Source organism: Dermacentor albipictus, unplaced genomic scaffold (genome assembly GCF_038994185.2).
Source record: "Dermacentor albipictus isolate Rhodes 1998 colony unplaced genomic scaffold, USDA_Dalb.pri_finalv2 scaffold_107, whole genome shotgun sequence".
In the NCBI taxonomy this organism is placed as follows: Eukaryota; Metazoa; Arthropoda; class Arachnida; order Ixodida; family Ixodidae; genus Dermacentor; species Dermacentor albipictus.
In genome coordinates this window covers 1-228926 of record NW_027225661.1, presented here as the reverse complement: position 1 = coordinate 228926, position 228926 = coordinate 1, and the positions used below count along the sequence as shown (strand labels likewise).

General features: G+C 44.7%; 6 protein-coding genes, 1 long non-coding RNA gene and 1 pseudogene across 13 annotated transcripts; 5 read left to right on the top strand and 3 right to left on the bottom strand.

The window, feature by feature from the left end:
* The first annotated feature begins 6867 nt into the window (after positions 1 to 6867).
* On the top strand, positions 6868 to 63174 carry LOC139053387 (splicing factor 3B subunit 2-like). 3 transcript variants are annotated; one of them, XM_070530401.1, is made up of 23 exons: positions 6868 to 7043; positions 8560 to 8612; positions 8782 to 8832; positions 8972 to 9034; positions 11741 to 11866; positions 14391 to 14447; positions 17434 to 17643; positions 19671 to 20165; positions 24761 to 24938; positions 26323 to 26426; positions 31239 to 31384; positions 33614 to 33806; positions 34882 to 34962; positions 42150 to 42224; positions 43221 to 43373; positions 46652 to 46801; positions 48601 to 48690; positions 50510 to 50617; positions 53379 to 53486; positions 54090 to 54328; positions 56338 to 56437; positions 58486 to 58695; positions 62983 to 63174. In XM_070530401.1, exons 3-23 carry the CDS (start codon positions 8809 to 8811, stop codon positions 63049 to 63051), a joined length of 2979 nt encoding a protein of 992 aa, XP_070386502.1. In that variant the 5' UTR covers positions 6868 to 7043; positions 8560 to 8612; positions 8782 to 8808; the 3' UTR covers positions 63052 to 63174. The 3 variants fall into 3 exon arrangements, with proteins under 3 accessions (XP_070386502.1, XP_070386501.1, XP_070386503.1); XM_070530400.1 differs by lacking the exon at positions 6868 to 7043 and adding an exon at positions 8125 to 8234; XM_070530402.1 differs by lacking the exons at positions 6868 to 7043; positions 17434 to 17643 and adding an exon at positions 8125 to 8234.
* A 5090-nt stretch (positions 63175 to 68264) lies between these two features.
* Positions 68265 to 92344, bottom strand: LOC139053383 (sorting and assembly machinery component 50 homolog). 2 transcript variants are annotated; one of them, XM_070530397.1, is made up of 15 exons: positions 92111 to 92344; positions 91859 to 91912; positions 91692 to 91793; positions 91512 to 91599; positions 90236 to 90342; positions 89160 to 89293; positions 89014 to 89101; positions 88178 to 88309; positions 88038 to 88109; positions 86266 to 86349; positions 83042 to 83183; positions 81811 to 81957; positions 78475 to 78616; positions 76623 to 76700; positions 68265 to 68283 (listed from the first exon to the last, which is right to left on the bottom strand). In XM_070530397.1, the coding sequence occupies exons 1-14, from the start codon at positions 92129 to 92131 to the stop codon at positions 76655 to 76657; spliced, it is 1359 nt and encodes a 452-aa protein (XP_070386498.1). In that variant the 5' UTR covers positions 92132 to 92344; the 3' UTR covers positions 68265 to 68283; positions 76623 to 76654. The 2 variants fall into 2 exon arrangements, with proteins under 2 accessions (XP_070386498.1, XP_070386497.1); XM_070530396.1 differs by lacking the exon at positions 68265 to 68283 and adding an exon at positions 74183 to 74387.
* Positions 92345 to 92541: 197 nt separating this feature from the next.
* LOC139053384 (hsp70-binding protein 1-like) lies at positions 92542 to 103249 on the top strand. Of its 2 annotated transcripts, none has more exons than XM_070530398.1 (6): positions 92542 to 92895; positions 96682 to 96886; positions 97927 to 98139; positions 99699 to 99854; positions 100966 to 101257; positions 103060 to 103249. In XM_070530398.1, exons 1-6 carry the CDS (start codon positions 92776 to 92778, stop codon positions 103232 to 103234), a joined length of 1161 nt encoding a protein of 386 aa, XP_070386499.1. In that variant the 5' UTR covers positions 92542 to 92775; the 3' UTR covers positions 103235 to 103249. The 2 variants fall into 2 exon arrangements, with proteins under 2 accessions (XP_070386499.1, XP_070386500.1); XM_070530399.1 differs by having other exon boundaries at positions 92543 to 92895; positions 103065 to 103197.
* A 6302-nt stretch (positions 103250 to 109551) lies between these two features.
* Positions 109552 to 152608, bottom strand: LOC139053381 (glycogen [starch] synthase-like). Of its 2 annotated transcripts, none has more exons than XM_070530393.1 (14): positions 152302 to 152608; positions 145726 to 145907; positions 140179 to 140370; positions 132800 to 132994; positions 130524 to 130668; positions 130293 to 130410; positions 130107 to 130227; positions 129700 to 129866; positions 129222 to 129414; positions 127245 to 127371; positions 124406 to 124563; positions 121246 to 121347; positions 117555 to 117623; positions 109552 to 109669 (listed from the first exon to the last, which is right to left on the bottom strand). In XM_070530393.1, exons 1-14 carry the CDS (start codon positions 152429 to 152431, stop codon positions 109622 to 109624), a joined length of 1947 nt encoding a protein of 648 aa, XP_070386494.1. In that variant the 5' UTR covers positions 152432 to 152608; the 3' UTR covers positions 109552 to 109621. The 2 variants fall into 2 exon arrangements, with proteins under 2 accessions (XP_070386494.1, XP_070386493.1); XM_070530392.1 differs by lacking the exon at positions 109552 to 109669 and adding an exon at positions 113566 to 116186 and having other exon boundaries at positions 152302 to 152606.
* A 213-nt stretch (positions 152609 to 152821) lies between these two features.
* On the top strand, positions 152822 to 185562 carry LOC139053382 (twinkle mtDNA helicase-like). Its single transcript, XM_070530395.1, has 15 exons — positions 152822 to 153271; positions 154001 to 154179; positions 155016 to 155267; positions 155979 to 156066; positions 160209 to 160350; positions 161156 to 161310; positions 161691 to 161847; positions 165346 to 165467; positions 168432 to 168611; positions 172907 to 173033; positions 173454 to 173527; positions 174035 to 174149; positions 175108 to 175299; positions 183282 to 183410; positions 185145 to 185562. The coding sequence occupies exons 2-15, from the start codon at positions 154041 to 154043 to the stop codon at positions 185301 to 185303; spliced, it is 2031 nt and encodes a 676-aa protein (XP_070386496.1). The 5' UTR covers positions 152822 to 153271; positions 154001 to 154040; the 3' UTR covers positions 185304 to 185562.
* Positions 185563 to 185642: 80 nt separating this feature from the next.
* Positions 185643 to 212564, bottom strand: LOC139053380 (SCY1-like protein 2). Of its 2 annotated transcripts, none has more exons than XM_070530391.1 (16): positions 212177 to 212564; positions 211609 to 211776; positions 211185 to 211342; positions 208081 to 208225; positions 207627 to 207776; positions 206754 to 206969; positions 206566 to 206685; positions 204664 to 204789; positions 202366 to 202542; positions 195284 to 195406; positions 194459 to 194572; positions 191110 to 191242; positions 189119 to 189338; positions 188133 to 188205; positions 187941 to 188033; positions 185643 to 186814 (listed from the first exon to the last, which is right to left on the bottom strand). In XM_070530391.1, exons 2-16 carry the CDS (start codon positions 211768 to 211770, stop codon positions 186203 to 186205), a joined length of 2622 nt encoding a protein of 873 aa, XP_070386492.1. In that variant the 5' UTR covers positions 211771 to 211776; positions 212177 to 212564; the 3' UTR covers positions 185643 to 186202. The 2 variants fall into 2 exon arrangements, with proteins under 2 accessions (XP_070386492.1, XP_070386491.1); XM_070530390.1 differs by having other exon boundaries at positions 185643 to 186817; positions 212177 to 212563.
* On the top strand, positions 195417 to 199331 carry LOC139053385 (uncharacterized; annotated as a pseudogene).
* A 227-nt stretch (positions 212565 to 212791) lies between the features above and the next one.
* Positions 212792 to 228879, top strand: LOC139053386 (uncharacterized). Its single transcript, XR_011510449.1, has 3 exons — positions 212792 to 212937; positions 213159 to 213279; positions 218620 to 228879. It is a non-coding gene; the product is annotated as an uncharacterized lncRNA (long non-coding RNA).
* Positions 228880 to 228926: the final 47 nt, after the last annotated feature.

Genomic DNA, 228926 nt, shown 5'->3' with positions numbered 1-228926 from the left:
GGTTGATTTTGCGGCGGCAGAGGATGCCGTCGTGCAGCACAAACATGCCGTGGGCCCGGGTGCCAGGTGCCAGTAGGAGGTGAGGTGGGGGCGGGGCGGGTGTCATATATATCTGAAGACTCCCCTCTTTCCGCCGGCTTGAGTGGGCGTAAATTGTTAATGCTCCGGTAACCAGCAGCCCGAGCTAATGTACCCGATGTACCAGAAGTGCAGTGCCGCAGAATTGTCGGCTGCAGCTTTATCAATATCCTACGTAATAAGTGCACGGATGTGTGGGATAAAAAATTTAATTTGCTAAGTGGTCGCTAAACCACTCGCCGTGCGCTCATGATCGGAGCTGGCGTCGCTAAACATACATTCTTGCGATGTGGCTCATCGGTCCCTCTTCCGTTTAGTCCGCGCTATCTTAAAATATGATATCTTAAATAACTGCTTAAATGGCAATCATAGAAGAGACATTGCAATTCTGGAATTGAGGACCCTAAGTCATATTAGTAACTCAAAAAAAATTTTTTTCGCTAAACAAAATCGTTTTGGGTGCTTGAGCCTGCAGTACTTTGGCACTGTGGGTGGCCAAGCATATGGCAGTACTGAAATAAATATGAAATACTGCACCAGTGACGTCGATATTTCTATCCTCTCCATTGCAAGTGCAGACCAACAGTAGCGTAAGCTTTCGCTGGCACGGGCTTCATCGCGGCCTTCTCTCTCTCTCTCTTCTATTTTTTTTTTTTGCATGGTAACGCCAGGAATCGATGCCAAGCGTGCTCTATTGTGCTCCCAGCCTTGTGGCGGTACCGCAGCTCAGATAATGACGTTTGCCAATAGCAGCAAATAAAGAAAGGCTTTATGATCAGAATGAAGAGAACTCGTAATTGTCAATTAATAAAGGGTAAATCAGACATCCACCCGTTCGTAGCAATTGCTACAAAGGAAACCCATACGGGTTCCTCGAAAGAAAAGCCTCACAGTTGAAGAACTATTACGTCAAACTATTACGTCAACCTATCACGCAGAACTATTACGTCAAACCTTTGCTTCGTGTTGTCGACAAATTCGACTTCGCCCTGCAGCTCTGCTAGCCGCCTGGTTAACTCAGATGGCGGAGCGGCTGCCCTGGAGAGGCGGTGATCCGGGTTCGAGCCCCGGACCAGGACGAATTTTTCTTCCACTGTGAGGCTTTTCTTTCGAAGAACCCGTATGCGTTGCGCTGGTAGCAATTGCTACGAACGGGTGGACGTCTTATTTTCGCTTTATTAATTACTTCTCTCCACCTTGCTGGTTTCCGCAGAACTTAACTATACGTCAAATTCGTAATTGTCATAGCGTTGTCACCCACGCAGCAGGAAAGCAGATGGAGTTTGCTAATAGGTTGAGGAAATCATCGTTACTGACGCGCTATTTAATTTTCGCTTGGGCTAAGGGCTGCCCAGCCAAAATACTGCACGCCGTAGTACCTACGACGAAATCTGTGAAGTTGCATTTGGGCAACATATGACTGTCGGGCTTCAATTTTGAACATGCATTGTCGTTTCAAAAATCGCTGATTAAAACTTCATTAGAATATTTTTTGTTATTTGTGAGCCATATTTTCCAAATTGCCACATCTGTATTGGATGCCAAGCGCTACAGTCTGACAGCAGATGTGCAAATGCGCTTATCACAAGTTATCAGTACGGCACCCTGTGGTATTTAGTGCAGAAAATAAAACAGCGTGTATACCTGCTACATTCGCGATCTCTGGGAACGAAAGCGAAGGGAGGGAGGGGGCGGGGACATGTGCGGTAGCCAAAGCGGCTGTGCTGGTGACGAAACAATGCTCGAGGGGGGGGGGGAGGGGGGGGAGGGGGGGCGTGACAGAAGACCTATAGGCCCCGGGTGCCAAACGACCTAGCTACGCCACTGCGTAAGCTATCACGCACTCGGTTCCATTCTGCTGTTGGGCGAGAAGAGCACCGATGCCGTGGCCGCTTGCGTCAGTGTGAACTTACTTCGGTCGATTCATAGGGCAAAAGTTCTTTCTTTGCACGTGGGAAATACCCCCAACAGGTGTGTCCCTTAGTTATCCTCAGCCTGAGGTCTAAAAAACGTATCTCGCTATTTTGCGGAATTATTTTGTGTGAACTTACTTCGGTCGGTGCAGATGGATCAAAGTGGGCAAGTATGGGAGGGGTGATCAGAAACCCGATGACAGCGGCGAACGCGTGAGCTTGTTTGGGGCCCCATAAGAACGGCGTGTTCTTCTTTAGATCTGTCAAAGGCCGAGCTACGTTGGCGAAGCTTTTGACGAAACGGCGAAAGTAAGAACACAGGCGGACGAAGCAGCGCACGTCAGAAGCAGAACGTGGCACAAGGAAACTGTGTACGGCGCGAACTTTTTCTGGATCTGGTTGGACACCGGATGCGTCAACGAGGTGTCCCAACACGGTAATCTGACGGCGCCCGAATTGACACTTCGTGGAGTTCAGCTGGAGGCGGGCTTTTCGGAAGACCGCAAGAATGGTAAGGTGGCTGCCGAATGTGGGAAAAAAAACGATAACGTCGTCAAGGTAACAGAGACAGGTAGTCAATTTGTAGCCTCGCAGAAGGGAGTCCATCAAACATTCAAATGTCGCAGGAGCATTGCATAGGCCAAATGGCATGACTTTGAACTGATATAAGCCATACGGCGTGATGAAGGCCGTCTTCTCGCGGTCCATTTCATCAACTGAAATCTGCCAGTAACCGGATCGAAGATCAATGGACGAGGAGTATTTAGCTCCGTGCAAGCAGTCCAAGGCGTCATCGATGCGTGGTAGTGGGTAGACGTCTTTTCGGGTGATCTTGCTTAATTTATGGCGATAATCGACGCAAGAACGCCAGGTACCATATTTCTTTTTACTTTTTTGACATGGACGACAGGCGAAGCCCAAGGGGCTGGCTGATGGTTCGATGACTCCTTTGCGGAGCATTTTGTCCACTTCTGATTGGATGACTCGAAGTTCAGCATGCGATACACGATAGAAACGCCGACGAATAGGATTCGTGTCTCCAGTGTTGATACGGTGGTGAACAACAGATGTTTGTCCTAAAGGCTTGTCGCCGAAATCAAAGATGTCAAGGTACGATTCGAGGAGACGACGTATGTCCGTGACCTGTGCAGAGGTGAGGTCAGGGGCAATCATCTTCGCCAAGTCATCCATTAGGGAACCAGAGCTGTGAGCTGCAATTGGTGCTAAGAAACCGATCTCGGCATTCAGACTTTCAATGTCAAATTCGGAAGTATTAGAAACGCTGGCCAAGAACATGCCGGCTGGAAGCACTTGAGGGCACAGGCTGAAATTCAGAAGCGGAAGAACGACGTTGTTATTAGTAATATTCATCAGCATATGCAGAAGAGCAACGTTCCGGTTCAAAAGCACGTCGATGTTGGGGCGAAGGACATATTCACCGTCGGGAATCTGTGGCTGTGCAGTCAAAGCGACGTAAGTGACTGCCTCAGGTGACAGATGCACATCTTGAAGCGAACACAAGTGCGGTGGAGCGGTGCTCGGAGCATCGGCGACTTGAGGTAGTTCCAACTGAAGAACGCCGGTTGCGCAGTCGATGAGAGCGGAATCATGGGATAAAAAGTCCAATACAAGGCTAATGTCGTGAGGGCAGTTGTCGATCTCAGCAAAGAGAAGAGAAGTAGGGCGGCCGGCTATACTTCAAGGCGGCGTGCCTCATAATCAGAAAGTGGTTTTGGCACGTTAAACCCCATAATTATTATTATACTTCAAGGCGCAGTACACATTCCAAGAACAACCAGCACGCAGCCGTCGGCCACACGAAGCACTCGGGCAGCTGCTGGGGTGAACACCTTCTTTAAACGTCTACGTGCGCTAGCACTCATCACAGATAAGTGGGCTCCAGTGTCGACGAGCGCTTGGACAGGTAAGCCGTCTATTTTAACGTCAATTACACTTCTCTTTATGGGCACAGACAGGATTTGCTGCAGTAGTGGGCAATGCAGCACCACCTCCGAGGGCTGCATTTCTTAGTTTTCCGAAAGGGTGCGGCCAAAAGCCACAGGGGACGAAAGGCGACGTGGCTGCGGTGGATGGGAAGATGGGCGACGTGTTTGCGGTGAGCGAGACTGGTGTCCGCGCGGCGATGGTGAGCGACTGCACAACGTGTTCCTAACAGAGTTATCGGCGCTGTTGGACTCGGCGGTGGGCGAAACATTGCGGGCATTTCCATTAAAACGGCTCAGGTTGGTTGGTCGGCGTGCGAGGTGTTGAGGGCCACGAGTTGCGACAGTATCTGGCGACATGACCATTGCGGCGACAGGTGAAACATAGCGGCTGGTCGTCCGCGGTTCTCCACTCAGTTGGGGTATACGATAACGCGGAGAGAAGCGTCGGGTTGTAGCGAAAATAGTAGAAGGGCGTTCGTTGGCTCTGGTATTGGTGACAGCACAGACAGAATGTAGGCCAAAGTTTTCAAGTTCCTGTCGAACGATGGCTTGCACGAGGGTAACTGAAATAGGGGTAGCATCAGGGCTACGCGAACAGAAAGCTGCGGGCGCCATCGCATCCACTTCACGGCGAACGATTCGCACCACGTCCTCTGATGGTGACGCATGCTGCTGTGCGGGCTGATCTTCACACGTCGACGTTGCGGCAGTATTGGGAAGTCTGGTGAATGGGTGCAGGACGCGTCGGCTTTTGGCCTGCTCGAATTGTCGGCACTCTTTGATGATAGCATCAACTGTAGAGCAGCTTTTGCACATGAGCAGATTAAAGGCGTTGTCAGAAATTCCCTTGAGCACATGCCTATACCTTCTCAGCTTCGGTCATGTCGTGATCGGCTTTACGACAAAGCGACAGCACATCCTCGATATACGAAACATAGGACTCTGTGGGGGATTGGGCACGAAAGGCTAGTTCCTGCTTTGCGGCAATTTTACGGCCGGCTGGTTTGCCAAACAACTCTGTTAACTTCTCTTTGCATTCGTCCCAGCTGGTCAGCTCCTCTTCATGGTTTTCGAACCGCACCTTTGCCGTGCCTCTTAGGCAGAACAACAGGTTAGCTAGCATGAGCGTATAGGGTCCCATCTGTTGATTCCACTCACACGTTCGTACATAGCCACCCACTCTTCAACGTCGGCGCCATCAGACCCGCAGAAAGTTCCGGGATCCTTGGGTTGCACAACCACAACCGAAGGGGACAGCGTCGTAGCGGGTGATGGTGACGTTGGAGGCGGCAACGACGTTGATTCCAAGTGCGTACCGTCATTCATGGCGAGGACGGTGATGCGACGTCCACTGCGGAGCTCCGTTTCCAGCCGTGGTACCCCGGCACCTCCACCAATATGTTACGGGGAAGTTGGGAGTATAGACTGAATATATTTACAGTATATATACAAGCAATGTCAATGGGGTCAAGATGGATGACCAGCCAACACGCAGCACCCAGCGTCTCGCGATCTTCTTCCTTTCTTCCGTAACAATATAATAAAGATCTTCCTGCGCATATTTAAATATATTGTGTCTGTGAAAAGTGGAAATTTAAAAAAAAAACATGTTGAAGTGAAAAAATACTGATGAGATATATCCGCCGCTGGTGCTTCTAACGCGCATGTCCTCATATCGTCAAAATTTATATTAATAAAGCGAAAGTATAAATTAAAAGCAGTGCATGTCGGCGACAATGATCCAGTAAGCTTTCAGCAGCAATAAAATTTTAACTGTAAAGGTAGAGGCAGCTTAAAAGAACCCTCAAACGATAAAGGATGTGGGATCGTTCTCCACCTGCGGCAAGTTACATTTTCATACACTTTCAATTCCATTAATATATAATTTCTCTAATTTCACTTAGTAAGTACAAGTAATGTCCCCTGTGTTGTCCTTGGTGCCTGTTTGTTGGCTTCTTATAACTCCGATGATGTGGGTAATTTACAGAAACCTGGTAATGGCATTTAGCGGGATAGAGGCTTTGCTCCCCCCCCCCCCCCCGCCCGCCTAGTAGTCGGTGCCTATGGGAGGGTGTCCAAACATATAAAGGGGGGGGGGGGGGGGGGGTACAGGACACGCGGAATTATTTGTTTTATTTTATTTTGTGTCGTCGATGCGTCCCGTAGGTGGGGCTAGCAATGTTCACGACTCCCATACTCATGACAAAGATTGCGAACAATTACTTCACCTTACACAAGGAGTTAAGTCGTATATATGAACAGGCAAAGCTAAAGAAAAGGGACTACATTAAATGTGTCCTTTACACAAACACCATTAAGTCTTTCACCACAAGCTAACAATGGACGATGTGTCCCTTCGCGTGAATGTCCTTATTCCTGCGCTAATAAATAAAATTCGCCATCATGTGTAAAAAAAAAAAATCCTTACGAATTAAGAGGTTGTGTTCAGAAGAATAAAGGAATGTGTATAGTCTCCCGTTAGGGTGTGTAGGGAAATGAAGGCTCCACATCTATCTTCCCCGCATCTATGCTTTTGCGCGTCCCTGCCTTCTCCCTTGTAAACGCATCGAAAAAGATTTGTCCAAAAATTGTACGTAATTCGGGTCCTCCATACGAAAGAGCGTCATACGAAGCTCGACTGTGCTAAAATGCGAAAAAAAAAAAACCTGCTTTCCCGCTGAGGAAAGCAGGCGATCTAGGCCATCTCCGAGAGGAAATGCTATAGAGTGCGCGCTGGCGTGCCTTTTATTCAATCAAAATGACATGCGACGTGTAGGTCGTCTAAATGTGTTCGCAACGCATCCTAAAACATTCGAGCGCCCGAACTGCTGCAGCTGCTGTTACCGCGTTGTTGTTTTGTTTTTTTCGCGGCTCGGTTCCGCGTGTGCACGTGACACGTGGATCATGCAGCTGCGCAAAGCTGACCGTCCACCGACGAAACGCGGGCAAACGCACATGAAAGATCACACAAGTGCTCTCAACGCCTGCGCAGCTTCGAGGAGCGAGCTATAGAGGAGCGTAAGTGAAACGGTTCCCAGCAGTTCGAAGTTTCTTGACGGTCGTCGACCGTTGGTTCTACGTCGCGGACCTATAACCCCTGTGACGCGTAAGTACTGTTACTTCTCTCCCTTGATCTGTGCCAATAAGGTAAAGAGTACTCAGAGTCTTGGCAGTAGCGGCCCTTCGGATGTGGTGTCTGCCTGCTTCATGGTAGTTAAAGGACGCGTGGCTTATATATGCGCCCGTTCTCAAACTTCATTTTGCTCAGGTTGTCAGCGTCTGTGTCTTTCAACGCGCAAAATTTGCTTATGCATGGGCGTCTTACTTGTTATAACTTCAATTGGCCTTTAGCTTGATGTTCCGCTAAGTGAGTCGTCGGTATGTAAATTTTGCGTGTATGTGGCTGTCTTCCTCACGATGTACATAGCACCGATGAGTGCCTAGCTCCTATCCTAGCACCAGGAATTGATGGAGGTGAAATCCAAAATACGCTCGTATACTTATATAGGTGCATGTTGAAGAATTCCAGGCGGTCAAAATTAAGTTCATGACAATGGCTTGTTGGGTTATACTAGGAGAGTGCCAGCAAACTTGAAAGTAGAAAAACATCGAGAAGGTGACAGACAAAGCTCTCCACAACGGCACCCCTCGCTAGTCATAAGCAGCTTTCGCGACAGTAAAACCCACTGAAAGGGTGCAATTTTCTGGTTTACTGCGTTCATCGCCTTTAATTACAACGCAAACACTTGCAAATGTGACAGTGAATACCCGCCTTGGTTGCTTAGTGGCTACGGTGTTGGGCTGCTAAGCACGAGGTCGTGGGATCGAATCCCGGCCACGGCGGCGCATTTAGGTGGGAGCGAAATGCGAAAACACCCGCGTATTTAGGTGCACGTTAAAAGAACCCCAGGTGGTCTAAATTTCCAGAGTACCCCACTACAGCGTTGCCTCATAATCAGAAAGTGGTTTTGGCACGTAAAACGCTATAATTTAATTTTAACGTATACCCGCGTAACTTTCAGTGAAGCAAGCGATTATAACGTTGCTTGTTTCAATGAAATCTCTTTGCGTGTATTTGTGTGCAATGCTTCCGCAACTTTACCAACCTTAGCATCTTTGGCAGCATCATAATTTTACACAACTTACAGCGCCACCAACCTTATATATTTCTTTGTTTGCGAAGTTGAGTCGAATCAGTTGTTTGCCAAAATGGCGTCCCGCAGTGGTGGCGATCTCTCGAAGTTGCGCGTTGTTGATTTAAAGGAGAAACTATCAGAGCGCGGATTATCAACATCAGGTAACAATACAGATAACACAATACAGCTATCCTCGATTTGGGATCCAGATATGTTAAATCGCGCGCGTTTAGAGACTGTGTTACACGAGCGGTGTTGTGACGCACACGCCGGCCGGTTGTACTCTTTGGAGTCCGTAGCATTTGTGATCAGCAATTTTAGCCTCCGTGACTTCACAAATTGTCGAAAAGACATAGTCCTTAGAGTGATTAAGACTTTGTGCATTTCCTAATTATTTTTCCGTTCCCGGGTTATGTGTCAGTGCGTGCAACTTTGCTTTCAAGGTTCGTTTCGGTGCTGACTCGCCGTCTTTCGCATTGATCGCAGGACTGAAGGCCGACCTTGTGAAAAGGCTCCAGGCCGCGATAGACGAAGAAAATGTAAGTGCAAACCATTGATGATGTGCAATTGCAATTGGAGTGTTTGCGTGTTTTGGCGATCGACAGCTGGTTTAACGAAACCACGAGCGGCAGCTTTTTCGCTTTACCAGTTGCGATTAGCCGGGCGCTTGTCAGTTTTGTGTGCTCACGTTCGTATTTTTGCTGCTAGGAGGTGACTCCAGCGCAGGAAGAAAGCATGGACACTGAAGAAGACTCGCAGGTGGGTGTCGATTCTGCAGACACCCTGTTGTCGCTCTCGATATTCTTTTGGTCTGCGTCTACTCGGACCCAAAATAGTGCCGTCGCAGAAACGCTCTCTCGTTTGAGACATTACTTGATACCGTACTTCTTCTTGTCAGGGTGCCCAGGAAGCCCCTGCTCTTGAGCAAGAAGATGCGTCGATTGAAAAGCCCGAAGACAAGGTATGTTTTGACCTTTGCCGTCCTTTTGAACATATTAGCAGGTTCCCCACTTTGATAAGCCTTGATATTCGTGCATACTCCTTCGTCAGGGCCAGCATTGGCACACACCAAAAATGTTGCTGCGCTAGAACTCCTCTTAAGAACAGCTGTCTACCAGTCATCATGTTGGACACATTAGCGAAAGCGGTCGGCCAGTGGCAAAGAGTTTTTGTGAATTTGGCCCCAGTTCCCTAGCCTAAAGCTTTTACAATGTAGAATACATTATAACCTGTGCAATCATTTAAAGAGAAGACGTACACGGCAATACAGGCTTGTATTCTTTTTTCCAGCAATTGCATTTCCTCATCCATATGTCATTAAGAGTTTGGTGCTTCAAGACGTAAGTAGGTGGTTTTAATGTAGAGTGACTAGCTTACTTCTCTATTGTACTGGTTTGTAAACCTGGGCTATACGGAACTGAATTATGGCTTGGAAATGTGAAATGACAAAGTAATGTGTATAAAAGTCTTTCACAGCTAGACAGCACTTGTTCTGTGTTGCCCATAACTCTCATCTGTAATGTTACTTTTTCCTGTAATATTGCGCTATTATTCTACTGCATTACAGGGTACAAAATCTATAAAGCAAACAAGCACACAGACAGACCGAATAGCTTTGTAATGTAACCTGGAAGGCCAGCACTCGCCTGTCAAGACTGCCCCTGTCACGTTTTGTAGACTGTCACAACCCTGTAATCTATAATCATCTGTGCCATTAATCGAATAAGGCTTCCTGCCTGCCTGAGCATTGACTCAAACAAAGCGTTTAGTTTTGAGGTGTCGTGAATTTTTGAAAAGTAATGACATGGACAGTATCGGATTACTCCTGCTAGCCCGAAATGAAGGCACCCAGTGTGGCTGGGATGGCGAAATTGCACCATGCTGCCAGGTTATGTGGTGCTGCTATATGGTCTGCACTAGCATGGTTCACTAGCATTTGTCTCTAATAATACTTGTTGCATGCTCATGGGATGCAGCTGAAGCGTGGTGGCTTCTGGAGCTAAATGCACCTCATCTTTGCAGCTACATGTAATTTTTCTACCAACTTCATTTTGGCATCGCGAAGTTGTGCAACAGTTTTATTTTGTGAGAGCACTTGTGCTAACTTTTGGAAGCTGTGTTTGGTGAGCTTTAAAAAAAGAAAATCCGCCTCCGTTCTACCATGTGAAGGTAAATGTACAGCGAAGCTGTTGCTGGCGTTCATTAAGCAACACCAACATTAAACGACGTGACACAAGCGCCACCATCACGATCAACATACATCACGCATGCGTGCACGTTTGCAGGAGTGCTGCATACATTCTTATTCTTCTGGGCTCTTCGTCAAGCGCAAGGGCCTTATTGAATTGAATGAATGTTTAAAAGTAAATTGTCAGAAAGTGCATAAGGTATAACTTTCACACAAGCCACAGGCATGACAACTTCGGATTGTAATTTGAATACACAAGAAAACATAAATTCTGTTATGCGGAAAGTGAAAGACAAAGCCCTTTTCCAGCTGCCGTTTGAGGTCTGTTTGAGTGATTGCGGCTGTTTTTGGGTGGTACTGTTTTTCGACAGTGTTTGCCACAATGTCGATTACTACCGCAGATACATTGTGTGCACACGTGCGTCGCACGCACACGCATGTGTGCAAAAGTGCAGCATACGTCCTCATTCTCCACCTAGCACAACTGCGATATTGAACTAATTGAATCTCTCAAAGTAAAATGTGTGATAAAGCTTGTACAGTGCGACTTACACACAACCTGCAGACATGACAGCATAGGATTATAATTTGAATATACGAGAAAACTTGTAGGAAAATGTAGGAGAGGTGCTGTTTCTTGGGTCACAGACCAAGAAATCCTGTCCAACTAAAGGCTTACAGCTTTTGTTGAGAAGCACTTTTGTTGAAAGTGTGATGCACTGGCATCGGCAGCTAGTACAAGATATTACGTGCATAAAAACTTTCTGTGTTTCGTTTTGTGCCAGTTGCAGAAAACATTTGTTTGAAGTCGGACACTGCACATATCTCTGGAGAAATGGTTGCGTGTAGACTTGTTGGTTTTCAAGTCGCGCACGTGTTTGTTTGTGTGTGTGTGTGTGTGTGTGTGTGTGTGTGTGTGTGTGTGTGTGTGTGTGTGTGTGTGTGTGTGTGTGTGTGTGTGTGTGTGTGTGCGCGTGTGTGTGTGTGTGGTTTTCTCCTTGTGTGTCCTGTCAGAACTATGCAGTGCAACATTGAATCCACAGACTTTTTAAACACTAGCTTTTACCTCCTAATGTTATTTACTCCAATTCTTTAGTTTATTTGGCACCTGCGCTGTGCCGTCATTGCTTAACTTCTTTTACCTTAGTGTGGGTGTATGACTGCTTCATGAGCCTTGGTGCACACCAGAATTGGTACCTCACGAGCTACTAGTTCTCTTAGCTCTTGCATCTCATTGATGTCATGGTAGTGGGATCAGCTGGAGCGTAAACTCCCAGACAGAAAGTCCCAAGTTTGGCACTGGTTGAGATATTCTGTTCTTGGAACTTAACCAATTTATGTCATTTTATCATCATCATGACAACATGATGACAGTAATTAGAATTGCATTATCGGGAGCGTACTACTCTCGCTTCATTTTGCATATTTGTTGTCCCTTCTGCACTGATGGGCTTTCTCCTGTTGTGTGCCCATCCTCAGGAGCTCTTGGAGCACCAGAAGGAGGTATTGGGCAAGGAACAGGTGCGACTGCTCGAGGAAGAGAAGGAGCTCCTCGGAAAAGCACAACAGCAGCAGATCATGCTCGAAGCTGAGAAGCAGCAAAAGGTGAGCGGGTAGTTCGCCATTCCTTGCCAACAACCTGGTGCGCACATAGCCTATTTACCTATTGCATCTCACAGGCATTATGCAATGGTGTTACGTCACTAGGGTTACAGAGGACGTACTATCGCGGACAATTAAAACACAGGCAAGCTAGGGTTAACTGGAAGGCATTCTTTCATTTCCACTTTTGCTAATTCGTGGGTGGTCAGTGCAATTTTGGCTTGCACAGTTAGTGCAAAACCTACACCAATCAAGGCCTTATATCCTAGCTATGCAACAAGACACTGTTCAGAATTTGTGCTTGCAACGCATGCTAAAACATTAGAGTAGATCAAGATCGTACCTTTGAGTAGTTACTTGCAGAAGTGGTGTACTATGTAATCTCTTGTTTGTGTCATTTGTCTGCGATTGTAATGTACCAATCTGATGTGAGTGCAGTTTCAATATTCTGTACAGCGGAAGGCTACATTCCAATGAAAGTAAAATCCCAGCCTGATCATGTACTGAGATTTCGGTGCTCTTTCAACCTGTAGCCATTCACTACTGTGCCTCTCATAGTACCTGCTGTAGCTCTGGGACCTGGAGGAGTCGTATAAATGAAACCACAACAAATTAGGATGAAAGCACCTGCAATGGCTCTCTCTGTGTCTTTCATCGTGGTGGTCTCATTGATCTGCATTATGTCTTTAGGCCACAGATGCGTGTTCACTTCTTTTGTGTCAATCAGGTTGCTTGTAAAAGCAGCAGCAGATTAGTTCCCTCCATTCTTTTGTGGCAGTTAGCGCGTTCAGATGCTATGTGACACCAATCATAGTTGCCATTGGGATTTGCCCACTCTTTTCAGTCTTTTTTCTTGTGGTAGGTAGTGCTTTGAGACCTTTTGCAACTTTGTACCGCCTTTGGGATCTGCTCAGGTCATAATGAACCAGATTGTAACATTTTCTCGCTGGGGTACAGTACGAAATGTGTTGTCATGCTGTCGCCATCATACTACCGTCGTCCCCTTTCTACTGCCGTCGCAAGCATTCTCACATTGCACACTCTCACTTTGCACAAACATGCCCATCCGTCTAGTAACACTGCATAGGAACCTAAACAGTGGATAGCCAACTACCTGCAGAATACTTCGTATAACACTATGCCCACAATATGTTGCATCGGGATAGTTTTTTGTATTTCACTTGCACTGCGTAGTCATATTAAACTTCAAACAAGCACACACGGGAGAGCAAGGTGAGCTCGGGCTCCCCGTGGTAAGGCAAAGCGGTGCTAAAATACAACCATCGGTTGTATTTTAGCAGTGCTCAATAAAAGAATGAAAATCACTTTGTCATAAGTCTTCAGAAGAAACTGTACCATGTGAACTCTTGCCACGTACATGGAAGGAAACAATAGAGAGCGCAGAAGGGAGCAAACTTGGTTATTCCATGCGCCGGGATGTAGAGGCACTATGCATAAAAATTCAGGGATGCTTGTACAACTTTCAGCAGCCACTTATCACAGACGAATAACAGCTTTCAGTATTGTTTTACTAATCAAATTAGGCTACATGTGGCACTGCACGACAAGGAGGGAAGGTGTCTAATACATTTTTAGTAAAGAAGACAACTATTGGCGTGGTAATTAAATAGTGACAGAATCGAATTGAATACTTTTAAAAAAGTATTCGAATAAGAAAAAGCCATTTTCACTTATCAATACAAAATTATGTTCATATCGTTCAATGTTAACAAGTTTCTGTCATGACATTGCACATTATGAGGAAGCATTGTTTAATAAATGTCCAAATGGAGTGTCCTGAACAAATAAGCAATCGTATTTTAATAAGGAGTGCTTGAAATGAGGCAATGATGTGGTTTAGAAGGAAATGTCTTAACTTTCTGAGCAATGAGTATGGCGCTCTACCACATAGCTCCTTGTCCACTACAGTTGTCAGGATTAAATTTATTGCTCTTTTGCTCCTATTCACATTTTCCGCAACTTGATGATTTACACTCTTCGAAAGCTGTTAGAAACGTATTCGTTTTAAAATACTGATTTCTTATTTTTTTATTCTAACAGTTAATTCGAAGACGGAATAAAATAGTCTATTATTCGAATTGTTATTTGTAATTTGTTAACATTCGACCCTCAAAGGCAACTGATAGGGCTGTTACTGGTCATGAGGCACCGAATGCCTACAGGATTGGTGCCAAGTGCCAGAAAGGCAACTGCTACACTGTGCAGAAGTCTTGGCAGCTTGACAGAGATCGCAGCAACCTCTCGAGTATCAGTTTTCATCATTGTAGCGTGACATTGCAAAATGCATTGCTGGTGCCATAATTGTATGCAGCGATTGACCAATTCAGATGAATTTACTCCTGGATGGTTTAGGAACAGCAGCAAAAGGCAATTAGGCTGACTCTACACTTTTTGTAGCACTGCACTTCGTTCGTCTCGCTTAACTTCTGCCATGTGAATCTGCTATGCTTCGTGACGGTTTCCATCGGGAGCAAAATGTGGTACAAGTGTGTCCTTCCTTTTGCAGATCCTGGAGCAGACTCGCATACTTGAGGAGGAGAGGCAGCACAGGCTTCAGCAGCAGGTGAGGCAGCTGCTCTCCACTAAAATTCACAAGTGAAAAAGTGTTAGGGACTTGGCTGTAAACAAGCATACTGTTCTTTCCAGTAGTTGCTCCGAGCAAAGGTTAAACTTCACTTGCATTTGCTAGAATGTTCTTAGAAAGCCTCATTGCTAAGGAGGACACCTCAGTTTCTCATCACTGCTGCTTGGGGTTCCGATTCATCGACTATATACTTTGCGTCACTAATTTTAAGCAGTGCAGTGAAAGCTGTGGGTCGCATCAGCAAACCAGAATAGAGAAACTGAAGGACTCCTCCATTGTCCACCTCTGTGTTACACCAACTTAATGGAAGCTTCTTAGTAGGAACAGCAGCACACAACGGCCATGCCCTTCTCAGAAAGCGCAACTGGCTCTAGTTGACACATGTCCCATCCTTAACTGCGCTGCACAGAGATGTTGAGCCGAAGTATAGCTTGCATAGTACCCTGACACGTACTTTGCAATTGTCTTGAGCTATAGCATTACTCGTGTTATAATTCAAACTCCTAGGGATGACAGATATTTTTTAGTTTTCTGAAGTCGATTAAAATGGATTGAAGACGGAAATTACGATTTGTGTGGGAGCAGATTCATGCGCAGAGTAATTTTATACTGTAAAAGCACTGTACAACTAATAACTGCAAGTTCTACGTTGGAGTTGTCCTATGAATGCACATCCTGAATACCGGAGCCACAAACGTGCAGCGTAGTCATTGTAATCTTCTTATGATGCATTGATATTCGGTGCGATCTTGTTTCATTGGATTTTTGGAGGAACCGTTCTCATTCTGTATTTCTGTACATGGTTGCTTCAAGAAACGCTGAAATAAGTTGCTGCAGCACTTCTGTTAAATTGGCATGCAGATTAAGAGCTTTATGCAGACCTTGGCCAGGGCTTGTGTATTATACTACTGTCTTCCTTGTGGGGCGCAATCTGCAACCTGGATGGCGCCACAAACCGGCCATCTGGGAGGCAAATTCAAAACCACATAACGAGCGGGGGTGTGCCTGCATTCATGTGCATTCATAGCAGCCTGCATTCATCTACGTCATGGTGGAATAGTTGTGTGTCAGCTGGCAGTTTACTTAACGACAAGAAATGACCCTGTTTCTTCATCGTCAGCCTGTTAAATACACTGAGGAGAGACATTGTAAAAAGATAAATAAATAAAAACGGCCATGTGCTGTTTCTTGAAGCATTGCAGGCTTGGCTGAGTTATTTCTCCAGCCAGCTGTATAGTGTAACGCACTGGATGAGTAGCATGTATACCAGGTGAAATAGTTGCAGCTGATTGGCACAGGGCATCTGAAGAAGCTGTGTGCTGTGGCTTGCGGCAGGGAACGTAGTTACAGCAAACCAGCACACATTCAAAAAGGACAAAGATGGGAGAACAGATGGGCATGAAGCATCGGCTTCCAATGAAGATTTTGTTCCAATGCAACACACAAATTGGAACACCTTCCGCACACCAAATTGGATGCCTACATTTAATAAACCATCAGTTAATGCAAAATCAAACTGGTTTTTCACTGGGCTGGCCAATAGCCAATGTATGCTAGTGAAGTAACTGAGCTCCTCCTGTGACAGTGGGGATGGCAAACTGGGTTCGTTCATTCTGGTCATTATGCATTGTTCTGTCAAAATGAGAATGAACTGACAGAGAAAGCATGCAAACACAAGTGGTAGCTCTGTTGATGGTGCGTCAACAAATGTGCAAAGTGTGCCTGTTTGCATGTACTTGTGTTGCATTGAAATAAAACCTTTGTTAGGAGTCAGTTCTGCTCACTCTGTTCCGTGTTGTCCATTCTGCCTTTGTCCTAAGGCTGAAATGGGTTTAGACTGAGGCTGAACTGACGACATGGGACAATAGGGAAATGAGGTAAGGACGTCGCTGAGCTAACAACGGGGTGTGCACGTGTCAGCACTGCTTCTGTACCTCTGACAACCAGTGAAAAAGCATATCTTCCTGGCAGGTGACTTTCGATGGCGTATCGGCCTCCCTGCGTGGTCAATATGAAATGCAGATGCTGTGTATTGGCATTGTATTTTTATTGTGATGGCAATCATATGGACACTCCACGGGCATTTCCACCATCACCATGATGTTCCGGATAAAGTCGAAGTGCAGTAACATTGTGGCAGTGTGCTCTATGCTGTGTGTGAAAGTGAGCCAAGGATGGTGGCTCCATCTTGAATGCACAAGTGAGGAAGAGTGGTGTCTTCAATATAGCGTGTAAGGCACTGGGGGAGGGGTTCTACTCCACGTGCCCTATCTTGAAAGCGATCTGCGTTGGGGACAGAGTTTAGGTGCACCGATGGCTGACAGCTTCATGTGCACTGTGTTCTTGCCGCTTAGTTCACGTTGAAGCAAGAGGCAGCATGAAGGTCAGTTCGCTTGCTGCTGCTGCTGCCGCGCTTCCTCACGCCGGCATTCCGACAGCGAGTGTCCGCGGTCATCAAGTGAGACGTGTTCATGTTTGCCTGTTGCGAGGCGCCACGCTTGTTAATTTAGTTAGGTTAGTAAGGGAATGTTCTGAAGTTTATACGGCCGATAAAACTATTATCCTTACTTCATATAGCTGTCTAATAATTTGCTGTTGTGATCGATGCTTCGCCTTTCGGGTGAAACTGCAACTTTATTTGCATATGCGCAGCTGTATGGGATAGAGCATGCAAAAAAAAAAAGAAAACTAGGTTGATAATTCAACTACGTCCCTGTCTTGTTTTCCTCTTGTCCCATGTCTTCAGTTCAACTGTTAGTTCAGCTGCCTTAGCGAAGAACCAACTAGCTCAGTTGAATACCATTCTGACATGCCTTTGTTCATCTTGAATTGTGTACGTGTCTGCTGAAAGTAACAGATAATATGAAGCCGTCCAGTCCTGTATGTGAGTCCAGTCCTGCACACGTACGTTTCTGAAGGAGCCTAGCTTGCATTGTTGAGGGCGCCGCACTTACGCTTCGTGCAGCTGTTCCCCGTGACCGAGCAGGTTGTGGCCCACCAAGTGGTGACCACACCAGCAGTGTTGGTGACTCCGGCTGGTAGCCCGCTTGCTGTGGCCACAGCCAAGGCTGCGGCGGCCGCTGCGCCCGCTGCTCCCATGGTGCTGGCGACAGCCGCCACGGCCATGTCCCCCATGTCAGCAGCCATTCCCCAGCAGGCCACGGTGCTGGCACCGGTCAGTCCCCCCCCCCCTCCCCCTCCACTTCATATCTGCTCACATTGGAGGGACAGTAAAAAAAAAAAATAGGTGGATTCATGCAACAATGCTAAAGGAACACCACTCTACCAATAAGAGGAAGGCCTGATAAACCAGAAAACAAAATACTGGTGGCAGCAGCAACGTCCAAGTTCCTGCACAAATTTGCCAAGAGGTTACGGATGTTGATGCTGTCTACTCAGTGCATTTAATTTTTATCGGTACAGACGGACTATATTGTCTATTTGGATAGCCAGAAATTCAACTTGGGAAGTTTAGGGAATGTTTACTGTACCGTAATGACCTTAAAAAAAAAACAAAAAAAAAGTAAGCTTTAACAACAGTGATCTCGGACTGAATAATGGCACTGGGTTTTCAGCACGAAATTTGTAAAGGGGTAGTTTAGCCTTCAGTTTCCTTTCTGGTAATCGCCCTCTTACTTATAAATTAACGAAAATAGTTTTTAAAGAATACTTTTTTAGTCTAAACTCACTGAACGTTTCCCTTCAGAGTTCGTTTAACTGGTAGCAAGCTACTGTCAGAAAGTGGTGAGCAAACCGGGCTTGTAACAAGTCGGCAGAAGAGCCTGCTGATAAGAAAAAAGAAATATGTTTTAGTCTTGGAGCAAGTTATATTTCGTTTCTTTTTCCTTGCCCCTTATCACTTGAGCAGGAATTCTTGTTCATGTAAAGTAGGACCTTGTGAATGCATACCTGCAGGAAATGTGGGCAAGATTCACAAGTGGTAGCACGAATTAATCAAGCTTTATGCCTCCCTGTCATTTCCGGCAGTAGCAAGGATTTGATGTGACTGCCGCCAATTTCCGAGCAGGCCCTTTCTTTCCCTCTGGCTTCTTCTTACAATTATTTTCTGTCTACTTATGTTGGCAAGAGCTTGGCAATGGCTCCTTGAAACTTCCATGTAAAGCAGAGGTCTCAGACTTGCTACAAGCTTCAGGCCACACAAGAGTATGTGGGCCATCATTCACTGCACAGTTGCGTGTTCAGATTACGAAGCTGCCTGTGGTTTTTTAACTGGAGGTGGGGGACACTGACTACTCGAGAGGGCTGGCCAAGTGGTATAGCCTCGAAGGCTGCATTTAATACCCGTGATCTAGAGGTTGTTAGGGTGGCTGCTGCTAGCGGAGGGACAACAATGCTTGCTTGCAATTTCGCTGTTGAAGTTATCTAGAACTGCACTTGAAGCTCTGTATATTAACAAGGTTTTACTGTAGCCTGCATGCTGCATCTGTGTTCAACACATGCTAAGTCATTCAGTGTGATTTTGAAGCAACTGGTTTGAAATGGCAAATGTTACATGTGTGGTTGATCACTCCGGTTTCACATATGCAAGCAGTTTGCATGGCTAATTAGGGCTTTGTTAGTACATATGATTGGCAGTTGCAAGTATATAAATTCAACTTGTTGCTAAGGTCAGCAGAAGTTTTGTGCCACTACTAGAATTCAGGAAAAAGTGTGTGAGGCAAAGTATGACTTATGTGACTGTGGCATTGTTTGTGCTGGCTGGTAGAGAGAAGCTGGTTTTGATTGCCAAGCTGGTGTTTCTGTAGCTTTCCACATTGTGCAAGACTGGTGTGATGAGTCGCCTGTACACTTGACACTCAGGCATCCTGTATGCTGTTCAGTTCAACGATAACAAATGCCCGTGCGCTGGCGCTTATGCTGACATTGCTACATTAGCGTTACTCATTGCTGCCATTTCACACCGGTAATCTTTTTTTTTTTTTTGAGCACATGCTTGGACGTTTGTTTGGAAGTGCTATTATTTGGTCAGGATGGTAGCTGCTGGTGTCATGTAGTGCAGAAAATTTCTAGAGCAAATGTTGCTCCTGTTTTTGACATCAGTTTTCTTGATTTCAAGTCAAGTGCATTGCAGTGACGGCTTTCTAGGAATTGCCTGCGTGCATGTCTTGTATGCTGTGCCACGTTTTACTGAAAAGTTGCGACGCATCGTCATTCCCCATGTCGTGCCCCTTTTTGGCACAGGTGAGTCTGGTGGGAACAGCACCTGTTGCAGCAGGTCAGGGCACTACCATCCTGACACCTGTTATGGTGACCCCCGTTTCCACCGTGGTGCCCCCGCCACCACCGCCACCACCGCCGCCGCCACCGCCACCACTTCCCCCGCCCCCTGCCTCATCCCCAGCTGGTGTGACCCCCATGGGAGTCATGCCACAACCTCCACAAGCACCAGCTGGTCTGCCGGGTTCTGTGCCACCACCACCACCACCACCACACCTCCCACCACAAGGAGTACCCCCTCCAGGGTTGCCCCCACCCGGCATACCGCCTCCTCCAAGAGGTGCCCCTCCCAGGGGTCCACCACCAGGAGTACCTCCGCCAGGAGTACCTCCGCCAGGATTACCACCGCCAGGACTGCCCCCACCAGGAGTACCGCCACCGGGGGTACCGCCACCTGGAGTACTGCCACCAGCTCGTCCTCCAACTGGCACTGTAGGACAGAGAACTGGTCCTGCACTGGTGAGTGTTTTGAAGTTGCCTCTGTGCCCAGTGGTGGGCTTGGTATAAGACAGGCTCTGGAACTCTGGGAGGGGGAGCACGGCGAGTGCATACGTTTCCTGCACTTCAGGACCCCTTCTTTCATTTCTTTTAAGCCTTTCGTAAGGCTTAAAGGGGCCCTCGAACACTTTTCAATCCACCTTTATTCAGTCGCGGATTGGATAGATTGATGGTTGGAGAGATAAATGCAGCAAGAATGCAGCAATGGGGTACAACACAGTCCGAACTTATTCAGCTGAGAAATTTCAAAATGCAAAAAAAAATATGCATGTCCTCCGCTCAAATTTTGCACTGTCTTCTGTCCCCATTTCTCTCACCCACTGACGTAACCCCTCGCAGCCAATGGTAAGATCCCGATTCGCCTATGTAGCGGAAGGTTGCACTCCATGTTTGCCTACACATTTATTGTTCACGGATTCCGGTTACTCCGATGTGCTGATGACGCTGATCGACCAACCTGGGACTGCGCAACATCTCTTTCCTACAATTCAGCTTTAGTTCAGCGCAGCACCACGAACAAGAAAAAGCATGCAGCAACAACGATGCAACAAGGTGAGAAGCCTGCACCACGAGGACAACGTGCAAAACGAGGCGATGAGGCTATCAATGCTGCTCACTAGCGTACAAAAGCAAGCAGAAGTTTGTGCTCAGAGCCCAGAGTTATGTCACCATACCAGAGGTAAAAGAACAGCCAGCACACCTACCTAGTTTTGTGGTTCTAAGGGTTTTATTTACGGCCGTATCTGTTTGCATCAATATAAATATTACAGCAAACAAAAGTGAACTCAATTCCTAAATTATTATGTTTTTGCTTCAATGCAGTGGTTATCTGCAACTCACTTTTTAACCAATCGCAGAGCACCGAGTTGCAACGTCGATGATGGCTCTTGCGGGCGCCACTGGGCGATGATGTGGTCGGCAGCGATGTAGTAGTTTGCTTGCCTGAATAAAATATTAAATATTGCTATATAACTGCTTTGACCAATGCTTGAAGCACCTCCAACTGTTAGTCTACACAACCTACAACAGAAATATGGTGGCTTGAAAAGTGTTTGAGGGCGCCTTTAATGTGAGGACAGGCTGCAACAAACAGTGTTTTGGCTCTTGCTCCTTTTTTCACTTCAATCCTATATTATTTCTGATTATTTTCTGAGAGGGGGTCAAGGTGGAGCTCCTGCACTCTTTCCTACGCAAACTCAAAAAATTCCTGGAGCCATTGGAGACAAAATGTTCTTGGGGAGGAGGGGGAAGTGTGTGTGTGTAGGGGGGCGGGGGCGATGTGGTGTCAACACAGCTAAAACAAAAGGCTCTTGAAGCACAACCTTGGTAACCCCAGCAACAGCGATAGGCTTCCACGTGGATTACAAATGCTTTGTTGGCTGTGTTGGTAGTGCACAGGGACATATGAGAGTTAGGGTGGTGAGGATGAATAGCAGTAAGTGGTCTGCTATTCTGGCTGAGTTGACTGGCTGGCTAGACCACATGGCGAAAGCATCAATTAGTAGGGCCACAGTCAAGTGACGTGAAGCACTTCGGCAACAGCAAAGCAAAGTGTTACTGATGGTGGTCCATAGCAGACTGAAGCGATGACGCTTCATCACCACCGCCCTGTCCCTCTCTTGAGCGCCCATAGAAGACCGTCCACGCTCTCCTAAGCTCTCCCATCTGCTCTCCACACATGTGACCGGCTTCACACACCTCTTACCAGCTTCACACACTTCACGCACATACTTTTTCCACTTTGACACTTCGAATGCTAATGCATTAAAAAAAGCTGGTTGGCTAAAGGTTGAAGCTTGACACTGGGACTTTCCAGTGTATGGCACTTTCTAGTTTACTTGAATATCTGCAGTGCTAATATCGTAATATGGGATCGGACACATACCGTATGTTGTATATGTGAACATGGCATTCTGAAACATGATTTACCGATGCCACGTTTAGACAGTACAAAGCCCATACATTCAGGACAAGCATCAAAGTTTGACTATACTCACTATGCAATTGCACAACTGTTCAACAAATCCTTACAATAGTCCTAACATTCATTATTGCTGCACGATGAAGATGGTTCAAGTTCAGTGTTTTGTGCTGTGTTTATATTGTTCTGTCCGGACTCATAGCTGATAAACCATATTTCACAATATATACGCTTAACCAATAGGGCTACCTTTATTGTTTGATTGCCTTTGTCCAGAAAACAGGTTACACTGAAAGCACAGCGGTATCAGCGAGCACAGTTGGCGATGGTTGAAAATCAGATCTTTGAGTCAAGCGCATCAGCTTTTATGCATGGCTCATCGAAGGTTCCAGCATAATCGCTGGTGCCCGCATTCCTTCCAGAAAGCACTACACAATTTGTGTTGTGCATACAATCTGATTACACAAGGTTCAGCAAGAATATACACAACAGATAGAATCAACGATAACATCCGAGTAAGTTCCAATCGTGAAGGTGCATCTTACACTGAGGGATAACTTTAAGTTGTTAGCGGGTGAAATGCAGTCCTCGAAGAAAAGATAAATAGGTACATGTGTCAGTATGTATGAACGGATGTGACTTCTGTGCCATTGTATGTCTGTTTTATTTCTTACTTGGAGCAAGAATGATGATTCCCTGCATGTCATTTTTGTTAGTGTAGTGTAGTGTAGTTAGTGTAGTGTAGTGTTAGTGTAGATGCCCTTGCTATGCCATTTTCAGTTACCTATGAGTGGCGGCTCGAATAGCACTGCCTGTAGCAAGAATCTGGCATGCAGATAAAATAGTTTGCGTCCAGCTGCTTATGCAACAAAGTGACCTTTTAGGGGCACGAAGGAGTCTCTTATTTACGATCCCATTCTCACTTTGCTGAACCTCGTGCGAAGGCTCAATTTATGAAGAAGTCTGAAGACTTGCGTTTAGAGCATACCAGAGAACAAAATGAACAGGATGTGGTTGAGCGAAGTGTATCCAAGTTACTGAAAGGAGCACATGGACTTTTTTTCTCTGTCTGGCATTATAAACTCAACATCAAAATGAATTCTTCCGCTCTGTCACGTATGTATAAAAAAGCAAGGGCTCTCTGGCGGCCCTCACTCAACATTCAGGTATGGAAGATTTTGTTAAAATTCTCAGCATTATCATTTCAACTTTTCTTTTTCTTCTCCTTTGCATTTTAGCTGAATGTTTTATCCTGGGGAGCAGTTAGTGCAGCCACTATAAATTCGCATCTACTACTTTCTTATACTGTTTTCTTAACTTTACTTTTTACTTCTTAAGACAAAGGTTTACTTGGGAGCTCCGATCTAAATAGATACATTGAAATGGAGAGATCATTTTGTTTGTCATCCGCTACACCTAATTTGATGAGGTTTGCTGCATTAAAAAAAAATAAGAAAGTAAAATAAAATAAAATATAACTACCTATTATAGAGAGCAGGCGTTCTTTTTAAACCTTATTTTCGTATTATTATTATTATTATTATTATTATTATTATTATTATTATTATTATTGTTGTTGTTATTATTATTATTATTATTATTATTATTATTATTATTATTATTATTATTATTATTATTATTATTATTATTTCTGTTTTCTTGTGCACTGCGTATAACTCTGCCATGCTGCCTTTGACATCCTCAGGGCATTATTGAGAGTCTAGTCAGTCTTTCCATTGTGCGAGAGTTATAAACAGTGGCTTGTTAAATATCCTTCCAACACAATGCTATCCTCAACAATGCTATCTTCAACATTATCTTTCTTGTATTTCTTCTATGCTTTCTGCAATGACTAAACTTTGTTAGTTGGGCCTTATGTCTGCATTTGTGTCTGTCTTTATGTGCATTCTAAAGAGGCGAGGGGACAGTGATACCACTGTGCTAAGGTTTCGGCAAGCAGTGATGGTAGTAGGCCTGAGTGCATAACGCAAGTGGTCTCAGGTCGTGAATGGCAGCTTGCCAGTGTCCTCCTTGAAAACAAAAGTGTGTTATTAATGTATTTTTCAAAGTGCTAACATATGGGTCTGACACTCAGGATAACGACGACAAATAGGTAACAAAAAATTTTAACGAAAAAGTGGATGATTATGCAGCAGGTGATGCAACAAAAAATGATAGGTGTAACGTTGAGGAATGGGAAGATGGTTGTATAGATTTGAGCGCATATACATGTAGATCACGCAATGCATAAAGTAGGTCACGCAATGCATAAAGCAGATAACCGGTGGACTCTTAGTGACAGAATGGGCACCAAGAGAATCTAGGGTTAGTTATTATGTGGTGTGAGGTGATTAGAAAGTTTTCAGGCATAGGACAGTGTTGGATAATGCAGGACAGAGGTAACTGATAATCTCTGGGAGAGGCCTTCGTCCCCCAGTGTACATAGATTAGGCCGATGAATGATGGTTGTAGAAAGTTATTTAAAGTGCTCTGCTACAGTGTGATTCACTGACGAAGTGTAGCCTTGAAATGGTAAGGGTCAGTCATTCAGCTCTTTGCATTCTGCCCACGACCTGGAAAAAGAAACCTATGCAGACATTTTCATTTGTGACACCTCGGCACTTTCGTTGCACAGCCGCCGCCACCTCCACCACCTGGCATGCTGTCGGGGGACAAGATGGACACAACAGCACCTGGCACAGATGTGGCCAGTGTGGAAATCCCTCAAGTCATCGAGGAGATCTTTGCCAACACATCTGAACGAGCTCAGGAGCTGGCCTTGGCACCGCCAGAGCCTCCCGCTGAGAAACCAGGTACCTGCTCTGGCTGATTGCCTCGTGAAAAGGCTCGTTGACCTAGTTGGTGAAGTACCATTACTCATTGAATTTAAATTGCCGTAAAAAATTATTGTTTGCAGTTGAGGGACGAGCATGTAACCATCTGTGGAATTGAAGTATGGTAGAACCTCGTTCATACGTTTTGGAAAGAAATGTGAGAAAATTCGTACTAATCGAAAATACATATGACCCAAAGTGACTGAAAAATTTGAGAGACCCCGCTGTAGCTAATATCTTTGTAATGCGAAGTGTTGCATGAATCGTTGTGCAAGAGATATGAGACGCCGATGCTTGTCGAGCTGGTGGGCGTTCAGCCAGACCGAGATACATTCTGTTGTTTTCCTATGGCATAGTGTTTAAGGACAGCCACAGAAAACCGAAACGAAATCGGAGCTGCTGGGTGATGCCGGATGCCACCGAAGCGAAATGGACGCTCACATTGCGCCGCCTGCAGCAAGGAACGGCAGCACATGTGGATTATCGCCTACTAAATGCGTGCACTGTGCTACCAAAGGCACTATGCCCCGCACACTGTAAAACAGATAGTTGAAGATGCTTATTGCAAGAGGGTTGGTGGTGATAATTGTGCATGCCGCATGCAACGACCTGGGAGTTGATTTGCTTGTACCGGAATACGAAACTGAGTGTGCGGTGGCATTTTTACACGAGATGGGTAGGCGAGTATTACAGGGAAGCTGATGAAGTGGGTGCTGTTCGCTATTGCGTGCACCTGGAGTTTTTCTTGTTTACGTGACATCTAGCAGCCAAAAAACATATCTTACCATTGCAGTTTGGTGATGTACTGAGTGTTGAGGCCAAAAAAATCATGTTTTCCCGGAACGTATGAACCGGTAAAAAATAAGCGTAACTTTATTGGGCAATGTTTTTGTGTTTTCAATTGCGAATGTTGGCTCTGGGAAATAGTATGTAACGCGATCATGTTGACTGTACTAGCTAGGTGAGTCTGTTTTGTGCCGACCATTAAAAAAAGAAAACTGAATTTCTATACTATGTGGGCTTGCTCATATTGGTGCTGATCACTGGTACAGAACTTCTTAGGTGTCTCGTGCAGTCATTATGTATTCCGGTCAATGACGTACGGTCATTATGAAACAGAACTATGAGTTTGTGTTTAAAGCCATTAATTTTTCTTGCATGTGCTTGTAATGAGGGAAAGTTCCATGAGCAGGATTCTTAAACAGGAGGGCAACATAACAAATAGCAGTGACAGAGGTTCTGACTTGCGCATTTGCAGTAATTGTAACTTTAGCACGGCTGAAGTGTCTCCTTTCATGTTGGCGGAGTGTGTACTTGAGCATTTGCACATAGATGGCTCAGAAAGAGCGATTGCTTCTTTCAGCACCCAAGAAACCACATCCACCCAGCAAGCCTAGACTTGTGGCTATGGACGAAGGGGATGATGAAGATGACGAAGAACAAGAAGGAACCAAGGTGCCTTCGGAGGTTGGTTGCTTGTACACTCTCGCAGCCGGGCATTTCTCTCACTGTCTGGGTAAGGGTTGCAGACATAAGGTTTCAAACAGCTTCAGATAGGTGTTATCAATGTGCAGCATGGTGCTGAAACTCTTGAATAGCAATGTGCATGATGAAATTATGTTCAGTTCAACTCTGAGCATAACAATGCACAATACAGCTGTGTTGTGGGACAGGACCTGTAGAAGCTCTGTTGCTTGGCTACCTATTGGCTGGTTTTGAAATCTAGTATCACAGTAATACAGTCGATTTCCATTCATTCGACCCTAGTGGGCGTGACTAATGTGATCTAATAATCCGGCAAGTCGAATTAAACAGGATGAAGAAAAAAATGGCTGTGGCTTAGGTAAGGTTAAGCCCAGGATGCGAAGCATACTAGCCTTTATTTTAGTTGTTGAACCACTGTTTAGCCTGGTGAACTGCTGTTGCTTGGCTATATTTGGTTCGGCTAGACGAAGAAACAACTCATGCATTACTTCTTCGCCTTCAAGAGTGGAACGCGACAGCGTTCCCGTCGACCCGCCAAGGGGTGTAAGACAATGGGCTACAGGGCAGCGACTACGCGCCCCGCATTGGACGCGGTGAGCGTCGAGCAAAGCAGCGTTCGGCGCGGCAACGAAATGTGCGCCTGAGCAAGAGACGCACGCCTTAGAAACAGCGCGTTTCTAAGGCAACACCGCATTCACTAGAGGCGCTTTTGTACCGCTTTGAAGCGTTGTACTCGTGGCTCAGTGGTAGCGTCTCCGTCCCACACTCCGGAGACCCTGGTTCGATTCCCACCCAGCCCGTCTTGCAAGAGTTGAGCCAAAGCCACTTCTCCTCTGTCGTGACGTCACGGTGTCACGTGATTTCATGGTCACCGCCGCGCCTGAGGAGCTGGGTTGAGCCCTCGTAATATGCTTCGCATAAAACATCAGAAACACAGCTGATTGGTTTGGCAGTATTTGACCGATTCTAACACACGCCTGCTTTTGTCTCCAAGAAAACTAACGTAGAGATAACATTAAAGCTCCTAAGCAAAGTAGACATCTTGTCTTTTAGCAAGAAAAATCGGCTAGGGTCTAGTATGTGTTGCGCAGTGGTGGTCTGTTTTCTAAAGTCAGCTTCGCTGCACGATTTTAAAGTTAGCGTCGCCGTAATACAGCCGAGTAATGCGGCAAAGCATATGAACATTGAAAGGTGTTTTTTGCCCAATTTTATTGAGGGGTTGGGGGAGGTACGCATTAGAATCTGGTAAATACTGTGATCAGACATTGTGAGCTACCATCATTGCTGGAAAATCTGCCTCAGTCAGGCGAAAAATATGAGTTTTCGACGGTAGATGACGTGTTTTCAATGCATTCATTGTTCCCCAAAGCTGTGCCAAGACACGCAGTGCCAGTCGGAGTTGCTATAGAGGTCAGGTGCATGCATGCCGGCTTGTCAAGTCATGTTCTAATTATCCGGTGAAGGCCAATTTTAGGATCAACATAATGAAAGTTTGGACCCATAGAAATGCATGGGTGCTGGCCGGGACCTAATGAAAGTTTGGACCCATAGAAATGCATAGGCGCTGGCCGGGGCCTTCAGTTGGCATCGAAGTAAAAAAAACAAAAACAAATTAATCATAGTTGAATTAACCAATGTCTACTCTACTGCCATAAAATTCTGATAATGATTGTACTACTATATATGAATTGGCGTGTTTTGCGATATACACAGTAATGCCATGTTTTAATTGCGTGCAGTAATGCGATACACAATTTGCACGTTTTACACAGTAATGTGCACTCTGCTGGCTTCACTATTCTGCTTTCTACAAAATGCAAAATATAATACAGCTGCTATGGTGGCTTTGCAGAACACAAGGTTACGTGTTTTATTCCTAGTGACGACAGGTACATTCCGTTGTGTGTGAATTGCAAAAATGGTCGTGCAAGGGGCTTTGAGTGTACCCCAAAGGAACCCAGGTGGTCAGAATTAACCTAGAACCTTCCATTACGGCATCTCACGTAGCGTTGTATGCTGCTTTGGAATGTTAAGCCCCAACAATAAATTAAAATGTAATACCAAGTTATCATTCGGACATGTCTTGCATATCTGCATTGAGTAGCATAGAGCGGGGTAAAGAAATTGAACATCAAATTCATGAATCAATGAGTCAGATCCAAAGAAGCGCTCTATTCGAAAATCAGGACATTTGCAGACTCCGAGCTTGCTGCTCTGGAATATGGCACATTATAGTACATTAAAGAATACTGTTTATAGAACTGGAACAGAGGAATGTGTGCGGGCCTGTTTCGCTCACTCAAATTTGAAATTGTGGGGCTGTTTGTTCCACGTGGAATGATGTGGCATTCCTCCTCGAGTTCTTGTGGCTGCAACCGGGGTCTGTAGTAAAAATGAAAAGTTGCAAGCGCATCTCCAGAGGCATCGTGGCTGAAGAGATCATGTGGTGACATTCAAGCCACTGTCATGCGTGCACAGGGGAAGTGGGAATATTGCCGAGAAATCTCGGCCGTACCTTGTTGCTGGGCTCATAGTGTTTTGCTCATCTGCTGACCCTTGTTGTTTCATGCTTAGCAGGTGAAGCTTGGTGAGCTACACAAGTAGTACTTTCATAGAAGTGTCACTCCGCACATTTCGCAGTGCGGTTGTTTTTGATCTGCAGCGTTTTCTAAGGAATACAGTGAAATCTCTACGTAACGAACTTCAGGGGACCGCAGTAAATTGGACCGCGGTTATTCCGAAATATCGTTATAGTGAAAGCCCCAAAATTAGCTATTCCACTCATCAATTCATCAGTTGATAAGTTGTCACCATATGGGCTATCCAAGGAAACGTTGCTGCTGGCCCTTGGCATACGCTGTTGCTATTTTCCATGGATTCTGCCGCCACGCACCACCAAAGCACTGTATAATAAGAGTGACGCGTGCAAAACAGACACCGACGCCGAGAAAATTACCGAAAAAAGGTAGCTTTATCTTGCCTCCAAGGCACGATGTTTCTTGCTTTTTTATTTTTCACATTTGTTGCCGCGGGCAACGCAACTGTCTCGCTCGAGGTGGACACTTGAACTTTTCAAAAGCACAAACGCGTGTAAACGACTGTCCGTAATGTGCGAAGTCCGATGGTGTGGCATATCCGCGAGTACGGAGGTTACATTTCACCATGCGCATAGCTAGTATGGCCACAGAAAGAAGTGCGAAAGAAAGAGACATGCACAGAAAGAAGGGTGAAACAAGGAAGAGACGCGCCTCAGGTGACACTTTTCTGGGCAGAGCATGCGCTCGCAAAACTTGATGCGTGGTCGCCTCCACTCGCCCGCATTCTTTTTTTTCTCTGGTGCCATCTCGGGTTTTCTTAACCATGCGCCGGGACGTCTGCTCTCTGCGCCTTGTTGTTTGGTAGCCTACTGTTTCGGCTGCCATGAAGGATACACTAAGAATCCCCAGATTTCGGAATATTAGTTCATAGTACTGACACGTTGTTAACGTCACGGGGAAACTTAATAACAATCGTTATTCTGAAAAGTTTGGTATTCTGAAGTTTGCAGTACTGAAATATTTTTACATTGAAACTATAAGGAGTCAGCAGGGGATTTCTGAAAAGTTCGTTAGTCTGAAAAGTTTTTTAATGTGGCGTTCATAGTAACGAGGTTTCATTGTAGCTACTCCATGTATTGCAACTACAAGTTATGGACATCAATTGAAGTAGTAAAAGCAAGGCGCAGAAGACCAGGACTCAAGAAGAAGAACACAAATGACAGGAGGCGCCAGTCCTGTCGTTTGTCTTCTTCTTCTTGAGTCCTGGTCTTCTGCACCTTGCCTTTACTACTTCAAGCATGAACCAACTAGCCCAAGCAAGAGTTCTATATGGACGTGAAGTTACGTCAAGTTACGTATTTGTGCACGTATGTGCACTACAGGCGCATTCAATTTTTGCTGCACCATCGTGAACCAGTTCACGACACTGCACGAGAAGCTCAGGAATTGTGCTGCTTGATTACAGTGGTGCAGGCACAACGCAACACTTGAAGACGAATGCCAAAGTGCAGACGTGGTACAGACATTATGTGTTGTCCAACTGGCATGCGCCGACTGTGCAAGTTTGGGATGTCCCAAACCGCAGATATGATTTGCTTCTGAGGTGTAAATATACTTCACTTTTGTGTAGACGCAGCAGACACTTAAGTAGAGTTTCAGAGGCACTTGTGGGCGCGTGCAGCGTCGTCTGTTGCACTGCCACTTCGCATCTGTAAGTCTGCACCAGGCCGGCACCAACAATACGGAGGGCGCAGAAAAATTGTGAACCAGCCCTGCACCTTCTCTGCATCTCTAGAAGCAAATGGAATGGTTCAGAGGGCACCATTGCTGCACCGCTGAAATGAATGGCAGGCTGTAGCACCTCGTGAACGGGTTCAAGTAGTGCAGGCGAATTGAACAGACCTTATATTTTGATTGCAAACGAAAGTCGTGCGCTTGGGCTGCTGGGTGAAAAAATTTGTTACTCTGGTAATTTGATAGTAACACCTGTGACAGTTTCCATGTAATAAACACGCCATCTTTTGCAGCATAAAAGTGTAAGGCTTGACATTACATGTTTTCGTCTTTTTCACTCATATATGAATCAGTATATTTTGGGTCGCAAATGCAAGGAGTGAGGGAGATCTCTCTAGCCTGTGTAGTGTGTGCTGCTATGCGTGAAATGGCGTGTATAGCTCTGTTGCCAAGGGCCGTTGACTGTGCGGTGGTATTGTCACATAAAGTACCCACCTTGCTGGGATTGATCCTGTTTGCCCAGTCCAAGAACAAGAAGAAGAAGAAAAAGAAGAAGAAGCGCGCTCAGCGAAAGCAGCAGCAGCAACAGCAACAAAAGCAGGATGATGCTGCCAAGAAAGCGGGTGGGAAGGAAGGCGACAAGACAGACAAAGAGGATGTGGATGTGGAGTGAGTCTGGTGTTTTCTGCATCTTCTGATTGCTTGTTTGACAGCTTTTTGTGAGCTCAGCATATAACATTTCACCCCAGTGACAAGTATTGCAGTTAATCTGTGGCCACTATCCTCATAAAACACAGTGGCCAGCTTCGTGGGCGTTGGCTCTGATCCCTTTCAAAATTAAACCAGAAAAGATAAGCAATAAGTGCCATATTTCCTTGTGTAAAGCCTGTCCTTGGTTAAGGCCTGCGCCCCCATTTTGGAGTGCTGTTTAATTTTTGAGGGCCGTTGCTAGATGACCCTATTGCACCCTGCCAACAATGGCATAGTACCATCACCTCCGTATGCCGCAATTGGCACCAAACCGCAATGTTCATCACCATCTCTGTTGAAGCGGCATTGGTTAGGCCTCACCGGTAGGTATGGCGGGCGGCAAGCCAAAAGCAAGAAGTTTGCCCTGTTCTTCCTTAAAATGCCTGTACCAGTAGACCGCGTAGGTGGTCAGGCGTAAGATCACGTGCACTGGCTGGACTGACAGCCACATGTGCGAAGCAGAGTTTAGATCCGAGAGCGATCAGTCGTCAAGTACCATGAATGCCTACCAGTTTATGTGTGCACTTACTCACTGAGCAAAACAGCCTAAGTTCACCTGTGGGCATAACGTCATTAAAGGTCCAAACTAATTTTGTGCAGCACAACCTAAACTGACAGTGTCACGAAGTGAAGGCTGTGTGCGTGGTATCTGCATCCTCATGACGACCCGTGATGCATGTCGTGCTGGGTGATGGGTTAACGAGAAACGCACCCGCAGCCTCTGCCATCACGAAATATCAAGTAAAGCTTATTTTAAGGCAGCACAACACTGAGGAAAAGTCTGTGAAATAATCTTTAGCTGAGCTGTTGCACTAGTCCATAACACCAGTTTTACCTTTGCAATTTATTGTTTTCAGACTGTGCGATATTCGGACGTTTTCATACGATTGTCTGTGTTCAAATAATTTGGTCGGCAACTGTAAATGTGTTTATAGTCGGTCACCAGTGGTTGTGTTCGTTTACATGGTATGCAGTCTGAGCACAGTTCGAGGCTTCAGTGCCTAGCCGTAAGCCTACCTTATGAAAGAAGGCCTGCACCCAAAGCATACTGATAAGCTGCTCCGCTTAAAGCGAACTGCCATGATGTGTGTTCACACTTACAGCGGCACTCGGTGCCTTTCGTGCTGAATGAAGCATTCCATGCTGGGCGAGCAAGCAACCCTCTCCACATGCCAGCTGCACCAACGACCTGCGCACCCCTTTTTTTCCTCCATGCTGCGCCCACATGTTATCACTGGCTAGCGAGGGCTCACTCACGGCGGCGCTCAGCGCCTTTAGCGCCTAAGCCCTTTGACTAAACTAAAGGTTGTGACAGTCCTCCTCTCCTGGCCTTTCCTTCTCGCCACATGCACCTTCCCTCAGCGCTCGCCCTCCAGTTTGTTCTTTTTGATCGTGGCGATCGTGTTGCACAGCATACCGATCATCGCGATCGCCAAATCCACAATCACCGCAGTCATGGGGCTGCGCACTGCAGTCAGGAGCAACCGTCATGGCATAGGCACAAGTCATAAACAAGGGCGCAACCAACAGCATACCGATGCTTGTGACCAGAAACGCTCAATTCTGCTCCACCTGTAGGTGGACACGGATAAGCCCTGGACATCCTCACCTGCCCTCACTCGCTGGCATGGGCAGCAAAATAAAATAATGTTGCTATCTTTGGTTTTAATCGGGGGACTTATTTGTGCCAAGCAAGCAGGCGACCTCCTTTATTGACGCACCCTTTTCCTCCAAGCTGTACCCTCGCATTATTGGACAGCACCGCCGTGAAAGTAGTGCACAACAGAACAGACAAATGTTACTCTGTGCCATGTTTTGCATACCTGGTGAAACCAGTCACCTCAACCAAGACCCATTGGCTCCACCTCGCAGCTTGGACAAAGGAGGCAATCGCAACCGAGAAATTCAATCCCGATCTGGCTTGATTGTGATTAAAAATGCACCATGTGACGCCCATATTAGACTTCCACAGGGTTGTGCTGTTTCAGCTCTACTTTTCTGGCTTTTATGAAGAAGTCACTTAAACGAATTGTTTTTGCTGTCTCGTTCATGTCGTCGTAATGAGGATTTACTGTAAAGGGTGCTTGTTAAGTGTAGCATGTGTGATGTCGCTGTTTATCTTAACCTGCCTCGGCTTCCCTTCTTCAGGTATGTTCAGGAGACAATAGATACTAAGGACCCATACTACTACCAGTTTCTGCTCATCTTTGAGAAGTTCAAGCTTCAAGAGCCGGAGAAGCCCAAGACTGAAACTGGGCCTGTGACTGATCCAGCAGCCATTGCACAGAGGCTTTTGGAGCGCAAAAAGCCAGCTGACTTGGATGAGAAGGATGACGATGACGTAAGTGGCTGACTTGTCTGTTACCCTGGACGTTGTTAGTGGCCTTTTTAGCACCTCTTGGTGCAGTCTGGCACTGGTCATTTGTCATCTTTTTCTCAGCTTATATGTTCCTGCTTCATTTGAGCTGCAAGCTCCTTGCCTTGGAGGGCTCCACTGCACACCAACCATGCGTTATTTTCTTTGCATTCCAATAGCTTAGTTGGTGTAACCTGTTCAGTATAACTGGACACGGTTGTATTTTTTGCTGCACTATGTTTGTGAGAGCTCACACACAAAAAAAAGCCAAATAAAGTTTGCAGGTGGTAAGCCGCAAGTAATCCTAAATTAAACCTCAAAGCTCTGAGTGCATTCATCACATCCTTTAAGCCGCTTTCAATATTGTTACCAAGAACAAACATTACACAGCATGCTAGCTGGATGTACAAGGCTCACAGTAGTGAAGGGCCACCTAAGCTAACTAAAAATGATTATAGCTTGGTTTTGTATGATGAATAGTGTCATCGAATCTTCCCATAACGAGGGAATGATACTTCACCATTGATGTTTGAATGCTTCGAATGCAGTGTATGCCCCAGGTAGGTTGTGATTTCGCTAGCTGAAAAGTGAAACAGAAAAGCTAGCAGGGGAGGGCAAATATGAAAGAAATGACTGACAAATTTGTGGTCATCCTTCCTTGTGTGCTTATAGTTTATCACTTGGGTTAAAGAATGTAGCAATCCAGACACAAAATTGAAGTGTTTGCAGCCCCTACAATGTGTTATCGTTATGCAAGAGGCATAAGCTCCTTTAGCCATAAGCAAGACATTAAAGTGGAAAACACTAACATGGTGTGAGTCACATTTGCAGATTTGTTGACTGTCGGGCACAGAATTGTGGAATTATTTTTCCTATAAGCAAAATGGTTGTTGGTTTATGTGCATCAGTGGATGGTCTATTTAGTGGGAGGGAGGGAATGCAGGGAAGAATGGCATGTTTCTCTACAACTCTTGAAAGCCATGCAGTGCAACTTTGCTTCTCTGATCACCATTGATGTCTTGCCACATGCTGTAACAAAGCTTTTCTCTCTTTGAGACAGTTGAAAATAGAAGACAAGCCAAAGCTGTCAAAGCGTAAGCTGAAGAAGCTGAGCAGGATGACCATCGCCGAGCTGAAACAGGTCAGTGTACAGTGCCCAAGAGGCTACATTTGTCAGCTCATAAAAAGTACATCGTCACAGTTCAATAGACCTCAGTGCATTTTATTTCAAGAGCTATCAACGGACATTCAGCCTTGTTAGTTTAGAATGTAGACCTGTTCAAACAACCCGTCTTAAAGCTAGAAGACTAAGTGGAGGATTACTGACGTGGCATGTTTGACTTTTCATTTTTTTCCCCGCAAAATCATCAGTTCTCGCTAACCACTTCTTCGTGGCTTCTTTGTGCCTTACTGCAGTTCTCTTTTCCTGTCCGTAGTCTCTCAATTCCGGAAAGCAGCAGTTCTGTAGCTCTGCCTTGACACACGTCTTTTCGCCAGCTTGACACGGTGTCTGTTGCGCACGCGAATGTAAAAAAATGGTGTGGTAAATGTTGAAAAACAAAGAAAAAACAAGATATTGAGCAAGTCTTATTGTGCGCAAATTGTAATTTGTGTATTTGTTTGTTTATTTATTTTCTCAAAGGTCTCTTGAGACATTACATGAGAGAGTGAGTGGTTAATTGCAGACAAAAATAATACTAGTCACAATGGGATGTTTCCGATGAGCCACTTGAATGCTAATGGGTCGATGATAGTGGCAACTTCGGTTAGTGCCGTGCGCAGGAAAATTTGGGCTTTTAATGCTGAGTTGCTTGAATTGTATGAACAATTAGACAGAATAAATTGTTTCGTGCAGTTCTGAACCTACTCATGGATGTTAGCAAGGTTATTTGGGTGGGGTCAAAAATATTGTTGGCATACACCAGCTTGGGCCACACGAAAGTTTAGACATGTCACGCTCTGAGCTAGAAAACAAAACTTTCTTGCCAAGTTTTGTAGAGATTAAGGAAACCACTCTGGCATGGTGATGTTATTTGTTTGTTTGTTTGTTTGTTTGTTTGTTCGTTCGTTCGTTTATTTATTTGTTTATTTATTTATTTGTTTATTTATTTGAAATAGTTTCAGGGCCCTGCGAGTATTGTAGAAAGAAGTGGTTAGATGCAACAGTGTGCAGAAAATAGATAATTATCAAAACATCTTGTATGAAAGTTTTGACGATGGTAGTGTTGGTAATGGCAATGACAGAGGTGGGAAGGTGGTTCCATTCACTGCTGGTTTTGGGGACCAGAGTGTCGTCGTACAGGTTAACTTGGCAAGATGGTACCCCAACTTTAAATCTGTGATCTGCATGGGATAAAGTGCATGGTGATTGAGAAAAAAAAAATTACCGACGATTACGTTACTTCCTAATGTGAAATTTGAGCGCAGCAAATAAGCTGTTTCACCTTTTCGATAGATTGAGGCAAAGAAATCGAGCAACACATGTATGCGCTATCACAGAATTTTTTTTTTTTATTTTTCACACGTATTCCTTTAACAAAGACTCCACTAACAGTTCTTGACAGTCATGAAGGAAGCTTTGAGAAATAGACTGATATATGTTCGACTTGGTACACCAATGCTTGATTCTCAAAGACATTCTCGGTGGCGGCGATGAGCTTCTGCTTCAGCCTCGCTTACTGCTGGTTGCTCTCGACGGCGGCGATGAGCCTCCGCTTCGGCGGCGCGAACGGCAGGGTCTTCTCGGCGGCGGCGCTTAGCCTCTGCTTCGGCGACGCGTACTCCTGGATCATCTCGACGGCGGCGACGGTAAGCTTCTGCTTCGGCGGCACGCACCTCTGGATTCTGACGCCGACGGCGCTGGGCCTCTGCTCTGGCAGCTCGTTTAGCAGCAGCAGCAGCAGCAGCAGACGGAGGACTTCCATCGGTCGTCTCGCTCATGGCTCAGAAAGAACTGGCAGATAATTTCGCAGTGGCGAACGGCAGCGGCAATTTCAGCTCGGGCGGTGCACATATACAGATCCGCCGCCACCGATCTGGCTCTCTGATTGCCACCGCACAGGGCGAACGGTAGCGGCAATTTCGGCTCGGGCGGTGCACATATACAGATCCGCCGCCACCGATCTGGCTCTCTGATTGCCACCGCACAGGGGTTGCATTGGAGGAGGAGCGAAGAAAGGAATTAAGTTCGAGCCGGCGCTTTGACAACCGGAGACTCGCAGGAAGACGGGGGAGGGGGGCGGCGTGTACACCCAGCGGCAAACGATGGGGGCAGAAGCGCGCGCAGCAAGCGGACAACACGATAAAGGGAGGAGGGAAGAGATAGCAGCGACTGACTGATGCTGCTGACGCCGATAGTGAGTCAACCCCAGCTGCGGAGTTGGTTTCAAGGACAACGCCGCCGATGCCGACACAAACAATATGATACCCTCGCTTCCGCAGCGCTAAGAACCAGGTCTAGCCGTGGGAAGGTGGTCACGTATTCGTCGACGTGCCGGGGCCTACGTGAAATAACCGGCGCGTCGGCAACTGAAGAGCACGCTATCCGCCACACAAGAACGGGGGGGGGGGGGGACCCTTTCCTCCTCTTTCTGCATGGCGGCGACGGTGTTCTATGCAGTCACGTTATCTTGACTCTCTAGCGGCGTCAGCGGCAAGCGGTATCAGTCGGTCGCTGCTAGCGCTGGGGGGGATGAAAGGGGGGCGGAGCTGGTTACGAGGCCGACGACAACACCGACGACGACGCGAAACCCAGGAACGGACGCCAAAGAGCTGCGCTGTAATATAGCTCTTTAACTTGAGTGTAATGATCATGTAATGAACATTAACAGCGAGACGATCGGGCAGGGTTAGTATGTTCATCATTGATGAAACATTGGTGTAGCGGGAGTAATTTGATAGTATGAACTGGGTGATGTGATTCTGGACAGACTCGAAGGCTGTGATGAGTGTAAATTGATGGTGCTCACAGCGCACACATACTAAAGAAAAATAAGGGACAGACAGACTGAAAGAGCACTGTCTGCGAACACCATTGAAATGAATCACTGCCGACTTGCTCAAGCTTCATAATGTGAGTGCAGATTGGTTGCGTGTGTTAACAACTTAACCTCACATCTTCTTGGTCCCTGCTATATAATGTTCCTCGTTTTATGGGACGCTGTTTTCTCAGTCCCCCAACATTTTTTTTTATTTAGTTTTCTTCAAGCAATAGACTTGCATGCATGAAAAAGGCTGAAGAATTTGATCCTCATTCTCCATGATGATGCCACTCATAGGCGCCGACTACGGGGGAGCTCCGGGGTACGAGCCCCCCCCCCCCACCTAAAGTGGCATTGCCAGAATTTTGTTACCCACATCATCTGAGGTTTCTTTTGAGTGTCCTTGACCTTCTCGCTTATAATTTTATTGTGGCTAATAGCTTACTGCTTCATTGTTCATGCGGACATGCGCAGCTTTTAGTTCATGCTTTCGCATTATTTCTGCAAATCCTGACAATAGGAGGACAAACGCATTAGAAGCACCAGCGGTGGCTGCCTCATCTGTATTTTGTCACTTCAACAGTGTTTTAAATTTCCTCTGTAATCACCATGCACATACACAATATATTTAATTATATGTACAGGATAAAGTTTATTATATTTTTGAAAGAGAAGGAGGTAGCCAATTAACAATGATATCTAAAGATGTGGATAGCCTATGCCTAGAGAATGCATATGTTGCTGTATGTTCAACTCGCTTCAAATTGCTTTGCATGCTTTTTTGACCATGAAAAAAATCAGTAGACTTCATTGACTCCTTTGGCAGCTGAGTCTTTTATCAATGGCATGTGAAATACACGTGAATTATACGTGTCTCAGTATTGCTTCTCTTTCCAGTAAGCAATGCTAACGACTCATGAAAAGAAAAAGACATTTCTAATAATTTATAACATTTATTAGGGATGGAAACATCGTCACTTACACGTAAAAGACATAAATATATACAGGATTTCCCAATTAACTATCATGAAACAAGATTTAAAAAAAAGAACAATGCGTTACTCAGAGAAAACCTAGTGCATATTGTTTCCAGTACAGTGGAGAAGCTGCCTGTAATTTTTTCATTACTGAGATTTTATTAGTTAACTGCAAATAATTATCTAACTCGATACCTACTATCGTAATTATCAAAGTGTCAATGAGGTATTTGTAGGCACAGCAAAGAGACATATTACTGTGGTGTTTCCAGTGACATACAAATTGCGTACTAATTTTCCCGACTGATAAATAAACCCAGCGAAATATGGAAAATACCATGTGACTGCACTCCCAGCCACATCATAAAGCAGCACCCTCGAACAAGCTCCCTCTGAGTTAGCTAGGACAAAATAAAAGAAATAAAGAAAAGCATCGTGATCGAGCTAGTTCATTATCTGCCGCGCCCCGGCTGAAGTAACACGTCGCATTTGGTGTTAGTTGGAAACAAGGTTTGATAGCTGTTGTCTTGGCGTAGATAAAGTGCACGAATAGTTCTCTTTTTTTTTTACCACAAACCCTATCATCACAAAACCGAATTGACAGCATCAGTGCAAATGTTTAAAGGTGCGTTTTGTTTCATCTCAGTCGTCATGTATTTCTCTAATGCATAAAAAATTATCCCTGCTTTGGGAGCTGCAAATGACAAGAGGAAGGCCGCAAATATATATCAGTCATGGAAGTGTGGCGGTAGACCAAATGCGTTGACTATCATCAGAAATGATGAAAACCTGGGGCAAACCGGGAGCTTCAAGAGACAGCGGCGTAGGATTCCATCTTTCAGTCCTAGTCTATGCACGGATGTTCTAGCATAACTCTCATGCTAGCATACAGGACGCGGCCGCCCAGGTATCGATTTTCAAGTCATCAATTTGGAGGATTGTAAATGACTCGGCCTTTCACTCGTACCACCTTAACCAGCACCAATGATTGGAAGACAGAGACCTGTAGAATCATCTAGATTTCTTGAATTGAGTTCTCACAAAATTTAATGAGTCACCGGACTTTTTGAGCAACATCATATGCGCAGATGAAGCAAATTTTCACAGAAACGCCTAGATAAATTTGCATAATGCACACTATTAGAGTGGCTACAATGCACACTGGGTAAAGCGCAATCAGCATGAGTACCATCGGTGGAGGAGTTTCTCGGCGAAGTCTCGCTGTCACGTCTTGCACTTGTGTGGTGTCAGCAAGATGGGGCATCAGCACACAGCAGCAGCTGGGCACGAAACTGGCTGAATGCGACTTTTCATGCGCAATACGTTGGAAGGCCGGGCTTGTAAATTAGCCGGCTACGTCAGCCGACCTCTCTCCACTCGATTTCTTTCTTTGGAGTTATGTGAGAGATTGTGCTTACATGACCGAGACGGACATCAGATTAGCTCAAGGCAAGGATAACGGATGTCTGCTGTAGAATTCCAGTGTCGGTCATCAAGAAAGCCACTGAAGATGTGATAAAGCGAACTCAGTACTCCGTAGCTGGAGAAGGAGACCTATTCGAACATGTCCTCTAAGCAGCAATTGGTGTTTGACGGCGCTTTCGAATTCACAGATAATAAGGACACTCTGAAATATGATGTTCTTTTCATTTTGTTTTGTTTTTCTTGCAGACGTCCCGACTGCTATTGTGCTCATTTAGCAGTGGTATATATTTACTTCTTTGAACGCATAAGTTTTGCCTTTTCTCTACATGTGGGTCGCTTCCCGGTCTGTTTATTTTGCTTTTATTTTTTGCCATGGACCTGTTTTTTCAGCATGTATACACTCTCATGAAAAATAAAATGGTCACTTTAATTTGGCTTTGGTCTTAAGCAAGTTTCTGGCGCGAAATGTAGCTGTGCACCCACTCTTTCGATGCAATGCGAGCAAAGCCGGAATTTTGAAACATTTTGTGCCTATTACATTGCTTTTCGCGTTTTGTGTGTGCTCAGAGTGGCGCTTCGGCCGCGTTATCAAGGGGGTTTTGTTATCAATATGATCAGTCTGCCTTGAGAGACTAATAGTGTGACGTAGAAATGAGAGCAAGGAATAGCTGCGAAGCTGCGAAACCTGCTGTTGGTGCTCCTTCCGTACCATTATCAAGGTGATGCGCTGTCTCTTTGGGTTTGTGACAGGCAATGCTGCTGCTTTCAGTCAGCTTATTTGAGGGTGCTGCTTTATCATACGGGTGGGAGTGCACTCACATGGTATTTTTCATATTTCGTCAAGTCTCCTTGTCAGTCGGGAAAAAAATGTACTCGCTTAGTACGTCGCTGAAAACACTGTAGTTAGACGTCATTTGGGGGTGCCTACAAATGCCTCATTGACACTTTCATAATCGGAACAGTACTTCTAGAGTTAAATAATTAATTGCAATTAACAAATTAAATATCAGAAGCAAAAGAATTACTGGCAGCAACTCCACTGTACTGGAAACAATGTGCACTAGGTTTTCTTCGAGTAACGCAACCGCTATTTTTTAAAGTCTTGGTGCATGATGGTTGGGACACCCTGTAGGATTCACTCAGTAACCGAAATGAGGCCAAGCCGGATTCACTCGAGATCAGAATCAACAGCAGTCATGCGCAAGCGCACTCATACTCAGACTCACAGCAAAAGAAAAAAAGAAAGGAGAGAGACAGAGAGGCTGTAGTTTGCAGAAAAGGTGAAGCAGTATTAGTGATCACAAAGTATACAGCAATGATACAAAGGAAGATTACACCACCAAGAGATGCCAGATTCTTGGTGGTGTGAGAGGACTGGCTGTGAAATTGAACTGCTTCCTACTATGAGGTCTAGTAAAATCTCATGTATGACTGTCACCTCAGTGAACAATTCTTCTATGTCAAACGAAGTTTCTTCAAGTGCAAGAAATATATATATATATATATAAATGGGACTTGGAAAGCTGGTTGCCCCCTCTTCCCCCCTGGAAAAATGGACTTTTTGCCTATGATGCCACTTGAGTGAAATTGGTATGCAGATGAGCTATAGGAAGTGATAAGATTAAGGTTACCCATTGAGCGCCAAGAGAGTGGAAGCAGTCAAGGACGTCGGAGAACTAGATGATGGGACGAAAATAGGAAATTTGTAGGCATAACATGGGCTCAACTAGCACAAGACAGGGGTAATTTAAGATCACTGGGAGAGGCCTTTGTCCTGCAGTGGACATAATATAGGCTGACGACGACTGTGATGATGATGACGAGTGAGAGCATTTGCCAAGCACCTCTTGTATGAAGGGAAACGTCCAGCCCTTTTACTTAGCTTGTTACTAAAAAAGCAAGAGCAGTGCAGGTTTCTTTTCTGAACATTTTAATTTGCGTTGCAGAAGGTCATCCGGCCCGAATTGGTGGAGATGCATGACGTGACTGCCAAGGACCCAGTACTTCTCCTCCACCTAAAGGTGCGTGCACAACTGTACTGTACTGCAATTTATGACCAGCTTGGGCTTTGGCTGTGGCGATAGAAAATCTCATGCTAGTGTGGGCTTAGGCTACCTGCCAGAAAGAGATGTCCTTCTGTACATTATGTGGCAGCGAGTGTTCCAGCAGGACATAGGGATGTGGAGTGTGTTGTTTTTCTTAGTGGGTCAAGATTCTTGGGACTTGATAGCATAATGTGGTACGATGTGATAGAATGTGGATGTGAAGATTTATGGGACTCTAAAGATGTGTCAGAGCGTCTCCTGAAGTTAATAGATAATGTTGGCTGGGCATGATCAGGATATCCTTGCTCTAACATTTGTCAACATTATGAAGTGCTAGGTCTCATTCATGCAGATGCTACATGTCCAATCCCATCAATGTCATGGGAGATAAACATGTTGGCAGCACAAGGAAGCAGCGTCCCAACAGACGACAACAATGTCAGCGTCTGCGGCCGTACATGTTTTTACAGTGGCTGTGGCCGCTGTAGAAACACACAACTACTGGTTACCACAATGATACTGGTTAAATTACTGCCGTAGGCACTGTCTGTAGAGATCAGGAAGGGCATGTCCTGATGTTGCAATGCACGTCAAGAAGCCCAGTTGTCTAAGTTTACTATGGTATGCCTCGTAGCTCAGATGCAGGTCCAGGACATACTAAAACCTATATAATTATCACACCATTAAACACACCAAACACTGTCATACAAGTGCAAGGGACCTATGTCATTGGTAGCCCATTCATATGGAGAAACTAGACCGAAAACCTTTTCCCCTGACGGAAGCAGACACCATGTGACAGTGATAGGACAGAGCAAAAAATGCGATTGTGTGAGCTCAGCCCTTCAAGCATACAGGCAGAGCAGTGCCAGTGCATCCTGCAAGATAACACACCTCACACATTCAGTGTGCAGCAGCAGTGAATTTCAGTATGCAACAAAAGTTCATCTGCATTTCTTTTGTGCATTGCAGTCCTCACGAAACACGGTGCCAGTGCCCCGCCACTGGTGCTTCAAGCGCAAGTACCTGCAGGGCAAGAGAGGCATTGAGAAGCCACCCTTCGACCTGCCTGGCTTCATCAAGAAGACAGGTATCATGGAGATGCGGCAGGCCCTCCAGGAAAAGGTGCGAGGCACTTCCCAAGGATGTGTTGTAACAAAATAGTTGTAGCGGCAAAGTGATAGAAAGTTGGGCAAGTTGGTACGGTAACATGATCTTGAATTGTAGCGCGAAGTGACACAGACAGAGACTAGAAGCAGGCAGGACAAGCGTTCATCCTGTCTGCTTCTAGTCTCTGTCTGTGTCACTTTGCGCTACAACTCAAGATCATGTTGTAGTTGGTTTGAGCATTATTGTACTAATTACTACGTAGGCTGTAAGCAACAGCACTGGTGGAAGCATATTACCATGCTGTGCTTAGCCAACTTGTGTGGGCCTCGAATTGTATTTTGTCACTGTGTGCCATTATTTTCTAGTATAGTAGACTTCCGTTAATTTGACCTTGACGGAACCAACAAAGTTGATCTTATTTTCCGGCGGGTCAAATTAAATGAGATGAAGAAGATGTACTGCTGATTCATTTAGCAGTATTTGCCCAATTCTACACACCCCTGAACCAAATATGTGCCCACTTGCTATGTTTCTAAAGTAGAAGACTAGCGTAGAAATGGCATTAATGCTCCTAAACAAAAACAAAGTACTATGAGTCTAATGTGCACCCAATTTTTTAGCAAGAAAAATAAATCTTGCACAATGGCAGCCAGTTTTCTAAAGTCAGCTTTGCCGCACGGTTATTTAAAAGCCAGTTTTGTCACAATATAGCTGGGTTATACGGTAAATCAAATTAATGCCGCAAACTTCGCATTGGTTTTGTATCTGATTGCACCATGCAGGCAATTTTTAGCCCAATTTGCTTCCAGGAAAAAGAAAGGCTGGTGAGGGAAGGGGTGTCATTAGAATCAGTTAATACCGTAATTGGTCACTGTGATCTACCGTTAATAGTCGAAAATATTCCTAGGGCAGGCCAAAAATAGGTGTTTTCGATTGAAGAATAATGTGTGTTCACTGTCCCCTAAGCTCCGCCAAGATGTATTGCCATAAAGGTGTCACTATTAGAGCCGTCATAGGGATCGTGCATGTGCGTGCTGGCTCATTAGGTTCAGTCATCCTGTGAATGCCGATTTTGGGATCGAAATAAGGAATGTTTGGGTCCATAGAAATGTGTGGGCGCAGGCAGGTACCTTGGGTCAGGATCAGATTAATTGAAAAATCGAATTAACCAGAGTCGAGTTATTGGAAGTCTATTGTACTAGCATAAAGGATTTTGCAAGCAATATAAATTTCATATACACTCAATGTCCAATTTTTGGACACCTTAAGGGCTGCACAAACATTTTTTTTAAATATCGGGCATTAAAAGAAGAAAAGAATGAATGCATGCCTTTTGCTGCTCCCAAGAGCTCAAATCACCACAGGCATGTCCAGAATAGCTGTGAAGGCTCGCGAGAACACTTATTGGGTATATCGGCGCCCGTAATGTGGCAGGAGACGACGGGAGCACGCATGCGTAATTATATATAAGGACATACCGTGTCCCATGACAATGGCTCCTTTCCACTCTTTGTATGCTTCCCCGGTTGACATCGCTGTAATGCGGAGAAGCTGACTTATGGGAACGGGCATTATTTAACGTTCGACCTTTGCCGCGCTTTCTGCGCTTCCAAGCCAGCGAGGATGACTAAGGCAGAGTCGACACCATTGGTGACAGCGGTGAAGTCTTTCAATGAAAAGCACAGCAACAAACAGCAGAAACCTTGGCATAGCGAACATTGAAGCAGCTAGACCTAACATTGTAGCATTGGTTGCTATGACTGACATTGGATCAGCTTGGGGAAGCGGTGGTTCAAGGCTGCAAGATATTAAAAATGGTTGTGCTGGTGGCTTTGATTAAGGCCACTTAGGACCTGTGGTCATGGCAAAAAGTAAGAATAATTGGACAGTGAAGGGTTTCAGCGTTCCAAATTTTAGATATCCTTATGCATTGGCACTATTGGGTACGTGGTGTTGCCGCAAAGGCGTCCGAATTAGTGGGCATGTCCAAAGAAAGGCCATACGAAAAATCAGCTGTTGACTGTACTTATTTTTTTTTTTTCCTGCCAAGAAGCGTTGCACAACAGATCAATATTGACACGTGTATTTATATTTATCGGGCGACCAGGTTTCACCGCCCAACAAATCTTATCGCACAGCGCGGGACGCGCTTGCATGTATCCGAAGTTTCTGGAAAGTTATCGATGCTTCTATCCGCAGTCTGTTGTTGCCGAACCTTGTGTTATCGATTTATTCGCCTGAAGCGAATGATGTAGAACTTTATGGAAGGCACGCGGGTCCCAACGATTAGTCTGGAACATTCGACGATTGTGTATAAAAGCCGACGCGCTTGAACCGCTGATCAGATTTTCGACGATCGCCGACCGTGTTCGCCGCTATCGTTGTGCTATAAGTGTAGCCTGTTTTGTGGGCACAGGTTCGCCCAATAAAAGTTAGTTTTGTCTATCACAGTATTGCTACTGTGTTCTTAACGTCACCACCACGTGACAATATTCCAGCACATCCTGCTTTGAATGTAGCATCACTAGATGTTACCGCTAACAGTGTTGTTCATATTTCCGTCGCAGTATTTCACAGAAATGGCAGTGGCGTAAACATAATATTAACTGGTTGAAACTTTCTGTGTTCTTTTTTATTTTTCTTCATGCTTACCGTGATATTGGGAGTTAGCTTTTTTGGTATTGCTAAGTATGAACAGGTGATAGGCATCTCACTTGCCTTGTGTAAGGTGCTACAGTCTACTGCTAGCTGGTTGTAGAAACATTTCTGCATGCCAGAAGCAGAATCTACAGTACCTACTTATCGTGACCAGTTTACGAAAATAAATGCACTTGTGGTTGTATCACAACAGTGAGAGTTCACATCCACATTCCATTGCACACACAAAAGTTCTTGTGCTGGCATGGAAAGCTCTCTTGCCAGGGAACATGAGTTGCATTGATTTTAGCATTGTTTCTTGCTGTTTCTGGCTCATGAGGTGACACTCATTGCACTTATATCACACACACATATGTAGCTGCATGGTCCTAATGACTTTACTATCCTGAGTAATGACTTTACTACCCTGAGTGTTGGTGCAGTATCTAAAGCATAATTAATATTGTATTTGGTGTGTCTTTCTGATGACTTTTAACAACATTTGGCCTTTGAAAGGGTCCAGACCATGAGCTGCTTGTCATGTAAAGTTACCTGTGCTTATGTTGAGGTCCATTTGATCAGGTGCTGGAATTTTTCTTGTGCGTTGTCTCCACATTGGCGGCCAGACTTGAAAGCCATTTCTTCTGCCTTTGCAGGAAGACCAAAAGACAATGAAGGCCAAGATGCGCGAGAAAGTGCGTCCCAAGCTGGGCAAGATCGACATTGACTACCAGAAGCTACACGATGCATTCTTCAAGTGGCAGACCAAGCCTCGCATGACCATGCATGGGGATCTCTACTATGAGGTGAGCTCTCTTCTGGAGCGCTGGCTTTTTGAGGTATTTGTGCGTGAGCCACAGATGTTTTCAGCAATCCATGCTGTTCAAGTGAAACAAACCTATCATTAGATTTTCCTTGTGTTTTATTTCACTAACAGATTGAAGAAGTGCTTTGTTGTGCCTAGTTGTAACAGTTTGTGTTTTGAATCAACAAAACCCACCGTAGAAATTTTTTTCCTCTCAGAGTGGCCATAAAACAATAACTTCATCAAGAGAGCCAATTCCTTTGTAAAGACTGGTATGCATTAGTTTATGACCGAAATTGACGTTGACCCTGTACTTGGAGGGAAGGAAAAGGAGGTTAAGGTAAAGAGCCTCACAATTTGTTTTTTCTAACGTCCTAACAAATTTGGCTCTTAAATTGGGGGCACTTTTTCATGCTATGCAGCTGCAATCTTGCATTTCTGTGTTCAGTCATAGAGGCATTACGTAATCAAGGAGTACAGAACGCTTTTGTAAATACCTTGGAAGATATCTACAGAGGTTCTACAGCTACCTTAATTCTACACAAGAAAAGCAGGAAGATACCTATAAAGAAAGAGGTCAGGCAGGGAGACACAATCTTTCCGATGCTATTCACCGTGTGCTTGGAAGAAGTATTCAATCTATTAAACTTGGAGGGCTTAGGAGTGAGGATCGACGGCGACTATCTCGGCAACCTTCGGTTTGCCGATGACATTTTTCTATTCAGCAACAATGCAGATGAGTTACAACAAATGATTGAGGACCTAAACAGAGAGAGGGGTTGAAGATTAATATGCAGAAGACAAAGATAATGATGAATAGCTGGGCAAGGGAGCAAGATTTCAGGATAGCCAGTCAGCCCCTAGACTCTGTGAACGAGTACTCTTACCTAGACCCTATAATCACAGGGAATCCTGATCATGAGAAGTAAATTCATAGAAGAATAAAAATGGGTTGGATCGCATATGGCAGACATTGTCAGCGCCTGACTGGAAGCTTACCATTAGCATTGAAGAGGAAGGTGTAAAATCGGTGCATTTTACCAGTGCTGACATATGGGGCAGAGACTTGGAGATTCCCCAGCCTTCAATACCAAAAGTATGGGAAGACGCTTACGCCGCCTCGGCACGGCCACTCTTTGCACATGCGGCAGATTACCTCTAAAGCAGGATGTGCAGCTGCGTATGGGTTCAGCCGCACTTGCAGCCATGTGCAATCACTGCTGAAACATGCGCCAACTTAACCCCCCCCCCCCAGCTCGCCCCTCATGCACGCTTGATCGCATTACCGCGAGTTCACTCCACATCCTCTCTTTTCCATTGCTCGCATGGGAAGGTGGCACTCATGTGTGAAGCCACCATCTTTCTTTCTCACCCTCGAACACTTTCACTTGCACCTAAAGCACAAAGTGTGTGGGGCATCATAGGATCTTATCGCACTTGGACTTTATAAGAAACGTGATGCGGCTTCGCTTCCGCGGTCGCTCTTGTAGCGCAGCATGCGATTTGTTAGGTGCATTTGCAAGCAGCCACTTGTAATTCAATCATTTGACTGCGTCTGCTGAAGTTTCCATCTATTGTCTCGGCATTCCTTTTCTGCGAAAGCAAAATTGCATTATATTGAAATCATGTACAAACACACTTCGTTGTATTGAGGTTCTAATTGCATGGTGTTCCATGGAGAAGAGGTTATGAAAAGTTAAACAATTTGTTATATTGAGAATTTTGTTATACTGAAGTTCGTTATATTGAGGTTCAACTGTGTTATAGGGACTGAAAATTCTTTCTTAATTTTCTTTTCAGGGCAAGGAGTTTGAGACGCGCCTCAAGGAAAAGAAGCCTGGTGACCTCACTGATGACTTGCGGATTGCTCTAGGAATGCCCACTGGTCCAGTAAGTTGTTTCGTAGTGGTGGGAAAGGCTTTTTGGCACACTGGGAGGAACGGGTTTGTGTTGTGTGTTGCAGGGAGGAGGATCTGCAGGGTGGAAGAAAATGGGAGGTGAGGATGGGCAGGAAAAGTGTTCAGCAGTACAGTCGAACCCACTTATAACAATACCAGTTCTAACAGTGTATCAGTTATAACAATGGGAAGCTGCTGCACCATCAACTTTTGGATGTTTTCCATGGTGAAATAACCCGTTTACTACATTGCCCCAATGCCGCATTATTGGTTACAACAATGAGGTCTGTCTGCTGGGTGTGCAAGCCGAAAGGTAGTGAAATGCGAAATCCTTGAAAAGAACAAATGAAAACGAGAAATTCTAGCCGCTGCACAATGGCCTGCTGCTCCAACAGCTGCTGCATGCTCATTTTTCAGCCTTCTCCACACACCTCTCTTCCGTCGCCCTTCCACCCTCCGAACACGAATGGGCTGCCCCCATAGCTCTTGCTGTGCCACCTTCCGAAACACGAATGAACCACACCAACTGTGCTGCTTGCATGTTGCTCGCTGGCTCCTCATTCAGCGTAGTTCTGCAAACAGCTTAATCGCTCGTATTCTTCTTTGTTGGTTGCGTTGAAATCGTTCCTGGCCATGTGGTTTCTCAGCTTCGTTTGACTCGCCGCCGAAACGGATGATGGCTGATCCGCCCGCTGATCATCGGCAATGCACGACGTTGCCGGTGAAAAGAAAGCGCACGGCTATAGATTTGGAAACTATGTGCTTCTAACCGATGAGGCGATCGTCTTGAATGTGCTTGCATCGGATAGTGACGGTGACGACGGCAGCGATGACTTGATAGGGCAGGCTGCCTCAACGTTGTCCTCACAGGAGGCACGGCAGATGATTAAGTCCCATCGGGCTTTGTTTTTGCGAGGAACCATGCACTGTGCTATGTGGAGCACCTGGATGCCTTGGAAAAGAATGTCGCCAAGCTTCGCGTAAAGCATGCAAGGCTGACAAACTTAGGGTTTTCTTGCGCAAGCCAGTGAGTAGTACGTGGCGAGGTGCTTGTGGCGATGTCGCCTCAGTGTTTCTTTTGGGTTTCTCAAGCTGACAGGCTGCCGCGGCAACCTTCTCACATTTCACTAAAGTGATGCCTCAGTGGGTCTCGCATATCACTTGCCACCCGTGACCCCTCTGCAGTTGTTATAGCAGTGCCATTCTTTAATGCCAAAAGCCGTGGCTTGTTACACACAATCGGAGCACCCAGGAAGCAGTTAAAATGAAGGAACACAATCAGCAGCTGGATGGAAGAAGATGGTGGGGAGGGGCACTGGCCTCCCTACCATTATAGTTTCCTCACATCAGCTCTGCCATTCCCTATTTTGATTTTTTTCATGCAACCCGATTATAACAATTATCAGTTATAACAATGGAACTTTCATGGCACTTGAATATTGTTATAAGTCTGTTCGACTGTATATTGTTTCTCTCATGTTGGCATGGGGACAAGAGTACGTTCTTGGGAGGCTAAAAGGGGCTAGCTGCTTTGCAGCTTCTCCACTGCTTATTCTTCACGACATTCACTGCATTTGGATGTCACAAGCAACACATCATAGGCATGGATACAAAGTCTGTGCCGCTAAAGCATCTCATTATTTTGCTTCTCTTGGTGGCTGACCGGTACGGCCGCTGTTTGAGATGGCTGTTGTTCTAATGCGGATGGCAAACCTCAAATGTCTTTTGTGGCTAGTTGAGTTCTCAGTACATGTGTTAAGACTGTTTTCTTTTTCTTATTCCACCTTTCTTTTTCTTCCGTGTTCTTTTAGAACTCCCACCGGTGCCCTCCACCATGGCTTATTGCCATGCAGCGGTATGGGCCACCGCCTTCGTATCCGAACCTGAAGATACCAGGCCTCAACGCTCCAATTCCAGATGTGAGTGTACACACCAAGCGAACATATTTTTCATCATGTCAGTGTAAATTTAAACGCGCACAGGAAAAACAAACTCATTGGAATGCTCATCATGCATAGTTACACGTGGGAGTGTGACATGCAGTTGCTTTGTAGCTGGTTTCTAAGCATGGCGTAGTCCCAGATGTAGATTTTGGAAGCAGAATCAAGCCACTGTAATTAATACAGTGCAATTAGCATGAACTTGCAAGCATAGCAACGCATTCTAATTGTTTTTTACTGGCTTGTGTCTGAATAATATGGTGAAAATACATTTCTCCAAAGGTAGCCTCTCATGGTGGCTAAACAGCAAAAGCGGCTTTTCTACTGTATTTACTCGTGCAAAACCTGCACTCTTCAAAATCTTGTCAAGGTACAGCTCCTGCACGAGTTGGGCATATGGCTACCTGCTAAAACTACGGTTCACATTGTGAATAATGTACAGAAGAATGCGAACACTGGCTACACACTAAACAAGCATTTATCCTAGATTCAGCACTGCTGATCAAATTCTGCTTCATTCTTCAATGCTTCTGCTCTCTTATGTTCCCGTTGTCACCAGGGCTTACTACTTTGCCAGCACGCTCCAAAAGATGGTCATGCTTAAAGGGTCCCTGAAACAATTTGGACAAATTCTGTTGACGCATAAGGTACAGCTGCAGCAAAACATTTACACCGCAATTTAAAGAAAGTGTCTCATATTAAGAGAGCTACGGACGATTAAAGTTACTTTCCTTCCTAGCCATGCTTTTTCTCCTCAACTCATTTGCCGAGTGGTTGGGACTACGCTCTGCCTTCACTGGCTCTGCGTCATGATGTGTGATGTTAGGGTGTCTACTTCCGGTTGTCTTGGAGCCAGTTCGCAAAGCCTCTCCAACCTCTCTGCTAGCTGCCTGGTCGTCGATCCCCGCGAGAGCTATCTAAGCAGCGTGCATTGCGAGCGCTCTGTCACAGTACCAAGCGTGTCTGGTATTCCGGTAACCACAGGCAAGCCGAGCATTTTTACGGATGGGCGGAGCCATAAACTAACACCCCTCCATACTACTACCACCGTGATGAAGGGGCTTTAGCATAATCGTGAGCCGTCTGCATACCCGCCGTGGTTGCTCAGTGGCTATGGTGTTGGGCTGCTGAGCACGAGGGCGCGGGATCGAATCCCGGCCACGGCGGCCGCATTTCGATTGGGGCGAAATGCGAAAACACCCGTGTACTTAGATGTAGGTGCACGTTAAAGAACCCCAGGTGGTCGAAATTTCCGGAGTCCTCCACTACGGCGTGCCTCATAATCAGAAAGTGGTTTTGGCACGTAAAACCCCATAATTATTTAGCCGTCTGCATGGTGCAGCCACCTGGTGGCACAAAGCTTAACTAGCCAAACACGAGCAAATATTGCTGTAACCAAGTGAAACATTTTATACGATTAAAGGGACGTGTTCACAATCATGCTTCTGCCGAAAATTGACACTAGCAGCATGGTAGAAGCCACTTGGTTACTGCTATATTATCTCTATGTTTGCCTGGTTGAGCTCTGTGCCACCAGGTGGTTGCAACATGCAGGCCTTATCTGATCAAATACCCAGTGCACTTGTGCTTTTGTTTACCTGAATACCGGACACACTAAAGCTGTCTATTGTGGCAGTAATCCCTCAGTGTGAAGTGACAGCCGCAAGCGTGTAGATGCTGGCACCGATTGGAGACCGACAGCCTGGTGCGCTTCAGCCACTCCGCTCGCATGTTGCCTTGCAGAGAGACATGATGTCACAGCTTGGCATGTCGCCAATCACTAGATTTGCAGCCCACAATGTAATAAGGGCGATCCATGGGGCTCGCGAAAAAAAAACTTACGGCCAACACTGATTGCACAGCTCGCCTCAACACAGAGAATGTTGTAACACAAGCAGACATTTTCTATGTGCCAGAAGTGCTTGAGCATAGTGATAAAGTGTCATTGTGTATTCTCTTTCTGTTACCTTTCTTATAGAAACAAATTAACCAACATTCTGACTATTACAAACAACATTTGTTCACCATAAAGTTGGAAAATTATTGACGGCGCTACTTGAGCAGCCAGTTGAATAGCTCACCCAACTGACGTCAATTGGGCTAACTATGTCAATTGTGAGAGGGCGGCTGAAAACTCAGGGAAGCAGCACCGCTGCAATCTGTAGTGGTGCACATTTTTAAAACCCTATAATAGATTACATGCTTTATGTGCAGCACTTAAATGTGTCACTTAATGATCAGAAGGACCTACTGTAATGACTCAGTATGTTTTGCAAAATCGTCAAAATCATTTCAGGGTCGCTTTAATGCCGTCCATGCTGTTATATAATCAGTAATTTAAAAACTTTTAGCGATGGTGTCAACTGATACTGACACCATTCATTCAAAATCCATTATTTGGTGAAACTTAACACTTTCAACCTTGGAAAGGGGTGGTTGCAGATTTTACACAAGGGCATGTCTTAAATACAGCATCTAACAGTGTGATGATGATATGTGAGGTTTGTGCCACAAGGGCCAAGTATGGCCAAAGAGCATACCAGGCCAGTAACTAACGGTATCTAACATTAGAAGCCATCATCTTAGGTTCCGTATAACCAGTTACACTTATGAATGACCAGACAGAATAAGGATAAGTTAGATACATTAATTGAAAATGTTTTATTCCCCATTGCAGGCACATTGAACTGTGCACCTGTGTTGATGCATGGATGCAACATGTTGCATTTTTCCTTTCCAGGGTTGCTCCTTTGGGTACCATGCTGGTGGCTGGGGCAAACCACCTGTGGACGAGATGGGCAGACCACTGTATGGTGATGTGTTCGGCACGCAGTCATCTGACTCCACGGTGAGTGTTAACCAAGGGGCTTATCAGTTACACCAGATGTGCTGTAAGCTTGCGTTCCGTAGAGGTGTCCATTAGGTTCATCACGAAGAGTTGCAGTCTATTGTACCAATGCTGGCCTTGATTCCCGAAGTGAGCTACAGTAGAATGCCATAAAATAGAATCTGGCTGAGGACCTATTCAAGTTGGCTATCCCAGCTGCTGCAGCCACATTTTGTTGGGGGCGAAATGCAAAACCACTCATGTATTTAGATTTAGATGCACAGAACCCCAGGTAGACGCCTGGGGTTCCCACTACGGCTCACCTCATAATCAGATCGTGGTATTGGTTAGTAAAATCCAAGATTTGAATTAAGTGTTTAACGAATCAAGAGATTGACTTTAAGCATAGTCGCGGTAAACTTTATCTTGAACGAAAGATATAGGCAATGAACAAACAATGGCGGTACAAAAACAATAATTTGTTAATTATCGAAGTGTATTTAACAGATGCGCAACAATTAGCTTGTTACTTATTCATCAATAATTATGCACCCGCCAAAAAAGTTAGCAGAGTTTTACAAAATAGAACTGCCCATTCTAAACTGATGCCGACCTGTTTTTCAGAGCAACATGGTTGATGAAGAGGTGGATCGCACGCTGTGGGGTGAGCTCGAGAGCGAGTCTTCGGAGGAGGAAGAAGATGAGGATGAAGACGAGGACGAGGGTGTGGAAGATGAAACTGGCCTGGTGACTCCCGCAGAGGGCCTGGTGACACCGAGCGGCTTCAGCTCAATACCGGCGGGAGTCGAAACACCCGACATGATTGAGCTGCGAAAGCGCAAGATTGAGTCGGAGATGGAGGGGTGAGGGTGGCTTGCTGGTCTGTGTGGCATGTGGGACTGGACTTGGATAAGCCAGTTTAAGAAAGTCCAGCCATCCATTGTTGCAGAATTCATAATTTGCAATTTATTTGATATGTCTGAACAGCTGTATTTCGTTGTTTAATGAATGAAATACGCTAGCAATGTGGGGTGATGGTATTCTTGGACAATCACTGTCAGGGATACTTTTACTTTTGCAAGATTTCAGCCAATTTGCACTGGTCGTTTTGGTGACGACGGGTGATAGCGTCTATGACAGTGATAAACCAGCATCCTTTGTGCGAAGAACGCTGTCGCTTGTAGACGTGTGTTTACATGAGTATCTAAGCATGTTCACAACAATGAAAAGAACTGTGCTCTAAATGACGTGCATTTGTTGCGATGAGGATATTTAGATATCATTTGTTTTAGCACTGAGTAATTTTGTAGAAAACAAGGTTAGCAGCTTGGACGCTCATAAGAGTAGTGAAGAAGGTACTAGTGCTGTCCTGCTTGAAAGCTAGTCGGCAAGAAAGCACCAGCACCCAACCAGCAACCATGGTCAGAAAAGTCCAGAAGGGTTTACAAAGAAAACTTGGCTTTAAATAATGATTTCAATCAAATGACTTAAGTTAGCCAAGACAGAGGCTACATTACGATGTTTGAGTAGAATCTCAGTGATACTGTTACTCCTGATACCAATTTTGTGACGATACAAATCTTTCAAAAGTCCCTGTACAAGTCTATTAGCTTACAGTGCACTAAATTTTTATGTTGCAAACCGCCTTTTGCGCCAGGGCGGATGATACAAACAGTCAAGCCAGCATAAGCTGGTGCCAGGGTGTCCTATATAACTCTGCCTTGACTCCATGCCTGGGTGCTCCCCCCCCCCCTAAAAAAAAAAAAAAGGAAGAAAATTGAAGAAAAAGAAATCACTTTGTGCAGTATCATGGCAACTTGTTGACCATTTTCGAACATCTTGCAACTTCATTAGAGCTGGCAATCACACATGAGCCAGTCTTACCACGCCAGCAAGGTCAGTGGCACTCGCTGCATGGGTAGCCTTATCTCTGTTTTCCACGCTTTCCTACCTTTCCAGCACTCGATGACATTTCAAAACTTTCCATCCTTTGCACCCGTCAGATCACACAATATGACGCAGCTTCACTACAGCAAAGAAAAGTAAACAGATTCCCTTAGTTTGTGTATATCATGTTTCTGTCACCATCAGGCAGCAGCTAGGATGGAGCAATGAAAGAAACTCGATTACCAGGCAGAAATGTAGGCCTTGGAACATGGAAATTGTGCAGCTCACTGCTGCCAAAACTTGCGCAAAACAAAAACAAGCGTGCCAGTCATTCAAATTTGCGTTAGCCAATAAGAGCACTTCTTGCGCACCATGCAGTAATGAATCGCGGCACTAGTTTTCCCTTTTCTTGCTCGTTTTTGTTGCTTTTATTTCTGCATGGATAAATGAAGCGCTGCAGCTAACTAAATCTCCGATATCTTGTGTTTACGGCGATACCAAGATGGCAGTGCTGCGTCAACGGAAAGTGGCGCTCACATGATCAGTGGTGCATAGCACCTCCTGTTGCTCGATTTTCTTCCCAATTTCAAAGATAACACTAAAGATAGGGCAGCTTGTTCAAATTCTGCTACATATTGCGAATGTTTCGTCATGAGATGATGAAGGTCCTAGGATTGTGAAAAAAAAAAAATTTAATTTTGAGCAAGTTTTACTGCACCCCCCCCCCTTTAGTTTCTCAATTTGCTTTACGTTTTTTGGGGGCACAAATTTCAAGTGATACGAATTTTCGTGCCATCCCGAGAGATTAGTATAATCGAGATTCAACTGTATTCATGGAATGCTGAAAGATGAGTCTGAAAAAGTAGCGTTTTCTTGTGAAGGGTCAATAGGCAAGCGCTGCTGTAGTACTTTTTGAGCCTGTGCTGGCTCTTTGACGACTGGGCTCAGGCTGTGTTCTGACACGTCATTCTTTTTCTGTCTACAGTGGGGACACCCCAGCTCTCTATACCATCCTGCCCGAGAAGAAGTCTGAGAGGGTGGGTGCTGCCATGATGGGATCGACGCACGTCTACGACATGAGCGCAGTAAGTTTGTTAAACTTTATGTTGATTTCGTATTGCATGAGTCAGCCAGATAGTCCCTTTCCTGTTTCCATGTGGCCGAATGTTCTGGCTTAGCACTGGTTTCATTCAAAGGGCCTTCACCGGGACCCACAGCAAATTTTGGTTATACACTGGAAGTTGTTACATGCCCTCTGAGGAGCGTTCAGCCGCAAGAATTTTTCAAATTGGTGCATTAATAGCTGTTATAAAAATATTTCAGTGCCGCGAACCCATGATTTCAGGGCACGAACACCACTGCCAAGAGAGACACTCTCCATGTGCCTCTTGCAGCATTCCGTAAGCCAAATTTCTTCCCTGTGTTCTCCCATACTGGACGTCAAGGATCACTTGACGCATACATCACGAGCCCCGCCTTCATTTTCTTTCCCCTCGCGATTTTTCTGTGTGGTGCACTTCCGCTGACGGTGTCGCGTGCAAGCTGTTGTGTTTGTCTCGTTTCATGCAACGTGCGATTATGCACGCCGTGCACTAGAACACCTGACAAGCAGTATAAGTCAGTGCTACACGAACACTGGGGCAGACACAAGCGGATCAGAGAGCATGATCGCACGCTGGAACACGGTAAAAAATAGAATAGTTTCGGTGACAGCACACGCGACTGCACGACTTGGGAACGAGCAGACGGAACGGAAGTACATCTCTCTTGCTGCGTGCGAAGTAAAACAAATACGTGCGGACATTCGGTTTGCATGTTTTAATATTTCTCTAAACCTTAATTCGTCTATCGATGCAACAGATTACAGAAAGAACGTATGTTGCATTGAATAATACTTGAAGTCACGAGTCACTAAGAGCGACGGCACAGCAAAGACACATGTATGTAGGCGCACTAGCACGTATACATCATCCCTCCGGCTTGGAGCACGGCGCCTGTGAGGAGAAGGGCAAACAGCTGTCGGTTTGAAATTTCAGCTCCTTCTGTGGTGTGTAGCAATGTAATAGTTAGCAGGCACGATCGTTAGTGCGCATTGTATGTATGGCGCTTATTAACTCAGAAATGACCAGACCTGGTGAGGGCCCCTTTAAAGTGAAGCTAGCTGCCTCTGCTTATTATGAATACCTGCTCATATACGAGGGGGTACCCAAAAGTAATCGGAATTCTTTTTTAAAAGCTACGTATTTATTTCTTTTTTACACTGCATTCTTGTCACCTTGAAAGTACTCTCCATTACACTTAACGCATTTGTCCAATCTGCGATTCCATTCTTCGAAAGATTTCTTAAACACATCTGTTTTGATGGCCTGATAGCTCCTCTCTTATTTTTTCCCTCACCTCTTCTGCTTTGTGAAATTGCAGTCCTTTCATGTCATTCTTCATCCGAGGAAACAAAAAAAAATTGCACGTAGCAAGGTCAGGAGAGTAAGGGGTGCGGGCACCTGACCTCACTCCGTGCGACTTTCTTTTTGTTTTCTCGGATGAAGTATGACTTTAAAGGACTGCTATTTCACAAAGCAGAAGAGGTGGTGGAAAAAAACGAGAGAGGAGCCATCAGGCCATCAAAACAGACGAGTTTAAGAAAACTTTCGAAGAATGGAATCGCAGATTGGACAAATGCGTTAAGTGTGATGGAGAGTACCTTCAAGGTGATAAGGTTGTTTTGTAAAAAATAAATAAATACATACACTGAAACCGCGTTAAACCATAGTTGGCTGGAGCTCGGAAAAAGTATGTGCTAAACAGTAGTACTGCTTAACCGAAATAGCCTGAGGTTGCCCACTTACCTGTCAGAAACGAAACTCAGAGAGAGTGTGATGAAAGGGCAAAAAACATGCAGTATTTATTCATTTTGCATGACAAAAGTATTATTTTCGTTTGATGCTGCGGCAGCCTTGCAGCGACGACATTGGCCTCAAACTCCCTTAAGCTGCAAGACAGCTCCTTCATTGGTGTTGTTTAGGCATCATTAGACTGAAACGGCAAGACATCCTTGCTACCAGTCTTATCGCCAGTGTTAAGTGAAGCTTTCTTTGCTGTGTGTCATGTGGCATTGTTGGTGGGTTCTGTGCAGGCAATGGTGAAGGGCCCCAAGATGCCGACTGCAGTGGCGGGGACAGCCAAGCAGTCTGGAGGTGTGGAGATCGCGCTGGACCCGAGTGAGCTGGAGATGGACTCGGCCGCCATGGCGGCTCGTTACGAACAGACGTTACGTGAGCAGCAGTCTCACCTTGCCAAGGAGGACCTCAGTGACATGGTGGCCGAACATGCAGCACGGCAGAAGGTGAGCTTGCAGCAAACATCTCGGACCGCCTGTAATTTGCTCGGACTGGCTAATTGTACTATGCAGTAGAACCTTGTCCATACGTTCTCGGAAAATAATGCAAGAAAAAACGCAGTAACTGAGGAAACGTACTATACAAGGTCACTAAAATATTTAACAGATTCAACTTAGTTGACATTGACATAATGTTAAGCATTGCACAAATTGTTGCGTCATGAGACGCCGATGTGCACCGAGCTGGGGTGGCTTGAGTAGTCCGATATGCTCGTTGTCGTTTTCCTATTGTGTAGTGCTTTAAGACGGCGACAAGAAACCGAAACGAAATCAAGCTGGTGGGCAATGCCAGAATATGATGCCACCAGAGCAAAGCAGGACCTTTACTTCACGCCACCTGCAGCAGGGAGCGGCATGTTTGGATTATTGCCCATTAAAAGCTTGCAGTATGTTCCAACGGCACTACACCACACTCACGTGTGCTGGAAACGTACCTTGAAGATGCTTCCCGTATTAGGGGTTGGTAGCGATAGCTGTGAACGCTATGTGTGAAGACCCGGCAGGAGATTTGGTACTGCTTCATTAGGAAACTTGTTGCACGCTGATGTTCTCACGTGAGACAGGCGGGCGAGTATAAAGGGGAAGCTGCTGTGGGGGAAGCTGCTGCTGTTCTCGATCATGTGTGTCTCGCATCTTTTCTTATTTACGTGGGATCTGACGGCCGGAAAATGTGCCATGTAATCGCAGTTAGGGGATGTACAGAATGTTGTTGCTGAAGGATAGTGTTTTCCGGGAACTTGAGAACTGGTAAAAAAAAAGAAGCATAACTGCATTGGGTAATTTTTGGTTCTCGATAATGAGCGTTGGCACTGAGAAATCGTTTAAGATGGGAAGTTATGTGCGACCCCAAAACTCGACTACAGGACGCATGGAGTTGCACATTTTGATTACTCAAATTCTTGTGCAGCTTCCATAGCATTACACCATACGTATCAGTTGGAGTATAGGCAAGCTCCTCAATAAACGAAAACAATACCAACGCTTCAGTATGGAGCAAGTTTTCAAGCTTTAGGCTAAGGCGGCTCATTGTTTCAAATGTTGTCTCTGCTATAAAAGGACAATGAAGAGAAACACTTTAGAGTCCTTTTGCAAGACAATGTGCATTTAATTCATTGGTAGAATACAGTCAAACCTCCATATAGTGAACACAGATATAACATATCATTAGATAAAATAATCTAAACTGTGTTGTGGCAATATTGGCATGTAATGAATATATATGGTTATGGGGGCTATTGGACCTACAAAGGTGTCTTTGTGTTGGATGTGGCTTTGTTGTAACGAGGTTTGATTGTATTACCGTATTTACTCGCATAATGATCGCACTTTTTTTGTCAGAAAAATTGACGCAAATTCAGGGGTGCGATCATTACGCGGGTTAAATTTCCCGCGGAAAAAAAAAAATTTTTTTTCGCCCCGCGTTTGCTGCGGGATGCGAGATTGCGGGTGTGGGACACCAAAACAAAAATGGCGGCCGGCGGAGCAAGCCGAGCGCGCCAAAGCCGAGCGCGCCGAACGCGATTTTTTTTCTTCTTGTGAGTACATTACGTGCATTGAAACAGTTTCCTCCGTATCAGTGATGAATAATATCGTTAATATCGGCAAGTTTGCGGCAGTAACGTAGCCATGTCCACTTTGAGGGGACAGAAACAGGTGGGCGCGCTTAGCTGCCAGTGACATAGAAATGCATGGGCGACGTGCTGCGGAAACTGCGACATCTGTCTTCACTACTATCCTAATACGGCACGTTTCCGCTAAGGGTGGGCGAATATCTTAGCTGTGTTACAAGCGTCGGCGTATGAATAGGGTACACTTTTAACGTATCAGAGTAAACGTGGCTACTATTATTGCCACGCACGATTTGTTGCGTGCTCACGAGTGCAAAATCAGATGAAAAGAATCGAAATGCGCCTTTATTGTTTTTGTTGACATCATTCATTATAAAGCCAACCCATAATAAAGGCAAGTTTGGTTGTACCTCATTTTGTCATAGATGTGCGGAAAGTGATGAAAGTAATGAAATGAGGCATCTACTTAAGAATGTTTGGTGCGTGCAGGCCGCTTGGCTTGTCTTGAAGAGTCGTTCGCGTAGCATTCGACAGATGGTAAGCGCGATCATTATTAGCTAGACTTAGCACACGACATATCGCTACAGCAAGTTCGGGATGCGATCATTACGTGGGAAATTTAAAAAATCTAATTTTGACGACAAAATTTAGGGGTGCGATCATTATGCGAGTAAATACGGTAGTTATTAGCAGAGAAAAGGAACTACCATGCACCATCCGGCAGTGTCAAGGATGTCAACTTAATGTTACAGATTTTCCTGTATTTTTGCTCCTACAGCCACATTCCTTTCAGGAAAATTTCCCGAAGCTGGTCAACTCCTCGCTAACTTTCAAATGCAGTGCAACGCTCCTTTACCAATGAAACTGTAGCTCGAAGTCTCCTATGTAAAGACATAGGGAGAAATCGTTTTTCATGGCAACCACTGTACCAAATTTGACACAATTTGTTACATTAAAAAGAAAAAGTTAGAATCTAGTGACTGTAGGAAGCAGGCTGTCAATATTTTAATGAAGTTGTTCAAAATTGCAAAATTCAGAATGACGAGACTATCAAGTTTACTGCTCCATAACTCAACAATGGAAAGTTATATCACAGTTCTGTAAATTGCATGCAATAGTGCATCCAAAGCAGACAAAGTTGATGTATTATACATGGCTCTGAAATACATCACATCTAAAGCCCTACTGCATTGAGTAGGGCTTTTGCAAAACTGTTATGAACATTGTAATGAATCCATGTAAAATATAAATTGATACTTATATCAAACGTGTCCGCTTTTAAATGTTCTAACGGATGCAGTTTACAGAACTGCGTTATCTGTTTTTGCTGCAGAGTTACATATTTGTAAACAGCATTTTTTTTTCTCTCTAAGGCTTACCAATCTAGTCCAAGCCATAAATCAAAATTTCACTTCCAGCAGTCACTAGAATTAAAGGGGCCCTGAACAACCCCTCGGGCTTGCTGAAATAACACAGTCCGCGGGTAGCATGCGCTGCTGTGAACATCCTCAGCCAAGTTTTGCTGTCGTACGCAGTGCATGGAGCTCGCAAGCGCATCGCGAAGTCGCCTTTCTCTCAAATGCTCTTTTCAACAGAAGGCCCTGTCTTCACTTTCTTCTAGACTCACTATTTCGTCATTGCCTTAGACGGCTGCTATAGACCGATAGCCGACATAAAGCTGCGCTCGGCTACATGGCGGGGATACTGCAGCCGCTGCGGGGTGCCCCCTTGAGTCCTAGTGGCTAAGCACATTGCAGCTCACTGAGGACAACCGCATTTGGCTAATGTTTAGCATGCTGTAAGCACTGAAGGTGGAAATCGTAGTGTCTACGTTAACATCCAAAATGAAATTTGAACTGTGCTCCATGGTGACATTTAGAAGGTGGAGCACCGTGGGCATGCCCCACTGCGCTGTAGCCTCCGCAGTGCAAGTCATTGAAAAAGGAACGGGAGCACAGTGCAGGTCATGCTTGATTGCCAATAACTCCACTTCTGCTTAACGCATTGAAGTACTTTTTGTGGCAAAGTATTTCTGAAATAGCCTATTTTCACTTCAAATACCTCTCTACACTTCAATAAAGAGTGGTTCAGGGCCCCTTTAACTTTTTCTCTCCATTGCAGTGACTTTCGTCGTTAAAATCTGTCCAGGGGTTTCTTAAGAAAGCATTTTGAATTGTACAAATATTTGAATATAGGTGGCATCGTAGTTGGACCCAAGTTTTGTGATGGCAGGAGGAGCTTGTATGGGAATTTCAAGATTGCATTGCCCCCTGTGTTTTGTTCTGTTTGGGTTAACTTAATAGACTAGCCTACTTCCAGGAGCATAATACACAAATTTACCTCAGCCTAACAGTTCTCTTTAACCTTCTTTTTATTGTGACCCCTTGAGTAATGGAATTCATGGTGTAATCAGTTCTGCATCACAAGAACAAAGAGCAAAGATGCGCACTACATTATAGTAAGTTTTTTTTTTTTGTCACTGTCTGGTCAGTTAACACTGCAGAAGATTACGTTCTGTTGAAAACACAACACCTAGTCTCTTCATTGTTATAAGTGAGGCACTCTATGTTGCATTGATGAAATGGGCATCAGAAGAAGTGACAGCTGTCAAAATTGCATTCTTTTGCCTGGATGTTGACCAAATATTGCCCTCTTGTCTTTTCAGAACAAACGGAAAAAGCAGCAGCAGGACACCACCAAAGCAGCAAAGAAGTACAAGGAGTTCAAGTTTTAAAAGTGTCCCATTACAATTTCCCAGTGCACCCTCATCTGTTAAAAATAAAGCTATCATTTCCCACTGTATGAACTGCTATTTGGAGGAGCAGTCACTTTTCAGATTAAAGGACATTGCACTGACTGTTGGGCTCTGTCGAGAGTTACAACACATGCTTTTGTGTTCAGGTGCACCAAATTATGCACCAAATAGACCATGGTTGTAAAGGTGAAGCCGCACTTTGTGATTGAAATTTTAAGTTTACTGACATTCTTATAAAACTTGCATAGAAACTTCCCCTCGTGATTGAACCGACAGCTGTAGGGGCTAATGTGTTCAAGGACATAAATGAAACATGTTGGTATCGCAACAGAAAAAGAAAAGTGTGTGAATTTGCAACACTAATTAATGCAGATTCACAATATAGTAGTTTCCTAACTCAACGTTACTTGATCATTTAAAACGTCATAAGACATCTAAATTGCAACTTTGCTTTAGATTAGCAAATGCCGAATTCCAGGGAAGAGTGCTAGTAAATTATAAGTTTCCTGCTGTATAGTGTATTTCTAAGACAAGGCAAATTGAAATGTATATATGTATTGCAAGCAGATCGTGTGGTACTTGCTGACAGTGTAAATATACTGATCTGCAAGATATCATTGCACATTATTATCAGACTTATCACTTAAGCTGTTTTAACATACGAGTCAAATCCAACGGAAGCACACAAATACAGTATAATCTCGTTGATTCGAACTCCAAGGGGGACCAGAAATTGGTTATAATAAAACGGAGCTCGTACTGAGGAGAGCTCCTTTAAATGTAGCACCCAACCAATTGTGTGGTGCAGCATGCAAAACCAAAACTGTCGCTGGGCTTGCGCTGGAAAAAACTGCTTTTTATTCCATCGGCGCACAGCATGTGCCAGAAGAAGCCTAAGTTTCGTATAAAGTCCCAATGTAGAAAGACCGCGCCTCGCATGCCATTCGCTGTGGGTGCAAGGGAAAGCATGCAAGGGTGAGCCGAGAAGGACTGGCTTAATACGCACCATACTGCATGCCCAATGTCGGAGATTACATGATTGAGGGCAGCCTAGGAAGGGGGCGAAGGTGAGCATATGGTAATTTTTAGCATTGTGGGGGTCTCACACTTGCTCTTGGGACAGAGGAATGACAACACAGTAGTGCAAACAATCAAAAGGGCATTTATTGCACCTTTCATACACTGATGCCTGCTAGTTGAATCACTGCCCATAGAACATGCCAATGAGCGACCGACAAATCGAGGAAGTCTGACTCGCTGCGACCAAACAGCGAGCGAATATGTTTGCTTCCATGCTGGACACCAACGCCTAATCGTTCACGTGAACAGCCGCGCTAACGGTGTCATGTTTTAACGGTCGTGTTCGTCCATTCCGGTGTCCTGCAACTAAGCCTTTCGCAGGACGGTCCCACGAATGGCGGGCGAGCGCACGAAGCGTCTACGTGGCTCCCGAGTCGGCTAAAGAGGTAGAGCCTGCTTGCTTCCTTGGCCCAGTAACCCCTCCTATTCGCGAGCATTGGCTTTAACAAGCACAATACTCGCGCCAACTCTCATAATACGCTGAAACCACACTGACAAATATGTCCTGGCCTGCATGGTGTGGATATGGCTTGCATGATGCAGCCCGCGCTTATCTACGCAAGAGGCATGCAGGGAAAACATCAGGGCAGGGGATGTGCGAGTCGAGCGTCCCCGCAGCGTGCCTGCTATTACAGTAAATGCAAGCAGATGGTGCGTTTTACTGAATAAGCAGAAGCACAAACATGGACGGCCTGCATGGTGCAGCCACCTAGTGATGCACAGTTCAACTACACAAATGCAGAGCTAATAATGCATTAACCCAGTGTATTCTACTTGGCTGGTAGTGTAAATTTTCAGCAGCGGCGTAATCTTGTTGCTGCCAAAAACGTACACAGGCAGCAAAGTAAAATACACTTGGTTATACAATAATGGGCCTCTTCGATTTTCGCAGTTCTGGCAGCCCGCTGGTAGCCAGACGGCAGCCAGCTAGTTCCGGTTCTGACAGGAAGTCACGTGGGCTGGGATCCCAAGACAACCCAAACCTGCCCGAAATTTGCAAAATCGAACGCCGGTACAGCTGGCCAAATGTAAACATGCTACCAGCATGGCAGCGCCCGTCGAGGCCGACGCGCGCTCGGCCTAGTCGGCCCATTTATGCGTTGCCACCTTGAAAATGTATAGTTGCATTCAGGAATACGATCGCTTTCGCGCGATTTCGCGCGACTCGTCGCAGGACGCGTACTGGGCCAACCTCGCCTTGCGCAGCGCAACAGATGGCCTCCGACGCGGCAGATGACAAGACGCGAAATCGTGATTGTATACTCGAAAGCGATAGCTGGAAGATCCCTGTTCGCAGCGATCACGTCGCCCACCGGCGACATTGATGAGTTGGCGCTGTATCATCACAAGACATAAGAAAGCAGGTTATCGGGTACGTCTCATACGCATAAAATTTCGCGCCGACCTGCTTGGGCTTCGATTTCAGAAAGTTTGTTGTGGCTGATGGTGCTTCTCATTTAAGGAGCTGGACGCGGCTGGCGCGTGAAAATGTACGTCGCCTGCGACCAGCGAAACGTTTCACACGAAAAACAACATTGGTCGCAATCATGAGAGCAATAAGCCAATGTACGTGTGTCTAAATGTACCGAGTGCAATCAGTGTATTCTTAGATCAACGGCCTGCAGTTCGAACACATATCGGTTTCGAGCTGCCACCTAAGCATACGACGGAGAGACGGAGCGAACACGGGCTAACTGCAAAGCCTTCGCTAACTGCAGAGAAAGGAGAGATATACATACGCGAAATATGTGAAAAGGAACGCCAACAGAGAAAGACGAAACCAAGATGTACCGCAATGTGTGAATGAGCGTCTACAACTTGCGTGGAACACGATGCTGATAACATGCACGCATGAGAGCGCGGCGCGAAGAAGCAATCTAGGGGACACACACACGAAAGCTTCAAACGGTTCACCACGGCTCGTATCACACCGCTTCGCGATGCGGAACGGAGCGTTAGCACCTAAAAAGATAACGCTAGAAGTAAGGAAATCCGGAGATGACCGTATACAGTTGGCTGAGCGAGATAAATTTAAGTCCTCAAACGCCCGCGTTGAAATCCGTGAAGTCCCCGTAAAGATGGCGGCGAGCGCCCATCGCCTCTTTTAGTCGTCTGCTAGCCAGTGAACTCCCAGAGAGCAGCCAGACCAAAATCGTCCTGGCAGGTTCTGGCAGCCCGCGGGTAGCCAGAACCGTCCAGCGCGAGCAAAACGAACGCCCGGCGGAAGTGCGTAGCGCGGTGGGCGGAGCAACCCGAGAAAAACGAAGACGCTCTGGCTGGCTCTGGCAGCCCGCGGGTAGCCAGAAGTGGAAAATCGAAGAAGCCCAATATTAGCTTTACTTTTCTGGTCGAGCTCTGCACCACCAGTTGGCTGCACCGTGCAGGGCGTTCACGTTTGCACCTCACTAGTAAAACCATTAAAATGACCAGTACACTTGCATTTACCGTAATACTGGACACACTAAAACACCAATGTTATCAAGTGTGCACCAGGAGATGGGGGAGGGGGCAGGCATAGGTTAGTGCATGCTAGGGCCCTCCTTTCTGCTCCTCATGAGCAGGATGAGAAAGAACAGCGCACGCCACTCTGCTTGCTCCGTTTTGGTCTCGGCTTCCTGCACCTCTTTCCTTGTCATTTTTACAGGATGTGCCATTACAGTAGGTAGCGGCGTATTGAATCTTTGCCTTTGGATTAGGTTCGTCTGAAAAGCACTCCATAAGAGTTATATATTTTGTTCGAAATAACCGTTGCATAGTTTTTACAGTTCGATTTTGCGGACGTTTTTCTCCATCCAAATACATAAGACTTTGCCGGGACCAATGTGGCAGTTCGAATTGTCTGTAACTTCAACGTAGGTGGTTTTGAATTATCAGGATTTCATTGTATACTGAAATAGAGGTTGCAAAAGTCGGGATCGACACATTGGGGAGTAAGTGTGTGCAACTCTACAAAGAATAAAAGAAATAAGCGAGTTTCAGAAAGAATTATTTAGTTAACAAGCATGATGTTGCAGTGTGGTGAGGTGATGGTGTTGACCAATGGTCATGACCAATTTTTACGTGTGCCATAGCAGTGGTTTCTCTATAGTAAGCTGCCAAGAGGCAGGAAAATGGGCTGAACGCATGTTTGTTTAGCTGTGCATACAAGTGGTACCTGTGCTGCCATGCCAAGGTTTTAGGCACACTTGGCTTCAATGTGCTTTTTTTTTTTCTTTTTTTAATGGGAGCCTTGAAAAGATAATCATGGCCACCTAGTGCTAAAGTTCAATTGTTATTTTCACTTTGTTTTGAGGAATGAAGTCTTGGTAGATTAGGAAAATATGATAGTTATTAGCTGGAGTTCGCAGGTTCGATCCCATCTGCAGCAGCTGCATTTCAATGGGGGCGAAATGCGAAATCGCTCACGTATTGAATTTAGGTGCATATTAAGGAAACCTTGGTAGTCAAAATTGATTCAATCTTCCAATCTCTCCCTATATTGCACGCATCATAATCATTTTGTTGTTTTGGCATGAAAAACATCAGAATTTAATTAGTTTCAGATACTTGGCTCACATAATTTTAAACTATTGAAAGAGGTCTTTGAAGGAATAATGTTTTATACCAGCTGTTGTGCACATCATTCTTTCTGCTGTGGGAAACCATATATATGGGACAAAAGAAGGGGGTGCATTAACTTGTAGCTTTATGCCACCATTCCCCACTGAAAGTTTCTTCTCGCCTGGTGTTGAACTGCAGCTCTAGCTTTTTCTAATGGAAAGCATACAATGAAATAAGCAGGTTATGAACAGGTTGGAAACTCCCTGAAACAATGTCGTGGTTGTAACACACTAAACAGCTTTTGCCACTGTTGTGCTGCATTCCTTAACACACAAGAATTTTTTGAAATGTTTATTTTCATACTCTTGGTTGACTGAAGACGTTGCACAGAGGAGGAGGGACAAGTATAAATATGAGCATTGGTGGATGTGTTATAGTTAAGCGACGGCAGTGATGGAAGCAGGAGGCAGGGAAGTACATCAGTTCCAGTCTTCTGAGAAAGGGGTACACCAACCCTTCAGGAGGTGGCAGTGATTGAGGCAGGAAGGTACCTTGGTTCCAGTCTTTTGAGAAATGGGCACACCAGCCCTTCTGGAATGATCAGTACTATATACGACATGCGCGACATTGGATGGAGCAACATTTTTAAGGGTCTCATTGGAATAAAATATTCTGTGGAAGAAGCTTAGCGGAAAATATTTGCGGCACAAAGTGAAATTGTGACATTAAAAATTGGGGGCAATTTAGCTGTAAATACAACGGAAATGTGTTTACATTACCTCACACCTCTTTGAGGTCCCGTATCAATGATTTAAACCATGTTCACCATATCGTAAAGTTTTGTTCACAAACTCATTCAACACCCGCCCTGCCTTTTCCAGGAGTGAACTGAAACTGGCAGTGGTTCAATAAGACTTAAACTGGGGAGAGTTGGTATGACATAGCCCTGTTTACTGCGCTATACTATTATATAAGGGAAAAGAAAAGAAGGCAGGCACACATGTGTCAGCCTCCTTTTTTAGTCCTTTGTATAACAGTATAGTGCAGTAAAAAAAATGCTGGCAGTAGTCCAGAGCAGGCCACTGTCAGTTGCACTATAGTATACACATTGTCCCACATAACTTGAGCCAATGTTTTAAAAATTGAAGGCACTTTGGATGCGGGTTGAACCGAATGCATAATGTTGGCACTGGCCTAGAGTTACTCAGGCTATTTTTTTTATTTTCCCCTTAACTAACGCATTAGTTAGGTTTAGTTAAGCAACTCTTTAAGTATTGGCTGCAGACTCCAACTGAGACACGCAAAGTTGTAGAGCACCTTGAGAAACCTCAATAAATTGTTTCCAACATGATGTATCTCACGTGGTCCTTTCTTCTGCGTTACAAAGAAAGCCAGCGAAATGTGAAAAAAATACCACGTGACGGGGCGATTGCACACTGTTATTGTGCTGCTCTCAAGCATGCAATGGATGAACAAGGTCAGCTGCAGCGAGACTGGCCCGCGACAGAGCATTACGTTTGGTGTAGGTATCTGGACATGCAGCTTTTATCGCATGATGGCGCGAATGCGTACTGCTGGCCAAAGTGGCGCCGAAGTGATAAAGCTTCTAAAGAGACGAAAGAGATCAAGAACATGGATTTATTTTTTTAATGCTTGATATGGGCAAGAGCTGGCAGCCTGCCGATGGAGTGTAATGGGGTTGGGTGGGGAGGCGGCATTACGGGCTGGAATTATTTTCCAGTTACCTTCAATCCACAAAGCACCCTTTGATTATAATGCATGTTTGAAGAGGTCGCCACCTGCTGCAATGCACATTTGGTATCTCATAGGCCCATTTTCCGAGGTGTTCTTGATCATGGTATCAGGGATGGAGTTGCTAACTTGTCTTTTCTCTTTTAGGTTCTCCAATGTTGTGGTTGGCGTCCAGTATACTTGATCCTTGACGTTGCCCCAGAGAAAGAAACCGAGGGGAGTAGAATCTCGCGACTGTGCCGCCCAAGCAATGGGCCCATGCCATCCAATCCACTACTGCGGGAATACTTCATGCAGCCATTTGTAAGCTTTGCTGCTGCTGTGCGTGGGAGCACCATCATGCTGATACAAGATATCCTTGATCCTAGCCAATGGAGCTTTGCAAAGAAAATCCTCAAGCGCCCCATCAAGGATGCCATTGACATATCTTTTGCCTCTAAGCCTGTTATCAAAAAACACGGGGCCAGTAATAGTGCCACTGTAAATTCCACACCACACATTAACCGACCACTGATACTGGTGATGTGTCTTCAAAACCCAGTGAGGGTTTTCGTTGCTCTAATAGAGAGCATTGTGGATGTTTACTTGGGCACTATGCAAGAAGGTAGCTTCATTGGACCACAGTATTTTGTTGACAAAGCCTGGGTCCTCTTGTGTCATGACTATTAACCAGTTTGCCAAGTCCTTTCGATTTCGGAAATCACAGGGCTACAACATCTGGTGCAGCTGCACGTGGTACTGATGAAGTTGCCTCCTCTTTAAGTACTCTCCACACTGAAGACTTTGACGCTGCAGCTTCAGCACCCACACTACGAACAGTTGCATGTGGGTCTGAAGAAAACTTTGAGGGAATATCTGTCTGCACGTCCTCGCCCAGGATTGAAGATTTAGGTTGTTTCTTCATAGAAGTCCCAGTCTGTCTCAGTGTGTCGCATGCACGCACAATCGTCATTGAGCTCAGACGCGTACCTGGATGCCAGCGTTGATATAGCTCAACTTCCCACCTTCCATGTCCACTTGATGCACCTAGAGCCCAAACCACATCTACTCCTTCCTCAATGGAGTAAGCCATATCTGCTGCTCAATGGCGGTCACAGCCAAATAGCATTGCTGTGGAGAACACACGGGGATATGGGCGCCTGAGGAGCACAGGATATATTGCAGTTCGTTGGGATTGGTTCAAACGAGATACATAAGGTGTGATCTACATCCGGTACACTGGAACAGCCTGCGGGCGCACTCTCTCAGGGACTGATGCACCGGTCACGGTGCACAAGTGTGAAGCCAGACGCGGCCACCTGATACTCCGACCAGGCAGCGGCGTCGGTGTCACGTGGCGGTGTCTGGTAGACAGTAAGAGTGAGAAGGAGAGCAGACGGGGCCAGTGCGAAAAGAGTCATTGTCTGAAGAAGAAATGCGTAGTCTTCCTTGAATATAGCCAAGGTTTTTTTTACCATTAGTTAATTTTGTCCCTGTGTGACTCATCCGCTGTTATTCGAGCCCTAAGGTTTCAAGTTGTAGCATCATCGTCCAATTTGAAAGCTACTACAAGGTCACTTGTGTACAAAGGCAAAATTGTAGCAGCCATCATCACCTTCCATCGTTCCCACGTGCTTCGCCCTTTCCTTCTTTCAAGCAGAATCAAAATGCAGCTTTCGTCTTTTTTTTTTTCGTGGCCTTAGACGCTTTATCGCTTCGACAATGCTCGGCCAGCAGCATGCGTTTGCACCGTCATGCGATAAGAGCCACATGCACAGATACCTACACCAGGCATGACGCCTGTCACGGAGCCAGTCTCACTGCGGCCGACCTTGTTCATCCATCGCACGCTCGAAAGCAGCACAATAACAGTGCACAAGTGCCCCGTCACGTGGTATATTTTCATATTTTGCGGACTTGCTTTGGAACGCAGAAAAAAGGACCACATGAGATATATCGTGTTGGAAACAATTTATTGAGAGGTTTCCCAAGGTGCTCTGCAACATTGTGCATCACACTTGGGGTCTGCAGCCAATACTTAAAATGTTGATTAATTAAACTAAGTAATCCATTATTTAAGGTGAAAATTAAGGCAAAGTTAAGGCAAAGCATCGATTGCGATAGTAAATTAAGATAAGCATGGCAGCAGCAGCCAGCGAATTGACATTTGTGCCGTCTCTCGCTTCAATGCAAACTAAACGTCGAAAACACAGCACATATGAAGCTACCGGCACTGGGCGCACTTTGTCTGCATCGCAGATCACTTTCAAGATACGGTGCCCGCGCGGCCACACCGTTAACAGCAGCCACCAGAGTAAAATCCCTCCCTTGCGCTTAAGATATTGCGCCGCAATTGTCGGCTGACCCTCACAAGTCAGTTGCCAGCCCAAGTCGACATGGCAAAAGTCCGTTTTATATGCCTGATTTTGAAGAAAATTGCCGCCGCCAATTTCGTCCACTGTAGTCGATAGTCTGTTGCGGTGTAGTTCCTTAAAAGCAAACTTCGTTGCATTAAAGTATAAACCCATGCAAGCGATCTTGTGCACGACAGCGGCAAGCGAAGCGATGGAGATGGCTGTCGCGTTTGCTCAACGCCTACAAGTCCTAACCTATGCGAGCGACGATTTTGAGCGACGTCTCCTCGGTGTTGCCGGTATGAGGGTAGCAATACACGTGCCGAAGCTAGCGTGATGCATGCTTTAATAAATTAAGTTGATGTATCTTACTGCAAAAAGCACCATAAAATATTTCTGGGGGTCTTGCAGTAGGTTCTTATCCTTGCACATATAAAAATTTAACCATTTGCTCCTTCCGTGAGACAATCAGTAGTATTTGAGTGATGTACGTCCAGTTCTGGCTTCGCGCTATTGGCTAGTCGCTCACAGTACTTTTGGGTGACGAGCGACAAATTCTAGATTTCTAGAACCGAGCGATTGAGCGACAAGACCAAGCAATCTGTTCAAGCGATGGCCTGTTTTGTTGCTCGAAACCATCGCTCGCCGCTGTCACACATAAAATCGCTCTCATGGGGCTTTAGCCTTAATAGGTAGAACTGAGGTTGATATATGGTCCGTTATATTCGAAAGTCTGTTGTATGTGGGCATGTTGTAACGAGCGTAGACTGTGCGTGCGTGCGTGTGTGCATTCACACACACTCTCCCATCCCCTCTCTACCTCTACCATGTTGCCAGCTTCCCACGCACATACTTTTTTTCCACGTTGACACTCCTAATGGTAATGCATCAAAATTAACACAACAGACTGCCGCACTCAAGTGTTTACAGGGCACCTAAGATGATGCACAAGTCGGTTATTCTACAAGAAAATCAAATAACATGTCATGTGCATTTTATTCTACATTCAAATGCAATGTAGTCAGCTTTCTCTAAAGTAACTTATTTTGCAGCTTAATTGAATGTGTGCATTGGAATATATTTTTGCTCTCGCATTATTGCCATATTTCCTTTTGTACGTTTTCTGTACATGTTTGCCCAACTCCCTTCTGCTATGCCCTATGGACCTTGAAGTTATGTCAATAAATAAATAAATTATCGGTCAGAGGCTAGACAGATCATGAAGATTTATGCCAACAGGAGGCTAGCTGCTTCTGCATTTTCAAAGTGGTGCCCCCATCCATCTTTCATGTGCACATCATTGTCTTACTCTGCACTCGACAACAGTAGCATATATATACAGCATTTCAAAACACCAATATATTAGTAGTAGTGCTTGCTGAAAACCTGTATTCATAGTCCAAGAAGCAAACAGAGCTGTGCTCTCACTACAGACAAGCACCTCTGCAACGAGATGACTTATAAACAAACAAATGATTCTGTCCCAGTTCTATTGTGAGCTGCGTGACCTGTATAACGAAGTGACCTGTACAACATAATTTCGGAGGCCCCAAGCACTTTCTTATAAAGCCATTCAACTGTGCTATAACCACAAGTATTGCATCACAATTTACCATGGAGCTTTACTAGTACGGTAGTGAAGAGATGGCCTAAGTTACAACATGGGAGATGTGAAAGGGGGAGATTGTCATGCACCCGACTGCAGCACGAAGCTACAGTTGGGCGGATGACAATTTTTCCCTTTCATGAACCTTCCTCCACCCTGAAGGCTTTCACAAAGCTCATTTGCCAACATTGGATATAGTGCGTGGTGAACTCAGTTGTGCTTGGGACACTAACACTTGCTTCCCCTTGCACAGTTAGCAAGTATGATCTTAACTGATATGAAAGCAAAAGTTTGATTCAACTGATATCACTTGGGATTTGCATGCTTGGTTTCGTTTTACAAAAGCAAAGCTAACTGAACTTTAAAGTTACTTGTTTCCAATAATTCACTCGCCAGTGTACATTGCATTAATTTCCAACTGTATTCATTTCTACACACATTGCAGCACACACAACTACAATCCTCCGGGAAAAGTGCTAAGCCCGTCTTAAAATGTTTAATTTTGTATAAAAACTATGCTGTGGCCAGGTTATGTACTATTTCTTTACAATATGTTGCCAGCCTTGTGACCTTGTGACCTTGGAAAAGTTGTACTTCTGCTGGTTCTTGTGATTTGTTGGTTCTGTGCCATTTCTTGAGTATCAAGATTTCTTTTTTTTTTTTCAATACCCATCATGCAAGACACTAGTGCATCTTCATTCTCTAAAGCTGAAATTGAAGATGTGAAGTTTGAACCAGATGTCGGGCACTGTGCGGCAAATTTTCCTACTTTCCAAACGCAGAAGGAAGAGTAGGCTGGTGCTTTCGACATAGTGATTTTTTTAATTGAAACTCAACATTCTTAAGTGCGAGCATGAAAACAGAAACAAAAGAACTATAAACATATTGTGCACTATGGTCCTAAAAAAGCATGTGGAGAGATTTCCAGTGTGTGCAGTTTCCAGCGGCCATTTGAGCAGCTTTGGAAGAAACTGCATAAGCTCACCGTCCTCGAAGGCTCGAATCTGCAAGAATCGTTAACGAAATAAGGAATGAAAAGGCCACATGAAAAGAAAGTCGACAGATCTCACACAATGTGGGAGTCTATGTTAATTTGAAGCATTTGCTCACACAACACGTGTGAATTAACGTTTACTGAATGATTATTACGTAAATACCAAGTAATGTGGGATCTGCATAATATATAGGAGGATAGCAAGGGTTGATGTTTTAGTCGACAGCACTTGAAGTACTACACGGCTGCTGTATTGAAACGTCATTCCTAAACGTGTTGACGTGTTTATACTACGCATCTAGCATATGTCGAGATATGCTGGTTGATCGTGTCATGCTGGGTGGTGCACTGAGAAGTGTGACAAGCAGCCTATAAAGACTGAAGCAGATGTAGCCATGGACGTTCAAATTGTGAAGTCCCCCAGCGATCATATGACCAATGACACCTTCTGTATCTGCTGTTAGTGTTACACTTAAAGCTCAACAAAATGAAGTATTTAACTTTGTATAACTTCTTGTCTAAGAATGCCATGTATCTTCAACTTTACTATTATGAAATATAAAGAAATTTCGCTGCTGTTGTGACGAAATGCAGCGGTTAATACATGAAAACTGCGGTGGACGCAGATGGTCAAATGGTTGAATTACATGTGGCTGCTTATGAACACACCTCTGAAATCATACGCCACACTATAGAGAGTGGCCGCCAAAGTGGAGCAGCGCAGTAGCAAGACTCTCTCACTGTCGTGTTCTATGTAAAATCCACGTACGATAAGATCCTATCGTGCCCCCCCGCACTGTGTGCTGTGGATGCGATGGAAAAGCGTGTGAAGGTGCTCGAGGGTCAATATTAGGACGCTTAATATTAAAGTCACCGGTAACGAACATTGGGGTGTCCTTATATCTGGTATTGTCATAGTATGACAGCACTGCAAACCTCTGATATCAGCACAACAATCTTTGTGCAATTTAATTCGTTCAGCGGTCCAAGCTCGCTTAGGTGCCATTTAGAAGACCAATTTAACATAGGTACCATAATTTCGTTGTCTGCAGTAGGATAGCTGTCTACAGAAAGGAAAATGAAGTGCTGCACGTGAGAGTGCATGGCACGTGTTGCCTTTGTCTTAGCTGTGGAATAAACTCCAAATAAAGACTCAACGCTCTGAGCTCCATTCCTGCGTATCGTCCTTCACTTTTCATTCTGTACCATTCACCCATTCCATTAAGAGGGCTGTGTGCTTCGGAGATAGCTAAAAGACAAAATTATACATAGAGTTTTTAGGCCTTATTGCTTTATTAGGAAGAACAAAGGTGCACTGTCTGGCACTACATTGTAGTTTAGTTAACACATACTACCCGGCTCACTGTACAAAGACAGCTGCATATCAATCCCAATAACGCTTCACAGTAAAACTTCCTCATGCTACATAGCCATGCAGCAGCACTTTCAGGTTTGACCACCCATGCCTTGGGTAACACTGCTCCTAGTCTATGCACAAGAAGTTCAGCAGGAACCACTGGAGGATGAGTGTCAAAGTCAAGCAGTGGCTTCTCGATAGAAATGCTAAGGTATGCTGCAGGGGACCCTTATTAATCAGCTGTATTGGCTGATGCCACGAAGTGTGTGGGCGCTGTGACATATGGAGATGCCAGCTTGTACTTGGCAGATTGTTTTCAGTACCACCGTGCAACAAGATGACAGGCTCTAAAAGGTTAACTAAATTCTGGGCTTTTGCGTGCCAGAACCGCAATGTAATTATAAGGCACACTGTAGTGGGGCACTTCGAGGATGAACTTTGACTACCTGGGGTTCTTCTACATGCACCTAAATCTAAGTAAACAAGCTTTTGCATTTGGCTCCCACTGATATGTGGCCACCGTGACCAGGATCGAACCTGCAACCTAGAGTTCATCAGCACAACACCATGACCATAGCCGCTGGGCTACCACTGCGGGTAGACGAGAGACATGCTGATGTATTATATGTTTTCCTCGCCCTCATGGTTGCACCATATCAAATACGCTAAGGCCAGGATCTTGTGAAGGGTTGTCTGTGTTGCAAAGTGCCTTTATTGACCCTGCGTTCATATGCCAGTGCTCCAGCAGAGAGCATCATGTTCTAAGGAGAAACTCTGCATGCAATGCACGCAGAATGCCAGTTCTGGTTGCAACCGCTTTTGGCCTCCTGAAGGCGGCTCGTGCATTCACATAATTGCTGTCACAAAGTAGATCACTACAGTACTCACCATCAAAAAGAAGTATGCGCAGGCTGGCAGTGCTACAAGAAGGAAACCCCGATGCCAAATTGGAGGCCGTGGTTCAACCTGCAATATGGCCATGCTCTGTGTTGGGACAATTTCTTACAATCGGAGCCCCTTTTTCTGATGAAGCTTCTATAAGCTTGTTGTGCCAACCAGTGTCGTTTGGGGGGCTATAGCTGGCAATTGAACAAGGCTTATTGACATGCATATTCACACAAACTGTGTGCGTGTTTTTTTTTTTTTTCTAACTGAAGCATTTTAGAAGACAGTACAAGAAGCAATGCATTCAAGCAATGACCACAAGTGGCACAGTTCCTCTTAAACCTAACACTACGGTGCGTGCAATAAATGTCGAAATTTGAATTCAAGATTTATTAACAATGACCACTACATCGATGTTGCATTGTGATAATTTTTCACTGCCCTAGGTAATTACATTTGTTCAAGAATAAGCCAAAATATGCATGTGTTTGGTCATTACTTAATAGTAATTGGACTGAAGCTTCTGCCTTCGCCATGTTTCTACCAGTTTTGTATTCAAAGAATCGTGTCCTTAGTAGTCTGTGCTTTAATTCACCATTTCTTGTGCAGTCATCAATAATACCACAGCCTAAATGTTTATGTAGATGGCTTAAATATACCGTATGTAAAAGTTAGCCACCTGTGGCTGAGAGCTACTGCCTTCAAAATTACGCTGGGTGGCATAGTGAGCTATCCCATAGAAGTTTCATGACAAAATAAAAAATGTTTATCAAGGAAAGCTCATCTCATTCAGAGCTTATACTATAAGTAGCAGCAAAAGTACTGATAAAGCTTTCTGCATAACAACTTCGATCAAGCCATCACTATTTCAAAAAAATCCCAGAAGCTGCACAGAATTATTCATTTACTCCTACACTTGCGGAACGTCTCAATTCCAGCCATTCCAATAACTTGTGAGTGCCTCTACATTATACTTCCTTCATCACTTTCATAGCCATTTCAACCAATTCTATGCACATGTTGCCTTGAGCATGAAGAGTTGCGCTAGAAAGTGTTGCTACAATAATGCTATTCGCATATACAGGGTGTTTCACGTAACTTGTGCCAAGGACTTTAAAAAAGGCGGTTAGCCGCAGCTGAATGAAACCAACGACATATGGTTTGCCATCATGTGGCGCTCCTTAGTGTATTTTTTATATTTCACTTAATTAGTTAATTAAGTAAGATTAATTATGCAAACTTTTAATATTCACTGTAGGGCCAAGTGCGTTTTGTTTAGTTGTAAAGAGGGCTCAGAAACGACCGATCCAATATTTTTGTGGAAACGTACATGCTGCTTGGCGATCTTTTTTGGCGTTTAAAGAAAGCTTGTGAAATACGAAACAAAACCATGCGACTGCGCTTATGCGCTATCGTATTTATATCGTATTTCATATTTTGCTGGCTTTCTTTAAATGCTGAAAAATATCGCCACGCAGCATTTACGTTGCCACAAGAAATTGGATCGGTCGTTTCTGAGCCCCCTATACAACACAACGAAACAAACTTGGCCCTAAAGTGAATATTGAAAATTTTGCACAATTCATCTTAGTTAATTAACTAATTAAGCAGAATGTAAGAAATACTCTAAGGAGTGCCACATGACGGCACACCATATACCATTTGTTTCATTCAGCTGTGGCTTACCCCTTTTTAAAAATCCTTGACACAATTTACATGAAACACGCTGCATGTGAAGGTATCGTATAAGGTGATCTTTTACAGAGCACAGGCCCTGAGCTCCGTTCGGCGTGCAATTCCAGCTTTGCGCAATACCACTGCCCATAGTCCATGGCAAGACACCTGAAAGACTTGCCTGTCACCGGTCTTTGCCTTCATGGGCAGGCAGTAGTTCAACTCAAAACGAGCAATGTGTCCGATGGAGAGCACGATGCCGGCACCAACTGACCACCGCAGATTTCGTGTGACCATCTCGAGGTTCTGCTGCATATCATTGGCTGTAACAAGCATGAAATTAATGAGTAAACTGAGCTCTTCACTACTCACTAGTTAACTCTGCCTAATTCTTTGTTTCTATGATTTCTTTTTGAGTCGAATGAATCTAGTTGGTGAGGACACAAAGAAATCTACTTCAGGTGAATATCCCACAGCTCCAGTAGTGTATTATGTAAAGATGAATGTTGATATAATTGACACAGATATAGCAAATTATGGGATATAACGGAATACAGTCGACTTCCGTGAATTCAACCGCAACGGAACCAAGGAAATCGATCTAATTATCCAGCGGGTCAAATTAAACAAGATGCAGAATTAACTTCAAAACAAACCACTGATGCATTTGGCAGTATTTGCACAATTCTAGCACATCCCCAATCAAATGTGCGCCCGCTTTCTATGTGGCCTAGAGAAAAGTAACCCAGAGATAACAGTAAAGTTCCTAAAGAGAGTAGAAATCTGACGTGCACTTGAATGTTTAGCAAGAAAAATGGGCAAGGGTCTAATATGTGTTGCACAGTGGCGGCTCTTTTTTTAAAGTCAGCTTTGCCACGCAATTTTTGAAGTCAGCTTCGCCGCATACAGCGGTGTTATGCGGCAAAGCATACAGATGCGGTTTCCGGCCCAATTTTATTGAAAACATTAAAAATAAAAGGCGCGCGCTAGATTCGCGTAAATACCGTAATCTGACATTGTGAGCTACCGCTATTGCTTGAAATTTTCCTAGGGCAGGCCGAAAATAGGCGTTTTCGACGAGAGGCAACGTGTTCACTTACCACATTCACTGTCCCCTAAGCTCTGCCGAGACGCGATGCTGCCAGTAAAGGGCATTAAAGGGCAGCCAGTAAAGTCACTACTGGGGTCACCACAGGGGTCAAGCACGTGCATGCTGACTGGTCAAGTTCGAATTATTCGGCGGAGACTAATTTCAGGGACTGAAATAGCGAAAGTTTGGTCCCATAGATATGCATGGGCACCAGCTGGGACCGTCCTTCGGCCGGGATTGAATTTACCAAAAAATCAAATTAACCGGTTTAGAATAAGCGGAAGCCTACTGTATAGACATAAAATTTGGTTCACCATGCTTTGTTCTATTGAGTATTCTACTGGTTAAAGTGAAGCAAATATTTGCTTGCACACAGCTCAAGGTATGTATCCTGGTAGTAAAAATGTCAAATATGCTTAGCAAAAGCAACCTTAAATAGCTCATGCTGGATGTGTGTGCGCATTCTGGCCAATTCCTTTGCTTGGCTGGCCTGCAGCCACCAAGCCAATGCACTTACTCATGTGATAACACCAACAGCACGATTGAATACTGACGATGGTGTCAATGCGCTGGTAAACTAAAGTTGTTCATGTGCTGTATCAACATCACAAGCAGCCCACAGGCTATCAAGATCAACAGGAGACCCTTTGTTGTCCATCAGAGGTATCATGCATGTGTTTATTTTGCATAGACTCAATCACGGTGATCATTTTAAATTTTTTGCCGATATCAATGTGTACACTCATAGGGAATATTGAATATAATGAGGATAATTTCACGTTAGATGTGACTGTTATAGAGTAAAATCTCACTATAATGAAGTTGCAGTTGACACAAAAATACCTTTGCTACATCTGATATTTGTTATAAACATATACAGTAGAAACTCATTGATATGATCCTGTATTGTATGACTTTCTGACGGCAATGTTCGCGATCAAGAACAGAAAAATATTTCTCAATACTGTCACACTTTTTTTATTGGTTAATACATTCCTGGAAACACAATCCTTCGGCACCAACCTTCAGCACATCACCAAACTGCAGTTGTGCGATACATTTTCCAGCCATGAAAATGTGCTAGGCATACATGATCGCGATCGAGAGAAGTAGGTGCCCGCCACGACAGCCTTTCTGAGCACTCGCCCAACCATCTGATGTGTACATGTCAGCATGCATTCAGTTTTCTCCTCCTCCTCTCTTCCAGTACAAGAAAATCTCCTCATGGGTCGTCTTGCATTGCATTCACAGCTGTCACTGCCAACCCTACTGCAATAAGCATCTTCATCTATCAGTTCGGTTCGACAGCATGTGCGGCATAGTGCCCTTGGAAGCATACTAGACACTAGTAATAGAAGATAACCCAAACGTGCAGCTATTCCTTGCTGCAGGCAGCACAAAGCAAGCGTCATGTTTCGCTCTGGTGCCATTGTATTCCGCTGTAGCTCACCAACTCGAGTTTGTTTCAGTTTCCCTTCGCTGTCTTAAAACACTACGCAATAGGAAAACAACAAGCATGTCTTGTGTTGCACAGGCCCAATAGCCCGAAGCATCGGCGTCTCATGCCGCAATAATTCTTGCCAAGTGGGCACGTCAGAATTTCCCGCCAAAATGTCCCAGCCCAAAAAAGTTGCTGAGAGAGGCCAAATTCAAGGAGTGTGAATGTATGCCAAAGCCGCAATAAAAAAAAAATTCGCGACTTGGGCGGCACAGGCCCCGTCAGCGCAAGTCGGCATCTCGAGCAGCAACAATGGGATGACGTTATCATGAAGAGCGCCGGCAGCGAATGCCTAGCCTGCCTCTTACTTCAACGAGTCTCCAAAACTCAACATTACGCAACCTCCAGCACCAAATGAGCGGAAGCCAGCAGGCAATGTCACGTTTTCTCAGCTCGCCTAACCTCTGCACACGTGGCAGACCAGCTCTAAAATGGGGTGCACTGGCTGCGTATACACTTAGCCATACTGACAGCTATGCACAACCATGGCCACACTAGAAAAGGAGACGTGTACCAACCTGCCCCCCCCCCCCCTCATGCCTCACTGCCTTCCCCCAGCCTTGCGCACGTTTGATCGCATTACCATGAGCTCACTCCCCTCTCCCCCATTCTCTTTGCTCGTGCTGGAATACGGTGCTAATCAAGCTGCCATCCTTCTTGGCTCACTATCGCGGGCTTTCACTTGCCTGTAAATCATACAGCATGCGGGGTGCAATAGGACCCTTCAACTCAATAAGGTTCAACTCTATGTTGATTGTCATTGCAAACACACAAAAAAAAATCTGACAGCATGACACAATTCAGTGACATTAAACGACTACAGTGCCCCAATGAAACCAAGCACTTTACGCTACGTTTCCCACAGCTGAGTTGCTTTACACTTGACGCCATTAAACACTTTTGCAGCTTCACAGAGCCATTGTACTTACTGAGCTTGAAGTCATCCACATTTCCAGCCGTTGCAAAGGCATGGGTCCGGAAGTAGTCTCCCAGTCCACCTTCGCCCGGCCGGAAAGGCAGTGGTGTGTATAGATGAAGGCCAGCGGCCCAATAGGTCTCACCTCCTAGTGAATGGCCTGAGGCACAAAAAAGAAGAGAAAACAGCCAGTGGCTGTCAACATTATGAAATGCAGAAGAAAGACCTTTCATCGAAACTTAAGGAAGCATCACCAACCCCCTCGGCTGCAAAAACAGGCCATTTCTCAATAGCAAGATGGACCTACACCAAGAAGAATAGTTCATGCAGGCACAATGGCCTATACGGCTAACTAGAGCTTACTTGGCTAGATTTCTAATTAGATTACTTGCCATTCCCTTTGCATACACACACAAACTATATGGATAGTCCATATATGCATTGGAGGCCCCCTCAAGAACAGGGAGACATTGGGCACTGTCCCTCAAGGTCCCCTTTGCACAACATGGCATATCACCCACATCCTTCAAGCTCTAACTGAAGTTTCCTGAGCAGTAAAAGTACCAAAAGACTCTCTACACCCGGTCTCACCAACTCCGTGCAGTGTTGCAGAAAATATGCGCAGCATCAGCCAACCAGAAAAGGGAACCAGAAGAAAGGTGCTTTCATTGTCTACCTTTGAACACCCTTTGTGCCGCAAATCACCCCTCACCATTCACTATCAACACCCATGTGCACCTCTCATCCAAAAAAGGAGCCCTCCTTCATTTTCTGGAACATCTTCATCTTTTGTGCCATGCTTCCTGCATCAAGTCACATCATGTGACAACATAAACTTGCCTTGCTCTCGATTCTTCACTGAAATAAGCCTATCTTCAGCACAGTCGTTATCACAGATTCCAATAGAGTTTATTCCAACGCATTTCAATGTGTATAGCTCTCGCGATGCGCAGTGATGTTTAAAGCCTAGAACTATGCACAGATGCTGTTGTGTACTGAACTTAGCCGCTGAGTTCAGCGGATAAACTGAGCGTGGTCGGCGCACCCTGATTATGGGGAGCGCCATCTCCTCGGTACAGAAGCATATATGTACTTGTGTTAGCCGGTTTCCCTCATTCCGTGTTTAATTGTTGTGATGGCAATAAATTCATATTGCCGATACTGCCATGTGCTGATGCCGCCTTGTGATACAACTCACGCAACATAACAGACAGAGCAGCGAGTCGAAAGGAAGGTGCACCTACCTTCCGTGTGCGGCCCGATGCCCCTCTGCTGGAAACCCCGCAGGCCGAGTGGACCACCAAGGAAGAACCGGTCACAGATGCTGAACGTCTTGTTGTGCCCAAAGCCCACCATATGGCCAGCCATGCAACAACCCTGCAGCACCTGCACACCATTGCAATAAGCAAAACAAATCTCATTATAATGTCATCAGAGGCAGTTTGCATGGCACTGGCTTACACTCATGAAGCTAAGTTATAAATGCCTGCACACAAATGCGAGAGAAAATAAATGAGGGGCACCTGTCTCAGCACATAATTTGGTACAGAACCATAGTTTTGCAGAGTACTGTGTTGAGTAAGTTGGTGTGCAGTGATCTAATGTACTGTGGCACAAAGTAAGAAAACCCAAGGAAAAAGACAGAAAGAGCGCTCTTTCTGTCTACTTTTCTTGTAGTGCTTTTATTTTTGTTTACTTTATACCACAGTAGGTGGATTGCTAAAGAATCGCATGCGCTGCATGGAAGTCATGAGTCCGGCAAGTGCTGGCAAGTTGTCTTTGCTTCACCTTTCATTTAATAGGAAGTTGATTGCAAATTTAAATGTCATAGAAAATTAAATGTGCACCTCAACAAAAGATAATAAGAAACATTTCATAGGGAATATGCAAAAATTCCATAGGCAGGTTTCCTCACATACCTAGTTTGGTCTAACCTTGATGGCAAACATCGTCACAATCTTAATTAAGGTATTAACATGCGGGCTGCTGACACCATTCTCGTTGCCTTCCCTCCCTCGCATCATCCAAGATTTCAAAATGCATGTCTCAGGTTTAGCAGTGCTACTAGCTTGAACACGGCCGTCCTGGTTGTGGCAAGTTGGCTGTGTTAAAAAGCCCGCTTACGAAATTTCACCCCCTATTCCTCTAGGTTTCCCTTGGCTTCATTTTTCTATCTGGCTGGGGTGCACATTACAGAGTGATTGCGTAATGATTACAGAGCCCTAAGGGCTCATTCACACTAGCGACTCACAGAGCTTGCATGACGAAGTTGGTTGCAATTGGTCGCAAATGGTCACTTTGATCAAAAAGCAACTGTTATGGGTCAGTCACTTGCTGCTAAATTTTTCAGTCGCGCAACTGTAGTCGTAAAGCTGATGAACCAATCAGCAACACAGGATCAGCATGTCTGTTAGGCCACTGCCTCCTTTACTAGATGCCTGCCGCTGACACCATGCTTGTTGATTCACTTAGTAAGCGAATGCTTCCAGGTTTATCCTGCCGATAAAACTACTAGTATCCTTACTTCATATAGCTGTCTACTAATTTGCTATAGCACTCTATGCTTTGCCTTTCGGGCAAAACTGCGACATTTTTGTCCCAGATTCCCATTGTACAAGGAAAATCTGTCGCCCATCAACAGTAGAATGAAATTACAAAAGAAGCCCTTACAGGTATCTTCGAGAGAAAGCTTTGCAATTCAACTAAAATTTGTACTGGTACAGGGATTAAGTCTGGGAACCAAGGCCTTACTGGGATGGTTCCTCTACCATGTTAGCTAACCGGGAAGAAGGCATTCTTCTTAAAATCTTCTTCATCCTTGCAATTTCTGCAGAACTGGTTTGCCATATTCGATTCCCACTGTGTGCATGTTCTAAGCAGAACTTTCACTGCACGGAGTGTGGATATACTGTATTTGCATGATTCTACCATGCCTCTGTTTGTAACGCGCAGTTATATTACCGCCAACATATCCACAAAAATAACTTGGTGGTGATTCTACCGCACACATCAAATAACGAAACCCGAGTTGACGCGTATTGTGTTGCGACAACTTTATGGAACATGCAAAGGCACACAGACATGCACACAGCTGAATTTTAGCGGCTAGTTGCTTTCAGAGTCCGACAACACATCCTTTTCACTGTCTACCGACCACAGAAGTCATCTTCAGTTCCATCAAACGCATTAGAAATGCCCCACAGACAGCAAACTGGAAAAATGGTGAGTGCAAATTAAGGCAGAAAAAAAAATGTCCATTCAGTGTGGCTAGTTACCTTGCATTCAGCTTTTTTGGGGGTAAGAATCGGTTTCATTTTTGATATTGAGTGGAATTAGTTACGATTGTAATGCGCATGTAAATTTGAACTGACTTTTTGTCCAAGAAAGGTGCGCGTTAGAATCGTGCAAATATAGTAATTCATTATATGGCTAAGTTCAAGTGTGTTACACAATAAGTGTGAAAGCTTCATTCAATACGTTTTTATGTGGTAAGCAATTTTCATGCTGCTTGATTCAAGTTATGCAGCATCTGAAATATTGTGCAAATCTGAAATTATGGGGACAAGGTGTGGTGAGAGTGCATCATCTTACAGTTATCACTTCGCTTGCTTAGAATGTTATAAAATGCTTCACGCTATCTGTTTGAACCGATGAACAGCTAAATATTTTAAATATCTGTGGCGAATAAAGCATACGATGATAACGCAAGGCGCATTTGTCAAAGGTGATCACTGGTCTCATTAATTTGATTGGCATTCTTTGGGAGCTTCAGCCAGTTTGGGATGTTTGTCTGTTTGTATCTAACCTTGTGCACGCCAACTTGGGTCACTGGGTAGTCCTCGGTCTAATGGGTAGAGCATTGAACTGCTGCACTGAGGGAACCTTGTTCAGAGTGAACTGTTGGACAAACTTGGGTCGTCATTGGGTATGTGACATTAAATATGTGCCGCTCTTTCACGCCAACTTGTATCACTGGGTACGTGCAGTTCTTCAATGACAAAGAAAGATCCTTTAAATTTTATCCAATGCTGTGTGGAATTGAACCCGCATCATAATATATATGTATTCACACAATCTTGTCCGAATATAAATTCTGACACATGCAGACTCCACAGCAGCGCAATCACTCTATGGCACAGCAAGTCCCAAGGGAAGCACAAGAGAGGAACTCGGCTGCATAAACGCCTCATACATGATGTCTTATGGCAATGGCAATACGGTATGTCGCTTCAATGCTTCAATGTTAAGTCCATTAACCCCGACAGTCATATTAAGACAGTTTCTGCAGCAACATTTTTTTTTTAAGTGCCAGGTGAAACGCTCCTGCTCATTGTCAAAAAAGGCAGACAGGCTATCACGAGTGCGCTAAAAGCACAGAACAAAGAATCTTTACAAGATATGCATGCTGTAAATGTCTGTCTGTATATATATAGGTGTTACGAACTCCTAGTCAGAAGCAAGCACTCACAATGTCCCTCGCTATTGGCACATTAAGCTGATATTCCGCTTCATGCTTGACAAAGCCAACGTCGCCGCCCAGACCAGCAAATTCCTGAAAAACAAAGAAAACCGCATAAATGTAAACTTATACACGGTACAGCGTCGCCATCTCTACGTGAGAACATGGACTGCACGGACAGTGGTCACTGCGGTGCCTGCCAGAGGGCACGCCACGACTACTGCATTCCCCCCCTGGACACCTCTGGCAATGACACAAGGGTGCCAGCCCTTGCTGTGCAGCTTACGTTTTCATCATGTAACCAGAGCAGAGGCGGCACACCTGAGTATTCGTGAGGTGAGGGCGTCAGAGTCAACGAGCAATGCGACACAGAACACAAAAGACATCAATGCCATTCGTTGGAGCCATGAGGAGCAGGAAACAAAGAAGACCTAAACACCAGAATGAAAAATGAACTCATGCTACGGGTGCAGGGGTTCACACAATTGAGAGGACTGTCATTTCGAGACGCACAATGTCGTTTTTGCAAACAGGTTGGCCACATGAAGCAGTGGTGTGATGCAGGTGCAGCTTCGACGCCTACTACGAATGCTGTGAGTACGAGCACATCACATGGAGAGTATTACACAAACCACCTGTCACCTCTGCACACTTTGGCAACATAGATGAGGTGCACGACCATGTTGATCAAAAGTAAACCATGCATAATGGAAGTCGACTCCGGGACAGAGTTTTCAATAATTGCGGAGCATACTTATAACCAATTTCTTGAACGGAACTCTGAGCCTTTGGTTTCATTTCGTTCGAGACTCACTGACACATGAGGCAATGCCGTGAAGATACGAGGTGTATGCCATGTTCATGTCGAATATGGCGACATTAGGGGATTCCTCAATTGAGCTCCTGGTGCCGCAAGGTCACCAAACAAGCCTGCTGGGAATGGACTGATCCAAGCCCTTAGGAACTAAACTTTAGGCGTGCACAGTATGGATGGGTTGACAGTGGAATGCATTCAGAAGTTTCATTGTGTATTCAGTTCGAGATTGCAAAATTTAAATGGTCCACTTGTCACACTTCACTTGGACACTGCTGTCACACCAATATGGATGAGACCTTGACAAGTCCCCTTTGCACTCAAGCCAAAGATCAATGCAGAGCTTGACCGCCTCACTGAGCAAGGGATCTTGGAGTCAGCAACTGAACCAAAGTGGGAAACACCTATAGCGACACCCATTAAGCAAATGGAGACATACTAATATGTGGTCTGAAGAAAAAAAAAAAAGGCAATGTGCATCTCAGGCTGCTTAGGCCCCACAAGCTCGGTGCCTATCAGCACTTCGTGTAGCAAAGTCTTACAGATGTGAACTACAGTTGAGCTGGCCAAATTTTTTAGTGTCTTTGGGTCGTACGTTTTCTTAGTTAGCATGTTTTTCCTCGCATTTCTTTTTTTTCAATTTTCAAATGTATGAACAAGGATCTGCTGTGAATAAACAATGCAGCCAACTGCTAAGCTTGCTCAAATTTATTCATGCATAAAAAACAGCGCAAAAATAAACACGGCCAAGGGAGGAATACAGTCCCATGTTTCCCCCATGTCCATGTTTATTTTTGTGCTGTTCACCCATGAATTTGTACCAACTAGCTCGCATTCATACTCTTTTAAGTCAAATTTATTAATTATATGCTTTTGGTATGGTTATGCTAGGAATTCTCACATAGAGTGCACAGGTACTGACGTGTTGTGGAGAATGACATGAGCAAATGCGATCACTTAGGCTCACCTGGTGCAACCTGAAGTAACCTCCTTCTGTTGGCAGAATAGAATTGTCTCTTCTGTCCACAGTAACTATGTGCTGAGAGACAAGGAAAAGAACAAAGGTTACCCATCGGGTGAGTTGACACTGAAAAATTTGCCACATACCTTTAGTGAAGACTTTAACGAGTGTCCCATCTCTTCTCGAACTACAAAGGGAACTGTCGGCCCTAGGCAAGATAGCTCACGCCACAGAGCCTCCCATCGTAGGCTATGGTGTACTCCAGGTGTTGACTCAAACTGAAAGGGTTAAGGATGAATGACTCATTGGGGTAGTTAGTAGAGTGTAGGCACATACAGAATGAAGCAGTCACGCATCAGTCCACCCACATAACTTCTTTTGACCCATTGGCAGTGTTGTCCTAACTAAAGTTGATTGAATGTCTTGAGGTAACCAAAGTATCAAATGTAAACTTAGAAGAACTGAAGTCAAGCATGTTTGACTTCATTGCTTGATGTGAATCGACTCAAGACAGCTCAAAAATGCCTAGGTGACCGTGGTAATAGCAAGAAACACATTGAAAAATGGCAGCAGAGCTTTGAGCCAGCACCAAACAGCTGCCATCGAGGCAGGTACTTCTCGAGCACTATTTGCATACATTCAGATGATGGTGATTTCCTACAAGCCTGATACGTCTTGACTGCTTTGCCTGACTTTTATTGTAGATTCTGTTTCCTACATTTAAAAGAAGTGGATATACTAGATCTTAAAAATAAAAGTAAAAATAAATTATTTCAGATCACTAGCAGGGTAATGATAAAGTGTTAACCATAGCAACGACTGTGGTCATCATAAAGAACAGCCTCAACTTTCTGCCATACATGCATAGATTGAAATTAATAAACATCACTACACTTGTGGGAAAGGCAGCAGAGGCAAGGTGCAGCTACAAGGAGGCTAAAGTAGCACATGCGAACATGAATGAACAGCAAACAGTGCATACCAAGAGCTCTGTTAATAGGCCACGGTCAAGTTGCCTGAAGCCACTCCACGTGAAATCTGCCGCTTGCTGGAACACTGCTCCTGTAATCCTGTTAAAAGAATAACAAGGCATAAAAATCTGAATATGAGCGTGTCCCAAGGCCTTACCGAGGGTTGAGCCAACCGAGGAAGGGCTTACTGACTGTAATGTTAAATCCACTGGAGTGCTTTGTGCCGTAGTGGTACTCTGATTGCACAAACTCTCCTCGGCCCCAGGTGTTTGGAAATTTTAGACCTATGACCTAGAAGGGAATCCTAAATATGAGCTTCATGACTAAAGAAAGCAAGCACCCTATCAAAGGCTAAGAGAAAATGTTTGTCTCATTCCTTTGCTTTGTTAGATAGCTGCCGACTGACTGCATACGAGTGGTACGAGGCCTCAAACGCACAACAAACCATGTATTACATCATCTTTTGATGTGACAAATAAAAAATATGCACCACATGTAGAGCAGCTGTGTGATGTTGACCAAAGGTCCTCAACATGTCACAAAGATCGGGGGTTGTGGTCACGTGGTACCACTGACATGTGGGTTGGTGCACTGGTCACAACTAGACCATGACAGTCTTGTCGAAAAATGGGATAATGTGGGAAGAGGAGGTGATGAGGACATGGTACTTTCCGAGGGAAGCAACAGCAGAGAACCCAGCTTACAAATGTCAAATGCACAGAAGTGCTGGGTGAGAGAAGAAAGAATGGCTGACGTGACGCATGTCCGGGTTTCGGTAACACTGTCATTGTGTGGCACAGTCATTGTGAGTGCACAAGACGGGGACAAAGAAAGACACATGCAGCACCGTGTGTGTCTTTCTATCTTTGCTCCCGTCTTTTGTGTGATGCTTGTTTTACGATAAAATACCAACACACCAGGCCTCTACCCCTGACTTGTGTCAGGCTGACTGATGCATGCTGCGGTGGTGTGTGTGACACCAAGAGACCATTACCTCCGATTTTCGTGATGTAATGAGAGGTCCTTGTCAGCACAGCCTATACAGCGAAGCTTTGCTGGTTTTGGTGTGCATTCTGAGCTGGTCACATTAACATGATATTATTATTATTTGAGCAATTCTGGCACCACAGCATTGCTACACAGCAGCTATATAGAAAAACATAAAAAGCGAGGTACAAAATTTTTGTGTCAGTACTCTTCTAACACAAAAACTGCCCATGGGGGTATGCCTACCATACTTCCTTCATTGTTGCCAACAAGAGTGTTGATGCCTCCTACAAGACGTCTAACTTCCTGAACCTTGAATGTCACTTCTAGACCGCTGGGACTTGCATCTGGACCTAGAAGGCACAAGGCATAGAAATAGGCTAGCAAAAAGCACTAGCAGTATCTTCACGTTTCTGTAAATTCGCATGCCTATGACCATGTCTACTTTTACAGAGTGACATGTACCAAATACTCCTACATTCATTGCATGACCTGCATACGCGTGTCACATTCCTTTTTCTTTCTGTAGTATTAGGCATTCTACTTTTTGCAAATAAAAGACAAGGGGGAGCTCAATTTTGCAACAATGCAGTCCGTATAATGCATATGTCTACTTGAATGTTTTTCTGTTGCTTTCTTCTTTTCTGCAGCACCTTGTGAAAATTTATTAACTGTACACTGAAATATGCATATGCAGAGATAACAGTCTTTTCTATAGGCTAAGGCTGGCAGTGGCATTTACAGGTCAGTAATAAGAACTTAACGCTGCGTACCGAGTCAATAGACTTTGAGTGGTGGCTTGCCCCTGAAACTATGGACTATAGAGCTTGTGTGTGTGCCCCGATTATTTATGACACATGCTGGGTGGTGCTCTTGCCCATATCAACAGCCAGTCTCTGTCAGAGCATGTTATTATGGGTCCCTTGGTGAGATTGCAAATCTAGTTTCTGGACTATCCAGGCTTCAATTGGTATGATACAGTATGTTTCAATAACAGGCTCACTCATCATGTAGGCCTACTTGTCCCGTGCTTTGCCTCTTCTATTTGTTGTAATTGTCACTTGTCATTCATTTCTTTCTTTCCCTTTTCCCCTGTGCAGAGAAGCTCGATGAGGGATTGTACCTAAGGCTGACCTCTGTGCCCTTCCACACGAATAAACTTTATCTCGTTCTTGTACCACTGTTTGCTTTCTTGAATGAATAATTGCCAAATAAAGTTACATGAATCGATTTCACATTGGTGAACTGCACCACATAGAAACGAATCACCATGTGGAAGGGATAAAAAATGCAACAAGCACAAAAACGAGTGTCAACAAGGTGACGAAAGGTGGTAGCTCGTGACCTTTAATTTTGGCGAGCTGCTGCATTAACTGGCCACAAAATGACACACAAAAGGAACACACAATACGATTGGCACAGCATCTTAAGAATTTGCCCCTAAAATATATTCAATCCTTTCGTAGTTGCTATTTGGTGTTTACTATTGAGTATAGCTTAGCAGTAAACCAACAAATCCTACCTGAACTGGTATCGATGGTCACGGAGATCTGTTTAAATGCTCCCAACGTTTCCAGTTGCTTTCTTACATAGCGTGTTTTTAATATTACCTGAAGAGGAAAGGAAAAAATTGAACACAATAGTGCGCTATGACACTTAGGAACGTGTTAAAGACAGTCACTGGATGGGGTTCTATGCTCACCTCTTGGAAATCTCTGGCGTTGAAAAGGTCATTGACAGCTTTTTTGAGGATATCATCCTTAGTCCGGATAACACCGTCAATAAATACCGTGTCGACACGAGCCTGTAACAGCAATCCCGTTTAAGGAATGAGGCACACACGCACATAGAAGACAACCTCGCACTGACCTCTATTTGATCCAAAGGAACTTGCATATCCTTCGCCTCTTGTCTCTCGAGTGACTGCAACGCGCACGGACGAGAATCCCAAATCATTTCACATGGGATCGTACTAAGCTTTAGAAGTACAAGATGTCTATTAAAGGTTGTCGAGTTCGTGAAACATAAAACGGAAATTATGTGTGCGCTCGGATGAAATTTGCAATAGCTGTAAAATTGATTACAGGATAAATAAAAGCGGCACTGCATGTGTAACATTACCTTTGCTTGGACGGTGCCCATTTCTTTTGTTGAAGTTCAACGCGCACTACACAAACTTCACCCCACCAGAAATCCTCAGCAGCTCTGCTCCCGGGAGTTCTCGCATAAACATAACCGAAACGACGTAAAGCGCGCACTTGGGCAAAGTTTTGCGAAGTTTTGTGCGCCGATCGTCACCTTTTCAACAGCCGGCCACAGTACCGGCATGTTTTGTGACCTTCCCCTAGCGGAGCGGCATGTTTTCGATGCTGATATTTTGAAGCTCAAAGCTTTCTTATTTCGGCTCATTTATAAAGCGTTTATTAAATAAAAGCATAAAATACGCTCAATTTATACGGTAATAGTTAAGATAACAAGCGCTGGATAGCGTTCACTCTTCATTTTTTCGGCAACGCGATCATTTCTGACCGTTTTTAGCGCAAGAAACTAGCTAGATAGCCAACTATGGAATGAGCAGCTCACGAATCCCGAAGCGCCCGAAGCTGCCGAAACTTCAAGAAGCACCCAGAAAATCGGAGTGAGCGACGAGGAATGCCTGTTCTTCGATCTATGAGTTCAGTTTGAGAGCTGATCCCGTTGGCAAAGTCACGACCGTGAGTTATCCTGATTCCTAACGTTTAGTATCCGTTTGGAACCAGCACAGCTGCTAAATTTTCACCACAATCATGAGTGGAGACGACAACCCGCGAAACCCCAACAACCTCCCGGCTCTGCTGAACTTCTGTGTCCGGAACACGGCCACGGAAGGCGCACCGAGTTCATCCACGGCGTCGATGGATCCTGAGGTTAGCTCTGGTTCACGCCGGCACCTCTAAATGTAATGGCACGGAAACATCGAGCGATATAAGCAGCCGGCCGGTGTTTGCGTTTCCCTTAGCATCACAGACGCTTCGAACAAATCGAGCAAAGAAGCTCGATTTGTTTGGGAGTTAACGATAAGGTGTTTGGTAATGGTAACGCTGAGATGTCGCAAGTTGGCGGCGGCGCACGTCGCATGTCTCCTGCACCGCTGGTGCCTGCGTCGCGCTGCACATAAAGCATAGGGACGCACGGACCAATAGTGGAGAAAAAAAAAAAAATTAACTTACGCAGGCGTGCGATCTGCGACCTGCTGCATTCGCTGCGAATTGCGTGGTTCAAGTTTCGTCTTAAATTTCTTTGGGCACGTATGTGACTGTCTCGATCCCGTTACATATGTCACGTAAACACAAGATTTTTCGTGAGAATTGAGTAGTTTTTTTTTTTTAGCACAGAAAGTGTCAGAAACGATTGACGTACCCAGATTAAGCTTCGGAGTACGTTTAGTTTGCCCATTATTTCGTTAAGTTACGAGTTTTTTTTTTTAATATTCGTTTTAGGGCGTACGTTGTATGGTGTGTTCAGAAACATGCAATGCATTAGTTTTAATAAAGCTAGAAAAACAACAGACTGCAAGGGCCATGCGTTTATGCGCCTTATAACCGCACCCGCAATTGTCTTCGACGAGCAGCAACCGCACGTCCGCCGCGAAACAAGCGGTAACTAGAATTTATCTCAGTGATGGTCTACCGCTTTTCACCTTTTAACTGCGGAAATCTCCCCTCGGAAACTGCAATAACATTTCCCAATGTTCCTCACATCCCCAAGAGTCTGCAAGTAACGTGCGCTTTAAAAAAAAAATGTTAGATATATGCTCTATTCCTTGCAGTCACTGAAAAAAGTTGTTTAGCAACCATGTTTTGATCGAAAGAGACAGTTTTTCTCGCAATACAGAAAAGTCTTCAATAATGTTTGCTCAACGCATGACAGCAAGACAAGTGTAAACTACAATGTAATATGCACGAGTGCCTTGCAAACTCAGCAGTAGGTGTTGGGATGAACACTTGTTCAATAAAGCAATGGAAACTGTGGCAGGGCTTGTCCTTGACAATATTAGCACTGTAACGAAGAAGTACTGTACAAATTGATACGACAAGCACAGCTCGAGTTTGGGGGTTAGTTATGTTTCCATTTATCAGTGGTTTTAGTTGGAAATTCTGTATTTGGTCCAGCGAATCTTAGGCTTACAGTAAGCATCAACATGTGCCATTCTCACAGAATGAAACACAGCAGGAAAATTTCAAAATAGAACACCTGTTGCACATAATTCCTCAAGACTACAATGGCATGCAGCTACACATCTGGTCACTAAAGGTGGCATGGATTTTGGTCATTGTGTAAACTAAAAATCCAACTGATCTTGCACTAACTAGAAATGGTGGAAGTGAAGGTGCATGTATTAGTTGGCCCTAAATGACATGCTGGTCAGGTGGTCAGTGCAGATGCAAACTGCCGATTTTGTTTTCTCTAAATAAGCTTGATCAGTTGATATTATATCATTGAGGAGCCACAATTATGCACTGCTATAATGGTCATGCTTTGCGACAGTTTCTTGCAGGTTGATTTCAGGTGGCGATAGCTGCACCTCCTAGCTGAAGTGCCAAGGTGGTCTAATCACAACCATGATTTCTCATGCAGGGCCACATATTTGTTACGGCAGTGTTTTCTATTCATTATATTTCACTGAAATTCCCAATGCAGCAGAACTGAGACTAACATATATGCTGAATCTCCACATATTTAATATCAAGGGCCTGGTTTTTGTACTACCTGAAACTGATAAATGCAATGCAGGGGGGGGGGGGGCACTTTTGTGTTGCTAAGGTCCCCAGGTTAAATGGTTTTCTAGGGACCTTATGTGTGGATACTTCGCAGCACCCCCTTAGTTAATTTAATAGACCTATATATGCGGCTGTACCAAAGCCAGTTGCTTCTTTGTGCTGTGCAAAAACTGGCATTGCATTCCATATACTACGCTGATAGGAATAATTTTTTTTATTTTCCGTATTTTGTGGGTTTTCTCAGAGTGCAAAAAACAACTAAAAAATAGCCTTATGGAAACAATTCCACTAGGTGTTTCTGAGCATGCTCTGAAACTATATGAAATACAATTTAGGCCTCGGAATGAATATTTAGAAGTTACCAGAATTCATCTTAATATAGTTAGCTAAGCACACTACAAATATATCCTATGTAGCACGAGACAACTACAGACGTAGCAGTGTCAGCCGCGTCCATTTACAATGTAGCACTTTAGAAAGTGGTACGATTTACGATGTACCACTTTTTAGAAATTTGAAGGAAAGTTAATCGTTTGGCTTTTCTTCACAAATGCCTGACAGGAAAATTTAAATTTCAATCTACCAAGTTGCGCTCATCCTCTCGGCATATGAAGAACACGTCACAACCGGAAACATTCACTTGATCCTATATTTGCAAAGACAAAAAAACTTTTAAGTTTAGTTTTTCTTCCAAGAACTATTGAGGACTGGAACTTGCTTCCCACCACTACTGTTGCATCAAGTGATATCGTTGCTGCAGTTGAGCAATTTCTTTCATTCTAAACACAAATGTATATATTTATACATATAATAAATATATACGTATACATATATGTATATATATGTATTGTATTGTATTCATATTATATGTATATACATATAATACATATATATAATGATGGCTTGCAGTATTTTCAAATAAATAAATAAAATAAAAAGGGTGTTCCAGTTGCATGAAACCCTCTCTTTAGTAACATGCATATTGCAAACAAAAGTGATGCTAATAGAAACCGGTTTGTAAGCCGACCGTCAAAGAGATTATTCATCCAAAACTTCATTTGCATTTTTAGCGAAAAAGGTTTGTTTATTAGTGGAGAAAATGAATGCCAAGCTTTAGATTTTTGAATTTCTTGTCCAAACTGTGAAAAAGATGGACATATTTCACAGTATTTGAAATTTTGGGCCGTCTTGCACAAAATATTCTTAGAAGCTGTTAGTAGGTTAAATCTTTGTTTACTTCTGCACCCAGTATAAGCATCTTCTATTGACAAAATAATGAACTATCACCTACTGAAGGTTGCCAAAACTGAAATACATTATGAGTACATGGCACAGGAATTTCAGCATTGTTGCTTATTTTTCATTTTTGCATTGTTTCTGCAAGCCTCTTCTCAAAGTAGGGCCAGCACATTAGCAATTCCTGACGTCCACTCTGTCAATCTCAACTAGCTTGTAATTTCCCTTTGCTGTCTCTTTAGGAACATAGCTATATTAGTAAATTACGCTTCTTGAATATCAAAGCAGCCACTTTTGCCTTGACGTTGGTAATCCATAAATGATGCAGACAACAGATGATGCAACAAGAAAATAACTGGCAATGCAGCCCTGAAGTTCTTGTACCAGCTAATCATGGCGTCATGGATTTTGTCAGCATCTGCTCCTCTCTAGTTTGGTTATTGGTTGAGAAGGGCTTCACTGCATTCTAAAGGAACCAATGAATCAACCTAGCAAGTGTTGATGACTTTTTCAGCGGCAAGGAAATTTTTTCGTCAGATGAATGCAGATATAGCTTTGAGAGAATACTTTATTAGACTAAATCGATTTAATAGCGTTCTATAGCTCTTCAACAGGCTGCAGTGACCATTTCGTTTTTCGGCCAACCATGCGAAATTGGTATGTTCTAATTATTCTTTGGAATCTTATTTGTCTCAGAGGCGGAAATGGCTGGAAGAGGCAATGTCCGAGATGACCGTCTCCCCCGTCGAGGAGATGCAGAAGAACCTGAATGTGATCAAGGAAACACTGAGTCACCATCGAGAGAGTGCTGAACAGGCACCGACTGAGGAGGCCTGCTGCACCCTTGAGTCCGCCCTTGAGACCATCACCGAATACGTTGGTTCCATAGACTATGCCAAGGGTGACTATACTGCAATACTCCAAGCCTTGAATCTTCACTAGTAACGTCTGCATCTTAGAAACAGAAAAATCTTGCCCTTTAGATAAGATGCACTGTAAAACTGCTCACACCACTCCAAAGTAGAAAAACTTGTACACACTGGTGCACAGGTTGTGAGAATCAGTGTTTGGCTGTTTGAGCTAATGTGTTGTAAGGATTCATTTTGCCCAGTTCTATTCCGCTGATCCACTGCTATAGAGCTAAGATAACCGCTTTTGTATACATAAAAAATAAATAAGAAAATAAACATGGATCAACAATAAATGGGGGTTACATGGTGTTGCTAGATTTGTTGCCAAAATGTTTCATGTACTGCACAAAAAAAAAAAACAGTCATGATACATATTAAACTAACATCACTCTATGAAGGCTTATGCAACAAGCTTTCACCTTCACCAACATTGCTGCTTGAAAGTTCGAAGGTTTAGTTAGCTAGAAGTTACTTAGAAGGTTTAGTTAGAAAAAGTAAACTACTTCCGTTTCGTACTATCTCTCTCTCGCACACGCACACACACACACATGTCGTAAGTGGTTTACTTACCTGACATTATATAATTGAAATTATATCTCCTGACACAAAACAATGTGTAGTGCCTGAATTTCGCATTCCTTTGTTCAAGTATAACACGTGACCTCTTCAACTACGGTTTAACATCAGTGATGTTCCCAACTTGTACAATTTCCCAGTTTACGCTGTCACTGTGGAGGGCATTGAAAGTACTACACTTTGTCAGTATGGTCAGTCTATATTGTTCATAATCAAATAAGCTCAAAATACTATGTTTTATTATGGGCAACATGTCTCTGTTTACCATGCACACATACATTTGTGTTCATAGTAAATTAGCTAAGTTATACTACATGTGTCAATACCAGATATGCTTGTGCATGTGCCAGTTAACACATGGCTCTTGTTGTGCGAACAGCACTAGTGTTTGTCTATGTGGTGGCTACCTTGTTTAGATTTCTCTGAGCAGCCTATTTTTCTTTTTCTCATACAGATTTCCATAAGATTGGCGGCTTTGACGTGCTCGAGGACCTACTTTGCTTTCCAAACAGTGGAGTCCAGTCGAAGGCCTGTGAGCTTGTTGCCGAGCTGGTACAAAACAGCCCTTACTGCCAGAAACAGGCTGCGTATAGTCTCAAGTTTCTGTTGCAGCTTGTGGACGCCACTCAAGAAGCTGTCCGGCTGAAAGCTCTCTACGCTGTGTCGTGTGAGTGATAGGACAAGTCGCAGACTACAAGTTGTAGATTAGAGAGATCTCTGTAGTCATGGTAGTAGTACCAGTAAAGTTGTAGCCATTAGGGCTGGTCTTACACGGCGGTCGTCAAATTGAAGTGGAATCTTCCCAGTAGATCTGCTGAAATGTGCTGCTGGGAAACACTTATTGGTTAGCTATCTTAGTTAATGCTGAGGCGTGTAGTTGCTGTGATGGATGGACATGTTGAAATGCACTTGGCAGGTAGCCAAGTGCAATCCAACATGTTGCATTCCCAGCCATGCAACAAAACAAGAGACATGCTGATGTATCCATTTTTGCTGTGCCTCTAGTTATGCTATCTAATATGGTTTAGCCAGCATCTCTTGAAGCATTGCTCAAGCTCCAAAGTGCCTTTTTTTTTTTTTTCAAAAGGGGTGAAGAGCACGTGCCAGTGTTCCAGCATAGCCTGTCATATTCGACAACGGGCGGCTGGTGTACGTAGAGTGCGACACTCTTTAAAAAATTTACGCCCTTTGGGGGCTTATCTTGTCCCACATCAATAATCGTCATCTGCCTTGCTCGCATTTCCTTTCTTTGGTGGTGCGAGCCCGGCACTTCCATGTCACAAATGATTTGCGCGTCATCAGTGTGACACAGCACTCTCGACAAGGAAGTAGTGAGCGCCGAGTTTTCAAGAAAGGGAAACGCAAGCAATGCAGATGACGATTATTGTTGGGGGACAAATATACACCATAAAGGGTGCAACCATTTTAAGAATAGTTATGTGTTCTCTTTCGCTGCCTGGAGAGGGCTGCAGGTGACCAGGACAGCATACAGTTACCCCTCGTTTATAACAGAATAGCTTAACTGAAATATTGCTTCACTCAAAGTATTTCCTGGTACTCATTGCAGTGCATGCACTTTATTTTAGACCGCAGTAATCGAAGCACAGTGGCACCGGATCCCATTTACTATGAAATTGGAAGCGTGAAGTTTACATGGGCCTGCGAATGTCCACGTGACGAAGCGTGGACACCACTCCACCACATGGCAGCAACTGGTTGTGCCTAACTGTATAACATGCCTATGACCAACAGAAGAGCCAACTGCTCACTGTTGTCAGCAAAATTCTTCCACTGTCATGTACCCACTATTGAGTGGGTGCAGTGTACCCACTCAATAGTACTGTACCATAGAGTGTAGTACCGTGTACATTTTACTAGCTCCCGTGCTGTTGGCATCCTCATCCTGCCCTACTATGGCTTCCTGCCCACGCTTCTGTGGAGACCCTGCACTTGTAATGAAATACCATTTAAAACAGTTAAAACAAATTACACTTCTCGTTGTTCCAATGGCTTCATTAAAATGAGGATTTACTGCACACACGTGCACCTGTGATGATGCCAATGTTGTGAATGTTGTAGGAATATTTGTATAATTGCCAACAAACAACAAAATGAAAACAGTCCAAAGACGGGACACAGAAGAATAAAAAGGACAATTGCACCATGCGCTGAGTAAGAAAGATTCATTTCATTGCTTGTATTACAATTTGCACATTTCCTTTTCAGGTCTTGTGCGCCACAATATTTTAGTGTACCTGGAGTTTGAGAAATTGGACGGCTTCTCAGTGTTGCTGAGGGCGCTGCAGTCAGAGTCGCCGAGACTGAAAACCAAAGCAGGTTTTCTGCTTTCATCATTGTGTTCCCAGCAGGGGAAAAGCAGAGGTGGGTGTTATTTTATGGTGCTTTCTCTTGAAATGTATGTTCACACAAATAACAGAGCAGATCTCAGTTTTGAAGTACAGCGTGCAGTACTTGCAGGTTTGGAGCACACATGTTAATTGTTAAGTTTTTAGATGGGGCCTCGTGTTAGCATATCTGTATGAATATAATATTTTTTCTTTCTTTCTTTCCTTCTTTTTTTCTCAATAAAAGATTACTAAACAGATCTTACTTTCATCTGCCATCACTGTTGTATTTCTCACAGGCTCAGACTAGGGTTTTGTGTTTAATAAGGTTGTTTTCTTTCTCTCTCTTATTCACATGGCACGTCGGGTGGTTGTTTTTTTATAACTAGGCTTATTAAAAATGTGCCATGGCATAAAGGGAAATTCTGTCTCATCCACTGGATTAGTTTTACAGGCAGGCATAACATGCATGACAAACTGCATTGTCGTGATAGCTAATTAACAAAGTTTCACTAATTTAAGATTTTCACTTTGGGGCGCACGTTCCTGTTTTGGAAATGAAACCGAGCTGTAATGAAGTCTTCTGCCGTAGTCACACACTCGCTTTCAGTAACCTTGAAATCGGAGATCATTGAAATCGGCAAGCACCATTTTCTCCCTTCCCCGAGCTTGCGTAAAGGAACCAGTTAGGCACGCCCACATCAATGGCTTTAGTTTCAGTGGTTATTGAAAGCGAAAGTGTGACTGCGGTATTATCTGTTTAGCAGAAATCCTGTGTTTAGCACCGTCTTCATAAGTATGTTCTGTAAATCAGTTGTAAAATGCATCCATGTTTTCATTAACACTTCTCAGCACTTAATTCTTCCACAGTGCCAGCACGTGTGACATTAATGGAATTTGTTCGTGCTTTTTGTTGCTGATCACGGGTCCCTTGGATTTTTTACTGTTGTGTGTTTTTTGCATGGGCTTTGCGTAACACATGTTCTTCTGTAATAAAATTCTCAGTTGCGAGCTGGTGCACGTCTTCTGTGTCTGTTCTATGTCACTGCCTTTTCGAGCTAGAACAGTGAATGAAATTTGACTTCGATTTTATTAAATCGGTCAATCAGTCTGACAGTGCATGTGATGTCATATGCTCTCTATTGTAGACACGCTCATCCGAATGGGCTTTGTGGAGCAGCTGGCTGCAATGCTCCGGCACGAGCCAGGCCCCCACCGCGAACACCTGCTATCCACTCTGGACACACTCGTGAGTGTGTGCCCTAGTGCACGCGAGGAGTGCCGTCGCCCCGAGCTTCAGCTGGAGGACACACTCCGCACCGGCCTGGCTTCAAGCCATGGCCGCGAGGAACAGCGCGAAGAATACGATCACAGTGCCCACATTCTGGCAACGTGCTTTGCAGACAGTGGAACCGCCGGCGAGCATGCTGAGATGGACAGGTAAAAAGCAGGTCAGCTGGTCGACCGAGCATGTGAACTAATGGGGGGGGGGGCATTCATGGTTGGGAACTGCGATGTGAGGGACACAACATCATCATGTCTTATGGTGTTTTTGTTCCGAGATAAAGGAATGCATCACTCATATAACGTCTATCTTATTCATCTGTTGCAGTGAAAGTCATCCCTGGTGCATCCAGGGACATACACAAAGTGAAGTTCTCTGCACAATTTAGTTAAACCCTTTTGTTTTCTTGTACTGCCTTTTGAAGTTTTAACAGTGGTTCAGTAGCATTAGCGTCATTCTGCCAAGCGCAATGTCGTGGGTTTGATTTCCAGCTGCTACGTCCACATTACATGTACAGTCGAACCCACTTATAACAATGTGCAAGTGCCACGAAAATTCTATTGTTATAACCGATAATTGTTATAACCGGGTTGCATGAAAAAAAAATCAAAATAGGGGGATGGCAGAGCTGTTGTGAGAAAACTATAAAGGCGGGTAGGCCAGTGCCCCTCCCCACCACCTTCCTCCATGCAGCTGCTGATTGTGTTCACTCCTTTAACTGCTTCCTGGCCACTCCAATTGTGTGTAACAAGCCGCGGCTGTTGGCATTAAAGAATGGCACTGCCATAACAACTTCAAAAGTGGTCACGGGTGGCAAGTGATATGTGAGCACTGCCAAGGCATCGCTGTGGTGGCCCCAAAAGAGGCCTTAAAAAATTGCAATTTGTAAAAGGAGGCTGCTGCAGTAGCCTGTCAGCTTGAGAAATCCAGAAAAAAACGCTGAGGCGAGATTGCCACAAGCATCTCGCCACCTACTTCTCACTGGCTTGCATGAGAAAACCCTATTTCCGCCAGCCTTGCATGCTTTATGCAAAACTTGCCGACATCCTTCTCCAAGGCATCCAGGTGCTCCATGTAGTGCAGTGGAAGGTTCCTCGTGAAAACGAAGCCCTAGAGTGTATAACTCATCTGCCGGCCCTCCTGTGAGGACAACGTTGAGACAGCCTGCCGTACCGCGTCATCGTTGCCATCATCGCCATCGCTATCTGGCGCAAGCATGTTCACGATGATCGCCTTATCGGTCAGAAGCACTTATAAAATATATAGTTTCCAAATCTTTCTTTCCAGCGCTTTCCTTTCACTGGCAACGTCGGGCATTGCTGATGCTCAGGGGGTGGATCAGCCATCTTCCATTTCGGCGGAAAGTCAAACGAGGCTGAAAAACCATGTGGCCAGGAACGATTTTGACGCAACCAACAAAGACGAACGTGAATGATTAAGCTGTTTGCAGAACTACGCTAAATGAGGAGCCAGCGAGCAACATGTGAGCAATCTGGGAGCAGCGCAGTTGGTGCGGTCCATCCGTGTTTCAGAGGTTGGGGCGGTGCAGAGGTATGGGGCACAGCCCATTCGTGTTCGAAGAGATAGAAGGGTTACAGGAAAGAGGTGCCCAGATATGGCTGGAAAATGAGCGTGCGGCGGCTGTCGGAGCAGCGACCCATCACGCAGCAGCTCGAATTTCTCATTTTCTTTTTTTCTTTTCAAGGATTTCGCATTTCACTACCTTTTGGCTCAAACATCCAGCAGCCAGACTTCATCGTTATAAACAATAATGCGGCATTGGGGCATTGTAGTAAGCGGGTTATTTCACCATAGAAAGCATACAAGTTGACGATGCAGAGGCTTCTCATTGTTATTACCGATATTATGCTAAAACCGGTGTCTTTATAAGTTATGTAAATACCATGCAATAGAGCGTTGCGCATTCATTGCAGTGTAGGCATTTATAATAATACAGCGCAGGGTGTATGGCGTGGCACAGACTCAAGTGTGGCACACATGGTACCACATGGCTCGTACTCCCCACCGGAATGGCCACTTTTCACCTCGAGAAAACAGATATGTACACCAAGGTACGTGAAATCAGAGAAGCCCATCTCGTAGGCCAGCAGGGAAGCACTAAAAAAGCATGATAGCGGGATGCTTCGTTTTAAAACATATCAGATATTACGTACGGAAGAGCAGCACGCCGACAAAATCCCCACACATTGATGAAAGCGCTACACCAATTGCGCCAAACTGCGCCGTGACAGAAATGCTGCTACATGCTGTACCAAATTGTCGTTTATTGCAGATATTGTGTCACTCCTCCACCAACACACACCTGCTCCAAATTAACCAAGTAGAGAAAAACAAAAGGCTTTTGTGGTGACATTAAATTTTGTTGCTTTTTAGAACGCTAGCTGTACTACGAGAGCACCTAATTTTGGTGTGTGTGGTGCTATAGTCTCTACGATGGTCGTGGCAGCAGGGGCACTTCACGTTCACCTGTCCCCGGCCCGTTCTGCATCCTGGTGCGTGTTGTCGCAAAGTGCATGATGCGCACAATTTTCATAGTTTGCAGCTTTGTGTCTACACCCTTCCATTAAGTAAGCACACGAGCATACATTGGGTGAGTTTGCCAATAGTTCCCGGCAGATTGACCGTGTACCATACGCTATGACTAGCATGCGCTTCAAGCGCATGAGCTTATGCAGGCACATTATTATTAATGTGCAAGGATACAGTATTTGCGCCATATTATTAATGCGACAAACTGTAAAAGAATGGGGCGGCTATACATATTCCACTTGTGGACATGAGTTTAGCAGATGAAACGGACCACGAAGCCAATGACAGCATGCCAAAATTTGAAGAGCCACACATCGTATTCTGAGTGGAGCACACCAGCGCCCCCCATATGTACACATTTTGTGGACTCTGGGGCATGAGTATTTTGCTCGAGCATATGCACACCGGGAGCCACGCGAGAGGCGCCAAGCTGTTACGCTCCGAACCAATACCATCATCCTACATGCGCATCCTATAACACTACTGCCTGCAATGAAGAACACTACCACTGCCACATAACACTGTCACGCAAGAGGAAGCTATAGTATGGCAGAAACTCCAAACATACACATATCTATGCTTGTGTCTGCACCATGCTATACATTCTGTGCTGTATTCTTATAAATGCCGACACTGCGATGAATGCGCTATGCTCCACCATATGGTAAGGGCATGCGCAAGGACACCAGAGGTCACACCCATAATGCACGCCACCACATGGCTATGTGATGCAGCACTGTCCAGCTCAGACCTGACGGACCAGCTTGAACTAGTCAACCAAGCGAGAAGGGCAGCTAAGGTCGCTGTGTTTCTAAACTGAAGCGACCACTCACTGCAGAGTGGAGGAGCAACCTCTGCTCGCTTTGCTTGCATGCTGTTCTGCATAAAGTTTCTTTTCTCTCTCTCCACATTACAATTTGGCGTGATACAGAAACACTTTTTGCTGAATCTTGTGCGCGCATTAAAAGAACAGATGGTCCTCCACCATGACTCCTTTTACAGACCTGTGTTGCATTAGGATGTTGAACCCAGTCAGTAAGATGATCAGTTCATCAGTCGGTCACTCAGTGATTACATTATATGTGCAATTCCATCTGGCCTTACTCTGCAGCCATAGAACTCGAGGCATGCCAGCGAAGCAGGACATTGAGATGCTCATAAATACCATAAAACCTGTAGGCATGTTTCTGAACCATTGGGTATGAGCCAATGGGTGTGCCACATTTGGTTGGCATATAGTGTTGATTCAACCATGTTTTGTACTGCTCTTCTGATCACTTTGTACACTGGTACAGCTGGTTTGGATGCAACTCTCTACAGTTTACATATGTACAGCCACTTTGCAGTGGCATATTAAGAATGCTTTAAGCATTTTTCTTTATCTTCATGCATGCACCAATAAACAGTTAATTGTAATTATTACCAGTGCTCTTTTCTGAATGGGTGTGTGAATGAGAAATATAAATCAATTAAAGGAATACTAAAGCTATTATCGCATTTTAATTAAAAAAGCTATTAATATTCCTTTACCATTCTGCCTACCCCCCTTCCCCCTTAGTGCAAAGTAGCAGGCCAAAAGGCAGGTGATTTGTCTGGCTGGGCTTACTGCCTTCCCTCTCGTTAAACTTCTCATGATAGCCATTGTTACTATGGCTAGTTTGTAAATTATTGGAGCTGAAGTGGGAATGCTGAGCATTCAACTGCATATCAGCTCCGTATAATTTGCTACCAAAAGCTGCAGCTGCACAAGTCCTACAACATAAATCTGAAAATGCAAAAGTAAGCGCAGGGGCTAGGTTGGGCGAGACCAATGGGTAACTGCTCTGGAGTCCTTACAGCCACTTTTCATCAGCCTACTTATGAGGCTTAGTAGCATTCCCTTCCATCTTGGTTCGTGTGATAGCAAACAGTAAATTTTGTTTTCGTGCAAAACAGCCAGCAGTTCAATCTTGTGGCTGTTAAAAAAATTAGTCAGAACCCATCTCACGATGACATTTTATGGTAATACATTTAGCATTGAATTAATATACTGGGTGTTTCTGCAAAGGCTTTGAGCAATTTTTAAAGATTGCCTGTGGCAGACAGCACAATTATAGTTCACGAGCTGGTCTACTCGAAGAGCTGGACATTACTTGCACAAAACAGTTGAAATGCATAATTGATTAATTAAGACAATATGAAATAAACTAATTACCTCACAGCGCATATTGCAATTTAGAAATTCTAGCCGGGGAGTTCACAAGGTGGATCCGCTCGGAAATAATTGTGTGGATGACACGATTTACAAGATATGCGCCATCAAACTTTCGGTAAAAATGCACTGTCGTTCCACTTCTTTAAAGGGGCCCTGAACTACTTTTTATCAGAGTGGAGAAAGGCATTTGAAGTAAAAATAGGGTATTTCAGAAATACTTTGCCACAAAAAATACTTCAATGTGTTCAGCAGAAGCGGAGTTATCAAACATGGCCTCTGCTGTGCTCCCGTTCCTTCTTCAATGCCTTGCACTTTGAAGGCTACGGTGCAGTGGGGCGTGCCCACAACACGCCACCTTGCACCGTTGCGCACAGTACTAATTTAATTTTGGGGGTGCTACGACTTCCGCCTTTGGTACCTACAATGCACTAAACATAAGCCAAACGCAGTTGTCCTCAGCGAGCCGCAGTACGCTTAGCCATTGGATTCGTGGCGGCACTCCACGGCGGTACCCCATGGTGGCTGCGATATCTATGCCATGTAGCTGATAGCAGCTGATGTCAGCTATCGCCCAATAGCAGCCGTTTAAGAGAATGACGAAATAGCGCGTCCGATGACGAAATAGTACGTCTAGAGGAGAGATTAAGAGAAAGGTGACTTCGCAATCCACTTGCGAGCTCCACGCACTGTGTACGACAGCAAAACTTGGCTGAGATGTTCACAGCAGCGTATGCTACCCAAGGACTATGTTATTTCACCAAGCCCGAGAGGTGGTTCAGGGCTCCTTTATAAAAACGGCTTTTTGTGCATTGAAGCACAAGAGTAACTGGACCACCAATGTACTTTTTCACGAAGTTCAGAAATTAATATCTTGAAACTGGTGTCATCCTGAGAATTTGTTCCAAGTGGATCCGCCTTGAGAACTTCCCGGCTATAATTTCTCACTTGCAATATGTGCCATAGGTAACTAGTGACCTTTTGTTAATTAGTCAATTATGCATTTCAACTGCTTGTGCAAGCAATGCCCACTTCTTCGAGTAGACCAGCTCATGGACTAGAATTATTCTATCTGCCACAGGAAATTTTTAAAAATTGCAGGAAGTCTTCGCCGAAGCACCCGGTAGTGGCACAATGTATTGCCACCGTCAAAATAAGTTGTTTATGAAGCATGTACTGCAGCGGGACTCCTGTTTCGTGCTTCCATCTGGACACACTGTGCCATCTATACTCCTTTTCAGTAGTTCCTCGCAGCACAGCCAACGTTACAAGACCTGCGAGCGCAGATTCTTGTGCAGCAAAATGTAGTGCCATAGTTCGGAACCCGTTGGTTGACTAAATGGCCTTGACAAGTGGTCTGGTCAGCAGGTGCTTACATTGAAGCTTCTCTGCAAGTAGTAGAGAGACTTATTGCACGATTTCGCCTCGTTTCTTTAATAAAATGTCTATTGAGGCTCCACAATACTGAAAGTAGGGTTCTCCATTTGCTCGAATGAAAACGTGCAAAGAATGAAATATTAATGTGACTCTGTCATATAGACGTTAATCTGCGTTTAAAAAGTACAAACAAAAAATTGCTTTGACAGTGGCTAGATTCATAGGTGTTGGCACAGTCATAACACCGTGCAGGACGACTCCTTAGGTAGTGCTTCGTCGTTCCCAAAAATGGCATCTGGTGACTTGCTTGTGGTACCTTACCGGGCTGCTCGATTATATGAAAGGAAAGAGTAAGATAGCATTGAACATGGTTGTAATGGTGCGTAAGGAGTGTGGTAAACGTGCATGAATTCTAATTAAAAAAACTGCTGTGCTTACATATGTCAGCAAGCACACTGTGTTCAAGTGGACATTAAAAGAGGGATCAAGAGGTGGCGCCACCATCCTGTGCGACATGCTGGACAACTGTTCTTTGTAAATTCTCCGCTTCCTCCTGTTCTGTATCTTGAAATGTCTTGAAGACTCGCACCTCTTTGGAGTCAGAGTGAATATGGAATGAATTTTCTACTGCTGTTATCACAACTGCTGATCTCGCTGCATAGTTGCAGTCTTCGTAGATGCTGCTGCTGCCTGCGCTGCATCACTCGCTGCTAGCAAACGACAGGGCGCGGAAGGGGACCTTTAAGATGTGTTCGCCCACCCGATTGGTCGAAGAAGCTTGTAACTTCCAAGTGCTGCAAGAACCTACTGAAACAGAATATAGTGATACTTCCAATAAGTTGGTGCGTGACCTCCAAGACTAAAAGCATGGTGCGTTGGTGCCTGTGAATGCTGAGAAGTTCATTGAAGAGCGGCACATAACCAGTGAATTTGTGGTGCAGCCTGCTAAAGCACCGGGTTTCTGTCCTTGAGGAACACACCGATGCTGGTTCGATTCTGCTCAGCTTCGGATAAATTTAAGGAACGTTTTTGTCCTTGTAGAGCGGCGCATTGCCGGTGTCACATGCCTAGTTACCCAAGTTGGCGTCAAAGATGTTCATTGGAAAGCGACACACACCTACGGCTACCTACGGGCACATACCCAGTGACCGAAGTTGGCATCAAAGGGTTTCATTGAATAGTGGTACCTACCCAGTCCTGCATCTACAGTGACCCATGTTGGCGTGAAAGAGCTTCATTTAGGAGCAGCAGATATGTACACGTTGCCACATACTCAGTGACCCAAGTTGGTTCAATGGCTGGTGTCAAGCCCTGTTCCCACAGCATAGGAGCCCGATGTGCTACTCATTCAACCATGGACTACCCAGTTACCCAAGTAGGTGGGAAAATGGTCAGATGCAGTTCCATACAAACATAACTAGCTAGCCCACAGAAAGTGTGTGAAGTACCTTAAAAATGCAAATGCATTAAAATGCATTTGCATTTAATAACGCATTTTAATAAATAGAATTGTAATTTTTGCCACAAACTTCTGATCACGTTTACAACAGTCTCCTCAGAGCAGGTAACGAGGGAATCATCTGTGGCCTCTTATTCCTGGCAGTGCGAGTGAAGCAGCAGTGGCAGCCCAACTGCAAGATCCTTTACCTACTACTCTCTTCCTCCTCTGGAGTCATAGCTTGCCTTCTTCATAACTCGAACGCTGTGGCAACTCCATTTGCATGAACTTTTTAGCAACTGTGTGATCGAATGAACTTTCTTTACTATCTATAGCACCACAATTTACTATGTCTGTCAGGCTTCCTGTTCCACAAGTTGATGAGGTAGTGGTAGTTTCAGATAAATTTCCCTTTAACCCAAGTTTGTAGACATTGTGCCTATGGATGGCCAACCAAAGTTGACATCATTGTTGCCACACATTTTCATTTAAGCAAGTTTCATTTATCCAGCGACCACTGTACACCACCGAGTGTTACTCGTTTCTCTCTTCCACATTTGGAAAATGTGAAGCCATTGCAGATGGAAGCTTTGCTCATTTAGTTTCTGCTCTAAGAAACCAAAATGCTGTCACACTCTGCCAGACTACTTGGCACAGTAGCATGTTCGCAAAAGCTCAACCCTGTAGTTTTTTTTTTTTTTTTTTGTCATTGCCACAGGAAGTTGTCTGCAAGTACATCCCAGCCTGCCTACTCTAACCTTATTGAAGAAACCCATCCTAAGCTATCTTATTCTAATCTTTATGTAAAATTTGTATAATTTGTGCAAAGTCCTGCTGCCGATGGATGCAGAATGGACATTTTTATGAAGTCGCTACGAAGCAGCGCATGAATATGTGCTGTACAACTGCAAAACAGATGTGTTTTATTGCTTCGGAGTAGAAGTGAAGATGGGTGCTCCAGCGTCAGTTGAGAAGAGAACCTGCACTGGGTAACAATACCGGTGACCTTGTCTGGAAGAGAGACATTTTATAGGTTTAATTAAACATAACGAGATGAACTGTAAACACTGCACTATTTCTTGCACGAGTGTGGAAGGGGTTGGAAGTAGTGCTTGGCTGTGAAAGGTTTGAATGAATGTGCTCATGCATGCAGAGACGAGGGGTGTGAGACATCGTCTTACAGAGGCTTTCGTTAGTGTGACTATGGTGCGACATTAGCCCTACAAAGCCCAAAAACCATTCCATCTTCCATTTCGTGTTCAAGTTCATGGCCATGGAGAGCACATTGGTGCGAAAAAATCAATGCAATGTTATTTCAGTTGAATATCAATACAGAAATTTATGTAGTTGGTTTGCCGAGTTATCCAAGACAGAAACTCGGCTTCAGTGTACCAAGAGTGCCACTATGGGTTTTGTGTCAAGTTTCCCAAATTTAAATTAGCATTTTGTGGTATCAAATTCAGTGCATCCAAAATGATAAGTTGGAAGTTGTGGGGTTTGATAAGTTGGAAGTTGCGGGGCTAAGGATTAGGTTTGACGAGTTTGTGGATTCATGCACCAAGCATTAGCGCCGGCTTATTTCCTGAAGGTGCAGGGGGTTCCTGTAAGGTACAGTTAGACACACAGCACAGGTACACAACACAGATGCAGGAGCCGACACGCACAGCACCAACCTTACACCCAATCATACATCAAGAACAAGCTTTCTTGGTGTCAGAGGTGTTTACAGAAGTTTGTTAATGTGTAAACGGTGCAAGGCTGTCATTTTATGAAGTACATGACAGCACGACAAGACAGTCACACAGAGCCGCTGAAACACTTTTCCCATCAACCTGTCTGAGAAATTGGGAAGAGGCCTACAGGTTCCAGGTTTTTAACAGGCAGAGCACAGGCAAGGAAGGAATGAAGATGAACAAGCACTGCGATGATTTATCCATCATACTCACCTTGTACTGAACAGCTCTGATGCAGCCATTTGTCTGCTTTGTGTGCTTGCGCTTATACTGTTTACTTTAGCTTCTGCTTGTGGGTCACTAAATGCAAATATTGAAATTGAGCCGATGCGGTGGAATTTAAGTGTTCTAGAGAGTCCAAAGTGTTACTTTACCGATGACAGAGCTTTTGTAAGCAAGATAATGGTGTAAACATAGGATGAAATCAGCACAACTGTGGAAGTGCGGTATGAGCTCTTATGATATCATAATGTACCCCATTTACAATTGATAAATTGTACTCAACAAAATTTATTTAGATGCAATCTAGCATTACAGGTTGATGACCCATTTGCCTTTAACAGGGCTAATCTCCTTGTAGTACTGTCTACCAATTTGTGAACAAGTCCCTCGGCTCCACCCAAAGGAAATTTATGTCACCTTGCATGTTGCTCGACTTGATCCTGTACAGCAGAACCTCATTCATGTGTTGTGAAGAAAAAAAAAAAAGAAAAATCGTACTAACCAAGATAATGTACGATCCGAAGTATCTACAGAATTTGAAAAACTCAACTGTTGCTGACATTTACGTAATGTGAAGCGTTTCTCGAATAGTTGTGGCACGATATGTGCGTCGAGCTGGTGAAGCTATTCCTATTGCATAGTGTTTCATGACCGGAATAGGAAACCAAAACGAAATCATACTGGTGGGCGATGCCGGATGCCACCGGAGCAAAACTTAATGCTCGCATCGCGCCAGCTGTAGCAAGGAATGGTGGCGCGTTTGGGTTGTTGCCTACTAAAAGCGTGCAGTAAGCTGCCAACGGCACTACGCCCCATGCACTGTAAATCAGATATGCTGCTCATCACAATAGGGTTGGCGACGTGCAACAACCCTAGAGGTGACCAGGATAAGAAACTGGGTGCGCGCCGGTATTTTCAAGCGATGGGCAGCGAGTATTGCGGTGAAGCTGTTGCAGCAGGCGGCTACTGTTCTCAATCGCACACACCTCACGCATTTTCTGGTTTACATGAGTACAAGTGGCCGGAAAACGTATCATAACATCACAGTTGGGCAATGTACTGAATGATTGGTAGTGCTGAAAGATTGTGTTTTCCAGGAACGTATGGACCGGCGATATAAGAATCGTAACTCTGATGGGTCATTTTTCGTGTTCTCGATCGTGAATATTGGTGCCAGGAAATTGTACGTAACAGGATCATATCAATTACTTTCTACTGTATTTGACTGTGTGCCAAATTTATGTCCACAATCATGACTACAGTGATTGCTGTGGTGCACAATATTAAAATTAAGGCACATAATAGAGATGTAGGTTGCAGAAATCCTCTTAGAGCACAGAAACAAAACATGCAGCTTCCCCAAGAGGAGGGCACTTTTTTTTCTGTCTGCAAGGTATGCACAAGGCATACAAGGCAACATGGAATTTTTTCAAATTCCAATCCCTAACCATCAGGTTAGCCTCTGAGCAATATCTCAATGATTCGTCAACTGTGGTTGAAAGAAACACTAAAGCGAAAAGTAAGTCCTATGAGTAAACTACTCTTCTGCAGTACTTACTAGTGTGCTCATGGCAGCCTTCTATAGATTTAAGTAGCTTTTTTCTTCTCTGATCAATCAGGCATGGTCCATTTGTTGACTGTTCAGCCTAGTCTCTTTACAATAGCCCATTTTTCAGCATATCACTTGCTAATCTGCCTAGACATCTCGGATACTATGTAATGTTGAATAGCCTGTCATTGGCCTATCTGCATATCATGCTGACACATCAGCTTGCCTTCAACTAATAGTGGAATACTGTCATACAACCACACATTGGTTGCATTGGAGCAGAAAGCATGAAATTACCTGTGCAGCTTTTGGGCACTCGGCCAATGCTTTGGTACCAGTCCAAGGGCTTTGGTACTGGACTGGTACTTTGCTTTTTGTAGCGATGTGAAAATGGTGGAAGTGCGACACCGACACCAAGTTTTAGCATAACATGTCGCTTTACTTCCTGCTCTCGCATGTGGAAAACCGTGTTGCGATGGACAATTTAAGTTAGTGGGCTTCATGCAGTTTACGCGCTTGTTTGCAGGTGAGTCACTCATCTGTGAGCAGATGAGTAAGATCACAAATAAAAATAATTTGAAGGTGATACCAAATCTATCGCACATGCTTGCTGTAAAACATGCCCTTCATTAAAGAAAGGCAACACAAATGGGAGAAAGTGCACTATTTCCATGGAGATGCGGCCACGACACTGCTGGTGTTTATGGCGACACGTGCCTAGAATCATTCACTAACCAGTGTTCGAACAGGCACCGATACATATATGACTAATGAGCACCGGACTTGCTCTGGGATTGCAGTTGCTATGAACATTCCCTTGGAGAACTTCAGGTTCTGTGGTCTACTGCATCCTAACAGCTGTAGCAGTCTGAGAGGTGCTTGCTGCCTGCGCAGCTGCTCAGGACTCGCCTCAGAAGTGCGCAATAAAGAGTGTTGAAAGTGTTTGAAATGCTAGTTGGCATCCCCCATGCCTGGAGTCCCCTTATGCTCAGCCAAACACAACAGAACTAAATACACCACATACACGCATTGTTTAAAGCAGTCTTAAAAAAAAAAAATCTAGAAATACACCTGGCTTTGGTCCATACACAAGGCAATCACAGCAACAACCTGTATAAAGAAGTCATTGTTGCAAAAGCCAAGCAGGGAAACAAATACTTATGCTAATGCTGGTATTGAAGTCCCATCATTTTTCTATCACATGGATTGTATCTGTAAAAGGGGCTCCCAAGTCTCTGTTACAACACAAAGTAGCTTTTAGCTGCAGTAACAAGTAAAAAAAAAAATACTCCACTAGGTGCAGTGCCCTGAAAAATTTATTTTGCAGTCCTAAACCACAATGGGTTGGGAGGGTTGGGGGTAGGTGAAGGATAGAATGAAATAGACTTTGTAAAACACAGACCTACACAAGACTCAACGCCTTTCTTTATCCATTTGTAAATACATTTGGCTGCAAAGCACCACTTAACTCATTTGTGTGTTGAAGAGTAGCACACAACAATTCAATATAACTTTTAGAAAAATTAGAGGGGGCAAGATTTTCCTTTTTTTTGCTTCCATTTTGACTCCATTTCCTGCAGAAATATACAACATATGGCACAATTTTTAGAGACACACACAGTGAAATTTTGAAGTGTACAAGATTGCCCAACAGGTTCATCAACGAGGCTTGAGTATTGGTGTGCAATGTTAAAGGGGCCCTGAACCACCCCTCGGGCTTGGTGAAATAGCATAGTCCGCAGGTAGCATATGCTGCTGTGAACATCTCTGCCAAGTTTAACTGTCGTATGCGGTGGGTGCTCGCAAGGATAGTGCAAAGTCACGTTTCTCTCAAACACTCTCTTTTCAAACAGAAGCCTGCACCTCACTCTCTTCTGGACGCTTTATTTCATAATAAAGCAGATTCCCATATGTTGCTGCGGCCGGCTGCGTAACATAGTTACCACAGCCACCGCAGGGTACCACTACGAGTCCACTGGCTAAATGCACTGCAGCTTGCTGAGGACAACTGCATTTGGCTTACATTTAGTGTGCCGTAGGCACCAAAATCGAAAGTCGTGGTGTCTACGTTAACATTTAAAATGAAATTTGAACTGTGCACCACGGTGACATTTAGAAGGCGGAGTGTTGTGGGCACGCCCAATTTCGCCATAGCCTTCACAGTGCAAGGCATTGAAGCACTTTTTGTGGCTAAGTATTTCTGAAATGGCCTATTTTCACTTCAAATGCCTTTCTCTTCTTTGATAAGAAATGGTTCAAGGCCACTTTAAAAAGAAAAAGAACCTAGAGGAACACTTGGATGACATTCAAGTTGTGTTATCAGTTACGCCCCAAAAACTTTTTTGTTTACAGAGGCGGACAACTTCAAAGTAAAAGGCCACCAGCACAACATAAAAAAGGGGCATTTTGTTAACTAATACTGGCAAATAACTCCCGTAACTATCAGCCCACATTTTGTACTAGATGCTATTCACGCGCACCTTTTAAAAATTCACAGATGCGCACAAAAAAAAAAACGATGCTGACCAGCAAGAAAAATTAGCTCAAACTGCAGCAATGGAGACGCAGCATGCCTAAGACAACACGACAGGTAAACTGTTCTTGCAATAAAGAAAAAAGAAAAAGCAGTGACAGTCCACACACACGGGTACATTTCTGGAACATCGCTAGATTCAAACTGTCTACTTCGAGGCTCAGTTACCCATTCACACCCGCCAAAACAATGCACCCAATGGCACTAGTACAGAGAAGTTTAAAATTGTAGCAATTTAACACACAAATTGCTTTGGGTTGTAGAAGGGGCAAGGACATGTTGTGAGATACATTGGCATCTTTCTTGGATCCCTCTGATCAGAAGGAACAAGTCAAGAATGTGAGACTTGGGGGGCATCGAGTCTCCACGAGCTCAATGTGAAGAAAGGAAGATGGGAGAGGGACAGGAAAGGGACTAGCGCAACACTCGGTGACAAGTGCCGACGACAGGAAGCAACAGTGGCTTAGACATCAATGAAAAGAAAAAGTAATAAAAACTGCTGCCCAGGAACAGCAGCTGAAAAGTAGCAACGCCACGACAAGCATTATAGCAGATGACTACTGTTGATGCCTGGCTTCTCACAACAATGAACCGAAACTGCACATTTGATATTTCTTGTAGTGAGCATGGTTCACCACTTCAGAGTTATTGAGGACCACAGTTGTAATGACTGCAGAGCTTGGTTTTACCAGACAAAAATACTACCAAATATTGCATGCGAGATATACAGCCATGGCAAAGAGTAAAGAGACTAATAGTGAACCTTCAACCCCGTAAAGAAATAGCCATCACCGTTTTTTTTTTTTTCCTTTACCGATGCTACTATGAGGGAATGACTATAGGGGTGGGATGTGTAGCAATCTGAATACGCTACCACTGACAGGGTTTTGCATTAGCCTCAAGAACAGCCACCGTTGGAACAGCTGTGCAAGAGAACTTTGCGCTGTTCACCTCGCTTGTGCAGCAGTAAGCCGGTCGTTCCTCCATGCACTATCCACATGTTGGTTAAAAGCAGCAAAAATAATCAGCTCGTAAGCATAACATGACAGAGTCTGGCTTGAAGGCAACCCCTGCGGAACACAGGCAATTCAGAATGAAGTCATGGGATGTGATTCACAAGGGGAAGTGCCAATCAGCACAACAAAAACTTGTTTTGAAATGGCTACCTAAACAAAGTATGACAAACCGACAGAGCTTCTTCACCGGGGGGGCCTTTCGCTTCCCGCTTGCTTACTCGTACCACATGGAGCATTTCAGATCACATCGCTACAACACAGAGGGTGGAGGAGGGGATAGGAAAGTGTCAACGGCCTATTTGCTGCTGAGTGCCTCTCGCTCCACAGCGTCGGCGTATTCCTCGTCATCCTCATTTTCTTCTTCCTCCTCCTCATCTTCGCTACCATGCTCCGAGGGTGCTGGCGTGGAAGTACGAGATGCCGACGGTGATGGCGGTTCTGACATGGGCCGGGGATACCGCATTTGCAGCTTGGGCTGGAAATATTTGCAAGTAGGAGGCAGGGAAATGGGGCAGCAGAAGTCTCCTGTTAAAGACTGCTCGACAGGTGCATTGAGAACGGAAAGTTTTCAGGAGAGGAGGGAAATGGCAGTGCAGTCAAACATGCTGCCCTGTGTAAAGGGCTTGGCCATACCATTTGTTACAATACTGGAGTGTTCAGCACAGTAACCTGTTAGCCTTGCCTGTCATTTAACTTTGCTAAGTGATGTGTCGTCTTGGAAGACAACAGTGAAGTGCATGCACAGGCACTTGGGCATGAGCACGCCTCACACAGCAAATGCTAGCCTGTGCTTTTACAATGCCTGAGCTACTGTCTGCTGATACGTTCCTTATTTCTTGTGTTTAATTATCGGCAGCCACCAGTGGTTGTGCAGATGTAACACGAAGAAAACTATTACAGCTCTGCCAAACACTGCAGGGTGATTCAGCATTTGTTCTGTCAAGCAATTCACACTACTGTAATTGCTATTTTTACCCATACTAACCAATAAGCTCATGTAAAGGGTGCTATTATCTGTGTCATTATGAAGGTCAATCCACGCAGGACAAAGGTGTGTAATGTCTGTCATACACAAGTTGCTCCATTAAAAATGGGAATCATGTTGCTACTGCTCGGTGGTTATTCTGCATATGAAAAATTGCTTAGCCTGTTTGTGTACCGCTGGGCCAAATCAAGGTGCAAATTGCAACACACAAAATGCATTTCCATTTTATTCAAGTCAAACTTTCATAGATCACATACTCTAACTAATACGAGCACTCACCAACTTGCTTTTCTTTACATGTGTTTATTTTGGCAATTGCTCAGTTATATCTTTAACCACTAAGCCTGAGCTACGTTTGTTGACAGTTGGTATCAATATTTCTAAGGTTGAACTGTGGTCATTCACAGTGCACTTTGACTTTCTCTGTGGTAATGAGTTACATCAGCTCATTCCACTGATAACTGCAGACTTTACACACTCATGCATGTCATATTCTAGTCTAACTTTGCTGTCGTGAGTGCACAGAATATCATTGCAGACTTTGCGAAAAACTTCTTGCTGCCACCATATGCAATGTTTTCATTGAATACGTAGAATAAACCTTACAGCCAATTGTTTTTTTTTTTGAAGCATTACTTGCAAAATATTGGCTATGTAAGAGAAAGGATTTGGAAATTTCATACACTTTTGAGGAAAGAACTTCGAAATTAAACAGTTAGGTCACTTTCAACTGCACTCACTGAGTGCACAGGCTTCCATCAAACTCGTGCCCACGCAAGTGTTATACCAATAACTAAAAGTTTTGATGCAGCCCAAGTTATCCTTGGACACAAGTACTACTGCTGAATATCAACTTACCCCAACGTCGCCTTCTAAGAGCTCGGGATGCGTCTTGTGCAGGGCCATTTGTCGCGCCTTCCTGTAGTACTGCACGAAAATAAAGAAGGCATGACATGTTATGTGCTCAGATGCTGAGCTCAAATTTCAGTGTGTGTGTGCTTGGGCTGCACAGCGGTTTGTCATGGCACTTCACACTAATGGCAGTAATAGCCGGTACAGTGAAAGTCACAGGGCATCTTTTGTACATTGTCCTTTGTCTTATCTTTGTCATTATCCTTTGTACATTATCATTGCCCATGAGATACTCGTCCAACTATTCTCAGTTTATCTATGTGACTGAATGTAGAGGGACCAATACAATATATATATATATATATATGAACTCATCACATATTTTGAAACCAAAATTTGAATGTGAAATCACTGTTTCTAAGTCTCTCTCATAGACAGTGACCATTTGGCATGTCTCGTGTGACATCAATAAGTACAAGGCCACTGTTGCTTGCTCTGGAAAATTCCAAAACTTTATCAGCGGTGTGCCAGACCCTCCTTCCTCCACACCCAATGGTGCAGCAAGAGCATCGGCATTTCATTATGCCTACAATTATTTTTCTAGTATCTCCAGCTGATTACTGAGACGCACACAAGAAAACAAAACTGCGTGTCAATGCTCAGGTATATATCATGCACACTGACCACATACAATGCAGCTCATTTCATCTACAGAGTTAATATAAACAACTCTAGAGGAAAATCTCCCTATAGCAGCCAAGCATTAAAATTGGCAACCACAAGGGCGCCGCCTTTGCTACCCCATGCAGGCACACAGGTGCAGAAGACGAGATACAACTCGGATGAGTCGCGCAATCAAAGCGATCCTGAGCCACCTTTAGTATGGTGGCTCCATCTGGTTCAGGTGCCTGCAAATACATCCTTTCAGGCACCGTAAATTTTACATCATATTTTATAAATAGCCATCTAGTCTTTCTGAGAAACATTGGCCAGACGTACATGCTATGTGTAAATGCTTGTTTTTGCTTAATATTTTAAATATTTTAATAGTGCTGCAACAAGGAGTTATAGAAAACATGACAGCACCTTTGCAGTTGCCATGTTTAGAGCACAGCTCTTAAGCACCCGTTCCTGCATTTAGTGTTGGCATCCCTTGGCATCGTCCCTTGGCGTAACCAAGCACGCGAGCACAGCGAAGGATGAAAGAGCGAACGTCGAGCGCAGCAGGAGATGAAAAATGGTGATAGTGGAGAGAGCATGAGGAGGAGGGTGCAGTGGAACCATAAGGTGAAAAACAGAGGAGGAGGAGGTTATGGTGAAAGTGTGAGAAGAAAAGCGTAGTGCTGCATCTTGTAGTGGCGTAGCGCTGTGACGGCTGCTACGAGATGGCACCAGAGTAGTGCGCCCTTGTCTCTTCACTGATGGCATGCAGCAAGCGTGTTCACCAATACCATATATGGAGACAAAGTGCTGCATGAGCAGAGGTCTCTCTGTGGCGGCTGTTGTGAATCGCGCCCATGCGTCACCCACGCGCTGCCTCGCATTATCTCCCGATTAGCAAGGCAGTTGTGCCACACTTTGCTCAGTTTGCAATATGCAGCACCACAGAGATTGTCCATGCCAGCCAATATATATCACAAAATGAAAACATGTACGGAGCTCCACTAATATTTCACATTAGGGAGTATCATAATCGTCAGAGAATTTTTTTTACCCAGCTTTTGCTCAAGGTTGGTATATGAACTCTATAAATGTCACTCGTCAGTGTTGCCAGACTACAGTACATTTCAACTATAATTGTACCTGATGCACTAAAGCTTTGCCAGCTTGCCGTGGGACGTGTACAGTTTAACATGCAATGTAGGATTCAAGCCTGAAAATTTGATGCATTAGCCCCTTAGAAAGGCCAATTGCAGCAAAATCTCACCTTTGCTAAACTGGTTATAAATTGGCAGTATAACATACCACTGAAACAATATTAGCAAAGCCACAGCACTGGTAATAGCATAATTTTGTTATTAGCAGCCTCTAAACAGCATCTCAGAAGATGACATGTGCAGCTGGTGGTTAGCAGCTTTGACACAAGTCCCAGGTCGTTGCTTCTGGGATATTTCATTGTGGCGCGGGCACCACCTAATCTCGACGGTCATGCTGAGAACACATTCTAGGTCATGCGTTTTTTCTAGTGAGCGATAATGGTGACGTTTGTCTTCAGTTTCAGTATCAAAAATAGCTATTTTTTGCCAGCTTTTTTGAGACGTTTCCACTCATATTCAAAATGTAAAATTTTGCACGGATGCTTCTTGGAATTACATTATCTTAAGCTAGACCTTTTATACAGTCTAAAATTTTGTTGCAGTTATACAGTTCCTTGAAAACCAGGTGAACTAAGTTCAGTTGAGGCCTGGCTGTAAATAACCCAACACCTGTTTAGAGGAAACAATTGTTTTTAGAGTTGTTAATTGCTATTTTTTATTCTTCAATTCATTCAGTTATTTTTTTCTAACTGAATCCTGCTCTGAACGGCAGTATAAAGTAAACAAGATAGGTTTTCTGAACAGGATCTAGGGGCTCTTAGCCTGTTACATTGACCTCATGATGTTCACAGCTTAGACATTCAGTTGTGCAGTGATGTAGACATACACAACACAGACACAGGAAGAGGATTGTCCACTTTTATGCAAAACACTTCATTACTGTTCATTCTGACGTAACTTCTACGTTGTGGGGGGAAAAAAACATGGCTTTAGATTACATTTTGGGGTTGGTCTCAAATAGCACACATTTTTTTTAAATGGTTTCCTTGACCACACACCTTTCCAAAGATACACCTGCCTTTTCTTAAAGATTATTTAACTTTAGATGTAGCATACAAGCTGCAAGAAACCTGGCGCAGTATGACAAGCAACTCATTAGATCACAGCAACTTATTCAGTGACCTTAGTGTTGCCGTTTTCACCTGCTTCAGGAACTTCTCTGTATAAACTTGCTTGAAGAAATGTATCCCTCTTGCACCCTTTTACTATCAAAAGATTTCCAACTGAAAGTTTAGGGACTAAGGATCGAAACTCTTTCGTGAACACAACTTCGTTTTAGTCAAACTTGACGCAACATTCATAAACATTACAAAAAATTTAGGTGAGCTGGCAGGTGCCAGTGTACCGTGCGACATCATCAAGCTGCCTCTGTACTCTCCTGCTGCTGAGAAAGTGATTGCATCATGCCTTGCACTTTCACAAATCGTATACTCTGCAGCTGCATTAACTAAAACGAGCACTCACCAATGTGCTCATTTGTATGTGTGTATATATTTTAGAGAGTTCTCATTTAGCCCTTAACTCTGAAGCCTGAGCTCTATTCGTGCCAGTTTGTATTGATATTGCCAAGGACAAATGATACACATTTACAGCACGTGCTCCTGTTCTTTCATAGACACACACAAAAAAAAAGGATGCTGCGCAAAAAATATAGTCAGCACGAAGCACCACATTGTCACACTTAGGAGGCAGCTGCATCTTGAACTTCAGCTGTTACAGAAAAGCACAGTCATAATGGCATTTAAGCTTCGTTAATTTGGTGAAGAAATAAATTTTTATCTTTTCTCGAGTGTGCGTAACTTGCTTTCAATCTTTTTTTTTTTTCTATAATAACGTACACAGTCTGCTACATTCGTAGAAGTCAAGCTGTGCAAGCTTACCACTCCTAGGTTTTTCCAGTCTAACAGGTCGCTCAGGCGTTCCGTGCGGTTTCGCTGTATTATTCGTTGCCGCCGGGACAGGCAGGAGAAATCAAACATATACTGCAAGAAGAAACAGCGACAGGGTCACTAAGTGCGAAGCCGCAACCACGGCTTAAATGTTTGTGATAGTCTCTTGTTCTGGTCTTATTATTTTCCTTATTCACACCGTTGCCAGAGCTGTAATGAGTATTAGCATTCAACACTGGTGCATGGAGAATGTCTGCTAGTAAATGCCTACCCATACCCCCAATAGGAAAAACATGTAAGATACCTCAAAAATCAAATCACGGTGATTGACTTTTTTTAAAGCAGACACATGCGCTACGAGAGGCGGCATGTAGTGGGGAGGGAGCTCTAGATTAAATCTGATGCCCGAGATTAATGTGCACCTAAATCCAGGAGCACGGATGTTTGTGTTCCGTGCCCATCGAAATGCAGTCAAGAAATTAAGCTGAACTCATGCTCAACAGAACACCTTAGTTGCTGTGGCAAACACATAGATATCTCAGTTTCCATGAAGAGAATTAAAGAGACCGTGAATTTTGAATGTAGATAATTCTGTTTCAACAGATTTTTTGTACAATCCTGAGTTCAATAAAAAAAAAAGGAGAGAGAAAATATTCAAAATTTGCCATGTGCAAATGAACATTGCTTAGCATTGAAACACAAAAGAGAATTGGAGGAAAAATAAAAACTGCTTATTTCGCTTGCCCATTCATGCCATAAGCTGCTAGCAATTGGAGAAGCACTTTCATGAATGTGTACTGGAAGCGTACATATCAATGTGGCCTTATCGTCGCATGTCGTGCCTGGATTTTTGGCAGTGTTGTTTTCGAGACACCACAGGCAGCTCAGGCAAGAGCTGAACAGGAGGACCTGATCTCGTTTCGGTGGAGAACAGGGAGGTCTACTTTAAGAAAACCAGGATGAGTTATGTCCCTTACAGTTCTCAGACATATCAAAAAAGAAAGAAAGATGATAATAGTAATGAAAGAATAGGGTTATGGGGTAGTGGGGAAGAGAAATCTTCAAGCCCATGTGGTTAGCAGTGCCCCTGTTGCTGTCCCTGTGTCGCATTTTGGATATTTTAACGAGCATTTCTGTGCTCGCTTTCTAGATGAAAAGGCTGTAAAGCTTCAGTGCACTGGTTTTCAGCATGTGTTTGTCGAGTATGAGAAAATGGTGTGCAACTTGCAAGCCCAGCCAATCACAAGGAACAGCCTAGCTCATCACATCTGTTGCCAAAAAAATTTCCACCTCTAGCTGCAACTGAAGTTGGCAAGGAATACCACATTATAGAGCAGATTAAAATACCAAATACTACTCTAATATTGGAAGCACTGTGGCACTTGAGGCATTGCCAAGACCTACAATGTGCCAGCAGCAAGTTAAAACTGGATCCTCAACTTGTGCTGCAGGGTCCCTTTAACCCCTTTAAGGCACCAATTAATTCTGCCCATTGAAAATTTAGTTTCACCACATTTATTGCATCATCAGAATCCTGAAAAGCATATAGCTGTAGAAAGGATGAGGAATTTTCAATTCATCAATGAGTTCTGTCAAGTTTACAGAATGTGGACTCTGTGAGAACTCTCTACAGGAGCCTCAGATATGAAAACATCAATGATTTCTCGTCTAGCATATCTGCAAAGCACCTGTCTAGCCACTTGAATAATATGCATGATGCAAGATGTAAAACATTGTGAAAAACAATTAAAAAGGGAACCCACTACAAACACCAAGAGCACACAGTCAACCATCTGCCTTCCCACTCGTTTTACTAAAACGCTTCACATGTGTTAATCACACTTACAGCACAGGTAAAATAGTAAGTGTTTCAAGATATAGGCAATATGTTTTAAATACAGTTATTTTTATTGGTGATTTTGAATTTTTTGTGTTATCTTGCTGTGCACAATTGCATGCACAGTGCCTAGAGGGGTTAATATATATGCAAGTGGCAACTGCAAGGAAAGTGTTTTCCAACATTCCTGGTATGGCATTGTCCATCATTGCAACATCCCACTTAATGCCGCTTAATGATATAGTGCACATCTCTCAAGTGCCCTTGCATTCTGCCGCTTCCAGAATGCTGTTGTCACCGGGATTTGATCCCATGACCTTGTGCTCAGCAGCGGAGCATTACCACTGCTGAGTCACCATGTCGGTGGCAGTATTAAGGGTAGACCTGGTGTAAGTAAGGGTAGACCTGGTGTTGCAGTAAGTGCAGTGACTGCACTGGTTGTCCGGTCACACCATGCCCTAATCATCATTTATACTATATTCAGTGCAAACCCCTGCCATTGCAGTGAGTCTGGAACAACAACAACGAAAGAAAGAAAGAAGAAGAAAGAAAGGAAAAACTTCTGCACTACCTGCTCACACCCCACGCCATGTCGTGCAGCAAGGAGGAAAATGGTGCCGATGTGCCACTGGCACACTCTAAAGCCCCTCTCATCCACGTGCCGCCGTTTCCTCATGTCATTGCTCACACCAAAATTGCTTCCACACCTTCCGCTTCTGACATTCCTGCTTCCATAGCTGTTTGCTGTTGCATGTTCACATCTCTATGCAGCAGTAGCAGAGGGTGAAACAGCCCACAAAGTGTCATCCACGAGCACCTGCATGTTTGTTGCCTGTGCGCTGAAACTGCATACTTTGCCTGTCGTTTTTATCATAGCTGGTGCACAAAGCACCACCGCTGCTGCTGCATTAGGAAACATGACGTCGCTTTTGCTCCCAACCAAAAGCTGACAATGAAAGTTCCACTCAACAGTGGAAGCTGAAATAAACAAGAGAGCAGCACGGAGGAGGAACATACATTGGCAGTACTTAAACTAGTCTGTGAAGGTGTGTATGAAGCGACTTTAGCTCTCTGTCCACTTCCAGTTTCATGTGTCATTGCTTCAGCTTTGGCACAACAGGTGCCCATTGTCTATGATGTCTAGGTACTTAAAGTTATACAAGCTTCCCCAACTTCTTTACTGCTGTCCTTGTGAACTCACTGTTTTAATTTGAGAAAATGGCATGTGCAAAGGTGGTGAGGGGTTGAGCCAAGGAAAAAGACAGTGCTGTTTTGGGGGTTCCTTGACCGCTCAGGGAGGGTCGCAGTACACACCTGAGCGAGCTGCTGGACTGACTCCTCGGCATTCTTGAATCTCCTGTCCACAATGTAGATGCCATAGGACATGGGGTCAGCAACATGCTCGGCTATGAAGCACCCAAAGCCAGACAGGTTGGTGGTGACGCTGGGAATGCCCATGACTGTGCACTCCGCTGAAAGCCACCAGCATTGGTAAAATGAGACGCTGCACCGATGAGCGTTCAGACAAAGATTCACTGGTGCTCTGTTTGCCAGTCTTGCTATTGCTAATAAGAATTCTACTAAAGGATTTAAAGCTGCTGCCTGCATGGTAGACTAATTATGGTCAGCCCCACATGCTGCTTCATTGCATGCATATCTTAAGTAGTATGTATGTAGTAGCAATTTTGTGCTACTACATACTTCTCTTTCAAGGCACAGAAGCAAAAACAAAACTAAATGCAAACTGAATTTTAGTTCTTGCAGACGCAAATGTGCAGAATGTGCAGATTAACTGCCAGGTAAATTGCGGCAGGACTATTTTCTAATATGTATGCTACAGGGGGAAAAAAAGTAAAAAAACAAGGAAACAAAGAGGGAAATAAAAAGCTGTTTGCCATTATATGTATATGGTGTGTTCCGACTTGATGCATATGTATGCTGCAGGTGTTGCACCATGTGGATGATTGGAATCACCTCTCAATTCTTGGAGTTACACCTTTTCTGTACAGCCTTTGACATTCTTAACCCAAACATGCCTCAAGTGCTTTTTTGTTTTCTCCTGCAGAGAGTGCTGGAGATTTCTGGTTTGGGTGATTTGAATGTGCTAGCTTAATGCATTTTTCTTCCAAGGCAGCAAGATGTTTGCTCCTTATAGCTCACATTTGTTAAAGATAAGCTGCTAGACATGTGTCTTGAATGTTTGGGTTAAGTGTGACTGCGACTGCGCAGCAGCGATGCATTGCAATTGTGCCTGTCTTCAACTACCAGTGCCACCAGCAGCGAGAGCAGTTGGGTCATGTGGGAAACCATGTTCCTCCTCATTTGCTTTAGAAGACAATGGCACAGACCCTGCCTGCCTGTCTATTCCTTGCCAATGACTCATAGCTTTGCTGGTTCGTATCCTGTGATGTGTACCTCAGGTGGCCTCAGTTGCAGGTACTATCATGAACTTTTGAAAAAGAACACGGAAGTGTGCAGCAGGTAGCCATACATTCCACGCCAATGTGAAGTGGCTAGAAATGAAAGCAAGAGACCGTTGCTGTTCTGTGAGGCAGTGGCGCCCACCATAAGCAATGAGATGTTTCCAAGTTGGTCCTCAAGAATGAAACACACTATGTTGTTGTTGTTATGCACTGTTATCGGTTCACCTTTTGGGTTTCATTCCAGAACTACAACCAATCGTCACCTCAGTATCTTGCAACCAGACATTACAAACATGACAGGAGCAAACAGCAGCGTCAACTGCTATTTAAAAGGCACACACATGGCATATTTCTGTGATACCAACATTAGCATGCCAACTACGTTCTAAGGAAATTTTTGCAAAGGAAAGTTTGATCTATAGAAAAGTTTATGTGAAGGTACTGCCAGTGGTGGAGAGAACTGCTACACTTTGCTTTCAATTTTTGCCACAGACTCATTTCTGGCACTCTCTCAGGCTCACAACACAAGCATAAGCAGGCACTCATGTGTACTTATGAGTGAAAAGTCAAATACCTTCGATTCTTTGGCATAGTCTCACTTGATAAAGTAAAAGATTGTATCACACATCTCAATCACATGTCAGATAGCCACTGCGAGTCTCTATACTGCGAATACTGAGCATTATATACATAGGAGCGCAAGGTATACACGAGATTTCCTGCTGAACTGCTGGCTGATCTTTGCTCAAATTTTGTGTAGAGCTGCCATTTTACATGAAGCTTAGCTTAATCCTACGTTTTTGGGCATTACTTGCTTGCTACATCTTCAGTAAATCCAAAGTGACACCATTCAAACATTTTTCTCTGTAACACAATGATGCCATGATCTGTCATGGCTACGATGAATACTGCGTTTTCGCTGTAGCCATGACAGATGGTGCCACCATTTCGTTGCAATGGAATCAGCATGTTTTGATTGGCGTTGCTGCAGGTGACATCCACTCTAAGTTTATTCTGGGCGAAAGTAATGCCCGCAAATGTGGCATTGAACTAAACTTATTGCGAAATGGCACTTGAGTGCAAAGTCTGACTGAATATAAGGCAGCGGTATAGCCGGAACACTCACGTGCACCTGGTGCTCCTGTTTATGCACCACTTAGTATATGTCTCAAACAATACCAGGTACATAGAGAGATCCAATCAGTGGCCTTAGTGCAGGTGAAGAATGCACGCAATATGTCCATCAAGAGTGAATATTCTGTTAACTTTCTGAAGTTAGCCAGTAAAGGCGACCTGCGATTTAGCTCTTGCATTGCTTTTTCTGAGCAAACAAACACTTCTCATTTTCTGGGCAAAGCGAGACTAGAATGAAGCACTGTGTTAATGAATGCAATTAGTACATGAACTTCAACAGCGCAGCCAAAGGTCACAGTGCCACATAATTCTGTTCTGTTGGTAGCTTGTCAGAAAGCCGATTATTGAGATAATACACTTGCATACTGCCACAAGCAACTAGCAAAAAAAAAAAAAAAGTACACACGTACACTTAACCATTTAGCCCCTGCTATCACAATATGTGCCAAAAAGAGTTGCTGGGTAACTTGCCAAAAGATGGCAGCAAGCTACAGTACGTATACACTGTGTTACACTGTTTTGGTATTATGTTCCACATGGAATTTTGCAGTGCTGTGCTGTGTTACAAATCATATGTACAGCAAACATGCACTTACCAGGCGTGTAGCCCCAAGGTTCATAGTATGAAGGAAAGACACCCAAGTGGCAACCCCTAACAAACTCTTCATAATCCATGCTGAACAATGGGTTTGTAGATGACAAGAATTCTGGATGAAAAATGACCTGTAGGAAATGAAGCAATGTTGTAAGGCAGCCCAGTTTCTTAATACGCACACACATTTAAAATTTTTGTTTTCTCCAAGCATCAGTGTAGTCAAAAGCTACAGCTAGTAACTTACTTCAAATTAAAGTATCTTCTTGCTGAACAATGCTCTAAATCGACTGCGCTGTTCCAAGAATGGGCTTTGTCTACCATACATCACATGAAGAACAGGTTGTTTTAAAATGACGGGACCAGAATTTAAAATTTAGTCAATGGCACAACTGGACTGGAATGTATTGCATACATGCAGACTAATTCTTATACAGTCAAACCTCGATATATCGAACACGGATATATAGAATTATTGCCTATAGTGAACACTTTCTATATCACCTGGAAAATCACATGCATTTTTTATTTTTATTTTGAATGAGTTCGGACATGAAACGGGTTTATCTAACTCTGCTACCCCAGATCACGTGCGCTCCTTTGACAGGCGGTGATCTTTCCCGCAACACCATCGAAGATAGTGGTGGCGCGATGGGCGTTCCTGACTGCTGCAATCGCGCTGAGGGTGCCATTTGAACGTAGCGGCATACGCACGCGGTGGCTTGGCTAGGCCTCATGAGGGCTGGCGGTTTTCACGTGCATCCACAAAGGCGCACAACAGCGCACACTCACTGGCCTCACTCATTGACGCCACTCAATACTGTGTTATTGACAGTGTTTCAAAATGCATTGAATGACGGACTTGGAAATCACAGCAGAAGTAGCGGCCAAACGAAGACGCTGCCGAGGTTGATCCCACAAGCGCTGATGTTGCCCTGCTCCCCACTTCAACTGGTGCTGTAGCTGCTTTGGCCCTTCTATGCTGCTATTGTGGTACTATAGAGGGTAGCAGCCTATCGCTCGTAGATCGTTTAATAATAATATTTGGGGTTTTACGTGCCAAAACCACTTTCTGATTATGAGGCACGCCGTAGTGGAGGACTCCGGAAATTTTGACCACCTGGGGTTCTTTAACATGCACCTAAATCTAAGCACACGGGTGTTTTCGCATTTCGCCCCCATCGAAATGCGGGCGCCGTGGCCGGTGTAGATCGTTTAGCCTATGCTGAGGACTCCGTGTTTAAGCATGCGGCTGCCAATAAGCAGGCTACGCTGCTGCAGTACTTTAAGCCAAATAAATAAATACTTTGTGTGAAGCTTCAAGTGCGTATTACCTGCGCCACTTGTTCATTTCTTATTTTGTTATAGCGCAAGCTTGACAAGGACAAAAGGTACATCTGACACACAAAGAAGGTACATCTGTGTGTCAGATGTACCTTCTTTTGTCCTTGTCAAGCTTGCGCTATAACAAAATAAGATATGCCGTACCAACAAGCCCCTATTGCTATCCTCATCGACTTGTTCATTGATTTGCAGAAGTTTTTTAACACATTATTTACATGATTTTATATATCGAATTCTATCTATATAGAATGATTTCATGATCACCGCGCTGTCCTATATATTGAGGTTCTACTGTATAAGACAGACTAATATAATACGCACAGATTTCGATTCACGAGAGTGAATACCCTCATTATAGGTGACAGCTAGCTGTTCATGTTCACTTCAGGGACCAACTAAGACAAATTGGTGGGCGAGTTGTGCATAATGTGCAGACAGCACCAAAATTGGAAAATTAAGGAGAGAAGACAATCAAACTACCTGTTGCTTTTTCCTTTTAGCACTTCTCCATTTAACAGAGTTTGGACATTACGGTTCCAGGAATGGCAGCCACCTTTCAGTAGTGTGGCTGCATGTGTGCCAACCACTTTACTCCTATGTGCATGCATGTACGTACTGAGCTCAAATAGATAGTTACCTTAACACGATCCTCCCTACGATTGAAGAGCTGACACCGTCGAATGTGGCACAGAACAGGGTCAGAGGAATCATCCAACATGTTGTGAGTGCAGATCGGAGGTAGCGTTGTGCGCTGTGTTGAATAGATACAGCGTTTCAATCGCACCAAGTCTTCTGGGTAGATAAGTTCTTCACCTTTGGGAATCTTGCCCCTGCAAGTTTCACCTGCTCATCCACAACGAAAGCCTGTACCTTCTCTTGTTGACCAATTATCAGCAGAAGCAAGGCCCATTTGTTCCCGATCACTTCTATAGTACTTCTCTGCATTTATTGCAACCAACAATATGTGCAAGTGACTAGCTTTTAGATAAACACTTTGGTGTGCACACTTCAGCTGCCAAAGATCACGACACTTTCACGAAGGATTGTAAAAGGCTCAAGCAGAGCCCTACCCACAATGTGCAGATGAAAACGAAACAAACAGAATATTAACTTACGAAAGGCAGACCTCGAACATGCGCTTCCCAATTGTAGACTGTATTTGTTGCACTGTGTCACGGAGTTGCTTGGAGATTGCTTGGCCTCGTAATGACTCAACATTAAAATTGTTCGTTTTGGCGGGGAAGATTAGAAAAGCAACGACGGTAACCTCGCTTCCTGAAGCCTGTTTTGGAGAGAGCAAGCAGGAAGCACAATGAAACAAAGATTATGCACCCTCAAAGAGTTTTTGACATGCTATTACCTAATACTATGAATCAGTGTTAGTGCTCTAAAAGGGATTTCTTGAGTCTTCTCAAATTTTGGATAAGATGTCATAAGTGGCTACATACAAGCAAGATCATCTTGGAGGACAAAGACTTAACATGTTATTACATGCAAGAAGTGCACTAGAAGTGCCACAAACCTTTAAGTAATGATTGAGACGTGCCAAGGATTCTATGAACATGTCTGCTCCCTTGTTGGAGAACTCGTACCTTCCCGCAATGAAGCAGTACAAAGTTTTGTCCAGGTCGAAGTCGTAGTGCCTAAAAGGTTCAGACACGTTCACCGCTGTCTCAAAAGACAGAGCAGCTCTGGCAAAAGTGCTCACCCATAAAAGTGTCCTCTGACAAAGTCATGGATCTTCTCCTTGGCTATGGCGTGCATGTTTTGAAACTCGTGCAGGGCACTGAACTTCTTGACGTTGAGCCCATTTGGCGTGATGGCGTCTGTGAACGGGACATATCGTGGAAGTGAGCGTCGGAATTAGCTTTAGTTGAATAACCTAGGCAGCAAAGCATGTTCTTGTGAACTCGGCAGTAATAAACAAGCCATCACTTGCCTGGCTTTCTCTTCAGCAAGTGCTCCGCCTCCATGCCTGTCACATCGGAGACTGTAGCAAACACGTGAGCGCTGTGGCAGGCAGCCCGTTCCATGCAGTAGCGGTGGTAGATCCCCCTGTCTCCGGCCTCTTTGTCTAAACTGAACTGCGATCATGCAGAAACACTTGTCTGAAAAAAATCTGCATGGCTGTCTAAACAGTAAATAAAACTGCTGAGTCGAACAATAGAAAGCAGCTGACTGAGGGCACTGCTGAATGTTTGAATGCTTAAACTAACCCAAAGAGCAATACAGTCAGAAGAATAAAGGGAATAAACCAACAGACAGTGAAGCCAAGAAAAGTATAGAGGAAATTAACTGCTTAATTAAGTTAACTCACTCCATACTCAATACTGTCAGCCAACATGTTCTAGGAGGGATGGGAGGGGGTGCCTCTGTATCTATCAGTGAACACTGGGCTGTCTTTGTCCACTTGAACGCTCAACCAGTTAGCACATGGTTTAGTACAAAGTGTATTCAGAATTTTCATAGCATTTAAAGGCCAACTACAACGAAATTTAACTTTGGCTAAATTCGTTATAAATTAGTACGTACTACTGAAGCAGGGCTAGTATAGTGTATATAGTATGTATACTACGATCTTATATATACAATCTTAGTATATAGTATAGTATAGTACTTCGGTTAATTTGATCTAAGCCAAAGGGCCAGGCCGGCATCCATGCATTTATACGGGCCTGAACTTTCGTTATGTGGATCCTAAAATTGACCTTTGCCGGATAATTCGAAATTGACCAGTCAGCACACACACGCCTGACCCCTATGGTGACGCCAATAGCGACCCCTTTAATGGCAGCGTCTGTCTCGACGGAGCTTATGGGGCAGAATGTGTTGAACACACCTCATCTCCCGCCGAAAAGGCCTATTTTCGGCCTGCCCCGAGAAGATTTTAAAACAATAACCATAGCTCACAATGTCTGATTACGGTATTTACTTCGATTCTAACACGCGCATTTTTTTTTTCAGGACAATTGGGCCGGAAATTGCCTGCGCGAAGCAATCGAATACAATACCAAAACCGCCTTCGAGCGTTTGTTTGCTTTACCGCATAACAAGAGTGTATTGAGGTGAAGCTGACTAAACACCGTGTGGCGGAGCTGACTTTAGGAAACAGGCCACGGTTATGCAAACGAACACAGCGAAGGATGAAAGCGAACGCGGAGCGCAGCGGAAAACGAAAGACGGCGATAGCGAAGGAAGCGCGAGGAGGAGGGTATGGTGAAACCGTGAGAAGCGTAGTGTCGCGCTTTGCGGCGACGATGGCTACGAGATGGCGCCAGAGTAGCGCGCATCGTCTGTATCGAAAGAAAGCGCCGCAGGCGCGGAGAATCTGCGGCGGCTGTTGTGAATCGTGCCTATACGTGTCACCCACGCGCTGCTTCTTGCGATTTCCTGATTACCGAGGCAGTCGCGTCACATTTCGTTCCATTTTCAATGTGTCGCACGGGACAGGTCATCCGCGCCAGCCACTATATCGCGAAATGAAAACACATACAGCTGCGCTCAATTAGTGAGTATCGCATTAGTGAGTATCGTAATCAGTGAATTATTTTATTGTTAAGAATCGGGTGCCCATTAGATTTCTTTGTCTATGAGCTTTAATGCCATTTGTGCGTTAGTTTTCTGCTTTGGAGACATAGAAAGTGCGTGCATGTTTGATTCGGGGGCATTTTATAACCTGGCTCATACTGCCAAATGAATCGGTAGTGTGCTTTCGTGTTTTTTCTGCATCTAGTTTGATTCGACTAGCCGGGTAATTAGATCAGTTCTATCGGTAACGTTGGATTTGAATTAACGGAAGCCGACTGTAGTTGTCTAATTTTATTACTAACGGCCTTCAAATGCACCTGGTGGTCAGCAGATATAAAGCTAATACTAGCATTTCACATCTGATATTTTCAGCGTGCCACAGGTGCTGTTTAATCTCGAAGACAAGGCCATGGAGCCACACTGGTTTTCAACATTCTAGATGCTACGTCACTTCCAGCAGGCACTAACAACAATGTTTCTATTTCTGTGAGCTTTATGCAACACATCCACTCATACATCAAAAATAAGTTTTGCACAGAACCTGCTCTGTATGTGTGCTATGTGAAATTACACATCTTTACACATTCCGAAATACCACTGCAGTTGGCCTTTAGGCAAAGCAAGGTTGCTTGCAGTATACGCCTCTGCTTAAAGCAGCAGCAGAATGCACGGGGCACTATAGCTGACCTTGTCGAGGTTGTTGTAGAAGTCCACGTTCCCTGCACACAAGTACCGGCCCAGTAGGGTTGCGTGTGTGATGAATATGGTGGCCACATCGAGGTGCCTGGTGCGACACAGAATCAGCCCGATGCCAGCGAGCCACTCATGGAACTGAGCCGTGACCAGTGGGGGGCCCTTTTCGGCATTCACTGCCTTCAGGAACTGCAAGCATGATAATTAAAGCTAAGGTTTGCAACTTATTAGCATGCAATTCCTTTTTTTGTCTTTACCATATCTGCACAGGCAAGTGTCATGTGAAAAGAGGAGGGACGTTGAAGGGATACTAAAAAGAAATATTATTTGAGCTATAGTATTAGTAAATTACCCTTGTAAAATACCAGAAAGTGCCGATGTTATTGGCAAGCCAGAAAAGACAACAATGAAAGAAAGGCGGCGTTGCTGCCTTGCACCAGCTCACTCTGATGTCAGTCTAGCGAAAGGCCGAACTTGGCAAGTTTCAAGAACATTGACTGAAACACAACAGCCAAAATGCGAAAAGATGCTTTTAAATTTAAGATCAGAAACTGATAATGTACCAGCACTGAGATTTCACCACGAAATTGAAGAAATGAAATTTTCAGCTTCATTTTCTCATCTAATAATTATCCCTGCAAAGTTAACAAAAACAGCTTTGAAAGGCTGCTTTATCAGTCTAAATGGATTTACTGTTTATCTGTAGGGTCACTTAAATGGGCGCTTCAGTGCTTTTGTGAACATCGTAAACAAACATTCTCAGGTGCTAGACAACACTGTCAGAAACACATAGGGATATTGTCACGTGGTAGTGACGGTGAAGAAAGAAGCAATACAGTGGAATACAAAACTAGCTTTTATTGGGCGAACCTGTGCCCACAAAAACAGGCTACACTTATAGCACAACGATAGCGGCGAACACGGTCGGCGATCGTCGGAAAAACTGATCAGCGGGTCAAGCGCGTCGGCTTTTATAGATCAGTCGTCGAATGTTCCAGATTAACTGATAGGACCCGCGTGTCTTCCACAAAGTTCTACACCATTCGTGTCACACGATGAAATCTGATAACACCAGGTTCGGCGACACCAGACACGTGGATAGAAGCGTCGATAACTTTCCAGAACGTCAGATACATGCAGGCGCGTACCTCGCTCTGCGATTACAGTTGTTAAGCGGCGAAACGTGGTTGCCCGATAAAGATAAGTACACGTGTCATTACCCCCCTCTTAAAAAGCATCGACCTGATGCTGCAAACAAACGAAAGTAACAAAGAAAAGCACTCGTAGCAAAGAAAACAACAAACTAAGGAAGTTCATCAGCGTCCGTAAAATGGTTTAAGGCGCACCACGTGGACCACTTCAGATCGTGCGCGGCGCCGCTGTGAGTGCGAAATGCCGTCTGGCACGACCTCATAGTCTAGTGCGCCAATACGTCGGATGACCTTGTAGGGTCCGAAATAGCGTCGCAGCAGCTTCTCACTGAGTCCTCGCCGGCGTATCGGGGTCCATACCCAAACACGGTCGCCGGGGTGGTACTCGACGAAGCGTCGTCGGAGGTTGTAGTGTCGGCTGTCGGTACGCTGCTGGGTCTTGATCCGTAGGCGGGCGAGCTGTCGGGCTTCTTCGGCGCGCTGGAGATATGAAGCGACGTCAAGATTCTCCTCGTCAGTGACGTGCGGCAGCATGGCGTCGAGCGTCGTCGTCGGGTTCCTGCCGTAAACCAACTTGAATGGCGTGATCTGTGTTGTTTCTTGCACCGCCGTGTTGTAGGCGAAGGTGACATACGGCAGGACCGCGTCCCACGTCTTGTGCTTGACGTCGACGTACATTGCTAGCATGTTGGCGAGGGTCTTGTTCAGGCGCTCCGTGAGACCATTCGTCAGCGGATGGTAGGCAGTTGTCCTCCTGTGGCTCGTCTGGCTGTACTGCAGAATGGCTTGGGTGAGCTCTGCTGTAAAAGCCGTTCCTCTGTCGGCGATGAGGACTTCTGGGGCACCATGTCGCAGCAGGATGTTCTCAACGAAAAATTTCGCCACTTCGGCTGCACTGCCTTTCGGTAGAGCTTTGGTTTCAGCAAAGCGGGTGAGATAGTCCGTCGCCACGATGATCCACTTATTCCTGGATGTTGACATCGGAAACGGCCCCAACAAATCCATCCCAATCTGCTGGAATGGTCGACGAGGAGGTTCGATCGGCTGTAGTAATCCTGCTGGCCTTGTCGGTGGTGTCTTGCGTCGTTGACAGTCTCTGCATGTCTTGACGTAACGGGCGACGTCGGCGGTCAGACGCGGCCAGTAATACTTTTCCTGTATCCTCGACAGCGTCCGGGAGAATCCGAGGTGCCCAGCGGTTGGATCGTCGTGTAGGGCGTGCAGTATTTCTGGACGGAGCGCTGACGGCACCACAAGAAGATAGCTGGCGTGGACAGGTGAGAAGTTCTTCTTCACGAGCAGGTTGTTTCGTAGCGTGAACGAAGACAACACGCGCTTAAATGCCCTAGGGACAACGTCGGTGTTCCCTTTCAAATACTCGACGAGGCCTTTTAGTTCCGGGTCTGCTCGTTGCTGTTTAGTGAAGTCTTCCGCGCTTATTATCCCAAGGAAGGCGTCGTCGTCCATGTCGTCTTGCGGCGGGGGATCGATTGGGGCGCGTGATAAGCAGTCGGCGTCGGAGTGTTTTCTTCCGGACTTGTATATTACCGTTACGTCATATTCTTATAGTCTGAGGCTCCATCGCGCCAGCCGTCCTGAAGGGTCCTTAAGGTTAGCTAGCCAACACAACGCGTGGTGGTCGCTGACGACTTTGAATGGCCTGCCATAGAGGTAAGGGCGGAATTTAGCTGTAGCCCAAATGATGGCGAGGCATTCCTTTTCAGTCGTAGAATAATTGCTTTCCGCTTTTGACAGCGACCGGCTAGCATACGATATCACCCGTTCAAGTCCTTCTTTCCTCTGGACTAGGACGGCACCGAGGCCTAGGCTACTGGCGTCAGTGTGGATTTCAGTATCGGCGTCCTCGTCGAAGTGTGCAAGTACCGGCGGCGACTGCATGCGTCGTTTGAGTTCTTTAAATGCGTCGGCCTGCGGCGTTTCCCACTTGAACTCAACATCACATTTAGTTAGACGTGTCAACGGCTCGGCGATGCGTGAAAAGTCCTTGACAAAGCGCCTATAGTAGGCACACATGCCAAGGAATCTGCGCACTGCCTTCTTGTCGATTGGCTGCGGGAACTTTGCGATGGCAGCTGTCTTCTGCGGGTCGGGGTGTACTCCAGATTTGCTGATGACATAGCCTAGGAATAGAAGCTCATCGTAAGCGAAGCGACACTTTTCCGGCTTCAGGGTGAGCCCTGATGACTTGATGGCCTCTAATACTGTCGCAAGCCGCTTAAGGTGATCGTCGAAATTTCCGGCGAAGACGACGACGTCATCCAAGTAAACAAGGCAGGTCTGCCACTTCAATCCTGCTAAAACCGTGTCCATCACGCGCTGGAACGTTGCAGGCGCCGAGCACAGTCCAAATGGCATAACCTTGAATTCATAGAGGCCGTCTGGCGTGATGAAGGCGGTCTTTTCGTGATCCCTTTCGTCGACTTCTATTTGCCAGTAGCCAGACTTGAGGTCCATCGATGAGAAGTATTTAGCATTGCAGAGCCGATTTAATGCGTCGTCTATCCGTGGGAGGGGGTATACGTCTTTCTTCGTGATTTTGTTCAGTCGACGATAATCGACACAGAAACGTAGGGTTCCGTCCTTTTTCTTCACTAAAACAACTGGAGACGCCCACGGGCTTTTTGACGGCTGGATGATGTCGTCGCGCAGCATTTCGTCGACTTGTTGTCTTATAGCTTCGCGTTCTCGCGTCGAAACTCGGTAAGGGCTCTGGCGTAGTGGTCGAGCGCTCTCTTCGGTGATTATGCGATGCTTTGCGACTGGTGTTTGTCGAATCCTTGATGACGTCGAAAAGCAGTCTTTGTATCGTCGAAGCAGACTTCTGAGCTGTTGCTGCTTAATCACGGGGAGACTTGGATTTATGTTGAAGTCTGGCTCGGGAACTACGGTCGTCGGGGTAGATGCAACAGAATCCGAGAGGACAAAGGCATCGCTGGTTTCCTGTATTTCCTCGATGAATGCGATCGTCGTGCCCTTGTTGATGTGCTTGACCTCCTGGCTGAAGTTTGTCAGCAACACTCTCGTGTTTCCTCCGTGCAGTCGAGCGATCCCTCTTGCTACGCAAATTTCACGGTCGAGTAGTAGACGTTGGTCGCCTTCGATGACGCCTTCTACGTCAGCGGGTGTTTCGGTGCCAACCGAAATAACGATGCTGGAGCGAGGCGGGATGCTCACTTGATCTTCTAGCACACTCAAGGCGTGGTGGCTACAAGGGCGCTCCGATGGTATCGCTTGATCTTCCGACAGCGTTATTGACTGCGACTTCAGGTCGATGATGGCGCCGTGTTGGTTCAGGAAGTCCATGCCGAGAATGACGTCTCGTGAACACTGTTGCAGGATAACGAAGGTGGCAGGGTAAGTCCGGTCATGAATGGTAATTCTCGCCGTGCAGATTCCAGTCGGCGTAATGAGGTGCCCTCCAGCGGTCCGAATTTGGGGGCCCTCCCATGCAGTCTTAACCTTCTTCAACTGGGCGGCGATGTGTCCACTCATTACGGAGTAATCGGCCCCTGTGTCGACTAAGGCAGTGACTGCGTGGCCGTCGAGAAGCACGTCAAGGTCGGTGGTTCTTTGTCTGGCGTTGCAGTTAGGTCGTGGCGTCGGATCACGGCTGCGTCGTGTTGAACTGAAGCTGGAACGTCGCTTCGTCAAGTCGTCTTTCGTCGGTGTAGTCTTGGCTTCCTGACTTCATCGGGATGGCGGCGTGTCGTCATTAGGTCGTCGAGATGGTTTCTTCGTCGTCTATGCGGCGGCGGAGGATCTTCGTCAGTTCGACGAACAGCAACCGCACCTCCATCGGTTGCTGCTTTTAGTTTTCCGGATATGGGCTCGCAGAGCGGCCCCGGGCTGGGCCGATGTATGGTCGGTGCTGCGGCGACAGGTAGCGGCCTGGTGACGGCGAACGGGACGGTCGTCGAGGGCTCCACTGAGTAGCGGCGAGGTAATCGGCGATGTCACGAGGGCGTTCACCTTCCCTCGGGCGCTGTGCGTTCACGGCAAAGCCTCGCAATCCCAGGTCGCGGCATGGGCATCGGCGGTACACGTGCCCGGCTTCGCCGCAGTGGTAGCAGAGCGGGCGGTGGTCAGGAGCGCGCCAAATGTCGGTCTTCCTCAAGTAGCTCCGCTGGGCGACGGGTGGGCGCGCTGTCGGCGGCGGCGGTGGACGACAGAATTGCGTCGTTGCAGGGCCCTGGCGTGGTCGCGGAGGGGGACCTTGACGGCGTGCGACGGCGGCGTATGTCATCGCTTCTGGCTGGGGCTGCGGTAATTGTGGTTGCAGCTCGGGAACTCCAAGTGATCGGTGCACCTCTTCTTTCACGATCTCGGCGATCGAAGCCACTTGGGGCTGCGACGAAGGCAGGACCTTGCGCAGTTCTTCGCGCACAATGGCCCTGATGGTCTCCTGAAGGTTGTCGGAATCGAGTCCTTGGATGGCGTACTGCGGCGTGAGCCCCTGGCGGTTATATTGCCGGGTGCGCATCTCCAGAGTTTTCTCGATCGTCGATGCCTCTGCAGAAAACTCAGCTACGGTCTTCGGTGGGTTACGGATAAGTCCTGCAAAAAGTTCTTGCTTGACACCCCGCATCAGGAAGCGGACTTTTTTCTGCTCTGGCATTTCTGGGTCGGCATGCCGGAAAAGACGGGCCATCTTCTCTGTGAAAATCGCGATCGTCTCGTTTGGCAGCTGCACTCTGGTTTCTAGTAGTGCTTGGGCTCGCTCTTTTCGTACGACGCTTGTAAACGTTTGCAAGAAGCCGCTTCGGAACAGGTCCCACGTCGTTAAGGTGGCTTCCCGATTCTCGAACCAGGTCCTGGCGGCGTCTTCCAGTGCGAAATAGACATGCCGCAGCTTGTCGTCGCTTGCCCAGTTGTTAAACGTAGCGACCCTCTCATACGTTTCCAGCCAGGTTTCAGGGTCCTCAAATATGGAACCGCGGAACGTCGGTGGTTCCCTGGGCTGCTGCAGGACGATGGGGGACGCTGGGGCTGCCATTGTGGTTGCCTTGGCCACAATCTTGGTCTTCTCAGGTAGAAGTCCGTGCTCCAGGGGCAGCTGTTGAAGACGGCGGCTTGCTCGGTGGTCCGGGACTACGTTGGTGTTCTGTTTGCAGTCTGGGCTGGGATCACGGCTTGTCGGGGGCGTCCTGTACATGGACGAAAAGCACCTCCACCAGATGTCACGTGGTAGTGACGGTGAAGAAAGAAGCAATACGGTGGAATACAAAACTAGCTTTTATTGGGCGAACCTGTGCCCACAAAAACAGGCTACACTTATAGCACAACGATAGCGGCGAACACGGTCGGCGATCGTCGGAAAAACTGATCAGCGGGTCAAGCGCGTCGGCTTTTATAGATCAGTCGTCGAATGTTCCAGATTAACTGATGGGACCCGCGTGTCTTCCACAAAGTTCTACACCATTCGTGTCACGCGATGAAATCTGATAACACAAGGTTCGGCGACACCAGAAACGCGAATAGAAGCGTCGATAACTTTCCAGAAACGTCGGATACATGCAGGCGCGTACCTCGCTCTGCGATTACATTTGTTAAGCGGCGAAACGTGGTTGCCCGATAAAGATAAGTACACGTGTCAATATTATTTTACTAGTCTTGTGCTCGCACCAGGGAGCCTACAGCTTTATTCAAAACCCATTTGTTTCTTCCTTAAGCTTTCTGGAATCCTTGCCACTTTTTGTGTTTATTTCTACACACTTTGAAGATGATGGAGATTACCATATGTCTTTGGTGTCAACTTGCGACTAAAAATGTCGACACAGCTTCGGACAGTTAAAAGGACGAAAAGGAGGGGAAAGTTGTGAGGGCATGGTAAAATTTGTTCGCCAGTTAACTCCTTTCATACAAGGTGCATTCAAAAACATTTTGTTGGCAAAGGTCTGCAAGGAGATGCTGTTTAATACCAGACACATTCCATACCTTTCATAGCAGGTGCTTCAGTAAGCTTATAGCTAGAAGAATACTAAAAAAACAAAGCCCATGAAGATTTGATCTGCAAAACCAGCACTGCCATATCTTTACTACGGCCACCATGTTGAACAATGGATGGTATAACTTAACTATTTTTCCAAGGTGAAAAAACAGCAAGTGTGCGCATAAACAGAGAAAGACCTGTTGCATTAAGAAGTTGATGCATGAGTGTTTAAGAATGCAAACAGAACTTATAAAAAAGGGGCACCCACTCACATCTTGTAAAAACCAAGCGACAAGGTAGCCAAAGATGATCGCATCATTGGACTCCCGGTCATGCCATGGGACACCGATGCTGCACGTATTCCACAGGTCGCGCTTCCACTCGTCGAGTTTCCAGGCGGCTGAACCAATGTCGAAAAGAATGACTTGAGGGTAGCCATCGATGAGCCACCTTCCATAGACAACCTATGTGCAGAGAAAAATGAAAAGACTCAAGTCACGAATGCATACAGGTGATTAAGTAATAACCATGTGTGTGTTTGATCGTCCACTCGTTAAAATTCTTGCACAATGCTTCAACTGTAAATGGAAACAATTATTTGATTTCTCTAAGCAAAACAGCATTAAACCTGCCGGATTCACTGCTATTATTCACTCTGAGGCCAGTACTTTAAAGCTGGCTTCATAGCAGTGATCATGTGCATGCAGTGAAGCTGCCTTTAATTTGTCCAGTATTTGTACAAGCAGCTGCTAATGCAAGAATGTTTTTGCTAAAAAAATTAAGTTTGCTGGGTGTGCTGTCCTGCATCATAAGTGACCTTTTGAATGGGTCCCTGAAACAGTTCGGACAAATTTTGTAGACGCATAGGGTACAGCTTCAGTAAAACATTCACACCACAATTTGTGTGAAGTGTCTCATATTGAGAGAGCTATGGCTGATTACAAGTTATCCTCCCCCTCGGCCATGAGCCATGCTTTTTCTGCTCGACTCGTTTGACAAAGGATCGGGGTTTAAGTTCTGCCTTCACTGGCCCTACATCATGATGGGACGTGTCGTCGACTTCCGGTTGTCTTGGAGCCAGCACACGAAGCCTCTCCAACCTCTCCGCCAGCCAGCTGGCAGTCGATCCCAAGCAAGGGCTACCGAAACAGCTCGCATTGCCAGCATTGTGTCGCAGTGCCGAACGTGTCCAGTATTCCGGTAACCACAGGCAAACTGGGCGTTTCAACGGATAGGTAGAGGCGTAAACTAAAGCCCCTTCATACTACTACTGCTGTAATGAAGGAGCTTTAGCATGGACATACGTGAACAACCTGATAGGTCTAAAGCCTCTCAATGTTCAAAAGCCAGCATCATCCTTCGAACTTTTCTGCCACTGCATGGGTTATCCTTTATTTCTAGTGCGTTAGCAGCACTCTCAGCCTACTTTTCTTTGCGCTTTAGCTAGGGCAGACCGCGCTGCTCGACCTGCTCAGGCATGTTCTAATACACTCCAACTACTGCCGCTCTGGCCGTTCCGACAGCAGCGACGACAGCAGGGAGTAGAAGCACTGGAAAATCCAGTGTTATATGCGCAAAAATTACGAGAATGTGCATGGGAGGCGCTGTTGCAAGGCGTGCGGAATGTGAATGATTGCACTATTTTTTGGTGAATGGATCCACTTGCTGCTCACAGCCACTGCCGATGCACACATGCCAAAGCCATTCTGGTGCAGCGAGACATAGCTTCGGTCAATTTTCCATGTTTGGCGCAACTGACGCAGGAGTCCCACCCCTGCATCTAGTGCAATTTTGCATGCTAGCTTTCCTCTGCACATAGCTGGCTGTAATAGCTGTAGTGCATTAAAATCAACCAGTGATACGGCTACCATTATTTCTAACTTAAACGAAAGGGCTCCTCACCATGCCCCACCAAAAATTAGGCTGTTCTTGTACGACCACTGTACATAATGTGTCATTACGTTTTGATGGAAATGAAAAGACAGTGATTTATAGTGATAGAATGGAGCATGCTGTTTGCAGTTCCAAGTCAGAATTATAATTTAAATGTTGCACAGAAAGTAGTGAAAAATGGTATATTGTGACACTTTGTAGTGAAACCTCCGTACTAAAGCAGGATACTGACCATGTTACCAAAAATGACTGTACGCAAGTTGGCTGTTAGTAAGTGCACCATGTATGTATTGTTTGAAATTGCAGCCTTTACATTATATAGATGGTTGTACTTTATTCTATGCATATTACAATCTAAAATAAATTTAACGCTAGCAAGCAGCACTGCCTATGCAGCAACAAGTGAAGCTGCAGACTGCAGAAGCATGGTGAGCTGTGGTGTTCCTCATAGCATGGCGGTGGCTCATGAGTGCTTTCGTACATGTGCGAGTTTGCGAGGGAGTACCTTAAGTTCACTGGCCCCCTCGTGCAATACAAAGTGCCATCACATGAAGATTACCATACAAAACAACAAATTTTTTCACAGCCAGGGATGCAGTTGTCTGCTTCCCTAATTCCAGTGTAGAATTGTTATCTCAATCACCTATCACAATTTCCAGCATGTTTTTAGGGAACGACTTCATAAATGCGATTGCGACTGCAGATAGAAAAATTTTGATAAGAAATGTTCCACAACATTTTCTGCGTTACCACTGCAGGATTGGACACCGACTAATAAGCTTCTCGTTGCACACAAGAAAAGAATGGGTATTATGAAAAGTGATAGTTGGTCCCTTCAAGAAAGAAAGCTTGGCTAGTTGGAACTAGATATCAGAGACATTTGTAGTGTTTGCTAGTGGAAATATTTTGTGCACTAGAAGTTGTAAAGTGCCGCCCAGGAAGCATTCTATCACAACAACTAAAATGAAAGTTATAGCAGAGATAAAGAAGGAAATAAAATGCTGCAAGGTGATGGTGTGAGGAGGCATGCTACTCATTCAATGCCAGATGCTCTCTCCCATGCTGCAACCACTTGCAAGTGACATTCCCCTGCTGCCTCCTTCCACAGCATGAATGTACAAGGGCCTACGTAACCTTTGCGCTTTACCTGTTTTCTCCTTTTCTTTTTGCACAGTGAATTTTCAGTGGCAATTTTGTGCACCTTGCATTCATAGGGAATCCCCGAGCTGTTTCACATTGTTGCGGGTGGTACGTGTGATGCAGACATGGGAGCTCTGATGCAGTCTCTGCAGGCGGGAATAAGGGCTTCCTTGAAAAGAGCTGTGTGCGTGCTTTCGTTTGAATTTTCAGCTGTTCGGTGCACATTGGTGTGATGCTCTGCAGAAACAATTGTCGCGTGAACTATGCGGCGACAATGCCTGCTCCCAGTGCCCTAACCTGAGGAGGGGCCTTTAAGCTGAAAGAACGGAGTGTCTCAGGCAAAGCTGAAAGTAATACAACTGCGCAAACGTAATGCAACTATGTAACAGAAGATGGGACTTGTGCGTACTCTGGAAAAAAAGAAAGTAAAAAATACAGCAACATTACAAGAATAACTAATGAGCACCATCACTACTGCAATGCATGCTGTCTAATGAGACATGTTGAATTCCAATGGCGGAGTCGGAGCAGCCAACGGACTCTGGGAGCGAGCACTCGACTCTGGCGCAGAGCAACGCCTCCAGATCCGTGAGTGGAACAGAACCTGCGCCGCCGGAGCAAGGCGGAAGCGGAAGTTCTATCACCGAGTTACCCAGGATACCTTGAGTGTTGTCATTTCCTTCCGCTGTTTGCTCCCAGCACCGCCGCACCGGTCACTTGTCTCTTCAGCGCCGTTCACCTGTTGTTTTTTTTAAAGTGCGGAATGGATATCTTGCCAAGCGTGCAGCAGCTTTTGCTTCCTCGCGAGTCATGACCGGTGGCGCCTCCCAGCAGACAAACATGGTAAAGGAAATACGTCACGCAGAGTTCCGGTCCACCCCGCCGATTTTGGCGGAGCATCTTTTTCTGCTCCACGGAGTGACTCCCGCTCTGTATCCACTCCGACTCTCTCATTGGAACACCTTACTCCCGCCCTCACTCTGCCATTGGAACAAATTTGCTCCGAAAAGAGCAGAAAAACTTGCTCCGACTCCGCCATTGGAATTCAACAACAGCAAAGTGTTGCTTCTGGGAGAGGTGCATATGCAGAAGCAGCTGGCTGTGCTTGCACAGGTGAGGCCAAGCAGGTATGCACCATGGTAGCAAATTGGGCTGCCGTATGACTGTACTCTAAACCATACTGTGTAGCATAAGGCCCTGTAACGTAAAACTATTCCAATATGTTTTTATTCCAATCTCCTGACGTCAAATTTACGTAACCGCCGACACAAGCATCGGGTGGTGACCCACAGAGTTGCCTGAACAGTCCAATCAAACGATCTCTTTTATAGGACGCCTCTTTTGTTTCCTTTGAAAATGAATAACATGGCTTACATTGAGCAGTTTTATCTAACTGGCTGACAAGAGGCAAGGAGCACGCTCAAGTGGAGAGGGTTTGACGGGGCCAAGCCTGCGCACTGAAAAAAAGATTACCAGATGGAGAGGGAAGTGCCGGCGTCTGTGATTGGTCCGCTTTCCCTTACTTAGCTTGCAGTGGTTTGTCTAAAATCGCGGCGACATGCAACGGATAGATAAAAATGCCGCAAAAACGGATCCTAGCAAAAAAAAGTTGGCGGAGCTATGTCATATACGTGCCAAAAGGGCTCAATGCCGTTATGCAGCCACGCAAAAAGTTTTGTTATGCACAAATAAACCCACGCTCTCCGGTAGGTGCGAGTAGCCAGTGCCTGAGGTGGCAGCCATCTCCTATTCCTTTTGGAACGTAGCAGCTTCCGGCTATTCAGAAAAAAATCTAGTTTTGTTCGGCATATCAATGCATCTTTAACACGTATACATCACTTTGATGCAATGAGTTTTTGCAGTTTTGTGACTTCGAGTGACAAACAGGTGAAGTGGGTGCAGCCTGAAACCTTCTGACCAATATCAGAGGGTTAATGACAAAAAGGCGTTGACTCAGAAATAATTTTTTTGTTTGTTCGGTCGAATATGCATAATCATTGTGTACATGTAATATCAGATTGGGAGCTATTGCAGTTTTTGTGGTGTCGCATGACAGACAGGTGAACTGGGGGTGGTCCAAAAAAAGCTTTTGATCAATCGCCAATTGTGGAGGGTAATTGCAGAATTGGAATGGAAAAGTTTGGAAATGCTTCATGTTATAGCACCTATGGAGTTGCTATGCAATACCTATAAATGTGTAGGTGCAGTTGAATAGTACCGCCAACTTTCTCTTTATTATGCTTGGGATTCATTGCAGAGCTGTGTATCCTCCTGCACGTGAGCGTTGTGTTGCCTTCGCAATACTTCTCAAATGCATTGTGAAGCTCACAATGCATTTCTTTGCAAAGTTTGGGAATTAATATCTCAAAACTTGTGCCATCCTCAGAAGTCGTTGCAAGTGGATCCACCTTGGAAACTCCACTGCTAGAATTTGTAAATTGCAATATGGTCCACAATGTAATTAGTTAATAAGTTCATTATTGACCTTTTGTTAATTAGACAATTATTTATTTAAATTCTTTGTGCAAGTAGTGCCTGCCGCTTCTAGTAGCCCACTTCATGAACTAGAATTGTGCTAACTGCCACAGGTAACCTTTAAGAATTTTTGGAAGTGTTCGCTGAAGCACCCTGTATATTGTGAGGCGCTTTCTCGCACATGTGATCACTAACAGAAACACACAAAAACTAACATCCGTTCCAATGCCACATTTGTGTTGTGACCAGTTCTATGCTGGACACAAGTGTCCTATTTATTTGTCCCATGCTAATTTCAGAAAGTGACTCACCTTGATGCCTTGTTCTCTTAGGGCCTTGATGCTGTTCCAAAAGACATTGTAAGGAGGTTCCAGGACCTCGACCTCAGTGCGAACCAGGCTCTCATTCAAGGGGCCCAAGAGACAGAACTGGTCTCCCAGTTCTTCCACGCTCACCTCAGCCTTGGAACGGATCACTGTGTAAATGCCTCCAACTGCACAGAGATGAAAGTCACTTTGCGATCATTCTACCTACTTAGCCTGTGCAATTACTTTGAAAGGACTGTTATAGCTAACATGGCTGAGTGCATACAGTGTGGTTCACATTATAAGTCAAAGGGCAGATATAAGCACCACATCCTCCAGGAAAATTTTTCCGTGTAGGTACAACTGGCACACATTAGTTTGCTTCTTGGCTCAGTAAAACTGATACCTAATGTCCCATTGGCTGTCTTCAAACATGATGTCACGTAAATTTGTGGAATCACAGGCTGATATTTTGTTTTGCTGACCCTTCAGCTTTTATGTGCGTTTGCAAGGAAAAAACAAGTGCAGCTGCTGTGTAGGCACTTCAGGTAAGTGCATATACTTCAAAGATGCACTTGATGTCCAGGGAACAAGAAGCCGTTACCATGAAACTACAACAGAAAAAAAAAAAACATTGCTGAAGCCAAAGCAGATGCTTCACGCAGATAATGCATGAATACTACTAACCGTAGAGGACTAGCCTTAACTACATATTAAAACAAGTAAGAATGCTGTCAAAGCAGTTACTTAAGGCAGGATGGTTTAAGGAAACAAAGTTTAGCTCTGTTTACTTTTGAGATGGAAAGCTGTGCCCACACTCTTTCTAGATGAATGTAACAGATGCAATAAACATGTCAAAAAGATGCACTTTACACAGATTGAAAGTGGAGCTCTTGTGAAACAATTGTTTATTTATGCTACAGTAATAATCAAATCAAATTGCAAATTTACAGTATTTGAATAGCATTATGGAAACTGTGCTTCTTACACCACTGCAAAGAGAGATATCAGTGTCAGACAGGAAAAAAAAAAGAAAAAAAAGGACATATTGTGCCCCGCAAGGAGGTAACTCAATATCAAGAAAAAGTCTGGAGAGTTATTTTGAAGCCCCTAGGAGAAAAGCTGAAAATTAATTATGATAAAAGAGAAGAATGGGCAGTTTGCTCTCTTATTTTTAAATATGACAAATATGATGCTCTACTAATAGTATGAAATTTCTTGCAACAATTTAATCACAATATTGGAATGCTCTAATAAACAAACAAATCTTTTTAGTGCACCAATGTTATTAAACATTCTCGCATGGATGCCCAGGAAACTGGCAAATGCATGGTGATCTGGAGGTTGGATGAGCAAACAGTAATGTGCAAAGTCTGAGAAGCTATTGACCTTACAAACACTGGTGCAAGTTGCCTTGAATTTATTTCTGCGAATCCAAGCATGGCAGCAAAGCCATGTGCCAGGCAATGTACTTGAATACATAATGACCATCTTAGGAATAGCATCAATATTTCAGACAAGGTTTGGTATACTCATTCAAAATATTTTGCAGTTCTTCTGTTGCTGCTTTTTTTTTTATAAGACAGTGAAATAAAACCATCTTCAGCATCACTTGATGACTGAATTCGGCTTCGATAATGTCTGTACAGTTGGATCGGATAGTGCGTATTGATGCTGGGCAGTGTTTCCACAATAGCAGGCTTTATCAGGTTTTTGTCATTGTGTGGATGTTTGTTAGCCTTTCTGTCAGTGATGCCCGCCATACATACCGCTGTGCGGGTTTAGATATTTGGAACTGAAATGCCACATTGAGGATGACTTGGTTGCTAAAGTTCGCAACCAAACATTCTTGGGTGATGTAAGCATCGTAGGCAAGAGCAAATCCATAACTTAGGAGTAGCACCTAACAAAATCATGCACAGGCAGCTTGATTCTGCCACCTGAAGCTGATTGTCAGTGGCCATGGACAGCTTTTCAGGGTTCTCACTCATCATGACCTCCACCTGCTGGAGAAATTCAACTGTCTGAATGACGTCTGACCACCGGCAGCACTTAATTGTCTTTGTCAGAGATGACAATTGGCCACAAACTCTTTTCTCAGCCAGAAAACAAACCATTTTGCAAAATTCAAGAAGGTGGTGATCTCAAAGTCGGTGTGGCCAGCATGCGAGGTGACTAGGTGAATGTACTGCTTCATCTCCAGCGTCAGAGTGAAAACTGATATCCTGGAATAAATGTGCTAGATAGGTGACAGAGGGGTTGGTGTGGACAATGTTAAGCGAGAATGTTATGTCTATGGCGAGTTGAATGCATGTCCTTAAATGCCTCACACATCCAGTAAGTTGCCCAATGTGGTGGACAGCAGCAAAATTATAACTATCTAGCAATTCTGGAAACTTGGTCACCAGCTGTATTAGCCTGCTCCTTTAGAACTTCACTGTGCAACACAGTGTCCTCAAATACCTTGCGATCCTGGTTAGTACCTTTGGAGCTGTTAAGTGCATTCTATGATGAACCATCCTTTAAATCTTTAAAGATAGTGCCAACTGATTAAAGAATCTGGCAAAACTCATTCCACAATGAATGCCGATGTTAATGCAATTAGCATTGCATCAATCTAGTGACACACTGTATTGCCACCATTCAAACGTGTCATGAAGCGCATTTGTGAGCTGGGCTCCTCTCTCGTGCTTCCCTCTGGACACACTGTGCCATCTAGCTGTGCTGCCATGAGGTATTTAATCAGTTGTCTGAGCATATATGATGCGGATGCGATTCCACCCAGCAATGGAGAAATTAGAAAGGATTTTTGTTTCGTCATTTAAGAGCGGCTTGCGCCCAGCAACCCAAGTCGCAGTAAATGAGGTTCGTTGACGAGCGGCATATACCCGATGGCACGTACCCAGTGACCCATGTGGGTACAATGGTTGATTTGGAACCTGGTTCCCTCAGTACAGCAACTTGATGCTCTGCCTATTGGACCATGAACTAACAAGCAAGCCAAGTTGGTGGGAAAATGGTTAGAGGTGTGGATAGCTAGGTAGATATCAAAAAGCGCGCAGCAAATCTGAAGAGTTCTAGTCACATTTATAGACACCACCACAGCAGAAATGCACAGTGTTCAGAACACCATAGGACATTGTCCTGGCATTATGGTTTAATTGCCATGCTGCTGATAAACATACACAGCTAATCTACAAGTGTCTAGTTGCATGTGCAGAGAGGATAAGTTGCCTTGCGCAGCAACATTGCTCACAAAAAAACCTTGCCTATTACCTTAAGGCAAGGAAGAACAGTGGCACACTTTGTGAGCGCCTACTGAAATATAAGTAGTATCTCCAATTGCATCACTGCTGATAAGAAATCTTGCCTATTACATTAAGGCAAGGAAGAACAGTGGCACACTTTGTGAGCACCTAGTGAAATATAGGTAGTATCTCCCGTTGCATCACTGCTGATCTGAAATTGTAGATAATGAACTGTGTGTGTGTATGCAGGGTGTTTCAGCTAACTTGGGCCAAGTATTAAAAAATTAAACATAGGTACTATGCCTGTCAAATTGCCACATCATTCTTCTGGGCCATAAGGAGCACATCATTTTTTTTTTCAATCTGCCAAGCTGGGTAATTAACAAAGTTTGCTTAATTAACTCTAGCAAGATATCTTCGGTACAAGAGTTGTAGTGTTTGTTCTGAAATATCACATTATTTCATCTATGATAAGATAACAGCCCTGTTTAATTTTTTTCCGGCCTTTCCTTAAAATGCACAAGCTTTAAAGAATACCATGTGAATGCCGGCTAATGTGCCACGCTTTTAGTGCCATCAAACATAAGTTGAACGAATTAGCAAAGGCTGCTTTGTGCACAGAGATAGATTGAACAGGTTGTTGGTGACTGCGATAGACTGAAGGCAGCATGGTTTTTATCTCAGTCTTTCATCGCACTGTCAGCCTTGCCCCCTCCATTGCGTTTCTGCCTCTGGGTCCCATATAGCATTCACATGTGGCAGCCACTTTTTCACTGAAGAATTTCTTTCTTTAAACAGTACACCCCTTTTTATGACTTAATGTCTATTGCAGTCACCGACAGCCTGTTTAATCCATCTCTGTGCGCACAGCAGCCTTTGCTAATTCGTTCAACTTATTTTTGAGGGCACTAAAAGCGCAACGCATTAGCCGGCAGTCATGTGGTATTTTTATAATTTCGCGCACTTTAAAGAAATGCTGGAAAAAAATTAAACAGGGCAGTAATCTTAGCATAGATGAATTAATCCGATGTTTCAGAACAAGCGCTACAACTTTTGTATTGAAGATCTTTCACTGGAGTTAATATTTAAATAGGTAATTAAGCAAACTTTGTTAATTATTCACCTTGGCAGATTGTAAAAGACATCATGACACGCCCCATATGACTCATAACAATACTGCAGCAATGCAAATCGACATGCACAGCACCTATGTTTCCTTTTTAATACTTGACCCAAATTAGCGAAAGCACCCTGTGTGTGGACACACACACACACACACACATGCACTCACACACACACTCACTCACTCACTCACTCACTCTGGGAGTCGCTTTAAGGTTTCTTGCATGCACAAGAGAACGCTAGCGTAGTGGCCCGGTCAGTTCGCGAGTAGGACCTGCTGCCAACAGCTACAAAGAGCATTATATCTGTCACAAGTGTGTCATCCGCACCACTCAATCTATGCGGCACGTCCCGTTACCTGTATACACGCATATAAGAGTTTATGTGCTCATTTCGAGATGTCGCAATCGTGGAGGATGACCCAGCTTCACGCATGCTGTCACAGTACGCATATTGCAATGCGTTTTTCACAGCTGCGATTTCTGCAATTGTGAATTTCACATTGCCATTTCACATGCAATGAGCACAGCAGCTGCGATTTTTGCACTTGCAAGCATTTAGCGGAGGACTGAATTATTCTGATGGTCACTTTGCTTCAATGAAAACAAAGTAAAACAACTTAGAAACTCTTTTCGTGAGATGTTTGTGTTTAAGTGCATTATTTTATCAAAACAAAAAATTGAGGAACCATTCCACTCTGTGAAGGTGGATGACTAGCAAAGCTGTAGCACATCACACTGGGTTAGACAAGGGTACATGTATTTGTTTTCATCATTTGGTAATGAAAGTGATGATAGCTTTGCAATTATAAATATATATATATACTGCGATATACATTGACTGGTTCGGTTACAACCTTAGACACAATCTTGGCTAAGGTAAAGCTATACACAACCGTTGAGTGACTTGGATTGGTGTGGCACTTCAAACCAAACTCTTCTAGCACAAACTGAGGGAACCATTTCTTGTCTGGTTTTGAATTGTCCACATTGAAGTCTCCAGTGATGATCACAGGGTAGTGTCATCATGTCTAACCCATGCAAAGTGCGTGGTCATGAACTTCTCGATATGACACTTGCACGAGTGTGACTGGAGTTGCAATTCAGTCTCATTTGTACCGCACGGACACCCCCACAGCCGGCAGCATTGTCCTCTTGTGAGTCAAGGGTATATGTACGTTGTACACATATTTTGTACTTTGCATATATGGCAATGCCTCCTGCTCTTGAGTCTATGCGTGCTGTTCACAAACGATTCCAGTATACCCATTGACTTGAAACAATGCACCTTTATTTATTTATTTCTTGTTAGGGGCGGGGTGCTTGAAGCCTGCTTCACATTTCGAGGATCGTCCCACATTGCATGCAAATGCATTGGGTGCGTTAGATGTACTACACAGCTTCGCCGTAAAATTAAATAGGTTGGCCACGATGACATGTCCGTAATCGACGCTGTGATTGGTTCTCCGTCCTTGCCGCATGTGCGTTTTCGCAGATAAGTTCAGCAGTACTCCGAACATAGAAAACATCGCACGCGCGTGAAGAGTCTGACGGCCCATTTGCCGCAACTGCGAATTCGCAAGTGCGAAAACGCAGTCAAATTCGCGCCATGTGAAACGGGCCCCGAGCCACATAACGTAATCGACGACCTTTGGAGCGATCGGACGACCTTCAAGACAGTTTTTGGCAGCAGTGACAGCTAGGGAGTGGGCGTGCCCATTGCATCAAGTGCCTGTATTGTCCGGCGTTTCTCCAAAACAAATACAAGCCGCCAGTGCATTGCCCTGCGGACCCCATCGGTACGCAGTCGCTTGAAGCGCGGCACACGCAAATGATCGGACCACGCGAGTACGCATGGCCTGAAAGTGTATGTTTGCCGCGCGCTTATCATTCGAGATCGCGGGGATTACCCTTCGTTGCTGCCGCCGAGACACCGACCTTGGGGTTGACAACCGCGTGAGCCCGACACCTGACGCAATGGCGAAGATTTTCGCAGAAGCTTGCGTATAATTAGTTGGCGCAGTTAACCTCAGTACAGTTGACAGGTAAAAGAAACGGGCTATTACGTAAACCCGCTGCATTACGGCGCGCCTCGCGCTACGTACGCCGCGCTAAACCACAGCCTTTGCTTTGTGTACGTGCAATTAATAACAAGCCGGCCGTGCCCCTTGCGCCCCAAAAAATGTGGACTGGCCAGCCGGCGGTGGGCTCACCTTTATTGACGACTTCCCACGCTACTTCGAATACCCATCGGTTCTCGGCCTCGGCACTGGCGCCTCGGTCGAGCACGAGGTCTTCGGTGCCTTCTAGCCGGTAGAATCGGCGAGAGATGCGGGAAGCCATCGCGAAGATGCTTTTTGAAGGCTCCCCCGGCTCCCCGCTGTGACCTTCCCACTTGCGAGTGACCGGCGCGGCGGCTCCCGCTGCTGCTGATGCTGCTGAACGCACGAAGAAAAGAGGAAAGGATGGCCGGCCCGCCCACTCGTCCCATCGCACCGGTGGTGCGGTGGGCTCGTTTCAGTTTTGTTTTCAACGGGGCGCGCTTTCCGCACCCGTAAACTCTCTGGAAAAGAAACCTTGAAATACACCGTACAACCTAGTGTAAGGGGTTTAGTTCTGCTATTTTTAATAAAATAAGGCGAGCATACTGATAAAAAAGTACGAACATTCGCGCGGGCTTGCGCGTGTAGGTGAGTGCCCTCTGTTTCTTTGATCGTAAACTTTGTGACTCCGCGCGTTTTTGACTACTTGTATGTAGTACAATGGCAAATTCATGGTCAGATTTACTTTACATTTTAGGTTAGATGCGGGCGACGTACCAGTCGTATATAGGAGCTGAGAAATGTGCGCGATGAACTTGGCTTGATCAGCGTCGGCATGCTAGCAACTGTTGTGAGCACATGGCGAGCGTTGGGCGCATTTGAGCGTGTTTCTGCACGTCGGAAACTGTCCCGATTGCACGAAGTCGGCGCGCGTGCATCGGCGCGCGCTTTTTTCGCACCGCGGAATAATTGAACCAGGCGAAGCGAGTCTGCGGTTGACTTACGCGGATTTCTTTGTAATTGTTACACTTTTGGCTACCTAATGCTTTGAAAAGCGACGAGTCAAGCGAGAACCGACCTTCTCCACTGCTTTGTTTACACTTGGAGTACCGTGACTTGGAGTTTGCCTCCCTTCGTCAAGGTGTGTAAAAGCGGCAAGGACGTGCTTGCCACTAATTAGTTGCTTTAATTAAAGCCTCAGTCGCACAATTCTCCACATATGCGCGTATAGTTAAGTGTAATGTCGTAAGCGTCAAAAATGTTGATTTCTTAGAGATCCTCGCAACCTACCTATTCCGCCGCCTTCCTTGAAATATGTAGTTGAACAGCTGATGGGGTTTCTAGTAAGTAATGTAGCTAACGGTACTTTGCATTCGGCGCCTACGCCAGGATATGCGCCTCTCTTTTTTTCTTCCTTGTCGCATTATGTGAGAACTACATGCTGGCAACGGTATCTGCAATGTAGTTCAACAATTAAAATAATCTACCTGTTGTAAAAGTAGCCCTATGGTAAATGCATACATTTCATTGCGTTGACCGCACGCACGAAATTTTGGAGGGTAACTTATAGCAAGATTTGTTTTGTCGACACGCTATATTTAGCAAAGTATGTAGTATATATTTGGTTTCAGTTTGATCTCCTTCGTCAGACTCCACCAATAAGAGAAAAAAAAGCTACTTTGTCCTCTCTCAAGTACGTGCTGGCCAGGACGTACAAAAAAAAAAGCATTAATTTCATTTGCTTCGTGTCTGCATGCAGTCTACATGCGGAGAATCCACTGCAGTGATGTCTAGTGGCTCAGAGCTGTCATTCTGCATCTCCTTTATTATTACGAATCCTCACTGCGCCTTTTTTGTTTGTCTAATAAAGGGCTGAATAGCGGAAGAAAACCTGGCAGGCATGCTGAGACATGGCCGGCAAGTTAATGCGGTATTCCTATCTTTTGACGAAGTGTCCTGATAGCAGCGCTGCCGACATGGCAGGCTTGACTTCTGGCATCTGTGGAGTGTCCTATGGGCGCTACAACTACATCATGAAACAACTGCATGGTAAGGCAGCCTTCATAGGCAGGTTCAATATGCACAGATTTTCTGTATCATTTTTTTTTTTCAACGCTTGAATGTGGTGATGCTGCATCATAAACATCTGGAGCGTTTTGTATTAGTGGATATGGTGTTGTGCTGCATGACATGGGTTCAATTCCACTCGCGGTAGCCACATTCTGATGGGGCCAGAATGCAATGACATTTTTGTACCGTAGGGGCTGGTTACAAGAACCTCAGGTGGTAAAAATTAATCCGGAGCCCTCCTCTACAGCATCCCTCATAACCCATTATGCAGTTTTGGGACGTTACGTTTTGCAGTTTGATATAATTTAAAAAAATTTCCCACAGAACCCTCTCTCGATGAATGTTGACAATAATGCAATTAGCATTGAAGCAATGTAGTCACACACCCCTATACGTGGTGCCCAAAACCTGATGTGTATGACATATTTCTGGCTCCCACAATTGCACCTGGCACATTTAACCTGGAAGGAGCTGCTGCCGGCAGGCAGTGACACAAGTCTGTGCCAGGGCTGGCTTTCCAGATGCCATTTTTCCCATAGGCGAAAACAGTTTCTCATTTTTGTCTTAAAAAACAGGCGACTAATCGTGCGAAGTGTTACCCTAAACGAAGTTGACGGCAAATTCCGATTGTTCTGCAAAATTTGAGCAAGTACAGTGCAGTGGTGAGTGCAAAATCTTTTTTTGAACACGCGCAGCCAAATATTCAGGACCGTGTATACCAAGCAACACTAAAGTTTGGTTTCTGAATAAAGGTAACCATCGTATGCCTTTATTTTTATTACACTGCTACTAGTGAAGCTTGTTTTTGATTTCAGGTATGCAAAGGTACTCTCTGGCACTCCCAAAAAGCTTCATGCAAAGGCGGGCCATGGCAACAATGCTTAGCACTAGTGACGTTGCTCCTGTGACTGTGTCAAAGATCAAGAAGGTCCTCAAGGACAATTCGGTTGGATTTGAAGAGGGATACATCTGCCTAAAGATTACATGCCCCATCTGTCGGCATGATCCTTCTTGCACTGAGGTTCAGAAGAGCTTGCCTCCAACAGCTTTTATAAATATCAGAACAGGTATAGTATGGCCCACATGTACAGGCAACCTGCTGATGCGTTGCTTGCAGTAATACTTGCACCACATTGTATTTACTGCATGCCTAAAGTTTGTCTTTCGCATTTTACATTGTTAGGTGTTTTGGGCTCTTGCGGTAGTTGGTTTGTTTGGTGTCCATCCATAGAAATGCAAGAGCAGACCAACAGAAAACATTCCTAACTAGTGGCAGTGGGTATCAGACCCACGCCGCACAGACCAGGTGTAACTGAGTGTCCAATATGCTAACCACTATGCCATTCTGACATCTTGCTAAAGAGTCAGCTGGAAAAGCAGAATGCTTAATATGGCCTGCGTTTGTAGACAGCCTGCAATAATTTTGGTCACAAACTTTTTATTCTAAGTGTACTCAAGGCAAGGAAAATGCCCAACCACTGAGAGTACCGCAAAGCTGCAAAGGAACACTTATGCAAAGATATATGCTGTGCAAACTAATGCAGCATACAGACACATACACAGGACAAGCTTTTAGCTTGTGTACATGCCCGTGTGACATGTTTATTTGCACAATGAATTTATTTTCTGTAGATGCACCGATTAGCCAAACAAAATACTAATAAATGAACCGTTTCCATTGGGTGTCAATTTTCGTGTTCATGCATATTTTTATTTGTTAATATATTCACTGGGTACCTGAATTAAATATTGCTTTATTTCTACATTGTTCCACTTAGGCCTCTTCACATGCTATAACTGCCACGTAGTGACCAGCTGGCGGAACCTTCAAGACTGCTTTGCAATTGAGAAAACCGCAGAGCTCAGGTTAGTAGCTGTAGCAAACAACTTTGTTGCTTTTGCTTAAAGGCCCTCTTACCAGGTCCGGGCTTTGCAAACAGACAAAACATTATGTGTAGATGGCATAGTGTTGATTGTGTGCGCAAAATATTATACCAGTGTATGCTGGTAAAGAAAACCAAAAATTCAGTCCCGCTCACCCTTTTTGGAGTAGCCGCTCTCCCTGCCGGCAGAGATGATGTTGAAAGCAGATGGCGTCTTTGTCGAACGCTTAGTGCTTGCAGTGCACAAATATAGTCAGCAGCAGCATAAACAATGCGCAGATTCCCGTAAAGCTTGGCGCGCTAAATACTGCCTATGGATATGTGCCAAACAGGAGAAGGAAGCCAAAAAAGAAAAGAAACAGTTGAGAGATGGAAGTGGGAATTGTTGCATCAGTCTCATGTGGGCTCTCAGCTCCGATGTGGGAGGAGGCAGGAGAGCAATGTCGCCCACGAGCTTTTGCTGTGGGGAAGAGTGGTCACCTCCTAACACCGTGATGTCATAACATTCCATTTGCTTCAGTCTCAACTACTACCAAACCATTTCCGAAAATTCTTGCAGTAGAATGGCCCTTGGATGGTGCTTTATAACTTCTGTAATGTAACCGAAATTTCCAGTACGACCTTCAAGTTCATTTGTAGCACAACTGAAACCTTGGTGAACATGACTAAACTGCAGCACGTATAATAGCTACAGGCACAGGCAGTAGTAGCATATGCAGTGTTGGGCTACTTGGTGCATGGCTGACGAGGCTAGTGGCGAAAAAGGTACGAAAGGAAAAAAGAAATGGACAGAAAGAGCATTGTGCAGGTAGCAGCATTTACTTATTTCTCTTTGCTCATGTATGTAGTCGTGCGTGCACTGCAGTTTAATGATAAGTTATGTTGTACTTCACAGAAAGGTCCACAAATAAAAAGACCCTAATGGCAGTTTAGCTGTGCAGCTCAGCAGTGCTGCTCTAAAACAAGCTGTGCATTAAATCTAAACTAGGTCCATGCATGGTTATATGATTGAAAAGATATGACAGGGTGTCTGTTTTAGTGTGTCCATTGTGTGCAAAGATGTTCGCCTTCAACATTGTAAGCAGTTTTGAGACAAGCGACGATGTCTAACACGCTCAGGGGTTCCAGTGCCCCGATGCTATTATTAGAGGACACACAGCATTCATAATTGATGATGTCATGGGATCCCATTCGTGCCATTGTATGCTCAATGTAGACACCACCAATGGATGACGCCATGTCAGTGGTGCATCTCTAATTTTTGGACACAGAAACCAGAAAGAGAAACCGGACCAACTGCTAGCAATGCAGTTGAACACACTTATATTGATATTGGTTTTAACAATATGTATTGTATGTAACAATGAGCTGCTGATGCATCATCAACTTTTGTATGTATTGTATGGTAAAATAAACCACTTACTGCAATGCTCCCATGCTGTGTTATTGGTTATAACAATTAAATCTGGCTACTGGGCTTGTGTACTGCGACCCATGACGCCACATCTGCCTTTCTGCTGCACACACCGCACGCCTCTCTCTCGTCTTCATTCCACCCTCTTGCTGAGGTCGGAGGGGTGGAAGGAAAAAGTGGCACGAAGGCGGGTGTGGCAAAGCTGCTTGAGATTTTTTTATAAATTTTTTCCTGGATTTCATTGTGGAGGTGCCCAGTAACCAGATCTAATAGTTATAGTAGCTAATAATGTGATGTGGGAACATTATAGTAAGTGGATTATGTTACCATAGATTGTACACAGAAGTTCACACTGCAGCAGCTGCTCATTTTTGCATACGAGTATTAAAACCAGTAATGCTAAAAGTGGATTTGACTGTACTTTTTTGTCTAGTTAAGATGTCTGAATGTTTCTCCCCTCTGCTTTTTTTTTTTGTGCAGCCAAGTTATAACAATTATTGTAACAGTGGGACTTTTTTTTGCACTTGAATATTGTTATTAGCGGGTTAAACTGCACACATTGCTCTATGGGAATTTAATGGAACCAGCATTTCGGAACGCAAGAGTCTATAAAATGTAACAAACCGAAATGTATAAATGAGGTAACACAATCATAAAGTTTATCACAGGAGAAAATTAAATAGCTGGCAGAGTTGGCACTGTTTCATTTTTTTTTTCAGTGTGAGTGGCCAGCGAAAGATGCACGCAAAACTAGTGTTTTGTTTTTCTGTCTTTGTTGATCTTTTCCACATCACAGAGTGACGCCACATAAGGACAACTGAGCAAACATTTCTGTTACAACATGATAATAATGAGCTGTAGCATAATACACACAAGACAAGGACAGAAGATGATCAAAGACACATTTGCTAGTCTTTTTGACATGAAAGTAAATTCTGCTTTAGGGTGTTACGAATGTATGGCAGTGTCACAGCCAGCCATAAATTGAGCCCAATTAGCATACTGCTACAGCATAGCTGTTTGTGGCTAGGGTTGCACGCATTTTTCATGTCCGTCAACAAATTTGTGTGAGCAAAAACTATCATAATCAGCAATGGCTTGTTGACGCCCCTCAGTATAACCACGTGAACGCGCTCGTACCACTGCTTGTGCATTCGTCGTAGTTGTCTTCTTCCACGGCTGTTTCCGATACCGTTCATCATGCTAGCGTTCCCCTACTGTCCCTCCCTCTGCGAAGGCACTGACGGCACTAGCCCACTGCCAGTTGGTGTGGTGATTTTGGTCTCAAATTCTTTGCCTCAATATATTGCAAAATGAAAACACGAATGTATATAATGAATGTATAACATGAATGAATGTGCATGTATAAAAATAAATCTGTGTGCATACCTTTCATCACAATGACCATCGATCAAGACAATCATTGTGTTCGTGCCTTTGTTCAAAATTCTCTCTCACCTCTTTGTCGTGTGCTACACAGCTTCACTGGTCATCCACCTTTACAGAGTGAAATGTCTGGTGATTTTTTGTTTCAAGGCTAGCGCAGGAACTGTAATACAGTCGAACCCACTTATAACATTCCCGGGTATCCCGGGTATAACAATTTATCGGTTATAATGAACACATTTCACAGCACTTACGATTTCCCGACTCGACTAATGAAACTGCGCCCAGGTGCAACGAATGTTTTCAACAGCGCCGTACTGTTACAAAGAACATTTCAAGCCCGATTGCGGTAAAAAGAGGGAGCATGCGAAGTTCCAAAGCATGGAATTGCGACCAAACTGGGCGCACAGCAGCATGCTCCCTGCTCCAGTCCAACAGTGATGAACATACAATCGCCAAGAAGAGTGAGCACCGTGTGTAGACTTCAGAAGCCGTGAGAAAAGTTACTCACTTTCAACAATGCTAGGGTAACCATGCTTTCAAGGCATGTCTACAGCATGCTTCAGGGCCAGGAAGGACGGTGGCTGTGGCCTCCACAATAGCATGTGCCGATGCTATCATCGTGATGGCGTTTTGCCTTTCGACCTTCATACTTTTTCAAGTGGCATGGAAAGCGCGTAAGTTCGCACTTCTTGGCGCATGTGTGGTTGATGCTGCAGCCATAACAGCAAGGCCTTTGCAAAATGCCGGCATGCTGTAGCAGTTTCCGCATCCAGCCAACTAAAACACTTCGCTATCATATTCAAAATCCACTTTTGTTCTCCTGATAGCAAAATATATAACATAAGACAAGGACAAGCTCTGAAAGCAAAAATGGCAGCTGTGCTCATAGTTTCGAAATAACAGGTAATTGGAACTGTCCGGGCACCATTTTGAAAGAGCTATAATACCGCATTTTGTTCTTTAGATCACATTTTTAAGAGAAATGTTTAGGTAGATGTGGTAAAGGGCCAGGAACAAGAAGTAAAATACAAAAATACAATTTTCGAGCATAAGTGGTGTAACTGCCACTGCTAGCTTCAGTATTGTTATTTTTTGCTTGTTTTGAAGGGCAAGTCCACATATAACAAACTGATATAACAACCACTTTTTCACAAAACTATCAAGTTCATTATGAATGGGTTTGATTGTATGCCAAAGAAAATTCAAACAGAAATAGCATGACGAGCTCTAACTGGGGGAGGAGATGGGGAGAACTAGTGTTTGTAAAGTCAAGCTTGCATTCTGTGCTCAAAATTGCTGTCTCCTCATTGTGCTCTGCCCAGGGAACAGCTAGCAGCTGACTGTCACGCCTTTCCTAATAAGCAGGAAGTGATGGAGGTGCAATCCCTCTACGAGTCCTCCACACGGCTAGCGGACGCTGAATCCTCGTTGCTAAAGCAGATAATAAGCAGGTTTGGTTTGCAGGTACGTTCTCTCAAGTATTGTTCGCTGGCACCATACCTACTCAGCTGTGTCTACTTGCTTAGACCTGCTTAAGCTGCAGTTATGGGATAAAGCGTACTTGCCAACTTACCGAATTAGTGATGTCGGCTATGGGGCCTTGCTTTTATGGCAATAGCTGTTATGGGATCTTGGCTCACTTGCGTCTATGCAACATTGTCAGTGTCTGCTGAAATACACACGTGGATCTGCAGTGGTGACGTAGTGCGTACTGGAGAACTGTTGGGGAACAGTCGGAGCACATCATTTATGACAGATAGGAAAAAGTTACTGCCCAGCATAAGAGGAAGGTAGCAGGAGGCCTGTCTGCATTGATGTGCCTTCAAATACCTGGGATTGCAAGGAAGTTGCATGTTCCTTGTGCTGGCCTCAGGCAGCTGACATTGACCCATCTGGCTGCCTTATACAGTGGCTCTCTGCATGCATATACAGAGACAGATCCATCACTTTATGCGCCTCGATGGTGGCCTTGATGATACTAGAACTATAGGCACCTTTTGTCAATTCAAATTGGACTACAGGTCATCTTCAACAGCTGCTAAACTTGCAGCTGTTGCTTGCACAAAACCCAGAATTACGATTCAACAAACACACGACAAACAGAAAAAAAAAAAGGCTCATGGCCAGCTATCTGTCCTATGCGTACTGTCTGTCCTACACATAACGGACCCTAGTCAACTCCACTTTTTCCTACTTACTACTACTACTACTACTACTACTACTAGAATATCAGTCTAATAAACAGCTGCATTTTCATTGTTTATTGTAGAGGATACACCCGGTGACCATGAGAGCAATGGATGTTCGGCTGTCTGAAGACAAGTCCAGTATTCTGTTCCCCATTTATGGACCAGCAAAAAGACTGGTAGCACTGAAGTCTGTTGAGCTGGCAGACGGCCATGAAGCTTCAAGTGTTTTTCCAAGGTAATGACCTGGTAGCTTCGTACATTCAGTGTTGGAAAAAAGTGTCTGGCTTTTGTTGCTACCATCATTTGAGAGAAGACTTATTCATTATTGTGACTTAATCATTATTACTAAATATTTCCTTGCACTAGTGTGCAGTTATTGACTTCACTTCTAGCACTTACATTGCTGTGAGCCTTCTCCAAATTAATTGCTGCTGTCACAGTAAGAGCTGGAGACTTAGTTTCTGTGAAATGCTAGAAGGTTGTGTGGTACAAGCCATATCAAGCGTGACGTGCATGTCATGCATTCTACCAGTTTCGTTTAGTTGCATGAGACTGTTTTTCTCTCTGAACTCTCTTGGGTGCCATGTGTGCCCCCTTTCCCGCTTTCCCCATCAGGCCGTCGGTCGTGGGCCTGTTTGGCTGGCACAGGATTAAGAGGGGCCACCAGGAGCTGATCCTGACCGCATCTGAGAAAGACGCCTTGGCTGTTGTGCAGGAGACCAACCTGCCAGTGGCATCTCTGCTATCAGGAACTTCAAACCTGCCTTTAGAGGTTTGTTATGAGCCTGCACTGCTGTTTTGTTTTGTATCATTGTAGTGACCACCATGTTGATGGCACCTGAGGCCCTGTTTTTGACCAGTAATTTTTAGTTAGTTGCACTGGAACTAATAGTCAGTTACAGCCACACCAGAGGAATAGACACAAGAAAAGTATCATGTGGATGGGTGCACTTTTTGTGTGTTAAATTATAAAAATGATAAAAATAATTGCACAATGGTAAACTTGTCTAAACTCAGCTTCACCACAGGTTTTTAAAAGTTATCTTCGCCGCAATACAAGCGTGTTATGCGGCAAAGCATACATATGTTACGAAGGTGGTTTTGGTTTCATGTCCGCCTGCTCCATGCAGGCAATTTTTGGCCCAATTTTCGTTTAATGTCTAGCATTATTTGGGGCAGTAGATCCAAGAAATGTGGGCCAACCCCGGAGATAGTGCAGTACCGGGCTGACTGTGAGCTTGTATTGAACTCTTTCTTAATACAGGGGAAGAATACGCAGTTAAAGCCCATTGCATGTGTGCTTCGCAGCGACTGGCAGGTGTATAATGCCTCATTGTCCATGCAAACACAATGCATGTTGGTGCAAAACAGTCTGCGCATCAGTCCAACACCCTTTATGGACGACTATGTGACTACCACAAGACAAGGAGTCGTTGATCACGTATGCGTATGTGGCATCCACAACATGAAAACACTAAAGTATGTGTCATATGTCAGCACCTATAGACCCATACTCAGTATACTGGGACCGAACACATACAACAAGAAATACGAGGAAAAAGCACATGACGCACACAAGAGGGAAAGAGAAGATTACATGTATGGAATGTTAAATACAAGAGTGCATGAGTGTATATTATATAAATTGTCTTTAATTCCAAAAACATAAGCAATTATTACTCTTCCCGCAACACATGTACAAAATAGCCACAACAGCAGCAGAAGCGAGTCAAAGCTGCATATAATGCTACACATATCTTAGATAAGGGTGGTATTTAAAAACAGGCATGCGTTAGAATCTGGTGAATACCGTAATTGAACATTGTGAGCTACGGTTATTGCTTGAAAATCTTCCTAGGACCAAAAGTAGGCGTTTTCGATGAGAGATGATGTGTGCTCAATGCATACACTGTCCCCTAAGCTCTGCCGAGACAGGCACTGCCACTAAAGGCGTTGCTATCAGGTTCACCATAACGGTCACGTCACTTTAACAGCCGTCAATCAGTGATGAGCCACCTTTACGAACATATTAGCGGCAAGCATCCTACAACGGCTTGTGGCCCCCGTTACTACATCAGCCAGTGGTGGATTTTCGTCACAGCCACACTGCCTCAGCCATTAGGCCTAGGGGGGGGGGGGGGGGGGTAGTTAGTGAGCGATGCGCATAATTGTCGTGACCCTCCCCATTTAAAATGCTTTGACAGGTGGCAAATCACGCTGAACCTGACAATGAAACCGTGCGGATGGTGCCTGCTTTTTATCGTCGGCATCGGCTACACATGGAGCGGTGATTGTGTCACGTGATACACGATCCTTTCGTCTGTCGCACACATTGGCCTTATGATAACCTAACTGCCATAAAAGTAGTTTAGCCCTTCGGTATTTTAAAAACTAGAAGGAAAAGCTTTGTGTGCAATAAATAAAAGATTGCCACGAAGCACAGGTCCACTATTAAACTGAGAACCTCGTTGCTATTCAGTACAACAGAATGTCATTAATACCCCTGTCACAGGACAAATCTGATGTCATTTCCAACAAATGACGTTTGTTGAAGTTAATGTCATTGTTGCCATGCGCTGTCACACAGCAAAAACTAATGTCATTTGAAAATTATGACAATGACTACAGTACAAAAAAAAGAGGCAAGAATAGCGTCAAACCCACTTTTGTCCAATAATCATTTTCCAATAAGCTGAATTCCATTGGAATATGTGATCCTCCATTTCACACTGTGCTTTCGGATCACTAACTTGACGACACTGCCAACCAAGTTGAGTCAAGCCAAGTAGATCAGGCAAACAACATGGCGGAAAGCACGACAAGCGTGTCCGTTACCTCTGCTGAAGAGGAATGAGAACGGCAGTTGTATGGCATCGCGGCTCTGATGTGCATGCAGGCGCCTAATATCCACATCGTCGGTACGTGCCATAGCAAAACATGTACATACATTCACGTCAAGTCAGTTGAAGTCGCCGCAGCCGATGCTCCAGTGTGAACAAACATGACTGCCACAGCCAAAGCCAGATATGTCTGTCTAATCACAGGATAGAGAGTAGCTTTCTGTAATTAAGCACTGTGATGCACTTAAGCATCATTAAAGTAATAATTAGGTAATAAAATCGACTGAACAAGTGTTATTTTTTTTGTTAAACAACAAAAAAAGCATGTACTTGCAAGGCTTACCGGTAGGCTCCTGGTGTCGAGCATACACATTCGGTTCCAAAACGAACGCCTATGAGTTTGGCAAACTAATTCATTTAGAAATGTCATTTTCAACTAATGTCATTACATATTACCATGTGATAGCAAACAAATTGCATTATGAGCGAATGTCATTCCTTGTAAATAACATTAGATTTGCTGTGTGACAGGGGTGTGATTCATTAGTTTCAGAGGTAGAAAAACAACACTTGATTCTATTCAACAGAAATTCTATTGATGAAGCAAAAATATTTTCTAGACCTTCGTATACTGAAAAGAGAGTAATACTGAGACACACATCGTTCACCTGCATTTCACATGCTGTTGATAAATGACTGCCGAAGGGCCACTGAAGTCTGCAGTTTTTTGTTTTGTTTTTCCAGGGTCATAAAAGCATGCAAAGCAATTTGAAGCGACGTGAACATACAACATACTGTTCATTCTCTAGGCATAGACTATCCATACCATTAGAAATAATCATTAGGTAGCTACCACCTTTTCTTTAAAAAATATAATGTACTTTGTCCTGTGTACATATTTAATATCTTGTGTCTGTGCGTTTAGCTCACAGTCAAAATTTTTAAAAAATTATTAAGTGAAAAGAATATGGATGAGGTAGCTGCCGCTGGTGCCTCCAATGCGCTTTTCCTCCTGTTGTCAGGATTTGTAGAAATAAAGTGACAGTATAAATTAAAAGCCGTGTGTGTCCATGCCAACAATGATGCAGCAAGCTTTTAGCCACAATAAAATTTTAACTGAAAAGGTAAAGCCAGCTCAAAAGAAAACTCAAATGATGTGGGTAACAGAACTGTGATAATTACACTTAAATTGGGGGGGGGGGAGGCATTGCCTCCCCCTGGAAAACTGTGGAGGGGGCTTGTGCCCCGGAGACCCAACCCCTCTGTAGTCAGCGCCTGTGCACCAGGCAGCCAAATTAATGCAGAGGCATTCACTACACTAATGCGCTATTGTCTCTCAAATTCCCTAGTGTTGCTTTTGATTCTCAATTGTTTTCAATCAGTGAGTCAATCAAATGCACTTTTGCTCATCTTTTGCCCCTTATTTTCAGGTACTTCCCTTATTTGAGCAATTTGACAAGATCACTCTTTGGTTCGGAAACCGCCTCCAAGACTGGGAATCCGTCAAGGTCTTTGCAAGAAAATTGTCTGAAAAGAGATGCTACTACATTAGGTGGGCACTTAAACCATGTTTTTTCAATGCTTTTGGTGTTCACTGACGCCTATGAAACAATTGACTGATTTAGCAAAACACTGTAAAGGATGACTTCAGAGTGCTGAGAAGCTGAGTATGGAATGGTTGTGTGGTAGAGAAGAGCAAGGAAAAAGAGTGAATCTGCAAAAAGTTGAATGCAGTTCACAGAAGACAATCAGCCATTGAGTCTTCTTAGAGTGCACTAAATGGGGAAAAAGCTGGAAAACTGGGGAATGTTTGTGAAGTTGGCTGTTCTGTACAGTCCTTGCTGCTCACTGCACCATGGTGCATAAGGTAGTTACAAACCAGGAATGAGGTTAGAGAAATGTAAGCAATACTGGCAGTTACTCATCATCTATCATGTTCACTTGCTAAAGGTAGTTTGGATCTCTACAAATTTTTTAGGACCTTTCTGTTATAGGGATAGAGGGGATGTTGTGATTTTAAAAATGCTAGAAGTCCGGTGGTTCCTTGGCCAGCCTTCATATCACTGACGGTACTACAGGTTGATGAAAAAAACCTGCTGTGCAAAATCTTCTGCCCTGCCTAGGGAGTGAACCAACACCAAGTTCTTTAAGAGAACTGATAACATTAAAAGGCACTAGGAGGTACCAAATTGGCTATCGTTCACAACAGAATGTTGTGCAAATAAGTAGGGGTGTGCAAATAGTGAATAGTAATTTTGAATCGAATCAAGTAAAGAAAAACTGAATATCGAATCGAATACCGGAAAGCTTTTCACATCATTTAATGCTTAGAAATTTTAGGCAATACATTGCTGCAAATGCTTGGAAGTTTCCTGGCATTGCATAACAAGAATCTAGTAAGCTATCAGTAACATAGGTACGTAGAAATCAAGATATACAGTATGGTCTGCGTTCATTAAAGGGAACACCAAATTAGTATACGAGCACTGATTACAGCTAATTAACTTATTTATTGTATAGAAAGCTTTGCTTTTCAGTTTTCCTCAGAAATGCAGAAGAGCTATCCTAAATTTATGGCAGGCGGGCTATCGTAAGGTCAACCTGCTCGATGGACGAAAGGACTCAGGATCACATGACTCAGTCACCACTCCACGTGTAGCCAGCGTCAATGGTAAAAAGCAAGCATTGTACACGCGGTTTCATTATTAGGTTCGGCGTGATTTACCACTTGTCAAAGATACTACAACATGCAGGGTCACGGCAAGTTCACACAACGCTCCCTCTCCCCTCCTCCTTCTTTATCTACCATCCACACCAGTGCATGCAGCCAGGCCATGACACTTTCACATTCGCCATTTAAATCCAAAGCTAGTTTTTTGGCAGGTTGCATGAAGCTACAAAAGAAACAAAAAAAAAGAGTCCGATGTGCACCTATAATTGGCTTCGGTAACGAGAGACCACCGTTCCATATATTGCAAGGATGGCGGCTGTGAACAACTTTGTTGCTATCCCGCGCACTTGCCTACGTTTGTGAGGCAGTTTGTCGGCTTCTCGAGTGTTGCACAGCTCCTGCAAATAGGTCTGTGTTGATTTGGCACCGAACCATAGCTAAGTTGCCGATGCTGTATGAAGCAGTGGTGATTAAGCCTAATGGCCGAGGCAGTGTTGCCGTGACGAAAATGCAGCCCTGACCGATGTGGTAATGGGCCGTAAGCCGTCGTGGAATGCTTGCCGCCAGTATGTCTGTATGGCTTGGCTCATCACGTGATCAGTTCCAACAGGTTAGATTGATGGCTGTTCCAATGGATTAGACTGAGAGCTGCATATTCGACATCATTTGCCTGCCTATCCATGACTGATCGGTCCGATCTTCGCGCTTTACAAAATACGTGCTGCTTATGTTGCGGTTCCCTCTGTCCGTGTCATGTTATAATTTCCATTGGGCCTGTCTACCTGGACAAGCGTTGTACCATCGGAAGCAGTCCCGGCCAGCGCAGTGCCATTCTGCGAGTTGCGACGTTCGGGTGCTGCGTGTGTAATCCCTGCGTTGTGCTGACGTCGGGGAGTGCTCGCGGTGACAGAGTTAGCCATGTCATACACCTGAGCTTTGGGAGAAAGCCCTAGCCAGCTGCACCCTCACAAGCCAGTGCCAGCATGTAGCGAGGGCCGTCGACACAGTGAAAGCCTCTGGTTTCCTGATGAGGGGAGACCACCCCAAAGACAACGCTTAAAGAATCCCTGAATAAAGAGCTTTATTTTCTCTCTCTCTCTCTCAGTGGTCCTATTGTGCTAAAAACAAAGTAAAACGCTTGCTCGGGCGGTATTGAGCGCAAGGGGCTCCGCGGCGCACGCAACATGTGACACTGCACGGGTCTGTACACCGAATATATAGAGTATTAGAAAAATCGAATATGTAGTAGATATCTGATTCGTGAATTGAATTGTTCAAATGTTCGCTATTTGATATGATTTAGTGATATTCGATATTAGCACATCCCTACAAATGAGTAAGCCAGATAAAGACTTGAACCTTGTTATAACAAAATAATGCATATAATGAAGCAAATGCAATTCCCCCTGATATCTGCATAGAGATCCATGTACTTAAAACCTTATTTTAACGATGTAAAATTGTCTTACTAATAGATATAACAAACTGCTTCGTCTCCAAAGACAAACAATACACAACCATTCCATGCCGAGTATACAACTTTCTATGAGAGTTGGAACTCTGTGTACAACCTGCAGTTGTGGTTTATTAAAGGCGTAATGGGGAGTACTGCATCCAAGCGTGCTGTGAAACAAAAGGCACTGCAGAATGCTGCCTCTGTGCTGAATTTGAGCATGAGTGGGATAGCAGTTTTGACATAAGAGTTGTTTATATTTGGCATCCTAATTTATGCAACACACTGTACATTTATTTCGGGCCTCTCTGACACTGGCTGTGTCTTTAAAACCATCTTGTGCACAGCACGAATTGGTTTTTGCAAGCATACCATACTGTCTTGTCTTCCAGGCCCAAGGAGGGCTACCCACTGGCAGCATTGCAGGCCACACCACAGAGTAAGCTTCCGGATGTGCTAAAACGGTGCCAGCCAGTCAGCCATCGAGCCATCACAACGTTCCACAGTTTGAGAGCTGCAGTTGCGGACCTCCTACAAAACATGGACACATTCATGGGCGTTCCTTGGCAGAGGTCTGTCACACAACTACGAAATATTGCTCAGATAAGGGGAACAGGCATAAATTAGATGTTTTACACAGCCAAACATCGATATAACGAACCTCAATTTAACGAATTTCGCAATGTAACCAACTATTTTCATTTCTCGATCTTAGTTGCATTAAAAACCGTGTATCTTTGTTTTTGGCCATTTCAAGCTTGTACTTGGAGCCTTTATGGCTAGTAAATCTAGCAGAAAACTATAAACGTGGCAACCGAGGTAAAAGGTATTTGAAGTATCCTTGTGCATAAAAAGTTTCAACTGCAAAACTGCCGTCAAAGTGCTGTCGTGTTGGTAAACAACACACGTCGATGTCTCATGCCACAATGATCAACGCGACGCTTCTCATTACGTAGAACTCAACAATAGTTGAGCCCGTCAAATGTTTTTAGCTATTTCAGATTCTATGTTTTCCCGATTAGTAAATTTTTTCTTTTTTTTCTTTTTTTTTAACAAAGCGTATGAACGAGGTTCTACTGTATTTGAGGAAAGTGGCTTTCGAATATCAAATATTTTGTAATTTTGAGTTCACATAGAAAGAAAGATCGAAAGAAAAAAGAGGCTCATGTACATTATCTGGCAGACAGATGTAACACCATTTACAAATGTAGGTCCCGTCAACTGGGGAGCTTGCATATGAGAAATGACCCTGACAATGAAACAAGAGGGAACAGGACACCACATCACGAGGTGCATATAGACTGTTGTGTTTATTGAGCTATAGAAGTGTGGTAGTAGCGAAGCACCGCACATTGGTTAAAGGAAGGCAAGTATGGTGAGGCTGGTTAAAGAGTAAATTGTTTTTCCTACATCAAGACAACAAATTTGTACATAAGGTGTCTAAAAGTGAAGCAGTCTTATTGAATGACTGAAAATGATTGAGCATAAGCCTTGTGCGTTTGCTTAGGAACTGGTGCCTCCGTGGAAGAACCGTGGTTCTTCTGCAGCAAGATAATTGGAAACAGCCCTCATTTGCATTGATCTCTTCTTTGAAACTCCAAATTAGTGTTGTTGTCCCTTACATTTGTACAGCAATGATTGTCCAACATTTTCAAATTATACAATATCAAATCGAATGCTACATATTGAATCGCTGTTGGCTATTTGACTTGTGTTTGCTATTAGAGACTTTTAGCTTGTACGGTATTCCGCTAAACGGGACGGTGAACGGGCGGATGACCGGATGGTCGGGGCGTAAACGTGAGCGGTGAAGCCACCTGGTGTTGTAGAGCTCAACCAGACAAATGCATAGCTAAAACTGCAGTAACTCACCATATCCTGCTTCGCCACTCGTGCAAATTTTTGGCAGCGGCGTAATTGTGAACACGATTACGCCACTGTCGAAAATTTACCCCAGCAGCTAAGCAGAATACAGTAATTAGCTCTGTGTTTGTGTGGTTGAGCTTTGCGTCACTAGCTGGCGCCACTGATCGGGCCGCTCACCTTGACGCCCCAGCTAAACCGGAAAACCGCCCGCGCTTGCCCGAATACCGGACACGCTAAACGTCTCTATTTTGATTATTCGCACACCCCTAGAATAAATGGATGTTTGGGCTAAACCACCTAAATTTAACACATAAGTAGCATTTAGTCGTATATTTTCTTTAATATACCCTGTTTGGATGCAATGTTCAAGCTGCACAGTTTTCTCATAGGCTTAGATTACCTGTCGCAAAAAAAAGTTAGTTTGGTCAACCAAGTCAACCAAGATGCCATAGGTATCCTCTTTGCCATTAGGTTTACTGGCCAAACAGGATCTGGAAGGCCATGAGATAGTATTGCCAACAAAAGCAAGCATAGAAGCTTTAACCTGAATGATAGCAGCTGCATTTGTGGCTGTGATATTTGTGAGGTAGTGCTTGGGGGTCATGTTTGAAAAATCAAGTGAGGCACCATACAGTGTCCTAAATTTCTCTCAAGGCCTACCTGCCAACTGTTCAGAATTTTCCATAATGCTCATGAATGTGGTTGTGTTTTGCAATTTTACAAAGCTTACATCAAGTCTAAAAAAAAAATTCTGTTTTCAAGAAAGTTTTGCTCATTGGTCTGTGAAGCTTCTCTAGGAAGCCTGATGGGCAAAGTTCACAAGAGGAGTATTTGCTTTGAGCGATTGTATGCAGACAAGTTTTTGAAACAGGTGAAATTGCCAATAACAAAGTCGCTGAGATAGTCGCTGTGATAGAAAAGTTACAGGCCTGCAAAGCACACGCAGCACAGGCACAGTGTAAGCTTGAGGACTGGCTCCATAGGAGCTCCATTTCCAGCAGCACACACTACAGGGTCATCGCGGCAAAGCCCATTTGCATTGTTTTCACGAGAACGATCTGAACTGTCTGCCTGGTATCGACGGTGAGTTGTGGCTTGTGCTGCTTTTTATATAGCAGTCTGCTGAGCCCGATGTTGCCTGGTTGCACCCGCGTGCATACCCCTACAATACGCTCACCCCTCAGCAGCGGTTCGTACCATGCGAAGAGGCACCATAACGTGTACCGAAGAGTAAACACAGGTATTGAGACTACGCGGCACACGTCACATCTCTTAACCCGTGGCATGATGCGATGGTGTTGATGATGATGATTTATTGGCATCCCCTTTGAAAAGGGGCCGTGAAGAATAGTCACCTAGCCTGTTTGAGTTAACCAGGTCCAGCTACATGCAACTGCTACATGTCGGGACGCCTAGTGGAAAAAAATGCAACTGCAATGCAATGTTTGGACGTTTTGAGGCTACGCAGTGCGCATGTCACACTGCATGACAAGTGGCATGATACGACGCTAATGACCAAGGTGAAGGTGATTTATTTGCATCCACTTTGAAACGGGGCAGTGACAAACAGTCACCTAGCCTGCTTGATTTATCAGGCATGCGGTACATGTTTTTCCTTCCAGCATTTTTGTATAAATCTTTGTGTATCATCTTCTATTTATTCATCAAGGTTTCTCTATCTACCTTGTACTGCTACCTATGCAACTGCTTCATGACATGCTATCTGTTGTAATAATATGCAACCGCAATGCAAAGTGTGCATGTGTTGACCCTATTGCGGTGCGCATGTCGCATCGCGCCTCTCCTTGTGCACTAGAACACGTGTATAGGGCATTTCTGCAGCAAGCTAGCAAGCGCTGGCGTGACTCAGTGGTAGAGTAGCCGACTCCCACCCAGCAGACCCGGTTTAAATCGCGGCAGGAATTTGTGTTTTTTCTCATTCCTTGCAATAGCTGCGACGATCACTGACGGCGATGCCGGCATCGGTGGCGGCATCAAGTTTTATCAAGTTTTTATTATTGTGTGGCTGTTTGTTAGTCTTTCTCTCAGTGACGCCAACCATACATAGTTCCGTACGGGTTTAGATATTTGGAACTAAGACACCATATTGAAGATGACTTGGTCACTAAAGTTGGCAACTAAACATTCTTGGGTAGCGTAGACATTGTGGGCGTGAGTAAATCCATAACTTAGGAGTAGCGCCTAACAAAATCATGCACAGGCAGCTTGATTTATTATTCTGCCACCTGAAGCTGATGGCCAGTGGCTATAGGCAGCTTTTCAGGGTTCTCACTCATCATGACCTCCACCTGCTGGAGAAATTCAACTGTCTGAATGACGTCTGACCACTGGCAGCACCTAATTGTCTTTGTCAGAGATGACAATTGGCCACAAACTGTTGTCTCAGCTAGAAAACGGACCATTTCACAAAATTAAAGAAGGTGGTGATCTCCAATTGGCTGTGGTCGGCATACAAGGTGACTAGGAGAATGTACTGCTTCATCTCCAGTGTCAGAGTGAAAACTGATACCCTGGAATAAATGTGCTATATATGTGACAGAGAGGTTGGTGTGGATGATGGTAAGTGCCTGGACAGATAGAATTAGAATGTTAATGTCTATGGCAATTCGAATAAGTGTCTTTAAATACCTCGTGCATCCGGTAAGTTGCCCAATTGTGGCAGACAGCAGCAAAATTATAACAACCTAGCAATTCTGGAAACTTGGTCACCAACTCTATTGGTCTGCTTCTTTCAAACTTCACTGTGCAAGACACCATTCTTTGGAGGGAAAGTGATGTGTACTCGTAATGTAAAATTAGGTAACCAAATTCCTGGATTTCTTTTGTGTCTGCATTTAAGTTCTTACTATTTGTATTCAATTTTTCCATGGCAGTATGTGTGTGTGAATTTATTTCAGCAGAACGAACATCGAACTCTTTGCTGGAGTGGGTTTGTTTCTGAACAAGGTGGTATCACTAATAGTGTGTCACGGTCTTTCAGATTTCCTGCACTCGTGCGGCTACTTAAAGGTTTTCGCACTGGGGAGCTAACAGTATTTACGGGACCCACTGGTTCGGGCAAGACTACATTTATGTGCGAGTACTCCTTGGACCTCTGCATGCAAGGGGTATGTGTATTGTTGTTGTTGTTGTTGCTTTTTTTATGCTGTATAAGTTTCATATGAATGAGCAGAACTTGGTACTACTTCGAATAGAGAACTGCCGTGCCCAGTTTAGAAATTAGAAATTGCTCGATTTGTACACGTCGAAGATAGTTGCCATATTTGGTGTCTGCTTTTTCTGATCTAATTGTGCTGCAGTATGAAGCAGGATGTCTTTTCGTGCGTGCATTCTCAACTTAAACTCACTGATGCATTATTTTATGAGCGCGGTGGCTGGAATGTTTTTCACTTTCACTCTTTTTTTTTTATCGTTATAGTTTGTTTGTTGAACATTGCACACTAAAAGTACGTAACAACTGTGCTGCAGTTTATATGTGCGAAGTGCAGCAAAAATTACTGAATCATGCTTCCCTTGCTCTTGTGCAGGTCAACACTCTCTGGGGAAGCTTCGAAATTCAAAATGAGAAGCTAGCCAAGATTATGCTAACCCAGTTTGCCAAGTAAGTATCTGTAAATAAAGCAATTAGCGTTTCTTGAAAATGCTATGTTAGCAGGAGGTACTCAGTTGTGCATTTGGTAATTTTACGTGCATTGCTTGGATGCGTAAAACAAGTTTGCATCAGATTGGATGCTGTAATAGAGGATGAACAGGCTTGACCCGGTATTGTTGACCTCTGCCACATTTTTTCTCTCTGAATGGGCATGTTAACGTTGTGTTTGTGAAAGGAAAATAGATGCATGTGTCATTCATGACCTTTCACTTATCGTCTACATGCTTTCACAATGCTTGACATTGACCATATGTGACCATAAACAGAAATTTTCAATGCGTGATAGAAATAAATGCACTAGTACTAATGGAGACATTGATTGTTTCTGTGCGCATTGTTCTGTTGCGAGCTTGTTTTTTAAAACAACCTGTACTAAATTGAAGATGGTGCTTCTGTCAATGAAGCTGTGGAACTGCATGCAACCCCCTTTTACCTTGGCTGCATTTCATTTTTCAGGATTTCACTGGAGAATAACATGGAGGAATTCGACTCTTGGGCTGACAAGTTTGAGCTTCTGCCGCTGTACTTCATGACTTTTCATGGAGAAGAGACCATCAAAAATGTGATGGATGTGAGGCTCTTCTTCTATTTTGTTCTTTATCTCTGCACGGCACGTAAAATGAGGCTTTTTGACCTGAAAAGTGCAGTGGCACAGTAACTGTAATCCAGCAGAACCTTGTTGGTATGACCCTGTTTCGCATGATTTCCTGGCGTCAACATTTGCGATCGAGAGTGCAGAAAATGGCCCAATACAGTTACACCTTTTTTTTTAACCGATTAGTATGTTCCCAGAAGAACACCGTCTTTTGGCAGCAACATTAAGTATATCGCCAAACTGCGATTGTATGATATGTATTCCAACTGCTAGATCCCATGCAAACAAGAAAAGGTGCAAGGCACTGCGATCGAGAGCAGTAAGCATCTGCAACAGCAGCTGCCCTGCAGCAATCGCCTGCCATGTCATCTGAAAATGCCGCCATGCATTTCTTATTCCAGTACCATCGCCTTGGGTTATCGCATGTCACCATTCACAGCTATCACCGCCAGCTGATTGCAATAAGCATCTTCACCTATTGGTTTGATAGCACATGTGGTCTAGGAAGCGTACTACAGGCTCTTAATAGGTGATAAACCCATATGCGACTGTGTTCCCTGCTGCACGCAGCACAAAAGGAGCATCATGATTCCTTTTGGCAGCATCATGGCATCATATTCATTAAATTGCCAACCAGCTCGATTTCATTTCAGTTTCCCATTGTCATTGAACAACAATGCTCATCTGTGGTTGTTCGGAGCCCATGAGCTCGACGCACACCAGCATCACGTGCTGCAATGACTCTCACCGAGTGGGCATGCCAAAACTTCCTATATCATATGTAAAATATCTGCATGTAGTTGTTTGGATTGTGTCAGAACAGTGTCTTGACAAATCAACAGTGTTTATCAGCCAATTGATTAACTCTCATGGACATTTCGCAACACAGTGTTATTTGCATCTCAATAGTTGGTTCAACTGCTGTTGTTTTCAGGCAATGTCCCATGCTGTCTATGTGCATGACATACAGCATGTTGTGGTAGACAACGTGCAGTTCATGATGGGCGTTGGCATGGATAACTCCAACGTTGACCGTTTCTGGAGGCAGGATCTCCTGATTGCTGCTTTTCGACGTTTTGCCACGCAGCACAATTGTCACGTGACACTTGTCATGCATCCACGCAAGGTAGGTTCTCCTTGCGTGAGCTGCTTTTGAAGCAGATACTGCAAGGGCTAGGTGTAATGCAGTTAATGTTAGGCCCCACTTATAGGTTACTTCTGCTCGTGCCTATGTTTGGGTGGGGCTGCATATTTTAAGGCAAACCGCTACAGAATTTTACTTTGTCTAAATTCGTCTATATATTGAAGCGCTCTTGGAAAAGCTACAGGGCTTGTAATTGTATAATATTTCTTATTAGCGGCCTTTAAATAAAGTACACTTCCATTAATTCAACTCCAGTTAATTCGATCTCAGTTAATTCAATCTCGACTAAAGATACTGGCTGGCGCTCATGCATTTCTATGGGTTCAAACATTCATTATTTCGATCCTAAAATTGGCCTTTGCCAGATAATTCAAATGACCAGTTGGCATGCATGTGCCTGACCCCTATGTATCCCCAATAAAGGCCTCTCTCTCTCTGCAGCTCAGAGGACAGTAGATGCATTGAAGACATATCGTCTTCTCTCGGATACTACTATTTTCAGCCTGCCCTAGAAAGCAATAACGGAAGCTTGCAATTACTGATTATGAAGTTTTCTTGATTCTAACGTGCACCTTTTCTGACTAAAGAAAACTGGGCCGAAAATTTCCTGTGCGGTGCAATCAGAAACGAAACCATAGTCGGCTTCACGTCGTTTGTGTGCTTTACTGCATAACACGGATGAATTGCGGCGAAGCTGACTTTAAGAAACCGGCCGCCATTGTGCACGTTAAATTGGGTGCACGTTAGGTTTCTGCTGAGTAAACCATAAACATCGCTTTGGCGCGAACAAGGAGGGGAACAAAGGGAGCGCTTGTCCTTCCTTGTTTGCGCCAAAGCAATCATATTATAGTCTGCTCAGCAATATGAACCGACTAGCCCAGCAACATCTACTTCTGGATTAGATTTCTGCTTTGTTTAAAAGCTTAATTGTCATTTGCATGTTAGTTTTCTACTTTAGGCTCATAAATGGGAGCACGTCTGATTTGGGGGCAGTTAGAATCAAGCAAATACTGCAAAATAAATGTGTGACACTTTTTTTTTTATTTTCTTCAACCTGTTGGATAATTCGGTTAATTTCGTCGGTCCCGCCAGGGCCAAATCAACGAGTCGACTGTAGCACCAAAGCAGACAATGCATGCACCTGGTAGTTAGCAGGTATAACATAAGGCCTTGCACATTGCCTGCACATAGCCTTTAAGGTCATGGGTCACTTCCAACTTGCGGTAAGGGTGTCTTTTTTTTTAGCTTTCAGCATCAAAAACTTCTGTTTGCCAACATTCTGTGACACATCCATTCGTATTTCAAATATAAAATTTCACATGGACACTGCTCTGTATCTACACTATCTGAAACTAGACATTGTAACACAGTCCAAAACTGTGTTACAAGGGCTCTTCAGGAACTGCAGAAGTTGCATGCATTCTGAAGAAGTGCAGTGGCACTTAAGAGCACTCACATTAGATACATGCATTGTATTTCAAATTGTAAGTGATTAATTTTGCTGCTGTGGTGATGCTCAAGTGAAGCAAAAGAAAGTAATGTTGTACTAAGTATGCATTGCTGTAGCAACAAGCTCGAACCTACACATTGTCAACATAACACAGAGAAAGCAACTTGTATGACAGGCAGAATTATACTGATGCATCATTGGTTTAATTTTTCTAGTTTCACTTTCCTTCCTTGATCTCTCCTTTTCGAACTTCTCACTTTCCTTGATCTCTCTTTTTGTAACTTTTCACTTTATCACTTTTCACTCTGACATCACTAGGATGTTGCTGTATGTACAGTATGGTGCAGTGTTAAAGAGGACACCCAACCAGTACTATAAAGTCAATATAACTGGATTATTACGTACAGCGTGCACATCAAACACGGACAGAGAAGAGACTTAACACAATACTCATGTTACGTCTCTCTTCTTTGTCTGTGTTCGATGTGCGTATTGTAAGTAATAAAGCAGATGTATTGACTCGCCCAGCCAGCTACTGTACTACAATTAACTGGAACCTTTCTTCACCCAATATTGGAAAAAGTGACTGATATGATCAATTGGACTGCAACGGGGGTGGTGTTCGCCTAGCAGCACTAGCTCTAGGTTGCAGCGGTAGGCTTAAAACAGGTCGGTCCTATCTCGAAACGGGGAAGCAAGCACACCTCGTCGTCTTCTTCTCATCCACTAGCACCATGCCCACTGCCAAGTGCCTTCAGTACAATCACTCCCCACCGAAAGAGTAGCCATCCTGGCGACCTAAGGGCAGGAAAACACAGGGGGGTCATGGCACTGCTTGAGCCGGGAGACGTGCACAATTTCCTGGCCGCGACGACGCTGGTCGGAAGGCGCTTCCGTTGGCTCGATGAGGTAGTTGACCGCGGATGTTTTTTTCAGTACCCTATAAGGACCGTGGTACTTGGAGAGCAGCTTAGAGGAAAGGCCTGGAGGAGTAGAGGGCACCCACAACCAGACCAGCGAGCCAGGAGCAAAGCACGTAGCCGCAGTAGATGAATCATGGCGATGCTTTTGGCGCCACTGGTCCTGGGATGTCAACGAACGAGCGAGCTGGCGACATTCTTCGGCGTAAGCAGCCGCTCTAGAAACAGTCGTGTACTCCGAAGCATCTGGTCGGTAAGGCAGAATCGTGTCCATAGTGCATGAAGGTTCGTGTCCGTAAAGGAGAAAGAAAGGGGAGAACCCAGTGGTGCTTTGCTTGGCGGTATTGTAAGCGTAGGTGACGAAAGGCAGAATGCGATCCCAATTCGAGTGGTCAGATGAAGCATACATGGCCAACATGTCGCCAAGGGTGCGGTTGAAACGCTCTGTCATCCCATTAGTTTGAGGATGATATGCCGTGGTGGTGCGGTGAATGATGCGACACTCCTTTAGCAATGCTGCAATGACGTCGGAGAGAAAAACGCGACCGCGGTCGCTCAGTAATTCTCTAGGTGCTCCATGGCGTAAAATCAGGTTTCGAAGGAGAAAACTGGCGACGTCTTTTGCTGTGGCAGATGCTAGGGCTGAAGTTTCGGCGTACCGCGTGAGGTGGTCGATAGCGACAATAACCCAGCGGTTGCCGCTTGGAGTGTTGGGAAGCGGACCGTATAGGTCAATGCCGACGCGGTCGAACGCGCGCGCGGGGCATGGTAAAGGTTGCAAGGGGCCGGTGGCATGTTGAGGTGGCGTCTTGCGTCGTTGGCATATGAGGCAGGACCGGACGTACTGGCGAACGAAGCGGTACATACCGCGCCAGTAGTACCGAAGCTGGATGCGAGAGTATGTCTTTAAGACACCAGCGTGGCCGCATTGGGGATCGTCGTGGAACGTGGCGCAGATGTCAGGGCGCAGGTGTCGGGGTATAACAAGCAACCACTTGCGACCGCTCGAATTGTAGTTGCGGCGGTACAGCAGGTTATCTCGAATGATGAAGTGCGCTGCTTGACGACGGAGCGTCCGAGAAATTGGCGCTGGCGACTGGCTAAACAGGAAGTCAAGAAGCGAAGAGATCCATGGGTCCTTGCGCTGCTCTGATGGCATGTCGGTAACGTTGAGGGCGAAGGCTCCATGTGTGGAAACAGACGAGTGGCCAGGACCGGAGGGCAGGGGTGACCGGGATAGAGCGTCTGCGTCTGAATGTTTTCGGCCGGAGCGATAAACAACGCGGATGTCATACTCTTGTAGGCGCAATGCCCAGCGGGCGAGCCGACCAGTTGGATCTTTTAAGGAAGATAACCAGCATAGGGCATGATGGTCGGTCACGATGTCAAATGGACGCCCGTACACATAAGGACGAAATTTTCCGATTGCCCAAACGATGGCCAGACATTCCTTTTCAGTAACCGAGTAGTTCGCCTCGGCTTTGGTAAGGGTGCGGCTAGCATACGCGACGACGTACTCTTCGAAGCCATCCTTGCGTTGTGCAAGAACAGCGCCGAGCCCGACACCGCTAGCGTCCGTATGGATCTCAGTTGGTGCAGATGGATCGAAGTGTCGCAGTACTGGAGGAGAGGTGAGAACGCGTCGCAGTTCTTGGAATGCGTCGTCGCATGCCGGGGACCAGGCTGATAGGTCAGAACTGCCGGTGAGAAGCTGCGTCAAGGGGGCGATGATAGAGGCAAAGTTACGGATGAAGCGCCGGAAATATGAGCACAAGCCGATGAAACTGCGAAGCTCTTTCATGGTGGTTGGTTTGGGGAACTCGGTTACGGCGCTAAGTTTCGTGGGGTCCGGGAGGATACCGTCTTTGGAAACTACATGACCGAGAATAGTAAGCGTGCGAGCGCCGAAGTGGCATTTCTTCAAATTTAGTTGCAGTCCTGCAGTGGAGAGGCACGCAAGGACTTGCTCGAGGCGGCTGAGGTGTGTCGCAAAGTCGGTGGAAAAAACCACAATGTCATCCAAATAACAGAGGCACGTTTTCCATTTCAGCCCTCGAAGAATGCTATCCATCATTTGCTCGAAAGTGGCAGGCGCTTTGCAGAGGCCGAACGGCATGACGGTGAATTCATATAGCCCATCAGGAGTTACAAAGGCTGTCTTTTGGCGATCGGCCTCTGCCATGGGCACTTGCCAATACCCGGAGCGTAGATCCAGCGAGGAAAAGAATTCCGCTCCCTGCAGACTGTCCAAGGCATCGTCGATGCGTGGCAGAGGATATACATCTTTGCGCGTTATTCGGTTAAGGCGGCGATAGTCAACGCAGAACCGAATGGAGCCGTCTTTCTTTTTAACAAGGACAACCGGAGATGCCCAGGGACTGTTAGAGGGCTGGATGATGCCACGCTCCAGCATGTCGTCAACGTGCTCGTCGATGACACGGCGTTCAGCGGCCGACACACGATACGGACGCTGGCGCAGTGGTGTTTGTTGGCCGGTGTCGATACGGTGAACGACTGCGGACGCCCGGCCCAAGGATGGTTGGCCAATGTCAAATGAGTCACGAAAACGCTGGAGGAGCTTGATGATTTCGGTGTGCTGCGCAGGTGTGAGTTCTGCGTCGACGGAACGAGCGAAGACGTCTACAGGGGCATCGGTCGCGGCGGCAGGAGTTACGGCACAAATCGGAAGTGATGCCGTATCACCAAACATGGTGGCCGGGAGAATGCTATCGAAAGCTTCAGCTGTACCCAGGCACTCGCCGCGGAGTAGGGATGATGGGCAGGCGGATGGATTGCACACGTAAAGGGCAGCAGAACCTCCGCAAAAAGTGATGACAGCAAACGGAAGCAGAAAGTTCCGGCGGCGCGCGCAAGTGGTCGACGGCGTAAACAGGACAGATGAGTTCGCAGCAGAGCTACATAACAGAGGAACCAGAGCGGCGGAGAAAGGTGCAATATCGATGTCAGAGGCGGCAACAACTTTAGGAGAAGAATAGTCGTCAGGGTCAAAACACGGCACTGATAACGTAAGTTCGCAACGAGCGCAGTCGATAAGAGCTTGATTCACAGATAGGAAATTCCAACCAAGAATAACGTCGTGCGAGGAACGAGGCAGGACGACAAATTCGATAACATGTAGAACGCTTTTAATGACAACCCGGGCTGTGCACGACGCTGAAGGCTGAATGCGATGCGAGGTTGCCGTACGCAGAGAAAGAGAGGTAAGGGGAATGGTCACTTTGTTCAAATTGCGGCAGAGCTTCTCACTAATAATAGAAATGGCGGCTCCGGTGTCGATAAGTGCGTGTACGGTGACGCCGTCTATGGACAGTTCAATTTCGTTCGCCGGCGCAGAATGAGGCCTTGAAATGTTCGACGGAAACGCAGTTCTTGCCTCTGGAACTGCGACTGCTAGTTTTCCTCTCGGGCTGGGCTGGGTCGGCGAACCATCGGGGAAATGGATCGGCGACGTGGGGAAGGCGACCGGCGTGAATCGAAGGGGAGGCGACTGTAAGAGGTGTCCGGAGGAAGGTTAGAGTGGTCCTGACGCGGAAGTCGAGCAGGCCTGTAGCTTGAGGCACCCCCACTGTCAGGTAAACGGGGGCTGCGACGGCGGCAGAATCGTGCTACGTGGCCCGGAAAATGGCATGAATAACAGATTGGCCGGTTATCAGGTGTTCGCCACGGGTTGACGACGGGCTCCAGCAGCCGAGTAAGGAACGACTAGCGGACGCGAAGGAGGCGGCGGTACATGGTAGATGCCGGTGGCCCGGTATGAATCAGGAGCCGGAGGAGCGTAAGGCCGGGCGACAACGTCAGCGTACGTTGGCGGTCCAGCTGCAGGCTGCGGAGGAGGGGCAGATGGCAGCGCCGCGGCAACTTGCGTCTGAATGACGTGACGAAGCGCAGGAGCCAGGGTTGTCGACGGCTCGGGTGTGCTATTCGCCAGAGAGAGTTGGCGGGCGACTTCCTGGCGGATGAACTGCTTTATCTCCGGCATTAAGGCAGAGATGTCGGCAGCGTCGCGACCGAAGGCCAACGGGGAGAGATCCGCAGTGTCTTGCTGAGCAGCGCGTGTTGATGCACGTTGCTTGCGCAGCTCGTCGTACTGCTGGCAAAGCTGTATGACCTCGGCAATAGTGCGGGGACTCTTCGCGACGAGCATCTGAAAGGCATGCTCATCGATGCCTTTCATGACGTGCTTGATCTTGTCTGCTTCATCCATGGATGAGTTGACGCGCTTGCAGAGCGAGAGCACGTCTTCAATATAACTGGTGAAGGTCTCTTCCTGGCGTTGAGCTCGACCACGCAAGCGCTGCTCAGCACGAAGCCGACGAACTGCGGGACGGCCGAAGACCTCAGCCAAAGTCGCCGCGAAAGCCGACCAGGTGGTAAAATCGGCTTCATGATTGCGGAACCATAGGTTGGCCACGTCAGTCAAGTAAAATATGACATTGGTGAGCTTGGCGCAGTCGTCCCACTTATTATAGGCGCTTACACGGTCATATTCGGCGAGCCAGTCTTCTACGTCGTGGTCGTCTGTGCCGCTAAATATAGCCGGATCGCGCTGACGGAGAACACCAGAGCAGACGATCGCCGGGGGCACGGGAGCAGCAGCCTGGGACGGTCCCGGTTCATCCATTGTAACAGCTGGTAGTAGCGTCCGACTGCGGAGTTCCAGCATGTTGAAGAGAAACCCAGCAGCTCCACCAAATGCAACGGGGGTGGTGTTCGCCTAGCAGCACTAGCTCTAGGTTGCAGCGGTAGGCTTAAAACAGGTCGGTCCTATCTCGAAACGGGGAAGCAAGCACACCTCGTCGTCTTCTTCTCATCCACTAGCACCATGCCCACTGCCAAGTGCCTTCAGTACAGGACATACACCTACACATCAAAAATTACGTTGTGGGCCTTTGGGCTATACTTCTTCAGCAACAATCAGTGGCAGGACATCTAACTGCATGTTCTTTTTCAAAGTTAATGGCAATGTACGCTACACAAGTGGCAATATAGGTGTCACTTCAACGTAGCCGTGTTCGCGAAAGAGCATGCTTGATGTTGCAAATACTAGAAGGACTTGTTTCGTTTATTCTCAGAATCAATGCTTTAGGAGGCACGACATTCCGGTAATTCAAGCGCGTTTACTGACTTTTTCTAAATCTGGTGTGAGGAAACGTGGGCGTTTCATAGGTAGCATTTCCAAGCTGTGCAAGCACCAGAAATTGATGCGATTACAATCACCACCACTCATCTTTCATACTTGATAAACTTGAGAGAGCTGTGGACAGGCTAATTCGTTTTACCACAACTTATGCCTTAAGATGGGAATTGTCAAGAGACCTGTCCTATACCGTAAAATAAGTGTCAGAACTCCGTGTAGACACGTTAATTTTTGGGATCTCGAATTGCACTATTCACATAGCGGCACCGTGTTTGCACTAGCCGTTGCATAGACCAGGCAGGGTGCAAGAACAGTCTCTCTCTTTCTTTTTCCTCCTTTCTTTGAGAAAGAGAGATGTGGCTTGGGACAGTTTTCTCAAAGTTAAAGTGCTCACTAAACTTCCGCCCTGAAATGAAGTGAAATGTGAACACTTCAGGAAAAGGATTCGGAGGAGCTCAGCACGAGTTCCATCTTTGGTGGTGTCAAGGCAAGCCAAGAGGCAGACAATGTGCTCATCCTCCAGGACCGGAGACTGACCTCTCAGCAGGGACGCAAGCATCTGCAGGTGAGTGTCTTGCTCGTGGGTGAATTGCCCTCTTTGAGTCATCATCAACACCACCTTAATACATACTACCATAAATGGACACAAAGTGACCTGTGGACTGTGGTTTCCATGGTGATACAGTAAAATGTCATTGATTCAGCCCTCGTCAATTCGGAAAAGCGGATAATTCAGACTCGTCCTCTGGCCTTAGCATGAGTATGCATTAATGGAATCAAACTCTTGGTAATTCAAACGTATTTGACTGCACACTGATTAATTTGGAAAACTCTCGGTGTTCGACAAGCTTGGAACGTCACATATGTGCAATGCAAAAGAGCAAAAACAACACTAGGGTCCAAGCGAAAACGATGTAGTGGAGTCTACATTGCTGTAGTCATCCGTGGAAATTGTTTGTGAACGACAGAAATGTTGGAATGCTTCATGCCTTTATAGCCTTTATTCTTGCATTTACCGCTGCGCATAACACCATGTTGGCCACGTGCCTTCATAACTGCATAGTCGCCATCCATGATCGAATTGATAGCGACCACGGTTTTGTTCATAGCGGTTACGGCACACAGTAGTTTCATTCCAACTCGGTACACGCATCGGCCATGTGCCTTCGGAACTGTATGGTCACAGTCAGTTACGGTGTCGATAGCGACGGCGGTTGGAGCGTCAAGTAGTTTTGTTTTGACTAGGAGGGCATGTTGGCCATGTGCCTTAAGAACTGTGGTCGCCGTCCACGATCACGTCGATAGCGGCTGCAGTTTCCTCCGCAGCGGTTGCGGCAAACAGTAGTTTCATTTAGACTGAGTGCAATTACTCTGCGCACAATGTCAAAAACAGCAGCAGAAGCCGTCAAGGATGAAGAGTGCCACCTACATTGCAATGAACGGACAATCTATTGGCGACCAACTTACTAGCACAAAAAAATATTGTGATGTGTGGGCGACAGTGAAAAGCATGTCTCGAATAATGATGCCAGCCACTGTCACGCTGCAAAGGAAGTTGCAAGGCTTTCGTCGCTGCGAGTGCTGATCAGTCACGAGATGACCAGAATTGCAGCTTCTGCATTGCTTTTGTGCAACATAGAAGCAGCGCTTGCCAATTCATTCAGTAATTAAAAGCATGTTGACTTAGTAAGCATTCATTTAGTGTTTTCTTGATCCCTCGGTTATTCAACATTTGGCTAATTCGGGCTCTTGTTTCGGTTTAACGAGGTTTTACTGTATTTGCGATATCCTTCATTATGACTGCTACGTTGGCTAACTACCACGCTTCCTATCCACAACTGCATCTGACTGGTAAAATCTGTGAACCGACAAGTGCAGCCAGAAAGCAATCGCAAGCTTTGTAGGTGGCCTTTTAAAGCTGTTGATCATTCGCAAAGAGGTGTACCAATAATTTGACACATTGTCATTTTACGTCTCGTGTAGTACTCGGTGTGTAAATGTAGCAGAGATTTTTTTTTTTTACTTGTAGAAGACACTAAAAGCTATTTGTGAAATTAATGTCACTGCATGCAGCTGTTTTACTCTCTTAATGGTAGCATGTACTTTCAGTGGAACAAACACTGAAGTTTGTTCAAATGAAATTTCACTGCATCTCGGATTGGTTACCAATAGTCACTTGGTGAATTAGCTACAATTTCCCATTTACTAGGAAAACGGCAGCGTGCAAGCCAGTCTTTTGTATAGTATTTGGCTCTGCGCATGTTGCACTCGTACATATACATCTTCACCCGTCTTTCAGGTAACCAAAAACAGATTCGATGGAGACATTGGGTCAGTGCCCCTGGAATTCAACAAGGAGAACCTCACTTTTTCCGAGAGCACATCGCCATTCAAGAATGCTCCAGAAAGAAAAACAAAAAGTGCCTTTTCCCGTGCCGGTCTTCCACCACCCAGATGAATATTTCTTGCAGCACTGTTAGGGGCATCACACTAAATGGAACTCTTGCGTTGATATTTTGCATCATCTCATGGCTCTGGAGTCCACGTCTTATATTTTACCACCCTGCAGTGAAGTAGTAGTCATTATATATACAATTATGTTGTACTGGTCATCTTGCTGCAGCCTCATTCTTTGGGGAATAGCTGCGGACTGATGTATTTATAAACAAGAAAATGAACTGATGTAATTTATACATAAGAATGCCAAGTGCCATGGTCATGTTACAGCAATTGTACTTCAGCTTACTGAAGCCAGCACTAATAAATTAGGCTTTATTATAGAAAGAAACGAAAAGCGTTGTTTGTCATAACTTTCCTTTTCTTTAATTTACACATCTAAAGTTAAAGAACAATAAATTCAGCCGGATAAAACACAGGATCACGCCTGCAATTCATTCACAACCCCCGTGTGAATCACATGGGCCACATGGTTAGTGCCTGTTGCGCTCCCCCAATTGTTTTGACCAACACCACAATGCTGCTGCTGTTGCACGTGCCTAATGAATGCGTGGCACACAAGTTGGCGCTGCATGTCCTGTTTCTCTCATCTGTACACAAACACGCATTTGAGTGTCCAAAGGTGGTGCTTGGTGGAACCGTGGTGAGGAGACATGGTGCTAAGCAGCACATGAGCAGGTTGCCTTCAAATAGCTGCTGCCCACAAAGAAGCGATGATGCGTCAAAGCACTGTACCATTTAGAATTATTTGTATGCTTTACTGGCACAAATGCAGTTCAGATTGCAAACCTTAAAGGGCCATGAGCTGCTGCAAGCAGTGTATCATGGGCCGACTTGCTTTGTGCCTGCGACATTAAAACAGTGTCCCAGAGTGTGCTGGCAGTTCTTTGCCGTGACAACTCAGCTAAGAAGGTCATCCATTTCACTCTTGGACAAGGGCTTGACTGGCGCGGCAAAGGCAGGCGTCGAATTCTGCACTGGCGGTTGCACAGTGACAAAGTTCCCAAAGTTGTTTGTGGGTGCCATTTGGTTCAGCTTGGGCCGTGGTGCACCCATCTGAGGCCCCGATCCCAGACGAGGTAGCAAGTTGTCAAAAGCAGACGTGTTGATCTGTTGTTGCTGCTGCTGCTGCCTACTGAGTGGCTGTGGTGATGTTGCAAAGCGCGTGGTCATCGCCATTGGTGATGCTGCTGCCTGCTGGGCGCTCTGAAACCCCCACTGAGGCGTTGCTGGAGACAGTCCGGCTGAGGAGAAGTCGCCGGCGGGCGAGGACCCGTAACCGGGAGATGACCCAAAGCCTGGCGAACCCCCAAATGGATTGGACCCGGTTGGGCTCCGGATGTTGAGAGAGGCCAGGTTAGAGCTAATCAGGCTGGACGTCAAGTCCTTAGGTTCGTGTGCTGGTCGCGTAGGAGCGGGCTTGGCGGGAATCAGGGACGGCTGCGACTGTATGCGCTGCTGGAACTCTTGTTCTCGGGCCAACCTCTGTTTTTCTTCCATGGAGAGGGACTGCTGCTGCAACAGAAGAAGTTGGGGGGGAGGAACTTGGCAATGCATCTAAGCTTTTTAAAGCTTTAAAATCACAGCATGATGAAGGCATAAGATCTTCATGAACACTGACTGAGCTGTGCTGTGCGTGCCATGTGACCACTATGGTATGTAGCCAGCACATACCATTAAAAGAATAACTCCACTCATAATTCTTAAATAAAGTTTAATAGCTTTAACTAAATTAGCTATACCTATAATTTATATCAACTGTTTTTGCCAAATGCACCTGGCCATGTCTATTTCACCTGGTGGCATCCTTTATTACGCCTGTAAGTTCTTAAAATGATCATTAAAATCCATGCTGCTCTCCATGAATGTATCATGGCCATTGGCTTCAGCATTTATTGAAAGTGACTGACACACTGATTATTTGAAGAAGCTTAACGTCTCAGAGCAACACAGGAACTAGGAAAAATGCTATAGTGAATGGCTACGTGCTTTAATTCCAACCGCCTGCCCTCATTTAATGTACATCTAAATCTAAGCACACAAGGACTGTTGCATTCTTCCCCCGTTGTAATGCAGCAGTTATGGCCGGGAATCAAGTTCTATGCGAGGAAAGTGTGACTGTATGACTTGAATGTTTTTTACTGTGTTTCGGAAAAACCCATGTGGTTTTCTCAGAAAGAAAGCTTTCCTTGTAGCTTCGTGCTACAGTTGGGTGGACAACAATTCTATCTTTAATGAATTTTCCTCCACCATGTGAGCTTCTGCAAAACTTAACATATTCTATGTTTCCCGGTGCTTCGAACTGTCTATTAATTCGGTCTCGCATTGCGATCTGCTAACCTCCTGGCTAGGTCAGCTGGTAAAATTAGTGCCCGAAAGGGCAGTGGTCGTGGGCTCGAAACAGAGATCAGGACAAATTTTTTTTCAACTGTGAAGCTTTCTTTATAGTTTCGTGCTGCAGTCAAGTGGATGACAATTTTCCCTGTCACGGTGCTTTTTTATCTTTTGTACAAGCTGTGTAATATCTATAAAATATAGGTGCAATCTATGGAATAAAATTTTCTAATATAAGCTCTTTTCAGATACGACACCTATCTCGCCCTCCTACAGCTCAAAAAAAATTACCAGCAGCTCATACCTTAGGTTTCTGCGTAGGCGACTTGGTGGCACTGGCATTTGGCGATGATGCTGAGAAATTAGAAATTCCCAGGTCATCATAGACATTACTAGTCTGGAATAAAAAGACACAGTATTTGAAATTACCACTCATACTACATCATCTTACTACAGCTGTCACAAACTTCTCCTTGCACATTTTTTTTTTACATACCGTAGAGTTGGCTTTGTTTGACAGCGTAAGACCAGGAACAATTTCATTGGGATTGGTCATCTCCATTGCGGCACTGTCAGAAAAAAAAAAAAAGTAAATAAGAAATCCAGCAAGCCTAACATCCCTGACACATGAGCGAATTAAAATCATTTTGAGCAAACCTCTTTGCTTTACGCTCAAGGACCCTTTACCAAAAAGAGCTTCGCCAATGACACTAAATACGGTGTAGTCTCCTTCACATGTTTTCAGTAAGCGGTTGCAAAACACATGGTGTTAGAAAATAAATAATTGAAAATAGTGAATCTGGTCAGTGAAAAGTGAAGAAAAAGCAGCTAATTTTAATCTTGTCAGAGGTTTAGGGTAGAGCAATCTAACAAAAGAAATACGTGTCAGCGGCGCATGCTGATTCACAACAATAAGGCAAGCGCGTCAAAACAAAGCGCTACATGAGCGCAGGTCTGTCTACGATGGCTGCTCTGAATCGCTCCCACATGTCACTCGCACGCTGCCTCTCACAATCTCCCGATCAGCGAGGCAGCCGCACCACACTTCGCTCCTTTGCAATGTGCCACATGGGACAGGTTGTCTATGCCAGCCAATATATTGCGACATGAAATCACATGTTGCATTAGGGAGTATCGTAATCATCTGTGTTCCCAAGAACAGCCCAACAAATTTACTCAGCATGCTGTGCTGAAAAACATCCTCTTCATCAAAAATAAGCCCAGGTAACAGCTACATTACCACACTAATTAACCACAAAGCCACTTGCCAGAGTGGCTTATTGGTCTTAACTGAAAGCAGACACAATACACGTGGTATGCGTGTGTTTTTTGCCTCTTCTTGCACAAAGTCGTACATAATTTAACGAAATCACCTGCAGTTATGATAGGGTGCCTTTGACCTAACCATCGAATTTCTGAATGACCGCTATAAAAGGCAGGAAGAACCAAGTGAAAAAAAAAAAAGAGAAAGGGTGAACAAACCTTTGTTCCTGCTTGATGGAGTTGAGCTGCTCCAGCTTGGCTTTGTGCTCCATTTCAACGGCAGCGATCATGTCCTTGACAACGCCCATGATCGCTTGGAACTGGTTGAGCGTCAGCCCATTCTCTATGGTCAGGGGCATCAAGAACGGGATCACTTTGCACGCCATCACGTCCTTGGTGAGCCCCAGCTTCTTGTGGGACATGGCCAGCTTGTAGATGCCTGCAAAGGGCGTGAGGTCCGAGGTTTCGAATTTCTGTGTGGTTGCATAGGTGTGACAATAAGGACACAAGTGGGCTAGTTGGGGCATCTCTATGAAAGTGCCTTATACACAAAGTACAAGTACAAAACAAAAACATGACTTGCAACTGCTGTCTTGCCCTTCGCAATTAAACTTAGTCACTGTTACGCTACATGCGCATTTGTGTATGTGTGGTGTCAAACAGTTTTCTGTCGCATGTTGCTGTTCTAAGTATCAGTATATGTTTACCTGAGGCCTAAGTCAGTATATTTCACACCTGGCAACTGCTACAATATTGTCGAAAAATTTCCAACATTGAAAATTTGTTTACGACTACCATAGTGACAAAAATAACTTTACTATGTTTTATTTGCATCCAGTTTAGGGCAATGCTGATTGAGAGAATATGGACATAATTGTTTACCAATTTCTCAAAGCCCAATTTTTTTTAACCTGCTCAACTATGTGGTCATACCTGGATCACTAACACCAACTCCACAGAATCACTGTACAATGGCATCCAAACTTTTGGTCGCCATTCCATGAATGCTTTATGAATAAATCTCAATTATTTCCATTTGCCTATGGTACAGCCTCTAGAGTCTGTACAGGAGTATGCTTATCTAGGTCAATTGCTCACAGGGGATCCTGATCATAAGAAGAAAACTTGCAGAAGAATAAAAATGGGTTGGAGTATATATGGCATGCATTACCAAATCCTGACCAAAAGCTTAACACTGTCAATGAAAAGAAAAGTGTACAACCATTGCATTCTGTTGATGCTAACGTATGGGGCAGAAACTTGTTTAACAAAGAAGCTCGCGAACAAGAACCGCACCAAGAGTGATGGTATGAAAAATGTTGGACGTAACATAAACATGTCACTGTTTGCTCAGAGACCAAATAGCGACAGCCGATATTGTACTTGACATTAAGAAAAACAAAAAATGGGAGCTGGGCAGGCCATGTAACGCATAGGGTAGATAACTGATGGACCATCAGAGTTACAGAATGGGTGCCAAGGGAAGGAAAGCGCACTCGAGAACAGCAGAAAATTGGATGGTGCAGTGAAACTAGGAAATTCGCATGTGCATTGGAATCAGCTAGCACAAGACAAGGGTAATGGGAGATAGGAGGAAGTGGTCTTTGGCCCGAGTGGACAAAAAAAAAAGAAAAGGCTAATGATAATGATGGCAATGATCATGCTAGCTGTGCCCACAGAACAGAGGGCCTGTTCTCACAGCATTCCTACAGAATAAAGCCTGGGAAGTTTAATAAACAGTCAACAAATCCAGAAAAAGAACAAGTTTTATGATTTTTCAACAATTAAAAAAAAATTTTTTTGAAGTATCTCAAAATGTTAAGTTCACCAAATCTGATACTTGAGCAGAACAACATGCACGTTTCTCTGTTTAACTTCTGGTCATATGCTTCTGAAAGCTCAGCTCCTAGCTTAAACTTTTCATGATCATAGAATAAACTTTGTTGTGAGTTGCATTCTGCATCCAAACATGGTGCTACTAAAATGGCTCATGAAATCTGTTGTGTATGAAATTTGGACCCAAACGAGCCAGTGGTTCAACTGAAAGTGCCATTGGTACTGGATTGTCTTGCCTATGCAACAGTCAGTGTAATAATCCAATTTCTGATTCCTGCCGCTTTACCAGAAATAAGCACCTATGTGAGAAACGTATTGCTGTTCCTTTCAGCACATGAACAAGTAAATGAGAGAGGGAAAAAAAAAAGGTCTACCCAGTATTCCCATGAGGACTGCAGGTTCTTTGGAACGTATTTCAGGCAGCACGGGAAGGATTTCATCCAGCACCAACCACTTGTCGAGGTGCTCAAGCAGCTTTCCCAGGCACACCAGACAGTTGACACGCACCTAAAAACAAGGGGAATGCACTACAACATTCTTCTTTTGCAGGCAATTTAACTTGCTAGATTAGACTGAATTGTGAAGGCATTGGCTTGTATGGCATGACATACTGGTCTCCTATGCTTGTATGCTCCTATGCCTTGTATTTATCATGGCAGCACCACACCTTAGACTTAGAGAAATCACAATATGTAAGTGTAGTGAAGACAGAGACCCACTTCGAAATAAGGTTACCATAAAACCAGCATATAATGCAAGATTTTCAAAAATTACGTATTAGTGTCTAAACTTCTGCCTCGTACTATATGCAGATCTAGACCGAAATTTCAGCCAGAAATCTGGCTCACGGTTTTGGCTTTGTTATTGCTGCCTGGCTATCATCATTCTAATCCTCTTCTAGTGTACAGGAGGCATCATTTAGAGTTGGCAAGGGTTTGGCCGCCGTAATGTGCCGACATAGCAAGCAAGTGCGCACCTTGGCAGCGCACGAGCTAACCTGCTAACCACGTGAAGTGCATGCTATCAGGAAATTGCATTCTTTCTACTCACTGAAGCACCAAAATGTCAGTGCCACGAAAGTAGTACCCGGCTGCCTTCTAGGGCAAGGTGATTTTAGCTGTAGAGAACATCGGTAATTGTGTTGCCAGGAGGCAGTTCGGCATACTATACGCTTGCATGAGACGCATATTACAGTAAAACCTTGTTTATATGTTCTCGAAAAAAGAAATGTGAGAGAAAATGCACTAGCCGGGAAAACGTCCAATTCGAAAAAACTAAAAAAATTTACAAGCTCAACTATAGTTGACATCTACCTAATGCGAAGCATTGCTCGAATCGTGGCACGAGATGCTGACGCACGTTGTTATAATCGACCTGTCGAGTGTGAGAAACATTCAAGCGTGCATTGCCATGAAGAGATGATTTACCTCATCCCAGAAAAGGCTGTTAGGATAAGCCCGGACATCGACCTATCGAGTGTGAGAAACGTTCAGGTGTACGTTCCCATGATGAGATAAATGCCCTCTTCCTCGAAAAAGCGTCACTCTGTATGCCCTGAGCAGACATGAAGGAAAGGACGAAGGGAAGGATCAAGAGAAGAAGACGTGAAGGGGAAGAGCTCGTCGACTTCAGAACCTGACAGGGGCACTGATACTTCCACAAGTTCCCCAAGTTTTCCAAGTACACATCGACGACCACAAGACCATGAGGGGTTATTTAAGGCAGTCCGAGTCTCGAGCAGTTCTGATTAACACGGGGGCCACCCCCGTGTTAATCAGAGCCGCTCGAGACTCAGATAGAGTCGCAACCATGTACCAATGGAGTGGATACACCCTTTTCTACTTTTTTTCATCCTCACAATGCCCGCCTTTGTAGTCGTTTCGTGATTCTTGCAGTGAAGACCCACTTCGCCCGGTCGAGATTTTATCGGCGTCGAGCTGGTGGGGCTTCGGCGACCCAAGACGTTTATAGTAGTTGTTTTCCTATTGTGTAGTAATTTAAGACAGCCATGGGAAACCGAAACGAAATCGAACTGTTGGGCGATGCCTGCCGGATGCCGCCAAAATGAAGTGTGACGCTCACATCGCGCTGCCTGCAGCATAGAACAGCAGCATGTTTGGATTATCGCCTACTAAAAGCGTACAGTATGTTACCAACAGCACTATACCCTACGCACTGTATGTGCATGGGGTGAAGGGTGGGGTGCTAGGTGAAGATGTTTATCGCAATTGGTTGATGGAAATAGCTGTAAATGCGGTGTGCAACGACCCGGAAGGAGATTTGCTGGTACCGAAATAAGAAACTGAGTGCGCGCGGCCGTTGGCTACTGCTCTCAATTGTGCCTCGCACCTTTTCTTTTTTACATGGGATTCAGCAGCCAGAAAGCAAACAATTGCAATCTGCAGAAGGGAACGGTGGCATGTTTGGGTTATCGCCTATTAAAAGTATACAGTACGCTTCCAACGGCACCACGCGCTGTGAAACAAAGAGGCAAAGATGCTTATCGCAGTAGGGCGGCTGCAATAGCGGTGAATGCGGCGTGCGGCGACCCAGGATGAGATTTTCTGGTGCCGGAATAAGAACCTGAGCACGGCGGTGTTTTGAGGTGGCATGGACGGGCGACTACATACTGCGGTGAAGCTACTACGGTGAAGCTACCGAGTACATACTGCGGTGAAGAAAATGCACAAGCTGCACCACAGCTTGCGCATTTTCTTGGTTGCATGAGATTTAGCAGCCAGAAAACATATCATATGATCCCATTTTGGCAAAGTACTGAACGCAGACACCAAAAAAATCTTGTTTTCTGGGAATGTATGAACTGGTAAAAAATAAGCGTAACTTAATTCAGTCATCTATCACATTCGCGATCGCAAATTTTGGCACCGGAAAATCGTACGTAACGGGATCTCATCGAGGTTCTACTGTATATGCGTATTATACTTGGTGTTATATGTGGATGAAACTTTTTTTTTTTTGATAAAGCACGTGTGCTGTACAAATGCTCTCGCATAACTTATACAATCATTACAGATGGTTTCTGCTGGAATTTCTCCTAGGTGATAAAGGTGCAGCCTGACTTGATGTGTTTATGAGCGAGAAGAACAAGGGGAACTGAGGAGGCTCGATTATCAGTCTGTTACTACCACACGAGGTCAACAGACAATGAAGCCAAAGAGAGAAAAGAGGAAATTAACTGTCCTTTCTCACTGAAACTTAAAGCTACTAATAGGGAACAAATGAAAGCGGATGAAAAGACAAAATGGTGCTGGTTGACACCCCCAGGGCTAGATCTTGTACCCACACGCAAATCATTATTCTGTCCGTTGTCATCCCGAAAAGTTGCTGTTTATAATTTAACACCGGTGCCTATGCCACACAACGAATACCCAAGAAAGTGAACAGGAAAGCAGGTGCTAGTGCGATGACGGAGCATCATACACACAGCCCAGAGGATGTGGATTCAGCTCAAGCTTTATTTTCGGCCCACTTTCACATCCCCGTTCATTATTATTCGCACGTTTATGTTAACCAGAACAGTTGATTTCCACCATGCTTTCCTTGGCTTCATTGCCTACTGACTTCATGTGGTGGGTGCATTTGTGACGGTCATGTCAGCACAGTTTAAAATCAGCAAGCAGTGACCATCTTCATGCTGTTGTAGAACACGCACTTGCCCCAAAAGGACACACATGGTCTATAAAATTCAAAAAGTTGTCTTACGGAGAGGAAACTGGTTTGAAGGCACAGCCTCTTAATCCTTGGCAACAGGGCATTCTTCATTGATGGGTAGTCGATCAGATGGGCAAAGTCCGGGATGATGTTCAGACACAGTTCCTGCACAAGGTGATGGGGGGGATGGGGGTGTCGTTATTAGTAATTGTCAATATCATTAAGTTTAGAGACAGAGAAATACCCATAAATAAACAGAAAGAATAAAGATGCTGGCAACTGCAAATGGAAGGGATGCAAGGAAGGAATGGAAAAGATAGAAAGAAGGAAAGGAAGGAAGGAAAAGATGCACCAAAAAGGCTATGACAAAAACTAAAGTGTGGCAGTAGTAACAAAAAAAAAAAGTTATAGAATTGCCACAGGCCATACTGTAAATTGCACTGACTGAACCATTTAATGCGGGCAGTCAAATGCATAGTCTGTCCAACAATGCACAGAATATCTCATGACGCGCCCTCAAAAAGCTCAATAGTATTAAAAAAATATATATGTTCCTCTTCCTTTTGCTGTTGCCGTCAAATCTTGTATCCTCATGTTACTCGTGTGAGATATATGCTCAAATTTCATGCCATATAATATAGCAGTTCTGATGTTGAAAATATGACATCAGTTGAATCAGAAGCTTCAGGATGAAACCTTCATGTACATTAGGTGGGAAAGGACCTATGGTGACTATATTTTTGGCTGCCATAAACACGGTCTCACTGACTGCAGCTACAGAGACGTGGCTTCATGAATATTTTGTCAGCAAAATTTGAACTTTTAATACCATGTTTTACCTGCCTTGATAGGGTCCTCCTTTACCTTTCACCCTACCTGGATTTGTTGGGCATCTGATTCGAGCGAGCCATAAATCATTGGCAGAACGTGGTTTTTGATGTCCTCGGGAGGGCACTTGGTCAAAAGTAGCTCCATCTTTTGCATGAAAATCAGTAGTATCTGTAACGAAACAAGGGAAAGGTGGTTTTTACAACAAAAGGTTGACATCGACAATGTTGCTAATAATGGTGAAGACGTAGCTTACTTTTCGCTGAAAGAAAAAAAAAATACCATTAGACGCTCAATTTTCTGCATATATAGACATAAAATTTTCAGGTGATGCCCAATTAATTAGCCTCAAGCATGCTTCTCGCAGTACTGCACAAGAAAACGGTGAATTATAAGTGAACATCTGGAGGCTGCAGCTATAACTATGAAAGGCACATTGCATAGCTTACATTGTAGCTGGGCTAGCTTGCTTTACATGATGGTCAGTAGTAAGCGTGGAAATGCTACAGTAAACTTAGCTTGTAGCGAAATTCACCAGTTCACAAAAGCAGCACTAATCACTCAATTACATCAGAACTATAAATATATCAAATTTAAATAAAAAAACCTACGAAGTAACTTTATAGGTTTTCAAGTTAAGCAAACTAACTAGTTTTCAGCCTTGCAAATAAGAGCTTGTCGCAGGTCACAGCGAAGTGTGAGGCAAGCTTCAAAATTTCCTAACCTATGCGTGATCAGCCCTAAGGAAACGTCATGGCACTAGTTGTTGCAGTATCATCTTCTGCACAGTGCTTGATGTATGCCTTAACCCTTTACTGCACCTTGTTGCATATATGCAACATACCGATAAACGGCCATAAAAACAAAATCTAAGTTCATTTGGTTCTTCCTGTACACGATGTTGCATTTCTGCAACAATAGTTTGAAAAACGCGTCTTTATTTTCTGCTCTCTGTGTTCATTCTGCGCAACTATTGCCAAACAAATATGGTGGACGCTGCTCGCGCCAGCACGTAGCTATACAGGTAAGTTTTGCCAGTTATAAACGCCTTTCTGAACGAAATAACCTGTGGAAAAAAAATGTTAAGCTGTGCAATACATCCTCCTAATCGTTTAGATGGCAAAAAACATTATTTTCTCGCAATAGTTTATTTCTCGCGACGGAAAGTTACTACGTTGCGTATTTGCAACAACGTGCTCGCTGGGTTTGATTTTTGTTCTGGAACTAGATATGGATCCTAAACGTTATTATTGCCGAGAAATTCCGTCAGATAGCCAAGACAGCGAACTTTCCGGGAGTGGCGACGACCCCGAGTGTAAGTCTGTTTGGATTTATCGTGTGTGAAATGTGTTGCCTGGTGGAATGCCCGAATTTTTTTATCGGGGTGAGCGCGCGCGCGCTCTGCTGTCTCGCATCGTTACGGCTTCACCCTTATGTCTGTGCTAGTGGCCTGGCCTGCTAGGTAGGCCTGGCCTGCTGGACAGCCCGGGCCTACCTAGCGAGCAAGAAATGAAAAAAAGGAAGAGGATATTTTGAAGAGAGGGTTGCGGTTGTGGATGGAATTGAGCGGTCATGCACAAGGTAGCAAGATACCCGAGCAGTGACTTTGCTCTCTTCATTTGTTGGAACAAAGCCTGCTACAAGTGGATTAAGGTATAATCGTAAAAAAAAAAGAGCAGAGTGAGATACTATGCCCTGCAGTGATCACCATCTACAATAAGCACATGGGAGGCGTCGGCCTTTTGAACTCCCTCATCTCCATTTACTGTCCCTACTAGAGGTCGAAAAAATATTATTTTCCTGGTTTTCTGCACATTCTTGACTTGACAGCTGTAAATGCTTGGTTCCTTTACAAGAGGAACGTCATGAAAAAACGCGATCAGTACACTGAAAGGCTACTTCCGTTGGCTGAGTTCAGGATGGACCTGGCTGCATCACTCTGCAAGGCTGGGAATACGGCGCTGAAAAAGCGAGGAAGGCCTAGCAATGAGTCAGTAGAACAAGCCTCTGAGGAGAAGAAAAAAAAGGGACCATCAACTCCAACTCAGGATGTCAGGCTACATCATGTATTATTTCTCAACAAGAATATCTGCCTCAGTGCTCATTATTTTCATTGCTTTCCTGCGGTTGGTCACTGGGTTCTTTGCAGCAAGAAGCGGCAGCGCTGCAAGCTTCCTGGCTGCACAGGAATCTGCATGAGCTACTGCGTTAAATGTGGAGTGCATCTCTGTTCCACAAACAAGAGCAATTGCTTTTTTGTGTACCACACTACAAAATGAGTCCACCATTTCTCATTACTTACTGATTACTGCTCAAGGTATAGAACCAACCTTTTCAAGCAAGCAAGTGAAATAGCTTTCTATTGTACCATGTGTTCCCCCTTGCTGATTGTCATGTAAATAAATGTGACAGTTTGAAACACAATAACCCGGGCTTTCCTCAACATTTTTTTTATGTGCACGTTGTTGCAAATATGCAACGTACCCTTTTTCTGCCACTACAAACTGTAAAAGTCCACTGAACATATTTTTTTTATTATTACAACTATTGTTATGGTTCCCTGCAACGACATGAATAATTTTATGGCAAAAGAAAAAATTGTGCAGTAAAGGGTTAAACACAATAGTGTAGCTATTTGTGGTGCTACTGTCATCATCAGAAACATCTTGAGTTTCGTTATTACAGTCAACTTCTCATCTGACCCCGACTGTTCAAATGGCCCAATGCCGAGCAGACTTGTGCACGTTGCAGAAAAAAAAGTCACCGATTGCAATAAAAAATTTCTTCATTCAAGAATGTAACTGATTACAGTTACCAGTTGCGGCTCCACAAACGTAATTGAGGAATCGCTCAATGGTAATCGATTAATTCTAGGTTACTTTCCTCCAAATTTTTATTAACGCTGAATAAATACATAAACAGAATGAGCTGTCTTGGCACTTTCAGTATGCCCTCTGCAGTCCTTCATATACTGATTACCTACACCAACAGCTACATTGTCAGTTGCTTATAAAGAAATTTATCAGTCATCGTCCCTTGTTTTTGTTCTGAAGACATCAGCGACACAGAAAGCTTCTGCGAGGATAAAGAAAAAAAGGTAAGAAGGGGGGGTTATCCAGTTTGCTCTATGTGCGGTCTGGGGAAAGGGCCATATTGTACTGTGTAAATATACTGCATACAATATTGTGGTTACTCAGCATCTGGGTAATGTGACCAGCAGATTCCTCGGATGCTTTGGCGTTTGACAGAGGGAGCTGAGGCAGGAACAAGATTCAACATTTATTCCAAGTTTTATGGGACCTTAGCCAGCTTTCAAGCTAATCAGTAAATTTACACTTGCATTTAGGCATTATTCTATGTGCTTCCAACACCGCATGCACACCAAGCAAGAAAACATTAAGACAGTGGGGTCAGTGCACTTTTGCTTGGCTACAGATCGTTAAACAACACATTGAGAAGTCCATAGTAGCTGCATTAAGAAGTTATACAGGGCCTGTCCCAAAACTTTCCAGAATGATTTTTGTAGTCGGCAACGCCACCCGGCGGGGCGGGGCTTCGGGCAGACAAGTTAGTGGGGGATCTAAGCTTTGAAATGAGACCGGCCTCGGGTGCCTGCAGGCAGTTGTTGAGGCAGGTCACGCTCCGCGCAGAGGTATCTACTGCACCCTCGCTGAGAAAAAAAATGGACCAGTTTTTCGTTATGCAATTAAGTTTTGTGTGAAACGGTAAAAACAGGGCCGAGATGCTCAAAATGCTTCGGAAAGCTACGGTGACGATGCGATGAAACAAAGCCAAACTTTCATGAGGCACAGGAGGTGACGGGAAAGTCAGGAGTCTTGTCAATGACGACGATCACTCGGGACACCCATCGACATCCCAAATGGACGACGCGGTGCAAAAAGTCAAGTTTTGGAGAAGGATCGGCGATTAAGTGTTCGGTTAATCGTAGAGGGCAGGCATTTTGGGATAACTCGGGGTGCAGAGAGACTAAAGCAGGACAAAACACTGTCCCACACGTAAGCCATGGCACGGCGGGAGCAAGGCGGTAAAAGGAGGCATCGTCCTGCCTAAAATAGGGATGTTTGACCACTTTACATCCGGGCCCTATATCGAGTGCAGCACTTCATTTGTGCTGGGACTCGGAAAAGACCTTCCTGGTTGCACTAATGAAAAGCTGAAAAAAATTGCCCATAAGTAATTTTCTGCTATTGACGTCCTAAGTGGCCTTTGCTATTGTGACATACCAACACCGGTTCAATTCATCAGCCAACATCTGGTGGAGCATTAAGATGAGGAAAGAAATACTGATCCGAACATGCACATTCATGAGGCAACTACATGGCACAATCTTGGGCGTTATACAGTCAGACCCAGTTATAAAAATATTCAAGTGCCACGAAAATTCCATTGTTATAACCGATAACTGTTATAACGGGGTTGCATGAAAAAAATCAAAATGGGGGATGGCAGAGCTGTTCTTAGAAAACTATAATGGCTGGAAGGCCAGTGCCCCTCCCCATCACATTCCTTCATCCGTCTGCTGATTGTGTTCACTCGTTTAACTGCTTCCTGGGTGCTCCAATCACGTGTAACAAGTCGCAGCTGTCAGCGTTAAAGAATAGCACTCGTATAACAACTGCAAAGAGGGGGCACAGATGGCAAGCGATATGCACTCTGCCGAGGCATCGTTTTGGCAGCCCCAAGAGGCACCTTTTAAAAAATGCGAGAAGATTGCCACGGCGGCCTGTCAGCTTGAGAAATCCAAAAGAAACGCCTCGGTGAGATCGCCACAAGCATCTCGCAACATACTTTTCACTGGCTTGCATGAGAAAATCCAATGTCCGTCAGCCTTGCACGCTTTACGCGAAGCTTGCCAACATCGTTCTCCAAGGCATCCAGCTGCTCCATGTAGTGCAGCGCTAGCTTTCTCACGAAAACGAAGCACCGTAGGGACTGAATCATCTGCCGGACCTCCAGTGAGGACAACGGTGAGGCAGCCTGCCCTACCATGTCATCGCTGCTGTCGTCGCCGTCGCTGCCGATGCAAGCACATTCGTGACGATCGCCTCATCAGTTAGAAGCACTTAGTTCCTAAATATATAGCTGTGCACTCTTTTTCCCTGGCACCATCGTGCATTGCCGATGATCAGCGGGCAGATCTTCCATTTTGGCGGCGAGTCAAACGAGGCTGGGAAACCATGAGGACAGGAAAGATTTTGATGCAACCAACAAAAACGAATGCAAATAATTAAGCTGTTTACAGAATTGCGCTGAATGCGGAGCCAGCAAGCAACCTTGGAGTAGCACAGCTGGCACGATACATTCGTGTTTCAGAGGGTGGCGTGGCGTAGAGCTGTGGGCACAGCCCATTCGTGTTTGGAGAGGTGGAAAGGCAACAGGAGAGAGGCACACAGAGAAGGCTGGAAAATGAGTGCGCGGTGGCTGTCAGGGCCATTGTTCAGCAGCTCAAATTTCTCATTTTCTTTTTTTTCTTTTCAAGGATTTCGCATTTCACTACCTTTCGGCAGGGGCACACAGCAGCCAGACTTCATCGTTAAAAACGATAATGAGGCATCAGGGCATTGTAGTAAGCGGGTTACTTCACCATGGAAAACATACAAAGTTCATGGTGCAGCAGCTTCTTTTTGTTATGACCGATATATTGTTAAAACCGGTATCGTTATAAGTGGGTTCTACTGTGCTGTAGTTTTCGCCAAATTCAGGTTCTCTAAAGTGTGTTGCCTGTTACAGCTTGTCTCGTAATAAATTGACTTGCATGTAATTCATTACTGAAACAAAGTGATTGAATTACAGTGAGCGTTACCGAGTCAACAGTGGAATCATTAAGCTACAAAGTTACGAAAAAATTTAACTGATTACAAGCAACTAATTACATGTAATTCGTTACGCACAAGTTTGATGCGGGGACAAGCTTGAACTGTTTAAATTTGCTTAACTAAAATGCATCTGAAATTCCCATTCCATTAAGGTGGGACAAGATGGCTTCATGAAAATGCTCAAAGAAGCAAGTTATCAATTCACTATGGCCAGTGAAGCTAGTAAGACTGATCTATGGTCATATTATATAAAGATTCTTTCTTTCAATTCCATTTAATACTGGTAACAACAAAGGCTTGGTGTCGTACCAAATAATGACGAATGGCCGAAAGAATAAAAAAAATTAAAAGTTGCTTTATACGACCCTTGGTATGGTCTGGCAAAAACTTGGCAGGCTTGTCCAGTGGTTAAGATAAGAATTTAAAAAAGTATTTAAAAAGTATGGGCACCTTTTTGTTGAATATGGTCATACTAATCATGGTCGACCTAACAGAAGTTGACTGTATCAAAGTCATGTCACACGTGACTCTGATATTATTAGTATTATAATTTCTAACTCGTAATTGATTAGTGTGACTAAGGCACTCAAGGTCAAGAGATCGGTTGAGCACTTGCAAAAAAATGGTTGTTAAACCAAGAAGACTTGGAAGGTGGCAATAAGGACGTCTAAAGCGACACCAATGACAAATATTAAGTATAGTTATAATGATGAATTAGCGCTTAACACTATGTGAGAGTGCAGTTCCTGCTCTCGTGATGTAACGTGTTCTCTTTATAACTGGTTAAGTGGTCAACAAATGATGATACACAAAAGTTATCTGATGATAAATATCATGCTCAGTGATAGTAAAAGCCACTAATGATAAAAATTTACTGGTGCTACAATTTCTTCACACCACGATGTGAGCTCTATTTGCAGGAACATGACACTTTTTCTCTCTAGGAATCCAACTCAAAGCAGACAGTAGCATCCTGGAAGAACATGACCTCTCAAATTGCCAGTACAGCTACTACAATGGCACGTTGTTCGTTCCAGAAATTCTTAATTGAGGTATAATGGTGCAGCCTCCTTTCAGTTGCAATCTCCTTTGCAGCTAAATCATCTCTACACAAAAAAGTTGTGGCGAGGATGCTAGAGGGCTAACCTAACATTCTGGGTTGATCCAACCTTTGCTTGTAATGCTTCTTTAAACTTGAGCAGAGCTTCGTACAGGCAAGACAAAAAAGGTATGCGCTACCTCCAAGAAAACAATTCGGGCACCACAGTAATGTGAATGCTCCATTTGACATACCTGAACGGGTTCCCTCAGCCTAAATATCGGGATCAGGTCTGGCAGGATGACTGAGCAGAACTCCTCCTTGCTGGATTGCTCAGCAATGAGCAGCACGCTAGGTAGAACAAAGGGCACCATGTCCGAGTTGGCGTACTCTTTCACCAGGCAGGGCAGGACACGGTGCAGGGCCACCCGCTGGAATGCAGCCGCAAAAAAGTGAGCATGGGGCCAAGACAGCACAAGCAGCACTGTGCATCTAGTATGCTTTTTCAGTAGGTTTATGACCTATGTATTTGCTGATTTACATATTTTTTATGTGCAAGTATACATGCCCCGTCTGTGAAATCGGCGAGACTAAGTCGGAGGCCGCTGAGCTTGGAGAGGAAGCTGAGCACCGGAGGAGGAAGGTGCTTGGAGGTGGAGAAGACGAGTGAGCGGCGGCGGGGGAGGATGGCAGTTGCTATGGGCTCTGTGTGCGCTATGAATGTACCAGGTTTGTCTGGCGATCGAGAGGCCGAGTGCTGCGCAAGAAGGACGAACAGCAAAGCAAGCGGCGGCAGGCCGAGCATGAGTTAACTGACCCCGAAGTCATTGGCAAGCACCGGGTACAAGCGGAACAAGACTGGCAAAAGACGCGGCTAGGCGTTGTGGTCTTCATCTAGCGATGCACCTCCGGGCGTTGTCTAGACCACCGTTGTCTAGGTTCGAGGATCCAGGGGGACTATCAGGGGGACGATCAGCTCAGCCGCATGTATAGCGTGTGCCTGAAGCGAACGCTTGTTCAGTTTCCACTGGGAGCAAGGCAGAGCGTCGGAAGGAGAAGGCCCAGAGTACAAGGAGGGCATTTATTCGACAACTATTTTGCCGTTGCCTGTAACTGTTACACCCATATCGGTGCGGGGCTCATGAGCCGAAGTTCCTGAAAATCAAAGGTGGCACTCAGTATCAGAAAACGCTATAACACGCTGCTATACAGGAGGATGGCTCCCAACAACCGTGCTACCAGGGCAACATTCCTTCAGCTCGGTGTAGCTTCCGAGGGCAACTCGACGCAGTACGACCACGCACGAGAAGTGAGCCGCATCGCTGGTGTGGCCTCCAGAACAGGAGCAGCGAATAGGTGTGCACCCGCCTTGGGTCGAGGACCGTCGGGAAGGCCGATCAAACAAAGGGGTGACTGAGAGAATCGGAATTCACTACGCACCGTTTCACTGTTCAAGAGCTTCTCCCTGCATTCCCGCTCTCTGGTTGGCTCGATTTACCAGGAGAGCAGGAACGCAAGCTCCCACCTAAATAGACCAATCGGGTGAGTCCCTGGACCGTTTGGGGGCGGACAACAGCAAGTGTTTTACAGTCCCGCTGCTGTTTTGCGGCCTTGGAGGAAAGAGAGAGGGAAAGCGAAGTTCTAAAGTGAACTTGCCGCGATGCGGCTCCTATGCCCAAAACATGCTGCGCTGTGCCATCGCAATGAAATGGACAATGCAATCCCCACAGCTTGCCCAGGAGACTCCCGAAGAATGTGCTAGGCAGCTCGCGACAATGCGGGCGTCAGGCAAGACGGTATAGCTTAGGAAATCTGGAACAGCACCCATATGCTTGCACGTAACCTGCGCTCACGAAGTAAAATGTCACTATAATGTTTTTTTTTATCTTGCTGTTCTTACAACTAACCAATTTCTGTGCTTGCTGCAGTAGGTTATCATGTGTTTCTGCTAATTTATGAACACACCCACCCCTCATCTAAAGCCCTTCCAAGAGGAGTATTTGAGGTATTGTAAAGAAAACAAGAAATACAAGAAACAGACATGATATGACATTTTGTTGTCTACAGTTTTAGCGCCTGCTGTCTTGGGTAAATGACCTGGTAAACTGCCATCAATGTGTTTTTGAGGTGGATCCAGACTGTTCATGCCTTTGATGTTCCAAACTCAATTCAACCAGGGGCTGGCACCCGAATTTTTGTTTGGGGGGAGTGGCAGAGCACAGTTATTGATTTTTGATAAGGCTGCAAGTGGGAACTTAGCGAGTACTCTGTGTTAGTAGGAGGGGCGTGGTGGGAGGGATGGAGGAAATCTTTGGGCGCCGCAATTCTCCCTTGCCCCCTGAATTCAAAAGAGAACTAACTTGGGCTCTTTCCATTTGTTTCAGCTTGTGCGCAATATGTTACACCAGTCTGACAATGAGCAGCTACGTTGCAGCTTGCCAAGCTATCAGAATCTAGAGGCTAGGCAAAGTATCTCACTCACTAGACTGATTACTTTCCTTAACATGACCATAAAAGCTAGAAGCAGCAGCTCTTTCATATCTTCCTTGTACCTTGGGCATTTGTGCCAGCACTTGGGGCAGCCCCTTGTAGACATGGGACTTCTGAAGGTTGTCCCACTGGTAGAGGGAGTCCAGGTACTGGAGCGTCTTGACACCCACATCCTCCAGAAACTTTAGCTGTGGACAGAGGGCACATCATCAACATGTAGCACACTTGCCAAAGAATGACTAAAAGAGCTTGGCACTGGCTACAGGAAATCATGGCCTTGGGGCACCATAACCAGCAGTAAAATGATGCACAAGCATACACAAGACGTGATGCTGGATGTTCAACTGATTCTACTTCCCAAGAAACAGACACAATTCGCAAGGTGTGGAGGGCCCAGCTGCAGAAGCCTTCTACATATGGACTCTACACCTAGCATGATTTATGCTTCTTGAAAATTGTTAGCTATGGTGCTGAGCTGCTGAGCTTGAGGTCGCATGTTCTATCCTTGCAGCAGTCGCAGTACTTCGATGAGGGGTGAAATGCAGAAACGCTTGTGTACTTGCCTTTAGGTGCATGTTAAGGAAAACCAAATGATCAAAATAAATCGAATTCCCCCACTATGATGTACCTCATGATAAGATTGTGGTTTCAGCACGTAAAACTCTAGCATTTAAATTAATTTTAATTAAGTTCAATGTCATGTCCCGTGTCCCACTGTCTGATCATACGTATATTAAGCATTATAATGTTATAGTAATTTGTATAATAATAATAATAATAATAATGGCTAGTTAGTCCACCTTTTAATTAAAAATCATGCTAACACTTCTGCAATTAAATACTGAGCCTGGGTGGCACGTTTATGATCCTGACAACAATTTGGCACAAGCATTAAATATCAAATGACATGGCAACAACAAGACGGAGCAAAGGCTTTCAACAAAACATGGCAAACTATCAGAGGCATAAAGGAAAAATGAAGTGGAAAGATCTTTCAAAAGTTTGTTGCAGTAAGACGGTACTGGTTAAATAGAAAGGCAAAGTGTACAAGACAGAAACAGGATGAACCATTTTTTGTAGAAACAAAATCTTTCACCCAAAGAACCCTAAAAAATGTGCAAAGGCAGTTCCAAGTTGTCAAATGGAGAATGAACACGTTTGAGTTGGAAGGCTGGACCTATGCACTAAAGAAAGATGGTGGAAGCAGACTCGTTGGTTGGTCTGAGCAGCAAACTGCAGCCAAGGTTCAAGAGGCAACAGTTTTGCCACATAACAAGGATAAAAAATGGGTTGAAATTGAGGAATTACAATTGAAGATGAAGCAAACAGTATGTGAGGTCATTCTAAAAAAACGGCAGCAATGCACTGTCAAAGACAATCTCGGAGCTAAAATTGCTCCTTTCATAATTCCCTGACTTCTTGCGGTTTCCTCTAACTACTTGAGCAAGATAGCTCAGGTGGAAAATGGCAAGCTCTAAGAGGCACTCTGTGCTGAGCTGCAACAATGCCAAATATTTTAAAATTTCATGCTAGGATAAAGAAGAATAGGATGAATGCACACTGCCATGGCAATCATCTTTGTAGTTGCACTTTCCTATGGGGCAACTCTGTGCATGGGATTGGCATGTGGTATATTAAAATAATCTAAACTTGGCTAAAACATACTGTCGAAGAGAAGCCAACTTGCCAAATTTTATGAACTGTCCATTTCATTTAATCATTTTTCCTGACATGGCTCATTTTGCGACAGTGTCACTGACAATTCCAAAGTCTTTAGGATAACTTTATGAGAATGAGAAAATTTCCGCTACAATTCTAATTTTTCCCTGTTTGCTAGAAACTCTGGCAGAAGCTGGGAAAGGAATGGGCCAACACTAGGGAAGAATAAGAAGAACTCATTGAAAGCATCAACTGTAGATAATGAAGTGCAAATGATAAAAGAAGCTGAAAGCGGGGTCACTCACTTTAGAGAACTGGTGCGCATCTGGCCTGATGTCTGGTGTCACACTCAGGAGCATTCTAACATGCTCCTTAGCATCTTCAGGCAGGCCACTCAATCTTCCCGATGACAGATGCTTCAAGTGCTGTGGGGAACGAGATACCAAGGCCTTTTTCAGCACACAAGACCACAGCTTTCATAGAATGGGCTCACTTTGTTTATGCACTGCTTCAGCGAGGCCACGCTGTTGTTGGCATCGTACAGAGTACCGCCCTTGTTGTAGACAGCATACACAAGAATGCCCAGACTGAACATATCGCTTGCAGTGTCGTTGGAGTCTGCCAAGATGCATTCAGGGGCCAGGTAATTCAAGTTTGGCTGGGCGATGGGCGGGAGGTCTGGCTCCAGGTTCAAGCTCCGGTAAGAAGGCTGCAAGTCAAGTAATGGCACAGCAAGAAACCATCTATATTGCGTTGCTCTGTTTCGTGGGCGATTATGCTCAACCACGGCTTTCCCGTCTGCGCTTAGAAGTGACACAGTCTGTGAAACACATACACCATTTGATGCACAGTACATGTAATCTATTGCTTCAGGAAAGCACACTGTTTCGCACATAACCAAGAACTACTTTAAAACGAGACAGGTATGACACTCAACACATTGCACTGTGTCTTCTGTCCCGTTTTGAAGTCGTTCTTGGTTTTGTGCAGATTAGTGAGAGAGAAAAAAAGATGTTTATTAAATGAGAAAAAAAGTATTGTACATATATTAAAAGGCAACCCCAGTGGTTTGTCCAGCAATGTGCCTAGATTAGGTCAACTATTTTGCTTCGTAATATGTAGAGCAGCAAGCTGTCGTATATAGCTTTGTGGTGTTGAGGGGTCCCTCTTGGAAGGATTAGAGCTTATCCAAAACAATGTATGACCAACTGGCTTCCAAGTGAAGCTTTTACGTGTAGTCTACCAATACAGCTTAATATATTGCTGCTAGTGTCCCTTTAGCAATGTGGCCCGCATACTTCTCTGGCCTCTCAGAGCTTAAAGCAACGTGCAAGCTAATTTGAGTACGCTTTCATAAAAAGCACACCTGCGGATCTTGTGGATTGCTAGCACCTATGCTGAAGTCAAACCCAGCGATCTTCCAAGCACCTTTCTTGTTAACCACTATCGACTGCGGGCAGAGGTTACGATGAAGGCGCTTCACGTCATTGTGGAGGAAGGCCAAGCCTTCGGACACCTGAAAGTAGAAGAAACCGACAATGAATAATCAACAACTGCACCTGTCACATACTTCAAGAAATGTTTAAGAAATTAAGAGACAATCAAACTATCTCTAAGAAAAGCACTTATCTGAATCGGATACCTATGTCCTGCCTCAAACTACATATCACAGAACTTGCCCGCAACTGACAGCATTATAGGTGCATTTTAATATGCAAAGTAGTGCAAATATGCCTTTATAGATCAAAACAGTTTACTTAATTGAACAAATTTGTGATGCAACAGAGTTTATGAACGAGAGCTGCCTGTATGCAACGTACCTGTAGGAACCCATACTTGATTTCGACATCAAACAACTGATAATCCTTGAGCTCAGGAGGAGGTGGAACAGGCATGTTCTCAGTTTCACCAAGAATGTTGGCTAAGCTACAAAACGCTGGTTCTGTTGCGAATGCCAGGCTTTCCCTGCACACATACAGAAGAGAGGCAACCAATGCAGACAGTTCAGTTTTACATAACATTTCCAAACCTGATTAGTGGCAAACATTGCTCAACACTTTGAAGCCTTGTGTTATAATACATTGAAGGGAATACCAAGGTTACCATCACGTGGAAAAAGCAATAAAGGCCTAGAACAATCTACATGTTCACTCCCGCACTTGTAACTATGAGTCATGCATGCACACCTGAGCAAACAAAAACAAAAGGTTAACTTAGCCATTTACGGCATGGCACTGAAAAGGTCACGGAATGGATTCCAAGGGAAGGGAAGCGTAGCAGAGGGCGGCAGAAAGTTAGGTGGGCGGATGAGATTAAGAAGTTTGCAGGCATGGCATGGCCACAATTAGTACACGACCGGGGTTCTTGGAGAAGTATGGGAGAGGCCTTTGCCCTGCAGTGGGCGTAACCAGGCTGATGATGATGACTGAAAAACCTTTTCTTGAAACCTGCAACATGCTGGATTGATTGTGATGCTTTTCAAGAAATATTATCACCATCATCATCAGCCTATATTTATGATGTCCACAGCAGGATGAAGGTCTCTCCCAGCAATCTCCAATTACCTCTGTCTTGTGCTAGCTGGTTCCAACTTTTGCCTGCAAATTTCCTAATTTCATCGCCTCACATAATTTTCTGCCATCCTCTACTGTGCTCCCCTTCCCTTCACTCATTCTGTAAATCTAATGGTCCACCAGTTAGCGATGGCGACAAGCGACATGACGGAGATGGCTGCCGCGTTTGCTCGCTGCCTACAAGTTGAACCCCATGCGATCTACGACGTGGAGCGATGTCTCCTTGGTGTTGATGGCATGAGGACAGCAAATACCCACCAAAACTGGCATTATGCATGCTTTAATAATTTAAGTTGATGTGCTTTGCTCTAAAGAGCAGCATAAAATATTTCTGAAGACCTTGCAGTAGGTTCTTATCCTTGCATGTATTAAAATTTGTTCGTATGCTTGTTCCGTGTGACAATCGGTAGTACTTAATTGAAGTACATCCAGTTCTTGCTTTGCGTTTTGGCTATTCGCTTGTAGCACATCCGGGCAATGAGCGACCAAGTCTAGATTTTCATAAATGAGTGATCAAGCAACAAGAACGAGCGATCTGTTCACGTAACGATCTGTCACTCCAAGCCGTTGCTCATCACTGTTGCACACCTCTCATGAGGTTTGGGATTTATCTGCCCTGTGCATTACATGGCCTGTTCAGCTCCATTTTTTCTCTTAATGTGAACTAGAATATTGGTTATCCTTGTCTGCCCTCTGATCCACACTGCTTTCTTCCTGTCTTTTAACATTACCTCTAACATTTCTCGTTTCATCGCTCTTTGCGTAGTCCACACCTCGTTCTCGAGTTACTTTGTTAACCTCCATGTTTCTGCCACATATGTTAGGACCGGTAGAATGCAATGATTTTACACTTTTCTTTTCAACAACTGATGGAATATACTGCTGAATAAAATTTTGAAAATGAACTTATAAGAATGGAGATACTACTTTCTCCATTCCTCCTCAACTAATTATAGCTTCTTCTCAGGTTGGGCGGTGCCAATAGCAGTACCCTGCATATCATTCCTTATTTTTTCCTTCTTTGAGGTTGGTGTCCAACAAATATTTCCGAGCGTGATAAAAGAGCAGTGACAGAATGGGTGGGGCACATTAACAAGTACCACTAATTTGTTTCCTTGAAGGAGGTCTGGAATGATGACTACGGGTACATGCATGGGCTTTTGCTCGGGAGTAACTGATGATCATAAATGCCAGCCTAATGGCTGACATCTACAGCCATACGCTTGTAAAACAAAGCGCTCCGGACCTCCGAAATCCTTCGTTATAATGGTCACTTCATGAAAAGGTTGCCCACCATACCGCTCATAATAGAGCAGTCTAAGCACATAAGTTCGATAAAAGAAAACCTTTCTCTGATATGAATTCAAGAGAGACTTAGGAAAATAAATCGCGAATATTTTTGAGCACAATTCATCTGACAGAATGTGCAATTGCGGCCAACCTTACTGCATCAAGGTTCACAGCGTGCTCAGTAACGAAACGCAATAGATATGCAGACTAAAGCTGCGGATCATTGAACGCTGCTATCACCTCCCTTCGTGTCAAAATTAATGGTCCGGTTACAGGATCTTCATCACTGTTGCCTTTATCTACACTCGCATCCTTGTCAACATGTATGGCTTTGAAAACGTCACTGGCAGTCAGTTACGATGACACCACCACACTGTCGCTAAATGTGATGTATTCGTCAGCCAACCCACCCGCTGACTTATAACAACCAGCGTACAAGTTGAGCCATTCCAGAAACAGTGCAGCAGGACTACATGTGACATTGGCAGACTCATCAAGCACTGCTGTTAGCTCTAGTGCACAGTGCACCTCGGTGACGTCTGCGGAGAGCAGTGGCAGAACTGCTACGTGTTGTTCATTGTAAAGCAACAAATCAGCCGCCGGGGACACCAAATTCCTTCGTACAGGCAAATTCGCTGAAATGCTCTTCGTTGTAAAGATGTTCACAATACATATAGAACAGAGAAATTCAGCTGGGACACAATCAATCTTTTATAATACAGGTTGTTTCATTGCAGAGGCATTCGTTGTAAAGGTGCTTGACTGTATATGCTGTTATGCATGTCTCTGATGTCATAGGCAGAGGTAGAGGGAACCTCTAAATCCATAAGAAAAAGCGAGCAATCTTTTATGTGGGTTTGTAGGCTCCCTGCCACATGCAGGGAAATAATGTTTGCTCCACATGTTCATGCAGCACTGTCTACAGACTGGGAATGACTTCACAGCATGTTGAAAAAGTGTTTCTGTGCCCCTTTAAAGAAACCGGCTCAATAGCAGGACTCTGTAGTTAAGTGTCATTTGATGGATACAAAGTGTAGTGCCGAGGCACTATGAATTGTCACCTTGATTCTTCCATCGGATGCTGTACGGTGAGAATGCTGGGATGACGGAGCCGTGTTAGCTGCGCCACGCCTTGCTTCAGAAGTTCCATTACGTGTTCCCTGTCCCTTCTGGAGTAGCGGTCAAGCTGCTTCTTCTCGAGGACAAACACAGCTGCCTCCTGTTGATAAACAATCAGTGTTACAATGCTTAAAGTTGTGCAAAAGTTAAAGTTATTCAGTGCCTAAAGTTGTGCGAAACATTGCCAAGTACCATCCTGGCATGACAATTGTCTTCTGCATACATTGCCTCTGTATTAAATGATTGAGCTGATCAGTGTCACACTTCTGCTTTCTTCTGGTTGCAGTGATCGGAATATCTATGTGCTCTGACATGATGCTATACAATGTGCTTTAGCAATCTCAGACATAATGCACAAGCCAGTACCTCTTTGGTGCTTCGCTTTGTGGCCTGGAATATCTTCCAGAGAAGACCGGGACCAGCGCTTCCCACATGTTTGATAATTTCGTACTCTCGTGTGACCGGGTTGCCTGGAAGAACGGTGCTCAGGTTCGAAACTGTGGTCCTTAGCCGGTTGAACACCTCCATCCTTGGCTGTGATCACAGAAAAAACGAGGTTATCATTTCACACAGCTTAACCTATCACCAAACAAGTGCTCGATAAATAATAAAATCGAGGCAATTGAGTCCTGCACTAACAAGCTGGTTTGCTTTTATTTTCACAACGCGGAAGACGACGTTTACAACGCTTTAAACTGCGTTCTCAAACCAATCTGCACACACGCGACTCGTGCATGCTGTGCGCGTAGTGGTTTTGCGGCATGTGTTGGCATGCAGTGTGCGACATGTGCGCGAAGCTTCTCGTCCGTTTATTTGCAATAACACTGCCGGCAAGTGCGGGCGATGGTTGTCAGCGGTTTAGCGAGCGGCTGTACAACACCGGTTCACGCCTCTGCACTCGCGAGGTGAATCATCGCGGTCGACGTATGCTTACTGGTTTTTCCGCAGAGCGCTTTCGTTGAGCGCTAGCCTTGTAGAGCGCTATCTACGCCGGGTCGGTCGCATCGTTTTGAGATTGAAGAATATAGATCGCAGCAGCTGGTTTTTTAGTAGCCGGAATGCACAGTCAGGGCGTCTACCAAAATGCTCTGCAGACAGCTCAGCTGACGACGACCCTGCCACGAGCCAAAGTACGCAGCATCGCAGTCTCCCGACGTGGCCTCATGAGGGAGCTTGCCCAGCTCAGGCCCAGCGAGCATGAGCTAGAGAATCAACGTTGCAGTTCAAAAAGATTTGGGCAACGCATTGCCCAAATGCACACACACGCACACGGGATCGCAGACAGGAAACTACGTCGGCTACGTCATTACGGCTATTGCCATAGAGGCTATTGCATTAAACTGCAAGGGAAGCTGCTCTGCCGGTACGTACTGCCACCTGAACATCGCCCCCGAGGGCTCCGCGGTCGCTACGCATGCGTGAGCTGAAAGAAGGTAAGAGAGGAGAACAACTCTTTCTTGTAGGATGTGACGTCACATTGTTGCTTGTTTTTACGTTTTTGAAAAAGCTACTCTCGAACGTAGATTAGCCATTGCCGCCGTGTCGGCTGCAAGACGTTCTGCACGCGCTTTTGTGCGTGTCGAAAGCGTATAACGTGCGCGATATTCGTGCGAGCGCAGTTTGACTTGAGCAATCGTGGGCTTGGACTCCGTGAGATTTGCTTTCGTCATATGCGAGTTAGGGGCTTGCCGACAGGTAAACCGCCGCTGTACTTAAGTGAATACCTTGTTTTTCGTGGTCCTGAAATAAATGGCGCGTCGCTGCGATGGCGACTTCAATCGAGTGCGGTAATTGCTGCGCATTACGGGCGATTTAATTGCACAATACGTTCTGCATTATCGGTGTAGGAAGAGAAAACTTATCCTGTGAGCCTTACTTCCGTCAGTCGGTCGGTTACATGTTTCGCTCTTTTCCAGTGCACATTCCTTGATATCCACTAACGAGCTGCTTCAAATATCGAAGTGTCTATTCATCGTGCAGATGTTTTTTTTATTATTATTATTAACACAACTGGCGACGAGCAGCAGAGTTACAGCCGTGAGTTTTCCTTTCGAGCAAATCTTTTCAAATTGAAGTTTTCGCTCATGTTCGCAAGATAGCAAATTTAAGTGTTATACTCGCCGCTGTATTTTTTGATTCCATGGGACCTAGATGTAAGCTGCCTCAGGTTGAGGTTGTATTAACGCGCACAGAGGCTTTTAGAAAAATAGTAATGCAGTGGGCCAGTTTATTTGAAATGGTGCTATTTGTGAAATTGATATTTCCCCTAGTCATGCTCAACAACTTACTGGTCAGATGCTTGAACTTCTGAAGAAGTATTTGCAATGTTTCCCTTCCAAATCAGCATTGTAACCAACGCTTTTCAGAAGTATGAGTGTGGTATTTGCCCCTGCAGCACTGCCATGAGTTCAAATTCAAATTGTGCCCACCGGCTGTCTATCCGTGTGCCACTAGAAAGTACAAAGAATTCATTTCTGAATTGCCGCAACACTTTTTCATTCCATCTTTAAGGAATTTGTTTACTTCTTTTCCTGGTCATTGTGGACTTGCACACATTGAAGGTTGGGATAGTTTGGCAAAAGCATTGCATAGTGGGCCTGTAGGTTTTTTTTTTATTTGTATTTAGCGCATTGCCCTTCTGACTGGCCAAATTGTGACCCCTTCTGCCTGTTGGGCTTCAAATCTTGTAGAAAATGGTGTGAGCAGCCTGGGGTGCACCTGAAGAGTAATGCTAGTTTGTGCATGATCATGTTGTTGCTGCTGGGAAGATGACATCTTAGGCACATATTTTTCATACTATTAACACAAATGTTTCCATCTTAATCCCTTTGTGGCTCAATCGTAGTAGACCTGTTCGTTTTTCAGTTACTTTGTTGTTTATTTTTGTTACATATCAGTATTATGTACTATCAAGTTAGTGGGAATATAAAGCTATTTGACGTTGTATTCATGGGGAATCCTAGCTGATCCCTCGTCATGGGTATGTGCCATATGTCACAGGCAACAGTCATTCTAGTCTCTGCTTGTGGTAAAAGTATCCCAAAGCCTATTTTGCACGCTTGCAGATGAGTTGAGATTTAGACATCAATGCCAGCTCACAAAGCATCTTATACGGCAATCAGCCAGCCACCTCCGCAGATGGAGAATTCTGCATTTTCCAATCGTATTGTTTCTGTTGTCCTTGGCAGAGATGTTGATTCTACACAGAGGGAATATATTGTAGGACAATAAAAACTTGTGATTACAAGGGCCATATATGGTGGAAATTATAGTAGACTATGACCAGCATCAGTGCAAGCCCTGCGGTATCCAAAAAATTAGTAATGTGCTGGTTTTCATATGCTACAGCTGCTATGTGCATTAAGCTCACAACTCCCTTTTTGGCAACATCACCCAGGAATGCCCACTCCTAACACTCTGTCACATGCACTTTGACAGCATCTGCTTTGATCTACTTGATTGCATATCAGTAAAGATGGGTCTAGTTCACTAAAGACTGACAATGCTGCATTCGAATGGAACCAAACCGTTCTCAAAAAGTTCTTGAAACCAGCCAAGCAGGTTTTCGAGAACTTTAATTTGGCAAAATGACAAAAAGAAAGTTATTTGAAATAAGTGATGCAATGCTGATGAGGTTTGGGAAAGCATTTCATGGTGATTGGCCTTCATTATCTCTAGTAATAGTGAACCTGCCAAATTGGCAAAGATCTTGAATGAATTCTTCACAAGGCCCAACTATTTTGTTGCTGCCCTATATTGTCTCTATAGGAAGAGTGCATACCAAAAATCTTGTGGCTTCCTGTTATAACACCCTATAACTTCCTTAGATGTAGGGCCATTTGATATTCACCAATATATACTTACACAGGATTTAGATGATGCCTTTAAAGATGTGTCCCTCATGCTTACATGTAAAGGAGCACCGACATTAAACTTTTGGACTGGACTTTTTTATATTAATCTGGTTCTACATGGCAACTTTTATGACCATACCATGCCACTGAAAGCTGCGTGTGCTTTGAGGGATTCTTAATGTGTGCTAAGACTTGCTTCACTAAATAAATTTTCTTATGACTCTTCTCAAACATCTAAATTAAAATTAATTTAATTCTAATGTTCTATAAGTCACAACCACGATACGATTACGAGGCATGCCATAGTTGCGGACTCCGGCTTAACTTTAATCGCCTGAGGTTTTTAACATGCACCCACTCCACAGTGTGCACCAAGACAGAAAGGAAAGACCAATGTCGTGCTGCATAGTGGTCCTAACATGCTCAGTTTTCAATGACCTAATAATGGCATGGCTTACTTATGCACTGCAGCATGCATCATTTGTTTGTGACCTACCATGCAATGTTGTCACCAGGTTATGGGGCCACACTGCCTTTGGCACATGTTTAAATGTTTGCATTAAGGATATATTTGTTGCACATAGAAGGAATTTGAAGTTTCATAGTGTAATTGACTGAATGACAGCTACACATGCATAAGAAAAAAAATTGTGCCAGGACTAGTTAAACTCTGCAGTGTTTGAGCTTGACCAATTCTTGCGATTTTACACATTTTGGATGACTGCAGGTCATTCATTACAGTTATACCAGCTTTTGTACTTTCTAGACATGCTTTTTGCCCTGGTTTTATACAGTGATCATAGATAGCCACACCACACCATGTTGGTAGAAGAATTCAGAATTTTAGTAAAATGGGGTTGCTCCATGTTGAGGTGCACCAGCATGTCATAGTAAATGGAAGCCAGAAGCAGCAGCATTTTAAGGTTTTGTGCCGCACCATGTAAAGTCCGATTATTGTGCCCCACTTCACTCGCTAGCAGAACCTGCTGGTGAAGCATTCTGAGGAAGCTTTCGAGGTATGCTGCACTTTTTCCAAAACAGCGTCCGAGGCGGCCATCTATTTTGCCTACAGGACGAAAAGTCCCTGGCCAGGAGTGCATCAAACATACGGAAATAGCTGTCAATTGCGCTGATGAACTTCTAGATATTTATAGTTTTGCTCTCAGTTTGCAGAACACAGCAATGCTATAGCAAGCAGCGTGGAGAAAGCTGTTTCGGGGATCAACCACGGCATAGCCAGCACTGCATGTGCATACTATACACAAACATGAGGTTTTAGCAGCAATACTTAAGAGGAAGCTTTAGCTCAGGTGCTCCTATCTAAATACATGTAAAAGGAGAATTGATTTTTCTCAGCAACCACTGCAACGAATTTGATGAGGTTTGTTGCATTTAAAAGAAAAGCTTAAAATCTAGTGAATGTTGGTTCCGAATTTTCGATATAGGTCATTAATTTTTTATTAAATATTGGCAGAAATTGAAAATTTCCAAGATACGAAGCTATCAAGTTTACAACTCTAACTGACAATGATGAAAGATAATACAATTCTGTGAATTGCATCTAATAGTACATCTAAAGCGGACAAAATTGATGTACACATGAATATAAAAAATTTTAGTAATATGGAAATACAACTTTTGCAGAACCCTTGTAACCAACGTAACAAATTCACGTAAGATGTAAAATGACCTATCGAATTTGTCCGCTTTGAATGATCTAATGTATGCTGTTAACCGAACCGCGATGTCTGTTCTTGATGCAGACCTATGAATTTGTAAACGTGCTTCTATTTTTTTTCAAACGGTCGAATATTTGAAAATCTTTTTAACAAAATTTAGGCCCTAAATCGAAATTCCACTTCCAACAGTCACTAGAATTTAACTTTCTTTCTCAAATGCAACAAATTTCATTAAAATCAGTCCAGGTGTAGTCTCAGAAAAACATTTTTGCGTTTTACATGTATTTGAATAGGCCGCGTCGGAGATGGGCCCGAGCTAAAGCTTCCTCTTAACAGCAAATGGTATTTGTACTTCACTCTGTCTAACATTGCCAGGCTTTAAAATAGATGAGGTCGCTCTCTTTCATTTGATGTGTTTATACAAAAAAGTGTGTATGCATGGTAGGGGTTAAGGCTCCTTGGTCATGCCAAAAAATCCTTCCCGACATGATGAAGTGAACCCTTGTGCATTTCAGTCTGCAGTCGCTCACTGCACTTTCAAAAGCGCAATCAGCACAGAGAGCACAGGAAAACACACAAGCAATAGTTCAGCAATTTATTTGAAACAAATAAAACTTTCTTTTACAGAATGACCACATTCCAAAAAAGCAACCACATACTATGCAGATAATACAGCCAACTTATGTTAAGTGGACAGCTGTTAATGTGTCCTGCCTTTATATGTGCAAATGCTTCAAGTCTCAAAGTGTGCCCCTACTTTGCAACTTGTCCTTGGAACGATGGATGATTTCAAATGCTAAATTTAGCACCATTGCCACACTGATAGAAGAAAACTACGTATTAAAATGACAAGTCCTTGTAGAACAGAAAAGGGTGTACAGTAAACTTCCAATAATCCGACTCTCGTTAATTTGATTTTTCAGTTAATTCGGTCCTGGCCGGTGCCCATGCATTTCTATGGGCCTAAACATTCAGTATTTTGATCCTAAAACTGGCATTCGCCATATAATGCGAACTTGACCAGACCCCAATAACGACCCCTTTTAGTGGCAACGTCTGCCTGAGCAGAGCTTAGGGGACAGTGAATGTGTTATACAAACGCTATCTCCTGCCTGAAATGCTTATTTTTGACCCAGCTGAGAAAGATTTTTAAGCTGTAACGGTAGCTGACAATGTCTGATTGTAGTACGTATCTGATTCTAACGAACAGTTTTTGTTTTCCAAGGACATTGAGCCGAAAATTGCCTAGCTGTACAATCAAGTGCGAAACTAAAACCATGTTTGTAGCATTCATATGCTTCACGTTAGAAGAGTTAACTGCTGGGCTAGTTGGTGATCTTGCATACTGAAATGATTTTGCGCCAAAAATCAACACACACATGAAAGACGACACCACAGGCGCCCATGGTGTCGTCGTCTTTCTTGTGTGTGTTGTTCTTTGGCGCGAAATCTTTTCAGTATATGCTTTACCGCTTATCATGGCTGTAATACAGCGAAGCTGACTTTAGAAAGTTGGCTGGCATACTAAAAAATCAGGTATGCGTAGGTTTCCACTTTGGTTTGGAGTTGTCATTTCTACTTTAGTTTTATACTTTGGACAAATAGAAAGTTGATGCATGTTCGATTCAGAGGGAAATTGCGCAAGCACATACTGCCAAATGAATCAACGGTGTTTCAGCAGGTTTTTGCATCTTAATTCGACCCGTCAGTCTCGTCAGGGTAGAATTAATGGAAGTTGACTGTAGAAATCGCGCGATGAAGCACAAAAAAAAGTTACCTTGCTCAGGTAGTGAAAAAGCAAAGAAAAAGTGCTTCGCACAACATCCACCGATGTTCTGTTGCAGATGCAAAAGCTGCCTCCCTTATCTTGAACAGAATAAATTCCTTTCGAAGACAAAATAAAGAAAACAGAAACAGAAGTCATCAAGGCATTCCACATCTATCTTATTCAGTCTTTACAGTGTTGCTACATCACCATTTCCCGAGCCTCCTATGCCAAAAAAGGTTGTTGTCAAAAATAAAATGACCTGATTCCCATGTTTTTCACCATCCAAGCAGTGTTTACTGTCAATTATTACTGCTTTTTGTAACCTCGCCTGTGATTACTGTATGTTAACACTGAGCTATATGATAAGCTTAGTAAAAGTTGAAAAAGTATACTGAATGTTTATTTCTGTTTTTTTAGACATAAGGAGGGGTGCTTAAAAGCGAGCCGCATTTGCAAAATGCTTGCGTAAACAGCAACTACCCCGGTCATGTCCTAATTGTGGCCATGTTGTCCCTGCAAACTTATTAATCTCATCCGCCCACCTAACTTGCTGCCGCCCCCTGCTACGCTTCCCCTCTCTTGGAATCCAGTCCATAAACCTTAATGACCATCGATTATCTTCCCTCCTCATTACGTGCCCTGCCCATTTTTCTTGATTTCAACTAAGATATCATTAACTCGCGTTTGTTCCCTCACCCAATCTGTTCTCATCTTATCCCCTTAATGTTACACCCATCATTCTTCTTCTTTCCATAGCTCGTTGCGATGTCTTCAATTTAAGTAGAACCCGTTTCGTAAGCCTCCAGGTTTCTGCCCTGTACGTGAGTACTAGTAAGACACAGCTGTTTCACACTTTCCTCTTGAGGGATAATGGCAACCTGCTGTTCATGATCCGAGAATGCCTGCCAAACGCACCCCAGCCCATTCTTATTCTTCAAATTATTTCAGTCTCATGATCCGGATCCGCAGTCACTACCTACCCTAAGTAGATGTATTCCCCTTACCACTTCCAGTGCCTCACTACTTATCGTAAACTGCTGTTCTCTTCCGAGACTGTTAAACATTATTTAAGTTTTCTGCAGACTAATTTTTAGACCCACTATTCTGCTTTGCCTCTCCAGGTCAGTGAGCATGCATTGCAATTGGTCCTCTGAGTTACTAAGCAAGGCAATATCATCAGCGAATCGCAAGTTACTAAGGTATTCTCCATTAACTCTTATCCCCAATTCTTCCCAATCCAGGTCTCTGAATACCTCCTGTAGACACGCCGTCAATAGCATAGGAGAGTTCGTATCTCCCTGCCTGACGCCCTTCTTTATTGGGATTTTGTTGCTTTCTTTATGGAGGACTACGGTGGCTGTGGAGCCGCTGTAGATATCTTGCAGTATTTTCACATAAGGCTCGTCTACACCCCGATTCCACAATGACTGCTGAGGTTTTTACTCAATCAAACGCTTTCTCGTAATCAATGAAAGCTATGTATAAGGGTTGGTTTCTTAATTAGATCTTTCATCTCCTGCGATAACTTACCGGTATCCTGTCTAACGAAGTTACAACCGACTTCTATTGCACACTCCTTAATGATGCCCATAAGATTATCGTTCATTGCTTCAACACTGAGGGTCTCTTCCTGAGTTAAAGCCCAATACCTCTTCCGCAGCCTGATCCGAAATTCCTCTACTTTCCCTCTTACCGCTAACTCATTGATCGGCTTCTTATGTACCAGTTTTTTCCATTCCCTCCTTTAGTCTAGGCTAATTCGAGATATTACCATCCTATGGTCACTGTAGCGCACCTTGCCGAGCACGTCCACATCTTGTATGATGCCAGGGTTAGCGCGGGGTATGAGGTCTACTTCATTTCTAGTCTCGCCATTCGGGCTCCTCCAAGTCCACTTTCGGTTATCCCAGTTGCGGAAGAAGGTATTCATTGTCCGCAAATTATTCCATTCTGCAAACTCTACTATACTGATGGGCGACTTCAATGCCAGGGTAGGCAAGAAGCAGGCTGGAGAAAGGTATCTTGTTTTGACCTTATCCATCACCGATTCCACGTCTTCATAGAAGCTTTCCACTTGCTGGTCACTGGATGTAGGCGGCTAGACATGTACGGCCTTCAATTTGTACCTCTTCTTAAGTTTTACAACAAGACCTGCTACCCTCTCGTTAATGCTATACAATTCCTGTATGTTACCAGCTATATCCTTATTAATCAGGAATCCAACTCCTGGTTCTCGTCTCTCCGCTAAGCCCCGGTGGCACAGGATGTGCCTGCTTTTTAGCCCTGTATATGCTTCGTTTGTCCTCCCAACCTCACTGAGCTCTATTATATCCCGTTTAATGCCCGCTAATTCCTCCAATAGCACTGCTCGACTCGCCTCACTAGAGAACGTTCTAGCGTTAAACGTTGCCAGGTTCAGATTCCAATGGTGGCCTGTCCGGATCCAGAGATTATTAGCACCCTCTGCGGCGTCACAGGTCTGACCGCCGCTGTGGTCAGTTGCTTCGCAGCTGCTGGGGACCGAGGACCTGGGTTTGATTGCTCTATTCATATAGGAGGTTGTGGCCAATCCTGCTCTGGTAAGGGAGTGCATTACCAGTTCTGGTCACTGGAGTCAGGCCACCAGGCCTGTTTATACAACTGTATCAACATGGATTTTTTTTATCTGGTGGAAAATTGTGTGGCACCTGGAGAGAGAGAGAAAGAAGTTTAATGACACGAAATGCCGAGAGGTCGGCCTGAGGTATATTCCTCTAGCCAGCTACTCGGCATTGGGGGAAGGGGAAGAGGGAAAGAAAGAGGGAAGAAAGAGGTGCATGATGGGTGACGATGACGATAGAAGGAAGATGTAGAACATATGGCAAGCAATTTGGCATGCTCAAAGTCTGCAATCCAGGCCCGTAATTTTTAAAAAGTTCAGTAATGCCTTGATCGCCTTGAAACTCGACTGAGCGTCTGGCCAAGGGCCTAAAATAACGTCCTCCGACAACGGTGCGCCGTCGAGACGCGTAAGGTCCTTGACCAACCTATCACGCTCTTCCACAAACTTAGGGCAGTCACAAAGCACATGACCTATAGTCTCAGTCACATTGCACACCTCACAGTGTGGAGACTCGGTGCGTCGCATGAGGTGCACGTATCCGCGCGTAAACGCTACCCCCAGCCTTAGTCTGTGCAGAAGACTGGCACAGCTTCGTTGAATTTTCGGTGGTAGCCTAAAATTCATGGTGGGGTCCGATCTCTGGAGTCGTCTGTGGCGATTATCCGGATTGTCCCAGTGCTTTGCTGTCAATTTTCAGATGACACTGGAGAGGAGACAGTTGGCGTCCGCTCTTGAAAAAGGAATTGAAAGCAGTGACTCTCGTTCTTCGAGTGCTTTCTTCGTTTCGGCGTCGGCCAGTTCGTTGCCCTGTATACCGCAGTGACTAGGAATCCACTGAAATGTGATCTGGTGGCCGTTTTCTTGCGCTAAAGTGTAGAGCTCGGCAGTTTGAAGAGCCAACACTCTGTAAGCGCTTTCTTTCAACACCACTCTAAGTAGTTGAAGAGCCGATTTTGCGTCACTGAAAACTGTCCATATTTGAGGAGGCTGTCGCGCAATATATTGAACGGCCTCTCTTATTGCCACTAATTCCGTAGATGTTGTAGTCGTCTTGTTATGCAGACGAAACCGTCGAATGACTTGATGCGCAGGCACGACAAAAGCCACACCAGATGCATACGACGAGACCGAGCCGTCTGTATACACGCTCACCAAGGAGTCATATTCTTTCGACATATATTCAAGTGTTAAATGTCTGAGGCCGACGGTAGGTATTCGCGATTTTTTAGAAATTCCGGGAATAGATAGACGTACCGGTATTTTGGACATTACCCATGGGGGCATATGTGGAAGGTCAGCCGGGGCAAAGTATGCTGGCACTTGGATTTGAACCACAGTCCTTCTGCACGTGAGGCGGATGCTCTACCTCTACGCTATCGCTGTATCGGGGCGCAAGTAGTAAGTAATTATACGGGAAGCGTTTTATTTACTGTAATTGGAGGATTGGAGTACATTAGTTTGACCACTCAAACAGTGGGACTGGTCCAACTGTCAGAATTCTGACAAGTTATAAGGACTGGAATCGCATAACCACAACTCTGAAGGAATGGAGTGGGAATAGAATGGAGCACCCCAACTCTGCAATTCTGCACCATGCCGTTAGATCCTGTTCTTGGGCAATGCCAGCACAGCTCTAGAATCACAAAGACGACCGCACTACCAGGGCGAAACACATAGAAGGCCCGTCAGCTGCCGCATGATCACATGCTGCCAACAAGCAATCCTGCACATCCTATATATATATATATATATATATACACAGTGCACAGACTGGTACCCTAGGTAGGGGCTAGGACTCGCAAAAACTATAGTGTTCTCCACAACTGTGACGAGGACCAGGCCACCAAACTCCTTGCCCTGTGCACGTTGCTGTCTATCTTCATGAGCCTAGATCCTGATGCAACCACTGGTGCCACACTGCTATTTTCAAAGGCCACCACTAGGTAAAGTGCCAGGGCCCGCCCAGGCCAGGGGTCATCGGCTTGGTCCAATACACAAAAGACAGTAAACTTCGAATTGACAGGACTACGAATTGGATTACTAAATTTTTAACTAACGCGAACCAATTTGTAACTACTAATGAATTTTCTTCTCCGTGATTGCTAGTAAGATCCGGTGTGCCACGAAGCTCTGTATTGGGACCAATTTTATTCCACCAAAAACATGGCTCCACACATTGTTTGAAAACATGTGAAGGCATATGCTTGTATCGGACAGCGAGAATAAGTAAGAGTCAGTAAGCAATGTCAAATACATGCAATCTGGCTTACAAAACAAAAGAAACTGGTCACTATTTAGTAATAGTTTTCTTTTGCGTGAAACAACTGCACCCTTGAAAAGTTCCTCATTCTACAAAAGTTTATATAGTGAAATATAGAAATATTGGGATGCATTTGAGTTGTCACCTGGCCCAGGGAACTTCTAGTGGCGGTCTGTCTCGATCTCTCAATTCCTGGCACTCCCCAATATTGTCACGTGGGCAGCAAAACTCTGATTAATGAAACGAGCATTTTATTGGGCGAAGTTGTGCCCTCAAAAACAGGCTACACTCAAAGAAGGATGGTAGCCGCGAACACGATCGGCGGTCGTCGAAAATCTGATGAGCGGGTCAAGCGCGTCGGCCTTTATACATCTGTCGTCGAATGTTCCAGAGCAATCGCTGGGACCCGCGTGCCTTTCACAAAGTTTCATATTATTCACGTCACGCACACATGCATTTAGATAACACAAGTTGCAGTGAAAGACAGTGGATGGAACCCATCGATAACTTCCAGAAACTTCTTTTACATGCAGGCACGTCCTGCGCAGCGCGATTACATTTGTTAGGTGGCGAGAAGTGGTCGCCCGATAAAGTACACGTGTCAATATACAGCATGCCTGACTGCTGCAGTGGTCAAGTGCTCTGCAGCTGTAGGAAACCAAGGGATAAGGGTTGATTTCACAATTTATGGCATTTCCAGATTTTTTACTTAGTACGATCTCTACACTATGTCGACACTATGCCACTAGACCATTGCTGTGCTGCAGTCATCATAATATTAATTACTCATTGTATACACAAGCTATACAGCTGGTTAGGCAAAATTTTAAACTCCGCAAGGAAGACAGGACATGAACTGAAACATAGGCGCACACAAAGCACAGGCTTCCAACTGGTTTTATTTCGTGAAAGCAGAGAATATATACGGTACTTCAAGTTAGCAAAACAAGGAGCAATTGCGAATAATTTGTGCATGAGGCAGTGATGAAAAATATCATGGCCATGTATGCATTAAGAGTGCAGGAGAGTCTTAATGTGCCCATCTGAGTAATTCTTTCCTTGAGAATCTCCTCTTGCAGTGCAGGAGCTGCGACAGCAAAAGCTGCCTGCCTCATCTGGAACAGAATAAATTCCTTTCGAAGGCAAGCTCAAAAGCAGAAAGAGAAGTCATCAAAGCATTCCACATCGCTAAAATTTGTGACAACTAAGTTATCTCACCTTCTTGATACCTATCAAGGAAAGAAATAGAATTCTTAGATGGGCACCTTGGGACTCTACTGCACTCTTAATGCACAGGTGGCCTTGCTATTTTTCATATCTGCCTCTTGCACAATTTCTTTGCGAATGTTTTTTGTTTTGCCATTTGAAGAACTCTCTGCCTTCACCAAACAAAGCCAGTCGGAAGTCTATACTTTGCGCATGCATCTATGCTTTTGTTCATGTCCTGTCTTCCTCACACAGTTTAAAATTTTGCTGAAGCTACAAGCTGACTAGCCCAACAACATGCCTTACTTCAGTGTCCAGCTGGGCTTGTTGGTAAAGCTACACAATGCCAGCTCAAGTGACCACCGTGTGTGTCTGCTCTTCCGTGTTCGCATGTGGCTCAGCCTTGATTGCATGTGTAGTTTCAATACTAGCTACTATATTTTAACTACTAATATAACATCTATCTTCAACTTCCAGCTAGACAGAGTACCTCATACTACATTCTGAACATTGCTGCAGTCAAGAAGGATTTCTGTCTAATGCGCTGGCCTCTACCACCAAATGCCTGAAAAATTAAGAAACATTATGTAGATTCCAGACACAGTCGGGATTTATGTTGCAGGTAAATGGCTATGTAGCGTTGGTTTGGGTTCTTCCAAACATTGCAATGTTGACCAATGTGTTTGTGTATGGCGAGTGATTGCATATATGACACAAGCTTTGTGAGGAGAGTATGAATGCAAAGGCATGGTTTCTTTGCCTCTTTCCTAACACTGTGGTGGCAGCTGTTTTGACGAGTGGAAAACTTGGCTTATGCAGTATGCGCAAATGGGCACGTGCCTATTCTAGGCCCATCTCATAGAATGGGTATGTGTCGCTGCGACACAAGTATACAAGCCTTACATGTAGTATTAAGATAAGTGTCATATGTCTCTGTGCATACACCTCTTGTCAACGTTCTTCACTAAACAAGCACATGTCACCTTCATCCTCACTGCACAGAGAACAGCTATAGGTGATAAGGTGGCTTCCCTGCATAACATGCCTGTGACATCTGCTACTGCTAGCTTGCCAACGCAAATACGCTTTCCATCATTTGGATTGCAACAATGCATTAAATATGAATGTTTCATAGATTCTCATTAACCACTTTTAACATGTATGTTGGATCTACACAATTCCTTTTTGTACTCCAGTGAAGAAACATTACAGCATAAAGGTACAGTGTCCATGTTGTGCTAGCTGCTACAGTGAGGGGGACTTGGAAATGTGAGCGAATCCCGAAGGTGGTGCATTCTAACAAAGCACCTCGAAGTCCAGCTACAAAGGAAGAATGGGAGAGACTGACATGCTCACAGTTTGATAAGCAACTTGTATATGCACACATGCTCTGACATGTATTATGCACTGTTATACACGTGCCACTATCCCATACACACAGCAATGCATTGGGGAGCAAGAAGTATGTGCACGACAGTGGTCAAATGGCTAGAGTGTCAGGTTGTTATGCTGGGAAACAGGTTCGGGGTCACTGTAACATATTTTTGTTTTCAATGCAGAAGACCGAAACGAGTCGGGACGTAAAATTGCCTACTGCAAAGTGCTTGGTATGAAAAAATAATTATTTGCATTAAAAATGCCCAAATCTAGCGCATGCAAGTGTGCATTCCCACATACCTGAAACGTTTTGAGGTGCAGCACATTGGAAGTGCAGTGGCTTTGCCACAAGGTTGACGTGTATACCAGTAAAGAGCATAGCAACAATGGTAGCTTTTCCACATAACCAAGGTGCATTGCGGTGCAGCACATTGCAACAGCTGTGGCTTCTACACGAAGCTAATGTGCATAATGCTGCAGCATGATGGAGCATGTTTTTAACAGACACAACATAGAGGCTCTTTACATGTACATCAATGATTTTATGAGCAGCTAAAGTGGTTGTGAATGTTGCAACGATAATGTTTTTGTTTTCACTTTTCAGACTGCAGAATGCCGATTTCTACATTATACTAGGGCAAATAAGTAGCTTTTTTATTCTCAATGCCTTTTAAGCAGTGTGGTGCTATCACGACCACAGTATATTAGAGAAAATATGAAAATTTAGTATAATACAACTAATAAGCTTTGCTTCTAGTATCACTGAAAATCATATCAAGAAGCTTGGAGAACTGTCTCCTACTGAGTGCACATAAAAAGCATTTCGAAATGGTGGGCTCAAAACACTGAAACTTCAGTCACAGGCTGCATTCTTAGTCTTCCCCCAAATATAGGTCATGACCCTGAGACAGCACACATCAGATTCAGCTTGCAGTTGTGAAGTGGCTTGGGAAGTTCACAAATAGATCTGAAATTATTTTAAAGTTCAGGCTATAGCTTGTATGTGCAGTTGTGCCTGCTCATAGCACAACTGGTGCTGTATAGCATACTCGTGATAAAAACAGTTCCCCAACAGAAAGGCACTCCTTTTTGTGCAACTTCCGTGACTGTCTATTAGACAGTCACGAGAGCACGAAAAGGGTTTGAGACTTTTAAGACCAATTTCCTTGAGGCAAAGTTTAGCATGGAGCCAGTTTGGTCACAAGTTATTCCTACTCACACGTCTGTTTTCTTTTTTTTTTCATTTAGTTTCAGGTCCACCTAAATTATTGCCGTCATGACAGTCTTCACATAATATGGTAGCATCAATTGTTGTATTAATCATTCGAGCATCAAAATCTAAAAGTTTGCAGCAGTGTAAAAGGACAGGAGGACAACGGAAAAGAGGAGAAGTATCACATTTTAACATTAGTGGGTTGCAGTGCAACAGAAATAGGCAAGCACTAATTGAGCAACGAGACCACTGGACACAGGAAATGCAGATTTAGTTGAAACACAGCAGCCTGTAAGGAAGAGATGGAACATTAATTCTTTGCGAAGCTTAGTCTGCATCACTATTTTGTATGCCATCGGTGATCATGAACATGCCAGAGGCAAAGCATACTGTTATGGGGATGTTGGAAGTATAGAAAGACTGTATTTACAATATAATGCCGCGAGAACTTGGTCACATTCACAACAGTGATGGAGAAAATCAACGATGTCTGTTGCACAACTATAGTCGGCAACACCTTTGTTATCGCGTAGCGTGTCGTGTAATCAGTAGCGACGGCAATCGACTTGTTAACTCTAGTCGTCGGAAAAGTGCCAGGCAAGTCAAGGCCTAAGCGAGAGAACGGTTCGGAAGGAACTTCAACTGGATGGAGTCATCCGACAGGTGGTCGGGGAGGTTTCTCTCGGTGCTGACACAATTCACAAGTTGCGACATAAGAGTGCAGTAAGCAGTAGAGACCCAGCCAGAAGAACCGGTGTCGTACGTGATCGTATGTACGCAAAACTCCAAGGTGTCCCGCCGTCGGTGCATCGTGACGTTCAAGAACAGATTGCAGATGACAAGGAGGGACAAGGAGCAACTCAGGGCCATCAGCGTTGATAGTGCTGTGGTAGAGGATGCCGTTGTGCGGCACGAACATGCGGCATGTGTCGTCAGTGCTACTGGAGTGATTGTATTCCGGCGATGATGGGCTGTAAGGACTCGTCGCGTTGTTGTTCGCCGCTGGAGTGATTGTATTCCGGCGATGATGGGCTGTAAGGACTCGTCGCGTTGTTGTTCGCCGTGCATGTCAGTCATGTCAGTGAACGCCATCACGCAGGTCATCGGATCATGCGTAGAAGGATTAAGTGGATCCACGGGGTGACGAGAGGCAGTCAGTGTCCTTTTGGAGGCATCCAGTCTTGTAAGTGACAATAAATGAAAATTCCTGGAGCCACAAAGCCCAGCGACCAAGCCGCCCTGTCGGGTTCCGGAGGGAAGACAGCTGGCAGAGTGCATGGTGGTCTGTAACGATCGAAAATGTGCAGCCGTACAAATATGGCCGGAACGTGACGATAGGCCAAACTAAAGCGAAGCACTCCCACTTGGTGATGGGGTAATTTCTCTCGGCAGGTGACAGCAGGCAGCTGGCATAAGCTATCACGCACTCGGTACCCTTGTGTTGTTGATCGAGAACAGCGCCGATGCCATGACCGCTTGCACCAGTGTGGACTTCGGTCAGTGCAGATGGATCAAAGTGGGCAAGTATGGGAGGGGTGGTCAGAAACCCGATGAGAGCGGCAAAAGCGTGAGCCTGCTCCGGGCCCCGTGAGGATGGCGTGTTCTCCTTTAGAAGATCTGTTAAAAGCTGAGCAATGTTGGCAATGTTTTTGACGAAACGGCGAAAGTAAGAACACAGGCTGACGAAGCAGCGCACGTCAGAAGCAGAATGTGGCACAGGGAAAC

What these genes read in the sequence shown, in the direction of transcription:
- LOC139053387 (XM_070530400.1), top strand. Translation starts at nt 8,147, where the DNA reads ATGGCGTCCCGCAGTGGTGGCGATCTCTCGAAGTTGCGCGTTGTTGAT. An exon ending in AGCACAGGCTTCAGCAGCAG is followed by an intron (nt 14,448 to 17,433) that starts GTGAGGCAGCTG and finishes CGCTTCGTGCAG; the next exon opens with CTGTTCCCCGTGACCGAGCA. An exon ending in TAGGAATGCCCACTGGTCCA is followed by an intron (nt 48,691 to 50,509) that starts GTAAGTTGTTTC and finishes GTGTTCTTTTAG; the next exon opens with AACTCCCACCGGTGCCCTCC.
- LOC139053383 (XM_070530397.1), bottom strand. Translation starts at nt 92,131, where the DNA reads ATGGGCACCGTCCAAGCAAAG. An exon ending in GACCATCGATACCAGTTCAG is followed by an intron (nt 90,343 to 91,511) that starts GTAGGATTTGTT and finishes TGTGCCTTCTAG; the next exon opens with GTCCAGATGCAAGTCCCAGC. An exon ending in GTTACTTCAGGTTGCACCAG is followed by an intron (nt 86,350 to 88,037) that starts GTGAGCCTAAGT and finishes TTTGTTTTTCAG; the next exon opens with GAATTTGCTGGTCTGGGCGG.
- LOC139053384 (XM_070530398.1), top strand. Translation starts at nt 92,776, where the DNA reads ATGAGTGGAGACGACAACCCGCGAAACCCCAACAACCTCCCGGCTCTG. An exon ending in AGCTCTCTACGCTGTGTCGT is followed by an intron (nt 98,140 to 99,698) that starts GTGAGTGATAGG and finishes TTTCCTTTTCAG; the next exon opens with GTCTTGTGCGCCACAATATT. An exon ending in GAGCATGCTGAGATGGACAG is followed by an intron (nt 101,258 to 103,059) that starts GTAAAAAGCAGG and finishes ATAATAATACAG; the next exon opens with CGCAGGGTGTATGGCGTGGC.
- LOC139053381 (XM_070530392.1), bottom strand. Translation starts at nt 152,431, where the DNA reads ATGGCTTCCCGCATCTCTCGCCGATTCTACCGGCTAGAAGGCACCGAA. An exon ending in GTCAGAGGACACTTTTATGG is followed by an intron (nt 130,228 to 130,292) that starts GTGAGCACTTTT and finishes TGAACCTTTTAG; the next exon opens with GCACTACGACTTCGACCTGG. An exon ending in GTAGGGAGGATCGTGTTAAG is followed by an intron (nt 127,372 to 129,221) that starts GTAACTATCTAT and finishes CATTTCCTACAG; the next exon opens with GTCATTTTTCATCCAGAATT.
- LOC139053382 (XM_070530395.1), top strand. Translation starts at nt 154,041, where the DNA reads ATGGCCGGCAAGTTAATGCGGTATTCCTATCTTTTGACGAAGTGTCCT. An exon ending in TGGACCTCTGCATGCAAGGG is followed by an intron (nt 173,034 to 173,453) that starts GTATGTGTATTG and finishes GCTCTTGTGCAG; the next exon opens with GTCAACACTCTCTGGGGAAG. An exon ending in ATGCTAACCCAGTTTGCCAA is followed by an intron (nt 173,528 to 174,034) that starts GTAAGTATCTGT and finishes TTCATTTTTCAG; the next exon opens with GATTTCACTGGAGAATAACA.
- LOC139053380 (XM_070530390.1), bottom strand. Translation starts at nt 211,770, where the DNA reads ATGGAGGTGTTCAACCGGCTAAGGACCACAGTTTCGAACCTGAGCACC. An exon ending in ATGCGCACCAGTTCTCTAAA is followed by an intron (nt 204,790 to 206,565) that starts GTGAGTGACCCC and finishes CTCTGTCCACAG; the next exon opens with CTAAAGTTTCTGGAGGATGT. An exon ending in AGTCCTCATGGGAATACTGG is followed by an intron (nt 189,339 to 191,109) that starts GTAGACCTTTTT and finishes CGCCCTTTGCAG; the next exon opens with GCATCTACAAGCTGGCCATG.